We start from the raw sequence: 272,739 nt of genomic DNA on the forward strand, positions 1-272,739 counted from the left end.
AGAACTTGAAAACACAAAGGCATAAAGATACTTGCACCCCTATGTTCATTGTGGCATTATATACAATAGCCAAGGCTTGGAGGCAACCTAGGTGCCCATCAAGGGACGAATGGATAAAGAAGATGTGGTATTTATACACGATGGACTACCACTCAGCCATAAGAAATGACAAAATCCAGCCATTTGTGACAACATGGATGGACCTTGAGGGTATTATGCTGAGTGAAATGAGTCAGAGGGAGAAAGTCAAATACCATATGATCTCACTCATAGGGAGAAGATAAAAACGACAAAAAAAATCCACATAGAATTGGAGGTTGGACTGGTGGTTACCATTGGGGAAGGGGGGAGGGGGGAGGGCAAAAGGGGTGATTAGGGTCACATGTGAGGGGATGCACTATAATTAGTGTTCGGGTGGTGAGCATGATGTAATGTATACAGAAATAGGATGTACATCCGAAAAAAATAAAAATTAAAAAAAAATGGAAATGAAAACTATAATGAACCGAAGGAACTCCCTGAAATGGAAAACATATAGACAAATGGATAGAATACACAAGAAAGGTGGCTAGGAGACATGGAGAAGAAAACGAACAAATTTAATAAATAATACATCTGACATGAGTTCCAGAAGAAGAAATTTCTAAGAATAAGGAAGAAACACTGCTTTATGAGATACAACTGAGAAATTTCCACAATAGAAATTAGATTCAAAACATACCATGAGAGAATACATAAAGAGTAATCCACATATAGTCACAATGTAGCAAAACTATGAATCACACAGACAAAAAAAGTCATTCCTATACGCTAACAACAAACTTTCAGCAAAAGAAATTAAGGAAACAATTTCAAACTCTGGGATAACACCAAGCACACTAACATTTGTTTTATAGGTGTCCAAGAAGAAGAAGACAGATACAGGGGCAGAGAATCGATCTGAAGAAATAATAGCTGAAAACTTTCCTAACCTTAGGAGGAAAAGAGACATCCAAGTAGAGGAAGCACAGAGAGCATCAAAAAAGGTAAACCCAAAGAGGCCTACACTAAGACACATTACAATTAAAATGTCCAAAATTAGAGATAAGGAGAGAATCCTAAAAGCTGCAAGAGAAAAGCAACAAGTGACATACAAAGGACACCTCATAAGGCTATCAGCTGACTTCTCAGCAGAAACCTTACAGGCTAGAAGGGAGTGGCATGATATATTTAAAGTGCTGGAAAGAAAAAAACCTACAGCCAAGAATGCTCTACCTGGCAAGGTCATCATTCAGAATGGAAGGAGAGATAAAGAGTTTCCCAGACAAGGAAAAATTGAAGGAGTTTATCACAAAGAAACCAGTTCTACAAGAAATGTTAAAGGGACTTATTTAAGTGGGAGAGAGAAGGCCACAAACAGGAATAACCAAATTATTGTTTTTAAAAGAGGCAACAAAATCACTGGTAAAGGCAAAAATCCAGTAAAGGTGGCAGATCAATCACCTATGGAGATAATATGAAGGTCAAAAGACAAAAGTATTAAAATTACCTAATCAATGATAAAAGGGTAATGGATACACACACGCAAAATAGGAGGTTAGACATGATATCAAGAACTTCAAATGTGGGAGGAGACGAGTAAAAGAGTAGAACTTTTAGAAAGAGGTCAAACTCAATATAGATTGCTATATACGTAAACTGTTATCTATGAAACCTCCTGGTAACCGCAAACCAGAAAACTAGAATAAAGACAGGAAAACATTAAGAAAGAAAGTCGAACATAATAATAAAGAAAGCCATCAAACCACAAGGGAAGAGAAAACGAGAAAACGTAGTGAACAGAGAAGAACTGCTAAAACACCCAGAAAAAAGTAACAAAATGGCAATAAGTACACATTTATCAATAGCTACTTTAAATGTCAATGGACTAAATGCTCCAATCAAAAGGCATAGGGTGGCCAATTGGATAAAAACCAAGACGTATATGTATGCATACAAGAGACACACTTCAGACTTAAAGACACTCAAATACTGAAAGTGAAGGGATGGAAAAAGATACTCCATGCAAATGGCAAAAAATAAAGTTGAGGTAGCAATACTTATATCAGACAAAATAGACTTTAAAACAAACACTGTAATAAGAGACAAAGCAGGGCACTACATAACAATAAAGGAAACAACCTAACAAGACGTTATAACACTTGTAAATATCTACGCATCCAATAAGGGGCACCTAAATACATAAAGTAATTATTAACAGACATAAAAGGAGAAATAGACAGTAACACAATAATAGGACAATGACACTCCACTTACACCAATGGATAGATCATTCAAACGGAAGGTCACCAAGGAAACATTGGCCTTAAAGAACGCATTATACCAGATGGACTTAGTGGATATATAGAGAACGTTCCATTCAAAAACCGCAGAATACATATTCTTTTCAAATGCACATGGAACATTCTCTAGAATTGATCACATATTAGGGGACTAAACAAGTCTCAACAAATATAAGAAGATCAAAATAATACCAAGCATCTTTTCTGACTACAAAGCTATGAAACTAGAAATCAACTACAGGAAGAAAATGAGAAAAGCCACAAATATGTGGAGATTAAAGAAAATGCTATTGAACAACAACTGGGTCAATGAACGAATCAAAGGAGAAATCAAAAAGTACCTGGAGAAAAATGAAAATGAAAATATGACATGCCAAAATCTATTGGATACAGCAAAACCAGTTCTAAGAGGGAAGTTTATAGCAATACAGGCCTACCTCAGCAAACAAGAAAAATCCCAAATAAACAGTTTAACAGTGCACCTGAAGGAACTGGAAAAAGAAGAACAAACACAGGCCAAAATTGGCAGAAGGAAGGAAATAAGAAAAATCAGAGTAGAAATCAATGAAATAGAGACCAAAAAAAAAATAGAAAAAATGAGTGTAACCGAAAGCTGGTTCTTTGGAAAGATAAACAAAATGGACAAATCTTTAGCTAGACTCACCTAGAACAAAAGAGAGAAGGCTCAAATAAATAAAATCAGAAATGAAAGAGGAGAAATTACAAGAGACACCTCAGAATTACAAGATTATAAGAGAATACTATGAAAAGCTATACACCAATATATTGTATAATCTAGAAAAAATACACAAATTCTTAAAATCATACACCTTCCAAAAGGAATCAAGAAGAAATAGAGAATTTGAATTTTAAAATAAGCAGTAAGGAGATAAACAGTGATCAAAAACCTCCCAAAAAATAAAAGTTCAGGACCACTTGGTTTCCCTGGTGAATTCTAGCAAACATTCAAAGAAGAATTAATGCCTGTCCTTCTCAAACTCTTCCAAAATATTGAAGAGGAGGGCAAACTACTTAAGTCATTCAATGAAGCCAGCATTACCATGATGCAAAAACAAGACAAAGACAACACAAAAAAATAAAATTACAGGCCAATATCCCTGATGAACATGGGTGCAAAACTCCTTACCAAAATACCAGCAAATCGAATACAACAATATTTTTAAAAGATCATACACCATGATGAAGTGGGATTTACTCCAGGGATGCAGAGTTGGTTCAACATCCACAAATCAATCATCATGATACACCACATTAACAAAATGAGGAATAAAAATCACATGATCATCTCAATAGATGCAGAGAAAGCATTTGACAAGATACAGCATCCATTTATGATAAAAATTCTGAATAAAATGAGTATAGAACGAAAGTACCTCAACATAATAAGGGCCATATATGACAGAGCCACAGGTAATGTCATTCTTCATGGAGAAAAACTGAAAGCTATCCCTCGAAGAACGGGAATCAGACAAGGATGCCCACTTTCACCACTCTTACTTAACATAGTATTGGAAGTCCTAGCCCAGAGCAATCAGGCAAGAAAAATAAATAAAAGGGAGTAAAATTGGAAATAAAGAAGCGAAACTGTCAATATTTGCAGATGACATGATTTTATTTATAGAAAACCCTAAAGAATCCACTAAAAAACTTTTATAAATAATAAATGAATATGGTCAAAGCAGGATACAAAATGAACATACAAAAATCAGATGGGTTTCTGTACACTAACAACAAAGTAGCATGAAGGGAAATTAAGAATACAATCCCAGAGTGATGTCAGCAACATGGCGAAGTGAGCAGTTTTCTTTGTCTCTCCCCCTTCAAATCTACAACTAATTGGACATTTGTCAGTCAGCAAAGAATATCCACACAGCACCTAAGGACACCTGAGAGATCAGCACTGCTATACATCAGAAGGTGGACAGACTTCCCCCCAGGAGGATGTGGAGACAGGTGAAAACTCTCTGACTCCTAGACAGCCTTGTACCTGCAAGCAAATCTCTACTGGCTGACAAGCTCATAGCATCGCCACAGCACTAGGGGCAGGCATGCATGTGCATCAGCAGCACAACTGTGGAAACAGGTGAGTATAGCCCCAAGACCCCTGCAATTGCTCCTTAGCCCAGTGGTAAAATCCATGGTCCCACAGCAGCCGCAGGGAGAGCCTCTACTCAGCCTTAGCAATCAGACCTCTGGGAGGCCCTGGGGCAAAAGAGGCTTGGCAGCTGAGCAACCCACCAGCCGCATCTAACACACAAAGCCCTGCTGCAGCCCTGAGGAAACAAGGGACATCCAACACACAAAGCCCTGCTGCAGCCCCAAGGAGGCAAGGGAGACCCAGTGGGATGGTGCAAGTGGATGGTGACAAGTTGGAGCCCCAGTGAGACTGCTTCTTGGTCCAGGGGGAAAATTCACAGTCCCACAGCAGCTTCAGGGAAAGCCTCTGCTCAGCATTAGTGGAGAGGCCCCGCCCAGCAATCAGAAGGCTTGGAGGCCCTGGGGCACAAAGGGGCTCTGCTGGCTGAGCAACTGTCGGCTGCATTTAATACACACAGCCCTGCTGCAGCCTGGAGGGGGCAAGGGAGACCCAGCAGGACTGCACGAGTGGGTGGTGACAATTTGGAGCCCCAGCCTGACTACTCCCTTGTCTGAGAGGAAAATCCACAGTCCCAAAGCAGCCACAGGGAAGGCCTCTGCTTAGCCTTAGTGGAGAGGCCATGCCTGGCACTCACAAGGCTGGAAGGCCCTGGGGCAGAAGTGGCACAGCTGGGTGAGCTAACCACAGACTGCAGTAGATACCCATAGCTCTACTGTGGTCCATAGTGGACAAGTGAGATCTTGCGGGACCTGACAGTGGTAGAGCTGCAATTCTAGGTGAACCTGCTCCCGGCCACTGAGAAAGAGCATAACACCACTGCAGACCCAAAGGAGGGAATGTGTCTAGGTGGTCTGTGAGAGTAGGCACCAGCAACCCAAGGCCCCCTTGCGATTGTCCCCACAGTTGATGAAAGACCCCACAGGGCCACTACAATAATGAGGAGGGGCCCAGGCTCAGTCAGGAACAGCTGACAGGGATCCTGGTTAGTGCAGATTAAACAGCTGTGTTCCCTCCCCCCACCCCACCAGTAGAAGCAAGTGGAAGCAGTAAGAAAAGTCTATCTCTATGCAGAGGCACAAATCCATGCCATCAAGCAGTATGAAAAAATATACTAAATCTCCAGAACAGAAGGAAAATGACAAGTACCCAGAAAACAATCCCAAAGAGACTGAAATCTACAACCTAAGGGACAATGAATTCAAAATAGCCTTCATTAAAAAACTCAATGAGTTAAAAGAGAGTACAGATAGACAAATCAACAAGTTCAGGAGCTATGTCGCAAAAGAACTTGATACTATAAAGAAGAACCAATCAGAAATGTTGGAGATGAAGAATACAATGGAGGAGATGAAGAAAAATCTGGACTGTCTGAACAATAGGGTCAATAATATAGAAGACAGAATTAGCAATTTGGAGGATAGGAATATAGAAATGCTGCAGATAGAGGAGGAGAGAGAACTAAGACTAAAAAGAAATGAAGAAACTCTCTGAGAAATATCCAACTCAATTAGGAAATGCAACATAAGGATTATAGGTATCCCAGAGGGAGAAGAGAAGGAAAAGGGGGCAGAGCACCTTTTCAAAGAGACAATGGCTGAGAAATTCCCAAATCTGGGGAGAGAGATGGGACTCCATGTGACAGAAGCTAATAGATCTCCAAACTTTATCACTGTAAAAAGACCAACCCCAAGGCATATAGTAGTGAAGTTTGCAAAAGTCAACGACAAAGAGAAAATATTAAGGGCAGCAAGGCAGAAAAAAATAACCTACAAAGAAACCCCCATAAGGCTGTCAGCAGATTTCTCAGCAGATACCTTACAGGCTAGAAGAGAATGGAATGATATATTGGAAACTCTGAAGGACAAAAACTTGCAGCCAAGAATACTCTAGTGAAAATATCCTTCAAATATGATGGAGAAATAAAAACTTACTCAGGTAAACAAAAGTTAAGGGAGTTCATTGCCATAAGACCCCCCTACAAGAAATGCTCAGGAAGACCCTAATACCTGAAAAAAACAAGAAAAGGAAATGGGTTACAAAACCCAGAGCAAAGGAGATAAATAGAAAGTTAAAGTAAGAAAGTTGCAGCTCTCCATTAGAACAGGTTAGCAAATGCTAAGTATAACGTTAAAGATAAAAGGAAGGGAAACACCAAGAATAAATATAATCTTGTTATTTTAACCACAAACTCAGAACACAAGAAGGAAGAAAAAAATCTGACAATTATAACCTAGAAGGGGAGAGGAAAGGGATGGAATGGCTTAATCCAAGGAAATAAGAGGCTATGAGAAAATGGACTGTCTCATCTATGAGATGTTTTTTACAAACCACATGGTAACCACTAAACAAATAACAAGAATAAAGACATAAATTGCCAATAAAATATAGAAAACTTCTTACCAGAATTGGTAGTACAAAAATCTTGGGACGAGAAACAAAGGAAATGCAAGAGAACCAGAAAACAAGCAATAAAATGGCAGCATTAGGACCCCACATTTCAATAATCACTCTAAATGTAAATGGATTGAACTCTCCAATCAAAAGACACAGAGTGGCACACACCAAAATAAACTCAAAATGGATCAAAGACCTAAAGATTAGGCCTGAAACAATAAGTCTTCTAGAAGAGAATATAGGCAGTACACTCTTTGACATCAGTTTCAAAAGAATCTTTTCGGAGACTATAACTCCTCAGTTAAGGGAAACAATAGAAAGAATAAACAAATGGGACTTCATCAGACTAAAGAGCTTCTTCAAGGCAAGGGAAAACAGGATTGAAACAAAAAAACAGCTCACTAATTGGGAAAAAATATTTACAAGCCACTTATCCGACAAAGGGTTAATCTCCCTAATATACAAAGAACTCACACGGCTTAACAACAAAAAAACAAACAACCTGATCAAAAAATGGGCAGAGGACATGAACAGAGATTTCTCAAAAGAAGATATAAATATGGCCAATAGACACATGAAAAGATGTTCATCATCGCTAATCATCAGGGAAATGCAAATCAAAACTACACTAAGATATCACCTTACACCCGTTAGATTGGCAAAAACATCCAAAACCAAGAGCGACAAATGTTGGAGAGGTTGTGGAGAAAAAGGAACCCTCATACACTGTTGGTGGGAATGCAAACTGGTACAGCCACTATGGAAAACAGTATGGAGATTTCTCAAAAAGTTAAAAATAGAAATACCCTATGACCCAGCCATCCCATTACTGGGTATCTATCCTAAGAACCTGAAATCAGAAATCCCAAGAGTCTCTTGCACCCCTATGTTCATTGCAGCATTATTTACAATAGCCAAGACGTGGAACCAACCTACATGCCCAGAAACTGATGATTGGATAAAGAAGATGTGGTATATATACACAATGGAATACTACTCAGCCATAAAAAAGGACAAAATTGGCCCATTTGCAGCAACGTGGATGGACCTCGAGGGTATTATGTTAAGCAAAATAAGCCAGTCAGAGAAAGACGAACTCTATATGACTCCACTCATAGGTGGAAGTTAACATATTGACAAGGAGATCTGATTGGTGGTTACCAGGGAAAAGGGGGGGTGGGGGGAGGGCACAAAGGGGGAAGAGGTGTACCCACAACATGACTAACAATAATGTACAACTGAAATCTCACAAGGCTGTAATCTATCATAACGTTAATAAAAAAAATAAAAATAAAAAAGACACAGAGTGGCAGGATGGATTAAAGAAAAAGACCCAACAATATGCTGCATTCAGGAAACACACCTCAGCCCCAAAGACAAACACAGACTCAGAGTGAAGGGATGGAAGATGAATCTCCAAGCTAATAATGAACATAAGAAAGCAATTGTTGCCATACTTATATCAGACAAAGTAAACTTCAAAGCAAAACAGATAAAGCGAGACAAAGAGGGGCAGTTTATAATGATAAAAGGGACACTCCACCAAGAAGACATAACACTTATCAATATATATGCACCCAACACAGGAGCACCAAAGTATGTAAAGCAACTATTAACCAAACTAAAAGGAGATATCAACAACAATACAATAATAGTAGGTGACCTCAACACCCCACTAACACCAATGGATAGGTCATCCACACACAACGTCAACAAGGAAATTGTAGAATTAAATGAAAAACTAGAGCAGACAGACTTAATAGATACATATAGAACACTCCATGCACAAACAGCAGATTACACATTCTTCTCAAGTGTGCATGGAACATTCTCAAGGATACACCATATCTTAGGGAATAAAGCAAGCCTCAACAAATTCAAGAGGGTTGAAATAATATCAAGCATCTTTTCTGACAATAATGCTATGAAACTAGAAATCAACTACAAGAATAAAACTTGGGAAGGGACAAAAATGTGGAGATTAAACCACATGCTAATGAACAACCAATGGATCATTGAAGAAATTGAAGAAGAAATCAAATATTTTCTCAGACAAATGAAAATGAAGACACACCATACCAACTCATTTAGGATGCAGCAAAAGTGGTCCTAAGAGGAAAATTCATTGCAATACAGGCTCACCTCCATAAACAAGAAAAATCTCTATAAGCAATCTCAAACGACACCTAACAGAATTAGAAAAAGAAGAACAAACAAAGCCCAAAGTCAGTAGAAGGAGGGAAATAACAAAAATTAGAGCAGAAATAAATGAAATTGAAACAAAAAAGACAGGAGAAAGGATCAATGAAACAAAGAGTTGGTTCTTTGAAAAAATAAACAAAATTGACAAACCCTTAGCCAGGCTCACTAAGAAAAAACAGAGAGGACTCAAATGAATAAAATTACAAATGAAAGAGGAGAAATCACAACGGATACCACAGAAATACAAAAAATTATAAGAGAATACTATGAAAAACTATATGCCAACAAATTGGACAACCTAGAAGAAATGGATAAATTCTTAGACTCCTACAACCTTCCAAAACTGAAGCAGGAAGAAATACAGAATATGAATAGAACAATCACAAGTAAAGAAATTGAAACAGTAATCAAAATCCTCCCCAAAAATAAGAGTCCAGGACCACATGGCTTCTCTGGAGAATTCTACCAAACATTCAAAGATGATTTAATACCTATCCTTCTCAAACTATTCCAGAAAATTGAGGAAGATGGGTCACTTCCTAACACATTCTATGAAGCCAACATCACCCTGATCCCAAAAACCAGACAAGGACAACACAAAGAAGGAAAACTAGAGGCCAATATCACTGATGAACATAGATGCAAAAATCCTCCACAAAATTCTGGCAAACCGAATACAGCAATACATTAAAAAGATCATACACCATGATCGAGAGGGATTTATACCAGGGACACAGGGGTGGTTCAACATGCACAAGTCAATCAACGTGATGCACTACATTAACAAAATGAGAAACAAAAACCATGAGATCATCTCAATAGATGCAGAGAAAGCTTTTGACAAGACCCAATATCCATTTATGATGAAAACTCTCAATAAAATGGATATAGAAGGAAAGTACCTTAACATAATAAAGGCCATATATAACAAAGCCACAGCCAACATCATACTCAATGGACAAAAACTGAAAGCCATCCCTCTGAGAACAGGGACAAGACAAGGATGCCCACTCTCATCACTCCTATTCAACGTAGTACTGGAGGTTTCGGCCACAGCAATTAGGCAGGAAAAAGAAATAAAAGGAATCCAAATAGGCAACAAAATAGTGAAACTCTCACTGTTTGCAGATGACATGATCTTATATACAGAAAACCCCAAAGAATCCATAGGAAAACTGTTAGAAATAATCAACAACTACAACAAAGTTGCAGGGTATAGAATCAACATACATAAATCAGTCGCATTTCTATACTCTAACAACAGACTAACAGAAAAAGAACTCAAGAACACAATACCATTCACAATCACAAAAAAAGAATAAAATACCTTGGGGTAAATTTAACCAAGGAAGTGAAAGACCTATACAACAAAAAAAAACTACAAGACTTTCCTGAAGGAAATTGATGACCACATAAAGAGATGGAAAGACATTCCACGCACATGGATTGGAAGAATAAACATAGTTAAAATGTCCATACTACCTAAAGCAGTCTACAGATTCAACACTATCCCAAGCAGAATCCCAAAGGCGTTCTTTACAGAAATTGAACAAAGAATCCTAAAATTTATATGGGGCAATAAAAGACCCCGAATTGCTAAAGCAATCCTGAGTAAGAAAAACAAAGCCAGAGGCATCGCAATCCCTGACTTCAGAACATACTACAAAGCTACAGTGATCAAAACAGCATGGTACTCGTACAAAAACAGGTGCACAGATCAATGGAACAGAATCAAAAGCCCAGAAATAAAACCACACATCTATGGACAGCTAATCTTTGACAAAGGAGCTGAGGGCCTATAATGCAGAAAAGAAAGTCTCTTTAACAAATGGTGCTGGGAAAACTAGACAGCCACATGTAAAAGATTGAAAATTGACCATTCTTTTTCACCATTCACAAAAAGAAACTCAAAACGGATCGAAGACCTAAAGATTAGGCCTGAAACAATAAGTCTTCTAGAAGAGAATATAGGCAGTACACTCTTTGACATCAGTTTCAAAAGAATCTTTTCAGACACCATAACTCCTCAGATGAGGGAAACAATAGAAAGAATAAACAAATGGGACTTCATCAGACTAAAGACCTTCTTCAAGCCAAGGGAAAACAGGATTGAAACCAAAAAAAAACCACCAATTGGGAAAAAATATTTGCAAGTCATATATCCCACAAAGGGTCAATCTCTATACTATATAAAGAGCTCACACAACTCAACAACAAAAAATAAAACACCCCGATAAAAAAAAAATAGGCAGGGGACATGCATAGACATTTCTCCAAAGAAGATATACTGATGGCCAATAGACACATGAAAAGATGCTCATCATCACTAATCATCAGGAAAATGCAAATCAAAACTACACTAAGATATCACTGTACACCCGTTAGAATGGCAAAAATAACCAAAACAAAAAGTGGCAAATGTTGGAGAGATTGTGGAGAAAAAGGAACCCTCATACACTACTGGTGGGAATGCAGACTGGTCCAGCCACTAGGGAAAACAGTATGGAGATTTCTCAAAAAATTAAAAATAGAAATACCATATGATCCAGCCATCCCATTACTGGATATCTACCCAAAGAACCTGAAATCAACAATTCCAAAAGTCCCATGCACCCCTATGTTCACCGCAGCATTATTTACAATAGCCAAGACGTGGAAGCAACCTAAGTTGTCCATCAACTGATGATTGGATAAAGAAGATATGGTATATATACACAATGGAATACTACTCAGGCATAAAAAAGGATAAAATCATCCCATTCACAACAACATGGATGGACCTTGAGGGTGTTATGTTAAGCCAAATAAGCCAGATAGAGAAAGACAATCTCTGTACGACTCCACTCATATGTGGAAGTTAAACATGTAGACAAAGAGAACAGATTAGTGGTTACCAGGGGAAAGAGGAGGTGGGGGGGAGGGCACAAAGGGTGAAGGGGTGAACCCACAATATGACTGACAAACAATAATGTACAACTGAAATCTCACAAGGTTGTAATCTATCATAAACTTAATAAGAAAACTTTTTAATAAGAAAACTCATCTGAGGAGTTATGGTGTCCGAAAAGATTCTTTTGAAACTGATGTCAAAGAGTGTACTGCCTATATTCTCTTCTAGAAGACTTATTGTTTCAGGCCTAATCTTTAGGTCTTTGATCCATTTTGAGTTTCTTTTTGCGAATGGTGAAAAAGAATGGTCAATTTCCAATCTTTTACATGTGTCTGTCCAGTTTTCCCAGCACCATTTGTTAAAGAGACTTTCTTTTCTCCATTGTAGGCCCTCAGCTCCTTTGTCAAAGATTAGCTGTCCATAGATGTGTGGTTTTATTTCTGGGCTTTCAATTCTGTTCCATTGATCTGTGCACCTGTTTTTGTACGAGTACCATGCTGTTTTGATCACTGTAGCTTTGCAGTATGTTTTGAAGTCAGGGATTGCGATGCCTCCGGCTTTGTTTTTCTTACTCAGGATTGCTTTAGCAATTCGGGGTCTTTTGTTGCCCCATATAAATTTTAGGATTCTTTGTTCAATTTCTGTAAAGAACGTCATTGGGATTCTGATTGGGACAGCGTTGAATCTGTAGACTGCTTTAGGTAGTATGGACATTTTAACTATGTTTATTCTTCCAATCCATGTGCGTGGAATGTCTTTCCATCTCTTTATGTCGTCATCAATTTCTTTCAAGAAAGTCTTGTAGTTTTCATTGTATAAATCTTTCACTTCCTTGGTTAAATTTATCCCAAGGTATTTTATTCTTTCTGTTGCGATTGTGAATGGGATTGAGTTCTTGAGTTCTTTTTCTGTTAGTTTATTGTTAGTGTATAGAAATGCTACTGATTTATGTATGTTGATTTTATATCCTGCAACTTTGCTATAGTTGTTGATTGTTTCTAATAGTTTTCCTATGGATTCTTTGGGGTTTTCTATATATAAAACCACGTCCTCTGCAAAAAGCCGGAGGCATCGCAATCCCTGACTTCAAAACATACTACAAAGCTACAGTGATCAAAACAGCATGGTACTCGTACAAAAACAGGTGCACAGATCAATGGAACAGAATCAAAAGCCCAGAAATAAATTTGCCTATTTGGATTCCTTTTATTTCTTTTTCCTGCCAAATTGCTTTGGCCAACACCTCCAGTACTATGTTGAATAGGAGTGGTGAAAGTGGGCACCCTTGTCTTGTTCCTGTTCTCAGAGAGATGGCTTTCAGTTTTTGTCCATTGAGTCTGATGTTTGTTGTGGGTTTGTCACATGTGGCCTTTATTATGTTGAGGTATTTTCCTTCTATACTCATTTTATTGAGAGCTTTTATCATAAATGGAAAATAAAAGAAAGAAGCTGTAATTACTTTTTGAAGAATTCAACCTCTTGTCCTATTATGGGTCTATATATGGGCCTCAAAGGCTGAATGCAGACAGTAAAACTTCCTTTAAGGGCTTATCAACCATGCCACATCCACTATTTTTTAAAATTTGTACATAATAATTTATAAAACATGCAGGGAAATTTCTTAAAAAATGAGAAAGTAACATCCTGGTCAAGTCAATTAGCTCTAAGCTAGCCATTATATATTTTATTGGTGAAGAATTCACATCTCTTATGATTTCTGGGCAAGGTGTGCTACCTCAAAATGTGTGGGGATTTGAATTTAACAGAATCAGAAAAGACTGTCCTGGTTTTAAAGTGACCTCCACTATCTGGCTGGGGCTCTATTTACTATGCAGCACAAAGAAACATTGTTATTGGACACTATTTTTATAAATCTCTAATTCTCTGACTTCATTATTTGTAATAAAATTTACACAGAAGTGGATATTGTTAGTACAAATATGTCTAAACTTCACTTTTTCCCCCAAATATATGTCAAATAACCTGAACTTGTAACTGGGAATCTTAAAATTTGATTCAATTATTTCTTTTTCCCAACTGTATATCTGATGTTTGCACTCAAGTCAGTCTGAATTATTTAAAACCATCCATGTCGGATAAAGAAGATGTGGTATTTATACACAATGGACTACTACTCAGCCATAAGAAATGATGAAATCGAGTCATTTGTGGCAACATGGATGGACCTTGAGGGTATTATGCTGAGTAAAATAAGTCCGAGGGAGAAAGTCAAATACCATATGATCTCACTCATAAATAGAAGATAAAAACAATGACAAACAAACACATACCATCGGAGATTGGATTGGTGGTTACCATAGGGGAAGGGGGGAGGAGGAAGGCCAAAAGGGGTGATTAAGCTCACATGTGAGGGGATGGACTATAATTAGTTCTCGGGTGGTGAACATGATGTAATCTACACAGAATTCGAAATATATTATGATGCACACCCAAAAATAAACAAATAAATGAGAAAAAAATTTTTTTAAATAAATAAATGAAAATAAAATGAAACCGTCCATGTTAAACCAAAATATAGATTAAAGCAAAAAAAAAAAGAAAAAGAAAAAAGAATACAATCCCACTTACAATTGCAATGAAAAGAATAAAATATCTAGGAATAAACTTAACCAAAGAGGTGAAAGATTTGTACTCTGAAAACTATAAAACATTGTTGACAGAAATTGAAGACACAAAGAAATGGAAAGATATTCCATGCTCTTGGATTGGGAGAATTAACATAGTTAAAATGTCCATACATCCTAAAGTAATCTACAGATTCAAAGTCATCTGTATCAAAGTTCCAACAACATTTTTCACAGAAATAGAACAAGGAATCCTGAAATTTATATAGAACAACAAAAACCCTGAATAGCCAAAGGAATCCTGAGGAAAAAAGAACAAAGCTGGAGGTATCACACCCCCTGATTTCAAAATATGCTACCAAGCTATAGTCACCAAAACAGCATGGTACTGGCACAAACACAGACACACAGATCAATGGAACAGAATTGAGAGCCCAAAAATAAACCCACACATGTACAGACAGCTAATTTTCAACAAGGGAGCCAAGAACATGCAATGGAGCAAGGAAAGTGTCTTCAATAAATGGCGTTGGAAAAAGTGCACAGACACAAAAGAACCAAAGTAGACCACTATCTTACACCAAACACAGAAATTAACTCAAAATGGATTAAAGACTTGAATACAAGACCTTAAACCATGAAACTTCTGGAAGAAAACATGAACAGTACGCTCTCTGACATCGGTCTTAGCAGCGTATTTCCAAGTACTATGTCTGACCAGGCAAGGGAAACAATAGAAAAAATAAACAACTGGGACTACATCAAACTGAAAAGCTTCTATACAGCAAAGGAAACCATCAACGAAAGTAAAAGACAACCTAACAAGTGGGAGAAGATACTTGCATACCCTATATCTGTTAGGGTGTTAATATCCAAAATATATAAAGAACTCATACATCTCAAGACCAAAAATCTATGAACCCAATTTAAAAATGTGCAAAAGATCTGAACAGAGATTTCTCCAAAGAAGATATACAGATGGCCAATAGGTGCATGAAAGGATGTTTAATGTTATTAAATATCAGGGAAACGCAAATCAATATGAGCATGAGATATCACCTCACTCCAATCAGAATGGCTATAATTAACAAGACAGGAAACAACAAGTGTTGGAGAGGATGTGGAGAGGAGGAAACCCTCGTACAGTGCTGGTGGGAGCGCAAACTGGTGGAGCCACTAGGGAAAACAGTATGGAGATTCCTCAAAAAATTAAAAATGGATCTACCATATGATCAAGCCATTCTACAGCTGGGTATTTATCCGAAGAACACGAAAACATGAATGCATAAAGATACATGCACTCCTATATTCATCGCAGCATTATTCACAATAGTTAAGACTTGGAAGCATCCAAGGTGCCCATAAAAGGATGAATGGATAAAGAAGATGTGGTATGTATACACAATGAAATACTACTCAGCCACAAGAAACAATGAAATCCGGCCATCTGTGACAACATGGATGGACCTTGAGGCTATTATGCTAAGTGAAACAAGTCAAAGGGAGAAAGTCAAATACCATGTGATCTCACTCATAAGTCAAATATAAAAACAATAACAAACACATAGAATGAGAGATTGGATTGCTGGTTACCAGAGGGGAAGTGGAGAGTGAGGAGGGCGAAAGGGGAAATTAGGCACATGTATGTGGTGATGGATTGTAATTAGTCGTTGGGCGGTGAACATGTTGTAATCTACGCAGAAATCAAAACACATCATGATGTATCCCTGAAATTTATATAATGTTATAAGCCAATGTTACCATATTTAAAAAATTAAAAATCAAAATAAGTGAAATATGTAGAAATACCATAAGTTTAAAACCAATTTAAAAAAGGAAAACAATTCAATTTACAATTGCGTCAAAGAGTAAGAAACATAACCAACATAAGCAACAAGGTGAAAGATCTGTTCACTGAAAACCATAAGACATTGATGAAAGAAACTGAAGAAGAAACAAACAAATGGAAATATATTCCATGCTCATGGGTGAGAAGAATTAACATTGTAAAATGTCCACAATACCCAGAGATCTACAGGTTCAATGCAATCCATATCAAAATTCCAATGGCATTTTTCCAGAAATGGAAAAATAATCCTAAAATTTGTGTGGTATCACAAAAGACAACTAATAGCCAAAGTAATCCTGTGAAAGAAGAACAAAGCTGGAGGCATCACACTTATGATTTCAAACTACATGCTACAAAGACATAATAATCAAAACAATATAGTACTGGCATAAAAACAGACATATAGACCAATGGAACAGAATCACAAGCTCAGAAATAAACCCATGCATATACAATTAATTATCAACAAAGAAGCCAAGAATATACAATGGGAAAAGAATACTGTCTTCAACAAATGGTACAGGTAAAAACTTGATAACATGCATAATAAAGAAATCAAGCTCCTGTCTTACACCACTGACAAAAATGAACTTGGAATGGATTAAAGATTTAAGTATAAGACCTGAATGAGGTATCACCTCACTCCGGTCAGAATGGCTATAATTAACAAGACAGGAAACAACAAATGTTGGAGAGGGTGTGGAGAGAAGGGAACCCTTGTTCACTGCTGGTGGCAGTGCAAACTGGTGCAGCCACTATAGAAAGCAGTTTGGAGTATCCTCAGAAAATTAAGGATAGATCTACCATATGATCCAGCTATTCCACTGCTGGGTATTTATCCAAAGAACTTGAAAACACAAAAGCATAAAGATACATGCACCCCTATGTTCGTTGCGGCATTATACACAATAGTCAAGGCTTGGAAGCAACCTAGCTGCCCATCAAGGGACGAATGGATAAAGAAGATGTGGTATTTATACACGATGGACTATCACTCAGCCATAAGAAATGACAAAATCCAGCCATTTGTGACAACATGGATGGACCTTGCGGGTATTATGCTGAGTGAAATAAGTCAGAGGGAGAAAGTCAAATACCATATGATCTCACTCATAAGGAGAAGATAAAAACGACAAAAAAAAAACCCACACAGCATTGGAGATTGGACTGGTGGTTACCATTGGGGAAGAGGGGAGGGGGGAGGGCAAAAGGAGTGATTAGGGTCACATGTGAGGGGATGCACTGTGATTAGTGTTCGGGTGGGGAGCAGGATGTAATGTATCCAGAATTTGAGATATGATGTACATCCGAAAAAAATGAAAATTTTTAAAAATTTTTAAAAATTAAAAAAAAAAGTATAAGACCTGAAATCATAAAACTCCTGGAAGAAACAATAGTGACAAGTTTCCTAGACATTAGTCTTGGCAACAAGTTTTTGGACATGACACCAAAAGCACAAGCAACAAAAGAAAAATTAATAAACATTTCGTTGGGACTACATCAGACTAAAAATCTTCTGTACAGCAAAAGCAATCAACAAATGAAAAGACAACCTACAGAATAGGACAAACTATCTGCAAATGATATATCCAGATAAGAGGTTAATATCCAAAATATGTAAAGAACTCAAAGCAAAAGGACAAACAATTCGATATAAAAATGGACAGAGGACCTGAATAGATATTGTTCCAAACAAGACATATAAATGCTCAACAGTTATATGGAAAGGTGCTCAACATCACTAAGCATCAGAGAAATGCAAATCAAAACCACTGTAAGATATTACTTAATACCTGTAAGAAGGGCTATCATCAAAAACACAAGAAATAATAAGCATTAGCAAAGATGTGGAGAAAAGGAAACCCTTGTGCACTGTTGGTGGGAAAGTGAACTGGAAAAGCCACTACGGAAAACAGTATAAAGATTCCTCAGAAAATTAAAATTAAAACTATCATATGAGCCAGCAATCCCCTCTCTGGCTATTTATCCAAAGGAAATGAAATCAGGATCTTAAAGAGGTATTGGCACTTTCATGTTCATTGTAACATTATTCACATTATCCAAGATATGGAAACAGTCTAAGCATCCATCGATGGATAAATGGACAAAGACGTGGTATATATATACGATGGAATATTATCGGTCACAAAGAAGAAGAAAATCCTGCCATTTGAGACGGACGTCGAGGGCATTATGCTAAGTGAAGTAAGTCAGACAGAGAAAGACAAATACTGTATTATCTCATATATATTTGGAAGCTAAAACGCTAAACTCATAGAAACGGAGAGTAGAATGGTGGTTACCAGGTGCTGGGGGCTGGGCAAAATGAGGAGATATTGGTGAAAGCATACAAACTCCCAGTTATAAGATGAGTAAGTGCTGGAGATCTAATGTACAGATGGTGATTATAGTTAACGATATTGAAAGTTGCTAAGAGAGTATATCTTAAATGATCTCACCAGACACAAAAAAAGTGGTAATTCTATGAGGAGATGAAGGAGCAAGCTAACACTACAATGATAATCATTTGCAACATATAAATGTATCAAATCAACCATTGTAGACCTTAAACACCCATAATGATACATGTCAATTCTATCTCAGTAAAGCTGGGGAATAAAAAAGAATTACCCATCTCAAACACAGAACCTGTGTCATGCGATTTTTAATCTGTGTAGACTAGTTTAATGTACTAAAACAAAGTGGAAAAGCAGGTAAATCCAAATCCATCAGCATTCTGGAAACAGTGGAGGTGAGTTCTACATAAGAACAACCCATTCAATAATCTGAGTTAATCATGAGTAACTATTGTAATATTGTAGACAGTTTTACTAAAGTAACTTAGCTTGCAGTAATCCAAATTGAGAGATCTCATATGAATAGAGTGTTGGAAAACAGGAAAAAATTGCCTTCCTCAAACATCATCTGTCCTGTGTCTCTACATATGGAGACTTATAGCAACATCATGAGACTATTACAATTCTGCGTATAATTAGAAATTGGACTAGGAGCAAAGGATTTGAGGTCCAGTTCTCTTCTAGGTGTTTGACAATCAAATTGAAACTCATTTCTATATAGTGTCCTCTGAGCTTTACAAGTGATGAAAATTGGACCCTTAGTAGTCCCTTGGGCACAGTATATGGCATGTTTTAAAATAGTTATGATTGAGCTATAGATAAACAGAAAGATTTCCTCTACTCCTTCTAAGTAATTTGGACACCAACCAAAATGTGTCCGTCTGTGTGCGGGTATGTGTGTTTACACATGAGCATGTCCCAGTAGCTTCTTAATAACTCCCACTGAAACTTCATCACCAACAGCAGAATCAGGCACCGACTTCCACTTCCTTGTCCAGTAACACTCCCTTTGTAGGTCTTATATTAAGCCTCAAACTGAGGGATTTGCACATAAGACAGGGATACAGTGGAAATTCTTGAAGATGTGATTCTTTGAATCTGCCCTTTCTCTCCTGAAAGGGGAGTTAAGACACTAAGATATTTAGTCTTCCAAGAGGCTGTGTCTTCAGAAACAAAGTTTTCAAGAATTAAAGTCACCAGTGTTCTGTTCTGCTCTATACCCAATAACTTATTGTTTGTAGGTGGAGTTTCAGGATCAAAGGATTAGGTAAAGACGTTGAGCTTTTAGCTAATGTAAAGGTTATGGATAGTGAAATTGAGATGTCTTTATTGATTATGTATAAATAGTTTGACTTTGATATTTTCCAGGTATATTAAATGCTTCAGAGCCAAATGATCTTCTCAGTGACAGAAACAGCAAAGGTGGGTGTTAACTGTTGGGAAGAGAGATGAAGTGGTAAGAGAGATTCAGAAATGTGTTCCACTCAGTGGGAGAGAAGGCATCATGCATTTGTTACATCCTTTGAGCTGCTTATTGGTGAGTCCACCTCAAAACAAGGTCAATGTATATTGGGTTTCCAGAGCCCCTTTCTGCCAAATTCTTGTCTTCAGGCAACATTGTCAAACATCCTTGTTCTGCAAAATTAGACCCTATACACGTAAGATTGAAGGGGGACAAAAACAGTTTATTCCACTCTATTTCCATCGCTTCCTTCCTTTCAGCCAAGTATATATTCATCATACATTCCATAAGAACACAAGTATAACATTAATACTCACTAAAGGATTGTGGGGAAAATTGAATAAATCAGCGTTCATAAGTCTTCAAACATAGTAAATCCTCAAAAACTAGTAGCCTGTGTTACTGCTGGAAATCATGATATCTCCTATCCCCCCAAATCTACCTCTACTTTTCTCATGACACATTTCACATTTTATCCTGCATTATGTCCATCAATTTATACAAATCATCTGCTTGTCTTAGGCTGCAAACCCTTTGACAATGTGGTCCAACTTATCCACATACATTTGAAATTGCAGGAAGTGTGCACTAAGAACAAAGAGGAGCAAATAATAATTGTAAAATTTCCTAAGAATGATCAACAACAGATTCTTGAAAATAGGCGTTATTGGGGCCAGCCCAGTGCTGTAGTGGTTAAGTTCACGTGTTCCACTTGCCAACAGATGTTACCTGAGGGCAATTTTCTTCACAAAAAAAAGGTGGGGGCATTATTCTAATGATACCATTGTCTCTCCCTCCTATGGGATCCCTCCACTCTCTTAGCTTAGATCCACAAAGGGAAAAACACAGAGGAGAGTGTGGTTGGTACAGTATGAACCACCTCTCAAAAGTAGGTCACTATCTTTATTCTCTCCCCGACACTCAAGCAAGATCACGTCAAGGATGACATCACATTATGCAAGATGAACAAGCTCTAGAGAATTGCTGTACAACATTGTAGCTATACTGTATTGTGGACTTAAAAATTTGTTAAAAGGGTAGGTCCCATGTTTAAGTATTTTGATCTCAATAAAAGAAAGTAAAGATATTCTTTGAGATTGGGATTTACATATTGTTTCAATGTGTTTCCCAATCATAAATTGTAAATATTTTAAAATAATTATTAATCAAATAATCTGTTTAGTATAAAGAAATCACAATGATGAGTTACCTACATGGAATAATTCTGCAATTTTAAGAAATTCAATGTAAAACAGCCAACAGCAAGGAAACTGACTCATGTCACAGCAAGATTGCAATAAGAAACTGAATGAGATCCTTTTATTCAGAAAAACAAGACCTCTTGAAGCCACCAGAATATTTGCTAATATGAAAATTCAATTTGTGAACAATAAGTTCTCAATGGCTGGAGCCATGTCTTCCTTATCTTTCTATATAGTGCTTCAGAAAATTCCTGACATTCAATAAATTTGCGTGGAATAAAAAATAATAATAAAATTTCAAAACCAAAATAAATTAATTAAATAAAATATGCTAGGCCAATGTGACTACTAGACGTAAATGATATTCTTTTCAAAAATAGATTTATAGGAAAAGAATTATTCAATGACGTTTCATGTGATACTTTGATTTGATCATGAAACTGATCATAATCTTAAAAACTGGGAGAACTCAACAAATTGCAAACACCACAACCGCAGGAAGAACAATCTGAATTGCGTTCTTAGTGCTTAGGAAGGAAACAAAATAAATAGCCAAGTATGATATGAAGTAGCTTGAAACGAAAGTCAGAGAAAGATGACTCAATGGAGCTGAAAAACTGCACCAGGGTAAAAGAATGTGTTTTCCTTGACCAAACCCAGAATCAAGAACTGAACTTGGTCTTCTACTTTTCCTATTGTGGGTGTATGTGACAACTCTGCTGGGAAATCTCCTCATCATGGTCACCATGACCTGTGAATCTCGCCTTCAACCCCCCTGTATTTTTTGCTCCGTAATTTGTCTATTGCCGACATCTGCTTTTCCTCCATCACAGCTCCCAAGGTTCTGGTGGACCTTCTGTCACAGAGAAAGACCATCTCCTTCAATGGCTGCTCCACCCAGATATTTTTCTTCCACCTTGTTGGAGGGGTGGATGTATGTTCTTTGTCGGTGATGGCATTTGATCGCTATGTGGCCATCTCCAAGCCCCTGCACTACGTGACCATCATGAGCAGAGGGCGATGCACTGCCCTCATTGTAGCCTGCTGGCTGGGGGGCTTTGTCCACTCCATCGTGCAGATTTCCCTGTTGCTGCCCCTCCCCTTCTGTGGACCCAATGTTCTTGACACTTTCTACTGTGATGTCCCCCAGATCCTCAAACTAGCCCATACTGACATTTTTGTGCTTGAGCTGCTGATGATTTCCAACAGTGGGCTGCTCACCACACTGTGGTTTATCTTCCTGCTTGTGTCCTACACAGTCATCCTAATGATGCTGAGGTCTCAGGCAGGGGAGGGCAGGAGGAAGGCCATCTCCACCTGCACCTCACACATCACTGTGGTGACCCTGCACTTTGTGCCCTGCATCTATGTCTATGCCCGGCCCTTCACTGCCCTCCCCATGGATAAGCCCATCTCCGTCACCTTCACTGTCATCTCCCCTCTGCTGAACCCCTTGATCTACACTCTGAGGAACCAGGAGATGAAGTGAGCCATCAGGAGACTGAAAAGAAGATTTATACCTTCTGAGAGGGTGTAGACTGTTTGCTAACTCCTTCTCACCACCTTTTAAAATGATTGTCCATCAAATAAACCGGATTGACTAAAGGATTTCTAAATAATTTTGATATATCTACTAAGATACACATGACTTTCAAAGATTCTGATTGGCATGCAGTAATAATGTAAAAAGATACATTTCATGTTGCAAAAGAGAAATCAAATTGTTAGCTGGAGAGTTGCATAATGCTTATGCAATACAGCCTTGGAAGAAATAAAGAAAAATGAATCTGTATGCACTCAGACAATTTTATCACATTGGAATTGTTGTGGGGGTTCGTTCAGCTCTATTGCTTATAATTGAGAAATACAAATGTTGTTTATTTCAGATGTACAACTTGATGTTTTGATATACATATAGATTGTGAAATAATCATTGGGGGAAAATGGATTAAGGTGGGACCACTCTTGGTTATTACTTACAACAACATGGAAATCTCCAATTGTATAAATAAAATTAACAATAAGAAAAAGCAAATATATACATACTCAGACATCTCCACTATATTCATGTTGCCAGGAAAGGGGCTGAGACACATATTAGAAACATAACAAAGCTTGGGCATTGGATTACTAAGGTCTTTCATGAAATAATGTCATTTTAATGAAGTAAACACACTCAAATTAAGTTCCTCCTCTGACTTTCTGATATGAATAAATTAAATAACTATTACCTGATGATTTTTCATCTAAAGCCTCAACTCCAGTGGTTGAGTGCAGGTGCCTTGGAGCTGGCACAGTTTGAGTTAGAATGTGGACCCCAATAACTACGGGTTCTGTGACCTCGTGTAGGTCATTACCCTGACCTTCCTCTGAACCCCACACCTACTGGCCACATTTCCACCACATTGCCTCAGCGACTGGGGCTCAGCTCAAGCACTGCACTCAGGACCTTGTTTCCAATTCCCTGTCCTCCTTCCTCCTATTCCCCCAGTAGCACTATGCTTTCTTTATTCTACCCCCGGCACCTGGCACAGCAACTGAAACATAGAAAACATTCGAAAGATGGTTGAATTGAAAATCTCAGTGAATGGATATTGCCTCTCACTCATTTCTGTTCCTCAAATCATTGGAGAATAAGGGTGAGAAAACAATGGATTTATTATTATTGTCTGTTAACATGACTAGCTAAAAATGACAGAAACTTGTGAAGCTGCTTCAGATTACACATATACATTAAAAAATGTTGGTATGAAGTGAAAAACATTGTTCAATATGAGTTTGGTTTTTATTTGTTTATTTTTCTGCCATTTACAGCTGTTGGGAGGTTTTCTTTTTGCCCTCTTATTTCTGAAGGTAGATCCTAGATCTTAAAATTTTTGAAATAAGAAAAATGTTCATGTCGCAGTACAAATGTCAGTTCAAAAATCAGACATGCAAAGGTCCTCAGGTGGGGCTGTGCCCAGGCCTTCATAAGAAGATGAGAGGAAGCGAGGAGGAGCCAGGTAATGATTGAAGTCAGAGAGATAATGAGGCCATGGGACCAGGTCCTTAGGACCTTTTAGACCATTGTGAGGATTATGACTTTCACTCTAAATAACATGAGATGCATCTGAAGGGCTTTGAAGAGCAGAATAGTGATGCATGTTTTAACAGAATTGCAGGGGCTCCTGTTACAAATAGAATGAAGAGAGGTGAGGACAAAAACAGGGAGACCAATTAAGAGGCTACAACAATAGTCCCATGAAAGAAATAATGAAGACATAACTTAGCGTAGTAACAGTGGAGGTGGTGAGAATGGTGAAAAACTCTGAAAGTCGAGCAAGTAGGAGTTGCTGATGGATCCAGTATGGATTTCCTGGTGACATGTGTGTCCTGTGCGAACTCCATCACCCACTTTCTTCATCTGCCCATTGAGAGCTCCTTCACTCTCGTCTACATAATCCTTTCAGGTCCAATGGCTCCTTCCAATACTTGTGTGTCACACTTCAGGAATTACCCTATGTGGGTGAAACTGCTAAGGAAATTGTGCAGAATCCCTAAGAATAGGCATTTATGTCCCAATAGAAAATCTACTAAGAGGTAAGGTAGAATTCTGGTAAGCTGACCTAACAGGATTCTTGCTGAAGGCAGGCCAGGGTGATCAAATATCACTTGGGGGATGGAGAATGGTGAGGAACCTGATAAGATACTGAGGGTGATCAACATGGAGGTTGGGGGATTTTGGCTAAACTGAATTAGCAGAATTCTTGCTAAAATTGGACAATGCAGAGACAAGCATGGAGGTCTCAAAGTGGAGGCCTAGTTGAAAAGTTCAGGGGAGTCTGAGTAGAGTTTGGTCAAGGGGAGAATCTTTGTCACTGCTAAAAACTTTTAGATCCTACACAAAAAGTGTGTTCCTAAGGACATGTGCCTGAGTCACATCTTGATTACTCCCACTGAAACCACCTCTCCATCAGTAGAATTTTTCCACAGCCACATCCAATTACATGCCCTCTGATAATTCTCACACTAGTTCTGGGATTGACAAATTGGTACATATGATGGAACACTGTGAATCAGTGTGGAAGAGCCAAGGAAATATTATTCCCTGAGTCTGCCTTTTTCCACGTAAAGATAGACAGGAAGCCACTGAAATCACTGGCCTTCAGAGGGGTATTTAACAAAATTTCCTGAAGCTGAATGACTCCCAAGGTTCGTGTGAACATTATTCAAGATGTTTGAGAAGGAGGTTGGAAATTTTAGGTAAGACACATAACTCTACATGAGTGTGAATGACTATGGTGTCTGGGTGTCGATGAATAGGTGTGAGAAGAGAAGAGTGAGAAAAACTGAAATCTAGATGGAATTGTAAGATTCATAAATACACTTTGACTAAAAATAATGAAATATATACACAAGATGCTGCATTCCAGGGTGAACTATCAGTGGCAGACAGCACAGCTAAGAAATATGAACAAAGAAGACATTGTGAAAGGAGAGTCATAGAAATGAGTTTAGTTTGGAAGTAGGCAGAGGAAGCTCTTTTTTTCCAGGATCCTTTGAATTGCACAAACAAGAGATTTTTCTCAGAAAAAACAATGAGATTTTCTCATCCTATAGATGGATCTCTTGAAACTGAAATCTACAGAGGTATTTCTTATGCTAAATTCAAAACTAGAAAGAAAATAAAATATTTCAAAAAAGTTGAAAGAATAATACAGTGAATACCTACATACCCTCCCTTAGATTTATCAAAAAATAAAAATTTTGTAACAATGATTTTCTTTTGCATGTCTTTCCGTGCCTACATATTTGGATCCCTTCTTTCCAGCCAAACTTCCCACTCATCAGCAACTGTTACATATTCAACTGGTCCCCTAAAGCCAGATCTCCCATTCTCTCCACTCCCATGTGCCCCAAACAGAAATGTCACCTCCTCCATGCAGCTTCCTCTGAGCCTCTTGGAGAGAAATCACCCTTTTCTCACACACACCTCATCTGTCTTTAGACGGTCCCCATCAATGTCATATTATTAAATTTCAGTTCTTTCTCCACTGGTTTTGGATTATATTCATTTCTCTCAAATAACCTAGAACTCTGCCAACTTTCTATCAATATTTGTTAAATAGATGGAGTAAAAATAGCAGAAACATGGAGCAGAAGGCAGAGGATGTTGTCTGAATTACCAAAAGTATTTTGTGAACGTAGGACCTATTCCTCTCTGACAAACAGTACTGACTCGGGGTCTGAGGTACTGTACCTTCTACCCTTCTGTGTAGACCATAGTCTACTATTTACAATTCCATAGTCCCTGTGGAAGGATATCATAAGTAGGTAAGACCTCCTCAATATCTTTAGTAACTATATTGAGTTGGTGTTTTCTGGTGATTATTTCCCCACTTTAACTAGTCAGAATTGATAGCTCAGCTACTATTTGGTTCAACACACTCCATTTCCTGATGAGCCTCCCATGTTAAGGTTACCCAACATAGTACTAATCATAACAGATAACCAGTCATGGATGTTGAGACTCTATGTATGTTAATTCACCTAATCCTGATAACTTCCCTGTGAGGTGGGTATTACTATAATCCCCATTCCACAGATGAAGTGGAGACTCCATGAGCTCTCTCACTTAACCAAGTCACACAGGGACAAAGCCAGGACTTGAGCCCAGATGGCTCTCACTGCAGAGACCAGCACTTGACTTCTCTGGTCTGTTAAGATGTTGTCAGATAAGAAACCAAACCAAGCAAGTGCTCTCCTTACTACCAAACGCTGTCACCACCCTCTGGGCCACTCTCATTGACAGTAAAAGAAAAGTACCTCCTATTTTCCCCAAAAAAAGTATGTTCTGATGAAGCTGTTTTAGAATACAGATTCTGGAAAACATACAACTCTTCTAAAAGATTGTCAGTACATTTAAGAAGCTGTGTGCCTGAGACAGTTACTAACCCAGCGTTTTACTTTAAGGTAACACACGTATGAGCATACTTACTATTGCTTAGGCAATGCTCTAAGTATTGATGCTTTTGCATATATTAATTCATTTAATCCTCACAAAAATCACATGAGGGAGATGCTATTGTTTCCAGATACTGATACAGAGCCTGAGGCCAAAGGGGTAAACTAACTTCTCCTGTAGCGTAAGCAGTAAGTACCCAGCTGGGATTGCAACAGGCTGTGCTATGCCAGAGGCCCCCAGGTATCTGCCTGCATGCTCTGATAACTCTTGGTAGCTTTTTTAGTTTTCCATATTAAGTAGACTTTCGACAAAATTGTATACAGAAGAAAGACAACTTGAATGGAAAGTGAGCTAGGTGAAAAGAAATATCTTCATTTGAACTGGAAAACACCCCAAAAAGTGAGAGAAGTGACTTTCACCTTTCTTTTCTTTCTGATTATGGTAAGAAAAAGGAGATAAACTGCAAAGAAAGAAATTAAGTCCATTTCAAGGATTCGCAAAAAAAAAAAAAGAAAGGAATTCAAAAGCAAAATGATTATATTGTAAGCACACGCCTAACATTTTAAGAAAGTGACAAATTGTTTTCAAAAGTGGTTGCATCATTGCACATTCCCACCAGAGTTACAGTTCCTCTACATTTTTGTCAACTCTGATATGTCAATCTTCTTTTTTTATTGCAGTAACACTGGATCATAACATTATATAGCTTTCAGACGTACATCGTAACATATTTCGAAGACTGTGTAGATTACATCATGTTCACCACCCAGAAACTAATTATAATCCATCACCACACATGTGAGCCTAAATCACCCCTTTCGCCCTTCCCTCTCCCCTCTTCCTCTGTGGTAACCACCAATCCAATCTCTGTTGCTATGTGTTTGTTTGCCGTTGTTTTTATCTTCTACTTATGAGTGAGATCATACAGTATCTGACTTTCTCCCTCTGACTTATTCCACTCAGCATAATAACCTCAAGGTTCATCCATGTTGTCACAAATGGCCGGATTGCATCATTTCTTATGGCTGAGTAGTATTCCATTATGAATATATACCACATCTTCTTTATCCATTCTTCCCTTGATGGGCACCTAGGTTGCTTGCAAGTCTTGGCTATTGTGAATAATGCTGCAATGAACACAGGGGTGCATGTATCTTTATGCATTTGTGTTTTCAAGATCTTTGGATAAATACCCAGCAGTGGGATAGCTGGATCATACGGTAGATCTATTCTTAATTTTCTGAGGATGCTCCATGTTGCTTTCCATAGTGGCTGCAACAGTTTGCACTCCCACCAGCAGTGTACGAGGGTTCCCTTCTCTCCACATCCTCTCCAACACTTGTTTCCTGTCTTGTTAATTATAGCCATTCTGACCAGAGAGAGGTGATATCTCATTGTAATTTTAATTTGCATTTCCCTGATAGCTAATGATGTTGAACGTCCTTTCACGCGCCTGTTGGCCATCTGTATGTCTTCTTTGGAGAAATCTCTGTTCAGATCTTTTGCCCATTTTTAAATTGGGTTGTTGATTTTATGTTGTTGAGATGTATGAGTTCTTTGTATATTTTGGATATTAACCCCTTCTCTCTTATTTTAGCCATTTTAATAAATGTGCACTGTTATCTCACTATAGCTTTCATTTACATTTCCCCACTGATAAATGACATTGAGCATCTTTTCATATGCTTAATTGCTAAACCTATATCTTCTCGTTGAAGTATCTGTTCAAACCATTTGTCCCTTTTTTTTTAATTGGGTGGTTGGTTTTCTTATTGAATTTTAAGAGTTACAGCCATTCCATTCCTAGGTACTTACCTAAGAGAAATGGAAACATATATCTACATGAAGACCTATACAAGAATATTCATAGCAGCTTTATGTGTAATAGCCAAAAACTAGAAACAACCCAAATGTCCATCAACAAGTGAATTAATAAACAAAATGTGGCACGTCCATACAATAAAAGGGAACAAAATATTGGTACACACAAAACGTGGATGTATTTTGTAAGTGAAACAAGCCAGACAAAAAGAGAATGTACACCTTTTAGGATTCCATTTATAGAAAATTTTAGAGAATGCAAACTAATGGATAGTGACAGAATGCAGATCAGTGCTTGCCTGAAGAAGGGGGGCAGAGGGGACATATTACAGAGTCACAAGGACACTTTTGGAGTGATACATATATTAATTAACTTATATCTTATTATATCTTAATATATATTAAGACATATTAATTAACTATCTTAAACATATTGATGATTGCATGGGTATATGCGTATGTCAGAACTTATCAAAGTGTACACGTCAAACACATGAGTCTATCATATGTCAATGATAGTGCAATAAAAAAAAATAGCTTTTAGGAAAGAAATTTGACCAGTGAACAGAAGAGAAGCTCTGAGTTACCACTTTTCTTTCATAGCTGAGGAGTTATTCAACATCCAGGGGTTTTGGTACCTAAAGTATATTAAAGAAAGAAACAAATAAATCCCCTTAAGGAAAAATAGAACGATAAAGAAGAATTTTACAGCTTTAAAATTATCTGATTTTTCATAGCATTAAATCTGTGACCTAAAAAAGGGAGGAGTGCTTCTGTGAAATTCAGTCCAAAGACAATCATTTTGCAGATAGGAGTTCTTAAAGCATTTAAATGGAGCACCCAGTCTGGAAAAAACCCCACATTTGTGTAAAACCTCAAAGGACCCCAGTTGTACCAAATAGGCATTGTCTTATTTACACACCAAACTGCATCCATTTTTGTATCCCTTGTGCCAAAAGATTCCCTTTCTTATTATTTACTATTCACCTTTTTATCTTGGATACTTACAACTTCTATTCTGAGAACATTACTTTTATGCATTTTCTAAAATACATATAATTTACAGAAGAAAACAATAATTAACTGCATGCTTATGGAAGAAGATGTCATGTAGGATGTGTTAACAATAACCTTGGAAAGAGTCTTCATGTGGTGATAATGCCTCACTAGTCTTCCGACCTAATACCCAACTGTAAACCTGAATCTATTAAGGGGGAGTAAACCCTTTCTGAAATAACACTTTTAATTTTTTCCAAGCTACACAAAGAAGAAGAAACATGATTCAATGGAGTTGGGAAATGGCACCAGGGTAAAAGAATTTATATTTCTAGGACTTACTCAGTCCCAAGATCTCAGTTTGGTCTTATTTCTTTTTCTGTGTTTTGTGTACATGACAACTCTGCTGGGAAACCTCCTCATCATGGTCACTGTGACCTGTGAGTCTCGCCTTCACACCCCCATGTACTTCCTGCTCCACAATCTAGCCATCCTTGACATCTGCTTCTCCTCCATCACCGCTCCAAAGGTCCTAGCAGACCTTCTGTCAAAGATAAAGACCATATCCTATACTAGCTGCATGACACAAATGTTCTTCTTCCATCTCCTCGGTGGAGCGGATATTTCCTCTCTCTCTGTGATGGCATTTGATCGCTACATAGCCATCTCCAAGCCCCTGCATTATGTCACCATCATGAGTAGGGGGCGATGCACTGCCCTCATTTTGGCTTCCTGGGTGGGGGGCTTTGTCCACTCCATCATGCAAATTTCCCTTTTGCTGCCCCTCCCTTTCTGTGGACCCAATGTTCTTGACAGCTTCTACTGTGATGTCCCCCATGTCCTCAAACTCGCCTGTACAGACACCTCTGCACTTGAGCTCCTGATGATTTCCAACAATGGCTTAGTGAGTACCCTGTGGTTTATCTTCCTGCTTGTGTCCTACACAGTCATCCTAATGATGCTGAGGTCTCAGGCAGGGGAGGGCAGGAGGAAGGCCATCTCCACCTGCACCTCACACATCACGGTGGTGACCCTGCACTTTGTGCCCTGCATCTATGTCTATGCCCGGCCCTTCACTGCCCTCCCCACGGATAAAGCCATCTCTGTCACCTTCACTGTCATCTCCCCTTTGATGAACCCCTTGATCTACACTCTGAGGAACCAAGAAATGAAGTCAGCCATGAAGAGACTGAAGAGAAGACTCATGCCTTCTGTGGTGGAATAGAATAAGAGTTTCCAACCTCTTCATCACCAAGGACTCCTTTCATCATTTTTCCCACAGAGTCCTATTTATATACTCAAATATATTATCAATAAACCAACTACACGTACTAGGTAACAATTTATTTTTCTAGTAAGTTAATAGGTTGCTGGTAACCCTAGCTTCTGGTAAGCATAAAGTAACTAGTGTTATAGGATTGAGCTGATTGATGTATTTCCATTCAAAGAACAAAGTAACAATGTGTCAGGACAACTATATCGCAGGTGAAGAGATTGATTAAATCCAACTCCTTTTCCAGAGGTAAGTACACAGAAGCCTAGAGTTGGAGTGATTTGCTCAAGAACTCATATCCACTTAATCACAGAGATAAGTCTTCAGATACCCAATTGATTGCTCTTAAACCATTTGGATGTAATGTATTACATTACTGGACCTGTCTATGCCAAACTGTAATCCTGTTCTAGAAAGATTTCATGATCACTGCAAATGCAGCACCCGTATATGGGGACAAATGGCCCATCACAGATTAAGACATTTTTTTTGCTTAGTTGAACACCACATGGGCTTATGACCTCTTGAGAACCTCAAAGGCACACAATGGTTGTCCTCCTGGATTCCTATAAGGAACGAAGAAGCTTTGAAAGACTTCCCATAATGGCCTACAGGGACTTATCTTATGCAGAACTGCACGTGCCAGATTCACATTCTTGTGATAAGTTTAGACAAAGGCAGAACCTCAGAGATCCTACACAACGAGCAAGCCATTCTCATTATTCAAGAACTGATCTTCTAGTCCAGCCTTACCAGGGCCAATATCAGACTGGGTTCTCCATTGAGAATTTACACTCTTTTCACTTCCCACTTCCTGAGAGAGAGAGAGGAAGGGTTAAAGAAGATAAAACTCTAAACAATCCAGTCTTCAATTTGTTGGTGTTTGTGAAGAAGAAGTAAAAGGTAGTGTTTTTGTCTGGGAAAGCATGGTAAAAGTAAACCATTATAGCTGAATGCTCTAACCTCAGAGTCATACAGCCTTGGGTCCAAATCCTATCTCTGCCATCCCTCAACTGTGTGATCTTGAGCAAATTATTTCATGTCTTCACAGGTCATATGTCACTTATAAAAAGGTACTTATAATATCCATCTCACGGAGTTGTTGTCAGGGTTAAAATTAGATGGTATATGTGAAACATACAATGCCTGGCAGATAGTAAATTCTCAGTGAAAGGCAAATATCATTATTAATACCATCCAAATTGCTCTACATTATGCACATTCTGACCTGAACCCTAACCCTAACCCCCAATGACCTGTTACACTCTCCTGCTACAGGGCCCCTACCCCTCATTATTGGAAAAAACTGATGGGGTAGCAAAACATAGGAATATACATTGAATTCAAAGCATTTTTCATCTTAAAATTTCCGCTTTCTTGGGCCAGCGCCATGGCTAAGTGGTTAAGTTCGTGTGCTCTGCTTCAGCAGCCCAGGGATTAACTGGTTCAGATCCTGGATGCAGACGTGGCATCACTCGTCAGGCCACGGTGAGGCGGAGTCCCACATTTCACAACCAGAGGCACTCACAACTAGAACATACAACTGTGTACTGGGGGGCTTTGGGGAGAAGAACAAAAAAAAAATGGCAACAGTTTTAGCTCAGGTGTCAATCTAGGAAAAAACAAATTTCTAGCTTTCTGTCATTAAAACATGACTATAGCTTTGCTGGTTATTTTTATAGCTTAAAAAGTCATCCTGAAGCTGTTGACATAATGCATTGGATAGTTTCATATTAAAAGAAAGTAATGGATCAAATATAAACCCTTGGCTTTTCTGGCAGGGATAAGGGATCAGAACAAGAAGTCAGATCACCCAGGACAGAGAAGAGCCCAAGTAGAGTTAGCCAAAAGATACTGAGTGTTGAAGACAAACTTTACTTATGTCCCACTTTGGATCTGGAATGGCACCATAAGCATTGAGTAACTAACTGGTTCATTGCCATTTCTTGTCACCTGGTCTATAAATTCTAAATGTTTACCATATTGACCTACTTCCCCTAACATGAAAATTCTAAGAATAATTCACATTTGTCAAGTCACCGTTCATAAGGTCCTGCTACCTTTGCTCAGGTAGCACTGGTCACGAATCTGTAAGCTTTTCTATGTGAAATTGCCTATGAAAAATGCATGCCACAAACCACCTTACAGTCTATTTCATGCCAATTTGTCCTTTTCTGTCCTTCCTATCTCTTGTGAATCACTCAAATCAGAGTTTTATCACTATGTCAGAATTGGATGGCACCAAAGATCTATGGGGACTGAATCACTGATTGTATCTCAGAGGCATAATCCCAGGAGACCAAGGACCAAAGAACTCCTGCCACATCACTGTCCCTGAGACTTTCTCAAGCCATGTTTAAACCACACAACACAATCTGATTCAATATTTCAGGAGAAGGAGAAAGAATTACATCTGATTACATAAACATTATCATTACTCTGGATGACATAAAATCTAAAGCTGGGCTGCATTTGTTCCAATTAAATCAGCTTTTATTATTTTTAAGCTCTGTTCCTAATAGCCATGGAAAGGTTGACTGGCTCTGGACACACACATAGCTTTTAAACTACCCTTTCTTACATTGTTCCCTGAATCGAATATTTCAATGATCAACATCTCTGGGTACCCGTGAACCCAATAACATAAAATTATTCTGAAGTAATTAACCTGATGAATATCAACAGCTGTCACTGTGCTACCTTCCTAGATTCTAAGGGAGCTGTGGATCTTAGAGATGTAGATTAAGATAATTGTATAGCCTCAATGAACATATTGCATTCAACAGAAATTGGACATATAAATCTACACCATTCAGTCTCTAACAGCTGCCCTGACAGTAGCCACAAAGATTTGATTTTTCCCTCACTACCCTTTTATTTAAGCTTTATTTCCCAGCCCCTTAAGCAAAGCAATTTTGGTTAGAAGGAAGACAGCACAGTCCTTGGTGTGGTTTAACACGCTTTCTTCTTGACCCAAGAGGGATAATGCGCTGTCTAGGGAAAAATATATGTACTGAATGTGCACTGGTGCCTCTGTATGTACATGTGAGATGCGACATGGAGATGAGGGAGAGAGAGGAGGAGGGCTTGGTGACATTTTAATGACTCCCACAGGAACTCCATTGAATTGGCCACTCAGCTTCCACATTCATACCCAACACTATTCCCTTTGCTAATTCCTTTATTAGGCTTGTGGCTGAAAGTCTACTAGACATGGCCGAGGCACTGTAAGGCAAAGTGGAAGAGTCAAATGATGTGATTCCCTGAGGCTGCCTTTTCCCATCTGAAGGAAGAAGTAACAAAATTATTAGCCTTGAGGTAGGCTTTCCATTAAACAATGAATTTCCCCAGGACCTACGTCTTCGAAGATGCAGTTGGAGCATCATAAGAGGATCCATTTCCCACTTGAAGACTGATGTCAGTTAGTGTTGGGGTGTGTGAACTTCTAAAACTAGAAAGCTGTTAGGGCTAATTTTTCAGAAATGCTGTCATTGTGTGGAATGTGCCAAAACTCTTAATGAAGCAAAGAAAAAGGGTGGTTATTCACTACTAGAAAGATGGTAAGTGTGGCTTGAAAAATATTAGAAGAAGGTCAGTTGACTCCAAGGGTTGGGATGTATTCTACTTGGCAGGATGTTGAGGTTGAAAGTGATTTCAAGGCAATTGAGAAGCCACTCATATCCCCAGCTCTCAGGAGAGTGATTACCTTGGAAAAACAGCACTCTAATAGCTTTCCTGAATTCAGAATATGCTGCCTGGCCAGCTTTGCTTCTTGTCTGGAACTGGAAGTTTGGGGCCTTTAAGTAAGGTGTTTTAATGGCTAGCTTATCTGTGCTCTCATGTGCTACTGAATCTGAATAATGCTGCTAAAACTTTTAGGGATTCAATCAAGAGTAGAGGCTTTCCAATATTATGAAAGAGGAAAAGGAGCAGCATTTTCTCACTGGGAAGCTGGAGTACAGGGACAACACTCAGTTTGCAGGTTCTTATGAGATGCTTGATAAGCTTCTTTCCAAAGAATGGTCCTGTTTGGTGTGATTTTTAAGAAATACTGGTGATCCTCATTTTGACCTTGCAACACATAAAATTATATTTCTTTATCCATTTTCCCCCTCCCTCTCTTACATGCATGAGTTTCAATACAATGTGCATAATCCTATATTTTCAAAGTATCCTTCCCACCCTTTGCAAAAAGACAGCATCCATAGGAAGAGACCAGATCCATTATTTTTGAGAGTTTGTGTTTGAGGAGATGCTACTCAGAACTCACTTCTTCCCCTGCCAATGGAGCATGAGGAAGTGGATGGGGGTTGTTGATTGTGGTACCTGTAATGACTACAAAGTTTGCATTTCCAAACTGCTTTTTTTCTTCTAAGTGACTTCTGAAAACTTATACTAAGGCAGTCTCAGCTACACCTCTCACTTACTGCGTTCAGGCTTCTTACACCCACACACTAATTTAACTTGATTTGAAAAAGATTTTTCTGAGCCTTTTTCTTTGTACTGTTTTCTGGGAAGGGCTGATCAACACTGGGAAGAACTATAGTTGCAGTAGTTAAGAGCATAAGTCTTTGGAATAAGACAAATCTAGGATTGAGACCTGGGTTTACCAGCTGGGAGACCTTGAGCAACTTCCTTAATCTTTCTGTGTCTCAGTTTCTCATCTATAAAATCAGGACAGTAATGTCAACTTCACATGGATATTATAGGTTTTGGAGAGATAAAATGAAGCAGTCAGTATAAGAATCACTCCATAAAAGATTTCTAAAAACAAATTTCAGCAAAGCAGACCTCCATTATCCTGCCAACATTTCCATAATGTTGAGACTTGAAAGTAGCATGGACCCCCCCTGGGGCCTGATATCAAGATGATTGGATTTGTAAATGAGGATTATAATCTATTTTCTTTCCATAAAGGATTGTAATATAAATAACTATATCTAAACTGCATACACAAATTTAATTATGTTTCTAAGGGGGTGTGTGATACAATACTCTGATTTTTTTAACACGTCTTAGCTCAAATTCATAACTGAAAAAGAAAGACATCCCTAGAGGAGAGAGAGTATTTGCCACTTACCTTAAGTGTTGAGAGGAGGGCTTTCAATCACACAGCCAATAGCAAGATGAGCCAGTCCCAGATGACCCCACAGATGAACCTGGCATGAGTAAGGAAAGAAGCACTCACATGGGGCTGATAAGATTGGCAAAATCAGATACTCAGTGCTTTCAGTTTCCTAAACAGACATGCAATCTCATCTACTCCTTAGAAGCACCTTGTCTATGAGGTAGGTCTCATTATTTTCATGTGGTAGATAAATTATAATGATGCAGGCTGAGAACTGACTCTAAGCCATTCCCTGTGAAACTCCCATGTATTTCTCATGAGTTTGGTACAATTATGGAGTGATTTGCCCAAGGCCACACCAACTAGGAAGGTGGTAAAATCCAAATTGCCTGACTGCTCCAGATGATCCACACATGTGTATCCAAAATGCAAGTGTGAGATATGATACTGTTCAGCACACCTCCTGGATGGAGTTTACAAACATCGTATGCCCAAATGGGGCTATTTTCATATACATCCTCATGATTTTGTACCTCTTCCCTTTTCTTTCTGCCGACCCCACCACCTGCAACACTCTTATTGTCTTAACTGTAAACCTCCTGATGAAAAGATCTATGTTTGAGTCGCCTTTCACTCAAAAAGACCATCTCAATGTCATTATGATGGTTAATTTTGTGTCAACTTGATAGGCGACAGGGTGCCCAGATTAAACATTATTTCTGGGTGTGCCTGTGAGAGTGTTTCCAGATGAGATTAGCAATTGAATCGATGGACTCAGTAAAGCAGATTAATTGCCTTCTTAATTAAGGTACACATCATCCAATTCACTGAGGGTCTGAGTAGAACAAAAGGCGGAGGAAGGAGAAAGGTGCCCCATTTTCCCTGCCTCACTGCATGAGCTGGGACATCTCATCTCATCTTCTCCTTCCCTCGGACTGGCTTCCCTAGTTCTCAGGCCATCAAACTAGCACTGAATTATACCACCAGCTTTCCTGGGTCTCCAACTTGCAGACAGCAGATCATGGGATTTCTCACCTTCCATAATCACGTGAGTCAACTCTTCATTATAATTTTACTTTGTATATCTATATATGTCCTATTGATCCTGTTTCTCTGCTGAACCCTCATACGGTCATAGAAATATCTAGAAGAAGGAAGCAAAGAAGGAAAGAAAAGAGAAAAAGTAAAGAGAAACAGGAGAGGAAAAGAAAGGAGGAAGGGAGAGCACAAGTGACCACGTAATCTATGAGGCTTGTTGCAGTGGTTTCCTCAGCAGAAGATTTGAAAACCATTCACTTATCAGTCCAATATCCAAAAGAAAGATTCTAGAGAGGACTGCTGTCATTCATTAAAATCTGTTTCCACACTCTAGATTGACTGAACAGTGCTTTAGGGGTGATTTCTCCACCTTCTAGCCATGGTAAGTATAGTGTAGGGAATTCTTACTTCTGAGATGCTAGAGACCTGAAATTTCCCACAATCATTATTCTGAACATGTGTTCTTATCACTCTGTGCCATTGACAAACACCAAAGACGAGGAGACTGAGATGAATCCGAACTGATGATCATGGAATCCGAAATGAGGCTCTCATCTTATTCTTCCAGGTCAGCAAAAATGAGAGTGCTGCTTGGGGAAACATGGTCTTTTAAGGATTTTTTTTCTGAGATTTAAAGAACAAAATAAAGAAAACAGAGAGAAACGAAAATCAGAATCTGAGAAGACACTACATGTGGACAGAAGGCAACCTGCCTAACACAAGAATTCGGGAGGACCTAAAGTCTGTAGGTGAGAAAAAGATAAAAAGGTAACTCAAGTTGTAGCTGGTAAAGGCTGTAACTATATAACTATAAAAGTAACCGTTATGAAGTGGGTCGTCAATTAAACCTCACTTGGATGAAAGTCATTCTTTAGACATGAGATTAAAATGTTATAATCACCATGTTCATTATTTTTAACATTCTGCTGACTGATAATATACATACATACGGAAAAATGCACATTAGTGTATGGCTCAATGAATTTTCACACAAGCAATATATTTTTGTAACAAGCAACCAGAATAAGAAACAGAACATTATCAGCACCTCAAAAGCCTCCCTCATATTCTCTTCAGTTTTGTATACTTTTTGTTCTTTATATGAACAAAATAAGTGGGTGGACACTCTGTTGTGCCTGGATGAGACTCTACATTGTGTTTATGAGACATTTATGTTGTTTCACGTACCGTACGTTGATCATTCCCATGGCTCTATGGTATTGTATCAATTTAACAATCTATGTAACTTTTCTGCTGTTGATGGGCATTTGTGTCATTTCCAGTTTGAGACAATTACAAACAGTGCTGCTACGAATATTCCAGGATATGTCTTGGTGGATATGACATATGTACATATGTACATACCTACTAGGAGTAAAATAGATTATTCTGAAGATGGAGCTATATCCTCAGAAAAATCAATACGTACAATTGAATGAACTATATATATATATATCCATCCTAAGATAGGTGATTAGAAAGTTATATATAGATATAGATATGGATATAGATAATGGCGTTAGCAGATATAATCAGACAGCAAAGTGGTTCTCCTGATTTACACACCCACCAGCAGGCTATGAGAATTCCAATTGTTCCACGTCTTCACCATCACCTGATATTTTTTGTCTTTTTCAGTTTAGCCATTTTGGTATATAGGTAGTAGTTCCTTGCTATAACTTTAATTTGCATTTCCCTGATAATTCATCAAGCTGAATTGGCATTCGAATATCCTCTTTGGTAAAGTTTTGGTTAGTGTCTTTTGCCATTTTCTTTTTCAACATCTATCTTTTTTTACTGATTTGTAAAATTCTTTACATATTTTGGACCTGAAGCTTTTCTTAGTATATGTATTGTAAATATCCTCCCATTTGCAGTGTGTCTTTTAATTCTCATAATGGTGTCTTTTGTGAAGAAAAATTCTTCATATCAAACTCATGCTTATTTTTTATTGTGTCATATTTTGTATTAAAAGTACAATTGAATAGGTTCACGGACCTGTCACCTGTGTTTCAGTGGCCACAGTGATAGAACCTACCTGTTTGGATGACTGAGTCAAAAACCTGGGTGCTCTTCCATCTAATGGAAGCATACAGAATTGCAGGCACGGCGCATGCACAAAGGATGAACTTCCTCCCCAGGAAAGCACCAAACTCAAGTGACAGAAAAGACAACAGTAGATTTCATAAAACTTTCTTTAACTGCACTTTTATTTCTTCCAGAGATATACTTCAAAAAGGATCTGGGACCCAATGGAGCAGGGAAATTATACCACAGTGAAAGAATTTATTTTCCTGGGAATTACCCAGTCTCGAGAACTGAGCTGGGTCTTATTTGTCTTCCTGTTTTTGGTGTACATGACAACTCTGATGGGAAACCTCCTCATCATGGTTACAGTTACCTGCGAAGCTCACCTTCACACTCCCATGTACTTCCTGCTCCGCAATCTATCTGTTCTTGACATCTGCTTTTCCTCCATCACAGCGCCTAAGGTCCTAGCTGATCTTCTGTCAGAGAGAAAAACCATCTCCTTCAGTGGCTGTGTCACTCAAATGTTCTTCTTCCACCTTCTGGGAGGTGCGGATGTTTTTTCTCTCTCTGTGATGGCATTTGATCGCTACATAGCCATCTCAAAACCCCTCCATTATATGACCATCATGAATAGGGGACGATGCGCTAGCCTGGTTGTGGCCTCCTGGGTGGGGGGCTTTGTCCACTCCATTGTGCAAATTTCTCTATTGCTGCCCCTCCCCTTCTGTGGACCCAATGTTCTTGCCACTTTCTACTGTGATGTCCCCCAGGTGCTCAAACTCGCCTGCACTGACACCTTCACTCTGGAGCTCCTGATGATCTCTAATAATGGATTGGTCAGTTGGTTTATATTCTTCTTTCTCCTCATATCCTACACAGTCATCCTGAGGATGCTGAGATCTCATACTGGAGAGGGCAGGAGGAAAGCCATCTCCACCTGCACCTCACACATCACTGTGGTGACCCTGCACTTTGTGCCCTGCATCTATGTCTATGCCCGGCCCTTCACTGCCCTCCCCACAGATACTGCCATTTCTGTCACCTTCACTGTCATCTCTCCTTTGCTCAATCCTATGATCTACACCCTGAGAAATCAGGAAATGAAGTCAGCCATGAGGAAACTAAAGAAACGACTATGGCATTCAGAAAAGATTTAAATTCTATGAGGATGTGCTAACACTGAAATTTAAAGATAGATGTTAAATTTCACTTCCTCAAAATGTCCAGAGATCACCTTAAAGCCAAGAAGAAAGGGGCATCTATGGATACCATGGGGTCCTAAAAGAGGCTGGTCCTATAGTATGTGCTGGGGACCCATGGGTGATACCGCTTTAAGGTGAGACCCATTATGTCTTCCACTACTCGCTTTCAATTATTCATTCCACAAATATTTACAGAGTACATATTATGTGCCTGACACAGGTAGGATTCAGACTGCTGCAGAAAGATTAAAGATAGTCACTGTCCTACACGCACACTCCAAGATGTTCTAAGAGGATAGGGACAAAGTGCAGTGAAAATATTGTAGGCACTTTACTTGAGAGCTTCAAAAGACATTTGACAGTGAGGAGACCTTTTCAAGGGGGAAAAGGTAGAAAGGGACAGTCTAGGCAAAGAAGTCAGTATTTGCGGAGGGAGAGACTGGTGTAAGAGTGTACCATATTTGTGCAACAGTGAGCTCGTTGTAGCCATGAAATAGTACACTCATGGAGTCAATACCAGTATTTGACATTTGGAAAGAAAAACTCCATCTGTGGTCTCCTGAGCAATGCAAATCTGTGATTTCTACTAGGGACAGAGGATCCCCAAATCACTCCAAGGCCATGGTTTCCTCCTGGCAGAAGGAGGTAATGCTGTAATTGGGACTATTCAGAAAAAAAAATAACACTGATGGGTAGAGGCTGTGGACAGCTCACCTGGATTCATGAAAGGCTTAAGCAAACACAGATGCTAAGCACTCCCATGGGAAGCAACTGACTCCCCATTAGAGAGCAGGATTATCCCAATCATAGACTGGACAGGCCCAAATGTCTCATTGTTTCTGTTTTTTTGTTTCTTGGGAGTTTTTTTTCCAGTTTTGTTGAGATATAATTGACATGCAATGTTGTGTAAGTTTAAGGTGTACAACATGTTGATTTGATAAACTTGTGTATTACAATATGATTACCCCCATAGCATTAACTGTCACCTCCATCACATCAGATCCCACAATTAAAATTTCTTTCTTGAGGTCCTCATTGCTTCTGCACTCAGAGACCTCACAACTTCTTTATGCTTCCCTGTCAATCCATACCAAGGTAAAGAAAAGATAATAAGAAGCAGGAGCGTTTAATCAGTGAATCTGAGAATTTGCTAGTCTCTATGAAATGAAAGGAATGATAATGGTGCTAAGAGATGGTTTATCTAACAATCTACCTGGTATTCTGCTGCAATCTATTGACCTTACTGTACAATGACTCCCATTATGATAAAGCTCAAGCCATAGAAACTGGCACTCATGTATTAATCACAGTAAATCAATGTTCTGACAAAAAAGTTCGAAACTGAAGGAGTTAACCACAGTAAAAGTTTATTTCCTGCTCATGTCAGAGGCCAATGCTGGTCTTCAGAAAGAGCTATTCCACGTACTCATTTAGAGAGACAGGCTTCTGTTGCTTCCATCTGGGACTCCACCTCGCTGTAGAGCCTCAGAATCCTCTCCATTTATTCGGCAAATGGAGGAAAGGAGAGAGGATTAAGAATTATGGGGAGAAGGGAAGGATGGTTATGGGCCAGTCCTGAAGGTAGTGCGTATCACTTTTGACCACATTCCACCTGCCATCTCTTAGTCATATGGCCCCAATTAACTGCAAGGGAATCTGGAGAATGTAATCCTGCTCTTTCCACAGAAACAGGAGGAGAACAGGAAAACAATGAACTCTATAAATCTTTTCCACATATAGGACTCATTACTAGGAAATTACTATTGGATTAGATTACAAGGAATAAGACTTTGTCTCCTAAAATATTCTTTTAATACATAGAAATGCTTGCTGGAAGTACTACTGGCCTCTTGGAATTCACAGAGAACCAAACTGAAATGAAGGAATTAGGGGGAAGGGAAATAATTTAAAGGAAGAGAAATGAGATCAAGGTAAGCCTCGGGACTAGGATGACAGTAGACTAGAAGGTCAGTTTCCAAAATATAGAACTCTACAAGAGAGTACCCAAAGAAGACTGACCAAGAAGACAACCCTCACTTGTCCCCCATAGTTTCCATAGGCTAGTTGTAAACAAATGGTTTATTAATACAGAAGCTCCTCTGTAGAGATGAATGGCTTCTTTGATGACCGTTCTTTTCATTGTGTTTTTTTTCTATTCCTATCAATCAAAAATGTTCTGAATTATTTTCCAATCTTGGACATGCTTCCCCAAGCATTAAAATTACAATAAAGACATACATTTGCCTCCAGCTGGATCCATCTGCAGACCAAATGACCATTTGCTACCTGGCTCCATCTTGCTCTGGCATCATTGTTCTTCAGACCCTCCCTACTTTTTCATAATGATGTCCTTTTTTTCTTACATCTCTGTTGACTCTACCTCAAGCAAAACCTTTGTGACTGAGCAGAATTTAAATAACCAAAATTCTGTACAATTAGAGTTTATGTCCCCAAGTGTAGGACCCACAAAGGACAGAAACCCAGCAAAAGCTGCCCAGGAAACTGTCTTGGACTGTTAACACATGCAAAACAACATGATCAAACACGGTGAGGAAAAGCAATGGAATTCAGAGAACACCACTAAATTTACCTCTCTTTCAACATGACACCAAATAACTATTTGGATTAATCTATATTTCTCTCCATGTAGCGACATTTTGCTAGGGAACTATTAGATATTAAGCTGATTCTAGCTATGCATATATTTGGTCCTACCATCTGTAATATTTTACTATATGAGGAAGGTTGATATTAAACTTACACAATATTTTTCATAAGCAAATAAATGTATCTATGCACACAAACTGGCTGGTTTAGGAGTGATCCTGCCACTCTGACCTTCTTCAAGAAATGCAAAGAAGGTTCAGACTGTAGCAGCTTAATTTCTAAAACATTAAGATGGTCAGCACTCCTGGAACTATGTTTAAGGATCCATGAAATTTCAGTCAGAAAACACTACCATAGAAGGATATGCAGAGTTTTGTTGTTATTATTCTTTGCATGACTTGTCTTTCAAGTCTGAAAGAGAATGTTGTCCACATAGCTCTTATTCAAGAAAGCAAACTATTAGTTTAGTACTGTATTAGTGATCTATTGCTGCATAACATATTAGCCCAAAACTTAGTGGCTTAAAACAACACATATTTCTTAAGTCACAGTTTGTGTGGGTTAGGAATCAGGCGAGGCTTAGCCAAGTCTTCTGCTTCAGGGTCTCTCACAAGGCTATGTCAACGTGTCAGCTGGGAGCTGCAGTGTCATATGAAGGTTCAACCAGGGAAGGACTCACTTCCAACCTCACTCAAGTGATTGTTGGCTAGAACCATGAGCTACTGGACTGAGGGTTCAGTTTCTTACTGGTTGTTGGCTGGAGGCCCTCCTCAGGCTCTAGTCTTATGAGTCTTTCCCACATGGCAGCTTACTACATCAGAGGGAGCCATCAAAGCAAAAGAGAGTGTGTCAGCAGGATAGAATTCATAGTCTTATAATCTCATCTTGGACATAACATCTTATCCATTTTGTTGTATTGTCTTCATTAGAAGCAAGTCACTAAGTCCAGTCTACACATGAGAGGAGGGAATTGCACAAGAATGTGGATATCAGGGCAGGGACTAACAATTTCTAGAAGTAAACTATGTAAACTAAGTAAACAAGTAAACTATGAAAAATCTATGAAAATTATGAAAAAACTGTGAAAAATTATGCAAGAAATCTAAAAGTAATTCATTCAAGAAGGGTATAGAAGACCAAAAAAGGGTGAAGGTGGGTGAGCCTGAGTGTCAGAAATGATTCAGAGATACTGAGCCCTTGTGACAAGGAGAATGACAGTGCCAGCTACAGAAAGGGAAGTATTTAGTTCATGATAACAGTGATCAGATTGATTTTAGACACTTTAAGTTACAAGTGTACAATATATCCAAGTGGCACTATCCATAGATCCATGGTGAGACAATGTCAAAGATGACACTGGGAATGAGACAAGTGGGGAAATGGAATTCTTTGCTTTTAGGATCTCTGGAACCATCAGACCTGGAACATGGAGGTGCCCCGTCACTATGTCACAATTAAATACTTGATGAGTGAATGGTACCAACACGTCCTTTGTCTGGTTATATACCCTCTTCATGTGAGAAGTTTGATGGAAAACAGTAGAAAATGCATTTCTGTCTTTATGATGCTTCTGATTAGGTATCTTAATAGGACCACAAACAAGCCATCTGCCTAGAAAAAAAAATGGAGTGGGCCGAAACAGTGGGAGCTCTATTCATTTTCCTTCAGTTCCCACCTCCTAAGGAGACAAATTTTTTTGTCCCCTATGAGCTCTTCAAGCAAAGATATCTGGGGTCTAAGCACAAGATCCATGAGGATCCATCTTCTTCTCTACATTAGGATAATTTCAAAACCAAAACGTGCATGTGTACACACATCTTTCAGTGCATGCTTGACTTCTTAATAATACGCAAGGGAGCTTCATCCCAATAGGAAAGTCTGGCTACTCAAGTTCAATAATCGCTTCCAAAAAATGCCCTTTGGTGATTCTTCTATCAGGTCTGGAGCTGAGAGGCTGGGACTCATGGCACCACACAGAGGTAATTCCTGGAGCCTGCCGTTTGCCTCTGACAGTAGGAGTGAAGATACTGAAGCAACCAACCCTCAAATGCATGTCTGCCTTAAAGTGGATAGTCCTTGACAATTAATGACTCCTAAGGTCAGTGTATGCAACCGAATGGCCAGCCTACTTCTTGGATAGGAATTAGGAGTTGGAAGGTTAAGTGAGGTTATTTTGTTACATTAGAACTTTTTGGTGTCTAGTTGTGTGTCTGTGCATGTGTGCCCATGAATGAGCAATTTAAAAATATTACTGTGGATTTCAGAAATCTTTTGAATGTTAACAATGTTCCTAAGAGGTGAAGGATGATATATATTGAGCTAAAAACTTCAGCGATGCACAGCAGAATAATTAGCTCTTCAATATTAGGAAGTTGAGTTGAAAAGCATAGAAAGAGGGTCAACTTGTTAAGAGAGATGGGGCAACACATGCTTGGTGGACAGTTGTGTTGGGGGAATCCCTGAGGCTGAGGACTCTATGAAATTCATGCAGCTTGTTTTATTAGAATGGGTTTACCTGGGTACATTTCTGAAGAAGTGCTGGAGTTTGCTCTAGCCAAAAACAAACGAAAACAAACTTCTAAACAAACCTCTCTGTTTTCTTCTTCTTTGTTCCAAACAGACACTCATACACAGAGATTCCATTTATCCTCCCACTCTCCATCCTTTATATTCTCGGTTGTGTGTATAATTTGTGCACGGAAGAGCACCATTTTGGGCATTTTTCAGTTGAATTGGCGATTTGATCACTTCCACAATGAATGTGTGCACAGAACTTCACTGCATTTGGGTTTCAAAGCCCATTCTTTAACCACTACAACAAACTGCCCCTGGAAATTCTTACAGTTTTCCTTGCCACCATTAATAAGCTTGCAGTAAAATATCAAGAAACAATTGAGGCTTGTAGTTAACGGAGATTTAACTGTTGGTGGACAATGAACAGAACACAATCTTAGACTAGTCACAAAGTAATTGGGCAATATTATTTAAAACAATTGACAATTAAAGCCCCAAAGACCTAGAAATCATCCAGATTGATGGATCTATTTAATATTGTTTACGTGCAGTGCAGACATTGCCCACCTTCCACAGGACTTGAGGCAGTCAGTGCTCCCATTTCACTAATGAAAATACTGAACCTCCTGGAGTTTGATGCCTTTGAAGATTCCACTGTTGTTCCATGAAGGCATCGAAGCTTATATCTCCCAAGCTGGCAGGGAGCTTTTCTCTGTGCCACATTACTTCCTACCATAGTTCAAAGTAAAAACAAAGCAAAATCCTCCGCACATTATCTAAAAAAACTACATGTGTTCTGATACTTTTATTTAAGAGTATTTCTAAATATTTACTCTGAAGAAAATATCTGGCCCTTTTAAAAATTAAAAATGTTTGAAGGCAATGAAATCCTCTGAGAGTTATTGATGGATCCATAGATCGTTGAGAGTAAGCCTAGAAAATTAGCTTTGTCTTGCTTGAGCTTCAAAGGAATGAGAACAGGAGAAAAGCTAGTGAGGCAGAAGTTCTGTTATGAGGAGGGAATGAGAAACAAAGTGCAGAGGGATCCAGAGAACACAATAGTTCACAGCAGGAACAGAAGTGCCTTCAACATGGACAGGATGTGGACGGAAGGAGTACAAAGGCGTGTCAAAGATAAACACAGCTGGACATGAGTTAAAGACATGAAAATGACTGTATTCAGTAGCTATTGATAGTTGGGAAAGAGTTGAGTTCCATTCTAGTATGCACAGAAGTGACTGGGCATTCTAAAGGAAGAATGAAGAAAGAGGACAAGCTGGGGCTCAGTACAGCCAGAGAAGTGAAAAATTGCAAAGATTTGGTCAATGTCAACGTGACTAGGCCTGTTGTGTCCACTAGCTGGTAGTGATGGAAGTTAAGAATCTATCCTCCCGCAGAGACCGGGAGACAGAGGCTCTATCTTTCCTGATGATTACATTCAAAGGAACAACTCTCAGGTCCTTGAGAAAGATGCTTATGAGTTGCAAGAGACACATATTCACAACTGCAAGCCCTTTTTAGTAAATGCTCTCAGAAAGAGAGGTCAGAGGCCTATCCCAGATGTTGGCTACAAGGAACAGGAAGTAAATTCTCCTGGCAGCTTTGCCCTTTCTCAGGGAGGCATTTTAAGGGGGCTGAGGTCATCCCAAGTACATGGCTTTATGCTGCCAGAGGCCCTGCTGGAGTTTGCACATCTCTTGCTGCAGAGGTTTGCCTGAAGGCGTTTTGTGCCAAGAATTCTGCAGTTCTCAGGAGCAAAGGGAAGCTTTTGAGGGTAGACAGAGACGTTTCTTATCCTAATTCTGATGACAGCTTCACAGGTGAATATATGCATCAAAACTCATCAAATTATGCCCTTTAAACACGCACAGTTTATTGTCTGAAAGTTACACCTCAACAACGCCAATTTAAAAAAAAAAAAAACAGCTGCAAAGAGCAATTTCATTTTAAGCAGTTGGCAAAATGACAAGAACTAGATGCCTGTCAATGCCCAAAGCAGTACAGACTATAAAGGTTCTCTCTAAGATATGGTAGGAAGCAGGAAAAAATGTTGAATTAAGATTTATGGGAAGTGAAATTTGGTAATAAAATTGAAAAAGAAATGTTCCTTTACAAAGTGTAAATGTTTTAATTTGTTTTACCCTTTGGTATATCTGCTTTCTTAAATATTAATAGATTTTACTTCTTAGAGCAGTTTTAGGTTTACAGAAAAGTTAAACAGAATGTACAGAGAGCTCCCACACACTCCCTCTTCCCGTCACCACCACCAAAGTTTCCCCTATTATTAACATCTTGCATTAATATGCTATATTGTTAATTGTCCTAAAATGTTAATTGGTGCTATATGAGAGGGAAAAGTGGTCTTTGGTAAACTCAGTTTAAATAAATTAAGCAAGTCTCTTCAAGCTTCACAACCCTATGAAACAAACTCGATTATACACATTTTTACCAATGATAAAGTGAGGCTCAGAGTCACCTAACAATTAAATGACAAACTCTGTATTCAAATTCAGGTCTACTGATTCTAAAATCTTTGCACTTTGCACAAAACTGAAGCCTTTACCAATAATGAGGTGACAGGAAGTAATATCCAAATGGAGGTGATGAGAAGGGAGGAAGCCCAAGAAAAGAAAACCATTGGTCCAGTGGCCTAGGTGATAAAGTCTTGGCTAAGAGCATTATGAGGAGCAAGGACTACAGCTACCAGTTGTCAAGTCTCAGTCTTGAGCCATGGAAAAAAGAAGAGAACAAGACACCAAAAGAAGGAAGACAGAAAAGAAAGAAACAGTCATGAGCTCAAATTGTCTTAGCTGCTGCAAAGCTATTCGTCTCGGGGGGAAGTAAACCATGAGCGGATTTTCTTGCCTTAACTTAGTGCTAATGATCAGGTATCATGAAAATTTGGCCAGACAATGCCAAGCAGATTGTCTACTGTGGAAGATAATGAGAGAAGAAACCATAAGCTTCCATTAGAGCTAAAGACTGTGTTTTAGACTATTCCCCTGTGTGTTTCCCACTTCCTAACGTTTAGATACTTGAGTATTCACTGAAAAACAAAAATATAACTAGTCTCTTCATGTCTCAGAGCATCCAGTGACTTTTCAAGAGAGAAATAGAATATACAAAACTGTACGATTATAAAAAAATTTAGTAGAAATTTAATAACGTACTGATTTCAGTGCTTCGATCAATTACACCTGTTGGAAACCAACTCTTTAGTTTGGTCTGAGAGAACTCCGAAAACACCATCTACCAGAGATAGCTTACTGAATTGTGGGCCTCCTTGCCCAAAAGGAAAATAACCATAAAAAAAATAACCCTCAAGGGAATCCAGTCACATAACTCAACATTCTTTTGTTTTTAATGATATACTTTCTGTTTTCTATTTTCCTTTTTCCCCCAGGTAGTTAAAGAAGAAACATGATCCAATGGAGCAGGGAAATTACACCAGAGTGAAAGAATTTCTTTTTCAAGGACTGACCCAGTCCCGAGAGCTGAGCTTGGTCTTATTTCTCTTCTTATTTTTGGTGTACACAGCAACAGTGATGGGAAACCTCCTCATCATGGTCACTGTGACCTGTGAGCCTCGCCTTCACACCCCCATGTACTTCCTGCTCCGCAATCTCTCTGTCTTGGACATCTGCTTCTCCTCCATCACTGCTCCGAAGGTCCTAGCAGACCTTCTTTCAAGGAGAAAGACCATCTCCTTCAACGGTTGCATCACACAGATGTTTTTCTTCCACCTCCTCGGTGGAGCAGACATTTTTTCTCTCTCTGTGATGGCCTTTGATCGCTACATGGCCATCTCCAAGCCCCTGCACTACGTGACCATCATGAGTAGGGGGAGATGCACTGCCCTCATTGTGGCCTCCTGGGTTGGGGGCTTTGTCCACTCCATCGTGCAGATTTCCCTTTTGCTACCCCTCCCCTTCTGTGGACCTAATGTTGTTGATGGCTTCTATTGTGATGTCCCCCAGGTCCTCAAACTCGCCTGTACAGACACCTTTGTTCTTGAAGTCTTAATGATTTCCAATAATGGCTTGATCTCTACACTGTGGTTCATCTTCCTCCTTGTGTCCTACACAGTCATTCTAATGATGCTGAGATCTCATGCTGGAGAGGGCAGGAGGAAGGCCATCTCCACGTGCACCTCACACATCACGGTGGTGACCCTGCACTTTGTGCCCTGTATTTACGTCTATGCCCGGCCCTTCACTGCCCTCCCCATGGACAGAGCTGTCTCCATCACCTTCACTGTCATCATCCCTGTCCTGAACCCCATGATATACACCCTAAGGAACCAGGAGATGAAGTCAGCCATGAGGAAACTGAAGAGAAGACTTGGACCTTATGAAAAGGAATAGATGCTGTGAAGGCCAGATTGGAAAGTCAGAGTTGAAAAATATTTTCTCACAACACAATAGAAGATCCCAACCAATGGACCATCTAGAGACCAAAGTTTTCCCTTGTCCTACAGCAGAGTCCTCTAATAAGGATGGCCTGAAACAATTGTCTCTGTAATTTTTCTCATGGTGAGGTTGCCAGCAACTTAGGGTCTCAGATCCATAAATTGTCAGCTCTTAAAGGGACTTTAAAGGGGCCCTCTTGGTGGCTTAGTGGTAAGGTTCACACGTTCTGCTTTGTTGGGGTCGGGGGGGGGGGGGGGGGAGGGTGTGGTCCAGGGCTTGCTGGTTCAGATCCTGGTTGCCCACCTACACACTGCACATCAAGCCATGCTGTGGCAGGCATCCCACACATAAAACAGAGGAAGATGGGCACAGATGTTAGCTCAGGGCCAATCTTCCTCAGCAAAAAGAGGAGGATTGGTGGTGGATGTTAGCTCAGGGCTGGTCTTCCTGGGGAAAAAAAGGGGAGGGGGGTTACTTTAAAGCTTATATTACCCAACACTTCATTTTGCAGTTGAAGAAATGAAGTCTAACAGGAAACTACCTCTCAGTTCTTGAGTTGTGGCTGTACCACGTGTAGCCCAAGCAATAATTAGTATAATGACCTCCAGGGACCAGGAGTCAGGGCTAAAAATTCCAGCCACCCTTACCTATGTGGAAATCATTTTCCATCGCCAACCTTGGAGTAACTGGCTTCCATTTTTCTAAGGAAGCTTCTGGGTTTCCCTTGCAGAAGCTGTGATAATTTTCATGTTTTATCAAAGGTTTCCTAGCTAATTAACAGCAGAAGCAAGGCTAGATCTGAGATATCTGACCTTCAGCTAAGTGTACATTTTACTATTCCTGATGCCTCCTATAGGAATTGATCACATCGGAAACAAGCCAGTCCATAAAAATTTCTCTTCCACTGTAGTGTTATAAAAGGCACTTGGTTGTCTTCACCTAACCAAGGAGTACTTTAGGTCTTTGAGTCCCTCTGAGAATTTCAACATCATTTACAGTCATTTGTTCCTGACCATCCCTCCAGAGAGAAAGGAATCCTATCCTGCCTGCATCACTAGAATGTGCCTGACTCACATGTCCACAAGAAGCAAAGGCTTAAGAATAAACTGACTTTCCATTATTTTCGGGAACTGATTATCTAAAAAATCACAAATTGGCCCATTCCAAATTTGTCCTCATTTTTCTTCCTAGCATGTTCTTTAGCACCCCTTCTTTAAGAGAACAGAAAACAATGTTAAATTCCAGTTGATCTCCTGGCAACCTATTAATTTGTGAAACAAATGAACGAAATTAGAAGTCAACTGAAATTTTGACTGGATACACTGATTGGCCTGGAACATCCCAGTCTTATCTCTCATGCAATCTCCAAGGTACAAGTGGCTGGACTGATGGAAGAGAAGTAAAGAGCCATATGCATAGTGTGACTCAGGAGAGAAATATAAACAAGGAAAACCTCCTCCAAAATATAGCACATCCCAACCAGATCTATCACTACGTGCTGTTTCTCCCTTGGTGCTGGCCTGAAATTCTTGTTCTTGGGATATTTCACAACTTCCACACAGTTCCTGGGGCACAAGCTGGATACAATGTCATCACTTCACAACACATTGTGAAGTACTGCAATACACAATACATTTCTGAAGGCTGTAGCATTTTGGTGGTGGAACTGATGGGGATATCTCTAGTCCTTTCTCAGAAATACCTCTCTAGGGATTAATTTCAGATGGTCTAGATGACTAGTCGAAGGCACCAGGTGTCAGCCGGAGTGGAGGAGATGTAAAACAGGAAAGCTGTGGTGGGTGGACGTGAGGGTGTAAGTCCAGGCCCAGGGTGTCAAAGGTAGCCAGAGAGACCCAGGTACAGAAGGATGGCACGATCCTGCAGGGTGGCTGAGGCAAAGCAAGGCAGACACTATTGACAAAGCTCACATTTGCTTATGTCTGATCCTGGACACGTGGATGCCTTACTAAAGTTGGAAGATCTTTTAAAAATCTACATTTGCTTCTTTTGGGTGGTTGTTACTTCCTGCCTAGAATTAAAATCCTTCACCACACTTCTGACTTCAGCCTTGAATTTTGTATCTAATTACCCATGGAACAAAAATGTCAAGAACAATTCAAACTTCCCTTTGAACCAAAGAGCACGGAATCACATTCTGCCATAACTAGTATGTTCCTTTATCTGTCAACAGTAGCAGATATTTTCCTCCTTGTAAGTCACTTTTTTATTACAAAAAAAAGTCACACTTTTCTTAAAAATTAAACTTCCCTTCCTTATACCTTTTTTTAGCATTTAGTTTCTACTTTCTAGAAGCCAATGATGAATTGTGACTCAGAAGAGACTATTTTCAGAAATATATATATATCTAAATGTGTGTTTTGTGACTATACATATGTGTGTTTGCATATAGACTGCTTAGTAAGAGAAAAAATATATAGCATATAGATAATTTTAAAACACACATATATACTATGCTTTTTACTGTGAGACTATTCTAGGATACACGCACGCACATGCACACACACACACACACACACACTTACTTTTGAGACAATTAATTGGTTATGGGGTTCCTGAAAGATTACAGTATTTTGAAGATAAGCAGTACACACACATTAAAATTCATTTCCCATGAAAATGTGTTCCTTCTCCTTCAAGGTGATGAGCACATCTTGAGATGAGAACAACAATCTTTTAACATATGAATTCTAATACAGGATATTCAAGTTTTTGCAAAATTGTTCAACATCTCTCACACTGGGAAGCTGTATTTCTAAAGAACCTCCTCTTGAATTAAGAGCAGCGTCTGCTGAGCAAAATGTTTTGTAACGTTTCCTTAACACTAGAGGGAGCCATTCCTTTTCCGTGTTTCTCCCTTCAGCAGCCTTTCAAGAATTTAAATTTTATTTCCAGAGAGGAAGCCTTAAAAACCATATCACATTCATTTTTTCTCCCAAAAATGTCAGATCGTTTTCTTAGGAGTGGAAGCAACTTTCCACATGAACTCTGACACAGGTCAAGAGGAGCGCTCTGGAGATGTTTCTCTGAGGTCCTCCTGGTGTAGTCCTCTTGGGCTCCACAGATGAGAGCTGGAAACCTCTGCTAGGGCACCCCGTAGGCTATTGGGTCGGTAGTTCCCAAACCTCAGGGCACATAAGGATCACCTACTGGTTTCATTAAAATGCAAAATTACAGGCACCATCTCCAAGAGATTCAATAGTTCTCTCATGGATACCAGGAATCTACCTTTTAAACCAGCACGCCACGCCCCCCACCCATGAGTCTGAAATAGGTGGTCTGTGTATCACTACGCTTCGAAAAACACTCCTCTAGGTCAGTATTTTTCAAACTGCAGATCCTGAAACTCTAAGGGCTGTGATGTCATTAGTAGGTCAGGACACGCAATTTTTTTTAGTCCAATAGAATAGTCTAGGATAGAACAGAAAAAAATCACAGAATTCTCCAAATAATAAAAAAGTATTGTTTCGTGAAAGCTTTATTTCAGATATATACATGGGTATTGTGATCTTGATGTAAATAACGTATTTATTTGCATGTGACTCAGTGAAAACAGTTTGAGAGCCACTGGGCTAGGATGTACTCTCTGCTTGGACTGCATGAAGCCCCCAGGCCATCACTTCCAGTTATCATACCCTTAGTCCCACTAATATGAAGCATCGTACCTCAAGCTCTCCCCTTTACTGGATCTGTCCAAGGTCAACCCTCAGGGAACATATAATAGCCACTAAAAAGATCCTGAAGGTCAGTGGACTTCTCTGAATAAACCAGGAGGTTCCAGCAAGTCTGAAAGTCTAAAAAAATAGATGAAGGTGAGGCTCCCAAGAACCGAAGGCCTTCACGTCTTCATCAGCACCATAGGTGGAACCAATCCCTTGGCCTCGAGAAATCACATTGTAAAACCATGCGTCTTTGAGGAAGAACTGAAGTCAAAGGCAACATGCACCTTTTGCTAAAGACATGGAAAAATGCACTAGGCCAGTTTAAAGAGGTGATTTTTCAATATACTTTTAAATGTACAACTTGTCAAAAAGGAGGGCATCCCTAAGAGCAAAACTCAGAGGTAGGTTGGGGAAGCAGGGCAAGTTATTACACTGGTACCAATGAGTGACACTTGAAGAAATTGCAGAGGACACACGACATCTCCCTTCATGATGACGTCTCTTTCCTTCTTCTCCTGCTCCTTCTCTTCTCCTTCTTCTTTTGCTTCAGTCTCTAACTCTGGCTCTTTCTCTCTCTCTTCCCTCCATCCTTGTCTTTTCTCTGTGTTTTATCTTTCCTCCACTTTCTACCCCGCCTGATGTCCTCCTGCTCACACTGATTCTCAAGATGAAGATGGGGCTAGAGTTGTCTCCAAACTCTGCTGTCTACACTTAGACTGAGCAGCCACTAAGTTGCCTTACAATTCCAACTTAATAGTCTCTTTTTAGTTCTAACTTCCCGTGGATATTTCAGACAATGACGCAAAGTTTCTGATGCCTTGAATGTATGTCTTCTCCTTATCCCCAGAAATGTTGTTTTTCTTCTTAAAAATTACAAAAGACATAGTTTTTCTGCATCTTTAAACACAATGGGATAGAGACCTCCTCTCTAAGAAGAAAGCCTCTTGAGGTTTGATTTTTCTGTGACTTAGCTTGATATAGCGCCCAGTTTATACTGTGCAAATATCCCCAAGAAATGGGGGAAAAAACCCAACAAAATTATCCACAAAATTATGCTCCTGTACAACTGTTTTTGATTTCAATCTGAAACCAGTTCCCACTTCATTCCATAATTCCATCAACAAGCACTTATTTGTCTATTTACCTATTCTTCTTATGTTTTTCACTATTGAGAGCCTGCAACATGCTATAAATCCTACCTTTTTTGTTTGCTTCTTTATTGTGGTAAAGTTTATACACGGTGAGATTCATCCTTCTAAGGTGTATAGTTTTATGAGATTTGACAAATATATAAAGTCATGTAACCACCACTATAATCAAGATATAGAATGTTTCCATCACCTCAAAAAGTTTCTTCATGTCGCTTTGTAGTAAACACTTTTCTCCCACCCTGCCCTCTTCATCTGCAAGGAAAATGGGCTCAGCCATGTGAGATCTTGCAGCATCGCATCCAATCCTACTCAGGCTTCCAGAATGGAGTTGCTGATCTGTCTTCTGTCTCTGTAGTTTCCCTTTTCCAGAAAGTCATAAAAATGCGATCATATGTAAGTGACCTTTCGTATATGGCTTATTTCACTCAGCGTAGTGCTTTTGAAACTAATCCATGTTGTGATGTTACATATATCAGAAATTCACCCCTTTTTCTTGATGAATAGTATTCAGTTGTATGGCTGTCCCAGCATTTGCATATTTTTTCACCAATTGAGGACATTTGGTTTGTGTCCAATTTTTGGAGATTATGACTAGAGTTGCGATGAACATTTATACACAGGTATTTGTGTAAATGTGTGCTTTCATTTCTCCTCGGTAAATACCTAGAAATAGGATTGCTGGGTCAAGTGTCTTTACTTTTATAAAAAACTTCTAAACTCTTTTCCTAAGTGGGTATACAATTTGCAGGCCCATGAATGAAAGAAATATTTCCAGAATATTGTTGGGGTGAGGGAAGCAGTACCTATGGCATATGCTACCCTTTGTACAAAAATCATAAATGGTTTATAAAGGAAATGTACATCTACACTGGTGAATGCATAGAATATCTCTGGAGGGTCACAAAAAAAACTTTAGGGGTTGAAAGACAGGAGGCATCAAAGATAAACAAACCTGGACACCAGCTGAAGTGGTAAGCACAGATTTCGATCAGTAATATACTATTCAATAGGGAAGAGTCCAGCGTGAACTGAACTTAACTCCGATTTGTACAGAGTGACAGGACATTTTAAAGGGAGACAGAGAGCAGGGACAGGAGTGACGGGGGCTCAGTTGAGTCAGGGAAGTGAAAAATCCCAAAAATCAAGAAAGGGGGCGTTGGTCCGTGTGAAACCCATCTGGGTTTGCTCACTGGCTCTTAACGCTTATGGAAGTTAGGCTCTTACCTTCCCATAGAGTTTGGGAGATGGCGCCCTGCCTTCAGGTGTTGGCTGGACCCAACAGTAAATTTTTTCGGCAGCCTTCAGTTTTCTCAGGGCGGCACTGTAAGCGGGGCTGGGATCATTTTAGGGATGCTGCCTTGAGACGCTAGAAACTAGATTAGTGTTATTGTTTGTTCAAGTCTTTATAGGCCGAGGTTAACAGGTCTATTTGAGAGGAGGGCTCAGAGGAGCCCGGCTTGAGTTTGGTCAAGAAAATCTTACTCAGAAGGAGACATCACTGTAAAACCTGTGGGTCTGTTTGAATTCTTTACCATGAGCAAACAACTTTTCAAAAAGCATTTAAGTAAATAAAGCATGAGGTCAGTGGACCTGGACTTAATCAACAAAGGAGGGAGGTGGCGTTCGGAATACCCCTCCACTGAGCGGCGGCAGCAACGCTTAAAGACAGCCCAGGCAGGGTTCAGGAGGGAGCAGGTGAGCCCAGGAGCCCCGCCCAGGCCCCGGGAGGCGGACCAGCGCGGCAGTCCGGACCGCGCAGGCGCAGCGGCGCGAGGGCCCTGAGTCGGGCGGGGCCGCCTGCACCTCCCGAGAGGCGCCACGCGGGGGCAGCCTCGGCGGCCGACCTGCCGGGGGCTCAGAGAAGTCGGACATGCGCAGCAGGGCGTGGCGAGCTGCGGAGTCCCGAGCGACGCCGCACCGTCTCCAGCGTGCTAGAGCAAAGCCCGAGATTCGTCTGGCAAAATGAAACCTGACCCTAAAAGGTTACCAGTACCCTTAGGGAACTTAAATCCCGCCTCGTGGTTCCACTGGGGCTCGAACCCAGGACCTTCTGCGTGTAAAGCAGATGTGCTAACCGCTACACTATGGAACCGCGTGTTCCAGTGGGTCGCTAGGCTGCAATAACTCCACACAAAGACGCTTTTTTCTTCTTTCGGATGTGGAATGAGGTTGAGAGTTGATGCCCGGCGATCGCTCACGGAGAGAAACTTTCCGAAGGATTTGAGACTTTCAAGCCTAACTCCCATCCCCGCCTCTCCGTGGCGAGACCGGCTCCACCGTTTCTTAGAGAAAGAAAGTGCAGCCTGACCCGCCGGCGAGTGTCCCCGGGCGGACTCCGCTCCTGCCTTGATGTAAGCAGCGCAGAAGGGTCGCTGACATCGGGCTCTGTGGCGCAATGGATAGCGCATTGGACTTCTAGACAAATGGAGGCATTCAAAGGTTGTGGGTTCGAGTCCCACCAGAGTCGCTTTTTTGATTAAAAAGGAAAAACATCACTTTGCCCATTTAAAATTCCCAGTCTGACTCGCCCAAGTATGGAAAGGAAAGAAACTCACTTCATTTCTCCGAAATGTCCTCACGCGTGAAGATGTTAGGAATCCTGCTACTTCTGTCTTCTCAATCACTTTCACGTGGCTCCCGATTTTCTGGCGACTGGAGATGAAGTTAGAAGGCTGTGATAAAAGTTATTGAGGTGTTTTTTTTTTTTCCCTTCATGTTGTTCTTTTACATTAGAAATAAAAATTTTAAATTGTTCTGAAATTTTTCAGTAGCGCAGTATTGTCCAGGTTGTCTAAAAATAGACACTGGCATGTCAGGTACCAGAATGGCCGAGTGGTTAAGGCGTTGGACTTAAGATCCAATGGATTTATATCCTCGTGGGTTCGAACCCCACTTCTGGTAAAAATGTAACTGCTTTTCCAGTCGGAATCCATTGTTTGCAAGTTCCTGAGAATTTGAAGGTGGTGAACTGTCTGAGTTGAGTCTCTGTCTGTTTTGCAATCTTAGTCATCCAGACGAGAGTAGCCAGAACAGCCTAAATGGTTAAGTGGAAACATTTTAATCTGAAAGTTAATGTCTTTTTGTCAGGCATATAAAGTGTAGCAAAAACTTCAGAATTGATGGTTTGAAAGTAGAAGGAAAACACCTGCGTGAATCTATACTACATTGTGGGCCAGGGAGCCGGAGGCACACTGTGCGGTAAAAACGTTCACTCCTTGTAATTAGTCGACGGTTATTTCTTAAGAGCCTGCTATGTGCCAAGCACTGTTCTAAACGCTGAGGTTGTGGCATTGAGAAATTTTTTTTAAAAAAAGCAAACTAAAGAAAAAATAGCAACAAAAGAGAAGACGAGGTCCTTACCAACATGGTTACTGCCCGGTGGCAGTTATGTGACAGAATGACAAGATGATTTATAAACAAGCAAATAAATAGAATTTCAGATGGCAGTGAGCGCTATGAAGAAAATAAAACCCGGTGGCACAACAGAGTAGCATAGAACTTTTTCCGGACACACTTATTCTATTTGATTATGGAAATCATTCACCTTGACAGGTATGTTCTCCTCCTCTCTCCACCACACAAAACTTCCAAGGACCAATTCTGCCCCTCCTCCCCCACAAAGCCTTCTCTGACCCAGGGCCCTCCTTCAGTGATCCATTCATTCATTCAACAGTAGTTTTTGAGAGCTTGCTTTGTGCCAGCCCCTGACGCAGGCATTGGGGATAGGCAGGGAGTTCCTGTCATCACAGCAGAAACATTCTAGGAGGAAAGAGGTTGTGGTGGGCGCGGCAATACGGACAGGCTCAGAGCTCCCCGTACCTCACCCGGTCTGGAGAGGATCAAGCAGGGATCTCTGGGGTAAGTTCTGATCCCGATCTTTAAGGATCAGCTGGAGCTTCCCAAACCAAAGAACTTAGAACATGGGAAGAAAGTGGTATTTCAAGACGGGTAGTGGGAGGACATAGGGAAAAAAGGCACTATGGGATGTTACATGAAATACAGACAGCTGCAGTTAACTCCCTCTATGCTGAGCAGGTCTGTCCCACACTATTAACACTGGATTATATACAGTTTGAGACTTTTGTTCTCAGTGGTTGATGCCTGTCAATCTAGGCGGTCCTAGGAGAACAGGAAACAGATCTTCATGCGCTTCTCTATCCAAAGCTGTATTCAGCAGCCATTGTGAACGGGGAACTTTTGTAAGAATCGGAGGTTAGGCGAAAGACTCACTAACTCCCCCCCAGGATTGGCCTCAGGGCACAGCAGCCTCTTTCCCAGGGGGACCCAGTTTTAGTTTTCTTGGTTCAGCCCCAATTTGTCTCCTGATTCTTAGGGAATCTGCGTCTTCATTTGTGAAAACTGTGCCTGATTCATTTGTGATTTTTCAACACCAGCAACTCCCCTCCAAAACCAGGAGGTATGGAGGGACCCCCTACTGGGAAGGAACTATGTGCCTTTAACCTTTCTCTGCAGGGATCCGTAGAAAACACAGGATCAGGGACACTTTGATCTGAAGGGCTGCCTGTGTGACCCCAGCAGGGTGGAATAATTTAACAGACTACGTCTCTTTTTGTTCTTCATTTATTTTATTATGCTTATTTTTTAAAATCCCATAATACCAATGTACCTAAAGGAAATAGTGAGTGCTTCCTCTCACACTCCACTGCCATTCCTCAAAAGGTGGTCATTTTTATCCGATTGTTTTGTATCCTTAAACATTTCTTATGTATATGCAAACAACAAATACACACATACATGTATAATTAAGGGATATATATTGATATACATATCCTTTAATTTTTTCACAAACATTATACCATACATGTTGTTTAACGCCTTGCGTTGTTTTTGCTTACCATAACATGGATATCTTTCCGTAATGGATTACTTTTTAAACTTTGCTTATAGTTCTCGATCCATAAGAGAACGTAACCCTCACCGTTCCCCCGCATAGTGGAGTGTCTCTGAACTCCAAGGAGGGCTGAAAGGATGGTGAGGCTCCATCTAGTAGGATTCCCTTCCTTTCAAGGGATCTTATCCAATGCCTCAAGGAATAACAAGGCAACGAAGGAGCAAGACGAATGAAAAAACTAATTAGTTATGTCCGCGACTCAGCTGCCAGGGTAACAACTTCCTAAAAATATAAAATCCAGCCTGATCAAAACCTTTCAATGGAAGATCAGGAAAATGTTCAGATTCCCTAGCGAACGTCCTTCCTCTTTTGCTGTTCCCTCTGCTCAGAATTCTCTTCACAAGCCTTCAGGGGCCCAGTCACCATCCACAGCTCAGGCATGCACCACCACGCCCTGGAAGACCAGCGGACCCTTCTGGTGTCGCCTGGGTGCTCCCGCGCTGCCAAGGCCGGTTTCCCACCATGAGAGCGCTTGACTGGTGCTTCTGTTTTGCGTGTCTTCCTGCCACACAGAGAACCCACACTGGGTCTTTGCAGCCCCACAAGCTTACTAAGATCCTGGAGTGCGACATGCACTCCATTAATGTCTGTCGAATAATGACTGGAAACCTAATCAATTATTCATACTACTACACTCGCAAGATGCTCCAAGGCTCTTCAAAGACCAGAATTGGAATTAGAAATCCCGCTGCTCACCCACAGGCCTCCCCTCCCAGAGGTCCTGAATCTGGAGAATTCCTCGTGGGATGGTCCCATAAGGTCCCTTTAGCACCCAGAGTTTGGGGCGCTGCCCGGGTGCGGGGCAGATCAGGCTGGCAGTCGTTTTCTTTAAAGTCTATCTGTGATGGGAGTAAAGGAGAAATAAAGATTTTATTTCACCAAATGCCTGCTCCATCTTGATTTTGCAGTTTCGCCTCTCAGGGAAGCAGCAAAAAGACTCAGGATTTTAATCCAATAAGAAGAAAGCTGCCACGTGGGCTATTTGACTGCGAATAGGGTACATGAGAACCTGTCATTCAGAGCCCGGATAGCTCAGTCGGTAGAGCATCAGACTTTTAATCTGAGGGTCCAGGGTTCAAGTCCCTGTTCGGGCGTGGGTTGTTTTAAACTCCAAAATAAATTTGAGTATGTTTCACCACCATTCTTCCCGAGCAGGTGTCAGGTCATGCAAAAGAAAGCTGGATTCTGCCCTCAAGGAGTGTAAAAACCAGGGGCCAGCCCAGATCAACTCTGGGTTTTGCAGAAAAGGTGAAAGACGAGGAAGATGCCCGCCAACTTTCTCCCCCAACTTCCATCCTTTCTCTTCCAACTTTTGTATCATTTGACTTGAGGTATTGTTTCCTTAAAACTAACGTGTAATACTTTTACACTCAAAACCTCAATAAACACATAACCAAGAAAATTGCACCCCTGTCGTCAGAGTCATGATGGTAATGCTCCTGGCAGTAACTGCGCCGCTTTGGCACTGAGCAACAACAGATCAGGCACTTTTTAATAAAAGCGCGGTGAGAAAACTGGGGTTCCAAGAAATATTTCAGATGGAGATACGTGCTTATTAATCACATTTCCAACTGAGAGTCACCCTTCACCAGATGTCTAACGCGCTGATGGGACCCTGACTTGCGAGTCTTGCTGTGCAGACAAACGTCTTTGAAGACTGTCTTCATGTCTGTCGTCATTGAGAAAAACTTGCAAGAGCAGCGAGTTGACTACGCTGGGAATCAAACCTGAGACCCTCAGCTTGTAGACCATATGTGATAGCCACCACACTATGAAATTCCATGCCACATACAGATCATTCCATGATTTGTGATTTCTTTTAGAGGTTTAAGCTCTTCACTTCCTCATAGCTCTGTACTAAGTAATGTCATCTCATTGTCGTATGCCCGCTAAGAGCTGCATATGGGTGCAATGGGATTGGGGACAGAGGCGAGCATCCAGAGGAGATATTACGTGTAAGGAGGGGAAGGGACTCCAGTCCCGTCCAAAGATGCAGCAGCAAAAACCCTGCCGAAACCCGGGATCGAACCAGGGACCTTTAGATCTTCAGTCTAACGCTCTCCCAACTGAGCTATTTCGGCGAGGACAAGAGCCTTTTCTACCCCGTTAAGGAAATTTAAAAGAAAAAAAAAAAAGATTCCTCTTTCTTTCATCTCCACTTTTTCAGTTCTTAATGTCACCTTCCAAATTGTACTATTTTTTGCTCTGAGGTTTTGAGAGCAGTGAATTAGAAAACTAATTCCAGTGATGTAAGGAAAATTTCGTGTTCTGCCTTGTCTCGAGCTGCCTTTTATTGTCTTCCTATTGCTTTCTCTACCTCTCCCCAGGCCTCTGACAAGAGGAAAGACAGCCACCAGCTAAGTGCCTACGGTGTGCCCAGCGCATGATCTACATGGTCTCATTCAATCCCCACCCCCTCACCACTCTCGTGAGGTTGATATGATGATATGATAATTTTTAAATGAAATAACTAATTTGCCCCAAATCATCCAAAGCTGAACTGGAGCCACCCAGCTCCAAAGCCAGAAAGGTCTTGGTCGACACAGACTTTAGCTTTTTTTTTCTTTCTAACTTCTCATGCTTTGATGAAAGGGAGAGGGAGCCAACTTGAGGAGGGGAGCAAAGAAAGAACTAAGAGGCCTCAATGCTCTCCACCCCCTGTCCTCTCCTTGCCCCAGCCTGGTCTGTTCTTGTTGTCAGGAAATGACTGGAGCAAAGAGACTCCACTTTTCAAGGTTGCCAAAAAATGAACTTGATCACTTTCCAAGGGACTCCCTCAGGAAGAAGAAGTAAAATTGGAGTGTCTGCCACAGATCCTTACCTCGGTTCTCTCCCTGGAATGCCATCTGAGCCCCATGATTCACAGTCTTCAAGAAAGAAGCCCGCCTTCCCCAACAAACCGGCTTCTTCCCTGGATCAGTAACAACTGCTGTCCTTTCAGCACACAGCAACCCACACAAGTCACGTGAATATGGGCTTATGATCTTGGGCATATTGGGAATATATTTCTTTGAAATGGTTCGTTACCTGTTTCAGTATATCTCTTCTGTTTCCTCCCCAGATTGAAAGCTCATCAATAATAATAATAATAACTACAATGTATTGAAGGCTTTCTTTTAGGCAAAGACTCTATTAAGTACTGTGCATGCATTGTTACTTCATTTAATCACCACAAGTTTACGAAATGGATGCCGTTATTATTATTCTCTTTTTGTTGTTGAGGAAGCTGCCCTTTGGAAAGAGGGAGGTAATTGTGAGTCTGTGTTGGCCCGGGGTAAGGCATTCCTGAATGAAGAGTGAAGGCTCTGCCTCACACTTGAAGGCTGAGTCCATCTTGGCCTTGCCCCACTATTCAGGACTCCTTGGGTGCCATACTCCGTCAGCAAAGAGGGCGGCCGACTCAGTCAGCCTGGATCCCCATCCTGTTAATGAGATCAAGATGGACTTTCTTCTGTTGCCTGGCAGAAGCAAGGAAGGCTCAACCGCTAGCTAGCTAAGCAAGGATGCACCTGGTCCCTTCACCTCACAGGGAACGTTAGTTTAGTCTTGGTGAACCCATGCCTAAGCTTCTCTTGTGTCCATAACCCAACCTCCTCAGAAGCTCTCAGAAGCCGAATGCTTCCCTTATTAACTTGTAGTCGGTGGGAGCTAACTTTTTTTGTTTTTCAGACACCAGGACTCGTCCCATTCCAGCCCCTTGAATGCTTTCTTTCCCAAAACGCACCTTCTTCCTCCCACCAGCAGAAGTTGCCTTCTCAACCTCAACTTCTCCCTGTATTCAGGATCACGCTTTGGGGTGAGGGAAGAGATCTGACCTCGTTTGGAAAGGGAGAGTTGCTCTGTTTGGTGCATCAGTTTCTAGACGGTCATCTCTTCCTTCTCAGAGTGCAGAAGTATTCTCTAGAAGGGTAAGGGAGAGGGGAAAGGGGCAGGATCCGTGCCATATAACGCAGGCGCCTAGCGGAGGGAACCCAAGAGAGAGGGTCAGTAGGGGCCACCCACAGAAGAGCGCAAGGAGGTGGCCACTGGAGGAGTCTCGGGTACTTCCCGAAGGCGTCTGTTCCCCCTTCCTTTAATTACAGCAGCAGTTGAGACCCAGCAGCCGAGCCGGTGGTTGCAGCATAAGTCAGCCTGTTTAGTGCCCGAGCGTGATGCACCGCAAGTCTGCCAGATGCCTTTTTGCACAAAGGCCTGCAGTGTGGGTCCTCCTGGAGGCCTGGCTTTTCCCCGGGAAGCGGTTGGACTCACAGGGTACGCGCTCCAGGATTTTACTCCCTTCTCTAAGAACAACCGGCTAACCAAAGCAGCATCCTAAAGCTGGTTCTCATTTTTAAATTATTATGAAAAAAGAGAGACGCCGCCCGAACAGGGACTTGAACCCTGGACCCTCAGATTAAAAGTCTGATGCTCTACCGACTGAGCTATCCGGGCTCATGGAAGAAAGTCCCCTCTGGTGAATGAAGACCATGTCATCGTGTGCGCCGGGAGCTAATGGGCACGGCGTTGGATGAACTCCCGGATTCCTCTTTTGTGTGTGATTCAATCCAATTCCAATCCGCGCATCCCGCGGGGTTGGGAAGGCGAAGTGGGGAGTATGGAAGGAGAGCGATTAGGTGCTTCTTTGGCAGCTGAATATAGATTTCTTAAATCAAATAAAATAAAACACGCCCCCTTTCATTTAGAGACCCCTTGGCAAATGTGAATCCCGCGGAGGGAGGAGAAGCTGCTTATTCCCTGTCCCCGACTGGGTGCTACGTGTTTCTTTGCCTTAAACGCAAAGCGCACAGGATTGGTGACCACAGTTCACTATTAAAAGTATCAGACTCCCCCTTCTTCCGAGAAGGCACCACTTCGCAGTTCCTTGTCCCCATCCTCGATGCCCACCTCAACAAGAAGCGCGATGCGGATTAGCTGAAAGAGACGATCTGGGCCCCGGCCAGAAGCGGTGGCAGCCACCACTCGCCCGGGCTCGGAGCGCGCTCCCCTGCCCCCGCCTCCCTCGCCCGCCCCGCCCCGCCCCACTGCCAGGCCTCTGCGCACGCGCGCTCACGCCGCCTTTCCCGGGCTGAGCTCACCCTTCTCCTCTTCTCACCCTTACACGCTACTGTTTTCGTGTTACACATCCCACCATGCCCTTTCAATCTTCTGGGCCTCTGCACGTGCTACGCCCTCTCACTGGAATGCCACCTCCCTTTCATTCCTTCCCTTTCGCGCGCCCCCAAGCTGCTTTGAGAATGAGCTTGACCGCCATCCATCCCGGGAAGCTCCTGGTGACCAGCACCATCCCTGGTCTTCGCCTTCCCTGTACGGTGGATCTTCTACAGGCTGAGCTGGCAAGCGTGCAGGGAGCAAACCTTTGAGAGCCGTGTAATGGATGCTTTAACAGAGGAATATGCAAGTGCCTTGGTAACACAGAGGACAGACTAGAAGGCGGGCAGGGTAGAACCTGACCCTGGCAGGGAACAAAAGGCATTGAGACTGTGCCTTCAAAGGTGAGTAGGAGTATGCCAGGCAAGAATGGTGACTCAGGCAGAGACATCCTGTCTTCTCCTCGGAGCCTCTCGCTTGTATCTCAAGTACTTCCCACAGGGACTCCCCCATTCCTCTTCAGGCTAGAAACGGGGAAGGGTTTGCCTTTCAAGGCAAAAGCCTAACATTTCCTAGGAGTATGGCGACCACTTCCATGGTCCCAAGGTGGTTGACGTTTGCGCAGAGCACTTTAACTGGTGAGCAATAGTAACAATCTCACCCTTTCCTCATAGCTGTGTGAAACACTTTACAGCATGCTGTCGGGATTGAATAGAAAGATAGATAGATAGATGGAGAGATAGAGAGATAGATAGATGATAGATAGATAGAGATTTGTTTTAAGAAATTGGCTCAGGGGATTGTGGGGACTGGCAAATCTAAAATCTCCGGGTTTAGCCAACAAGCAGGACTTTCAGGTAAGAATTCATGTTGCTGTCTTTAGTCCGACTTGATCAGGGCAGCGAACTGGAGAGTCAGGCAGGTTTTCTATGTTGCAGTCTTGAGAATTCCTTCTTCATCAAGAAACCCCAGCCTTTGTTCCTAAATCTTCAGATGATTGGATGAGGCATACCCCGGGTATGGAGAGTATTCTGCTTTACTCAGAGTCTATTGATTTAAATGTTAGTCACATCGAAAGAACACCTTCCCGGCACCATCCAGACTGCTGTTTGACTGAACAGCTGGGCACCATAGCTAGCCAAATTGACACATAAAATTCACCATCACATATGCTGAAATATGCCATGCAAAGTTTGAACTGCCCAATCTATGAGTCTACAATTGTGTTGGCCTTCCTTTGGGCCATTATTGGGTTTTTCAAGAGTCCCTTATTAAAATGCATCCTTCCACCCAAATATTTGGGGGATTAAGCCCATGTCTGCTGGCATCTCCACACAGATTTAAAGGAAAGGAGAGGGCATATAATGGGTCCAAAAGCAGTATTTCCCCCATTTTGCCTTTCATCTCATGGAGAGTTTTTACAGTGTGAGCACTGAATCTCTTTCCTCTCTCCCCACAGCTCGGCATAGCACCTAGCCAAAAGTAATCCATTCCCTAAGCTGTGTTTCATTGCACTACCTTGAGCGGAGTGGCTCATCATCCTAACAAAGTTCCCCCCCCCCCCCCCCCCGCCCTTAGGATCCAGTCCAGAGCCTACAAATTCCCCTGTCCTCTAATCACCATCCCAGACCAGTGTGGACAACTCTGGAAGCCAGGGGACAGGTGGGATGGCTGATTCTCGGAGTGTTTCCTGGTGATTCCCGCCGCAGTGTGAGAACAGATCAGCTGACGGACGGAAATGCCTTTTGTAAACTGCTAGATGTCGAGAATAAGAAACTACCGGTCTCTTCTGAAATCCCGTTCGTCCTGACTCTAGTTTCTGAGTGTCTTTGCCGGGGGCACGTTGGGGGTGGGGGTGGGGACTCATCGAGTTCAGAGCTATGCGAGAATATGATGTACAATAGTGGTTTGCGATTTAGCAAATAAAAATAGTTAAATTTCAGAGTTAAACATTTTAGAGAAACAAATAGTTAACATTTCAGAGAAACAGATGACAAATAGTTAAACATTTCAGAGAAACAATGAATGTGTACTTTGTATATTCTACGCAATATTTGGGACATGAGTATTCTAAAAAATATTCATTGTATCTCTGAAATTCAAATTTAATTAGGAGTCCTGTATTTGACCTGATAACCCCATCCCCACCCCCACCCGGCCCCAAGAGCTGTCCTAGGTCTTTGTTATTGTTAAACCAGCTGCACCAAGCCGAAGTCAAGGGTTTCTTTCGCCGAGGGGGGCAGGGGCTGTCGCCATCCCCGACGGTCCCCTGCCCGCCCCGGGACCGAGCGGGCAGTGGAGGCGGTGCAGCGCCGCGGCCGCCGAATTCCCCTGCGAGCCCGGGCGCGCCCGTCCCTTCGACCCGCGGAGGAAGGTTCCGACGCCCGCAGCTCCTGGAACGCGGTCAGAAACAGGAAAGAAAAAGGACTGAGAGGATCAGGAAGGAAGTGAGCGGCGCGCAGTGCGTGCGGAGAGCGTGGTCTCACCGAGACCCAAGATCAAGGAAGAGAGACTGACTTTACAACTAGCAGTTTAAAAGCAACGGCATAAATCCTTTCTTGGTTTCCAGTTTCCTGTCTCCCTTCCAGAGGAAAAAGGAGGAAGATCAGTCCTTCAGGGTCCACCCAAGCAGGTTACCAACCACGTGCCCACAGGGTAGCAGACTGGATTCTCTCATAAATAGGCCCAGCCTGCCAGGTAAGTAGGGTAGAGCGCCCTGGAACGGCCCTTGGCGATGAGGCCTAAAACCTTTGCCGAAACCCGGGATCGAACCAGGGACCTTTAGATCTTCAGTCTAACGCTCTCCCAACTGAGCTATTTCGGCGGTTTCTGGAAAGCGATTTCCGCATAACCATAATGAAATAATATTTGCTCCGTAGTAACAAAAAGGTTATTGTACGGTTTAGCTGGAAGTAGGCATTTAATAAACACTGCAAAAGAGAAGAGGCAAGGCCTCTGTTTAAGCTAAAGTGGTAAGTAATTTCACTTTTCTCAGTTGTTTTTTAACTGCCCTGGAATTCGCTTTTTTCATTTAAAAATAAATCAAGGACTTTTTTCAAGTCAGGTGTATAGACCTATTTCATTCTTCTTGATCCATGTGAGGTATTGGATTGTATGGATATAACACAATCCATTTAATCAAATTCCTAATGATGGATGTTTAAATTTTTTTTCTAGTTTTCATTATTGAAAACAATACTGCAATGACTATCCTTTTGTATTTGTTTTTCTTGTGAGAAGGCAGATTTTGCAAGGTCAAAAGATATGAACATTTTGAATTTTTTCTGATATCGTCAAATTGGACTCAAAGAAATGTATGCAAGAATGTATGCAATTAAAATTTTAAATGTTTTTGGACATTGTCAAAAAGTAGAATTGGCTCAGACTTCTCTCAAACTCTGGGAAGCAAGTTGTGGTTTATTAATATCCTCTACTACACTCATTTTATTCCACCTCCCCCTCCTGCTTCATGATTTTGCATCCCTTGCATTCACGTATCTATCATTGCACTAGCCGTGGTCGTAACTGAATCAGCATCGCTGCAAATGGGGCTTAGGATTACATACTTTTTTAAGTTGACCAGGCAATTTTAATGTGCAGCCTCTCTCAGTGTCCCAGTCCTCAGTTCTCACAAAAATGTAGCTATCACATATAGACCCATTTTCTAATTTGCTTACTCAACCTCTTCACTGGCAGCTCCAACTCAGAACGTCCAAGAATGAACCTATCTTTCCCTCTAAACTTGTTTATCTTACCACCACCTTCCACTGAGTTTCCCAAGCCAGAAAAATACACATTCCTTCCTCCCTCCCTCTACTCCCAACCCATAACCATACCCAAGAGCTGTTTTTACACTTCGGTGTTCACTTCCCTTCACTCTCGCATCTTCTCCAATCTCTTCATTGGCCTTCTTACCTATAAATCATTTTCCACACTGGAACCCATCATCCTGCTTAAAAATCCGTCACCGGCTTCCTAGTTGAAAACAAAAACCAAGGCTTCCTTATATGGTATGTGAAGACTTCTGTCACTTGGAGGTCTTACCTCTCTCCAGCACCATGTCATTGCTCTCTCCTTGACCCTGAACTCTAGCCATTCATGCAGCCATCCAAACTCAGGATGCTTTCCTTGACTTTGCTCTTCACCTTTGCCCATGCACCATTTTTCACATTGCCCTCCCTCTAACCCGTTTAACCTGCAATTCTCAGCTCAGACACATTCTCCTAGTTCCAGAAGCCTTATCTGACATGTCTCTATCCCCTCCCTCCCCATTCCTACAGGCTCCCTGCCCCTGTACAGTGCTTTCACACCATTTATCAAACCAGATCGTAATGTACTGCTTGTTTGAGCTCTTTCTTGCCATCTGTATCCCTAATGTATGCTACATAACAGGCTGCAGTAAATGTTGAATGAATAAAGGAAGACGCGCCTAGCCATGTCTCAGGGCCAACTGGTTCTTTACTAACTTCTAAAATCACCTGGTCAAATTCAGAAGATGTGACCTCTGCAAGGCTATTTATAGAAGATTCTGAGCTCTTTCGTTCTTGCATTTAAATTATGCCTCATCTGACCATCCCGCCTCCTTCCCTGGAGGGATCAATGTGAACCAAAAGAGGAGCACTTTACCTGAATAGATAGTAGAAAGGAAAGTCTGCGAAGAGTATAACCACAGATTATTTTATGAGCCTTGGAAGGGAAGACCATGAAAAGACAGGAAAGCTTCCCACAGGGCAGGTCAGAGTACTGGGCAAAAGCTTTATCACATTTTGATAACAGTCTTAAGAGTTTCAGAAGGTATGTATAGCCTTATAGTGAATAAATTCCAAAGGTTTTTCTATGCCTCCTTTAGGACTGTACTGTAGGTTGGTTTTCACTTATCTTGCTGAAAGCAGACATCCTTGAAATGCACAGGTTTAACATTTTTGTGGGACTTCAGAGGTCCCTGACAAGTGTGATAATTTATCATTTCGCTGAGTCATAATTTTGAATCATGAGTGAGTGTGGTGGACCCCTCAGGATCCACATCCCAAGCTATCATGTCACAGTAGCCCATTAAAGGACTAAAGGAGGAATTAAAATGTTTCAGGGACATTTGACTGTCTCTAATGGAGGAACTTATATATCACAGTGGTACCCAAGATTGTAGGACGCAGTGATCACAGATGTCAAGGGTCGACTGCAATGGCTTTTAGCTTGACAGAAAAAAATCTTTGCTGAAACGTAACATGAAGTCCAGCACTGGGAATGAGGCAAATGACTTAAACACCTCAGTGGCCTTCCCAAGAACCACGCTAGAAAAAGAATCCCGACAACATAGCTAATTTTGTGGACATGAAAGCCTTGAGAAACCAAAGAGCCTGGAGGCTGAACTTCAAGGATGCCCCTTCCTTCAGGTGAACCCCCAAAATAGTACTCTCCACATTAATAAGCCTGTGGAAACAGACATGTGTATCTGAGCATGCGATAAAATCCAGGTGGAAATGATCTAATTATCGGCTGCCTTCCAAACCAGTTTGTCCCAGAGTACAAGGTTGTAGGTCACAAACTCCGGGTTAAACAAACCCAGCTTTGAATTCCAACACTGTGACTAACCAATCAGCTATGTGACTTCAAGTGAATTTACTTAAATTATTTCTGAGAGCCTTTGTTCATCTTTAAAAGGGCGACTGCAACATTTTCCTCTTAAAATTAAGTGTAAGCCAGACAATGTTCAGGGTTCCTACCTCGGCTCCCTGGACCCTGGAGCAGATGCTCAGTTAGTGTGCGGGCCCTCCCACAGGGCAGGAGTTGTGCTTGCTCTGATCTGAAGCCTCTCCAGGCCCCTTACATTACTTTTCCCATCTTCCCATCCCTGAACTTCACAGAGAAAACCTCAACAAGCATTTTCACTGTCATTACTTCTCTCCAAGGGCTTCAAATCAATGCTCAATTGTTCACATTTCAGAATACAGAATTTGAATACCTACATGAAGCAGCTAAGAATCTGAGAATCTAAATGGACACGAGAAATTAAATCAAGAATACTTTTACTTTTTGAGTTGAAACAGACCCAGTATCAAAAACACTAGAAACTATTCCCCTATACCAAAGTGGGACATTGATGATTACATGACGTTGAAGTGGCAGGGGCTATTAAAATCACTCTTCTGCTCATGGGCCCTCCAGAATGTTGAACAGTTCAAACATCTGGAAATCCATGCTGTTTGTCTTTTAATTTCTCGTGAAAATCGGGCTCCCAGACTCCTAACAAGCACAAATCACCCTTGGACCAGTTATCCACCCTCTCCTCACCTGGTAGGAGTAGAAGTGAATCAGACAAACAATATGACTTTTTAAAAATTATTTAATTTAGTAGTTTTCTTGGAAAAAAAACAATAAGGCAAAAAAACCGAAAATATATATAGTTTTGTTTTGTTTTCATGTGACTTTATTTCACCTGAAGGACTCAAAGCTTCTTCCATTCGCAGGACTCTGACTGGGGATCAGGCCGGAAATGTAGTGCAGATGGTGGAGGAAGAAAAGGGGGATAAAGCAAGGCAGTTCAGCTTAGTTTGGGAATCCCCACTCTGTCTGGAGCCCCTGACTAGGTCAGTGCTTTTACCGACCTCCTTGAAAGCCGCCCCAGCGTAAGCCTTGCTTATGTCACCCTTGCTTATGTAGGGAATCGGGTCCTTAGGAGGAAGTTCCCCAGCAGTTCCCTCTCTCTCAAGTTCATCCCAGCCAGGAAGGGAGGGATGGCGGGGAAGGAATGAGAGTACTAATTTACCCAGGATAACCCAGCTGTCCCGGAGGGCTGGCTTCCTCTGGAATGCTATTTCCCCTCACGACCCACACTGGCTGAGGCTCAGCAGTTAAGGAACAGAAACAGAAAACACTAACAGAAAGCATACAAGGAAGGCACCTCAATTTGTGATCCTCAACCAAGGGTGGGTTGCACAGGGGGTCAGAGTTCTGAACAAGACAGCTAAAACGAGTACAGAACACAGAAGGAAGGAAGCCAGGGCCCCGCCAGAGCCATCCTCTTTCCCTGCCCACATGATGGTGCTTGGAGCCCCATCTCCTGGGAAGAAGGTTCTTTTGGGAATCGGCTGTGTGTGCTGTGACCGGGACAGAGGCAGAATTAAACTGGAAATTACCCTCCTGACTTTCTACCCATATTCTTCCTAACAAAAGAAGGAAAAAAGGCAGGAAAGAGGTTAAGATTCCATTTTCAAGAGTCAGGTAATTAGGAGAGCAGAGTTGAGACGGCAGTGGGCACCCCATGATACAAACCATGGATACAGGCCCTGTTCGGTGAGTGCCAGACACGATCCTGCTCAGGTTTTGAGTCTGTCTGCCCCTCACAGATGGAAAGCAGAGCAGGCTCCAATCCACATCAATGTGTCCAAGAGAGTTCCAGGGAGACAAGTGATATCAAAAAACAAGATTCTTAATGGGAAGAAGGAAAATTAAACAAAAAAATTAGATTTTTCTCTACATATATATAATATACAGATATGTAACACATTATTCCAGAGGTGGCTCCAGTCCATGGGGCTTGAGAGATGGTGAAAACTTTTATTCCAGACTAACTTCTTCTCTCAAATTCTGAATCAGAATGGGATAGGTAATGTTTTGCTCCATACTGGGGCACAGACGCAAACTGGTATTGTGCCGAGAGAGAAGAGAAGCTAGAAAGGGAATGAAGGATGCGGGGAGGAGGAACTGGGAAAGCGAAAGTGGCTAGCACTCTTTATCCATCCTGCCTCGTGTTCTCAGAAGTTCTCCACCTGAGGAAGTCCGTAAAACCCCTTTGTGAGGATTAATTCAACCCTCCTACCAACCACAGAAGTGGCCTCCACTTGCTATCAAAGAGGATGGAGAAGAGCAGAAGGGTGTGTTATGCAAGTGAAGACAGAACCTTCCAAGAATGTAATGCTGAAAATTCCAACCTTACAGAACAATTCCTCTCGCAAGTGTCCCAATACCGCAATTATCTACGCATGGACGCCCTGTTAAACTGACCCCATCGGTGAACACATTTCATAATGCCATGCCATGTCACCACAATCATTCACGATGCCTCCGTTGGTAAGTCTTATATGTTTCTTTTTAAAGGAATTTCTAAAATCAGCTCTTGCTCTGAACAGCACCAAAATGCCCCTGAATCATAATCTCAACGTAGATCTTGGCTGAGCAGGATACTACAAGGGGAGGGTGAATGACACCATCTTAAATGGGGGCAGAGGGAGAAGGAAGAGTCAAGAATACTTGACTTTGCGAAAGTGGAATAACACTAACGTTCAGCCACTAAACTTCTCCCTTACAGACACAGGTATCTAGTATGTCGATTTCAGTTTCAATCAGCTAAGGCAACCAGCCAATCACCACCACTGGTGTCTGCTTCTGGTGATTGATTGGGGAAAAATGATTGGTTAAGACAGACAAATCTGAGGAAAGCACTCGGTGAGAGAGCCACAACTGCCAGCTTTCCACACATCCTCTGTCCTCTTCTCCTGTGGATCCTCCTCTTTTTTGTTACTGTTGCTTCAGAAAATGTCCGGGCATGTGCTCCAGTCCTGTTTTTCTTTACACTCCCAATATCCTCCCCGATAAATATGGGTTAACTCCTTGGTAACAGGGTCCTTCTTCCGCTCAAACCACAGTGCCTTGTAGGGATCATAGGGTGTGCCTAAAAGGGAAAGAAGGGAAAGAAAAATGGAATTAGAGGCAAAAATACACTGGCATTCTCCACACATTAAGAAATAGGGGTGACCGGTTCGTTACCATCCTCTGTGGCTTTCATAGCTTCTGCTTCTCTCTTCTTTCTGGAAAGTCTTTGTTTTTCCTCCAGGCGCTGCTTCTCAGCATTTGCTTCATCCCAGCGCCCGTTTTCCATCAGTCTCTGGTCGGGCCGTAATCGGCTGTCTGTAGGGGCAGTACCAGCTTCCCAGGCATTGAGAGTTAGAGCAAGCTCTGAAAAGTAGTACATGTTTTCTGCATTCTTCCTAAAAGTAAAGGATGAGAAAAAGAGAGGGTAATTCCAGAGGCCAGACCCTAGTTAGTTAAAGAGCAACAGCTAAGTACACTGCCAAAAGACTACTTCACCAAGGCTGTACGAAGGCAAAGACTTAGGACCTTGTCAGCTTCCCCTAATTAAGAGACCCAAACTTGACCATTCCCCGGCCCCTCCCCAGCATCTCTCAATTCCATAGTTTTCTGGGCTTGTGTTGCGTTCAGCTGGAATTAGGAAGAATCAAACATTCTACTAAATGAAAAGGCCTTATTCCTGTTTCTTTTGCTTTCTTTTTAACCTCTTCCCAGGATAATCTTGACTATTATTACAAACTGAACATATGAGATGAAGATAGGAGACAAATGGCCTCTGTCTTTATTTCCAAAGTCCTGTATGTTACCTCAGGGACCTTTATATTGCCCCTGGACTTTTAGGCTAAATATTAACAGGTGGTAGGCATTTTCTCCTCTAGCTGCTTCTGAATAGTTTTGCTCTAAATTATAGAAAAATATCTGTCTGAATCATGATCCAAAGGACATTTAGAAAGCATCAAATATTTTTTGGCAGATGTGTTTTGATTAGTTTGAACTTTCTTGGGACAGGGCATGCTACAACTCCACTCATACAGTGACAACCTGCCGGTAATCTCTCCAAAGATTCTCATTCCCCTTGCTCAATCTCTCACTTAACTAAGCAGGAAGGCAGGCAGCAATGCTGGCAATCCTGCGGAGGCTGAGGTCACAGCAGTATCTGGGCAGCACGCACACTGATACTCACGGTAAAGGATTCCTTTTCCACAGCATGACCCTGCTTTCCTCTGCTTCATGGCCTCTCTGTCGAGCATCACCCCCATTCTCCCCAATGACTGGATGTACTTTGAAACAATCCATTTTCTCATCCCACGTCCCCAGAAGGGCAAAGTGAACTCTTCCTGATGGATCTGTCACTTCCCCTGTCACCTACAAGGATGGAGAGCAGGGCTGTGGAGTTCAGCATGCACTGGGGGTTAGCTTACCTCACTGTTTTGGAAACCAAAGTCCTAGGGTAAATATTGGTTAAATCCTCCTATGACAAACACCATGGAGTCATCCAAATTATTTTGCTATATTTTCCTGAGCTGCTTAAAATAACTGAACCGTGAGTTGGGGGTTTCATCACCATTTTGTTGTATAGGGATTTTTGTTGCAACGATAACATGTAGGAAAAGGAATTGACTGGTACTCAGAATTAAGGTATTTTCTTCTCACTAGAAATCAGAGAGAGCCACGAACAAATTTAAACCCCAACTATTCTTCACTCTTTTGTCGAAATCCGTGGCACAATTCCACTGTGGTGGTAACACATAACTCCTGCTCAAACTTCACAGGGGTGACACTGCCCATGCCGTCTTCCTATAATCCTTTTGTTAGTCCTTCCTGTGTGTTTCCCATTTTTAATCTTTCATTGCTCCTGACTTTTACTTTCATACTTGTTGTCTTTTCCAGAAAAGAAAAGAATTTGGTTTCGTAATGCCATGTTGTTCACTTTCTCTTTTACCTTTCCTATTTTGAATCGCCATGTTTAGGAGATATAGATCTCTCTCTCTATCTACACCAGCCCCAAAGAAGTAGCCTTTCTAAGGGATACACACTGAATGAAAACAATTTAAAATCCAACTTCTCTTACCTTTCTTGCTACATCCCGAGAGAAGTAGCTATAAGGAACAAATTTAAGATTGCACTTGTCTCCTGTCTTGTGATTCACAATGTCAATTTCACCAGACTATCAATGAAAAGAATCAGGGATTAGTTTTCTTAAGACTGGATGACTTGAATATATGCCAAACCCATGCCTCATAATTCTTTGCTTTTCAATCTTAATTCTAGCACTTCCTTGCTTAAGATTCAGGTCTTAGCCAATCCGGAGATGCTGTGGACTCCCTTTGTAACTGTGGTATTCCAGGGTGGGATCAAGACCAAATGACTGTTTTTTTGAATTATGTGTCACGTGTTAGGTGGCATGAATCAACCTTCAGCACACTTATTGATATTCATATAATAATTCACCTTTCCAAACCAATCCCCTACTCGTGCCCTTCATGAACTCTGTGCTTAACTCTGTGTTCTCAAAATTTCAAGGTTACATCCAGTGGGCCTTTCTACACTTTATTAATTTCATTTTCTCCTCTTTTCTATCTCCCGAATCCCAAACCAGCTTAATTCCCACATCTACAGCCTCTCCCTGCTGTTCAGACAGCATTCTGAATTTACTACAACCACTGTCTTAAGAGCAAATTGACAATTAAGTAGATATTATCTTGGTACATCTCTTACACTGGTAAATTTTCTTAAATATTTTTCAACTTATGCATGTTTGTCATATATCTCCAACTATAAAATAACTCTTTGAAGGACAACATCTCATCTGACTTTGTATCCCCAGGACCTAGCACTCTGCCTGGCAATAACTATTTGATGAATAATGAAGGGATGAAGAATGGGAGCCATGTTTATTATTTTTTTGCATCCTTCACAGTGCCTAACACAGTCCTAGTAGTCACTGAATGCATGTTATAACTCGATCATTTGTAAGTAATAATTTGTGGTATAGAAATTCAGGGAGGCTGGGGGTGGGGCTGCTGAGAAAAATTCCTTAGAAGAAACTGATGAACCAGTAACAACTGTCTGTGGCCAGTTTACATGCCCTAAATACTGCACAGGTGGACCTAGGAGGGGTTCCTCTGAACTTCAGACACACTGTGGGCACCTTCGCTCACCTGATCTATCCATAACTTGCCCACGATAATGTTGTGCACTGTTGTGGTAACTTTCTTCCAAGTGTAGTGGTGCCCAGTTGCATGAAAAATACAGTGGATGCTACCTGGAAGCAGAGAGAAATACACAAATTGGGCCAAATATTAGAAAAAGAGCACCATGCCAGCTAGAAATAACAATGGATTGATTTTCTTCTATGGATATTTATTACTTTTAAAAAGAAAACAATAAATCAAAAAGAATTTATAACCTTCTTAAATGCTGGAAGTGGAAGCAATGATTGAATTTTTTCACTTGATTTTTAAATGTGAATACCATATAACTGAGGACAAATGCTGACAACTGATACAGCTTAGCTAGGAAAGCAATATTCTGCAGTTGTAGAAATACAAATGAAAGCAAATACTCCAATGTTTTTACTAACTGTGCCTGCCATTCCAGCTGCAAAATTTACAGAGAGGTCGAATCTGCCCCAGCGTGAGAAAATACAATTGCACTGTGGAAAGGAGCACACACTGGTAGTCAGCACTGGGGGCCAGGCCCTATTGTTAGTAACTAGCTGTGTGACATTAAGCAAAGCACTTATCTAGAGCCTTAATAGTAAAAAGGAGTAGTGGATAGAGCAGAGGCTTCGGAATCAGACAGAATCAGATTTGATCCTGGCTCCACCACTCATTAGATGTGTGATCTGTGTTGTATAATAATTTGTCTGGTCTTTGTCCACGGTTCCTGGGGAGACACCTTTAAATCCCTGAAATTTCCCAAGTGATAGCAGAGTCTTTGTCATTCATGGGGGCCCTGACAGTTTATCCCAATGAGGTGACACGATGGGCCCCTAGATAGTTTATGCTAATGAGATGACTCAGGATGAAGGCAGGCCAGAAAGACCAACCATGTAATTAGAGAGCTGGGGCTTTGAGTCACCTCATAACAGCTGGACTCCCGGCCTCCTGGGAATGATATTCCCCTTCCCACAGGGACGGAAGGAGGCCTGGATATTGAGTTCAGTCATGCAGCCAATGATTCAATCAATCATGCCTACATAATGAAACCCCAATAAAACCCCTGGACAATGAAGTTTGGTGGGCTTTCTGGCTAGTGAACACATTAATGTGCCAGGAGGGTGATGTGCCCTGATTCCCTGGGGACAGGGCATGGAAGCTCTAAGTTCAGGACCCTCCCAGACCTTGCCCTATGTGTCTCTTCATTTGGCTCGTCCTGATTCATACCCTTTATAATAAAACTTTAATAACGAATACAACACTTTCCTGAGTTCCAAGTCATTCTAGTGATTTACTGAACCCGAAGGAGTTGTGGGAACCCCTGAATTTAGACCCAGTTGGTCAGATGTGCGGGTGGCATGGGGACCTCCAAATCTGTGGCTGGCATCTGAAGTGAGGGCAGACTTGCTGGGGACCATGCTCTTAATTTCTGGGGTCTGTGTGAATCTGGATGGTTAGTGTCAGAATTGCATTACAGTACTACACCCTAGAGATGTTTTTAACTAGGCCTCATCTGTAAACTTGGAGTAACGACATCTTGTACAGTAAAAATGTTTATTTGCCCAGTAAAATGCTTGAAATATAAGAGGTACTAAATAGATACAGTCTTCTCCTGTTCCTGTGAGTTAATCTCAAATGAAAACCAAACGAAAATCAGTGGTTTGAGCAGATGTGACTGGAGATTCAAAATAATCAAAAATTTTAAAAATATATATTAAATAATGTAGTCAACTCCAGTAACAGTGTAACTCTAAGCTCCCTTTGTAACCACTAATGTAAAGAACACTGATGTGGCTTAGATATGTCTTTCCTGTACAAAAGATGAAAGCAGCCCTGGTAGCCACAGCAGCAGTGATGTTGATGACAATGACATTAACAATAATATAGCAACTCTGCTGAGAGCACTTCCCAGGTACCAGGCCCTGTGCTGTATCCTCCTCATGTATTATCTCCCATAATCTTTACAACCATCTTCAAATATTTGCTCTACCTAAATATATCCTAAATCTCTTGCTCAATAACTCCTCTACCAGCACTCAGTCTAAGCCACCAGCATCACTTGCCTGAACCTCTGTAACAACTACTTTTTGGTGTTCCAGGTTCCTCTTTTGCCCTGTAAAGTCTCTAGTCAAAACGACGTTTAAAACATATCATATCAACTTACCATACTGTCACATCTCTCAATTATTGCCCACTGCGATTAGAATTAAACTCAACTCCTTTCCCTGGTTGGCAAGAGCCTATGAGAGCTGGCCTCCACCAACCCCTCTGATCTCAGCCACTACTTCCTTCCTTGCTCACTCTGAACCAGCTGCTGGAGCCTGGTTTTTTCTCAAGCATGCCATGCTTGCTCCCCCTACAAGGCCTTTACCTTTGCGGTTCTCTCTGACTGGAACATTCTCTCCAAATCATCTTTTGGTTGGTTTCTTTTGGTTATTTAGGTCTCCACTCAAATGTAACCTTTTCAGAGAGAATTTCCTGACTACTCTATCCAAGAAACCACTCACACTCATTTCTCCACCATTAACCCCGATCTCTACTTACTCAATTTTCTTCATAGAATTACCACTATATAAAATTATTAATATGTTTGTTTACTTTTCTGTCTACTTAAGAAAAGAATGCAAGCTAAATGAGGGCAAAGTGGCATTTTTCACCATTGTACGCATAGCACCTAGAATTGTTTCTGGCATCTAGTGGGCACTCAAATATCTGTTGATAGCTCAGATGCAGGCACTATCATCCCCTATTGCTGCTGGAGCCAACTGCCACAAACTTTGTGACTTAAAACAACACAATTTATTCTCTTACAGTTCTGGAGTTAGAAGTCTAAAATCAAGGTGTCAGAAGGGCTATGTCCTTCTGAAGGCTTTAGGACAGAATCCATTTTCTTGCCTTTTCCAGCTACTAGAGGCCACCTGCATTCTTTGGCTTATGGTCCCTTCCTAGGATCACTTAAACTTCTTGCTTCTGTTGTCAATGACCCTGATCCTCCAGCCTCCCTCTTACAGAAACCCTTGAGATTATATTTGGCCCACAGAATAAGCCAGGATTATCTCCCCATCTTGAGATCCTTAACTTAACCACACCTATGAAGTTCTTTTCACTATGTAAAGTGACATATTCACAGGTCCCACGGAATAGGATGTGGATGTATTTCGGGGAATGGGGGCATTATTCAGTCTACCACATCCCCATTTTACCAATGAAGACTCTGAGCTCGGAGAAGTGAAGGAATTTGCCCAAGATTACACAGCCAGTGAGTGCGAGAGCTGCACCTCAAAATAACATCAGAACATCCATCTGTACAGCCCAACACCATACCTCTGTATCCCATCCTGATCATGAGCCTGCTGCTCTGCACAGTGTCCCTTCCAGCTCACAGGGATACTGGGAGAACAACACCCTATGACTGCCTTTCTTAATATAATGTTTATGTCTTGAAAACTTGACAATAAGCTAAAGGTCTAAAAACTGAGCCATTTAAAACATACACAGGGAAAGAGAGCCACTTCCAGAATGGTGGAGTAAGGACTTCCATATATCTACTCTTCAATAAAAGCAACAAGAACACACTAGCAAAAATTATCAGAGTCGACTTTTTCAGAACTCTGGAAATTAACCAAACGCTTACAATAATCCAAGAAGCATTTATTCAAGAAAAATGGCTGAATCCGATCTCCCTCTCCCTAGCTCAGCAGTAGCCTCACAAGATGGTAGCCATGAAAACCAGCCAGCAACCTCGCAAACACTGGAGGGAGCAGAACAGTATGAAGCTCCCCCAAAACCTCATCTCCAAAGAATTGTCATTATCTGACCTATCTGGTGTTCCCTGTAAACTCCCACTCGCAGGACCTGACTCAGCACCTGCTCACCTCCAACAGCCTTTGCCCTGGGGTGATCATCAAAACAATCAGTGGCAATTGTTTAACCCAGAAGCTGCCTGATGCAGTGATAGCAGTTGGAGCAACTGAAGAAATAATGGCCAAAAATACTCCAAACTTGATGAAAACCACTAATCTGCACATCCAAGAAGCTCAATGAACTAGGATAAACTCAAAGACCACCACACGGAAACCCATCATAATCAAACAATTGAAAGACAAAGATAAAGAGAGAAGCCTGAAAGCAGTGAAAGAGAAGTTGTGCATCATATAAATGGTTCTCAATAAGTTTATCAGAAACCACAGAGGACAGAAGGCAGTGGGATGACATATTCAAAATGCTGAAAGAAAAAGACTGTCAAGTCAAGAATTCTACATCCAGTAAAACTATCCTTTATAAACAAAGGAGAACTTAAGACATTCCTAAATAAACAAAAACTGAAAGACTTCATGGATAGCACATCTGCCCTTCAAGAAATACGAAAGGAATTCCTTCAGGCTGAAATGAAAGGAGACTAGACAGTAACTTAAATCTACAGTAAGAAATAAGGAGACCAGTAAAGGTGACTGCAACTAAGCTATATAAAAGACAATATAAATGTATTTTTTGCTTGCAAGTTTTTTTCTCCTATATGATTTAAAAGACAACTATAAGAAGCAACAGTTAAAAAACTATGTTGATGGGATTATAATGTATAAAAATACAATTTGTCAGGGCCAGCCCAGTGGCGCAGCAGTTAAGTTCGCACATTCCACTTCAGCAGCCCAGGGTTTGCCGATTCGGATCCTGGGTGCTGATCTACACACCGCACATCAAGCCATGCTGCGGCAGGAGTCCCACATATAAAGCAGAGGAAGATGGGCATGGATGTTAGCTCAAGGCTAGTCTTCCTCAGCAAAAAAGAAGAGGATTGGCAGCAGATATTAGCTCAAGGTTAATCTTCCTTAAAGAAAAAAAATTGTATGAAAATAAAAGCACAAAGGAAGGAAAGGTAACAGATCTGATAGTGCAAAGTTTTTGTATACTATTAAAATTAAGTTGATATTAATCTGATCTAGATTATTAGAAGATGTTAATTGTAATACCCAGGGTAACCACTACAAAAATGCCTTTAAAATATAGTAAAAGGGAATTAAAATGGTAAACTAGAAAAATACCTATTTAACACAAAAGAAGGAACTAATGGAGGAATACAGGGAAAAAAAGACATAACATATACAGAAAAAAAAAAAACCAAAACGGCAAATGTAAATCCTACCTAATCAGTAATAAATATAAATGGATTAATCATTCTTTTTTTTTTTTAAAAGACTGGCAACAGTTGTTAGCTCAGGTGCCAATCTTCTTTTTTTTTTTTCTGCTTTTTCTCTCCAAATCCCCCTAATATATAGTTGTACATTTTAGTTGTGGGTCCTTCTAGTTGTGCCACATGGGACGCCACCTCAATGTGGCCTGATGAGTGGTGCCATGTCTGCGCCCAGGATCCGAACCGGTGAAACCCTGGGCTGCTGAAGTGGAGCGCGTGAACTTAACCACTCAGCCACGGGGCCGGCCCCTGGATTAATCATCCTAGTCAAAAAATAGAAACTGGAAGAATGGATAAAATATATAAGCAGAAAGTTTAGTCAAAAGTGCAAATTCAAGGTCCACAGGGCCCAGTAGTGTCACGGACAAGAGATCGATAGGCTGAATGGTTGTTTCATTCATATCCAAAATTGTGATTCTTCTTGAGTTAGAGAACTCCAAAACTATGAAATAATACTCTTATTTAAATGTCTTTCTTTAAACTTCAAGGCTAACACCTAGTTCCAATACTCTGGGAGTTGAGGAGTAAATTCACATTCATCCTTTACCATAGTCTTCATCATTTTTCAAACTCCAATTATATTTTCTAGAAGCATTCTTCTTTCCAGATTGCAAGAATTCTAACCTTTTTAGTGTATTTTACAGGGAGACTGAGACTCCCGGCCACCACCTCAAAAAACCATCTATCTGTCTACTCGTTCTCAACCCTGTCCACATGTCTTTTTTCAGTAACATCTATTGGCTTAACAAGTTACCCTCTGAGAGCTGAGTGCCACTGCAAATGTGAAAATTTCACTGCATGATTCTTCTTCCAAGTTACTGATCCAAAAATATTAAATTCAGCCATCTCCAGGGCCAATGTCTGGAAATCCCAATTTTTATACTTCTATATTCCATTTCCTGTCACTAAGTCAACTCTTTGTTTAATCTCCCTGTGAAGGCTGGGATCTGTTTTCTTCACTTACACTTCCCAAGCACCCAGAACACACCTAGTCCATGGCAGGTACTTAGTATCTAACATACGGAGGCACTTAACACAGCACATCCTGGTGACCCGACTCCTAAACAATCACAGGAATGGAATCCTATCAAAGATATTTTTTAACTCCAAAAAATTAGATCCCCCACTTATATCATGTTCAAATAGTTATTCACCCCTCAAAGAATTATAGATACAAATATAAAATTCTACATAGATACAGAATTTAATCATTCTAGTCGAAGTATAGAGAAAATGTACAGCACATCATTGTTGAGTTAGGTTTATCGCTATTTTTTAAATGTATACAACTCTCCTTAGAATTAAATATAATCCATCCCTTTAGAGATCCCCAGGGGTCCCCTGAAACTCTTCCCCATGGGTGAAAGTCGTCGGGCAGTATGACCACTGACATCCCAGTTCTGCAGATGAGGTGTGGACATCCCAGGCAACTACTACTCAACCTAATATTTCTAAAATTATTTGCTTCAAAGACAGTTAAGTAATTAGGACGTTTTTAAAGGTCCTCAGTAAAGATCGAGACCAAAATCACCTAGTCTTCTCTTCATTTAAGTGATAGTGTTAACACTCCAGTTTCTCTTAATACATTACAAACATTCTTGATTTTTGGGGGGCTGATTTTTAGTTTGTACTATACTTGCTACATTTGGTGTTCCTGAGAGAAAGGAGAATTTATTAAAGAAGAAGACTATACTGCAATAACCAAGCACTGCAGCTAGGCCTCATGAAAGACTAGAAGCAGGAAATGGAAGCCATCAGGAGCTCAGGCAGCTCCTGTCTGCCCTGTCTCTAGGGAGGTACTTGGTTTCTCTCTCTCCACTTTGTTTCTTTTGCTGTAGACCAGCATTCACTCTTCAGTACATACATGGTCAAATGTGGCTGCTCTTGTTCAAAAGAGCATCAAGAATCTCTAATCCATGAATAATCTCATTTTCCCTAAAGTATAGACCTTCCAACACTGCATATTAGGATTTTATTCCCAGGGGTGATCTTTTGATCATGGTGCAAAATTAACTTGTAATCCAGTAAGATCTTTTAAAATAAAGTTTCATCTTACCTGGAGTTCAGCCATTACATAAATGATACCTAACCCATCGGGTAGAGGAAGAGAGGAGGGGAAGGAGAGGAGAAGGGGGAGGGGCTAGCTGAGAAACCTGATCTTACAGTCAGGAGAGTTCTGATTTATACAGAGAACCTGATTGCTAGGATAACAGGGGAAACACCAGTTAAGAGATAAAGTTTAAAAAATGCATGCTAGAATTTATATTCTAAAATAGTACTTAATGACGCATTAAATATAGCTAAGAACACAAAGAATTTATGGCTGGGTGGGTCCTTAAAGAGTCTTGTGCCTCCTCACTCATTCGATAGCTGAGAATTAAACGACCTGCACAGAGCTAACTAGTAATGTTCAGAGCCCAAATCAGACCTCCAATCTCCTGACTCCTACACCAGTGACCTCCTCTATCATGCCAGAAAATCTTTCACTCCTGGAGCACTAATTCTTACAAAGATGGTGGCCTTACCGAGGGGCATAATGGAGAGGTATTTGCCTCGAAACTTGCTGGTGATTTTGATTTCCTGACGCAATGTCCAGCCATTTTTGGACTCAGCATGGTGCGCGGCAGCAGGGGGATGATGACTCACCTTGAAGAAATCAGTGGTTCAAATTAAAAAGGAGGAAAGGAGAAGGGAAAGATACTGCCTATTTCTTGGTGATAAACACCCAAAATTCACAGGACATATTTACACCCACAACAGTACAGCCTCCAGTGTTGCAGCCCTGAAGGAAAAGATGGCAGTCTGGGATGACAGGGACTGGAATTTCTGCAAATGTGACACCCAGGAGGATCAACCAAGAAATCATCCCTTTCTTCAAAAAGGAAACACATCACAGTCCCGAAGCTCCCTTACCTGCTCACAGAGGGATCGGTACCCATTCTCCTCTAATCGGTCCAGCTCAAAGGTCTCCCCAAGGAGTGGGTTGAATGGCTTGCTGGTACGGAAGACAGTAGTGGAATAGGAGGACACGGTGAAAGCTGCAACATAACAGAGCTGTTCTAGAGAGTTCTCACATTTTGCAGCTCGGTCTAACAGCTCATGGTATTCCAGATCTTCAGTAAGGCGCTGAAGCATGGATAAGGGCTCATTAAAGTTCACCTGTCAGGAAAAGAACAGATTTAAAAACTTGGCCCACACATCTATAAGAGACAGTTTAATTTTTCTGCAGGTGGAGAACCATATCGAGATGATAAAGCAAATCACTGGAAGAGAAGAGGCCTTTTGCTCAGTAGAGCAGCTCTAAGATCTGACGTGAAAGCAACTCCTTCTCTCTGGTCAACCGTTCACGTAAGTGAGTAGCAGAAATCACCATTTTCATTTATTTCAAAAACTGTAAGCTCTTTGGGATGGGAACCGTGCCTCTTCTGTTCACCGCTGCATATCTAAGAACCATCAGTGCCCAGCCTAGAGGAGACTGTCATTGAATAGATACGGAATGAATGAATAAAAGAGGAAATGTATTTTAGCACAAGCATACCCAGAGAGGAAGCTAACTACTTAACATTCTTGAGGGAGGAAAGAAGGGATAGTAAGTGATAAGTACAGGCCCATCTGGACTAGTGAAAAAGACACATTACACAAGTTAGCTTCCACTCCTGGACCAGACGAGTGCTAAGCATCAGTTCAGTTCTGCGTCAGGCCAGGATGTTGATGTCTTCCTGAGGCTGGACAGTTGTGCTTCTGGAGCTGGAGTGCTGGTGATGGGGCTGAGAAGGGGCTGTGAGTGTTTCTACCTTTCTAGTTTTAGAGCCAACTGACGGTACTCAACTGCAGGATGAAGTGTGTATGTGTGTGGGCATGTGTGCATTCTGTCGGGGAGAAGTTGTCCAGTCATTTGTGTATGCAGTTATTCATTCCACAAACATTTACGGAGCCCTCATGTGTCCCAGACCCTATATTGCCCACTGGGTGTAGAGAAGAGAACACAAGAGATACTGTCTCCTGTCCCCACCCTCCCTCTGAAAAAGAAAATGTTAGCTTCTAAGCTGACTGTTTGGAATTCAAGATGACTTTACTACTTAAAAATTTACTACTTAAAAAATTACTCTAAGAACAGATTAGTGGTTACCAGGGGAAAGGGTGGTTGGGAGGATGGGCACAAGGGGTGAAGTGGTGCACCTGTAATATGACTGACAAATAATAACGTACAACTGAAATTTCACAAGGTTGTAAACTATCATAACCTCAATAAAAAATGAAATAGAAAAAAACATGAAAAAAAATACTCTAAGAAGAGGTTAGGTTCCCAGGCTAGCCCATAAAGCTTATTTAATCAGCAGTATAGCTCAACAAGCCTGAATATCACTAGTGTGAGTTCTGAGTCCAGAGAATAGAGGAAGGAAGGAAAAAACTGCCTTTCTTTTGAATGGAGATAGCCTAAAGCAAAATTTCAGTTAAAAAAAAACAAACAAAAACACTTTTCTTTCCTATGGTCCCACCTCTTTTTCTGCATTTTGTCCAACCTCCTACCCACCAATCTCTGAGCCACATACTACTCTAATATTTACTGTCCTCCCAATTATGAAATACCTTATAATTTTCACTATGACAAACCTTGAAAACAACGTATAAAGGAAAAAATTTACTTGAAATGCCATCACCCAAAGATAACCATTATTTCATGTTTCTTTCTATGCATTTATACATTTCTAAAAATAATATACAAGAGAATGCTTTTTCTCTGAGAAATATACCAAGCATTTCTCTGTGGAAATTTCCCAATGAACGAAGACCACAGGACCAACATCAGAACACTCCTACCCCATCTCAACTGAAAAAGTGTGCCACACTCCAAAACCATCTTCTCGACACTGAGAGAAAAGCAGCATAGTAAGAAAAATGCACACTGAGGGGCAACAGGCTGATAAAACTTGAACCCTCAAGAGTCTTTTTAAAGAGGGTGCTTATTAACTATGCCAATAACATCTCTCACTGGCAGAATTTCAGGCAATGTGAAGTAACACTTCCGTACATTGTGAGGAACACTGGGAACGGGCAGTGCCCTCCACGGGTGGCTACAAGATGTGTCAGCACTGCCTGGGACTAGAACCAGTGCATCCTGAAGCTATCACTACTTTTCATACACACAGAGCCCTGGGCCACAACAACTGATCCAGGGACCATAGTTTCTCTGAAAGTGCCAAGCTTTTCATATTGGTTATTTTATCAGAGACCTAATAGGGAAACAAATAAATCTGAGAATTTAAAGTGGAAGGAAGCAGGGAATTAGTTATACAGCTGACAGAGAGTTGGGCAGCCAAAAAAGACAACCTAGAGATTAGCAACAGCAGGTGGCCATAACCACTGGTAGGCTGGAGGGACAAAGGGAAGGAGGGGCATTAATGCAGCCCCGAGGCCAGAGGTTTCTGGCAGAAGCTAAAACCTCAGGGGGGCCTGTCCAGTGAAAACTTGAGCCACACAGCTGCTGCCAAAGCACTGCCCGAGAGAACACAGGGTAGGGAGGAGGTACCCTGGGGTCTCTCCCTTCCTCCCTGCTCCAAACTCCTACTGGTACGTTGCACTGGTGGAGCCCGACCAGATGCCAGCAGACACGGAAGCCTGAGGAAGACAGCCTAGAGGGATCAGTCCTCCTGTGACATGACACAGAGCAGGGGAAGGGCAAAGACTAGATCTGCAGGCAAACAGGTTACAGGGTTGCACATTCCTAGCGGCCATGTCAACAAGGAACTAATGGTAAAGGAGGAGGGAGAGGTCACCTTGACTCAGAAGCTATTTTTAAGCAGGAACTGCATTTCTGAGGCTGCAATGACCAGCCTTTCCAGCCCGCCTTCCCACCACTTCCTTCAAGGCCCCAGGCAAGTGGGGCTTCTTTTTAGGCTCCCAGTGCGTCAATTATTTTGTTTCTCCAGTGTGCTTATTCATGTTCTCGTCTTGTCTTGAGGTCAACATTTTTCTAACAAAAATACTACATATTTACATATAAATCTCTGTTTGCCAAGACCCAGTTAATTAATGACTTCAATGTTTGCTGAATAGTATATAAGTGCCAGACACTGGCTAAGCATCAAGGATATAAAGACCAACAAGACAGTCTCTACCCATGAGGAACGTAGTCTGTGGTGAGGCCGAAACCACACAATGGTCCATAAGCCCCAAGAGGGTAAGAGAATGCTTTCTTTACGTCTGTAAGCAAGCCAAGTACCTGGCTGTGGGCAGAATCTGTAGCCATGCCCCACTTTCCATCTTTTCCTTCTTCTACTAGTAGAACCGCAAATTTTTAACTAGGCCATGCCACCCAGAATGGAAGTCTTCATTTCCACCCTCTTCTCCAGCTAGCTGTGGACATATAACTAAGTTCTGGGTATACGGATTGAAGCGAAAATGGTTTATGCAATTTCCAGGAAGTACTCTTAAAAGAGAGAGAGTATGCCCTTCTCTTTTCTTCTTCCTGCCAACTGGAACGAAATTATGGGCCAAGCTGGAGCAGCCACTTTAGACCTAGGAATTGAGACCACAGGCAGTAGAGACTTAGGCTAGAAAGTAGCATGGTCCTGACACTGTGGAGAACCATACCAGCCCTGGGCCACCTACTTCTGGACTTTAGCATGAGAATGAGTTAAGCTAACATTTGTTTAAGGCAGGGTTGGCCAGCTTTTTCTGTAAAAGGCTAGATAGTAAATATGTAGGCTTTGAGGGCCATCTGGCCTCGTCACAACTACTCAACACTGCTCATGTAGGATGAAAGTAGCCACAGACAACAGATAAATGAATGAGTGTCACTGCGTTCCAATAAAACTTTACAGACACTACCTCTAAATTTCATATAATTTTCATGTCACAAAATATTATCCTCTTTTGATTTTTTTCAACTATTTAAAAATATAGAAACTACTCTTAGTGTGTGGGCTGCACAGACAGTACCCAGTTTTGGCCTGAGGCCCACAGTTTGCTGACCTCTGGTTTAAACCAACATATTCTGGATTTGTGTCTTTACATTGAACCTATACCTGATACACTGCTACCACACCAGGGAGACAGTAGGCACTCAGTAAATGCTTGTGCAATGAACGAGCAAGTGCCATCCACTGCCCCGACATAAACAATGTTCTGGAACACAGGGGAGAGAGAGAGATCTCACCGTGACTGGACGCACGGGTGAAGGTGTGCTGAAAGAGATAGTACTATAGCTGAATCCTGAAGAAAAGAGTATTAGCCATGACAAAGAAAAGTGGCAAGGGTAGGTGGGGAGTTGATGAAAGTTCAGGCAGAAGGAGCAGTGTGTGCAAACGCCCTGAAGGAAAAGACAACAAGATCCCTCTGAGCACCGGAAGGTAACTCCCAATGACTAGAACCCGGATGTGCGTGGGCAGAGCCTTTTCCACGGGGAGGAAGTATCAAGCCCACTAAAGGATGTGGACTACCTTCAAAGCAGTAAGGATCGAGTAAAGAATTTTAAGCTGGGCAGTGGCATGTCTACATTCTCAATTTTAAAAAGATCACTTTGGACAACAGTAGGGACAAACTGGAAGAGGGTGCGACTGGAGGCCAGGAGGTCAGCCCCAACGCTATCTTCTCCATGGTGATGGCCCTCATCTTCCTGGTGGGGAAGAAGTGCTTTTGCTTCTGTGCTCCCCAAACCTTCGTATCTATAGGACTTCCCATAACACTACCACAGAAAACATTTTCTATCTGTTCTCATGTCCGTCTCCTTTAAACTACATGCTTTTTGAAAACAGAAATTATATTGTATTTGAATGCCCATAGCACATCTAGCATAGGAATTTGCTCATAAATAACTGTTATTAACAAGTGCATTTGATTCTAGGTGATCTGGAAACATACCAGATCCACAGACAAAATTAAAGCAGCTAATTTTAAGGGATAATTTATGACTCTGAGGGTAACAAAGACCATGCCACAAACTGCCACACACGTGGGTGGGGCTGTCATGGCAGCACTGGTCCCACTGAGGCCTGAGAGGGTCCCCTGGCAGCAGCCTGGGCATGCAAGAACCTCACCGGCATGGGGATCTTAGAGAGTTCTTTTCCAATGCAGTTCTTCATGATGCTCCATAAATTGAGGCTATAGTTTGGCTTGTATGGTATTCTAGTTCTCTTTTCCTTCTTGGTCTCTTCCAGCTGATGCTTGTACTAGGAGCAAAAACGAAGCCAATCAATCATCCACAAAGAACAGAAAACCTGGTATTTATAAACTTCCCTTCTCCCATGCTAAAAAAATCAGTATTTTCTGTTTCTCTTAGCGCTGTACAGGCAAATCCCTGGGAATCACATCCAAGTCCCTCACTCCCGATAAGTCTCAAAAAAGAGTCACCTGTTCATCAAGGCTGATGTCACTGCTGGCTCCACTGATGTTGCTGCCAGTACGTCTACACGGATGGGAAGTGGATACGAATTAGAGCAAAGGTCGGAACTTGAATTTGGTCCTTGCCAAGTCTTTACAAAGCAGAATGCTAAGCACACTGCACAAATTTATTAATGAGTGATCGAATGACAACTTTTAGAAGAGAATATGTATGAATTTAAACATCTCTGGAGAACTTGTTCACGGAAAAAAGCTGACAGTTTCCTACTTACTTAAGGAAAAGATTCCAGAACTCAGTAAACATAAACAGCTACGATGCTCTCACTGATACATTTCTAACCTTTCGATGGTCAGATATGTTCATTTTTTCCCAGAGTCAAGGATAACTTACTTATGGCCCAAATTTTCAGGCATGGTGATGATCTCAGGAGCATCAAAAAATTCATTCTCATCATCCTCATCACTCATGTCTCCTTTGCCAGAGCAGCACTGATCTATAAGGAGAAAAGCCTCATTCGTTTACTCTGGCTTTATTTACCAAAACCTGGCCCAGCAGGATCTTGGAAATACTAACCACACACATAGCAACAAATGGTAGAAAGCAGTGAAAAGCCAGAAGAAATACACAGCCCCAATTCCATTTGATGTGAGTCACTGATTTTGGAGAACGTGGAGTTCTTCTATCAATTGCAGAAAACCACCTGCCCATATCAGAAGTGGCCACCCAAGAACCGCGCATCTCACCTTTACCGGAACCAGCACTGCCGGGAGTGTTTGCCGGCAGCACCGTGGCCCCTCGGAAGGCTCTCTCCAGGTGATTATGCTGCTTCGCCAGCTGCTCAAGGGTCTCTTCCAGTCGGATGCGCTGGTCTCTTTCATACTGTAGAGACTTCTGCCACTTTTTACTATGGGTCTGGGCTAACATGAGGAAATCTCTGCAGGCCTGTATAGAGAGAGTTAATATGTGTCACATCAACTCAGCTGGTCAGAGATTCCCCTCAGCTGTCTGTAAGCCCCTTAAGTAACCTTATTCTGGGGACTCTAACTGGTAAATTACAAGGAAAGACTTGCCCTGTTATTCCACAGTATCAGGGACAGCCAGCTCTGTGATGCAATCAAAGTCAACCCCAGAAAAAAAAATTGAATGTGGTTGTCACGGTTCTTTTATATTTTCCTGGTCATGAGGACCAGATAAATGCCAAGTGAACAGTAGGCCCAGACAAAGTATTTGTGGAGACATCATAAAGGGTGGCTATGTGGAGTGCATCAAAAGAAAAAATCTGTGACTGAAAGAAAGCTAAAGAAGAGCACAGGGTAATAAATTCTTTAGTAAACTCAAGTCACCTAAAACTGAGGAATGCAGACACAGGACAGAGAATCTGCACTGAATTACACCAAATATGGGGAAACGATTTGTTTTTATTTTGGTCACTAAGAGAAACAACTGACCTTAAAAATTAGAAGCCTACCTGGGGAATCAAAGAAGTGATCTAGAGACAAAACACAAATCTGATCTTATCAGCCCCTTCACTGGCTCCCCACCAATATTAGGACCAAATCCTAACTACTGGTTATGAACATAAAGGTCCCACCACAGTATGGCCACCCCCTGCCTTGCATCCTCCTCTCCGGGCAGCTGGACCTAACCCTGCACCTACCATGGAGCCACACTGAACTGCTCACCATTTCATGAACACACAGATTTCTTTCAGGCCTGCCTACCACAGCATATGCTGTTCCTTCTACCTAGAATGCCCTCTCCTCCTCCCTCTGTCTACTGGGCCAAGTCCTTTTCATTCTTGAAGACCTATGGCAAATGTTACTCTGTGACACTTCCCCCTCAATCTCATAAGCAGCCAGCCTCTTCTCTACATTTCCATAGCACATTGCACATACTTCTATTTTACACCATTCACAGCAATATCGTGACTGGTTTCCTGTCTCTCCAGATGGATTATGAGCAATGTGAAGACACAGTTTATAGCTTATTCATGTATGTATCTCCAGTTCCTAACTTAGTTGCTTTATACATAGTAGAAGCCTGATAAAGTTTGCTTAATAAATAAATGAAGGAAGAAAGCAATGAAACTTAAAAGTCTATGCCGTGCCATAGAGAAACTAAAAGGTAAACAGAATATCTACTCCCATGGCCTCAACCTTTGCCTATAGGCTAATTACTAAATCGGTAATTCTAGCTCTGCACTCATGGAGCTTCAGGCCAGAATATCCAATTGCCTATTCAATGGCTCAAAGCAATCTCAAAATCAGTGGGTCCCAAATTGAACTACGTTCTCTTTCTGACTCTGCTTCTCCCTTTGGTGTTCCCCAGCCCAAGAACAGACGCAGGGCCCTTCTACCTGGCCAAACCAGAAAAATAAGAGACATTCCCGATTCTTAGTTTGTCTTCCCTCCCCACATCCAATTATCAAGTCCTTAATAATATAATACATAATATATTATTATCCATAATATATAATTAATATAGAATATTCTTCCTTAATAGTTCTGGAATCTGTGCACATCTTTTCATCGTCCATACTCAGAGGCAGTACGGAGTACAGACTGTGGAGTTGGATTGTTGGGGCTCAAATCACAGCTCCATCTCACTATCTAGCTATGGAATTTTCAGCAAGTTATTTAATCCCTCCGTGCTTCCTCTTCCTCATCTGTAAACAAAGAATAACTATGGTAACAACCTCAAGAATTGTTGCTTTACATGTAAAGCACTCAGAACCCTATCGGGCTTACAGTAAGCACTCAATAAGGTATTAGCTATTATCGTTAAGCCTGCATCAATCAGTCTTATCCTCTTCTAATCCACTATTACCAAGCCCATTTAATATGATCTGCACACCTCTCCCACACTTAATTCCTCTACAGCCTCATCTCTAGCTCCTTCTTTGCTAATAGTTAATTACCAGCAGTGCCCAGACCTTGGGAGAGAGGGAGAGATCCGCATATACCATACCTCTAACTGGATCAACAATTCGCCCTCACTTCCTTTTAATAATATTGATCATAACTAAAATTCAGTGAGACAATTGTATGTCAGGCACTTTGCCAAACACTTTGCATCAATTATCTAATAAAAGCCTTTCAACAATCCTGTGAGCAGCTACTAGTATCATCACCATTTACGGAAAAGGAACTGAGGTCACCAAGGAAGCAGGTAGTCCCAGATATACAGACATAGTTATACAGATAATTAACCGAGGCAGGTGGACCCCAGGGCCCCAAGCTCTATATTGCCCTTTTTCATAGGAAGACTCTCTCTGGTCTTTCAGAACTTAGTTGAAGTGTCACCTTCTCTAAGCCTCCCAGTCTGAGCTAAACACTTGCAATGTACTGTGGCACAACAGCCTGTGCTCATTCTGTCACGGCACTTAGCACACTCCATAGCGATCTGTTACTTCTCTGTCCCCTGACTGGAGAGTAGTCTCCCTGAGGGCAGGGACCACACTTGAATTGTTTTACATTCCTTAGCACAGTGTCTAGAACACAGATGGTCTCAATAGACGTTTGCTGCACTGGCAAACGGATCCACTGACAAGGTCAAATTCACACCCCTGTTTAGATTACTTTGGTAGTAAAGGCTATGTCCTAAGCAACCGAGAAATTGAGTGAAATGTATCCTTCCTTTGATATAACTTTGCCCGTTTAGAGATGTGATGCACTAGCATGTTAATTTTCAAGATGCGTATCACACCTAAGGCCTTGCCATCATCACCTCAATGGTACAAACGAAACAACACAGGGATAAAAAATACATTTCAAGCAATAAGAGGTTATGAAAGGGGCACAGGCAGTAGACCAAGGCAGAAGAGAATGAGAAAACAGAACTCATCTCCGAGTGCCAAGGGATCACTCCCTCTGACACAAACTCTGGACACTTAGAACTTGGGGACGAAGAACTGCCCCGAGGAACAAAGATGAGCATATTTTCAAGAGAAAAGTCTAAACCCAAGTTTCAATTTTATGAGAAGTTTTAAATCAAGAGGTGTTTTATTTAACACATTTTTCTCATTAGAGCAGGAAAAAAATTGTCATAGAGCAGGGTGTTCACCTGACATGGATAAAAGGGAACATTCACTATCAGCAGACCACTGTGTCCTGAGTTGTTCTACATAAAAAGTATATTTAAAGGCCAGCCCAGTAGCTGAGTGGTTAATTCACGCACTCCACTTCGCCAGCCCAGGATTTCGCCAGTTTGGATCCTGGGCACGGACCTAGCACCACTCATCAAGCGATGCTGAGGCAGCGGCCCACACAGCAGAGCCAGAAGGACCTACAACTAGAATATACAACTATGTACTGGAGTGCTCTGGGGGGAAGAAGAAGGAAAAAAAAAGATTAGCAACAGATATTAGCTCAGGTACCAATCTTATAAAATGAAAAAAATAATTAAACAATAATTAAAAAAACATATATACTACTGATTAATCGACCTGTATGATTTATGAGGTTTTCCTTATCTCAAGAGAACCAGAAAAACAAGCACATGGTCACTAAGAAGTGAGACAGTTTGGAAAAAGAGCACATGACTAGATATCAGAAACACAAGCATCAGTGCTGACTTGCAGAATGGTCCCGGGAGACAGCTGATCTTCTTGCAGTCCTTAAGAGGACAAAATACTTTGTCTCTTGTACCTTGTGTGAAGCCTGCCCTGGTGGCCTAGTGGTTAAGATTCAGCTCTCTCACTGTCACAGCCCGGGTTCGCTTCCCAGCGCAGGGAACCACACCACCCGTCTGTCAGTTGTCATACTGTGGCGGCTGCAAGGTGCTCTGATACTGAAAGCATATTGATATTGATTTCAAATATCAGTAGGGTCACCCAGTTCTGGAAAAAAGGCCATGAAAACCCTGTGAACAGCAGCAGGGCACTGTCTTATAGAGCACCAGAAGGTGAGAGGATGGCGCGAAAAGACCAGACAGATTCCACTCTGCTGTACACAGGGTCACTAGGAGTCGGAATCCCCTCCGTGGCACTAACACAAAACCTTGTGTGAATCAGAGCACTGAAGAAAGAGTACAACACTTCAGAAAATGATGTGAAAAGAAGGCTATCACAACTTTCTATTAAGTAACAAGGAAGTTTTGAATGAGAAAAACCAATTTTCCCTTGGTCACAGGAAAAGACCTTTGATCCCCAAGCAGCCAAGTGAACGAAACTAGTTCTAAGCAGACATCTTATTATCACTCCCTAAACAAGGGAAAATCTGGCCCCAGAGAAGTAATTTCATCCCATTGAATTAGGAGAAAAACCCTGCATAAGCCTTTTTTCAGAGCACTCTTGTCACTTGCCTTGTGAAACATCCTCTAGTGTTCTTAGGTGGAAGCTAACTAAAACAACCTGCCAGGTGAGAATCAGTCACCAGTAGAAGAAAACCAGCATTGTTTAAAGCACGTGTTCATTTCATACGTATCACCCAGTATCTGAAATACATCAGTAATGCCACTGGTGCCTTGGGCTTACCTACAGCCTTGTACCCACATAGCTGAAGTATGCCACAAACCAAAAACAGCCACCTGAGGTAGGAGGCAGAAGCACTGGCCCCTTCTTTTTAAAAGAAAAATGCCCATAACTGAGTATTTTGTCTTATCACCCAGAATCACCTCTGAAATCAAGAACTAAAGACAGGAAGAACTAGTATTATAAGGTTCTAACTAGTACTTGATCCAGCCCCACTTACCATACTGTAGGCTAGAATGCACTAGCAAAGCAGGGGTAAGACTCCGATTTAAAGCTCAAAGATCATGACAGTGGAAAGGACCCACGGAGACCTTCTAGTTCCAACAGATAAAGTTATTTATATATATATAAAATAAATAAATAAAACCACAACCCAGAGAGTTTAAGGGACGCAATTAACATCACCAACAGATGTCCTGCTGATTGCAGAAGACACAGGGCTGAACTCTGGACCCCCAACTCATTCCCAAGCTGGAGCAGTGTCCTCCTGACCACTTGAGCAGGGCATGAAAGTCATTCCATCTGTGCAGCCTGTTCTATTTCATGTAACAACGTAACTTAAATCTCTTGAGCAGTGAAGCAGGACCTAATGTTCTGTGCTTTATCAATTACAGTTTTCCAGCATTTGGGGAGAATTACATTTTGAAGAGGGAAAAGAACCAAAAAGCAACTTGGACACCATCTGCACTTACATTGATCATGGCATTGGATGTTATCCGAAAGAGCGTGGCCCGTTCGTTGACCTGTTTGATCTTCTCGTTGCTCTCAGCAGGCAACCTCAGGGACTCCAGCTCACTGAGGGAGCGCTGCAGCGCTGTGCCGTGCTTGGCTATCAGGTCGTTGCACGTGCTCAGGTCCTCCACTTTGCTGGAAAGGGTCCGGAGGGTATTCTGCAGCTCAGTCTTGTCAGTTTGTGAGACAGATTCTTCATCTCCTGACTCATCTACAGGGGTGAAAAGGTGAGTTATATGCCTCTAGGCCCAGGACCGAGAATCGGAACCCAAGTGCCTCTGCTCACAGCCAAAACAACACTCCTCACGCTGCGCACTCTGACGGAGAGCTTGCCATCACCAGAGGATTTGTCTACAGTGTGGTCCACGGCCCACCTGTATCATAACAACCTGGGGTGGTGGTTCTTCTGTTTTTTTTTCCTGAGGCATACAATAATAAGCATTTCTTTTGCTCATGATTTTTTTCCTTCCAGTTTTATTGAGCTATAATTGACATACAGCACTGCCTAAGTTTAAGGTGTAGAGGATAGCGACTTTACTTACACATATTGTGAAATGACTACCACAGTAAGTTTAGTTAACATCCATCATCTCATATAGATACAAAAAAAATCCACATTCTTCCCTTGTGATGAGAACTTTTACAATCTACTCTCTTAGCAACTTTCAAATATATCATACAGCGGTGTTAACTGTAGTTATCATGTTGTACATTACATCCCCAGGATGTATTTATCTTATAACTGGAAGTTTTGAACCTTTTGATCACCTCTGACCCTGGGGTTCTTCTTAAAGGTGCAAAGTGTCTGCCCCATCTCAGAAACTTTGATTTGGTTGATGTGAGGCAAGGTGCAGGAATCTGGATTTCAAAGAAGCTGCCCAGGAAATTCCGATGCATGCTGAAATTTAAGAACCAATGACCTAGAGGACAGGATGGAGAAGCTCGTGGCTCTTGGGATTGGGAATGAATTAATGAGCCTTTTAACTCTAGCTTGAGGGTTCCAATCCAGTTCAAGTGGATTATTACCACAAATCCATTATCATCTGTTGGAAGATTGGCAGGCCCTGTATGAAATGGGTTGAGAATCATAGTCCAGCTCTCTGTAAACAAAGTCTACATCACCAAAAGACTCGTTCATTCATCTTTTCTGGAGGAGAGCTCAGGGACTTCACGATGAGCTCATCTAACACTAAAGCCACTACTGCAGTGAAAGTCATGCAAGGTCTTCTGTTAAAAGATTCTCCCATAACAAGTCAAGTAGAGAGCTATCTTGTAGCTCTTGCCACCAGTTTTGTACTTAACACTTTGTAACTGCAGAGTGTTTTTCTAGCAGTGTCACTTCCTTTGGGGGAGCTAACATCAGCACTACTACAGGAGAAATAAGGAAAGACATGCCCTTATAATCTGTTCCCAAAAAACCTTACAAAGCACTGAATTTTCCTTACATTGCTTAATACATACTAAATACAGCATGAGAAGTGACAGGGGATAAGAAAATCAGAGATGAAAAGAAGCCAGCAGGTGCCTACCTCGGTCAGCTCTCAGTGAACAAGCTCAGTGTAACTCAACGATCAACACCTGTTGGGGGAAACCCTACCATTTTCCTTGAAGAAAAATCAAAACAATATTGATTTCTCTTTTAATGAAACTAAAAGTGAAATAAGATTTAAAATATAGTAAAATGAAAATATTAGAAAACATCACATATAACGTTTTCGGCAGTCTATGAGAATTTTGTTTCAACTCAACTAACAAATACTTAAGTAAGATGATGCCAGCAGAAAAGAAAAAAGGATAGGTCCAAACTGTGAGTTGTAATAATCCTAAGACTGACCTAGCATTAAAATAGCTACTTCTCAAATTTTTAATGTAGTCAATTGGCATTAAATGCCAGAAGGACAATTGTTATGCCTCTAGGATAAAGTTTCTCAACCTCAGCACTACTGACATTGGGGTCAGATAATTCTTTGTTGTGGACTCTCCTGTGCACTATAGGAAGTTTAGCAGCATCCCTGGCCTCTACTCACTAGATGCCAGTAGCACCACTACACCTCAGCTGTGACAACAAAAACGTCTCCAGACATTGCCAAATGGGACTGTGGGGCAGAAATGCCCCCAGTTGAGAACCGCCACTCTAGGAGAAATACTGCATGATGAGGAGAAGCCTGAGACATCCAGGAGAGAGATGATAATCGAATGACAATGAGGCATAAAATAAGATTTGTGCATAAGAGAGGAACAGAAAAAGTTCCCCAGGTATGGTGTTCTTTGCTCCCTACCCGATTCTGCCAGCATCTTCACAGCCTTGGCCTTGGCCAGCTCCAGGGCCGTCACCCAGCGCTGCCGCTCCACTTCTGAGCTCGCCTTCAGATGGTAGGTCTGAGCACCTCCATTGGAAATGATGAAGTTGCAGGAGTCCTCCACGGTGATGTTAGCTGTGGCGAGGTTGATGGTACCACGGCAGGTGTGTCTCATTTCTGCCTTTGACCTGCAACAACGAGACAAAGACAAGCTAAGTAGAAAGCTTATGAGTGGTTTCTCCTTCACCACATTCCATTTCTTTTCAAAACTCTACGCCTTTTGAAAATACAGTCGTCTTAGGAATCAGCAAGTTCTAATATTTCCCTCAAATGGTTTCCTAAAATTCAAGAAACAATCGGTAGGGATTTCCTTTCACAGCGTCTAAGTGTTGTTTCCGAGTCAGAATTATTGCTCTGCTGTTCCTCTCACTCTCAGCTTTTAATATTTCCCTCAAATGGTTTCCTAAAATTCAAGAAACAATCGGTAGGGATTTCCTTTCACAGCGTCTAAGTGTTGTTTCCGAGTCAGAATTATTGCTCTGCTGTTCCTCTCACTCTCAGCTTTTTCAAAATAGGCTTCACTGAAGCATAACTACATACAATATTAATTCAGCAATTTTAAGAGTACAATTCAATGAGTTGAGATAAAGGTATACAACTGTGGAACTACCTCCACAATCGAGATATAGAACATTTCCATCGCCCCAACAAGTTCCCTCGTGCCCCTTTGCAGTCAGGAATTACTCTGTATTTTGCAAGTTGTAATTGTAAAATAGTGCTTTATAAATTCATGCAACAGAATTTCGTAAAACAATCTCATTCTGTAAGAGAAAAAATAGTTCCATTTTACATATACTGCACAACCCACCCCCTAACTGTAACTCAGCCCAAATGAGAACTGTCGCATTATGCATAGAATTATACTGCAGAAGTTTAAGGCACACGTAGATATTTAGACCATTAAATATTGAGTACAGCTCAAATGATATGAAATAGGAATAACTAACTTTCTGTGGGAGTAAAGAAAGAATAATCATAAAAGAAAAAGGTGGTATAATCTTGCTGGAATATGTTCTTTCCTAAGGTCCACAGACCTCTATTGGTGGGAACTCCTAAGCCATCCTATTAATAGCTAGGAAAGATTCAGCAAATCTGTTCTCAGAGGACTGCGTGTAAAAATTTTCCCCATCTCTACTGACTGACAGTTCTATTAATAGACTAACTTTTGAACTTTATAGCACTTCTTGATGACAACAAGCTACAAGAGACTTCACAAAAAATATCAAGCTGCTTGCACAACTGAGTGTGCAGCACAAGTCGTGCTAATTTCCCTGCCACCCGCTGGTTATGCCCAGGGACCTGCGTGTTGAGACCACAGTTCTCCATGACCAACTTGGAACATAAAGAGGTCAAAGTCCCTTGCCAACTGCCACAGTGCAAAGCAGAGCCATTTCCCTTTTGCTGGAGCCAAGCAGCCAAATGCACCTGGCACGTCCAGAATTCCTGCATGCCAGAAGTGACACATACTCCATCTCCAGAAACTAAGATTTGGTATGTTTCAGAAAGTCTGTTTACTGTGCTTAGGAAGACAGATTTGCTATTGTTCAGTCTGTCACATGAAACTAGTTTTTCTTCCTCAAATGCACGAATGAGCAGTATGGGATGGCCAGGGGGTCTCAGTGGACTGGGCCATTTTCCATCCCCTGCACCTGCCACACTGTAATGTGAATCCCCGTTTTTTCTATTCTTACCTCCCCTCCCCCGCCCCCAAGCTTCAGCTTACATTATGAATAATGCAGGCAGAATTACAGACTCACAGCTGACAGGCCGACTCACCCCTCCTTTTGACTCCAAAGGTGCCACTTGGACCTTCTACCACATTCCTCACAATGTGTTGATCCTTTTAACAAACCACTTCCTAGGAATCTCTTCTGCCTGCGTCATCTTCATGAACTACAGAAGTTTCTCAAATCACATAAAGTCTATAGCAGTTTTAAAAATACCAAAGAACTTTGGAGCAAGGCAGGCTTGACCTCAGAGCTCTTGGGTTCGAGCAGCTACACCGATGGTTATAAATGATTAGTGCAGAAGCTGGAAAGACTTGGTTTTCAGGGTGCAAGATAAGTTCTTCAGGCACTACAGTATTAGGTGGTATTTTCTGGCTAGAAAGTTCGTCCCTAAAAAGGCCAGCCGAAATAGTAACTCAATCTCTAGAAGCTAGCCAGGAAAACTAATACTATGGGCCTGTCACGATGTGTCTGGGAGAGCTGGCATTCTACATATGGTTTTAAGTATCAGGACATCTGTGTAAGTGTGAATGAAAGGAAGAACAGGATAGGTAAAAAGACAGAAGCAGCTTGCCAAAGTCTATTAGGACAGTTCATCAGAGGATGGGTCTAGGAAGTACATGATGTCAGTTAAAAAGAAAACAGTGCTTTGTAAAAAAAGGTCATATATAGGAGATGACAGGTTTTGGAGGCATGAAAAGCAGGAGGAATAACAACTTGGCTAATTAACTCTAGGGAGACGGGGACCTGAAGAACCCTGTTGGCAAGAAAAACTACCAAGACAGTTGGTAGGCAGTACTTCAAAGTAATTTTGAGGGATGTGCATAGAATTGATAACTCTGGATCCCGTTGGTTGGTTTGTGGGTGGGACCATCTTAGCTGGCAAGGCCAGGCCTATGGCATATTTCCCAATATGTGGTTTAGTATGTTTTGGAAAGAGTTTTATCTGTAGTCGGACAGGTAACACTAGCTCTTGTAAGACAGAAGTCAAAAGTGGTTACAAGTACTTGAAGACACAGCGACATATAAGTTATTAATGTTCAACCAAGATCAATATTGATCAAGACTGGTACTCATCAAAGAATCAACTGGCCTGGAAAGTAGATATGATAAGAACTTGGATGAGGAAAAACGACCACACATTAAGGCCTGCGGCTGATACACAACTTTTGAAAATGGGGAATCAGTGTTAATAGTGATTTACAAGTCGAGTTAGGATATGAGTCAACCGAACATTAGAATGATGGTCAATGTAACAGGAAAACATGAACCTGAGCAGGGGAAAAAATCTGAGGCAAACTAAAATTTTAGGTTTGTCATCTAACCTTAAACTGATAGCCCTGGCTGAGTAATTAGAAAGGGTTAAAATTAAAACTAATTCTGAATATAATGCAAATGATATACACAAGTGTTGGCAATTAATGTCACTCAAGCAGTGAGGACACACTATCTAAGGCCATTTTCCACTGTTAGAGACCCAGATAAGAATGTTGCCATTTCAACAACCTCCAACTTCCCTCAAAATTCTCTAAGAGCCAATACAATGGAGTTGATGGAAAAGAGGCTTGTTCACCCTAACTCCCGAGTGGCAGAGTGACTACTGGCAGAGGAAAAGAAATACAGAGGGAGCTGCTCTTAACAACATTGTTTTGAGTTCGAAATAGGATGGTCTTTATAAAAAGATTTCAATTAGAAATGCCATTATATTAAGCAAAGTCTCCCTTAAACAAGACTTTTATACATTGTGTATAAAATACACATAGTAACCATGATCTATAAACTTACGTGCTAGAGATTAAGTAATTATCTCTGCATCTGACTGATTCATGTAACACTTACCTGGGTTGTAGGTTATGTTGGTGTGCACAGAACTAGTTTTAAATCCTGACTTCTCAAGACGTTGGGAAAGTTGCCCAAGCTAAGTCTGTTTCCCCATCAGTAAGATGGGATTAGCTCCTAAATCACAGGGTTGTTGTTGGAGGCAACGAAATACTGTATGTAAAGTATCTATCCAAGCTGTTCCAGCCCTCAGAAAACGTTTATGTCCCGTCCCCAAATCCATATCCTCACCCCTCTACCTATCGCAACATAAGTAGCCAAAAGCATGCTATGTTATGGCAAGACTGTGAGTCACCATAAACATATATTACACATTCCAAAGCAAACAGTGCGGAACAGAAGTAATCATACCCAACACGTGGATTCTTCTTTTAATAAAACTTACACCTAACTAACCCGAGAGACCCCAGAAATATCGGAGAGAACACTTCACCATTCCCACGGGAGGAGGTGGGGCAAGCAAAAATAAAAGCAGCCCTGGAGGGCACATCTCCATTCTGGGCTGTCCAGAAGGCGAAAGCAGAGCAAGTCTTGGGGAGATAAGGAAGACAGGGGACAGACACCGAGGCCACTGTGTGCGTGGTGTCCTTGTGCCTGAATGTGGAGACAGCAAAGGCGGGTATATCAAGGGCTGCTAATAACCTTGAATTTTGGAGACCGGGCACAAAAGACAGCTAAGCCGTGGGACTTTTCCTCTAAGTTCCTTGGGAGCAATGCCCGGGCTTTGCTCTCTTCCATGTGTCCCTTAATACCTACGACAGCGCCTTCCTTGCAGAACTAATCATTGCACCGATGTGCTGGTGGGAACACAATGGAAGAGTAGATGCTCTCCAAACAATCGGAAAGGCCAGGGACCGAGGGGAAGGCATGGCACCGGGGGTGGGTAACGCAGGTGGAGGGGTAGGTCTGGGGCGTTCACTTTCGTGATGGTGGGCTGGTGTCGCGGGCTGTCAGTGCGCGCGGGTGACGAAAAGGGGCCTGGGGCGACCTTGGCTACGCTGCCGGCTCCAGAGGGTGACGGCGCGGGGACTGTGGGCTGCGGTGGGGTACGGCGCCCCGGAAGCAGTTACCTGTAGTAGCTCAGAAGCCCGTTGCTCAGCACGAACCACCGCCGCTGGTAGCCTTTGATGTAATTGGTCCATTTGAAGAGCCAGCCCTCTCGAGCCGAGCCCGAACCCCCGGCGCCCGAGCCCCCCGCCGGCGGCGCAGGGGCCTGGCCCGCAGCCGCCACTCCCCCGGCCCCGGGGCCCGGGCCGCCCGCAGCCACCGCGGCCACCGTGCCGGGCGCGCCCCCAGAGCCTGGCCCCGAGTCTCCGCGGCCGCCACCGCCGCCTCCCCCCACGGGGGGACCGGTGCCGCCGCCGCCCGGAGCTCCAATGGCTGCCGGGCCCGGCCCCACCACTCCTCTCAGCTCCGTCGCCGCCATGAGTCGCCGCCGCCCCGAGATACAGGACCGAAACCGCCTACGAGGGCCGCCGTCGCCGCCTGGAGAGCCCCACACGGCTAGCGCATCAGCCGCGGCCGCGCAGCGTCCCCGCCCCGCCAGGCCCGCTGCGGGGAGGAGGGCTCGGCCGCCAGGAAGAAAGGAGTCAATTGGCGCCGTGGAGTGTCACTTGCAGGAGACCCCTAGGACATTGGCATTTCTCTCGGGCCTGTCATTCCACACCGCCCAGTGAGAGTCCGGGGTGGGACGCGTCTGCCAGCCATGCCGTCGATTGGTTCAGATGAAGGCCAATCAGACTCACGTACAAGCCCATTGGTACTTTCCCGAAGGTCCCCGCGCTCAGGGAAGACTCGAGAATGCAGAGTGCCCGGCCAGTTTGGTCGCCGATTGGCTAGTATTTCCGCCATTCATTTCAGTTTATGATCCCGTCACTGCCACGTCACCCCCTCCCATCTCCCTTCGCATCCTTCCTCTTCCGCCCTGACGGATTGGTGGTTGGTATCAGCTGCTCAACCTTTTCCACCATTTACCGAACGAGTTGAAGAAAAAGGGGAGGAGTCTTGTTGCACATCCCCACTTTCACTTCTTATTGGCTGGCATGCATGTCACTCACATGTCGGCGGAGAGACAGGGCGGTGCTTGGAGATGATTGGTTCCAGACATCGTCTGTGGAAGAAGGAACTTGGCAATGCTGACCAGTGAAAGAAACGTTTTGAGAGGGGGCAGGCCGGGGCAGCCAATAAAATCCGAGAACAGCGCTTGGGGGGCATGCCTACCTGCTTCCTGCTTGGGGGAGCTTGGTGGTAGGCAAAAGCGGGTCGACTTCTCAAGAACGTTTTTTCGATGTAGGCGCTGAGTTGGAGTCCCTTCTTCTGAGTTAGGACCTCCATAGTTTCTTGTTAGGAAGAGTGACTTTCAGCAGTCAGCGCCTGCCTGAGTCCCCTCCTTGTGGCAGCTGGCTCTGAGCTAGAGGCCCGGATTCCTGGGGACCCTAGAAATAGCTTCCCCAGTTCCCTCCTGGATCTAGGATTCTCCTAATTCCCTTCCCTGGTTTGCTGATCATCGCACCACATCCCATATCTCTTGATTCGAGACTGTCATATGCTTTTCCTAATTCTGTTCCACGAGTTGCTGACCTGATTTTGAGGAAAAAATAGATTCGCAAGGACCTGACTTATATATGCTTCCGACCGGTGTCTCTTCCACACCTAACGGCCCTTGTTGGTTTTAGCATCATAAGTGCACATGTGTATGCTTTACTTTGCGCAGAAAACAGTTATTTTTGGTAAATGACGTTATTCACACATTTGTGAAAGTCACAAATTCAGTAACTCATTTAACATTTAGATGTTGTAAACTGCTGTTACAAATAGAGCTTTGGGGAATCTGGCACCTGTTATATTTTGCCAGTTTAGACGGGCAACAGAAATAGCTGTTGGTGTAAAACAAATTGCTTTTCCCTGGCAGTGTGCTTCCCAGTATCAAGAAAATAAAGAAAAATAGCCTTTTTTAGAAAACGTTTTTAAAAGGAGAGAAATACTTATTAAATTCTGGAGAGAGTATATACTTTGAAAATCTGTAGTTAGATGGATGCTATTTGGGATTTTTCTTTTTTTTAAAGCTGAACTAAAGTGAATCCATTTATGCTTCAGTCCTACCTTTGCAATTTACGGGCTCTATGACTTTGGGAAAGTCATTTAAGTACTCCAAACCTCAGTTTTCACTTCTGTTAAATAGGAATAAAACCTTACAGGAATGCTGTTGTGATTAAATGCGTTTGAACGTGTTTGATAAACTGTAAACAGCTACAAAAATGTAAATTGTGTTGCCAAACCCATCCCTCAGATTATTTGCCAGTCACAAAGGAGAAACACACGCTTTTACAATGGGGCAATCTGGCTGAACCCACCTTCACTCAGTTATCCAACTTAGGGTCATTAACCCTGGGCCAACATTCTTACCAGGTCTCCGGTGTGCTGCAGGATCAAGTATACAGCAGTGTTTACGAAGTTTTCATGCCAAAAATGTTGAACCTGAATCCAATCAAGCCTCTAGCTCTAACATCCAGTTTACAGGGGCTGGAGGAACCAGTTAAACGACATCCCCATGAGACAAGCAGATAAATCAAGAATGTAAGGCATTCTATAAGACAATTGATCTTATAGCAGGTAAGACATAAAGATTAAGGAAAATTGATGTCATAAAAAAGGGCCAGGGGGTGATCTAAGTTTTTCAAAACTTTAAAAGACACGACCAAATGCTTGATTGGAGTCTGGTTCTGAAAGAAAATAACCAGCTTTCTAGACATTTTTTGGCAAAATGGAGAAATTTGAAAATGGGCTAGTATTAGATGATGTTGTTAGGCAGTTATTACATTTGTTCAATTTAATATTAGGATGATGGATATGAAGGAAAAGATCTTTAAAATTTGGGGAAATGCTTAGGAGTGAAGAGTCATGATGTCTGTAATTTCCTTGAAAATGGCTCAGAAAAGGAAAGGAAGAATGAAAGACAGCCAGCCAAGAAAAAGTAATGCATTGAAATGCACACACACACATATTTATATCTATATAACTAGGTATATCTGTGTATCTATATATAAAGCAAATATGGCAAAATGTTAGTTGAATGTCAGTAAGAAATATATGGGTGTTTATTTTACTATTATTTCTACTTTTACTGTATATCTGAAATTTTTTTTAAGGTTTTAAAAGGCTGAGTTAAAAAAAAATGAAAGGAAAATAAAAGGCTGACTTGAGTTATTGCTGTTCCCACCACTGCCTCCAGAATACAGCCAGATTTCCTAGCCTGGCAAATGAGGCCCTTGACAATCTGGTGTCACTTCTCTTTTCCAGCCTGTCTCTTACTCTTTTGTCTTGATGTATCCAAGCTCTGATTAAATGGATCAACACATCTGCATCCACATTTGCCCTACACTTGCCCTGATTGGTGCCTTTGTGTATGTTCTCCCTCCTTCTAACGCCCAGCACAATACTCTCCCTCCACAGAGTCTCTTCTGATTTCCCTGCCTAGAAGTAACGTCCCTTCCTCAGCACTCGTAGAATGTCCGTGACGTTAGTTGTCTTGCCTTGTAGTTACTTATGTTCCTAATATATCACCCCTACTAGAGGGTAAGTTCCTCTTATGCGTGATCCGTATCTGTTTCATCTTCAGTTCCCTCATGACAGTTAGCACACAGCCTAGTATATTCATCCATTTAACAAATATTTATTAAGCGTCTACTATATAATATCCAGGGTTGAGCCAAGTGTTGGGGACAGAGTAGTGAATGTACAGATAGGCTCTCGTTTCTCATGGAACATAAAGGATCTTGGGGATAGATAGATTTTTAACAAGAGACACACAAGTGAATATATACAGTATTTGCATAGAGAAAATATGTACAGTAATTATATACATATGTACAGTAACATGGAGGACAGCCAAGGTGCTTTGAAGGAGAATAACAAGTGTAACCTGTTTCAAATAGGGATAAACTCCCTTTAAGTAATCTGGGGGGGTGGGGAGAAGTTGGAAAAGGAAAGGCTGGAGACAGTCATTCTTGTGTGAAGGCCTGAGGAGAAGAGAGGCAATAACTAAGGTGGAGGGATAAGGGATGGAGAGCACAGACTGGAAAGACCTACAAGCCCTTATAAGGAGTTTGGGTTTTATTCTAAGTGCGGTGGGAAGCAGTTGGAGGAATTAGGGTAAGTGACTCCAATTTTTGTTTAAAATGGTCACTGGCAGATGTGTGCAGTACATGAGTGTGGAGGAGACAGCAATTAGGAAGATTCTGCAGCCTTTTAGAAGAGAAGTACTGACGACTTGATTGAATGTGGTGGCAACAGAGATGGAGAGAACGGACAAATTTCAGATATATTTGGGAACAGAACACCTGTGAAGGGGTGAAGAAACAGGGTTAGAGGGAGAAGTTGAACTGGGTTGCACCTGCAACAGAGGCCTCAGCTATAGGGAAATCTGGAGTTGGATTGGCCTATCCCAGATGTCCCACCTTGAGACAAGATGGCGGGCGCTTCTATCACAGCAATGATCAGGCTGCATGCAAGAAGGGGGCATAACCTAAAGGATTTCCCTTTGGGAGAAGGCAATTTACAGAGGGAGGTAGGCTCAGCTGTGAGCCATCAGCCACCAGCACTTTCAGCAGCTGTGGGTATGAGTACCTGCTTTTAAAGAGAAGATCTTGGCAGCATTCCAGAACATCCACTACAACATTAAACCATCTTTCCTTATAAGTCAGGACTTACATTTTGTGGTTCCCTTAACCTACATGAAAGAAAAAGCAAATTGGACACCTGACAGATACTGTACTTGGTGGTAAGCCTGTTATTGTGCTTGCCACAGAGGCACTGTGGTTAGCGTCACTCTTACCTGCTTTCCCCAAATGATTCTTAACGACTACTAGTTCCAGGTACTGCTCTGAGCAGTGGAAAAGAGCTTGGGGAATGATTCTGTCTCTAAGGTTATCAAGGAGTGGTCTGCCCGGTGTCCCTTGCTTGCTGTGTTATTTTTCCTGAAGCAAGGGCTGCATTCTAGCCCTCTGGTCTTCTTCTTTTGTTCGAGTTTGTGGAGCAGGATGATGAAATTCACTGAAACCAGGAAGACACAAAAGTGAGGTGGGAACTGCCAGTATATCAGAACAGGTTCATCGACAGTCTCAGGGGAGGTAATTCAACCCTCTACTTTTGGGTAACAAGGGGAATGGTCACTCCTGGAGAGCAAGAACCACATTCTGTGTGTATTTTCTAGACAATCATACAGGAAGTAATTATAAATTTCAAAAAGGGGAGCTGCATACTAACTGAGGACTCACTTCTCTAACCCCCTGGGGGAGGCACTATTGGCTATTGAGGCAACATAGTATCATGATTAATTATTATTTCTCAGGACCCTGACCATTGGGATCCAAATCCTGCTTTTGCTAAGTAAATGCAATCTTGGGCTATTTACCGAACCTCTCACCGGTTTCTTTATGACTATATTAATAGCATCTATCTCTCAAGGTTTGGGGGAAGGATTAAATGAAAACACATGAAATGTGCCTGGCATATAGTAAATAATCAATAGAGGCTAACCGTAATTATTAATTATGCAAGACTATCTTTGAAGCACAACATAACGAACCCAAGTGGGACCCACATATCTTCCTTGGGGGTATTAGACCTGCCATAGTAAAGCCTAGAAATACTGGGACTTAATCTGAGGTAGAAATGGATTAATACAGTGAAAGGATATCAGCTTTTACTGAGTGTTAAGCACTTTCATAAATGTAATTTCATTATTTTTTGGTCACAATCCCAGTTGTTTTACTACTCCTTTTACAGATGGGGAAACTGAGACCCAAACAAAGTAACTGGGCAAGGCAAAGCCGGCATTCAAATACTGACGTGCATAGGCCTACAGCCGAGGCAGGCTGTCCATACTACTTGGGCCTCGGAATCTTTTTTTTTTTTAATAACATAAACAATTCAGATAGTGAACTGAGGTGTCATCAACACGATGAAGTGGGATTTGGTTTAATTTTGATAACAGAAAACATAATTTCGTGTACTTTTCAAAATCACCACGAGCCTGTCCGTTCTTCCCAGGAACCATACCAACATTTTAACCAGCCTCTTCAGGCTGCCCAAACCCTCCTGTTTTGCACCAGATAATCATGCATTGCACTTCAGAGAAAATGGAGGCTGTGGGTGAAGAATTCCCTCAACTTTGTAACAATTTTTTTAAAGATTGTTCAAAATTATGTTTTCCCCAGTAGCATTTAATGAACTCTAATACCAAACAACTGAAGAAGTGCTTTGTAATAATTATAGTTAGGTTTATTTGCAAGTATCAGAAGCCCTATTTATATTGGTTTAAACACGTAAGAGTTTATTCTCACGCATAAAAGAAATTGAGAGGTAGCTCGCTGGAGTGGTCAGAAACACAGACTCCTCCTTTCTCCTCTGATGAGCATTCTGTCTGTTGCTGAGATTACCTTTTGTCCCAAGATGGCTGCTGGAGCTGCAGTCATCACAAGTGCATTCTAGTCAACCAGAAGGGGGAAGGACGGGAGACAAAAGGGCATTCACTCCCTTTTAAGCAGCATTTTGGGAAGTCCCACACCACATACCTGCTTACTTCCCTGTTAGATGGAGAAGTGGTGGAAAACGATTGTAAATGTAATTGAGGTTTTCTTTTTCTGCTGCTCACTCATTGTTATTTTGGACAAGTCATGTCCATGTTCTCTCTCTTTCTTCTTTTCTTCCCTCTCTCAAATAAAAACCTATTACATATTCATTATAAAATACATAAAGGGTTTGGAAATGTAGAAAATGAAAATTCCACCATAATCACACTTCCAGAAGTAACCATTGTTACATTTGATATGTATTCTTCTACTGTCTTATGGATTTTTTTTTTGAGGAAGATTAGCTCTGAGCTAACATCTGCTGCCAATCCTCTTCTTTTTGCTGAGGAAGACTGGCCCTGAGCTAACATCGGTGCCCATCTTCCTCTGCTTTTTTTGTGGGACGCCCGCCACAGCATGGCGTGCCAAGCAGTGCCATGTCTGCACCACGGATCCGTGGTGAACCCCGGGCCGCAGAGAAGCAGAACGTGCGAACTTAACCGCTGCGCCACTGGGCCGGCCCCTATCTTAGGGATTTTTAAAAATTATTTAACAATTTTAATGATGAAATATTTGACACATTAGTTTGCCGGGGCTGCCATAACAAAGTACCACAGATGAGGTGGCTTAAACAACAGAATTTATTTTCTCGTGATTCTGGAGGCTAGAAATCTGAGTTCAAGGTGTTGGCAGAGCTGGTTATTCTGAGGTCTCTCTCTTTGACTTTTAGATGGCTATCTTCTCCCTGTGTCTTCACGTGGTCTCCACTCTGTGCCTGTGTCCTGATCTCCTCTTCTCATAAGGACACCAGTCATGTTGGAGTAGAGCCCATCCTAATGACCACGTTTTAACTTAATACCTCTTCACAGGCCCTGTCTCCAAATACAATCTCATTCTGAGGTATTGGGGGTTAGGAGTTCGACATGAGTTTTGAGGGATATAATTTATCCCATAACATGCACCGAATGCATATGATATATGAAAGTTATGAAGCATGATAGTAAAACTAATAGCCATCAACCACCACTCAACCTAAGAAATACAAAATGACACTTGCCTACATCTTTATCCCAATCCCGTTCCTCTAAACACTCCCAAAGGTAACTGCTGTCCTCAATTTATTTTTAAAAAATCATTCCCTCAGTCACTTTGACTTTTAAAAGGTTCAGTCTCCTCATCCTGTAGACCAGGAATAGTGCTGTGAGGCCCTCTCATAAATGGCCCCTTCTCTTGTCTATTTCCATTTTCATACAGATCACGTTTTGTCTTGTACTTTTTAACTAAAAACTCTGCAAAGGCTTCCCATTGCAATGAGAACAAATCCCTCCCAGACCCTTTGTGGTCACTACTCACTCCCTTCACTCCAGCGACATTAGCCTTCTGTGGCCCCTTGAACCCCTTACTCGTTCCATCTCAAGATCTTGGCCGTTTTCTTCATTTGGCTTGGGACGCCCTTCTGAGACCATTGCATGGTTGTCCTCTTCTCATTATTCATGTGCCTGCTTAGATGTCACATGCACATCAAGGCCTTTCCTGACCACTAAGGTCTAGGGTACAAATCCCCCCATCCCTCTTCATTCCATTACCCTCTTTTGTTCTCTTCCTAGCACTGATCACCATCTGTAAGTGTCTCCCTCAGACCCTAACCAGCACCAGAGCAGGCCTTCATTTGTCTTTGTCACCACCGTTCCTGGAGTAATGCTGGACATACAAGTGCTTGCCTGACTTATATTATCAAATTGTTCCTGACCTAAGGGTTGTTGTGATAAATGAGTGACAATATATTTTGAAATGAGCCTTGCACATGCAGACTGTTTTATTACATTGAGATCTGTCCTCTGAATAACCCCTTTAAGCTCTGTTGCTAAATAGCGTAACTATCTCAGGAACAGGTATTTGTTGGCTGGCTGCTAGGTGTGCCCCTGTGCTGGGTCTTGGAATACAGTTGTGAACAAGACAGTTCCTGCATCTGTGAAGCTCACATCTTAATGCAGTGAGTTAATGAATGAACCCATCACCTGTGACTAAATATATCTTAAATTAAAAAAGCATTTCAAAATATTGGGAGGGAGGAGGAAGAGTAGAAGCAAGGAGGTTTTTTTTTTCTCCTTTTCAAAATGCTTAAAAAACCAAAAGGGGCATACAGATGCCTGACAGCTGCCTTCCTGTATCTTTGATCCTTCTATATTTCAATTGGTCCTGATAATTATAACCTGAATCACCTCTTTCCTGACATTACTGAGAGGCAATTGCTTGATTTGCCTCCTGAAAATGAAAGCATTAAGATTCAATCAGGGGGCTGGCCAAGTGGCACAGTGGTTGGGTTCACATGCTCTGCTTTGGCAGCCTGGGGTTTGTGGGTTCAGATCCCAGGTGTGGACCTACGCACCACTCGTCAGGCCATGCTGTGGTGGCAATCCCACATGCAAAATAGAGGAAGATTGGCACAGATGTTAGCTCAGGGCCAGTATTCCTCACCAAAAAAAAAAAAAGAACAATCAGAAGAGTTTGCAGATGTGTCCTTACATGCTTCCAGCTTTTCAGCTGCTCCTATATGAAGCATGAAGCCAAGAGCAGGAGCCTTCTTGAGCCAGAACACTAGACGTGGAGCTTAAAACTTATGCTTTAAATCCCAGTGTTAGCCGTCATTAGCTGGATGGTCTTGCTGATCTAGTTTTGGTACTGTACAAATTAGAGTTGCCCATCTTACTTCAAAAGGTTATAAAGTAGACTGAATTAGAAAATGCATATGAGTGTTCTTTGTACACTATAACACAGCTAGGAAATGTAGGGTGATGTTGTGGGTTTACCTTCGTTCATTGTTGGACGGACAATGATGGCTGACAAAAAGTATTTCAAGATTGAATCCTATCAATAGTGGCACAGTTACATAAATTCTGGCACAATGGCACACAGTGGAACACTATACAACCATTAAAAAAACAGGGTAGCTCTCTATATGGTGACATAGAAATATGTCCACGATGTATTAGGAAAAAAAGTTAAAATGTTTATAATTCTAATTATGGATGCACAGGCGTAGGGAAATCACTTGGGGGACAATACACTAAACTGTTAGTAGTGGTTTTTCTGGGGACAGGACTTTGAGATACTTTCCCTTTGTAAGTTATACGCAGATTTCTCTCTGGTTCTTTACACTGGTACAAAATCTAAGCAACTTAAGAGATATTCTATTCACAACTGGCAAAGTACACACGCTACTGATTACCTAGCTCCTTTCTAGATGTTTCCCAGCTCTCAGGTCTGATTTAGGTTAATATTGCCTTGGAGGAGGAGTTGGGGCTAAGTTGGGGAGTTCGGAGGGTCTTATGTTCCTTGGAAGAGACTTACATGCAACATTTACAAAATAAAAAGCAAAGCTGAGGCTGTTATGAGACCTGCAATCTATTCACAAACGTGCCTGTGCTGCAAGAAGGAAAAAGGTCAAAACAATGCTATTAGGTAATTTTAAGATACTTATTCCTTAAAGACTTGTTACCTAAAACCTCACATACTAATTTCTTAAGGATCACAATGTTAATACATTTAAATATAGTTTGGCAGAAAAGAAAAAGACAAGATGCCTTCAACCTCCTCACTTTTCCTTCTCACACGATGGACTTCATCGCCCTCCAAAAGTAGAGGGTAGGTGGCATCCAGTTGTCTGTCTCAAATTCAGAGTCATGTGTTGGCCTTCCTAATGATTGACAGGGCAACTTTGGTGAAAGCCAGCTGGCTGACACTTAGGGCAAATTGGAATTGAGCAGATCTTTCTGGGGATGGAGCTGGGATCCATCGTGATGCAAGAGTCAGTTTAGAAAAAAATGCAATTTAGTGTAAATTTGAAAACTACTGGGGGACTTATCAAAGTGGTTCTTTGATCCCTCAACTGGTATATCATCTTAAATGTTCAATAATAGAACACCTGCCCACATCTCTCAGGATAACTGCCTTGCTTTCACCTGCCTTTTTCAGACCCAGCGCATTCACCTGCTACAAAGTCCAATCAATGCGCTGGTTCTGAAGTCAAGCACAATTAGAGCAGACATTTTTGCCCTGCTAGAACTTCTCTTCTCCCTAGAAATAGAAGGCTACTATTCTTTAGCAGTTTTTAGAGAATAACCCCCCCCTCCCCCCCCGCTTTGGTTGTAATAGCAATACATGTTCATTGAAGGCAATTTGGAAAACATAGAAAAGCAGGAACAATAACCTACATAATATCCTCCACAACTCCTCCCTTCAAGGCAACCACTGCTATTTGGTCACCATTGATTGCTTCCCCTCCCCCAACACACAGATTAAGTCATATACATATACAGACTGTATTTTTTTTTTTTTTGAGGAAGATTAGCCCTGAGCTAACTACTGCCAATCCTCCTCTTTTTGCGGAGGAAGACTGGCCCTGAGCTAATATCCCTGCCCATCTTCTTCTACTTTATACGTGGGACGCCTACCACAGCACGGCTTTTGCCAAGTGGTGCCATGTCCGCACCCGGGATCTGAACCGGCAAACTCCGGCTGCCGAGAAGCAGAACGTGTGAACTTAACTGCTGCACCACCAGGCGGGCCCCCAGAATGTATTTTATGCTTAACACTATATTCTTAGGATTTTCCTGTGTAACTCAACTCTTCAAGAAAAATTCTTTTTTAAAAATATTTCTTCTAAGAATATACGTAATGCATTTTCTCTATAGAAAATTAGGAAAATACTGAAAATCAAAAGAAAAGAAAGTTCCCACATTCTCACCACCTAGAGATGGACACGAGTAACTTTTAGGAGCATATCTTCTCAATATTTTCTTTTCATCACATATGCATTTTCTTAAAAAAAAAGAATTGGATTCAAAGCATATATATTTTATGCTTTTTCCTCATACTATATCATAAACACTTTCCCAGATTAAATATTCTGCCTTTCTAATAGTCCATGACACACGGATTATCATTTACTTAACCGTTATTGTGATGTTGGACATTTAGATTATTTTTAATTATTCTATTATAAATAATCCGATGATAAGTATCATTACTTTGGAATCTTTCCTTAGGAGATCTCTAAATCCCAATTAATTAGTCAAAGGCTATGAATACTTTTGAAGCTCTTCACATTGCCAAAGCACTTTCAAGAAATGTAGAAATTGGGGCCAGCCCGCAGGTGTAGTGGTTTAAGTTTGTGTGCTCCACTTCACTTGTCGGGGGTTCATGGATTCAGTTCTACATACCACTTGTTAGCCATGCTGTGGTGGAAGCCCACATACAAAAATAGAGGAAGACTGGCACAGATGTTAGCTCAAGGTCAATCTTCCTCACCAAAAAAAAAAAAAAGAAAGAAAAAAAGAAAAAGGAAAGAAATTTACCCTACCAGTGTGAGTGGTGGCCCCAAATTCTTGCTGGCATTAAAGTGCTTTTTTAATTTGATAGGTAAAAAAATATTTTTGATTACCAGTGGTGGTGTACTTATTCACTTGCACTTTCTTTTGTGAAAATTATTATTCCTAAGTCTGTTACCTATTACTTTTCAGGGTCTTCTTTTTCTTATACAAGGAAATTATACACATTGATGTTTGTTTTTAATTCTGTGCCATATGGTTGTAAATCACTGTAGTGCATCACCTAATTTGATTATTCCTGAGCTAACAACTGTTGCCAATCTTTTTTTTTTCCTCCCCAAATCCTCCCAGTACATAGTTGCATATTTCAGTTGTGGCTCCTTCCAGTTGTGGCATGTGGGACGCTGCCTCAGCATGGCCTGATGAGTGGAGCTGTGTCTGCACCCAGGATCCAAACCGGTGAAATCCTGGGTCGCTGAAGTGGAATGTGTGAACTTAACCACTCGGCCACGGGGCCGGCCCCTGCTCTGAGTCTTAAAAATGACTTTTTAAGCACCTAGAACAGTTTCTGGTATATACTACATGACTCAAGATGCAGTTGGTAGTTATTGTAAGCTATTGTTACATTCACAAAGTAGAAGCATTCACTTCTTAAACTCAGTCCTTTTCTCGTGAAAACATACTACTTACATTGTCTGGACTAGGACTAGTATTTCTCAAACTGTGGAGGAGAATTATAACCTAGACAAGCAGAGTGCATACAAACCCGTTCCTTTCTTGGCCTTACCACCAGCTGTGGTACTTAGGCAAGCCACTGCCCTCTCAGAGCTTCAGACCCCTCACAACTTAGATGCGAGTGCTGGACCACTTCTGACATTCTGAACCTAGTCTTCTGGGAGTGTCAGGGCACCCCGGAGGCCAGTTCCACTCTAACAAGGCAGAGCTACCTAACGAGACCTTACGTTCTTTCACGTAAGAGGTCAGAATAAATCTTTTAGCAGAAGGTAGTTTTATCCCCTCATAGCAATAACATCCTGTATGAGTCCCTTGTTCTGCTGCTCTCTAGCATCACTTGTCACCTTGGACAAGCTATTTAACCTCCAGAAGCCTGTCCACTCACCAGGAAAAAATAAGCTTTATGTAAGGAGGCAGCCAACAATGTTAAATTATCTCCCTGTCTCTATCATTTTTAACTTTTCTTATTACCGGTTTTCATCTGAATGCACCGGGGAATGAGACATTCTGCTCCTGTTTCTTGGCCAAGAATCACCTGATCCTGAAGGTCTTGTGAGAAAACATGGGGAGGAAGAGTCAACCACATACACCACAATGGCAGAGAAAGAGACAGAGCCGACTCTTTTGAGAATTTTAGAGTAAAAATGACACTCAAGTCTGAAATAATTAACATGAATTTACTATGAAGAATGACCAACTTTTTCCCCTCTCCTTTGAAGAGATAAATTGTGAGATATAAGTCAGAGCTAAGGAAATACCAACCATGAGGGCAGCTTAAGGCCAAACTGGGCTATACGAAGTCTCTTAAAAAAGTCACATATGCCTAGAGATAGCTGGGATAGAGAAGATACACTGTAGTGTTTCTACTAAAACTTATAATTCTTTTTTGTGGTTAAAATGGGGGTGGCTGAAAGGACCTTCGGTTTTTAAAGGAAGGTTACCATGTAACCTAAGATCTTATTGGTCTCCCTTATAACAAAATAAAAAAGTAAAAACATTAAGTAATAATATCCTTACCAATCTCCAACACCAAGAGGTTTGCCTGTCTATCTAAATACGCTAGAAACACACTAAAAATCATGTTCAGAAGTAACAAGAAAGTAGAAATGTAGGCATACACTTTTTCAAGTATACAATTTGTTTTTATTTACAATGCCCTATAAAAATGTAAATTTAGAAACTTTAATTTTTATTAATTAGAACCAAACAAAAAAGATAAAGCACAGAAAGGAAGAAATAATAATCAAGTATTCACTTGATCAGTTGTGAAGGGAAGGTAAGGAAGGCGCATGGTGGAAAAAGTAAGTAGGTAATGGCAGAGGGAAGCTAGGTAATGTCACTGGGGAACAGCTGGTGGAGCCTGGAGCTACAGAACAGGAAGAAATGGAGATGGAGAACAAGGACAGCTGGTTATAATGGAGGATTTTACTGTTGTACAATACATGTATGTGCAAAATGTTTATTCCGTTTAAATATTATAACCTGTCCCCCCCACTACATTCGAAAGGGTGAGAACAGTAAAGAGAGTGTCAGGACAGTCATGTAAAATTAATCCAGATTTAATTTTCTTGAGGGCTATAATCACCAGGGATCCAAACCCCGTATCCTGCTTGAATGCTGAATGGGAGAAGGATAAGTGAAAAGGATCACGGTGGGCCGTCCCTGCTAGGATTCAAACCCAGGTCCCAGGCTGCCTGGGAATGGGACTTGGGTCAGAGGAAGTAGCAAGGACAGCAGTTCTGCCCATGGTGTGGAGCAGACTGAAGAGCCAAGCAAACCAAACTTAGCTTCCATGGTTACATTTGGAGGTTTCTACCCAGGACACCAAACGAAAAGAGGGGAGAGAAGGAAAAGCATGGCTTACTGAAGTAGTCTCAGGAAGACAGAGCGAGTGTGCAAAGGCTACACTGTGGAAGCAGGCTCTAAGTTAGGATCGTCTTGAACAACCTTCCATGCACTTGAGGGGAAGGCTCAAGTACACTCTGGCTGTAGCACAGGAAAAGTTTTAACTGTGTGCTGTTTCCATTGAGGACAGAAACAAAGGAAATATGGGGAGGAGAGAAAGGACTTCTCAGCCTAGAGTTGGGCATCAGCCAATTAAGAGTTCTGATTTTATTAAATGTGCTGCATACCCTCTATTTATATTAAAATAAGTCGAACCCACCAAGTTAATTACAAGATGGACTAGAAACAGATTAAAAATACATCAGCTGGTTTGTGTTTAGAGGAAGGATGTGTCAACTAAATACTTCTCAATCTAAAACTCATTCTTTACGGATCCTCTGGAGACCACATCAACATATGTAGAGCGGTGTGTGTGCAGGCATACATGTATATTCGTTTCTACTTAATTGGCTCTCCTATAGTCATATTAATATGGGGCAATGAAAAAAGACTTCAATAGGATGAGGGAAGGAATCCTTTGGCAGACTACAATCTACTCTGAACTGGAATAGTGGTGGTGGGATAAAGGGAGAGATTATATTTGTGTCTCTAGGGCAAAGAAAATGCAAAATTGAGAATTGAGTAAAAGTAGGACATGCAGAATTGTAACACAGAAGGTAAGAAGAAACCAGCAGAAGTATCACCCAGCCAAATTTCACAGAGCAGTGGGGAAATACCTGGCATTTAGAGACAACCCCTGTGAACAGGAATCGGTCCCACAAGATGCTTTGGGGAATAAGCTACCTTCCCTCCCTCATTAAAAACACTCCATTGGTGATGGCAGCAGTGCAGGTGGCAGCCAAAAGTAGGTACAGGACACAATTGGAGATCTTTTATCGTATCCCCTGAACTAGCCTATGGGTATAAAGAAAGAGAGAAAGGAAACTTGTTTGTATAAATGAGTTAAAACAGAAGGCAATCTTTTGCATTAAAGTTACATTCTTGTAAGAATTCTCAGAACAAAACAATTATGATATGTCTACCCTTAGCATTTAGTCAACAATGAGGGCACCACAGCAACCAGGACAGTGTTTTATATCTGGTAGATACTCATATATTTGATAGAAGTCTCTAATTTTTCCCACCAAAAACAGTTTTAAGCCCCCCGACCTCTTCCTCATAACTTGTAAAGTGCCAACTTCAGTGAGATGTGGAACTCTCCTGTTTTAAACTTACTGCAGTTTTGTTTCCAGCAAGTTCAGTTTCTGTCGGTCAACATAGCGAGAAAAGAGGGATACTAGGTTTGTGGGTATAGAGATTGGCTTGGCCAGGGCTGCTTGGGGGATGCGCAGAAGTTCTTGGGTTGCTGTGAACATCACCTCCGTCCTGACAGGGAAAACCAATAATAACAATATAAGGAAAGAATGAAAAGATTACCTAAAAGAACTTAAAATAAAAGAAGAAACACAGCCGAGACTGACCACTGGTTGTTTTGCGTTGATTCTGCAGCAGGGTCTGAACTCTGTAGGTCTTCCCCACGGCTCAGGACGACGAGGAGCAGTGACAGGCCAAACTACGAGAGGAGACAGAGGGAAGCAACTCAACACTGCACAGAATCCTCCTCCCCCACCGCTGAGGGGTCCCAGTGTTAGACGGGGAGCGGCAGCAAATCAGAATGACCCCACTGCTGTGCTCTTCTGTGAAACTGAGCAAAGATGAAACCACCACGAGCTGGGAGGCTGTGCCTTTCTCCTGGCACAGCAGCAACAAGCATAATCAATGGCAACGGAAAGTGCCAGCGCCCAACAGTCCTCTCTGATCTCCACTCTACCCTGAGATGAAAAGCTAATTTTTCCCTGCCTTAGATAATGTGGGATTTAGCTTTTGTCCTATTTACTAGAACAGAAATGGATTAGAAAGGGAAGTTAAATGTAGATAAATTTTGATACAGAAAATTAAAGTTCATGGAGAAAATAAAACACATTAAACAGAGTAAGATACTTTGAATTAAGAAAAAAGGTCTTAAGACCTGTGGGAAAATGTACAAAGAAAGGTAACTGGAATGATCAGGGTATGAAGAGAAAATTTCCTTAACAAAGGATACACCTATCTGGAAATAGAAAGGCTGAGAGAGGATGTTAATAAGAGTCTACAAAATAAAAAGAAACGATAAACAGATATATTCACCATATCTAGGATTATACATCTTTTAGAAATTGAAATACGTAAAGATTTGTCTTATTAGATTTGTTTTATGCAGTGGGTAGTAAAAGCAGAAAACATGTAGTCTAAAGGGGCACAGAAAGCAAATACAAATAAGGATAAAAAGCACTCAGTTAAATGTATGAATCATAGCTTTAAAGGACCATAAAGGGAAGCTGGGGATAGTTTGGGATTCCCTGAGACTCCTTTCTCCCTCTATTATACCACATGGCCCTTCATGAGTGCCCACTATGTACCAAGCATTATGCTGAACCATCCACAGCTGTTCTCTCATCTGAGCAACAGGAGAACTCGGAAGCCTACACCATCACCTCCACTTACATAGCAGCAAACTGCTCAGCAAAGTGAAGTAATCTGTTCAGGGTCACAAACCTAGAAAGCAGCAGGCAAGGAGTGGAAACCGGCTCTCTCTGGAAGCTCATGTTCTTTTTTCTATAGTATATTTCCCCTGAGTCTCTGGATCTTTAACCTGATGTAAATGAAATATGAAATGGGATGTTCTACTGTTTATAGTCTTACGACAGAGACCACTAATTAGCTATCTAATATGCTTTCCTTTGCATATTAGCATTCTGATTTTATTTGTGGTGACAATGGCGTGAACTAAAGGATGTGTTCCAGCCTTCCCTGAAGTTAGGTGTGACGTAGACCTGGCCATGGAGATGAAGTAGAAGCTGCTGGTTAGAACTCCTGGAAAAGGTTCAAATAAGGAAGACAGACAGCTGATCCACACCTTTTGGCCCTCTTCGTGCACCTCTCTTCCTGATGCAAAGTGGAGCCTTGAATTCCACAACCATCATGGACCCTGAGAGGTCATGAGAATGGCAGCCACTGGTAAGGACGGCAGAGAAGGCAGAATGAGGAGCCTGCATCCCTGACGACACTGTGGAGCCACTGTACCAGATTTATTCCATATGAGATACATAAAATTCTACTTTGTGGAAACCACTGTTATTTCTAGCTTGCTACCAGGAGCTTTATGTAACCCCTGAATGAAAGAAGCCTTTTTTTTTTACAAGTTGCCACAGCCACAGCAGCCATTATTTTTATCTAAAATGCAAGTTTAGGAGTCTTGCAAAGCTCAGGGACAAGCCCACCTTGTTCTGGAGCACAGCAGTGAGGTGGGGATTAGAGGGTGCTGGTGCAGCTGCGCTCTGAGGTAGGTTCATCAGCTGTTGCAGAAGGCTGGTGACAGTCACTGATGGAAGATGATAGACGAGGAGAGAGAAGGGACTCAGTAAGCATGGCAGCACCTACAAAAAATAAACAAAAGCATTACATTCTGGCAATTGTTACGTCAGTCACCCTCCACCAGTGGGTATGGACGGAAGGATGCTCAGCTGTATACTCAACTGCCTGAGGCAAGATTTAACAAAAAAGGGTGGACAAGTCCAGAAGGTACTATTAGAGTCTTAACAACAGATTTAAGGTATCTACCAAGAACTTTTTCAACTTAATTTGCATGGGAAACATCATGACTTGTGTGAACCATGGGTGTAAAAGCACTTCTCAAATACAGAGCAAGAGTCATGATAAAACATCAGTATTTTAATTCATTCCACCAATATTTAAATGCCTACAATGTGCCAGACACAGTGGGCTAAAAACAAATATAAACAGGACACAGAGCCCCAGGGATCTGAGGCACACTGGGGAAGACGTGAGTAAACTGGCAATTTCAATATACTGTGAGAAACACTCTAAGACAGGTAAATTCTGAGTGCTCCAGAATTACCGAGAAGTATTTTCAGACTTACTTGTATCTTGTTTTATTTTTATAAAAGCTCAGTGAGGGAATGGAGAAATGATAACCCAATTTTTATGGATTACTAGAGAAGCTCGGTTCAGAGTTATAACGCTCTAGCAGCTAGAACCAGAATCCAAGGCTGCTGAATTGTAGCCTGCCGGTCAACTCTTTCCTTTTGGCCATAGGGCCTAGACTGGGAAGTTAAAACACAGAGCTGCCAATGTAACTGGGTCTTACCACATGAGAGGAAAGCACGAGTGCTTCCAGGCACTCAGTGCCCACGGGTGAAAAGTGAGGGCTGGTTTTACTTGAACTCGCATCTGAGGAGGAGAGTAGACTACTTTTTGTGATCTATTTCTCTAAATAAACAAAGCTCTAAAAATTAAAGCGTTTTAAAACATATACCAAAGTACAAAGAACAGTGCAATGAAGTCCATGCACTCATCACCTAACATCAACAATTAAATCATCAATATTTTGCCAGGCTTATTAAATCTTTGTCTCTCCTATATCCTATCATTCCATTCATAAATACTTCAGTTTGTATCTCTAACAAAATCTCTCAAATTACTGCATCTAGCAAAATTAACAGTAATTCCTTAGTATCATCTAATGTCTACTTCAAATTCAAATTTCTCCAATTGTCTCACAAATGTCTTTTAGCAGCTGATTTATTCTAATCATGATTCAAACAAGATCCACACATTGCATTTGGCTGGTAAGGCTTAATCTGTTAATAGGTCCTTTGTCACTGCTCATCTCCTTTTCTCATGCCATTTGTTGAAGAAACTGGGTCATTTGTCCCATTGTTTGGATCTGGCTAATTGTACCTCTGTGGTGTGACTTAACAGGCTGCACTAGCCTCTGTTTTTTCCATAAAAACTGATAGTTAGAATTTGATGTTTGATTAGATTCCAGTTCAATGGGGCAGGGTGGGGGGAGGGGAACAAGAAAACGTCAAGGATAGAGCTGTGTGCTTTCGATGCATCGCGTCAAGCAGCACAGAGAGTCTGGTTGTTGTCCCCTTCTTAGTGAGGTTAAAAGTGATCAGTGGGTTCAGGCGTTGTCAGCCTGCTCCAACCATTAAGTTCCCCCATCCACCTTATACCTAATGCTTTTAGCACCAGTAATGAGTGCTGTCCAGACTGACTCACTGATTGCTTTTCCATTAGGGATTGTAAAGTTGTGATTTTTCTAATTTTATCATTTCTTTTACATTTATTAGCTGAAATTCTTCTGTGACGAATTTTCTATTATCAACTCTCTGGTTACCATGACATTTGGTTGTAATGGAAAGGCAGAATAAATGCTTGATTCTTTCCATTATTTACTAATTTCCAGAATAATGAGTTGATAGCCTAGCAATCTCTGAAGGTGATTAATGTATTTTTTGGTATCATTATGAACTCATTAAATATATTTGATACATTTTAATCCACTGTGTAATTTTTCTTTCTGATACAAATTATCCTATTTTTGACCAAAAGGAGCCCTTCAAGTTGGTTTGTACATCTTTTACACGGGACCCTAGTAATCTTTCAGACTCCTTGCCTTCTGGCACAAGATATTCCAGGATTATCACGTATGTTTTATGCCTCAGACTTGGAATCAGCTATTACTTCAAGGCATGGTAAGTAGAGATGTGGTCTATTACTCTTTAATGCATATAGGTAAAAACGCAGCCTCTATATATAACCAAGTTTTCCTCACTACTAGGGAAGTTCCACTAAGGCAGGCATCTTCGAATTCCTAGCTCCTAGCACCTATATCCAGGACCTAAAAGAGTGCCTGGTACAAAAGAGTCCCATAAATATTTGCTGAATGAGTAAGCTCTCCCAAACTTATTTCCACTGGTGAGTTCCTCTGAGACTGTGATGAGTGAGTGCCTGCCTCATTACCTACAAAAATTTATATGCTGTAAAATAGCTGTTAAGTCTTGTCTTCTACTTTCTAGGATGACATCAGCTCTTTAAGCTTTCCTTCAACCCATTTTTCATTCTTGAAATGAATGAATACTTTAAAGTACACTTTAAAAAGTGTACTTGTCTCACCCCACTTCACTTTTTCCAATGATGAGACCTAAACTTCACATTCATTTCTTCTGCAGACACTAAAATTTTAAGAAGGAATTTTTTCAACTCATTACTTCAGAAGGAACAATTTCCAACTCTTTCGTGTCATATTACTTTAATTTCAGCATGACTTGTTTTCTGGGAACTATTATCAGATGGTTATTATTCAACTTGTAGTCTACTATATCAGGTTCACTCTCATGAATTCTTTTTTTTTTTTGAGGAAGATTAGCCCTGAGCTAACATCTTCCGCCAATCCTCCTCTTTTTGCTGAGGGAGACTGGCCCTGAGCTGAACATCTGTGCCCATCTTTCTCTACTTTATATGTGGGACACCTACCACAACATGGCTGCTGAGCAGTGCCATGTCTGCACCCAGGATCTGAACTGGCGAACCCCGGGCTGCGGAAGCGGAACGTGCGCACTTAACCACTGAGCCACTGGGCTGGCCCCACTCTCATGAATTCTATTATCTGATTCTCACACTTAAAAATACTGGTCATTTGTTCTAGCCTTATCAATTTCTTGCTTTCAACTTCTAAGACTATTCTAAATTCTGCTAATCTTTCAAGCATTTTTTTGACAGGGATAAGCGAGAGTAACTCTTACCAAGAGTTAATTTGTAAACTTGATAATCATGTTTCAAATTCTAGCCTTGTTTAGATGATGGTAAAAGTTATTTAAAAGCACTGGCCCAGTTCCTGTGGGACACCATTCAACTAAGTCTACAGGCAAATGTTAAGTTACTGGTAACAACCCAATTAGTGATACTTTATATCCAGTAAAGTAGCCAAGACCATAAATTTGCAAACTTTACTGAGCATCAGATTCAGGTGGGGACATTGTTACAGATTTCTGATCTTTCCTCTGTAAATTCTGATTCAGCACGTTTGGGGTAGGGCTGAATTATCTGCTTCCCAAGTAATTCTGATACAGAACACAGCTTCACAATTATGTCAAATAAGATGAAAATACTGCTTTTCTCATGTTTGGGAACATGGTCTGTTGTACCAAAAATGGGATTAAAAATATAGGCCCGAAGTAGTTAGAGTTTTGCTTTAAATAATCAAGTCATACTGCCAAGGGGTAGACAAAACAACACAGAAGGGAAGAGGGGAGGAAAAGAAATTCGGATTCTAGACTTTTCTCAACTATGAAGACCCAAAGGAGAGCCGTCCCACATGGTGGATCACCTCATCTTGTGCATCCTTCTTGATGAGGAAAGGGAGGCTCCTAGCTGTTGTCATGAGAATGTCAGCTGCTTGCTCTGTGGAGAGGAAAGGAAGAATGCGGGCAACCATTCTCTTCCCTTTTCGGATACACATGATCTGTACAAAGTGGTCATCACTTGGCCTGCAGGGGAAGAAAAATGCTAACTTCAGTCAGCAAGAACAATGTAAAAAATCCTTTTTTTCCCGCTTACGTGTTACTGCATTCATTTTCACTCTACAATTATCTGTACTACAAAATAGTGAGAATTACTTCTCCAACTCTCAACCAAATAACAAAAAGTAATTTTTCAAGTTTCACAAATGTAGAAAACCATCATTTCACAAATTTTGCATTAAAAAAACCTGGTCAAACTCTATACATTAACTTCCTTTATTAACTTTTAAGTAACTACACAAATAACATGGTTAATACAGCAAAGTTTGAAAATACATATAAGCAAAAAGAAAAACAATAATCTCAGAGTTAATTGTATTAGTGTTAATGTTTTGAAGAACCCTTTTGCTGTATATTATATATTTTTTCTTTCATAAAACAAAACAGGCATGAAGAATTTATATGGTTTTGTTACTTGACTTTTTTCATTCAATAACTTCTTGTGAACACTTTTCCATGTCAAAATACTTGAACTATATACAGTTTATTGGCTGCATAACTTTCCAATCTATGGATAAACCCACATTTGATTCAACCAGTTGCCTGTCAGCCCAACTCCAGAAAAGGTGTGTTGAAGGTGCTTACTCTTATGCTCTGTTTTGTGTATGTCCTGACTTAGAAGAACTGATTCCTTGAATGGGGAGAGAGAGTTACTAAGGGATAGAGTCCTCTTCCATTCATCAAATAAATATTTGGGATTTATAGAACATTTACCATTAGCAAGATTCTGTTCCAGATAGTGGGTGGGAAACAGAGAGAGAGAAATACAGAGTAGAAGATATATTAAGCAGCTTAGCCTCCAGTGGAAGACTGCTTTCCATAGTGAGTATTCTACAGAAATTCCAAGGAAGTATAAATGTTTATACTTTCCATCTTACTAGGAAAGAGAATACATAAAGATTACAATGTTGAACTCGCTGGTAAGCACAAACAGGTACACTCCATGAGCTCAAAAAGAGAAACCAAATAATATTACCACTGTATCTCCAGCACCTAGCCCACTGCCTACTAGAGACTGAACAGGCATTTGCTGAATAAATGAATTTAGGATAATGAGGTTTTTTCCTTGGCTGAGAAGGATTACGAAACGTTTTATATAAAATGACATTTGGGTTAGGACAGAAGCATAGACTCTGAGCTTGCTGAAATGGTAAGCAAGGGTATCCAAAACACAGAGTTGTGTAAACCTCAGTTTAGCAGAGGGAAGCCTGCTAGTCTCATGTTTTCCTCAAAATGCATAATTCTTACCTCTCTTGACCGGGCAATTTCCCCCTTAAGTTGTCATACATGCTGCAAATTTTGTGTTTTCTTTCTTCCATCAGGGCTGGTCGCTCTTCTTCTAGACTTAGGAGATACCGCCTTTCATAATCCTCCACATCCAGGAGTAAACTATAGGTCTAAGGGAGACACAGAGCAGGCCCCATCATGCTAGGTCAGGATCAGAGCATCAGACAAACAACTTTACAGTTCAGGACTACCAGATAAAGGCAAAACAGTGAAAACTCACTGTAATAAGAACGAGGGGGGGAAAAGTTGCTCTTTTAAATCCAGAAAAACACCATGAAATTACTTAAAAAATTCTTCAAACACCATTCTCTGACCCTCTTTGACCTCTAATCCAGAAGGCAATGATGGTGAAATGAGTACACACTTCTCAAATTTTCCAGCAGCAACAATAGCACTGTAATATAATGTGCCACTGCTCCAAATGATGCCTGATATTTATAAAAATGGTAATAGTTAATTTTACCACTGGGCGCCAGGCACTGTTCTAAGCACCTTGTATCATTCACTGAATGCTTGCCACAGCCCAGTGGGAAGGACACTATTATCACCTCCATTTTTACAGACGAAGAAATTGAGGACAGCACAGAAGGGATCAATAACTGGCTTCAAGTCGCAGACTCAGTTAGAAATGGAAAAGGCCTGGTTCCAGAGTCTGTGCTCCTAACCACTACACTCTGGGGCCTTGCAAGATGGTATTTATGCTTTACAAATTAATTGCCTATCGGATATCTCATTTTTCTTAGCACCCAGCAGAGCGCCTAGCACCCAGGGAGTGCCCAATAAATATATGTGAACAGATTCACTGCATAGGCAGAATAATGTAACTTTTATTCTTATTCTCTTAGAAAGGTAACCTGCCCGCAAACACTTGGCTGTTAACTGAAAAAGCTCAGACAAAAACCTGGAACTTCTAACTGTAATTGCAGTATTCTTTCCATGAGGTCATAGGTGAGGTACCACATTCCTTTCTAGTATGTTCTCATGCACAAGAGGCACTTGACAAGAATATATTCATTAACTAAAAAATCACAGAACACTGATTGATTGCTTATTTTTCCACTTCTTGGGTACACACATATTTGACAGTTCCTTATTTGAAACTATAGCAACAAATTCTAAAACTTACTTTCTCAATTATGACAAGGGTTTTTCGTCTCTTGTCCCGAACCTGTTTTTCCTTTGTCTCCTAAAAAAAGAGACAAGACTATTCAAGTGAACTCTTTACTTCTGTTAAAAATAATTTACTAAGTGTGCATATGTAGTTGCATCGTGACAAATACTTGGAGATGAGAATCTTGACTCTCTGAAAGTTAATAATCTAAAACAATACTAATGTAGACGAAGGTCACAGAATTGATTTAATCAACCCACACACAAACAACTAAACTGAACTCATAGATGGGCACAAGGTAATTGCAGAATACAGTACAAGATGAAGTTGGCAAAGGAAGATCTTAAAATACATAGAAAATGGCAATCTCCAAAACTGGAGTAAACAGCTGATGCTTTTTGCAGCCAGAGTTACCCAGTGCAAAGACTCCTGTCACCCCAGGTCCTGCGTGGCTGCCTTAGAGGCAAAAGTGTTAATATCTCAGCATATCTGCAGAAAACCAGAATGCCATGACACGCCGGCTGGGAGGCTCCAGATTAGACTACGAACAACTCCATCACACCTGATTCCCTTCCACGGTGACCCCAAGAGCAGTAGTGATGACCCAGACGTTCTTAAACACACAGTTTTGTTGACACTTACATCATCTTCACTCCGAGATGTCACAACAGCATCAATCATTTTTCGGGGATTATTCACACTGGAGACAGTCAGCTTTCCCAAAGAGCCCTCAAACTGCACTGCAAGGCCAGAAAGTTTCCAATAAATAAAAACTCAGCAAGGCAGGGAGGCAGCTTTCAAAGAAGATCTTTACATTCTCTATTCTTTACTCACAGTCTAACAACTTACTATAAAAATCTATGTATTATCTAAAGCAATCTCTAAATCTATCCTTTCCCATTTTTTGTTGTTGCAAGAATAATCAAATAAAAAAATCTGAAGTATTTTCCTCTTATCTATTGTAGGGATACTAGAAATTACAACAGGTTTTAAAAAGTTATGGAGGGGGCTGCCCCGTGGCCAAGTGGTTAAGTTCATGTGCTCCGCTTCAGTGGCCCAGGGTTCACCAGTTCAGATCCTGGGCATGGACCTAGCACCGCTCATCGAGCCATGCTGTGGTGGTGTCCCACACAGAAGAATTAGAATGACTTCACAATTAGGACATATAACTATGCACTGGGGCTTTGGGGAGAGCAAAAAAGAGGAAGATTGGCAACAGAAGTTAGCTCAGGGCCAATCTTTAGAAAAGGATATAAAAGGTCATCTGTCAAACCATTCACTTCATGCCTGAATAAAGTCTGACCTCTGCATTTATTAAGGACAATGGTACTTTATCAGTTTCAAACATCTCTATCCAATTATCTGTAAAGTTATTTATGTCTTATCCTATCAGCAGCATGTCAAGCTTCTCTTCTTATGGGCCTGGGGTTAAGGACCTTACCTGGCTTATAGGTGTGCTCCAGTTTGGCCACCTGAGGGGTAATGAGCTTGGTGCGCTCCTTTTTAGGGCCATCACCTTGCACTTCTTCAGCAGCTGACAGTTTCTCCAGTTTTTCAAAGTAATTCTACCACATGAAAAGATGATTTCAGTTGTAATACAAGCACAGAATACGGCTGCTCTTTATCATTAAATAATTTACACTAGTGGCAGTAACACAACTTAAACTCTACAAACTTTTGTTGGACTGCTATAAATTTACTTTACCAAAAGTCCAAGCTTTCAAAAAAGCTAATCACCAATGGAAATATCTTTAAAGTTAGACTGCCAATATTCTTAATCGAAAGAACCAGATTATTGATGCCAAACGGATTTGAAAACATTGGTCCGAGAGCCTCTATGTGTAAGAAATAAAAGACACATATGCAAACAGTGTGAGAGGTTCTCCCGCTTGAAAAGAGGACAGAATTTGCTGAGTCAATTCTTATCCACTTGACTACCTCAAAAGAAAAGTCTATCCATATTTAATTCTACCAATATTTAAATGAGTGCCTTCACCAGAGTAAGGGACTAACCTGTCATCCTCAAAACTAGCGACTATTTACCTGATAATAAAAATCATCCAGGTAGGGATCAGTGCTTTGCAGCTGCATCATCTGGATTTTAGAGACCCAATCCTTTTCTCGCTGCAACATGAGATTGGCATATGGATCCTTCCGGAGATGATCGTGATGACTGCTCCGGTGACTTCCTCTATCTCCCGCACCATTGAGGTTCCGATGCTGACTGAAAAACAAACAGGTGCCACATTCACTCTAGGGGGGTACATTCTCTATGCTTGACACAATGTGACAATAAACCAGGCCAATTAAAAGAAAAAAGATTCTCTTTGCTTTCGTTCAAAGAGGAGTGAAAAAGAATTGAATCTTAACAGAATTTGAGAGGGAAGAGCTACGCAATACATAGTTAAGGAGATAACTGAGATCTGAGTGCCTTACCATATGCGAAGTGCTTTCACCTACGGACTTTTGTAAAGGCCTACAGTAACCCTATGAGGAAGGTATTTTCTCCACTTAAGACAACAAACTGAGGCTAAAAGAGAGCAAGTAATTTGTCCAAAGCTGTACACCTGGTGGAGAGCAGGAGCGTTGAACTTGGGCCAATTTGACTCAGTCCATATACTTTTTTTAACTTGTTGAAAAATCACAAAATACTTCAAATATAGAGAAAAGCCCAGCAAATTCTGTAACTAACATCCATTTACCCACCACCTAGACTTAATGAAAAAAATTTATTTGGCTAAATTTGCCTCAGATGTTTACAAAGTAACATTAAAGTAAAGCACCGTTACAGTCATAGCTGCAGGCTCTCTTACCCTCTGGATCCCAGTTTCCACCTTCCCTTAACTCCTAGAGGAACTACTATCCTGCCTTTGGCATGTGCTGTCCCTGAAATGTTCTTATACTTTTACTGCTTGTGTGTCCACCTTTAAATATTATACAGTATTAGTCTATGTGCCTTTAAGTTTAACATAAATGGCACTAGACATATAATTCTTTTCCTTGCTTCTTATTCAACATTACGTTCTTCATATTTATCGGTGTTGATAATACACCCCGGTATAGACCAAAAAGTAGAATTGCTAGGATGTGGTGTATCCACATTTTCAACCTTATCATTTACTGCCAAATTCTCTCTCAAGAAGCTGTATACACCATTCTTGCCAACAATGACAGTGTTCAGACACTTGAAGTTTTGCCTGTCTGATGATGTAAAATGGTTATCTAATTTTAATCCGCAATTCTCAGTTTATGAGTGAGCCTGAAAATCTTTTCATTTTTATGGGCCATGTAAGTTTTCTCTGCTGAGAATTGCATGTTTGCGTGTATCTTTTTTCTGTATAGAAGGTTAGTATATTTAAAAAAAATTTTCTTAAACATGTTTTTAATAGCTTTATTGAGGTATAAATGATATACAAAGAACTGCCCCTATTTAATGTGTACAATTTGTTAAGTCTGGACATATGCAAACACTTGTAATACCATCACCACAAATAACAGACATATCCAACACCTGCCAGAGCTTCCCTGTATCATAAGAATACTTAACTTGAGGATCCACCTTCTTAACAAATTCTGAAGTACACACCACCATATTGTTAACCATAGGCACTGGAAGTTTCATATTTTAACACCATCAAATGTATTAATCTTTTCCTTTATGGTTTGTACTTTTTTTTTTGAGGAAGATTCACCCTGAGCTAACATCTGTTGCCAATTTTCCTCTTTTTTTTCCTCCCCAAAGGCCAAGTACACAGTCGTATATTCTAGTTGTAAGTAACTCTAGTTCTTCTATGTGGGACACCGCCACAGCATGGCTTGATGAGCAGTGTGTAGGTCCGTGCCCATGATCCGAACCAGCAAACCGCTGGCCGCCAATGCAGAGAGCACAAACTTAACCACTCAGCTGCAAGACTGGCCCCCTGTACTTTTTTGTGTCTTGTTTTAAGAGCCCATATATGTTTTTTCCCTGCAAAAAATATACTAGAACTTCTTTGAAAGTGAGAAGAAATTACACACACAGAACCATAAAACTGAAGGTTGAAGGAACCTCAAAGTTCTGTTTTTCTTATTTTATTTATATATGAATGATATCAGCTCCATGAAGGCAGGGGTTTAACGTGTCTTATTCCTCTTTTACCCAAAACCTACCACAGTGCCTATTTCACAGCTGGGGCCACACATATAAATATATATATTTGTTGAACGACGATTAAATAATTAGAGGCAAAAATAAAGAGTGACTGTCGGCTTTACATAGAACCCAAATACAAGGCTAGCCAACATATTTCAAACAAAATATTGAAAAAAAAAATATTTAAAAAAAAATGTTGGTAAACAAAAGGTAGGTAGGCGTATGGTAAGAACTTGGTAAGGAGCATAAAATGCTGACCAAAAAAAGGAAGAAAAAAATCAGATGTAAACTGTATGTGTAATTTATGATCAAAAGAATTTTAATTAACTTGGAAATTGATAAAATCTTGTCATTTAAAGCCTGTGTAACAAAAACGTGGCCAGCCTTGGTGTTCTAGTGTTTAAGGTTTGGTGCTTTTACTGCCACAGCCTGGGTTCATTTCCGGTCAGGGAACCACAGCACCGGTCTGTCAATTGTCAGACTGTAGGTGACTGCATGTTGCTGTGATGCTGAAAGCTGTACCACTGGTATTTCAAATACCATCAGGGTCACCCATGGTGGACGGGTTTCAGCAGAGCTTCCAGACTAAGACATATGTAGAAAGGAGGACCTGGCCACCCACTTCTGAAAAAACTGGCCATAAAAACCCTAAGAACAGCAGCAGAGCATTGTCTGATAGAGTGCCAGAAGGCGAGAGGGTGGCGCAGAAAGACCAGGCAGAGTTCCACTCTGTTGTACACAGGGGCGCTAGGAGTCAGAATCCACTCCACGGACCTAACACATATCAAAAACTTAACACCAACAATATCATATCAATAACAAATCAAAACAGCATATATGATCTGACTTTACCAGTAAAATAAGCTCAATACTAATTATATTTACTAAAAAAGTAAACTAAATTAGTAGCACCTTGTTACACTATCAAAATTAAACGCTGAATTAAGAAACCACAAAGGAGTAGGATGGTACTTACTTTCTGTTCTGCTGTTGTCTCTGATGCAAGAGTCGACGGTGCTGTGGATGAAGGTGAGTTGTGTCTGGTCTAAACATTGGGGCCTGAGATCTAAGAAAAACAGGAAAAAGTTTTCACTTTTGCTGTCCTGATGATTTGAAGTTTTAAAGAATGCTGTCAGTAAAGGATAATTTCATACAGGTTCACCCATGGCAACGCTAAAGTGCATTCTAAGGAGATCTCTCAGAAGGAAAAGACATGCATATTTTTATGTGTCCCAAAGGGCAATTCTCAAATCCTAAGAGGAAGATCATAAAATTGGAATGAATTAACAGTAAAGCAACATAATTCTTTTTCTTTTTTGCTCCTAACTGTTAAACATAAGTCTCTAAACAAATTTAATATACTTAGTTTCAACTCTTGGGAATGACACTGAAAATACATATGTGATGGTTACTTTTATGTCAACTTGGCTAGGCTACAGTACCCAGTTGTTTGGTCAAATATTATTCTAGATGTTGCTGTGAAGTTATTTTGTAGATGTGATTAACTTTTACAATTGGTTGACTTTAAGAAAAAAGCCACGACCCTCATTAAGGTGGGTGGGCCTCACCCAATCAGTTGAAGGCCTTAAGAGCAAAAACAGGTTTCCAAGAGAAGGAATTTCGCCTCAAGACTGTAACATAAAAGCCCTGCCTGAGTTTCTAGCCTGCAGGCCTCCTCTATGGATTTCAGACTTGCCAGCCCGCACAACCACGTGAGCCAATTCTTTAATACAAATCTCTACTTACATATATATCCTATTGGTTCTGTTTGTCTGGAGAACCCTGACTGATACAATATGATATGTAATAAAACACAATTTTGCTGAAGCAGGAAATCGAACCTCCCTGTTATAAAACCAGGGTAGAAGCAAGCACTGAGATTAGCTGGCTACTCAGCATCTATATCTCTGTTCCTTGGCATATGGAAATTCTTGTCAAGAGATAGGCACTCAGTGTATATGTGAGTAGATATGTGTTTGTAAAATGGATAGAAAGTGAGACACAGGAAACTTTAGAAAAAATAAAAGAGGTGATTAACTAGCGGTGTGCAAATGTACACAGGAAACACGTGACTCGAGGGAACTGTGATTCATAAGAAAGCCTGGAGACCGTCAAATATTTCTCTGTTTGGCAACTTGAGGATCCAACAATATCTCAAAATAGCTCCCCTGCAACCCTCGAGAGACATAGTATAACACTAACCCTCAATGATCCAGAGACCGGGCTGACATTGAATACACAGTGGCGTCTGTTTGTGTACCTTAGGTTTTGCAGGTGAGGTCCTGGGCCAGGGGGGTGCTGCTGTGGAGGAGGTGGGGTAGCGGGGGGTGGAGCACTAAAGAAGGCACGGAAGCCTGGTGCGGGGGGAAGCATCTGCCCAACTCGCCCTTGCAGCAATTTGGGATTCATGGCAGCAGCAAGTGGACTGCCAACAAATCCAGGGACCCGTGCAAACTGGCTGGGAGACATCCGTCCAGGCTGCAGCTATAAAGAGGGACAAGATTTTAGATTTAGTTATCAGCAAGTCCCCCTGCTTTTATCCACAGAAAAGTGAATACTGTTTCCATCAATAATTTTGTTTGAAAAACTAAAGGAAAAAATAAGGGGCAGTAGAGACTGATTAACAGCAAAAAAAAAAAGGGGGGTGGGTATCATCTAACAACTCTTCAGAAAGTGCGTGAGCTCTTCATAGGTCGGGCTTATCACAGGCTTACCTGTGCTCCTCCAAGAAGCTGTGCTCTCTGGAGGGGGCTGAGAACAGGAGGAACACTAGGAGGGAAAGGGTGACCCAGTAGGGAAGAGTTCTAAGGGAAAAAAAGAAAAAATTGTACTATGAAACAAATTAATATAGTAAGGGAATTCACTAGAAAGGCAGAATAAATTTGGATATAAAAACTCTCAAATCGTACAGTGAAGCTGTCCACTGAATCTAAAGAGAGTAATGCTAGAAATTATGAAGCACTATGATCATGTAACATGAAAAAGAAAGCACTAGAATGAGGGACTGAAATAGCAGGAAACCAGACGATGACACCAAGTTTAGATTTTTAAAGATAAGAAAAGAGTTGAGGTGAGAAACAACTAAACATGATGAACCACGTCTTCTGATCTGGGGACCAGAAGATCCAGAAATTCAAGTATGGAGATTATAAAATATGTATAAATCAGGAGATGTCTGCATACTTGCAGCGATCAGCAAAGACAATGCACATCTTCATTAGGTAGTAAAGTGACGCACCGGGACACTGCAGAGCTGGTTTGGAGACATCCTCTCACCATAGGGAGCAGGATAACGCGGTGGCATTGGGGGCCGAACATGGACAGGTTTCGGGCACAGAATCTATCAGGACAAACATATACACAACTACACTCAGTGAAGCCAGTTTTTCCTCTACCTACACTGCCTCCCCTCAAGTACTGGTAGAGACACTGAACTCAATGCAAAGCCCTACTTCTAAGCAAACGGCTACAGCTATGGGTTCACATCCAGAGCCTTTGGTCACTCCTCTCACAACAACGTGCCACCTTTAACTGACGAAGATTTAGCTAATTCTCCAGTTATCCCCACCCTTCCATGCTATCTGAGGGAGGTAGCAGTAGATATTCTGACTTGCGAATTCTCTCCAAAAGGATGTATTTTGGTAGCAGTGAGGGAGAAGGAATGATAAGAAAGCTGGAGGATTAACTAAGTCCTATTCTGAAGCCCCTGTGATATGGCCGCCATGCTCAGCTCTTTCGTGATACATTGTGACTCCACCATTTCGTAGGATGTTGAGCCTAACTAGGCCATACCAACACCACCCTCCCCCCATACCTTCCAAATTGGCCTTCCTTTGCAGCTGCTGGTTTCAGGTGGAGGAAAGTCTATGGAACAGGACTGCACAGGCTCTAGGGAAAGCAGGGATATCTTAAAGGTAAAAAGGGACGTGCACAATGCTGTGTGTTCCCACTCCCCCCAGCTTTCAGTTACCTCTCTGCCAAGGTTTTGGGCAGCCAGCAAAGCATTTTAAAAAGGATAAATACACTAAATGTGGTTAACTACCCTTTTTCTCCCCCAATTAAAAGGCAGCAGCAACAGGAGCAGCACCAGCAAAGGGCATTAGGGAATGTGTCTCTTATTTGTACTAACTTCTCCTCTAATTGGCTCTTTTTCTTTCTAATCTAATGCCTACCCGAAACTTCCACCCTCCTCCCAGCATCACCAATTTCCCAAGTAATTTTGCCCAGATTCCCAATATCCTGGGCTGAGTGCCTGTTAATGAAAGGTACCTGCTGGTTGAAGCTGGGTACAGCCATCTGCTTGGGTGGGGTGCCTATAGGGACAGCTCTAACAGGAGGACTCCCAATGACAGGTGACGTTGACCGCCGTGGTAATGCACGCTCAGAAAGGTCCCGATCGTCTTCGGGGGCCTGTGGGGTCCTCTGAGGCAAGGCATATTCTAATACAGACACTGCAGGCATTTCCTAATTGAGGAAGTAGTAAAAAAAAAAAAAAAGAGGAAAAAATTAGCTAACTTGTAATGTTTTAATAATCTCTACAGATGCCAAACTATCTTGAGAAATTATTTTTTATATTTTTATTTCATATCCAGTAGTATTTACCCTCTTTGGTATACAGTTCTACGAGTTTTGATAAATGCATAGACCCATGGATCGACCACCACAATGGAGATACAGAACAGTTTCATCATTTCTCAAACTTCCTTTGTATTGTCCCTTTGGAGTTAAACCCCCCCCCACCCCAAACACTGGCAAACATTGATCTGTTTTCTGTCCCTACAGTTTCGCCTAGAAATCACTTTTTAAGTAATTCAAATCGTAAGCTGACAAATCTGAGTTCCAATGGCTCCCTTTCAACCTTTTCAACATAAAGCACAGTCAAGTGAACAATATCCTGGAGGCTGAGGAAGTGTACAAACAACAGCTACAGCTTTGAGTGTGGGATGGAGTAATCAACATAATACTGGCAAATGAGAGACATCAACACACTGTTTCAGTAAGGAAAGGACAACAACAGGAACCAACAAGAAATTTTTAGATACTAGGAATTTTTTATAAGGAGGGAAAGTTTAATACCTGAGCAAGCAGCGGTCCTCGGATTCGCCTCAGAACTTCAGATCCATCCCAGATGCTGGAATTGAGACTTCCTGGTTGGGGCTAAGGAAAAAGGAAAACACACACAGAAAGTCTGCAACAGTGTGGGGTCTCTGAGCGACTTATCTGCTTTTGGTAAACAAGGCTTTAAAAAGAGCCTCAAGTGCTCGAGAATAAGAAACGTAGTGTTCCAGAACATACATTATTCCCCAACTTCATCTCTAAAATTGCTATCATCAGGAATTTTATTAACAATTTTCTATGGCATATGTAATTCTCTCAGGATAGTAGATGAAATAAAGTGGCAAAGCTCAACACTTCACTTTAATGGTTTTATTTTTCCTTTTTCTCCCCCAATCCCCCAGGTACATAGCTGTGTATTTTTAGTTGTGGGTCCTTCTAGTTGTGGCATGTGGGATGCTGCCTCAGCATGGCTTGATGAGCGGTGCCATGTGCACGCCCAGGATCCGCACTGATGAAACGCTGCGCCATTGCAGGGGAGCACATGAACTTAACCACTCGGTGACGGGGCCGGCCCTGACACTTCACTTTAATCATTAGTCTGCCATAGCTCTCAAATCAGAGTAACTTACTTGCAAAACTGGCCTGGTCTGCACAGCCGTCATGATAGCTGGATCTTCTAGTTCATTTTCAATCACCATCTTACTGAGCCTTTCTGCCAGATTCTCCTCATGGTCACCCAACAAGTCCATCTCATCCCTTTCTCCATTGCCTGTTTGTTCATTAACGGCCGCTGGGAGCTTCTCTTCCAGTTCAGCCAGGCGCTCATGTGCTTCCTGCCAATCATCATCTATCATAAAAGGAAATCATACAAAAAGAAATATGGCTCACATTGGAACTAAAAGGTTTCATAAAACTCTTCTGTTAACTAAATGAACAACTCCAATTCCAGAAAATAAGTGGAAAGTTAAATTTCCACTTGGAGATGAGATAAGAGGGATATTAAGTGGGCTTTTCACTATTGAGAACAAATAACATCACACCAGGAATAAAATTCAAGCATTTAGAGTAACAGCTTAATACATTACCAATGGTGTCCAAACTATATTCCGAAACCGATTTCTAAACTGGTGATAGAGATGTCCACTCCAACCTACTGGTTTTGAGATTCTGTGACATTTCATGCAAAAACGTAAAAGGAAACTTAAAACTCATTGCACTAGCAGACAACTTTCTCTTAGCTCATAATTGCCATCTTCTTTACAAGTCTTTAAATCCTTTCATTTCATTCAATTAATATTTGTTGAGCAACTGGTAGGTGATCAGCACTATTTTAGGTGCACGGGATACAAGAGTGTATAAAACAGACAAGGATCCTAGCCCTCCTGCAGCTTTCCTTTAAGCAGAGAAGAGACAGACAATAAACAATAAACATAATGAATAAGAAAATTAGGTACTATATTAAAAAATGAAATGCTACAAGAATATGGAGGGAGAGAGGCAAATTGACAAGTTTAAATAGGATGGTCAGAGGTATGTCTCACTGGGAGAGCGACATTTGAGCCAAGAGTCAGGAGTAAGTTAGCCATGTGGCTATCTGGGAGAAGCATGTTCCAGGCAGAGGGACAGTCAGTGGAAAGGCCTTAAGATGAGAGACAGACAATTTTCAGAAACAGCAAGGACTGTGTTTGGATTGGAATGATCAAGGGGGGAGAGCAGAAGAAAATGAGGTCAAAGTAGTAGGTAGGAGGGAGCTCCTTCAGGACCTTTAGAGCCACTCTGATTGAAGGGGGCGGCCACTGGAGGTTCTGATGTGGCTTGACTTTTTGAAAGAAATCTCTCTGCCTGCTGTGTTGAAACAGATTTGGGGAGAAGAAGGGGCAGCAAAACTGGAAGCATGGAGACCTGCCAGGCAGCTACTGCAATATGCCAGGGCAAAGGTGACAGTGACTTGGACCCAGGTCACTTCCTCTTCTATTTTAACTATGTCTTTGCTATTCCCGCACCCTACTGTATAGTCTGTGGCACTGGCACGAGGTTGTTGGCTCGTTTTTTATGCTGACACAGCATTGTTTTTGAGTCCCGCTATAGCAGACGCAAGTCTTCAGGACCCTTTATCAGCTTCTCTAGAACTAGACCTTACTCCCATCACATCTCTCATTCTAGCGCTCTCCAATCTCTCCATTCCACTCTGCTTCCACCACAAAAGCTCTACTCATTACTTTGCTCCTTTTCATTCAAATTCAGACACCCTTCCCTCCTCACTGAAGCTTCCCCTAATAACCTTTTCATTTTAATTCAACCTTCACCTCATCTAACCATGTGCTACTTTTGAATCACCTGAAAAATCCTACGTACTTTTTTGTATACGTTATATATTTTACTCTTACTTTAGTTTTGTTTTCTATGTCCTATAAAATTCAACAGAGAGTGATAACAGGTAATTCCCATTATAACTAACATAGAAACACAGCATTCTGAAAACGTGTCCTCAATGACAATCCTCCTCATATAATTTTTCTATATATCTCATTAAAACAAAGAAGATGGAAGAACAGGAAGTACCAAGACAAGAAAAAAAAAAAAGCGCCTGTTACATAATAAGGTATAAAAAATGGTAGCCACTTAAAAAAAAAAGTTTCAATTATTGACAATTTTCTGAGGGGCTCATGTGCAACTTGTTAAAATTATCTTTATTCTTTTTTCTGCTTACAAAGAAAATACAGATTTGTTAAAAAACTTAAACATCACAAAAATATGTAACTCAGAAAGTGAAAGTTTCTCATAATCCCACAGTTATGTTAAGTTTTTTAAAACACAAACTGTAACATTTAACTTCTTTTTATTTAAGCAATACGTCTCGGACATCTTTTCTTGCACAAACACAAACATATAACTACTGATAATATTATCTCATTCTTTTTAATACCTATGTAAGATTCTATTCTATTGAGAAACTAATTCAATCCATCCTTTACTGATGGAAATTTGGATTATCTGCAAATTTTCAATGTAACGATTAATAATGTAATGAATATGATATGTATCTTAACATCTTAAGCAAATATTTAAATAGGCTAAGTCTTTTAGGGTCAAATTATAAACAGTTAAAATTTGCTATTTTTATTATATAACATTGTGTCACATAACAGTAGAGATCCAAAAAGCAAGGAAAGTGGGACTCTAAAATTTATAATTTGGTATGATCAGAACCACTGTCTTGTCTTTGGGCACTGTGGTAGATCTGAATGTACTACTGCGGTAAAGGAAAAAATCCACTTTAGATGAAAATTACACTATTTATCAGTTATCTGAAAAAATAGTCTTAAAGAATAGTGTAATTAAAAATGAATTGTGACATTGATATTTGCATCATCTTTGCTAAGAAAGAGTAAGCTGAGCAAGTTTTTAAAGGACAAATCATTTTTTGCCATTTTACTAACTCAGCAATGCCAAAAAATGAGTCTACAATCCTGAATTAAGGGGTTGCTTTTACATTTATTTCCCCAATTTAGGAAGTTAATTTGCTGATAGATCAATTCTAATGCAGCAGAGTTCCAACTTGTGTTGTTTTCATTCACCACTTCCTGTACTCATGTTTACTAACTTTACCAGATCCTACCACAGATGAACAGTCTATTTGTCCTTAATAATACATTTAAAAAAAAACACTGGTTAAACAGCCATATCCTGTGTGTATGGCTCTTTTGTGAATTGTTACTTTTTCAAACATGTAAGCAAAGGAATCTATGCCATGGAACACCACTATCATTTTAGATTTTTCTTGCGCTTGTGAAAAATCACCTGAAGCAGTATGTCAGAGATGGCATGCCCTTACTGTAAGAGGGTACTTCACTCTGTATCTTGTTCAAATGATATAAAAATACAGTTACTTAGATATGCCAACGCTTGACCTCAATCCACACTGGCCAAAATGATAAAGGGTAAGGAACAGAATAACAGAGAAATGGAGGGAAAGAGCTAGCTGTTTCTTTCAACTAATTAATCTACACCCTGATGTGGGTTACTGAATACCTGGCTGCTCTTATAAACTTATACTTGTAGTAATTCCTCTGAAGTCTGTCTCAAGGATATTTCTGAATAAAAACAAAATGAAAAGGAAGTAGAGGTGATTTAGTTTTAAGGCAATTTCAGTCCCTAAAGATTATAGCAACTATTAATAAAAGGGAGTATCAAGAATGGGGAGCCCTTTCAAGTGGAGGCAGGAGATTCCCAAAGATTCCCCAAAGTCTGTTTAAACATAACTGGTAGTCTATACTGATTGTATTTATAGTTACTTAACCTAGCTGGCACTTTCCTTCTTCATCTGTTACAATGAGGATAATAATAGTATCTACCTCACAAGCTTGCTGTGAAGACTAATAGTATATGTAAAACATTTAGAATAATAAGCACCTTGTAAGTGTCAGCTTTTATTTTTAGAGAATAAGTTGAGGTTACTATGGCCCATTTATTGTTCTAAGATGATACAAACACTTTTCCATGCAGAAGAACTAGTTTCTTAAGGAAGGGTGACATCAGGGCATTTGCAGCCAGTGACTTAAAATAACTACTGTACTAACAGGTATTATTCAAGTCACTTACTCTTTGAGTTAAAAACCATGAAACCAAAACATACGTCAAAGGTCTGACATTTTACCTCCTGGTTTAAATTCTCTACACCAGCTGTGTATCTACCTGTAGAAGTGTATTAAACAAGTCACAGGTTGATTTACAAAGCAATTTTCTTTTTATAAACCGGTATAGTATTCATATCAAGATGCTACGAGGAATTAAGATTTTAACTTTACACTTCTAGTATATTATACTCTCAAAGGAAAGGGTTCATATTTGGAAATCTCTTCTCCATTATAAACTTTGTTGACCAAGAAGTCCTTCTTAATCACCCTTATGCTCTGGCGTACAAAGTGGGCCAAACATAGGCTAATTCACTCTCTTTACTTTTTACTACCTGTTCTTTTACTGTGTAACCCTAAGGGCTTTTTCAATGCGTGTGTATGTTTCTTTTTTTCCATCATGTATTTTTTTCCTGTGCACTTTAACATCCTTTTAAGGCAATATTTTCCCCATCTTGTGAGGAACATAGAAACTCAGAAAAAAAGACTGTCCACAGAGCTCTGGAAGTCAGTGAGAAGGCAGGCCTGTTCCTCTTCTGTCCAGGTTCAAAACTGAGAACTAGAACATTTCCTACGCTGCTTCATCTTAATATAATACCTATAAATCAATTCTATCAACTACTTTTTAATACTGAGGAATTTGCTAAAAAATGGTAACATTTGGCATAATATTTTAAGAGAGAAAAAGTTCCAGAAACAAGCACACCATGTTTGTAGCTTCCATTGTATTCTATAGGTTATTACCAAAGGAACTTCCGAATAAAATCTGCTGTTCACATCACGTGCCTGCTTTTGTAATTCTACTCTCCGTCCCTTTCCCTGTGATCTCCATGGAGAGAGAACAGCATCTTAGATCATATCATCCTCTTGGATGATCTCATCTCCTAAACCGTGGCTATGCTCCAAAAGGTCTTCGGTTCCCTTCTGCAAGGAGTCTAGCTTCTACCCTAAACACTTCTCCTGCTGCTCCCAATACTGGAAGTTTTAGATCTCTACTGAATTTTGTAAACCGTGACTGACAATAGTATACTCTTTCATTTTTGCCAATTCATTCAACTCAGTCTAAGCTTTAACAACTTTAAGCTGTTTAGATCACTGCAAAACCAGTAACTAATACAACACTTTTAAGACTCTTGTTTTTGATATTCAACATCTTGCAATTTCCTCTTCTTCTTATTACTTAACTTTGATTATTTGTTGCATAGACAGAAGTGCTGTGATTCCAAAGAAAGCATAAATATTTACACATTCCAATCTATATACTGTTATTGCTGCTTTTCTACACCAACAGTCAATGCAAAAATATTTGCACTGACTCTTACTTATTCATTTCTTTTAAAAGTACAGTTTAATTTTAACTTGGTCGTATACTTGTTCTAGGATCTCTAATTCTCAAACTTTACCATATAAGCTTGCTCCCTAAATTTCCCATCTCAGTAATTTTAAACTCTGTGCTAAGTTTAGTTTGTTTCTTTAACTTTTTAACCTTTTCCAAATCCTAGAATATTTATCTATATGGAGGGGTGGGGAAATTTCATCTATGAACAGCACTTTTCTAACTTATAGACTTTCTATCACCAAAATTCTAGGCATAAAAAGCTTTTTATTTTATTGAAGATATAAGGCAATAGCAGGGTCATGCAACATACTATTAACTGAATTTTAAAACATACATATCTGAATCTGCGTTTTCTCCTAGTCCAGTAGTTTTCCTTAAGTTACATGTTCTACAAATAAAAATTTTCTTCTTCTAGGGTTATGTTAAACCCTTGTAAAATGTCTACTTCTCTAACCATCTGAATTTCTTATACTGTCAACGTAGAGCCATAGATCATATAGCCGGAAGGGTCAGGGTTACAGAACACCTGGTTTTATAACTGAGGCAAAAAGAAACCAAGAGGGGGCAAAGTAGATGCTTCCAGTGAAGACTGGACTATTACTGATTGAGAACAGGAATAGAATGCCAAGTCAATGACTGAGGTTACTCCTCCTAAGACAAAGCACTTACAAAAGAGAGCATTTGAAAAGAGCAAGAGACCAAGATGACATTATAAAAGGAAGATACCACTTACCAACTGCACCTGACCCAAATGTATCATCATTAAATTGATCAATCTCTTCATCTTCCTCTCCCAGGCCCTGAAATGCATCTTCATCTTCATCCAGAGGACAATCCTCCAAAGACTAAAAAAAGAGAAAAGAGATTAGCTATTCATGAAGTTCACAACCTCATTTTAAGTGTTCTAAAAATGTTCATCTTACCTTCCCAATTAACAGAATAGCTTCATTATGACTTCTTGTAAAGATGGCATTTTTTCTATCCCCCAATTTCCCTGACATTGCAAGATTTCAAGATCTTCCTTCCTTCAGTTTCTCTTTCCTAGTCCTTATGGCATGTAACCTTTTCCCCCAAACGTTCCATTTCTCCATTTATCAAGAATCTAATAATAGCATTTCCTCATGCAACCAAGAAATTAGGGCTGCAACTTCCTTCAGTGGCTCCTTTCAGATCAGTGGTTAGAAGAGTAATGACAACTGAAAACGAACACTATTATTTTACACTAGTTTTATGTATGTTTTTCAACAAAATTCTCATCTTCCCCATATTCATGTCACCTTTTCAACCATTTTTTAATTCCCTTTTAAAGCTTTCTCTTTACTTTCCATCCTTCTCCCCTTCTGTTTCCTATAAGCCCCAAATTTGGTGACAAAACCAAAAGCTAAACTTTCAATCACAATTAAGTCAATTCTCCAAAAACTGTGACATGGCAAGTTCGAGTTTTAGCTCCACTTTTACAAGTGGTGCGAACTTGGGCAAGCCACATTCTTCCTGATTAATTAATTAAATACCTCTCGAGCGCCTATTGTGTCTCAGGCCCTGTGTTAGGCTCTAAGCCTCAGTCTCTTAAGTGGTAATGCAAGGACAGTACCACCTACCTCAGAGAGTTGTTGTGAGGATCAAATGAAGCAAAAATTTACGCAAAGATGGTGGCTTGCTGAACAATGATCAGATATCACTGTAACAACTTAGGTGTGTTCTATTTTAAATATTTTCCCCTTCCACTTCAGTCAACTGATGTATTTCCCAAGTTTTCTTTGGCAACTCTGCCTACTGCTTCTCTTCTTCTCTCTCCATGTTTACATAAAGTCAGTTTGGTCCTGAAACATTCCTATCAAGTATGTGTCCCTAATTTTCACAGACTCAGCATAGGCATTCCACACTCTCTGGGCACACAGGTTTGCGATCTACCTTGCATGGCTACCTCTTAGCCAGGCAATTCCAAAAATTTAGGTCAAAGGGCCACTCTACCCATCTTAAGCCCTCGCAAACTTACACAAAGCAGGCATGCAACGGCCTCCAAATCAGAGGCAGCCGCCAGCAGCCACTCCCTTCCAAATCATAAAGATCCACTTAACCAAATCACTTTTTTAAGTTGGAAAGACTTTTAGGGATCATTTAGACCAGCCCTTTCATTCCACAAATCCAGAAACTTTATGTCCGGAGATTATGAGACGTTCAAGGTCAAACAGTGAACTAGTGACAGGGTCAGGACACTCGACTGTTGTTACATTCCCGGGACCGTCACCAAACCCACGTCTCCGTCCACTCGCCCAGAAGGAACTTGTGCCGGACACGCCCCTTCCCAACCCGGAGCCCTCTTCAGTAGACAGTCTCCGGCCCCAGTCAAAGGGCAAGTCCAGGCCCCCTTGACTCCGATGGCTGCCTGTTTGCATGGGTGTGTGTAAGCGGAGGGGAGGTGGTTCCGGGTCCAGGGCGGGAAACGTGTCTCTGGGCTTTCCCGGGTGACTCTTCCTCAAGAAGAACCCCAGGGTAGGTGCCATGCACTCCCCTCCACGTTCCCGCCAGGGTAGGGGTTGGGGGGTGGTCTGGTTATGGCACTTAACGGGCCCTCCCCACCCCAAAACAGAGGCCAACTCTCCCCAGCAGCAACTGATAGGTCAGTCCCGCCCCCTGAAGGCAGCTCACAGCCCTCGGATTACCCCCGCGACCCCAGGCCCGACGCTCTCCTCTCGGTGGCGCGGGTCCCGGCGCCCGCCCCCTCCCCCCCAGGGGCGCGGGACGCACACGCCGGGGGTGAGAGAAACAGAGGGGCGCGGGAGGGAGGGAGGGGTCACTTCCGGTCGCAACAGCTCACCTCGTAGCGGAACATTCTCGGGGAGGGGGGGGAGGGAGCGGGGAGGGGAATGGGGGAGGGAGGGAAGAAGCGTTGACTCTTCGGGCTCCTCCGCGCACGGGTCCTCCACCGGCTCGCGACCCCTGGCCGCCGCCGTACGCCTGAGCGTGCGTGGGGACGTGCGCAGGCGCGCCTCGGGGAGGGCGGCCGCCCCGCTCGGCGCCCGGCGGTGGCGGCTGCGCGGGGACTGATTTGGCGTCCGGCTTCCTAGTCTCAGCGGCGGGAAGGAGGTCCCGTGGCGAGAGACTGCGCACGCGCTGCCCGTTGGGGGCTTCCCTCGAGCTGGACTTGCGACAGCTCCGCCCCCCGCTTCTCTGCGCCCGCCCAGCGCTCAGGGCCGAGTCACGAGTTTTCCGTCACCGACGGGGCGGAGAAAACCCTTGTGATTGTCACAGGATAAGGCTTTGAAGAGTCCCAGGCTGAACCTGGGCTGGGAGAAATGGAGATTCCTGGGTATTTATCCAACATCCTCCGCAGCCTTCGGGCTGCTCGGCGGTCCTCACCGTGTACCATAGGCGCCGAGTGGAGGGAAAAAAAAGAAAAGTTGGGGTCTTCGAAAGGGGCTGAATTTGTCGCCACTTTCAACTGCACGTCACGCCCTTAATCAGCGGCAGGTCAGGGCTGTGATTTACGTATTTCAAAGTGATGACGGCGCCCGTTCTTTTAAAAAGCCGAAGACGTTTCAACCAGGAGGTTGAATCCGGGAGGTTCAACCACGTGATATTTTTAGGCGCCAGGTGTTCCAGGCACGTGGAGCGGGAGAGCCCAAAAGGGCAGCAACAGGCGTGGGCAGCAGGTCATCGAGGCTGAGGAGCGCCAGACTGGCTGCGCCCCTGGGTGACACCACTTCCTTAGAGGATCAAGCCCAGAAAAGAGTTTGTGCGGGTTATAAGCCTGTATACCCTGATTCCAGAAATCTGGTGGTTTGTTAGCTCGGCTAGCACCTCCCAGGCCGTTTCAGCCCGTTGAGCTCACGGAACTCTCTCTTTCCCCTTAAGGACTAAACTTGCGCTGTGTAGGATTAATTCTTGTGCATTTCGCAACTCCTTTCTCCTGGTGTCTTAGAATGCAGCCTCGCCTACGAATAGCACACAGTGAATTCCTTACGTGTTAGTGTGACTGGATTAATCAGAGCCCAAGTACTGGAAACTTTGGATTTGGCAGTAGAAGTTCTGGGTGGGAATCAGTGCTTTGTCACTGGCGATCAGATTTTGGGCAAGTTCTTTAAACATGTCTGAGCCTTAGTTTCTTTTGAGTTTCATCATACCTGCCTCAGAGTGGTGGTTCAATGGCATGATGATACTAATACTACTAATAATGATTAAGTGGGCCTGGCACTCTCCTAGGTGCTTTATATGGATTATTTCGAATTTTTCTTCACACACCAACCCCGTGAGGTAGGTAGTGATATTTTCTCTATAGCCAGGAACCTGAGGATTAAAGACATTAAGTAATTTACCCCAAACCACCCCTTGGCAAGTGGCAAAGCTGGCAGCTGAGGTCTGTTTGATTCCAAAAATCCAGTCTCTTGATTACTGTGACAAGTTAACAAAAGCAGATGTTTACATGGGCCACGCCCGAATCTTAAAGAAGTGGAGCAGGCCAAGGGTAAGATGATAATTGGTTTTGAAGCATTCATGGAACATTACAAAACTTCATGTGCTAGGTAACAGCGAGTCTTAACAGTGACCAAAGAATGGGTGCCATATAGATAGACCAAGGGTTGGCAAACTATGGCCCACAGCCAAATCTGGCCATCCCCTGTTTTTGTAAGGAAAGTTTTTAGGAATACAGCTACTTTCATTTATTTACATATTGTGTTTGGTTGCTTTAGGGCAACAAAAGCAGAGTTGAGTACTTACAACAGAGACTGTTTTACCAGCAAAGCCTAAAATATTTACTATCTGGCCTTTTAGAGGAAGAGTGTGCTGATTTTTGATGAGGCAGATCATGTTTTCTGATCATTATGTTAGAAGTAAGAAATTAGAAAAAACCACCACACTTCTGATCCATGGACTGCTTAAGAAAACAATGGAAAGTAGAGAGTATTTAGAACTGAATGGTAAACATGTCAACATAAGACTTTTAGGATACAACTTTATATACAGTTTATATAAGAAAATAGGAAAGCCTGAAAATAAATGAACTATAGGATAAACTCAAAGAAAGTAGAAGGAAAGAAAGAATGAAGAACAGAAATTAAAGAAATAGAAAACAAGGTGTCCTAGAGAGGATCAACAAAATTACCCATTTTTTTTCTCACACAACGCCTGTCTGTGAGGGAGATTAATGAGGGTCACTTTGAGTGAATAATGTATTTTTTGGGGCTGTGTAATAGCCCCATTATTAAGATGGAGAGTGGACAAATTCTTTGCACAAGTGATTCTTTAGAAGTAAGGTATGGGCTGGCCTGATGGCATCACGGTTAAGTCTGTGTGCTCCGCTTTGGTGGCCTGAGGTTCTCGGGTTCAGATCCTGGGCACAGACCTATGCATCTCTCATCAAGCCACGTTGAGGAGGAGTCCCATATACGGAACAGAGGAAGATTGGCATAGATGTTAGCTCAGTGACAATCTTCCTCAAGCAAAAAGAGGAACACTGGCAACAGATATTAGCTCAGGGCCAGTCTTCCTCACCAAAAAAAAAGGTAAGGTATGATACCTCCAGAGAGTGTCCCTTGAGTAGGTGGAAGAAGAGTCAGTTCCTGCCTGCCAGGTAGGCGGGAGAGGATTTAGACAGCTGGGAGAGGACATCAAATAGAGAAAGCCACCAAGCTTTCTTTGGCATTGTCTTTTCTTTCTCCAGAAGCTGTAAATAATCCACTGTGGTATTTATAGACTATGTTCTTTTTAAAAAAAATCATGGTAAAGAAAAAACCCATAAAATGTATTTTCTTGCAAGACTGGTTTTAGATGGTATTAGAGTTTTACACTACTAATTTTCATTTAGTGGTGTAAAACGCTAAATCAGTGGTTCTCAGCATCATCAAGAGTGCTTGTTAAAACAGACTGCTGGGCCTGGTCCTCAGAGTTTCAGATTCAGTAGGTCTGAAGTGCGACGTGAGAATTAATTGCATTTATAACAAGTTCCCAGGTGATGCTGATGCTATTGGTTCTACTTTGAGAACCATTGGTTTAAGACATTGTCCTTGAGTGTTTGCAAAGGGATATAGAGGGGGGGAAAAAAGAGTGGTGGGCTGCCCAGAAGGTCATTCCTCTTGTATTTAATAAAGTTGTTATAGAACTTTAAACAGAAAGTTTACAACAGAAAGTTATAGGAATGCTTGGTGCAACAGATCTTAGGACAAAAGGGCTAGCCATATAATGAAAATAAAAATTTACAAGGTAAAACTTGTGGTGGATTAAACAAGGCCACAAATTCTTTGGCAGTTCTCCCATCAAGAGGTGGCTTCTAGGGCCAGCCCTGTGGCCGAGTGGTTAAGTTTGCGTGCTCCGCTTTGGCGGCCCAGGGTTTCCTGGTTCAGATCCTGGGCACCAATATGGCACCACTCATTAGGCCATGTCGAGGCAGCATCCCACATGCCACAACTAGAAGGACCCACAACTAAAAATATACAACTATGTACTGGGGTGATTTGGGGAGAAAAAGGAAAAAAGAAGGAAGAAGATTGGCAACAGTTGTTAGCTCAGGTGCCAATCTTACAAAAAAAAAAGAGGTGGGTTCTATTTCCACCTCTCCTTGAATATGGACTGGACTGCGACTACTTTGCTCAACGGAGTATGGGAGAGGTGATGTTACGCCAGTTCTGCATCTAATCTTTAAGAAGATTGCCATTACGAGTCCATATAAGATACCTAATTACCTCGCTGAAGAGATCACATGAAAAGGCCCTGAAACTCCTTGGAGAGAGAGAGGGTGGTCCAGCTGTATCTAACTTGCTAGCCGTCCCAGTCAAGACATCAGACTTGTGAATGAAGCTGTCTTGGATTCTTCAGATGAGCTCAACTATGAGCTGAATATCGTTGAGCAACCAACCCCATTCAGCACCATGTGGAGCAGAAGAATCACTCAGCTGACTCTTTCCCAAGATCCTGACTCGTAACATCATGACATATGATAAAATGGTTGTGGTTTTAAGCCACAAGTAGTTTATTACTCACTAATAGACAACTGGAGCAAGTCTGTTTAGAAAAATTATTCAAAATTTGGAAATAAGGAAAAAGGATTAGTGTGTCCCCTTTCAATGTTATGACAAGACCCTTATCTAAGAAGCTTGTTTAAGGTTCATTTGAAGTTCTAGGAGGAGGTAAATTTCAAGTAGTATTTACTGTTAATGAGGTCCCAGACTCTGTAAAGTTAGATATTAATTTGTAGAAGCTTGGTAAATTGCAAATTACTTTTGCCCAGTGGAGGTGATTTCATTTTGGGAAAAGATAATCCCAAAGGGAACGTTTTATTGCCCTGCCAGACATTAACTGGCTTTATATTTAACTTTTGAGTCTTATTCTGGTATTTTTTTTCCTCACTATGTATAGTTCATAGTTTCTCGTATGCTCTTGAACCAGCTTTACCATCCTGCTGGTTCTCTCATTAATGAGATAAATCTTTGACACATGCTCGTAATATATTTAAATGAGAGTCATGTTTTTAACTTTTTGAAAATTATACTTTGGCAAACTTATTTATATTGAATATTAACTTTTTCAGGGGATTCCATTCAGTACCTCTTTTTTGAGAATCCGTTATGTAAAAAGTTGAGACTGTGTCATGTAAAAAGTCATGAGCAAAGCCTGAGTAGTTTATTAAGGTATAAATTAAGTAGTATATTAGCTTCCTATTGCTACTGTCACAAATTACCACAAATTTAGTGGCTTAAAACAACACAAGTTTTTTCTGTTGTAGTTCTGGAGGTCAGAGTCTAAAATGGGTTACAGTACTATGTTCCTTCTGGAAGCTCTAGGAGAGAATTTGTTTTCTTACCTTTTTAGCTTCTAGAATTTGCTTGCATTCCTTAGCTTGTGGCCGCATCCCCCATCTTCAAGCCGGCAGCCTAGCATCTTCCAAACTCTGTTGTTACCTTTTTCTCTCCTACCCTCCTGCCTCCCTCTTATAAAGATTCTGTGATAACAGTGGGGGCACCTGGATAATCCAGGATAATCTCCCCATTTTAGGACCCTTAATCACATCTGCAAAATCCCTTATACCATATATGGTAACATATTCATGAGTTCTGGGGACTAGGACCCGGACACCTTTTGGGGGGGGCGTTTTTCAGCCTACCACATGTGCTATGTATGAGCCATTGGTGTATCCAAAATCATTTTTGGTGGTAGTATAATGAGAAAACGTTTTAAAATTTAAGTATTTGTTTTGTATACTATTTAAAGATGAAAAATTGAAGGTTTCACTAGGTGAAATTATGAAGGATCATTAAAAGGAGTATAAAGAATGAGTGAGAGAACATGCAGGCCCACCCTCCTCCCATGGATCCCAAAAGGGGCGGCTAGTGCTGACCAGGCCTTGACATCAAGAATGGATTGTAGGGACCTCCCTCTTCTATTAGTTTCTGATTGGCTGTAATTTAGAAGTGAGGCAATATGTTAGTTTCCAGGGCAGATCATCACATTGGAAGATAAAATCAGAAAGCCAGTTTTGTACATTTTATGGGTTACTGAACTGGTAAGGGGGGGGGGTGTCTTACAGTACCATTGCTTCCATTATTCCTTTTGATTCTCTGAGTATGGCAGGGCAGGGATGGCGCATAGGGAACTATTCCCCTCATCATTTATCTCTATGAACAGGAAAGGGATGATGATGCCCTCCTTCCTGGGCTCTTCCCAGGGAGAATAAGTAATTGAGGGCAGAAACTGTATAGTTTTTACTGAGCATTTTATTCTCACCACATCATCTACTTCAGCACTTAGTAGTAATTGTTCAAACATTTCTGAGTTCTTCGTTTAATCACAAGCCATTATTTAGAAAAGAAATGGCAAAATAAAAAATTAACTCTACTTACGGATTCATAGGAAATGTCTTCAAACACTAAACTTTGTAGGCCTAGGTGCTCTTCAAGTATCCTTTGGTATCTCCTTGCTTTGGTTTCTTGTGGTTCCTTGTGTAGGATCACCACAATAGGATTGAGTGGCAGCATCTCATTCAAAATATATCCTTGCCCATTCTACTGACAATAGCTGATGCTAAAGAAATGGGGGTAGGATAGAGGGAGGACTAAGACGAAGGGTAGGGAGAAAAGGAGGAAATCCTACAAAAACTTAAACAGCCTCAGCTGCTAACTTCCTGTCCAGCTTGGCATCCCCTGTGCCTAAGGCTTGCGTTAGCGTGTTTCTTGCATTAGTCAGACTTCTGTATTTCCCCACACCTAGGTGGGGGAGGATAGGTCAGCTTCTAGTTTCTGGCCTTTTCCTGGGGCAATGGGGCAAAGCAAAGAGAGATTCAGACTGTTCCCTGAGACTGCTATATGGGGAGGACCTTGGCTGTGTCTATTTCTTTGGGAAAACTTTGCAAGAGGAAGACAGGCTTGTTCAGCAAAGTCTGAAGATTAGTCACAATGCCACGAACACTATTAAGTCTTAAGGCATTCTCTTAACAACCATACAGAAGCCTGATGTAAAGTGCAGCGATGTTTAAGAACTCAGGCACACTTGCTGCCCTCACCTATTAGCTGACATTTAAGACAGGAAAATTTTGATAGAGGAGATGCCTGCATTATGATTTTCTTTTGTTTCTTTCCTATTCAGTGAGTTAGGATACTTATACAATGTAAAACACAAGACATTTAGGACTGTGATGATTAACTTGGGATGTTGCAGGTACCTAATGCACATAAGAAACCATCCTGAATTTATTGGATTAAAGTAACAATAATGATTTATTTCACTAATGAATCTGCGATTTGGCTAAGACAGTGGGAACAGCTCATCCCTGCTCCAGGCGGCATCAGCTGGTACTGCTTGAAGGCTGGGAGTGACTCAATGGTTGGTTGCTGGAATCATCTCAAGTGTCACTCACTATCTGGCAGTTGATGCTAGTTGTCAGCTGAGACGTCAGTGGGGTTTTCAGCCAGAGCACTTACAGGTGGACTTTCTTTGTGGTTTCTTACTTGCTTCACAACATGCTGGCTGGGTTCCAAGAGCAAATGTCCCAGAAGGGCCAGTTGGAGGTGTATCCTCTTTGATGACCTAAGCTCGAAAGTCACATAGCATCCCTTCTGCTGTAGTTACAGACTCACCCAGATTCAAGGGGAAGAAAGATGGACCCCACCTCTGGATGGGAAGAGTGTCACCATCACAATTTGAAGAGAGCATGTGGGAACAGATAGGTCATTGCAGGCATTTTTGGAAAATACGATCTGCCACAAGGGCCAAGCAACAGGAGACAAGGCTTTTTGGACAAGATAGGCTAAGAAACCTCTCAAAAGTCAAATCTTACAAGATAAATATTTTTCTCCCCTTAAGAAGTCACCACCACCAGCACTACCTGTGTTTATTATAATGGTGTATGAGGATGAGACAGAACTGGAGGAGACTTGGGAAATCGCTGTAATTTTGGAGCTTATAAAATCTTTGGTAAGGACGTGCCCTGATCTCCATGGTGAGGTATAGGCTATATGCATATAAAATCTCCTTAAAATTCAGCTTTTCAATGGTTGCTGTGTTCATTCCAATCACTCCCGAGACAATGAGGGGGTGTTCACTAACACCCCGTGTTAGTTATCTAAAAAATTACCTCAAAACATAGCAGCTTAAAACTAAAATCATTTATTATCTCACAAAGCATTTGAGGGTCAGGAATCTAGGAGCAGCTTAGCTGAGTGGTTCTGGCTCAGAGTGTTTCAGGAGGTTGCAGTCAAAATGTCAGCTGGGGCTCCAGTCATCCGAAGACTTGCCTGGGGTTGGAGGATCTGTGTCCAACATGGTTCACTTACATGGCGTTTGGCAAGAGCCATCAGTTCCTCCTTGACTGTTTATAGGCAGCCTCAGTTCCTCACCCTGTGGACCTCTCCATGGGGCTTCTTGATTGTCATCAGAACATGGCAGCTTCTCCCAGAGTGAGTAATCTGAAGAAGAGGCTGCAGCTGCAATAGCTTTTATGACCCAGTTTCAGAAGTCATATGTTATCACTTCTGCCACATTCTGTTTGCTAGAAATAAGTTACTAAGTACAGCCCACACTCAAAGGGAGGGGAATTAGTTTCCACCTTGCAAAGGGAGGAGTATCACAGAATTTGTGGACCTATTTTAAAACCACCACAGCCTATTTAAAGGCAAACTCCAGACCTTTTTACCATGGCAAATTTCTGGAAAGATAAATAGACTCTACTATTTAGACATAAATGATTAGAGAATATCAATGATGCAAATAAGGCGGTATTAGTGCAGGAATATACAGACTGATTTATGGAACACGGTAAGCAGCCAAGAAACAGAGCTTAGCATAAATGTGCCTTTAGTATGTATCAGAGGACATCTCAGTTCAATGGGAAAAGGAGACATGATATGAAAATTGTGCTGAAGCAATCGATAACTTATTTTGGGAGAAAAGTTAATGCCTTGTAACACAGCATACAACAGAATAAATTCCAGAACGATAAATGTTTCATGTGAAGTTTTAAAGATAAAGCAGCAAGAACAAAATACACTTGAATATAGTGTCTGTTTGATTTCAGGATTTATTTATTATAAAAATGGAAAAATCACAAAGCAAAAATTTGAATACTGAATTCCATAATGGTAAATATATATGTATGTATATAAAATCATTAGGAAACTTTTGAAATATTTTCCACGTGTATTGTAGAGACAGCATTGACATAAAATACAAAGACTTAAAAATAAATCTTAAAATTCTTTAAGCATCTTAGAAAAATCAACAAAAAATTTAAATGGCTATAAAATATATAAAAGATCAATTTAATCAATAAATGTAAACAAGATAAATAATTGCCATTATAAAACCATCAAATTGACAAATAATAAGAAAGAAAGAAAAAAAAGAAAAGGAAAGGAAGGAAGAAAGAGAGAGAGAAGGAAGTGGGAGAGAGGGAAAAAGGAGGGAAAGAAGGAAGAAAGATAGGAAAGAAGGAAGGAAGCAAACCAGCCCAGTGTTGACCATGAAATTATACGGCAAGTAGTTTTGTAAATAGTTTGTGGGAGTATAAATTAGTAGTCTTTCTGGAATGCGATTTGCTAATGTGTAAGTAGGGCTTTAAAATATTTTAACCCTAAGGAAGTAATGAGAGTTACACACAGTGAATTATATGTAAGGATGTTTATCACAGTGATACTTATAATAGTGAAAAATTGGTAGACACCTAAATGCTAATAAAGATAAATGGATATATTACGGCAATCATATTTTAGAAGGCTCCTTCAGCATGGCAGATGTTTGTGTCAGAAGTTAGAGAATGAAGCATGGTATAAAAGCTCCTCATAATATAATATACATAATGTGTATAGTACCCAAATATTGTCTGAGGTTTGTTTTAATTGGTAGAGTTAGAAATGATTTTTCAACTTTCTTTCTACTTTGATGTTTTCCAACTTTTAAAAATGGACATTTACTATATTTATAACTGGAAAAGTGTTACTTTAAAAGTAGAACCATAACAAGATTGGTTGGCAAGAACAGAGAAAGGAAGTTCTCATACTAGTTCTGCCAAACAACCATTAGTCCCTTCACCCCTTCTTGAAATTTCCCATTTGGAATGAGAAGAAAATGGAAGGAAGATCCTGTTTCTAATTTTGAAGCACCACCAATTACACTTTTTAAAATAACAATACATGCCAGATATTTATGTATCATATTTTTACAACTTCTCAACACTGATTGGCCTCACAATAAACAATTCCCAAGACTCAGTCAATAGGAAAGAGAACAATAAGAGTGTATGAGTGGAAACTTGAAGAATCACTCCTGCTCTTCGAGGGAAACTCAATTATTCTACAAATATTTATTGAATGCCCAGTAAATACAAATATCTGTATAGCATTGTGGGGAGATAACAAAGAAGTAGGAACGTTCTTTGCCATCACATAATTCAATAAATATGTATTGAGTATCTACTTTAGTGAGGCACGGGGGATGGATCAGTGAACAAAACAGAAATACTTGCCCATCAGAAGTTTACTCTGTCTTATTTTAAATGACAATGTCTTCCTTTCAGGAGCTACACTATATTTGGAGCTAGAAATAGGAACTGGGGCATGAAGAAGAGGTAAATCCAATTCCCCAAACGTTTACGTCATCTGATCCCTGAGTTTATCATTTTCTGAAGAAGTATTTCCTGCCATTTACATGACCCCAGAAACTCTCACATTTTTTAGTTCAGTAAATGTCTTTTCATTATCTTATTTAGTGCATCTTTCAGCTCCTTGTTTCTGATACTGTAGATCAAGGGATTCAAGACAGGGGTGACAAAGGTGTCGACAACAGACACCACACGGCCCATTTCTGGGTTGTAACTAGAGCTGGGGCGTAAATAGATGAGGCTACAGCAGCCATATTGGAGGAGAACCACAGTCAGATGAGAAGAGCAGGTGGTGAACGCCTTGTGCCGTCCCTCTGCTGAGTGGATCTTCAAAATGGCAACCACAATGAAGAAATATGAGATGGAGATCAGGGAAAAGGGAATGGTAAGGATGATGACACTGGCGATGAAGATCATGGTTTCTTGCGTTCGAGTATCTCCACACGCCAACCACAAGATAGGGAGTACATCACAGTAGAAGTGAGTGATTCTATTGTGGCCACAAAATGGCAGATGGAAAATCAGAACTGTCAGTTGTAAGGCTACAATGAAACCAAGGACAAGGGCTCCCACAGCCAGCTGGGCACACAGCCGCCGTCTCATGATGAGGGTGTAATGCAAAGGATCCCGGATAGCTACAAACCGATCATAAGCCATGATCCCTAAGAAGATACAGTCAGCACTGCCCAGAAAGACAAAGAAGAACATCTGTGTGCCACAGCCAGTGAAAGAGATGGGTATTCTCCCCATGGTCAGGAGGTTGACCAAAGCCAGAGGGGCAACAGTGGAAGAGTAAAAGATCTCCAGAACCGCCAGGTTGGCCAGAAAGAAATACATGGGAGTGTGAAGTGAATGCTCTGCCCAGACAGTGAGAAAGATTGTCGCATTACCAATGAGACTGCCGGTATACATTAGCAGGAAAGCCACAAAAATAAACATTTGTACCTCCAAGATGGGTGAAAATGGGTGAAAGTGGAACTGGATCTCTATGGTTTGGTTTTCATCCCCCATAAAGTGGCACATTGGGTTTTCTAGGACAGAAAAAAGAATGTGTTAGGAAAGAAAGTGCTGTGTGCTTTAGGATGAGGGTGATGATACTGTTTTAGCTCCTATAGCTTTAATAATTTTGAAGATGAGTTTATGCTGGGAAGGTCACTCTCTGTTCTTGCTTGTGTTTGTCAGCTCGTATTTTCAAGAGAGTTGGCTGGGATTAACTGTAAAGCCTAGCACTATGAATAAGAGCCAAGTTAATTTGCCCCGTGTGGCAGCTGAGCTCAGGACTTTGACTTCATTTTTGTCTTGCAAGAACCAGCTGAACTGATAACCCCTGAGCCTCTAAACTTATACATTGTGTAACAATAATATGCTGGCCATCAAGTATGAAGTCCTGATGGTCTTGATTCTAAGACCTATAGTATACATTGGGGTCATATTGTCCCATATAAAGGATGCTCCATTTTTCTTGGAAGGGTTGTCTTCCTCAAGAGGAAAAGAGGTCAGCTTGTGCCAGTTCAGCAGCCCTGAGCACAGTGACTCCATTACTGATCTATGGTTGCAGAGAAAGCTTTGAGCCTTCAAGTACATTGGCCCTTAGCTATAGGCAAAACATCCCCATACCTCTTATAAACTTTCTCTATGCTTCTAACCAAGAGTCAAGAGAAGAACAGCAGTTTTAGAAACTGCATCAAAATAGACTTCTAGCTTTGGTGAGTTTATAAAGATTCTCCTCACCATCACAATTGGACAATGCTCATGTTCTTGTATGTGGTAAAGTATCAAGTACATATCTTGTACATCTTTCTAAAACAAACTTTTATTCTATTTTATGATAATTTGCTTTATATATGTCATTTCTTCATAGATATATAATCTCCTGCAGGATAAGGACTGTATCTTATTCCTCTCCCTCTAATGCCTAGTATGGTGGCCAAGAAATGTTTATTGAATGAATAAATAAGTGAATAAGTCTTTTACACAACCTGGGTATGTTTACATTTAGGCCAAGCACATGGTTTTGTAATGTGTAACTTAAGGGTTCGTGGAAGGAAAACACTCCTCTTACAAACCTGGTACAGCTTAACTCCTGTGTGTTTAGAAAACATTGTCACTGAAGATTTGCCCATCTTATCAGTACTTATAAGATTGACTTTAACTAATCCAGCGCTCAAATCTCAAACTGTTTTCCTCTATGAGGAAAATATCCTTTCTCCATCTCCCTGAATCTATGCTTAAAGGAGATCAGGCTAATGTGCGTTTCTGGTCTGGGCACTGCCCTGCTCGGGCCTCACCACTAAAAGGGACTGAACATTGAATATAGAGCTTTCTCTAGACTACTGGGAGTGAATTAGGCTAGAATAGACTCTCAAAGGAAGACTAGAGAATTTAAAACAACCAGGGTCTTGTTTCAGTTGCTTTGTAGCTGCTGTTACACCCATAAACATTCCCTTCAACCAACAATCATCACAAAGGAAGTCACCGAAACTCTCATGCGTTTTGTTAATTTCCGCTTGGATCTGGGTCAGGCTCATCCTTAGACATTCTAAGATGTGTTAGGATTTGAAGGACCTTGTAAAGACCCTCATTCATAAAATCAATTTTTTTCCCTGGTAAAATTTACCCAGCTAAAATGACAATGCGAGCTAAGATGGAGGGGGGTAGGGGCATAAATCAAGAGGGTCAGATATAGTACCATTTTATCTGTCAATAGCACCTTACCTGATTTTATTTGCCAGAATCAATTCAGCTTCTCTTTCAGGCCCTGGAAACAGGAAACATTTTAGAGCACTGTGCATGTGGGAGGAGGGAGTGACATAACCTGGGCATGAACCTTGGAGAATGACTAGATGTCTTATAGCAACTCAGGGACACTTTTTTTAGACAACTTTCTGTTTTTTCAATGTATTTATGTTCCACTATCTCATATAATTTTCTTAAAATGTGCAGGAGGTAGGAAGATAGCTATTAATAACTCCATCTTGTGGCTGAGGCACAGAAAGGGTAATTGACCCATTATCTTGCAGTGATTCAGAGGTAGAAGAGAGGTTAGCATTTAGATCTCCTTGAACTTATCAATGATTACGTAATTACATAAATATTGTACATAGAGAACTGAAAGCTAGCATTTAGATCTCCTTGTACTTATCAATGATTATGTAATTACATAAATATTGTACATAGAGAACTGAAAGCAGGAAAAATGATCCTCAGGGATTTTATATACTATTATATCAGAATAAGAACTCATGTTGTTTATGGTAAGACTCTCACAGGGTCATCAGTACAGCTTTTGAAAAATCAATGATGATAATAGCTAGCCTGTAATGACAACACCACGAGACACCATACAAATCACTTTCTAGTCATTACCTCATTTTTTCTTGACAACAACTTCACCAGATAGCTGTTAATATTATTTGTATATTGAAGGTGAAGAAACTGAAGTGCACAGAGATGACGTTGTCAAACTCACACAGCTGGTAAATGGCAGAGCCAAGTGATGGTCCCAGGTCTACTTGATTCCAGTACTCAAGTTTTCAACCCCACTAAGCTTAACTGCCAATGTTGTGGACTAGTGAGAATGACTGTGTTTTCGGGAACCAGGGTTGGTGCTTTTGATGTCTGTAACAATAGCTTTAATTCTGAGTATATCTGAACTCCTCATAGGCTAAGCCGAGTCTCACCCATGTCATTTTTATTTGATTCAGTAGTATTTTTGGAGTGGCCCCAACCATAGAAACTTTGTAGATTCACAGAATTAGCTAGAAATTCTGGGTGGAATTCTCTTCATCTTTTCTTCTAGGATCATTAAGGCTGTTCTTTCAATATAAGAGCCTTGACCTGGGAAAAGCTATTTGCTGGTTTGTCCTGAGTTCACTGGGGGGTCAGTGACAAGATCATAGCTGGTTTATGGTCCTGTGACAAGAATCAAGCCAAGATTTATGCAATGATATAATAGTATATAAAATCCTTGATTATCATTTTTTGTTTGTTTTTTCAGTTCTTCATGTACAATACTGTCTTCCTGCCGCTGATTATCTCCACAGGACAAAGTGTATGTACGTTAGTGCAGCGTTGTGATTTCTCCAATTTGAGCCAGGACAGTCTAGTCCCGTGAGGGAATCCAGTGACCATAAAAGTATTCCTAACTCCATCAGGAGTCTCCTGTGTATCTTTCTCTTTCTGGATTTTAATTACTGTAATTGATGATTTAAGGTGTTTAAATTATATTTTCTCTTATTTCACGTTCTCCAAGAAGGAGGGGCTCACGTCTCTCATATCTTATGCATACAGTGGTACACTCAACAGCTGTCCTAGTCCCAGAATACATGAATGAAGGAAGGAAGGATGTCTTACTTATATGCTAGGGAGAGGGAGAATATGTAGCATAGTCTGGTAGATTTTGAGGTTTCTGTAAGGACTAGTTCAATGTAGGGTCTTATTACCATCCTCATAAGAAATAAAAAATAGCAGGGAACTTCTCTAGAACATCCTGAATCTTGGAGCCGGAGCCAGAGCCAGAGCCAAAAAGATCTCCACCTGATTCCTTCGGACCACACAGATATGTGTTTAATAATGGGATGTTAAGAAGTAAGCCGATTTACCCATGAAATGATCATTGCCATTCCTGTGACTAGACACATAGCCTCTCAATTGTCTTCATTCTGAGGTTATCAGATGTTTCTCTGCTGTGAACCCAAACTTGAAATCATTCAATGCACAGTAAAACCTTTCTGATCCCCTTTGTCTACCTTAACTTGGACTAAATTGTGAGACCAAGGTCCCATGATAAATGGCAGGTCTATAAGTCACTGATTATCTGGATAGAAAGCCAAAACTTAGATCAAAATTCTGTGGTGCTGCCAGTCTTCCAGATTTCTGCAGATGTTACAGAAACCAAAGACAGAGACAGAATTTTTAGGATTATTTTGGTATTATCAAGAACTCTGATGGTGTATCTCCTTTACTATAATCTGTATTTGTATCTGTATAGTTGGCTGTTGAGCACAGAGGTAAGGAATCTGACACCTTAAAAGGCAGCTAAGAGAGATGCTGGAGTTGGGTGAGAACTTACCTTGCTCTAGAAGGATGAACCTATCTTCTAATCCAAGTGTTATTTCTAAAGATTTCCCTCAGTCTTTGAGCCTTTAAAACTCTGGCAGGGATGCTTGGGATCAATCTCCTGGGTGTCGCTAGATCCCTGCCCACAAACAAGCGCCTGGTGGTGGCACACACCGTGTCACTGCTGCTCCTTCTCAGTACTCAGACTCACCTTCAGGAGTTCCTGTCAAATCAAAGCATCCCTTCAGCAGTTTTGCATCTTGCTCTGTTTTGGTTGAAGTGAGTTCAGAGCTTGGTCCCTAGAAGTGTTCACAATCCACAAGGAAAGTTACATCATCTACAGTGGTTTATAGCTCTTAGAAATTCGAAGCAGCAAAAGCCAAAGACCTTTGTCAGCCACTGTTTAGCAGCTTTTAAAGAGCAGACGTACGTTTCATTGGTACTTTGCCTTGATGATGTCATCCCCTTTCTCTAATATTTTAAAAATTGTTCTTAGGGTGTTGTTTTCTATGATAGTGTCATTAAGCCAGAAAACAGCCAGAATAGTCTTTTTTCTGTAGTAAACGCACTAGTGTCATTTTCATTAAAAAAATCAATAATATGATATCTAATTACCTGATAAGGAGTTAAGAGTTTGAGTCAAACACCTGATTATTTTGCTGCAAGCCCCTTGAAATTTTGAGTGATGAAGGCAAAATTTTGGATTAACAGACTCTTCTCATAGCTGTTCTGATATTCTGAAGTTGTGTAGACACACTCGAGGGCATGTCTATAAACTTCTGAACTCGTTATTATTTCTTCTCTCAAAAATTGATGCGATATTACCACCACCATAGGGGGATGCTGCCATCATTTTCAAGGAACTTAGAAATTTCCTTTATTATAGAAGGGGGAAGTTGGAGAAAAAAAGAGATGAACAAATTCTTGTGGATTTGAAAAAGTACTCACTTAAAAATAATGTGAAATATATGTAAAATATGCATATATCAAATAAGTGACATTTTCTAATGCCCTTGCATTACTTTTTTATTCTAACCCTATCTTGTAAGGTTGGGATTATCATTCTCATTTTCCAGGTAAGTCAATAGAGAGGCTCACTCAAGCTAAGTAATGTACAGTGCTTGAGCCAGGGTTGATTTCTAGGTTTCATAACTTGAAGTCCTTTTTCTTTTGTTATATTAAGTTGCCTTTAATCTGCATGTTGTGGCTACAATAATTGCTACTACTTGTTATTGATATTAGGCTCTATAGGTTTAATTTTTTTTTTTTTTGAGGAAGATTAGCCCTGAGCTAACTGCTGCCAATCCTCCTCTTTTTTCTGAGGAAGCCTGGCCCTGAGCTAACATCGGTGCCCATCTTCCTCTACTTTATATGTGGGATGCCTACCACAGCAATGGCTTGCCAAGCGGTGCCATGTCCACACCCGGGATCCAAACTGGCGAACCCCAGGCCACCAAAGTACCATATGCAAACTTAACCACTGAGCCACTGGGCCATCCCCCATAGGTTTAATTTTATTAAAACTTCTCTCTAGTAACCTTTTCCACTTCTACCTCTTTGTCTTTTTCACTACATATTTCTCTTCGTCATATAACCCCTAGAAGAGGATCATTTTCATGCTCATCTGGTTTATAAAGCATCTTTGAATTTGAAAAAGATGCTTCTTTTTCGACTTAAAAAATTAAACTCAACAAATCATTTATTTTTCAATAAGAGAACAAACACAAATTCTTTCTATATAAGGTATACAGATCAAGTAATTGAACATGTCATAGAAAAATTGAATTTTTAATTGCAATAAATATGTACTCAAAGTTCCTAGGATATAACAATTTCTTATAAAATATTTGCACATCTTGCTTTCATGGAAATGAAGTTTTTATGAGTGTTTCAATGCTTGCTAGTTCTAATATCTCATTTTTTATAGAAGTCATCACTAGATTTGACAGTCATCTTTCTTACGCCATTCTAGACCTTAAGTTTTTAATAAATATTACATTCAAGAAGCTATGTTCTCCACTAGCAACTGATAATGGCAAAGTTAATAATAAGAGTTAAAAAATCTTGAGGGGCCGACCTCATGGCTGAGTGGTTAAGTTCACGTGCTCTGCTTCAGTGGCCCAGTGTTTCGTTGGTTCGAATCCTGGGCGCGGATATGGCACTGCTCATCAAGCCATGCTGAGGTGGCATCCCACATGCCACAACTAGAGGGACCTACAACTAAAAATATACAACTATGTACTGGGAGGCTTTGGGGAGAAAAAGGACACAAAAAACTGAAAAAAAAATTGGGGGAACTAGATAATATTTGAAAATGTGTCTAGTAAATTCTACTAGAATTTAATAAATATAAATATAAATGTAATATAATAATATAAATATAATATAATATAAATATAAATAATATAAATATAAATAATATAAATAATATAAATATAAATATAAATGTAAATATATTGCAGTATTAAAACAGGAATTTCATAGTAGAGTTTAGAAAACTATTTAATGTTTTTAATTCCTTATACATTGACTTGACATCAACATTACGTTCCTTTTTGTGTTGATCACTCAATTTCAGTTATAAATTTTACATATGCCTACAGTAGTTCATAATTCCTTAGATTACACATGTCAACTAGGATACTGAAAAGACCACAAAATTCTCCTAATAGTTTAAACTTTTCTTCATAAGATAGTATTGCCATATCCAATAGAGAAAAACAATAAATTGATTTGAAACTGCACTTTAGATAGGAGATGAGCTGATCGCGGGATTCACAATTCACTGTTGAAATGAATGTTGCTCCTTTTTTTTTCTTCTCTCAGTTTTTTAGGTTGGAGAAGTTGCTATTTGGGTCAGAGACTCTGAAAAATTTATTTGGCGTCAATAATATACACATTTTGTAAATGTCACTGGTTGGTTTGTTTTTTGAACGAACTTACTGGTCCCTTTAAGTTCTTTCAAGGGCATTATGTATAATGAATTTTGGTGCCTGCATCTTATTGCTTAAAAGATTAATTTATGTAAAATTTTCTGCCAAACTATAACTTGGAAAAGTGAATTTAAAAGTAGATATTTTCTAAAGTATATCTTTGGCTTGCATTCTAGGAACTATATTCTTATTTCTAAAGAGTATTGCATACCACCTTTACTGTGTTTTTAGAGGCACGACAGCAAACTCAACTTTCATATTAAATAGTTGACAATAGCTCTAAATTTATGTTTGGTAAATGTGCCTTCAATACAATCTGGGATTTTGTTGGAATAGGAAAATGGCTATATAGCTCTTGGATGATATAAAAGTTCAGTGGTATCAAAAGAGAATTTTGCTACATTGTTCATTATAGAATAGTCTGGAATGTTTTTGAAGATCTTCTGTTTCAATCCATTATGTATTCCATACAAGTTTGTACCATTGTTATACATCACCTCCACTCAAATTATTTTTGTCTGTCAGTAGTAGAGCATTTGACTGCAAATTATTTTTGTCTGGATTAAGAACTTTTTGGCAGACAAAAAAAAAAAAAAGCTAATGTCCGCTTAATGTATCCAGCATAACGTCTATTATATGGTAGATCCTCAAAAACTAGAATCTCTAATTATCCAACCATAAAATCTCTGCATATTGTGATTCATTATATGTTAAATATTAATTGTTCATGTTATTTTTCTGCTCTGTGGCTCACTTTTATCCCATTGTTTAAAAACAAAATCCCTACTTGCCTCTCTAGACACTCTACAAATTCTTTTCTTGCTTCTTGAATTCCATTCTATTTCCCTGCAGAATTTCAATTTTACTCTGTATTCTAATCAAGCCATTTCCTAAATAGGTCCTATGCTTTCCCACCTCCACGCCTTTGCTCACCTCAGTCCATCCTACTAGAACATGCCTCATGGTCTATTCCTGTCAAAATCTAACCTATCCTAAAATTCTTACTTAAAGAGGTATTTTCTCCATCAAATCTCCTCTAATAGCATAATTAGGCACAGGCTCTTCTTTAAACTTTCATAGTTCTTTATAGAAACCTTTCTTAGGGCATTCTGTCCTGTAGGTAATCATGTACTTTAAAAGTTATTAGACTACATATCTGATTAAGGGAAAATGCAATGGTGAGCTTATTTTATTTTATTCTACACAGTAGATCTTTGCTGAGTTAACTTAAATCAGTCTTCTTGGGCATATATGATGCCAAATCAAAAAAGGTCTGGGGATATGGGAAGAGCTACCTTAGACTGGAAAGGCTGGATCATTCATGGAACTCACAGTAGATTTTTGTTCAACAAATATTTGAGTGTTTTCTTTGTGCCAGATGGTGTGTTAGCATTTAAGTTTGCAACTGACCTGAGAAGTGGAGACAATAAGCAGGAACCTAGAGGAAGTGTCTCCCAAAGGAGCAGAACTTTGAAACTGAAAAGATTGGGGACTGCTCTTGGTGAGAGGAGAGATTTTAAAAGAAATAAACTTCACAGGAAAATGACATCAGTTAATGAGAGCTTAAGAGACAAAAGGAAAATCTAGAGAGACCAGGTATAGATGCTGTGGAACAGCCAAAGATGAACATGTCAGATTACAGTAAGAACTTGAACAACTTAAAAAAACAATGGGCCATCCAGGTGGCTTAGTGGTTAAGTTCACGCTCTCCGCTCTGGTGCCACAGGGTTCACCAGTTTGGATCCTGGGCAGAGACCTATGCACCATTTATCAAGCAATGCTGTGGCAGGCGTCCCACATATAAAACAGAGGAAGATGGGCACAGATGTTAGCTCAGGGCCAATCTTCCTCAAAAAAGAAAAAAACCAAAAAACCAGTTAGCAAATATGTTTCCTGGAGTGCAGAGCCATTGAAGCTTCTGGTGGAGATAAAAATCAGTACAAAGTCAATATAGAATTGCCAAAAGTCATCACCGATGCAAACTATCTTTTTCTCCGGGAGACCAGGAAGCAGGGACCAGAGCTGTTGCAGAACTTATGTGGAATAAGACTGAGACCACAGTGGATGATGCTGCAGTTCATCTCTAAATCAAGATAAGAAGCAGAGCTTGGAAGGGACTGAGATTATCTCTTAGTGTAGGAGTTCTGCTAATCCTAATACATCCATACATCTCATGACAGAAAAGAAACTTCGTGCAATGTCTACTGTTCGACTTCAAAGGGAGATCAAAAAAGCAACTGAGGTTGGATCCTCCACAAGTTGTACCTACCAAGTCAATCTGTGGGTTGACTTTATTTACCATAAAATAAGAAATCTAAGATCTATAAAACCTCTACATTTTTAATTTTAGCTTTGAGAACAGGAAACTTGAAAATATAGGGACTTTCTGAGGCTGACCCCGTGACCAAGTGGTTAAGTTCATGTGCTCTGCTTTGGTGGCCTAGGGTTCACTGGTTCAGATCCTGGGTGCGGACCTATGCACTGCTCATCAAGCCATGCTGTGGTGGCATCCACATAAAGGAACTAGAATGACCTAAAACCAGGATATACAACTATGTACTGGGGCATTGGGGGGAAAAAGAAGAGGAAGATTGGCAACAGATGTTAGCTCAGGGCCAATCTTCCTCACACCCCCCAACCCCCGCCAAATAAAGCATACCTTTAAAAAAAAAGGAAATATAGGGACTTTCAGGAGGAAGAAAAATAGGTTTCATTTTGTGAGATCCCAAGATGTGCAACAAAAACAAATAAGAAGAAATTATAGAGAGAAACCAGTCCTGGTGGTCTAATGGTTAAGATTCAGCACTCTTACCGCTGTTGTCTCCTGTTGTCTCCCACTCATAGAACCACACCACCCTCTGTTGGTTGTCATACTGTGATGGCTGTGTGCTGCTGTGATACTGAAAGCTATGCCACCGGTATTTCAAATACCAGCGGGGTCACCCATGGTGGACAGGTTTCAGTGGAGTTTCCAGACTAAGATACATGTAGAAAATAGGCCACCCATTTCTGAAGAAATTGGCCGTGAAAAGTCTGAATAGCAATGGAGCATTGTCTGAGAGAGTGCCAGAAGGTGAGAGGATGGTGCAAAAAGACTGGGCAGGGTTGGGCTCTGCTATATACAGGGTCGCTGGGAGTTGAAATGGACTCAAGGGCACTAACAGCAACAGCAAAAACAGAGAAATAGCTTTCAGTTCAATAAAAAGGGAATATCTAGTTTGGTTCTGGGTAAAATGAGGTCAGCATACTCTACCCTGTCCCATCCACTGAATGCGGCTATAAACCTTGGGCAGAGCAGAGAGCAGCCATGTGAGGACTCTGAAAAGCGAATAATAGTAGGGAGTTTGGGACAGAAGACCAGAATTAGAAGTATAGCTGAACTGGTGGTTGGTTTGCCCCTCTTCGTTCCCTGTCCAGTATCCCCTGGTCTGGACTCAAGGCAGCCTGAAACCCAGAAGTTGGCATTGAAATGGATAGCGCTCAAGAGGTACCATCTGGTTCAGACTTGAAGAGTGAGAAAGGGACCTCCTGCTGGTGACAGTGGCAGCAGTGGGACCCACAGGCACCTAAAACTCTGAGGGAGGGCACCTTCTTCTCCAATCAAAGGACCTGTTGTCCCAGGAAAGTAGGGTGAACCCCTGTTGAGTTTTTCTCTCCCCTGTCTTCTTGCTGCTTGGACTCAGACATGGGAACTCTCTTCAGAGTAGGGTAAATAAAGCTTCAGCCTTCTGACCATAGGAGAACCCCAGGAAACTGGAAAGTACCAGGGAAATTTTGGAGAGGGAGGAGCTTGAGAAAGTGACCCAATAAAGCTGTTTATAAACTCTTGGGCTCACACCTTAGCCACATATGGCTGGAAATTATTCCAAACAGCATAGTAAAGACTTTGAGAACTGAACCAAGAGATAAACCACTTTCTAAGTTTCAGACTGGCCACTGGATAGAACACTCGTGGAACATACCTGAATATCATATCAAAGGCTTTGAAAACAGAACTGGCATTGAAACCACAACATAAAGGGATGGTGCTGGTGGCAAAGGGGTTTCCACTCTATGAATCTAATAACCAGGGAAATTACTGACACTAGTGATGGTAGTAACCATGCCATCTCTCATTTCCCGGAAGTGGTTGAGGATGGGGAACCAAAGTAAAGATTTGGCGGTAGCTGTGAATGTTGATCACTTCCCAACTGGACTATTTCCCAGAGCAGTGGATCTTAAACTTTATTATGTATCAGCATCACATGGAGGCTATGGAAGGCTTGTTAAAACTCATACAGCTGGACCTCACCTTCTCCGGGTTCTGATTAAGTAGGTCTGCGGTGGGGCCTGAGAACTTGCATTTGTAACAGGTTCCCAGGTGATGCAGACACTCCTGGTCCTAGGAACTATGCTTTGAGGATCACTGTTGTAAAGTAGCATTGGAGGGGAAACAACTTGCTTCCAGGTACATATCATTAATCGGAATAATTGAGAAGCCAGAGAGAATCATCTGTGATTTAAAGTTTTTGTCTAGCAATTCTGTGTTAGATAGTAAACACACACGTACATGCCATTTGGTGTTAATTCTAGCCTCCAGAAACAACTGCTTCCTCTACTTCCCCTTCTTTTGCTCCATCTCCTCCTCCTCCACCCCTCTCACCCTCACTCTTCATTGTCTGCTTTCTTCTTCTTTAGCAACTATGATATTAGGTATTGAAGAAAATGTATATAATTTCCTTGACCTCCAAGAACAACAACTCCTTCTCTTTATCTCCTTTCCCCTCACTCTTCCTCTTCCCTTCCCTCTTCTTCTTCCCCTCTCCCTACTCTACTTCCTCCTTACTCTGGATGCAATAACAAAACATACTTGGAATTTTCATCAGAACAATTAGAATTCTCATCAGAATGATGACTCAGAGGAGGCCACAGACTTTTTCTTCATATAAATATTCACATGTCTTTGTGACACTGGACACTGGATTCCATTGCCCACAGACACTGTAATGCGTTTTGGCCCACTTAGCAGTTGGCCACATATTCCTGAATTTTCCAGGTGAATAATGGATCTGTCGATAGGATTCACTGATTCATTTCCAATTTTTTATTTTTTTTATTTTTTTAAAGATTTTATTTTTTTCCCCAAAGCCCCCCGGTACATAGTTGTGTATTCTTCGTTGTGGGTTCTTCTAGTTGTGGCATGTGGGACGCTGCCTCAGCGTGGTCTGATGAGCAGTGCCATGTCCGTGCCCAGGATTCGAACCAACGAAACACTGGGCCGCCTGCTGCAGAGCGCGCGAACTTAACCACTCGGCCACGGGGCCAGCCCCTCATTTCCAATTTTTGTAAACTAAACATACAGGGTATATCCATAAAGACAGATCGATCTCTAGAAAATCAAACTAAAGAGGCCTTTTATTTGCGATGAAGCCCACCCACCTCAACCCTGGATGCCACTACTACATGGTGAGGTCCCTATACTTTTCTATCCTTGGGATTTGGGGAGAAAGAGACAGAACTTGAGAGAGTTAACAGAGGAGCTGGTTTTACCAAGCCCCATGAGAAACAGGAAAGAATCTTTTTGAGTGTTAAGACAACAAAAACTGTATTTACAGTTTTTCTGACAAGAAGAAACAGAGAATGTTCTAATTCTTTTCATAATTTTCCTTTTTAGAAGAGTATCCATAAATGAAACTTTCTCAGCTTACATATAAACAGCATTTTATAACATTGTATCTGAACTTAATGACCAGAAATAGTGGCGAAGTTTTATGTACAGAAAAATGTCTATTATTTGTATTATTGAAAAACTATGAATACCTAAAATGTTCAGTTTGGGGGAAATGGTTTGACTCTGTATTAATCAGCTATTGCTGCAAAAAATGTCATAGAAGAAACTAATCCCAAACTTAGTGACTTATAAGTATTTATTTATTTTACTTATTTTTTCACTTGTTTGTGTAGGCGATTGTGTGTCAGCTGGGGCACCTCTCGTTCAGGTTTAGGCTTCAGGTTGGCTAGGCGTGGCTCCACCCTTCAGACTGTGTTCCAGTCTGCTGCACATGTCTTGTTTTGGGACCACACTGAGGGGTCAGCTGCTTCCTGGGGCATGCTTTTCCCGTTGTGATAGGGGAAGGTGAGAGGATTAGTCAGACTAAGAAAGCATGTCTGAAACCTGTCCTCCATCCTGTCTGCTAAGATTCCATTGGTCAGAGAGAGTCACATGACCAAGACCAACGTCAATGGAGTCAGCCAATTTACTCTGCCCCTTTTAGGGCCCTGCAAGTTTATATGGCAGAGGGAGAGAGTAAAGAATTGAGAACAACAATCTAAATCTACTGAGCACTTTTACAATCATAAGATGAGATTTTTTCTTTTTAAAAAAGCTTTTTATTGTGGATAACATCAAAATACCAAAGAAGCAGGGCCAGCCCAGTGGTGCAGTGGTTAAGTTTGCACGTTGCGCATTGGTGGCCCTGGGTCGCCAGTTCAGATCCCAGGTGCAGACCTATGCACCTCTTGACAAATCATGCTGTGGCAGGCATCCTGCATATAAAGTAGAGGAAGATGGGCACGGATGTTAGCTCAGGGCCAGTCTTCCTCAAAAAATACCTCCAAAAAACCAAAGCAGCAAGAAGAGTACAATGCACCTCCATGTTGCCATCACTCAGCTTTGACAATGACCAACTCCTGGCTACCCTTCTTTCATCTATATTTCCATTCACTCCGTTATTGGATTATTTTAATTCCTAGATATCACATATTTTAGAATCTATCTCTAAGAGATAATTTTTTAAAAAAGGATAGCCACGATCCCTTGAAAAAATAATTTCTTAAGCACATGATGGAATCTTAGCTATAAAAACCATGTCAACAATATGTTTGTAATGACATAGGAAATAAATATAACTTTGAATGAAAAAGGATACAGTATAATTGCAAGTCTGTTAAAAAACATGCTATACAAGAGATCAAATGCAAATTTAACAAAATGTTACTAACAGTTGTTCTTTATTCGTGGGAATAAAGGTGATGTTTAAGGACCTTTTATTTTTATCCATTTCAACACTTCCTTTAATAATTGTGGATTACTTTTATGATAAAAATAATGATGTCAAATTTAAATCTAAACATAAACTTAAATTCTTGGGCCAGTCAGGTTACTTAACATTCCTATTGCTAGTTTACTGAAAAGGAAGCATAAAAATTAGAAAGAGCAATATACTTGCCATCAGAGGACTTTGGGGAAGTCGCTCAAACTCAGAACCTACGTGTACCCCTCATTTGACAAATGAGGATAATACAATAGCAAATTAGGAACATTTTGGTCTCAAGGATCAAGTGCTTGTGAAAACATTTTGTAAATGGAAACTTGCTATACAAGTGTAAGATATTGTTATTTCTGAGATCAAATTCCTAGCTGGAACCTGAAGTTTGATACCTATAAGAGCATGTTCTAAACAGCAGGCTGTGGGAAGTTGTCTTGCTCTTTAGTTTCATGTGGTTAGTTAGAAACAGCACTGGATTAATGACCAAGCTGGCTTGGGTTCTGGGTCTGGTGTTGCCACGAACTAGCCTTATAACCTTTTGAGAGTCCTCCCTACTTTTTTTTTTGCAAAAATTAGGGGGTTGGTTTAGATGACCTTTAAGGGCCCTCTATCTATGACAAACAATGGATGGCAAAATGACTAATCCAAAATTTCGGAACCGTGAAAAGTAATTTTTCACATGAGGCATAATGCCAACATTTGCTGACAGTCACTAAGTCGATTTGTTTACTGTCTCCCTAGGTTGATACTCGTATACTGTGTGTGAATCTGGTGAGACGAAATGGGCCAATTAAAATGTGGGATCCAAGTTTTCATAAAGCAGATGACAAAGTAGTTTATGGAGTTTCATATTTAGAACCATGCAGGGGCTGGCCCAGTGGTGCAGCAGTTAAGTTCGCATGTTCTGCTTCGGCAGCCTGGGGTTCATTGGTTGGGATCCCGGCTGCGGACCTATGCACCGCTTGTCAAGCCATGCTATGGCAAGCATCCCACATATAAAGTAGAGGAAGATGGGTACAGATGTTAGCTCAGGGCCAGTCTTCCTTGGCAAAAAGAGGAGGATTGGCAGCAGATGTTAGCTCAGGGCAAATCTTCCTCAAAAAGAAAAAGAAAAAGAAAAAGAAAAAAGAGCCACGCAATATACCCAAACAGAATCATTTTGGGAACTTGTGTGCTGCCTTTAGTGTGATTTGGACTTAACCAGAACATTTAAGTTGAAGTTCTGCTTCTTTCCCTTACTAGCTGGGTGACCTTGGGTAAATCCCTTAGCTGTCTTGATGCTCCATTTCCCAACCTGACGAATGTGTATTATAATGCCAGTTTCATAGGGATTCTGTTGAAAGGGTAGAAATGATAATATTCTTGGAAGAGCTTTGTACACGGGAAAATATTGTACACACAAAGTCTCTGCTTTGATGTTCATAGGGCTGAGTCGTCTAGAAGTATAGCATTGCCTGTTTTCACACATCTTAATGAATGAAGTTGGTAAAGAGGATAATCAAGGGCCATGGGTATTAAAAAAGAAAGGAAACAGAAGAAATAATTGGTTTCAAAACCTGGACAAGAACCAGAAATGGAAGCTGGAGTTTTGAATGTTGACATTGGAGCAAGAGATTTGTCAGGAGACCAGGGCTTCAGCTTAATAATTATTCCCTCCTCAGAGCCATTACCCTGGGCCTTATTAAGTGAAGTTAGGACCTTTAGGGATCTATATGTGGGCATAATATAATAATTCTCAAATGACACTGTGTGACCTTAAGGCATAATCATCAGACTCGAGAATCAAGTAGAATTTTCATTAAACTAACTCTAACAAAGAGAACTCATAATAACTAGAAACAAAGACTCAGCACAAATCTAAATAAAGGATGCCACTTCCCAAATATTGAGGTCAATAGTTCAGAGATATTTTCTTGTTTCATGCATTGGCAAAACTCATTTTTAAGAGTCTGCACAATTTTATATTCTTTTCCCTCTTTCTCATGCCTTACAAAGCCATAGTATCTTGGTTATTTTATTCCTCGGATTCTCAATATCTTGGAAAAATAAATATATGTTTTTTCCTAGTGGTAAAATAAACAATTCTATTAGCTCCTTATGGCAGTCCAAATGTCAATCTCTGTCTACACTCTTCTCCAATTCTTATCCTAGGAAACTGAAACTTATCCTTCCTCACGTGCTCCAATGCCACGTCATCTGTGAAGGCTTGCTTGCTTACCCCACACTGTAATTCACTCTCCCCATGCCTCTCACAGCACTTTATTCATATTTCAGCTTTAGCCTCTGTTGCATCAAATCATAGTTGTTCGTTAACGTGTTTGTTACTCCCTCTAGACTGTAAGCTCCTTAAAGAGAAAAGCATGTTTTTTTTTTTTCCATTTTTAGGTCTCAGGACCTCACAAAATATCTGATGTTGGGTATGAGATGAAATTAGAAGGCAGATGGGAAGAACTCAGTGCCTGAATACTTGGCCTCATTTTTGACCTGCATCTCTCCTCTGAACTGGATGTCTGTCCAAAAGACAGAGCCAAGAAAAAGGTAGTCTCTTGATTATCATTCATCTCTTTTGTTTGCCTACTTCCATCTTCCTTTATTGCTCCAGTCCCTCATTTCTTTGATCTTCCCTCTCTTCTCACCTGTAATAAACAAAAATGTTCACAGTGTAAACAAATAAAGCAATGCATGGAGTATAATATAAAGTATAAAATAAATATTCATGATTATATGCTGATATAAATACATAATTGAATAAAAATTTAAATGGGGAAGAATAGACAAATTTCTGATTCAGTAGAATTCCAAATAATTTATGTAGATACTTCCCCCTCAACTTAGGGAAGTGTAACTCCCTACTCCTTAAGTGTGGGCTGAATATGGTAATTTCCTTCCAAAGAATATAACATGGGAAGGGAGAAGAGAAAGTAAGTTTACACTGGAGAAACCTGACAAACACCACCTCTGCGAGATGATCAGTCAATATCAATAGTGACGTCATGTTTATGTTATATACCCTTGATATGATGTATGAAAATGACACTTTACTCTGTGATTTTCTTCCAAAAATTCATAACTTCTTGTCTAAGCATCAGACAAATTCAATTTGAAGGACGTTCTACAAAATACCTGACCAGGATTCGTCAAGAATGTCAAGGTTATCAAAAACAAAGTCAGTCTAAAAAACTTGTAGCTGAGAAGAACCTATAGACACGTGATGACTAAATGTAATGTGGTATCCTGGATAGGATCCTTGAACAGAAAAAGAATATTAGGTAAAAAATAAGATAATCTGAATAAACTAGGAACTTTAGTTAATAATAATGTGTCAATATTGGTGAATTAATTATGATAAATGTCCTATAATAATGTTAATAATAGGGGAAACTGAGCACGGTGTATACACATTCAGTCTTATCTAAAGTAGATATCCCCCACTCAATTAATTCCTATTGAGTTACCATGTTTATTGCTTTCATAGCAATTATGGCAGTCTATAATTATCTTTTTATTTGTTTACTGTATGCCTCTCCCATCAGATTGTAAACTCCGCGAGGGCAAAGATCTTCTCTGTTCCTTCACTGCTGCGTTCTCAGTATGTTCCAGGTTGCCACACATAGGAGATATGCAATAAATAACTGTTGAAAGAAGGAAGGAATTATTGTTAGTTGTAACCAAGACTTGTAGGGTCATTGCAACTGGAGCAGAATTAACTCATTACATGACGTTATAGATAGAACATGCTTCATGCTTTCTCTAAAAAGAGGTAGTGGAGAAATTGCCTTCGATCTGGTCTCCCTCTCTCCCTCCCTCCCTCCTTTCTTTCTTTCCTTCTTTCTTTCAATAATTAAAAGAATAATATCCCCAAGCACCTTGTGAAGTATGAATAACATGATGTTGCCTGGGGTTTCTTCTTGGAAGATGTGTAAATAAGGGTGCTAAGGTACATTTGTTCATCCTAGGAAATTTCTCACTTCTCTTGGTACCTTAATTAAGTCAACTGGAAAAAATACACATTACCACAGATGTGCACCATAGGAGACACAGACCTTCTCCATGGAGAGGTTGTCACTGAAACAGAAGCATCTAGCTACTAAGGATAAAGATAGTCTCTCTCTGTGCACAGCTGGGGGTTTCCCCATCCTGGGATCACTAAAAGAAAGGTTGTGACAAAGAGGCTGGGAAACTGGAAAGACAGTCACAAAAAAATAGTTGAATGTTAGGCCCTGGGCATAGTGCATCTTTCTACATGTTTAATGAAGAACAGTAGTGGGCAACTAAGAAAGAATTTTATATGATCTGTTTCAGTCTTTGAAGTATTTCTGTACTTTGATTGGTGTGTTCAGTTTCTTCCATTAGGTTATTTAGCCTGAACTTCTCCAGATGATTTTTTTTTTTAGTGCCACCCGTTCATTGTTGGAAGTTTTATGAGATGTTCAAAGATATATTAGATATGGTCTCTGCCATCCATGAGATCAGCATCTGACTTGGGAGATAAAACACACAGGAATGAAATGTTGCCCTAATAATAAAGTCCAAGGTGAGACTGTCCCTTGAAAGGGATATTGTCATAGTTAGAGGAGGGAGGACAAGAAGAGTAAGGTAAGGCTTCACAGTGGAGGCAAAAACTGAGCTGGCCCTGAAAGGATAGCTGTGAATTAATGATTAATAAATTAATTCAATATTTTTGAAATTCTAGGCACCACACTAGCAGAAATAGCTTTTTCTTCCAAAAAGGTCACAGTGTACTGGAGGGAGATAAATATGACACTACAGCGTTACAGATGCTGTGATGGAGTTATATACAAGGTACAGAAGGAACACAGGGGGACAATGTAGTCACTTGTCCTGGATGGGGAGGGTGGTCAGGAAAGCCTTTTTAGATGAAGTGTGGCTGAGCTGAATAGCTCATTAAAAAACACATCTCCTTAAAAGATATGTAATAGGAAAGAATGGTGGTATATCACTTAGAGTTTAACCATTCTCCTTATTTTAAACAGAAAAGATTGAGTGCTGTGAGATAGGTGCTTACCGAATCATTGAAAGGGATGGAGAACTGGGGTCTAGGCTGGGACTCTAGGAAAGACTCTGCAGCACAGAACTGGCCACCCAGATGAAGCACCACATTTATCTGAAAGAGGCTGGGGATTCAAGGAGTCCCCACTGATGGAGTTTTTGGCTACAGAGCCATACTCCTTCTGTTAGACTCTCAGCAGTAAAATGGATGCCTCATTCTCAGGACACCTCTCTCTCCAGGTTACTCAGTTTTAATTCATGTCTTGGAGTGCATCTGGTTGGTGGAAACTAGATTACATTCTAAATTTCTAGGAAGTCCAGGAGTTTTCAGCTTTTTAGGTTCTAAAGTGTGTGAAGACTCACCAGATGGTGGTTGGAACAGATGATGCACACACCAAGTTGACATGTCCTCCACAAGTTGCACACTGACCTCAAATGACAAAGACCATCTAGTACCATACTCTTGGGTAAGTAGGCTGTCTAACCGGACTGGCGAATTACAGATCAGAAAATTGTCTCACACCAGTTAAACACTTCGAGGATATTCAAGTGTGTAATGTTTAATTAACACACACACATACACACACACACAACATAGTTGGTTATCTGCTGTCCCCACTGATTTATTTGATCTTTTATTGAGATATAATTGACAAATGACATTATATTAATTTCAGGTGTACAACATAATGATTCACTATTTGCATATATTTCAAAATGATCATCACAAGTCTAGTTAACATGCATCACCACACGTATTTACAATTTTTTTCTTATGATGAGAGCTTTTAAGATCTACTGTCTTAACAACTTTCAAATATACAATACAGTATTATTAACTATAGTCACCATGCTGTACCTTACATCTCCATGACTTATTTATTTTATAACTGGAAGCTTGTACATTTTGACTCCCTTTACCCATTTCACCTACCCCCTACCCTCCACCTCTGGCAACCATTAATCTGTTCTCTGCATGTGTGAGTTCAGTTTTTTATTTTTAAAAATATGGAATGCTTCATGAATTTGAATGTCATCTTTGCACAGGGACCATGCTAATCTTCTCAGTGTCATTCCAATTTTAGTATATGTGCTGCAAAGTGAACACTCATTAATTTTAAATAATGAGAAAGTCACACAGCAACATCTGACTTTCAAAAGACCTCAGAATGAAACCGCTTTTGGGAGGGAGTGTTTCCCAAGTCAGATGCCCACAGAATCCTAGCACTTGGTCTTTCTGTCCTACTTAGGAGAAGAGAAGGGCAACAGCTATTTCATTTGTTCTTGCCCAGGTTGTTCTTTCACTTGCTGATTAGGAAGAAGCTAAGTATCTATTACCATCAGAGTTGGAGAACACTGCAGAAGCCTGTTGAATGTGAGGAGAATTGGCCAGAGCATTGATAGAAGTAAAGAGAACGTGGGAGAATTAATGAATCAAAGTCAGTTCTTGAAGATATCTTAAATATTAACAAGCTTAATCCTCTTATTTTGTAGATACTGAGACTGAGGCTTGAAGGATGACAGTGACTTTTCCAGTTTACAGCTCCTAGAAACCATGTCTCCTGAATCTCAGTCCAATGATATCCCTTCCAGAGAAGCAATGATAGATGCTTTGATGCCCGATGCACTCCTTGCTGCCTGTTGCAATAACCCAGAACTCTTCTCATCTTTTCACAGTCCCAGAGATTCCTCAAATATTCTGCTTTCCTTTGTCAGCCCTATCCCCATATCCTCATGTGATTTGTTTTTTCCAGTTTTTTTTGACTCACCTTTTCTTCATTATTTTCCACTCTGGATAACAGAACTCTTTCCTCTGCTTCTAAACACTGCAATACCACAAAAGGATGACAAGAAAAATTAGAGACTACTTTGGATTTTTTTTCTGGGTGTAATTGCAGAGTATGCCTGTCCATTTAGCTCTCTGTAACATTGGAATAAAATGGAGCAACATTAATAACATCAGTTCTACAGCAAGTGAAAGTTACAAATTCTCAAAATTTTCTACGAGTGATTGAAGTTTAAAGATATCCTTGCCCCCAACAAAATATTAGCAAATCAAATACAACAATACATTAAAAGGGATCACATACCACAATCAAATGGGATTTATTCCAGGGATTCAGGGATGGTTTAAAATCTGCAAATAAATCAATGTGATACACCACGTTAACAAAATGAAAAATAAAAGTCACATGATCATCTCAACAGATGCAGAGAAAGCATTTGACAAGCTCCAACATCCATTTATGATTAAAAAAACTCTCAATAAAATGGGTACAGAAGGAAAGTACCTCAACATAATAAAGGCCCTATATGACAAACCCATAGCCGACATCATACTCAATGGTGGAAAACTGAAAGCCGTCCGTTTGAGAACAGGAACACGACAAGGATGCCCACTCTCACCACTCTTATTCAATGTTGTACTGGAAGTTTTGGTCAGAGCAATTAGGTAATAAAAATAAATAAAAGGCAGCCAAACTGGAAAGGAAGAAATAAAACTGTCACTATTTGCAGATGACATGATTCTATATATAGAAAACCCTAAAGAATCTACCAAAAAACTATTAGAAATAATAAAAAAATACAGTAAAGTTGCAGGGTACAAAATGAACATACAAAAATCAGTTGCATTTCTATGCACTAACAGCAAAATAGCAGAAAGAGAAATCAAGAATACAATCCCATTTATAATCACAACAAAAAGAACAAAATACCTAGGAACAAATTTACCCAAGGAAGTAAAAGATCTATACACTGAAAACTATAAGAGATTATTGAAAGAAATTGGAGAAAATATAAAGAAATGGAAAAATATTCCATGATCATGGATTGGAAGAATAAACATAGTTAAAATGTCCATATTACCTAAAGCAATCTACAGATTCAATGAAATCCCAATCAGAATCCCAAAGACATTCTTCATGGAAATAGAACAAAGAATCCTAAAATTTATATAGAACAATAAAAGATCCCAGATAGCCAAAACAATCTGAGAAAAAAGACCAAAGTTCGAGGTATCATACTCCCTGAATTCAAAATATACTACAAAATTATAGTAATCAAAACAGCATGGTACTGGCAGGAAAACAGACACACAGATTAATGGAACAGAGTTGAAAGTGCAAAAATAAAACCACACTTCTATGGACAGATAATCTTTGACAAAGGAGCAAAGAATATACAGTGGAGAAAGGAAAGTCTCTTCAATAAATGATGTTGGGAAAATTGGACAACCATGTGCAAAAGAATGAAAGTAGACCATTATTTTGCATGACACACAAAAATTAACGCAAAATGGATTAGACTTGAATGTAAGACCTGAAGCCATAAAACTCTCAGAAGAAAATATAGGCAGTACACTCTTTGACATTGGTATTAGCAGTATGTTTTCAAATACCATGTCTACTCAGGCAAGGGAAACAAAAGGAAAAATAAACAAATGGGACAACATCGGACTAAAAACCTTCTGCACTGCAAAGGAAACTATTGACAAAATGAAAAGACAACCTACCAATAGAGAGAAAATATTTGCAAATCATATATCTGACAGGGGGTTAAGTTCCTAAATATGTAAAGAACTCATACAACTCAACAACAGAAAAAACAAACAACCTGATCAAAAAATGGGCAGAGGATATGAGCAGACATTTTTTTTCCAAAGAAGATATATAGATGACCAACAGGCACATGAAAAAATGTTCAACATCGCTAATTATTAGGGAAATGCAAATTAAAACTACAAGGAGATATCACCTTACACCCATCAGAATGTTTATAATTAGCAAGACAAGAAATAATAAGTGTTTGAGAGGATGTGGAGAAAAGAGAACCCTCATACACTGCTCGTGGGAATGCAAACTGGTGCAGCCACTATGAAAAACAGTATGGATATTTCTCAAAAAATTAAAAATACAAATACCATATGATCCAGCTATTCCACTATTGGGTATTTATCCAAAAAACATGAAATCAGTAACTCAAAAATATTTATGTACCCCTATGTTCATTGCAGCATTGTTCCCCATAGCCAAGACACGGAAGCAACCCCAGTGCCCGAAAAATGATGAATAGATAAAGAAGATGTGGTATATATATATATATATATATACAATGGAATACTACTCAGCCATAAAAATTTGTGACAACATGGATGGACCTTGACAGTATTATGCTAAGCAAAATAAGTCAGACAAAGTCAAATACCACATGATTTCACTCATATGTGGATAAGATAAACAGACAAACAAATAGATAAGGAGAACAGATTAGTGGTTACCAGAGGAGAAGGAGATGGGGAGAGAGCGAAAGGGATAAAGGGGCACGTATGTACAGCGACAGATAAAAACTGGACTGTTGGTGGTAAACACAATGTAGTCTATATAGAAACTGAAATATAGTAATGTATACCTGAAATTTACACAATCTTGTAAGCCAATATGACCTCAGTATAATAATTTTAAAAAACCCTTGCTATGGGGCTGGCCTAGTGGCGCAGTGGTTAAGTTTGCATGTCCCACTTCGGTGGCCTGGGGTTTGCCGGTTCAGATCCCTTGTGCAGACATGGCACCGCTTGGCAAGCCATTGCTGTGGTAGGCGTCCCACATATAAAGTAGAGGAGGATGGGCACGGATGTTAGCTCAGGGCCAGTCTTCCTCAGCAAACAGAGGAGGATTGGCAGCAGTTAGCTCAGGGCTAGTCTTCCTCAAAAAATAAATAAATAAAATAAAATAAACTAAAATAAATCCTTGCTAAAATTGGATCCAATATAGCAAAGTAGGTGATCTTCTTTTAATGCACAATAATAATAACTACCCACTTCCTTCAAATGGATATTTTATAGTCCTCATTTGTATTTTTCATTATCTGTAGTTCTTAGGGAACATAGGATTTACAGATATAGAATCAAATAAAACATTAAAAAATTAGTATTAGCAATAAATGTTTCAAAAAAGTTTTTAATAAAAACGCACACATTAGTAACATTTAAAAAATCTAAAAAAACAGGAAAAAGTTATCTCCAAAGAAAGTCCTCTTCAATTCCATAGATATTTATGGAGTACCAGCACTGTGAAAGGAGCAGTGAAGAATACAAAGAACAGAAAAAATGGTAAAGCACAATCTTTTTGTATAAAGAGCATACAATTTTTATGAAAGGCAAGACACCTTCCCCAGATGTAATTTATCTCTTGATATTGAATCAACCGGGTCTAATAAACGCTACCCACTGTACTTAGATACTGGGAATTCAAAGATGAATGCTACATTCTCCATTCCCAAGGAACTCACAACTATTGAAATATTTCTTTTCCCATTCAGATGGTACAAAAAAAAATTATGAACTACTAGTGGATTTCAAAAGAGCAAGATAGACAACTCAGTGCCAATCCCTAGTAAAATTCTGGAAATGCATGATTAAACAGGTCATTTTTAAGCATTTTGAAAAGCCTGGCGATTACTAAGAGCCCGTATGAAGTGACCCAAGATAAATCCTGCCAAATGCACCTTATTTTTAAAATAAGGCTTCGAAATGGTTAGGGTTATACAAGTGCTGTATGAAAGGATTTGATATGCTTCCTGCGATATCCTTCTTGGAGAGAGGGTTTATTATAGATTGGATGGTGAATTGGTTATTTTTTGCTGCAAAACAAACCATTCCAAACTTAATGGCTTAAAATATCAATGAGTTTATTTGCCCATGTTTCTGTGGGTCAGCATTTTGGGCTAGCTCAGCTGGGCAGTTCTTCTGGTCTTACTGGAGTCACTAATGTGGCTGCAGTCTTCTGGTGGGTTGACTGGGTTGCTTTAGGGAGCCTCAACTTGATGGCTTCTCTCTGCTCCACAGGTTCTCGTCCTAGCCTTGGCTTCTTCACGTGGCAGTCTCAGGGCAGCAAGAGAGGATAGTTCCCAAAGGGTAAGTGTGAGCCTCTGCTTGAAACACATTTGCCAATGTCCCATTGGCCAAAGCAAGTCACATAGCCATGAGGGGAGGGGACCATCTAAAGGTATGGATACAGGAAAGTGGGATTCACTATGGGGGTCATAATTGTGACAATGTACCACAGATGGTATTAATTGAGCATATTTCTATCTAGTTGGACAACAATTTCCAAAGAGGACTACCATAGATGCTGCATTCAGCCTGTCCTATTCTAGATATTTATTAATGATTTGGATGAAGGAAATAAAATATGATTGTAATTTTGACCAGGACGCAAAACTATGATGAATAAAATAAACTCTGAAGATAACTTTGGCGTTTTGGATCAGTTGGCCAAAACCAATAAAAACACAGTATATCAGTGTGAAATGAAAAGTCCTACATCTATGTTAGTAAAATAAATTATGGTCAGGCAGAATTAAAAGCTATATGAAAACTATGTGGAGGTTTTATTTGATACTAAATTTTTGAGGCTAACATGATCAAGATGAATTAATGAAAATATAGTTCACAGGTCATGAAAAGTAACAGTTCCCCAGAATGAAATATTCCCAGTGTATTGTGTTGATTTCTGGGTGAAATATTCCCAGTGTATTGTGTTTATTTCTCGGTGAAAATCTGTAGAAGGGTATGGAGCCAGAGAAAATCTAAAAAGTGGCTGGTATGATGAGAGGGTTCAAATATAATCTCCTGAAGAAAAGTTGATAGAGTGCTTGCTCTAGAGAAAAGGGACTGATGACTGTAGAAGATGCAAAATCTGTCCTAATACATGTGAAGAGCTGTCATGTAGAAGAAAGCTCTAGAGGCTAAAAACAGAATTCACGGGAGGAAGTAGTTTGTAGATAGATGTTAGCTCAAGATGAGGAGCTAACTTTAACAACTCGAGTTGTCCAACAAGAAATGAAGTGTCTTACAAGTTAATGGTCTGTCTCCTTGGAAGGTCATGCAGAGTCTGGAACACTGAGATGCTGTAGAAGAGATTCATGAGGAATCCAAGATTCAATGATGCCCGCTTTGTTCTTCTCCTATATTTCCACTTATTAAATTAAATAAGATTTTCCTCCATTTTTGTTATCCTTTTTATTACTGGAGTGCTCTTTAAAAGTTATGAAGAGAATCATGAGTTTTCATTTTGATTAACAAAACAAAAAACTTTAAAAAAAGTCACACTTCCTTTGGCTAACTTCAGTGCTTTTTCTGCCATTCAGGACCTGCTGGCCAATATTTAGAACATAATGTTATGATCTTGGAAGGAACACATGGAAACTTCTAGTTCAACTCTGCCATTTCAGAAATAACGAAGGTGAAGCCCAGAGAGACAGAGAGACTTGCCTGAGGTTACACGTACTCCTACTGGCAGAGCAAGCCTCGAACAAGGAGTGTGGCATTGTAAGAAGACAGTGTAGTCTCTAGATTTCTAAAAACTGTGTTTTCATTGTGGATATGTCTTTTATTAGCCATCTTAGTTTCTTGTCTAAAAAATGAAGACAGTGATACTTACCACAGGCTAAGTGAGATAACCCATATAAAGTGCCCAGTGTACAGAAGGTGTCCAATAAATGTTGATGCTCCTTCTTTCATGCCCAGGACATCATGTTGCCCTACGTGATGTAGCTATATTTCAATTAGACAATAGTATTCATTTACTCTGGTGCTCCTAGAATAATGGGCCATGTCTCATTTTGATGAAGACATTCCCGGCTCACGCATGTCATCCCAGCATAACTATTAATAGCATCCCACTTCACTCTCAAAAGTGATCCAATTTTAAAAAGTCATAGGATCATCCTACCTAGAACTTTTTCAGGGCTTTTTTTAGGGCATCTTTTAGTTTCCTGTTCCTCATACTATAGATCAAGGGGTTTAAAATAGGAGTGATAAAAGTGTAGACCACGGACACCACCCGGCCCATCTCAGGAGAGTAACTGGAACTGGGGGACAAGTATATGAAGCTGGTGCAGCCGTACTGCAGGAGGACCACTAAGATGTGAGAGGAGCAGGTGGAGAAGGCTCGGCGGCGCCCTTCTGCTGACCGGATCCTCAAAATGGCTGCCACGATGAAGACATAGGAGATGGAGATCAGCGAGAGGGGGATGCTTAGGACGATGAAGCTGATAATATACAGGGCAGTCTTGTGAACACGTGTATCTGCACAAGCCAGGCGCATGACTGCAGGCATGTCACAGTAGAAGTGATAGATTTCATTGCTGTTGCAGAATGGAAGATGGAAGATTAAAATTGTCAGTGGCATCGACAGCAAAAACCCCAGCACCAGGGACCCTCCCATCAGCTCCACACACAAGGGCCAGCTCATGATGAGGGTGTATCTCAGAGGGTAACAGATTGCTGTAAACCGGTCATAAGCCATGACTGCAAGCAGGACACAGTCAGCCCCACCCAAGAAGACAAAGAAAAACATCTGGGTGCCACATCCAGTGATGGAAACAGGAGTTTTGCCCATTGAAATAAGGTTTGCCAAGGCCAGTGGGGCGATGGAAGATGTACAGAAGATTTCCAGAACTGCCAAGTTAGCCAGGAAAAAGTACATGCGAGTGTGGAGGGAGTGGTTGATCTGGACAATGACTGCAATTGTGGCATTTCCACTGAGGCTGGTCAGGTACATCACCAGGAAAGCCACAAAAATCACCACCTGTACTGTAGGATCAGCCGAGAATGGACGAAAGAAGAATCGAACATTTGCAGTTTTGTTTATTTCTTCCATGGATAGTATATTGGACCTATGAAAAGGAAAGGTGACAGGAGACTATAGGCATCTCTCACTCAATATGAAGCTTTCTCAACTCCTCCATTCAGTGTTGGAGCACTTTCTGAGGTACCTCAGCAATTATGTGCACACTTTCATTTTAGAGCAGATTACGTAATATTATAATTTACACACTTGCCATCCCCTCATCTTTCCTCCTCTACCCTCAGGTACCAAAGACTGAGAAATCCTCAACTGATGATCTTTGTTTTGATTCTGGTGCCTAGTACAGTGCCTGATATAGAAAGCTTTCCAAGAAATGTGTGCTGAATGAATTAATGAACAAATTCAAAGTTAAAGTTAAAAGTTACCAAATGGATAAAACAGGGTATCAATTCAATGTGTGAAACTTGAAATAAAAAATTTTAGGAAAGTATAAGTAGATGCATGCCACAATTTAAATAAAATTATGCTACTGGTACAGTGTGATGTTGCATCACAAACTGTAATTTAGCTCAAAATCTAGAGACTTTATTGATTCATTCTGCTTACTCTCCTTTATCCAACTTGTTCCTGAATGTTGATAGTTTGTCCTTCAAAAGTTTCTCAGGGGCCAGCCCCATGGCTGAGTGGTTAAGTTGGCACACTCCACTTCGGCAGCCCAGGGTTTCTCCGGTTCAGATCCTGGCCATGGGCATGGCACCACTCATCAGGTCATGCTGGGACGGCATCCCACGTGCCACAACCAGAGGCACTCACAACTGGAATATACAACTATGTATTGGGGGGGGGGGCTTTGGGAGAAGAAGAAGAAGAAGAAAAAAAAGGAAGATTGGCCACACATGTTAGCTCAGGTGCCAATCTTTAAAAAAAAATTCTCATATCTATTATTTTGTTTTTTTCCCACTGCCCCAATCCATTCTATCCATTGTTACTGTATATTTGGATTCCTGTGTTAGCCTCCTATCTAATCTCCCACTTCTCTTCCCTCTATAATTCATCTTGCTCTTCATCACCATATTATTCAACTGCTTAGAATTTTTCAGTGCCTTCCTATTGCTTAAATGACAACTTCACACTCCTCTGCTGATTATTCCAATCTCTCTCGGATCTGACATTTTTAGGCTAATCCCACTGATGCCCTCAATTACCCCTGTTCTGTGCCATATGGTCTACTCATTGGCCTCTTATCCATCATTCTCCTTTCCACTTTGCATACTTCTATTCTTCTTCCAGTTAGAAATCTTGTCTTCTCTCTTTTCCTAATCCAAATCCGGCCCAATTTTCAAATGTTAGATTATGTTTTTCTTTCATGAAGTCTTCTTAGGCTACTCTAGTTTAAATCTCTCCCTCCTTTCTCAATATTGCTCATAGTGCTATGATTTTAGTGCTAACACACTGTCTTTTACTGTATCTTTATGTCCTGTCCCAAATTATAGTCTAGGTTCCCTGAGGACAGCGGCTCTATCTTATGACAAATTATGATTTATGCCGTGTTAAGTGCTAGGCATGGGGAAAGTACTCTATATGCATTAGCTCACTTAATCCATAAAACCACTTTAGGAGGCCAGTACAATTATTATCCCATTTTACAGATGAAAACTTAGGCTTAAAGAAGTTAAGAGATGGTTTGAAGTCACATTGGTAGAAAATAGGAGAGCCAGGATTTGAATACAGTATATTTAACCGCAGAGCTCTTGTGCTTAATCTTAGTTTATACTGTGTTGCCTCCCTCTATACTTTATATCCCCTAGGTGGCTCTGTTATTTGATTGATTATATTTCAGCCATAGGTAGAACTGTAGATGGTCTATTGGAAAAAGAATACCAGAGATCTGAGACCAGAAATATTGGATTACAGTATTTCCAGACTTGAGGGGCATAGCTACAATCTAGATCCTGGTTAATCTAGTAAATGCTGCCCCTGCCAGTGCAACAAAAAGAATTTCCCTTCTTTCTCTCATAAGGAGCATGGGGGAAGTGGTTTAAAATTGTGACGTCTTGGGTGAAGATGCAGGGAGAGTGGTTTAATTCATCCTTCATGAGAGAGAGCACGGGAACAGAGAGAAGCCAGAATCCTCTGTGACCCAGGGCCTCAAGTCCTGAGTGATGCTCAAAGAGTTTTCATAGGTGCCTGCACTTTTAATCTCCTGCCTCTTGGTGGCTAAAAGTCTAGTCCCCAAACTAAGACAGTAGCTTTGGGTTGAGTCAAGCATATACAGGTGATGCAAATGAATTACTCAATTAATAAGGACGTTAGAGATAAAAAGTCCCAATGGTGCCTTCTGTTCATGTTCTCAGTTGCCACCTCCTTGGGCTCAGGAAGTCCACTCTACCTCTTGGGCATAAATCCACCTCATCTCTTCAAAGCACTTGTGTCTCAATGCATTGTGTAGCCTGCATTGGCTTCTTTTCATTCAATGTCTAGAAAAGGGAAGAGGAAATCAAACATGGAGAAATACTGTGAAATCCAGGGTACTGCATGAGAAATTCAAGTACCACATTATCCATTATATTATCTAGCTATTCTCTCAATTTCTTTATGCAAAAGTTTCCCACTTGTTGTGGTCTCTTTATAGTGACAAGATAAAGATGCAAGTTTGGTTCTACTGGAAGCTATATCAACTTTAGCTTATATGAGATGCCTTTGCTATTGCAAAAAAGAATCCAACTAGACACATGTTTCAAAAGATGGTCTGGAATGCTCAGAAATTCCTTTTATATAATAGCAAAATATTGAACCATATGTTGGGCATCATGCAAACAAATAACTGAATGTTTTGCTGACTTCATTCTTTATATAAATCTAGAGGGAGGATAGTGGTTATTTGGATCCATGCATGCTTCCTAAACTATAATGTACGCATTCTAGAATCTAGAGGGTACAAATCTGTGTCCAGGACAAAGTGAAGTCCCAGGGTCAATATGGCGCAACTTTTTTAAAAGGTCAGTTTTAACTTGAAATTTTTGGAAAATGATTTCATATAAAAACTGTGGAGATAGTATACATAGAAGAAATATCTGTATGAATTATGGGGGACAAACGCATAAGATTTCCGGGAGATTTCTTATTTGTGACTGATCACCAAGTCCTTAGGAATATAAATTGTCTCTCGGACTAATTAGAGAACTTAAGTAGGAAAGTCTTAGATGTACTGATTTAGACCATAGATTGGCTACTACCCAATGGAAAATGTAATTCCTTGAACTTCCCGAATATAAAATCTCGACTGGGAACAGCTCCTCCCTTATTATTCCAAAGAGAACAACTAAGGTAGTAGTTAACATTTTCTAAGATAGGTATGGCCCAGAGAAAGTTCCCAGGAGATAACTAGTCTTTGAAAAGATGGTACATCATCTCTTGAGACTGTTTCCCATCATACGACCAAGAACATGGCTCCATGAATTCTTTGTCCTTTGTGTAATCCCTCTACAAGTTGCTTAGTGGCTACAGAAGGTCACAGATGCCCACAGAATCGGAGCTTTGCCAGGTTATCTGGTCCATCACTTCCAAAGCAATTGCCTGACTTGTTGCACAAGTAAATGATTCTTTAGTTCATCATTTAAATATAGAAGTTACCATAGGGGATGCAAAGATGGTTGAGATGTCATCTACTCTATGGAGTCATAGGGACAAGACTGTCAGCTAGATTGTCCCTTATTCTTGTTCTGTTTTCAACACCTTTGCACCCTCCCTTGCCAGTTTCTCTCAATTTAAATTGCAGACAACATTTTACAACAAGGGGAAAATATGTAGTCAAAAAGCGGTCTTTTAACTGTCAATAAACTGTCTCTGTTTATATAATTAGATTCTAAGAGAATGCATTTATAAAAAAGCATATAAATTTGGGGGAGATGATGCTTTCAAGAAAGATGGTGGAGAGTAGGCTATGTTGGAATGGAATGATGTGTATTCAAGTTCCAGCTTTGCAACTTAATACTTTTGTGATCTTGTTCTGTCACTGCCCTCTCTAAGATTCCATTTGCTCAGAATAACAACTTACTACTTCACAAGACTGTTGCGAAGTGTAAATGAAATAACATCCATAAGAAAACCTGCTGGAATGCCTGGCACATATTATTTGCTCATTAAAGTATATTGATTCATTGATTCCTTCATTATCAATCCTGAGACTGAAAAATATTTAAATTACTGCTGAGTGGATGAAATGCCTGGCGGGCCAATCTAAAATTTTCTCGATGAGATTTTGTGTCACATCTCGTTCCATAGTCTCCCACGTCACCTTATATTGCAGAATCTCTCTTTAAGTAGGGTGAAGCATGGTCAGTTTCATCTACTTATAAACTGGTCGTTACAGTTAAAAGATAGCTTATATAAAATGTCCTGGTTTTAGGTTTATCTACATGGCCTGATTGGCCTGGATGGTATATCTATTAGTACAAATTTGGACTCACCTGAAGAGGAAAATAAAATCTTTACTTGGGCGTTTTGATTGTAGGATGAACAGAAAAGGAAGAATAATGTTATAACGATTATCCACAGGGCAAAAGCCCTGCTTGGAGCATAGGTATTTGTGGTTTCTGGAGATGCTCACACTAGCTGGAGGATCTACTCCTACTTATTCAAAGAAAATGTTCCAGTGTCAGGTGTACTCAAGTGAAAACATATATTTGTCCTTACAAGACATTCTTGAATAACATTTTCTGTATGTCTGAATATATATGAATTTCATATATGAATTCATAAATATTCATAAGATGAAATTCAAATTTCATGTATGTCTATATATTTGAAGAGATTATATATCTGAAGAGACTATTTGCTTTCTGGAAGAGACTCCTATGAGTATTTTCTGGCGCAGCGTCTGGAAAGAAAGAGAGCCAACTTTGTATCCCATTACTGATGATATGTTGAATCACATGGAATTTGTTTCTGAAGGTCAACTGTGGTAGCATATAGACATTTTCACAGGATTCAACATAAGACATTTACAAGCATATTTTGAGTATATTAAATGAAATATTCAGACATTCAATAAAAAGTTCTTCTACTGCGTAATAATGGGTAGCATTTATTGAGCACTTGTACACTGTGCTAATCATTTTACAGGCATCGTTTCATGTAAGTGGTCCTGCAGTCCAATGCAAGAGGGACCTTTATTGCCCATATTTTTGCAGATGAAGAAATTCAGGCTTAAGGGTTTAACTAACTTTCCCAGCTAGTAAATGGTAGAGTAGTACTTAATTCCTGGGTCAGTCTGGAAGCAAGTCTAAGCTTCTATCATTAAAATAAACTATACCTCACTGAGCAAGGTACTAAGTAAGGCTGAATGATAGGTGTCTTGGAGAGACAAAATCCTTAAATTCTAATTGTTCTTTATCAACAGACTATTTCCCTGTAAAGTGGTGCACCACAAGACTTTCTCAGATCATTATAAAGTTAATGCGTAGCACCCTAACTTGTAATCTTTCTTCCTTTCCTTTTCACTCCTCCTTTTCTTCCTCTCTCACCATCTACTCATGTAACCAACAATATTTATTTTAATAAATCCTTTTAAAAAATATTTATTAAGGCCCTACTCTATGTAAGGCATAGCTTCAGTTTCTGAGAGAAGGGGGAAAAATGTAGAAAAATGAGAGAGATTGTCAACGCTTAAAGAGCTCAAAATTGAGAGATATAAAAATAATACACGTCAAATTCACTTAAGTGCTGTCATAAGAGAACAACATGCTAGGGAAGCACAGACACATCTCTCTTTTTGCAATAACATCTTTTAAAAAATTGCATGTAATATAGAATTATTTTTTAATGCATAAGGGAGATTCTCAATGTGAAGGAACCTTCTAGCCATTCTTTTTATAATAGAAGTAGATATTTTCTAATTTTTCAGCTTCTGTAAGTTTGAAATTTGGAATGATGGATTTGTTTTTAAATTGGAGAAAACCTTGCAACTACTGACATCTCTGTATTTCAGGGCTAGTTAGTGTTGAACTCATTTAATCTGATCTAGAGTATGAGCCCTTGACTATTTTGCACGGAATCTCCTCTTTGCCATTCATCAATTTGAAGAGCATGGATTTCACGGTATGTATTCGAATTTCCCTTAAACTGTCTAGTATAAAACATTGGTTCTGAGTAGGAACTAGACTTTGACTCTCTTTGAAAATCTCCATACTTAACTTCTGTTCCCTGGCCAATGTCCACCACAAGGTTTGACTACTTACAAGCTATGGATATTCCTAATTTTCTAGAATCTGGAGTCTGGGTGGAGATTCTTACCTTTTACTGGACTCATGTGGACTACAAGCCACTGCAGACTTGCTTAGATCCTTTGCTAAGCATCATGACCCAAGTGGTCTGCCTGAAGGTCCTTCTGTCCTCAGAGATTCCCTGGGCTGGCATGCTGACCACTTCTAAATTCGCGTATCTCGCTGATTCAGGGCACTATATTAAAACATTTCTCAAACTAGACCTGATTCCTATCTGATCAACTCTTGGACAGGGGGTATGTGCTATCCTGCCTCTTTCTTCTTTGTGCAAGGTAACATCTAGGCTTTACTTATCACATCTCTGTAGCCTGGGACTTACCTTTGAAGTTCCTCTGACATTCAGACTCTAAATTATTGTCAAATAATAACATTCATAACTAGTTTGGCTAAAGTGACATTCTTGGTCCCCTGAGGTGACTGGGGTCTGCTCGGGAAGCATAAAGCAATAAGATTAAATACTGTGTTCCTAAGAGTTAAAATTGCATCAGGATTATTCCATTGGTACATCTTCCCTTGGGATTATCTTTTAGTAACTTGTTGATGAGTTCAATGGTGAGGTCAGATGTGGGAAAGAGAAATTATTATTTTCACTTGATTTACCTTGAAATCACATTTAAAAAAAGAAAATTTCCACATGCTGCATTATTACTATTATTATTATTATTCTACTAGCTTTGAAATTATTACTGTGGAGTCCATGGAGAAAACACTGTAAAATTCGTATGGTGCACAGAATGTTGAGAGCTACTGATTTTATTCAACTTTACTTCCAATACAGATATCATTCCCAGTATTTTATTTTCCAGCTTTATTGAGGTGTAAATGACAAGTATATATACTTAAGATGTACAATGTTTTGATATACATACACATTGTGAAATGATTACCACAATCAAGCTAATTAATATATCCATCACCTCATATAGTTACTTTTTGTGTGTGTGTGGTGAGAATACTTAAGATATACTCACTTAGAAAATTTCAGGTCTACAGTACATTATTGTTAACTATAGTCACCATGTCCTACATTATGTCTCCAGAACTTATTCATCTTATAACTGAAAGCTTGTACCCTTTGGCCAACATCTCCTCGTTTCCCCCACTCTCTGACCCTCGGTAACTACCCTTCTACTCTCTGTTTCTATGAGTTCAACTTTTTTAGATTCCACATATAAATGATATCACTTGGTATTTGTTTTTCTCTATCTAGCTTATTTCACTTAGCATAATCTCCTCCAGGTTCATCCATGATGTCACAAATTGCAGGATTTCCTTCTTTATTAGGCTAATATTCCATTGTGTGTGTGTGTGTGTGTGTATATATATATATACACACACATATTACATTTTTAAAATCCATTCATCCATTGATAGACACTTAGGTTGATTCCTTATGTTAGCTATTGTGAATAATGCTGCAGTGAACATGGGAGTGTAGATATCTCTTTTAGACATTGATTTCATTTCCTTTGGATATATACCCAGAAGTGGGATTGCTGGATCATATGGTAGTTCTATTTTTAATTTTTTGAGGAACCTCCATGCTATTTTCCATAATGGCTGCACCAATTTAAATTCCAACCAGCAGTGCATGAGGGTTCCCTTTTTTCCACATCATTGCCAATATTTATTATCTTTTGGCTTTTTGATAATACCCATCCTAGCAAGTGTGAGATGATATCTCACTGTGGTTTTGATTTGAGTTTCCTTGATGAATTGTGACGCCGAACAGCTTTTCATACACTTTTTGGCCATTTGCATGTCTTCTTTGGAGAAATGTTATTCAAGTTTTTTGCCCATTTTTAAAGTGAGTTGTGTTTTTTGCTTTTGAGTTGTATGAATTCCTTACATATTTTGGATATTATCTTCTTATCGAATATATGGTTTGCAAATATTTTCTCCCATTCCGTAGGTTGCCTTTTTATTTCTTTGATTGCTTCCTTTGCTGTGCAGAAACTTTTTGCTTTGATATAGCCCCACTTGAATGTTTTTGCTTTTATTGCCTATGCTTTTGGTGTCATCTCTGAAAAAGCATTGCCAAGACCAATATTACGGAGCTTTCCCCCTATGTTTTCTCCAGGAGTTTTACAGTTTCAGGTCTTATGTTTATGTTTTTAATCCATTTCGTGTTGATTTTTGTGTATGGTGTGAGATAAGGATACAATTTCATTTTTTTTACATGTAGATATCCAGTTTCCCCAACACCATTTATTGAAAAGACTGTCTTTTCTCCCTTGTGTGTTCTGGGCACTTTTGTTGAAAATTAGTTGACCATATTTGTGTGGGTTTATTTCTAGGTTTTCTGTTCTGTTCCATTGGTCTATGTGTCTATTTTTATGCCAATACCATACTGTTTTAATTATTACAGCTTTGCAATATAATTTGAAATCAGGAAGTGTGATGCCTTCAGCTTTGTTCTTCTTGTTCAAGATTCCTTTTGCTCTTTGGGATCTTTTGTGATTCCTTCCTTATGAATTGTTTTTTTCTATTTCTGTGAAAAATGCATTGGAATCTTGATAGGAATTGCATGAACCTGTAGACAATTTTGAGTACTATGGACATTTTGGCAATGTTAATTCTTCCAATCCATGAACATGAGGTATCTTTCCATTTGTTTCTGTTTTCTTCAATTTCTTTCATCAATGTTTTATAGTTTTCAGTGTACAGTTCTTTCACCTCCTTATTTAAATCTACTCCTAAGTAGTTTATTCTTTTTGCTGCTATTGTGAATGAGATTATTTTCTTAATTTCTTCTTTGGATAGTTTGTTGTTAGTATATAGAAATGCAACTGATTTTTACATATGGCTTTTGTATTCTACAGCTTTGCTGAATTTGTTTATAGGTTCTAAGAGTATTTTTGTGGAGTCTGTAGGGTTTTCCATGTATAAGACCATGTCACCCACAAACAGAGATAATTTTACTTTTTCTTTTCTGACTTGTATGCCTTTTACTTCTCTTTCTTGCCTAGTTGCTTTGGCGAGGCCTTCCAGTGTTATGTTGAATAGAGGTGACAAATAATACATTTATGTTCAGAGATGCTGAAAAGTTACTTGATATATTTCAACACAGATTCTTTATAAAAGCTCTGAATAAAATGGGGATGGAAATAAACTGTTTAAATATACACTAGTTGGCTTTTAGTAATTTTGTAAATATTTATTGAGTGCTTATTGTTTGCCGGGAACTGGGAGTACAATAGTGAATAAGTCAGAAAAGATTTCTACTCTACTCTCGTGCTTCCATTATTGAATGCTTCTTCTGACATCCATGCTCTTCTAGATACTTTACACGTATCACTTAAGATTCACAGTTACGTTTTGAAAGAGGTACAACTATTACCTTTGTTTTTCAGAAAAGGAAACTGAGGACCAAGACGCTGAGTAACTTCCCCAAGGCCATACAACTAGCAAGTAATGGCACCAGCATTCAAACCCATGCTGTCTCACTCTAAAGCAAGAATCAGCAAATTGCAGCCTACAGGCCACATCCACAGGCTGCTTGTTTTTGTACATAATGTTTTATTGGAACATAGCCATACTTCTTTATTTCCCTATTGTCTCTGGCTGCTTTTGGGTTACAACAGCAGAGTCAAGCAATTGTGACAGAGACCGTATGGCCCACAAAGCCTAGAATATATACTCTCTGGGACTTTGCAGAAAAAATGTGCTGATCCCTGCTGTAGAGTTTAACTCTCAATCATGTGCTGACTCTTCATATGAAAAAGACTATATTAAAATCTCACGGCAGGCATCATTTTAAATGGTAGAATAACCAAACCATGTTCATGAAGTATCACTTGCTAGACAGGACACCCACTATCACCATGATTACTCAGCACTTTTTGGAGGTTCTAAATAATGTGGTAAGACAAGAAAAGGAAATAATTGGTCTCAGATGATATGATTCCACACCTAGAAAATGTAAGGAATATTAATTTAAAACTACTATATTTATTAAGAGAATTAGGAAGGTCTGGGTGGGCCCGAGATACTGTGCTTGTACCAAGCTCCCAGCTGATGCTGATTCTGCTGGTCCCCATAGCACACTTTGAATGGCAAGAGTATCCCTCACAGGTACAATGGTCTAGTGTGTAGCTTTGAAGTCCTTCCAACCTGGTTCTATTCCCAGCTTTGCCTCTTTTAAGATATCCAATTTCAGTAAAATTATTTAACTCTGGAAGACCTAGTTTCATCGTCTGTAAAATGGAGGTCATCATGGGTAATAACTCAAGTGACATGCTTAGCGAAAAGTACACCCATAGTAAGTATCCAATAATTGTCAACTCTAGTAGCATCTCTCACAGATCAAATTTCCTTTGGATTTCTACTTTGGTGACCAGTGGAAATGCAGAAGGAAGTAGAAAACATCCCAAACTATTTTTTACGAAGCCAGTCAGATAGAGTAATCTATTGGAAAGGAGAATCACATATTTTTTTCTCATATCACCCAGACCTCCATGTAACTGGGCTTCCAGGGGTAGAAGTAGCTGAGGTAGAAGTGAGGAGCTGGGCAAGTCTGATTCTGGGGCCAGCAGTCTTCCCATGGCAGGTCCAGCCTCCTGACTGTCTTCTGGCCTCCTCTCTTCCCTTTTAGTCTGTTCTCTGTATCATAGTTGAGTGACCTCGTTACAACACAAAGGCCATCATAATGCTGTTCTTCTTAAAACCTCTAGTGGTTTCCCATAACACATAATGGAATCCAGACTTCTCACTATGGCCCTCATGGTTCTGGGTGATTTGCAGGTACCTTTATCGCTGACTTCTTGTCTTTCCTCTCTCCCCATTCCCTACTCCTCTCCATTCCTCCATCCACATCACTCTTCCTGGAGCTCAGTAACCCTGCCAAATAACGCCTGCCTCAGGACCCTTGCACATGCTAATTCTTTTTCCCCTGAATGCTCTTTCCCTACTTTTTTTTGTTTTACACATTCTGGCAGCCTTGTACAATTATTTTATTTTTACTTTTTATTGTGGTAAAGAACACTTGACATGAGCTCTAACTTCTTAAAAAATTTTTAAGTGTGCTGTACAGTAATGTTAACTATAGGCACAATATTGTCCAGCAGATCTCTAGAACATAATCATCTTGCACCTGCTTTGTTTTTTTTTTAAGATTGGCACCTGAGCTAACAACTGTTGCCAATCTTTTTTTTCTGCTTTTTATCCCCAAATCCCCCCAGTACATAGTTGTATATTTAGTTGTGGGTCCTTCCAGTTGTGGCATTTGGGATGCCGCCTCAGTGTGGCCTGATGAGCAGTGCCATGTCCATGCCCAGGATCAGAACTGGCGAAACCCTGGGCCACCAAAGCGGAGCATGAACTTAACCACTTGGCCATGGGGCCAGCCCTGCACTGCTCTCTTTATTTACTTTTTAGGGCTCTGTTCAAAGTCATTTCCCCAGAGAGGTCTTCCTTGACTTCTTCAGCTAAAGTTACCCATCCCCCACCCCCATTGCTCTGTTTTATTTTCCACATAGCACTTATCGTTACCGAAAATTCTATTATTTATTTTTTCTTACTCACTGTTCTTTCTCACTAGGATGTAAGCTTCATCAGGTCAAGGACTTTTTCTATCTTGTTCTCTGTCATATCTCCACTCCTTACGTCAGTGTCAGGAGCGCAGTGTAGATGCTCAATAAAAAAATGTTAAATAAATGAACTCCATGGGGATTCCTGTGAAGGGAAGATGTGATGCGGTTGGCATCAGACTCTGGCATCCCTCAGAGACGAGAAATTTCAGGAGCCTCCAGCAGCTCTGCCACTCCGGTCCCCAAATGATACGTCATGTTTCCATGCTCTGAGGGAGATAAATGCGTAAAGAACCCTCTACTAACTTAGCCTCCTTGTGATTTTCAACCAGCCCGAGTTAAGTTTTGGCTTTTGTTTAGAAAAAAACCTCTCTGGTGATGGATTCCCTCTTTTATATTAAAAAACTTTTTTATTTAGGTGATTGAACAAATGTACAAAAAATTTACAAAAACATGCAAAGATACTCATTTCTCTTAACAGCACGTGTCTATAGCTGTTTATGGTCCAGTTAGAAAGACGATTCACGCTGCTGTGATTGTGGTGGGTAGTTAGACTTCCTTGCTTATTTTTAAACTCACAATTCTCTGTTTACGTATCCCGTATTTCATCGCTGTCTTCTGGATTCTTTTCTTAGCAAAGGTCTTTTAATGCACTGAATTCACACAGCATATTTAATGATTTTTTAACAATTGGACTTTTCAGTCCCTGTGGGTTGTGTGATTTGTTTCTTTCTTTTAGATACAGAAACAGTACGGCTGGAAATAGCTCTATATGAATAGTTTTTTCATACCTTTGACTTGCTTCTTTAGAATTAATCCCCAGCAGTGGGAATCTTAAGTACCTGAATTTTTTTTAAGATTCTCAACTAGTAGATGATGCATTGTCTCCTAAAGATGGACTATAGCAAATCCTTATTCTTCCACAAGTCCATACATAAAGCTTACACATGCAAAGGTGACAAACGTGGGGACAGGCTCATGGCAAGTCAACGTGGACTAATGGTTAAGTGTATGCACTCTTCAGTCTTTGGCCAGGGTTAGAATCCGTCCTTTGGTTTTCTCCTCTGTAAAATGAGGACAATAATAGCACCTCCCTCATAAGTTTACATGAGGAATAAATGAGTTAATTGGCATAAAGTGCTTAGAATAGTCCCAGACACCCAGAAATGTTTGTTATCATTATTTGTAGAGCACAGAACATCAGCGGCACTCAATACCTGATAACTAGTATTTTGGTCTTATTCTCTTTTCCAGTTTTCCCTGCTGTGACTCAGGATACCTGGCTTTTGTTGAGCCAGCTTAACTATTTTAAAAAGATTGAGTTGCATTTACTACATGCAAACCATGTGTGAGTGTGTGTGTAAAGACAAAATATAGAGACTGTCCTCAAAGAAGCGAAAGTGTATTGTGTGCTCAGGGAGACAGACATGTACCAAAGAACTCAAGGGGATGTGCTGACTATGTACCGAGTGTGAAAGAGCCAGTTTCAAGCCTCTGTTTCAACACTCATGTGAGGTGCATGGTGCATCTGGCCATGGTGCCTTTGGTTGGGCTGTTTCCATGGAATGGTTGACATACAGGGGTTGTTCCACAGTAGGCATTAGGGAAGGCAAGCTGACTAGAAAAACAAACGTCCTTTATTTCCATTCCAGGGGCAATTGATGATCTTACCTGAATGAGGGACTAACTGTGCATTCATGCAATGACACTTTTCTTACTGAAAATACAGTCATCAATTGCAATTGAACAAACACTTTTCTTAAGAAAAGATTCTGTATAAATTATTTACTTTGCTCTAAAAATTTGCAAAATATTGTGCTCCACAGTTTTGAGGACAACACTGCTTGTCTCTCCTTTTATCATATTATAAATTTGTAATTAATTGAAATCATAAGAGTATTGATGTTTGTTAAAGAATATTGGGAAATATAGAATATGAGGAAAATCTTTCAGGTTTGTCACTCAAAGACTGGATCCTTTTTTTTTTTTCATATGTGAACAGCTTTATTGAGATGTAATTCATACACAGTCGTGCATCACATAATGACATTTGGGTCAATGACTGACTGCATACAGCACAATGATACCATAAGATTAGTACCACAGTGCTAAGACTGAATTCTTTTTACAGTGTGGAAATCATAATTATTTTTCAGTCTCATTGTCTGTTTAGTATTATATCACAAGTATTTTCACGTATTACATTGTCTTTATAAATATAATTTTAAACAACTACATACTATTTCATCAACTGAATCTAGCATTCTGTATTAGGTTGTTTTCATTATTCTCTGTTAAAATTATGCTGTAATTTTTACCTTGTGTATAAAGGTTTTTGTTGTTGTTGTTATTGTCATTATATTTCGATTAATTTCTAAGTTTGTACTCCTAAAGTGTAAAACTAAATTTAAAGTCAAAATGTTAATCTTTTATTTGGAAAACTTCAAATCTACACAAATTAAGAGGATAATATAATCAGTGCTTATGTGTGTATTACTCAGCTTGGAAAACTGTCAGTATTTTGACAAAATATGAGCATTAAAGAAAATTATTATTTTCCTAAAGTGTTGACACTTTCACGTCTCCAACAGCAGGCTTGGTAATGCTCATTTCTCCACAACCTCATGAGCACTGAGGATCGTTATTAAAAACCAAACCAAAATAAAACACAATATTAAAACTTGGCTCACTCATAAACAAACAAAAATGGTGGCTGAATGTTTTAATTTGCATTTTTTTTGCTTCAACTTTTCTATTTTAGAATACAATTTTAGCAGAAAAGCATTTTTGGCATGGCCTGACCTCTCTCCGTATCCCCTGAGAAGATTAATGTGAAGACTCCTCTGTAGGCTGTTACCTTTGGCCATTTGAATATAATTGACGAGGTAATCCAAAAACATAGGGAAATACTTATATGCACATGTAAGATGTTGACATCTGTAACAGGTCAAGGAGACACCTTTATTGCCTGTCTTCTAGGCTCTCTGTGAGAATCACACACTCTGTATAAATTTGTATAAATTTACAAATTATACAGAGTATTTTATACTCTGTATAAAACTCAATGAAATTTAGGGGTCATGAGCATAAGGACTGAGCCACTTAGAACAAAGGTGTTGCTGGTGAGATGAGGATTTCCTGAAATTATATCCCCAGTAACTTGTGCTACTTTCACTTATAAATGTATTTTGTGAATCACATGGTAATAATTGTATGTGAAACCATAAGAATAAGAGGTTCCTTTACTTTTTCTTTTCTTAAGCTTTATCGAGGTATAACTGAGAAATAAAATTGAAGTTGCTTTACGTTTTAAGCTTAGGGTCAGAATGGAGGAATATGATTTAAAAAGTGTTTAAGAGAGATTAATCTAAAAGTGTGATAAGTTGGGTTGGTGGGAGTGTGAGCCACGCTTGGGTGGTTAAAAGCCCTATCTGGGTAGACACCATAAAAACACAAGTGAAGGTGGATATATGAAAGAAGGTAAAATAGGAGTAAGGTTATTATTTGGTTAAAAAATTAGAAAAAATTGGATTTTTGAAGGTTTAAGGAAAAAATTATCAAAATTCTGAGTTTGGGGAGTGGGGAGGGTAGCAGTGCGAGCTACTTAACTTATCTGAGCTTCTGGTTTCCACATCTGTAACAGGTCAAGGAGACACCTTTATTGCCTGTCTTCTAGGCTCTCTGTGAGAATCACACACTCTGTATAAATTTGTGCTTTTAAGCTGTTATGGCAGTGATTGGATAATCATAGTCATGAAGAGGCATGAGAGTGATCGGGAGGGTTTGCTTCTAAAAAGAAGGAATGAAGATCAAGGAAAGAATGAAAATAGGAAGATAGGGAACCCCACTGAGAGCCTACTGCATGCCTGGCATCAGGCTTGGCACTTTCAGACCGGTGATCTCATTGAATTTTCACCAGAACTCTGAGGCAGGTGTTCCACTCTTTCCATGTTTAAAATGAGAATGCTGAAGTCCATAACTTCTCCAAGGTCACAGAGCTAGTCAATTAAGCAGTGGGGGAGGCAAGATAACAGTAACTGAACTCTGAAGGAAGCAATGAGACTGAGCACTCAGTGGCTGCAAACTGTGTTTGTAATATAGCTGCAGCTGTTCCAGGCTCAAGGACACAGGGGAGCCACTTTGCCTGTGACTTCCTTCCTCGTACCAGGTCTAATGGAAGAGGAAAACCAGACAGGAGTGGTTCACTTCCACTTCCGCCCCTTCTCAACAGACCCGGCAGTGGCTTCCCTCCTATTTGTGGCCTTCTTGATCTTGTACCTAGGAAGCCTCTTTGGAAATGCCACCATTGGGCTCACAGTCTGGCGAGATCACTCCCTCCATACGCCAATGTACTTCTTCCTTTTTGCTCTGGCCATGCTAGAGATTGGCTACTCTACCAACATTCCTCCCCTGACTCTGGTTAGCATCCTTTCCATGGGGAAGATGCTTATCTCTCTCCCTGGCTGTGGGGCCCAGATGTTCTTCTTCATCCTTCTTAGGGGGTCTGACTGTGTCTTGCTTGCTGTGATGGCTTATGACAGGTATGTGGCAATTTGCCATCCACTGCACTACAACCTCATCATGAGTTGGCAGCTCTGTAGGCAGATGACTTTAGGTTCTTTGGGGCTGGGATTCCTGTTGTCACTGCCTTTGACCATTCTCATCTGCCGCCTTCCATTCTGTGGCCACAATGAAATCTACCACTTCTTCTGTGACATGCCTGCAGTTATGCGCCTGGCCTGTGCAGACACCCATGTGCATGAGGCGGCTCTCTATGCCATCAGTGTGGCTGCTGTGGCCATCCCCTTCCTCCTTATCTGTCTCTCTTATGCCTCATTGTGGCCACCATCCTGAGGATGAATTCAGCTGATGGAAAGCGCTGGGCCTTCTCCACCTGTTCCTCCCACCTCATCGTGGTTATTCTGCAGTATGGGTGTTGCACCCTTATCTACCTTCGCACAAGGTCTAGCTACTCCCCAGAAGAGGGCCGGGTGGTGTCTGTTGTCTACACCTTTTTCTCACCAGTGCTGAACCCCTTGATCTATAGCATAAGGAATCAAGAGGTAACAGATGCAGTAAGGAGATGTATGGCAAGAATGGGCTGGTTCAGGAAGCCAGAAATATTCCTCCCTAGAAAAACTATCCCCCAAGCCAGGAGTAGGGGCATGAGCTGAAGGACAGGACACTCAAAAGAAAAGAGGAAGGAATGGTGAGATGACCACCTCCATGACTGTGTCAGCCGGCTGGTGAAATGCTCATCAGTACTAATTCCTCCACTTTTCATTAGATTCCAATGATGAAGCCCTGGATTAGCCCCTGCCTACTTAACCAGCCTCCTTTCTCATCATAGCGCTTAGAATAAGGACCAGCACAGGAAGGTCAGTGAAGAAAACAGTGAACAAATGGATGGATAGAGTGATGACAGCAGTTCATATAATGGATGCCTTCTGTTACCTTTTTTAAGGGGCTGCATCCCCGAAGGCATGCAAATGCAATGGATTCACATATGCAAATATCCTTTGACCTTTCTCTTGTAAGGTCTGTTCAAGCCCCACTGCCTTAATAAAATCCATCTGACCACTCTGACACTGATTCTTCTCTTTTCACAAAATTATACTTCTTTTTATACAACTGAGTTTCATATGTTTGCGTATTACCTCTATAATAAATCTATAGGGCTCCTTGGGGCAGGAGAAATGGTTTATTCTTTTTTTGTATTTTCCGGCGCAGTGCTGTTCACATAGTAAATACTTAGCCTTAGCTTTGAGACACAAACTTGAGCCCTGATCTTTCCTTTACATAAAAAGGGGATAAAAATAACCACAAGCCCTCCTATCTCAAGGGGTTGGAATGACAGTCAAATGAGGTAATGGGTGTGTAAAAATATACTAGGGAAGTACAGAATAATCCATGATATATATACGTTTCTTTGAAGTCCTCAGTCACTTGCAATTGAACAGCTTTCATGGAGTCGTTCAAGTCCCACCTTCCTAATGGCCTTATCAGCCCTTCCCAAAATGGTAGAGTCAGCTGCTTCTTGTCACAGGAGTTTGGCTTCTGTGATCCTTGCAGGAGAATCCCAGAACCAGAATAGGCAAAGAGCAGGGCTAGTATGGAGGCTGGTGGAGGAATGAGAGTAGGATATTTCCAAGATATCTGCCTGTTAATAAGAGAGAAAGAAAAGAATCCTATTGTCTTCTTGATGTTGCAAACGCGATAGATGATAAAAACCACCCTGTTCTGGATCTGATTGTGCTACACACAAGAAAGGGGAAAAATGGGGGAAAACAGTGTGGAAACCTGACGACAAGAATCCTTGGGGCCTTTGACAAGACAGCAACATTGAGAAGTGAAGGAGCATGCAAGTATTTTTTAACAGTGCTAGTGTGGAGGTTCAATAAATATTTTGTTGATAGAAATGCTATTTGTTGAAACTAGTAAATTATTTCTCTAACTATTTTTAATTTATTCTATTCCCATTATTCTTCCACAAAAGAGGTGAACCAGCTTAAAAATGCATCAAAGACAAAAGTTGAAAAGATGTAGTCAAGAAGACTGGGATACAGGACAAATTCAGGCAGGATTATAAAGAATACAGTGGTAAGATTGCTATGCAGAAATGCAGACCATGTGCGCCTCTGCAGTTTATATAGTGGTCAACTATGGGTGTCTGAGCTTCCTAGTAGCCAAGGGAAAGAATAAAATACAATTAAATTTGAGAATTTCAGAGTTCATATAATAATAATATACTACTATATGGAGAAATCTAATGCTTTTTTAGAGTTAAATCTCAGATATAATAGAATCTTTTCCCACAGCTTTTCAAAGGAGAATATGGCATATTTAACAACATACCAGCAATTATAATAATAATGCTAGCTACCCTTTATTGAGCATTGAAGTATGTGCCAGACATGATTTTAAGTGCTTAGTACATATTAACTCACTTGATTCCCACAAAATCTTATGAGGAAGGTACTATTATTATCCCCTTTTTACACATAAAGAACTGAGACTCAGGGAGGTTAAGTAATTTTCCCAAGATCACACAGCTAGTAAGTACTGACAGAGTCTCACTCCAGATGCTGTGACCTTAACCACTACAACATTCAGTAAATATGAAATGAATTTTCTAGGGCTAATTCTCAATGTAAAGCTGATGGTGTGACGTTGTTCAAGTCACTTAAGGAAATTCTGTAAGGGAAGATCACAGTCAATAAAAGGAAACAGCCTCTGATTTTAGGGACCTAAACTGTTAAATCCTGGTTGGCCAGTGTGTCTTTTAGGAAGTGCTCCACAAACACTATCTTATTTGACCAAGGTCTTGACAGGAATTGGAGAAGAGAAAGTTCCTGGTTTGGGTTCTATCAAAGAGTTGGAATACATATATTCTGCAATAATAATAAGTTTGCCAGTAATAAGTATGCCGAGAAGTTTCATACTTAGTGTATAAGATTTGGACATGATAGGTTTGCTTTTCCTTCATTACAAATCCATTAGCCTGCTCCAGTTCATAATGCGATTCCAGTAGAATTAGATTTGAACGGTACAAAATAATGTCCTTATATTCGAATTTAATTGTGTTTACTCATTGGTCTGAGCGTACTTCAGGGACTCCTAGCGGCATTAGCTGGATGAAGGAAGTGGTCTGTTATGCGCTGAATCTCAAAATTCATGTTGAAATCTTACTCCTAATGTGATAGCATTAGGAGGTAGGGCCTTTGGGAGGTGCTTAGGGTGAAGCCTTCATAAATAGGATTAGTGCTCTTACAAAAGAGACCCCACAGAACTCTCTAGCCCCTTCTGTTAGATGAGGATACAATGAGAAGCCTGTGACTTGGAAAAGGGCCCTCACCCAACCATGCTGGCACCTTGATCTCAGACTTCCAGCCTGAACTGTGAGAAATGTCTGTTGTTTATCAGCCACCCAGTCTATGGCTCTTTGTTATGCCAGCCTGAACTAACTGCCAAACTAGTTTGCAGGAGGTAGTTACTTAAGAAATTTTTCCTTTGTTTTTTAGCTAAAAATATCAGGCAGGCTGTAACTCAGCTTTAGATGGATCCCTGTTGACACCCAAGTCCTCTTCTTTCTCTTCACCCACATTGATGGAAAGAGACGAAACATGAAGTCAGAAGTCTTGGTTTAAAATCCCAGATCCGCACTGACTAGTAGGGCAAACCTGGACACATCAATTCACCTCTGTGATTGTGGTTTCCACATCTGCGGAGTTTAGGAGTTAAACACTGACCAACATATCCAGTAAGGTGTTATAAGATTAAAATGAAATATAAGTAAAACTGTAATCATTAAATTATCACACAAATTATATAGTCAGCATCACCATCCCCTTTCTGTTTATCACTCTCTCCTATGTCTTCATTGTGGCTGCAATCCTGAAGATCCTCCCTGCAGAGGGGAGGCAAAAGGCCTTCTCCACCTGCTCCTCCCACCTGACTGTGGGCCTGCTTCAGTATGGATGTGGAAGCCTCATCTACTGTGCCCCAGCTCCAGCTACTCTCCGGAGAGGGGCCGGGTAGTGTCTGTGGTTTACACATTCATCACCCCTGTGCCAAATCCTTTGATCTACAGCATGAGAAACAAGTTGCTTAATGATGCTCTAAAAGAAGAAAAATTGCAAGTCTTTTGCTGCTCAGAGCACATCGACTCTTTCTGGATATTACTGATCAATCAATTTTTCTTACGTGGAAAAGAAAATTGGATGAACTGTATGAAAGATTAGAAGCTAAGAGGAAAATACCTAAGTTTCTGGAATTGCTTTAAGTTCTCTTGCTCTTTGTTGCTGTGTGTCCATTTTCTGGCTGTGAAGCCACCATGTCTTCATCTATAAAATCAGCCTGCTTGGGAGGCCTGTTGAAAAGATCATCAAGTGAGATTGTGGATATAAAAGTACTTTATGAATTGCAGTGTCTGATCTCAGATGACCAGAGTCTCATTTGATTCTATTACTCCATAGAAATAGAATCCATTTCTTGCTTTTCCTAAAATTTATTTATTTACCTTATTTGAATGACTGCCATCCAAGAGGGCAACTGTGACAAGTTCTAACAGGACAAAGATCTTAGCCTTCTCAAATGCTTCTGAGAAGGAGTTACCATAAGAAGTTGTATTATCTTTTCTTCTAGAATAAATCAGCATTTCTTAAAATGCTGCCCTACTTGCCTCAGATGGCCTGGAATAAATTTTGTGGCTAATGAAGGGTAGGAAAAGTGCATACTCTATCTTCTTCTTGAAGATTCATATGCACGTTACTTGGGAAGTTCTCTGGCAGAGCAATCTTTGTAGGGCTGTGGCTTGCAAAAACATTTGATCACAAGAATTTGCTTTCTTTCTTTCTTTCTTTCTTTCTTTCCTTCCTCTTCCTTTCTTCCTTCCTTTCTTCCTTTCCTTCTTTCTTTCTCACCTAATTAGCTTAACCCGATGAAGATAATCTTCTGGGAACACTCTTAGGAAGATGGTTGCGTGAATGACCAACAACAAGTGCTTAGGGAAATGGTACCAGATAGAATGGTCCCTCAGTCCTGAATGGAATGAGTCCAGGCTGTGAGAAAGTAAAACACATGAGCAAATTGAAAATGCAACCTGTTAGACCACACCCTTCTGCGAATGACTGAGCACAAGTTCTTTTAGATATATTTTAAGATTTAATTATTACCAAGGTGAGTTTGACTTAAAAACTAAAAGACTTCAAAAAAGAATAGTAAAACCCAAATACTTAATGGTATTTTTTTTGTAGTGAAATCCAGAGCTCACCATTCCTGATCTTTGCTCTTGGCCAGGAAAACAATCTTTGGAGCCACATTGCTTTGCTGGAGTGTGTCTCTATTTAATCCTCCTGGAGAAGTGAGAAGTAGATCAAGATAAAAGTCAAGGCCTCATCTATTAACAGCAAGATTTGCTGATCCCCTCCCCAGCCCATAGAGACACAGCACATATCTTCCCTCTGTGTCCACTGTGGTTTGTGGTTGCATTTGGGAGAACCAAGCTGAATGTTGGCATCAGCTGGAAGCACTCAGTGAACCAGTGGGGAATGTGGAGAGAGCATCCTGGGAGAAAATGATGCCTTGGTCATAGAAATAGCCTCATGGCCTCCTTGGATACTATCATTTTTCTCTTCCAAACTCCCTGGAGTCAGATTCAGGAAGAAGGATCAGAAGATGACTAAAGGCTGGTGCCACTTGCTAAAGAGTCATTAGATTTTTCTCCCTGCAGCTGTTTAAAAATGAATATTTATTTAGTACCTATAATGTACAGGCACAATAAATTCAGCAAACAGAAAACCATAGTTAGGGGTATAGAGGGGAAAAAAAGAGAGAAAGAAAGGCAAAAGAAATGGAAATAGAGAGAGAAAGAAATGGAACTGGGAGAAAAAAATGGAGACCTTGAAAGAAGAAAGAGAAAGGTTAAAAATGTTTTGTGCAGAGCATTGTGGTGGAGTGAGTTGCTCCCTTTGTCTCCCCCCTCTAAGTTACAACTAAATGGACATTCATTAACCAATGGAGGGTCCGCTACACAGCACAACAGGGCACCTGAGTGATTCATGAAGCTATACATCTGAAGGTGAGTGGATCAGATCCCCAGGAAGCAGTGGAATTAGGTAAGCACACCCCTCCCCCTCCCCGGTGGCAGTGATCTAGGTCACAGGTCCTCATACAGCATCTGGCGTGACTATAAGAGGAGGCAGGGGCAGCTCCACCTGCAAATGGTTGTGGATTTATAGCCCTGCCCCTGGGAGCACCCATTTTGCCTTGGTGGCCCCACTTGTGGGAATGCTCCCCAGTGAGTGGCAGTGGCTCAGCCGCCATGAAGGAGCCCCACCCACCAAACACAGCAGCTTAACCAAACTGCCTGTGAGTGCAGAGCTGTCCCATGCCTGAAAGAAAGCTCCTCTCCCCTCCTGACTGGTACAGCAGCTCAGTGAGTCTCCTGTTGAGAGCAGTGGTCATGCTCACAGGAGAGTGAGCTGCTGGTGGAGCACAGAAGCCCTGCCTGCATGTGTGTGAGTGACCCACCAAGTGAATGCAGCCAGCCTGCACAAATTCAGATCAGCCCTACCAGCACACCTCCCATCAGATGGTGAAAAAAGCTCCTGTCTCCACCAAGTGGTGGCAGATGGAATCTTTGTAACTTGATGCTACCACAAATGCACTGGCAAAGGATCAATTCATCAAACACCATGAAAAACAACAGTAACACTGGAAAGCAGAAGAAAAATGACAAGTCTCTGGAAACCAATCCTGAAGTCACAGAAATTTACAATCTAAATGACACAGAATTCAAAATGGTTGCCATAAAGAAACTCAAGGAGTTACAAGAAAACTCAGAAAGACAGTTCAATGAGCTCAGGAATAAAATTAATGGGCAGAAGGAATACTGCACCAAAGAGATTGAAACTCTAAAACAAAAAACCAAACAGAAGTTCTAGATGTGAAGAACACAACTAATGAGATAAAAATAATCTAGAAACATAAAAAACAGAGCTGATGTTATGGAGGACAGAATCAGTGAATTAGAGGAAATACTTCAGGTGGTGGAGAAGAGAGAACTAAGATTTTTTAAAAATGAAGAAATTCTTCAAGAAATATCTGACTCAATTAGGAAAAGCAACATAAAGATTACAGGTATTCCAGAGGGAAATGAGAAGAGAGATTGTTCAAAGAAATAATAGCTGAGAACTTCCAAAATCTGAGGAAAGAAGTGGAATTACAGTATGTGAAGTCAATAGAACTCCTAATTACATCAGTGCAAAAAGACCTCTGAGGCATATAATGTTAAATCTGGCAAGAGTCAATGATAAAGAAAAAGTATTAAGGGAAGCAAGGCAGAAGAAAATAGCTTACAAAGGAACCCCTATCACACTTTCAGCAGATTTCTCAGTAGAACCTTACAGGCTAGGAGAGAATCAAATGATTTATGCTGAATACTGAAAGACAAAAGCTTTCAGCGCAGAATACTCTATCCAGTGAAACTATCCTTCAGACATGATGCAGAAACAAAATCTTTCCAAGATAAACAAAAGTGGAAGTTCATTGCCACTAGGCCTATCTTACAAGAAATGTTGAAAGGAGCCGACTAATCTGAAACTAAAGAGCAAACCTTTACATAACCTTGAGCAAGGAGATAAATAGACATATAGAATCAGAAAATTATAGCTCTGTATCAGAATAGGTTAGTAAACACTTAATAATAACATAAAAGTTAAAGGGAAGGAAAGCATCAAAAGTAACTATAAACACTTCAATTTAGTCACAAACTAACAACACAAAAAAGAATAATTTGTGGCAAAAATAACTCAGAAGTGGAGGAGGAAAGGGATGGAACCTTCTTAGGCTAATGGAGATAAGAGGCTATCAGAAAATGGACTATCTCTTCTATGAGAACTTTTATACAAACCTCATGGTAACCACAAAACAAAAAGATCAGAGCAGAGCCACAAATAATAAATAAAGAGAAGATTGAGAAAACCATCACAGAAAACCACCAAACTGAAATGGCAGTCCAAAATACAAAGGAAAGGAAACAATGGAAATATAGAACAACCAGAAAATAAGAGGTAAAATGGCAGTACTAAGCTCTCATATATCAATAATCACTCTAAATGTAAGTGGATTAAATTCTTCAGTCAAAACACATAGAGTGGCTGGCTGGATTAGAAAACAAGATGTAACAATATGCAGCCTCCAGGAAACATATCTCAGATCTAAAGACAAACATAGGCTCAGAGTGAAGGGATAGAAGCAAATGGCAAGCAAAAGAAAAGAGGTGTTGCCTTACTTATATCAGACAAAGCAGACTTCAAGATAAAAAAGACAATGAGAGGCAAAGAAGGGCAGTATATAATGATAAAAGGGACATTCCACCAAGAGGACATAACACTTATGAATATATATGCACCTAAGACAGGAGCAGCAAAGTACATAAAGCAACTATTAACAGACCTAAAGAGAGAAATTGACAGCAACACAATAATAGTAGGGAACCTCAATACCCCAATTACATCGATGGACAGACCATCCAGACAGAAAGTCAACAAGGAAAGTGTGGCCTTAAATTAAATACTATACCAGATGGACTTAATAGATATATATAGAACATTCCACCAAAAAAGAGAAGAATACACATTCTTCTCAAGTGCATACGGAACATTCTCAAAGATAGAACATATATTGGGAAACAAGGCAAGCCTGAATAAATTTAAGAAGATTGAAATCATATCAAGTATCTTTTCTGACCATAATGCCATGAAACTAGAAATCACCTACAAGAAAAAGGCTGGGAAATTCACAAATACGTGGAGATTAAACAACATGCTACTGAACAACCATTGGATCAACGAATAAATCAAAGGAGAAATCAAAAAATGCCTTGAGAGAAATGAAAATGAAATGAAACACAACACACCAACTCTTGTGGGATGCAGCAAAAGTGGTACTAACAGAGACATTTATAGCAATATGGGCCTACCTCAACAAAAAAAGAAAAATGTCAAATAAGTAATCTTAAACCATGCCTAACAGAACTAGAAGAAGAAGAACAAACAAAGCCCAAAGTCAGCAGAAGATGGAAATAATAATTAGAGCAGAAACAAATGAAACTGAAACAAAAAAGACAGTGGAAAGCATCAGCAAAACAAAGAGCTGGTTCTTTGAGAAGATAAACAAAATTGACAAACCCTTAGCCAGACTCACTAAGACAAAAAGAGAGAAGTCTCAAATAAATAAAATTAGAAATGAAAAAGGAGAAATTACAACAGATACCATAGAAACACAAAGGATTATAAAAGAATACTATGAAAACTATATGGCAAAAAACTGGATAACCTAGAAGAAATGGATAAATTCTGACTAATACAACATCCAAAAACTGAATCAAGAAGAAATCTAGAATCTGAACAGGCTAATCACAAGTAAGGAGATTGAAACAGTAATCAAAATCTTCCCCCAAAACAAAGGTCCAGGACCAGATGGCATCTCTGGAGAAGTCTATCAAACATTCAAAGAAGATTTAATACCTATCCTTCTCATGCTATTCCAAAAAATTGAAGAAGACAGAATGCTTCCTAACTTGTTCTATGAGGCCAACGTTACCTTGATAGCAAATCAAGAGAAGGACAAGACAAAGAAGGAAAACTAGAGGCCAATATTGCTGATGAACATAGATGCAAAAATCCTCACACGATCAGGTGGGATTTATACAAAGGATGCAGCGATGGTTCAAAATCTGCAAATCAATGTGATAAACCACATTAACAAAAAGAGGAATAAAAATCATACAATCATCTCAATAGATGCAGAGAAAGCATTTGACAGGATCCAACATCCATGTATGATTAAAAACTCTCACTAATATGGGTATAGAAGGAAAGTACCTCAACATAATAAAGGCCATATATGACAAACCCAAAGCCAACATTGTACTTAATGGTGAAAGACTGAAAGCCATCCCTCTGAGAACAGGAACAAGACAAGGGTGCCAACTCCTACCACTCCTACTCAAGATACTACTGGAGGTGTTGGCCAGAGCAATTAGCAAGAGAAAGAAATAAAACGTATCCACACTGGAAAGGAACAAGTGAAACTGCTTGTGTACAAGATGATCCTATATATAGAAAACCCTAAAAAATCTACCAGAAAACTATTAGAAATAATCAACAACTACATCAAATTTGCAGTAAGTTTTATAAGTTGCAAATCAACTTTTAAAATCAGTTGTATTTCTAGACACTAATACTGAACTAGCAGAAAGAGTAGTCAAGAAAACAATCACATTTATAATTGCAATGAAAAGAATAAAATATCTAGTAATAAATTTACCCAAGGAGGTGAACAATCTATACACTGAAAACTATGAGACACTATTGAAAGAAATCGAAGAAGACATAAAGAAATGGAAAGCTATTCCATGTTCATGGATTGGGAGTATAAACATAATTAAAATGTCCATACTACCAAAAGCAATCTACAGATCAATGCAATCCCAATCAGAATGCCAATGACATTCTTCATGGAAACAGAACAAAGAATCCTAAAATTTATATGAAACAACAGAAGACCCCGAATAGCCAAAGCAATCCTGTAGGCATCACAATGCTTCAATTCAAAATATATACAAAGCTACAGTAATCAAAACAGCATGGTACTGGCACAAAAACATACACACAAAATTGACAGCCCAGAACTAAAACCACCTATCTATGGACAGCTAACTTTGGCGAAGGAGCTAAGAACATAAAATAGAGAAATGAAAGTTTCTTCAATAAATGGTGTGGGGAAAACTGGACAGCCACACGCAAAAGAACAAAAGTAGATCATTATCTTGTACCATACAGAAAAATTAATTCAAAATGGATTAAAGATGTGAATGTAAGACCTGAAACCATAAAACTCCTAGAAGAAAATATAGGCAGTACGCTCTTTGCCATTGATCATAGCAGTATCTTTTCAAATACTATGTCTACTCAGGCAAGGGGAATAAAAGAAAAAATTAACAAATGGGACTACATCAAACTAAAAAGCTTCTTCAAGGTGAAGGCAACCATGAACAAAATGAAAAGACAGCCCACCAACTGGGAGAAAACATTTGCAAATCATATATCTGACGAGGGGTTAATTTCCAAAATATATAAAGAACACATACAACTCAACAATAAAAAACCAAACAACTCAATCAAAAAACGGGCAGAGGACATGAATAGACATTTTTCTAAAGAAAATATACACGTGGCCAACAGGTACATGAAAAGATGTTCAACATCACTAATTAAAGAAATGTAAATCAAAACTACAATGAGATATCACTGTCAGAATCACTGTAATTAACAAGATAAGAAATAAGTGTTGGAGAGGAGATGGAGAAAAGGGAACCCTCATACACTGCTGGTGGCAATGCAATCTGGCACAGCCACTATAGAAAAGAGTATGGAGATTTCTCAAAAAATTGAAATTAGAAATACCCTATGATCCAGCTATTTGACTACTGAGTATTTATCCAAAGAACAAGTAATCAACAATACAAAGAGATTTATGCACCCATATATTCATTGCAACATTATTCTCAACAGCTAAGAGGTGGAAGCAACCCAAGTGCCCATCAGTGGGTGAATGGATAAAGAGGAAATTGTATATATACACAATGGAATTCTACTCAGCCATAAAAAAGACAAAGTTGTCCCATTTGCAAAAACATGGATGGCCCTTGAAGGTATGATGTTAAGTGAAATAAGCCTGAGAGAGAAAGACAAACAACCTATGATTTCACTCATACTTGGAAGATAGACACACGGATAAGGAGAACTGATTAGTTGTTAATAGAGGGGAAGGAGGTTGGGGTGTGGTCGAAAGGGTAAAGGGGTGCATATGTGTGGTGATGGATAAACACTAGACTATGGGGGGTGAGCGTGATACAGTCTATACAGAAACTGATATATAATAATGTAAATCTGAAATGACAATGTGTTATAAACCAATATGACCTCAATAAAATAATTTTTAAAAACCCAGTCATCTTCAGAAAATGAGGGTCATTATTTTCAAAACTGATAAAAGGAAAGAAGCAAGAAAAAAATATTTCGTGTGGTTGGAATTAATAAAGTACTGCCAAATTGCCTGCAGTGTCACTCAGAGACAGCTGTGGCTCCGGCTGCAGTGGAAAGGGTCTAGACTCCTAGCAAATTGAATTCCAACTTAAGCTTGGCAGCCAGACTGCTGCATTGCGTTCTGAAGCTTTAGGCAATATAACCAAACCCCTGATCACAAGCCATCTGAAAAGCCATCCAGAGCCTGTTTGTAGCATGTGAGCCAGCAGCTTGCAGCTTCTACTCTAGAGCAGGGTGGTATTCTTTGAGTGGACACTTGACCACTTATCCTTTCTGAAAGATCTTCCAGCTCAGTAGACGCACAGTTAGACTCTCAAATGGCTGGTGAGTGTTTCTTCAGGAACTGTTTTGCATTTTTCTTTCAAGATTGCTTTGACAAACTATGTCAAGTTCTCTGCCTCCCTCCCTCCCTCCCTCCCTCTCTCTCACACGCGTGAGCACACACACACGCACACACACCTGTAGGCCTTCATGTCAATAATTTTCCAGAGCTTTCAGAGATACTGGTTCTTGAAGTGAAAATTTTAGGTGATGAAAGAGCATTTAAACATTTTTTGTATTTACTTAAAAGTGAGAGATAAAAAAAATATATAGCTGGTACAAGACACATTGTTATGTAACAAAAACGGAGTGAGTTGAATTGAAGTCATGAAAACCGTTAAGTATATGATACCAGTAACTCAGATGAAACATAAATTGTGACGGTTGTTCATTAATGACTGAAGTTTGGAACATCTTTTTCCTACATTTTATAATAGCCTTGGCTGGGTTCATTGTCAAGCAATGGTATCAAACACTTCATTTATAGGGAGTGTGGTAGAGTCTTGAACAAGATTTGGTGACTAAATAAAGGAACACCCAGCACTATGACATTCTACAATCAATGAATACCAGGCATCTGTTAGGTGCTTAGCGCCACACTAGACAATGTAACGCAATACCTAGTTAACTGTTGTTCCCATTGAGGGCCTATCCTAGTAGGGGTGGAATAACAAGTAATATAATGAACACAATACAGAGTGATAAGTGCTATAATTGGGGTGGGCACAAAGCCACCAAGAACATGAAGCAGGATGTGAATTTTCCTTTTTGGAAGAAAGTTGGGGGAGGCGTGTGTATCAGAATGTGGCTTCATTTAACAGGTGACACTTCACTGAGTTTTGAAGGATTCTTAGAACTTGTCTAGGGGCACCAAATTAACGTTTTTTTGGATAAATTAAAACTGTATATCTTGCTAAGGTCCCTCCAACTTGGAGAGTAAAAATTTAAGCAACAATTAAAATAGAGCGAGGTCTAGTAGCAATTAAATTAGTTTAGAATATTACGTCCCCAAACAATTCCTGTTTGTGTTTAAACATCGACCTACAGGGGATGGTCAAGATAAAAGCTAACTTAGCCTCTTGGGGCATTATTGAACCAAAGTAGGCAGGGAATTCACCAGAAATGAGGTGAGAAAGAGTGAGAGTTGAGAGAGAGGCCAGAATTCCGTCTCTGCAAGTCCCAAAGTCCCACGTTCTTCCCTTGAGAAGAGGTGGAAGGGAAAGGCTAACAGTATCTAGATGTGTCCTTTCCTCAGTGCTGGGTGGTTTCTCAGAGATTCGTTCTCCATACTTCCCAAGATATTAAGAAGAGGATGCCAGCTTGTGCTTCAGTCAGCCTCCAGGAAGGATGTGGTTGCCAGCCTCTCTAGGCAGAATGTAAGGGAGGTAAGGGGAAGACTAGGTTGATGGAATGTTGTGTGGTCTAGATGCTGGGGAAGGGACCAATGAGCACTACTGACCTTGGGATTTCCTGATCCTCTGAGGGGCTTCCTGGGGTAGAGTGACAAACGAAGTGGAACAATACTTTAACCTCCCAGAACCAGTGAAGTGACAATTTATGCCAAATACACTAACAACCAATGAGTCTCCAAAACAGGCACTCTACTGCTGAAAGTGAGAGAAGGATAAGTGTGTCTCTCCCTAGAAATGTGACCAATTTCTTAGGTTGCCTGAGAGTAGTGAGAAAGAGCTGTCCACCCTCCTTGTAGGAGAAGTAGATGCTTTGCTGAGACACCCAGAAAACACAGTGTAATCCACTCAGTTTCCAAGCTACATACCCAATGCCTAGTTGATAGTAGATGCTTAATAAATACTTGTCAAACAAGTGAATACATAAACAGCTCTCTTAATTATACCTTGTGAATGAAGGAGGTAGAAGAATATGCAAAGATCTTTATGGGAAAGGAAATGCTCCCTGTGAATGTTCTCCAAGTGTTTGAACACAGTGCTCGTACCACCAAAGAGACTCATCAAAGAGGATGCAACGTGGCTGAGGGTTTATATTTCTTGGGTAAGAAGAGACATGGAGTTCCCCCATTCAACCTTCAAGAAGTAAGGAATTGTGCAGCAGCAGAGGGAGAATAAAGCAGAAATGGAAGAGAGCATTTAGCTACAATCAAGCTCACAGCATTGTCATGTTTATCCCATCGAGAAGACCCTAGAGGAGGAGCTAACGTGGGAATAGAGAGTGGAGAGATTTCTCATTAACTCATCAATGCCTTGACTGAGGACACAAAAGGCAAGAATAATTTTTTATTTGTATAATATATTTATGATGCTTTGAATGCTCCTAAAAATAAAGTGCCTTACAATAAGACCCTAGCTACAGTGAGATCAAAATCAACTTGCACAGTATGAAAGGCAAAAATTAAATAGCAACAGAGATCCTGGGGCTGAGGAATGCTAAGCACTTGAATATAAACCTTAGTTTTGGGCTTCCTAGCAGCTAAGGCAAAAAGAGAAACATGAATTATGTGCCTCTTATGGTCAAGTAGGATGGCATATATGTGTGTTCTGCTCCCCAAAATATGTGTGTCTCGGTGCAGGGTGTGGGGACTTCCTTGAGATTGCAGATGACTCGTTATCTAAGGAATGCTGAACATGTCTTAAATAAACAATGTGATTGTTTATTGAAATGGAATTCCTTGTAGTTTTTAAGTGTTCTGGAGATGTTCCACACAGCCTTTTATTTTTAAATTTATTTGAAAACTAATGGATACTCTAAAGAAAATTTGAGAGATGTTGAGGGTAGTATGCTGAGGGATGTGGCTTCCAGGAATTATGGTCTTACACCCAGCTAGAGCTTTGTGGAAAATGTTCATTAAATTTGTAGATGATGGTGGGGAGAAATTGATTATTTGTTAGAGCAAAGAAGTGGAATTCTCCATAGAATCTCAATGTTCTAGAACGATGAGCCAAATCTAAAAGGTTGACTCTAAGAAGAGACGAGGGTAAAGAAAAAAAAGAAGAAGGAACGAGGGAAGGAAGGCTGGAAGAGTAAATACATAATACACTCAGCCCAAGTCAAGAGTGCAATATATCTGGAAATGAACAAACACATACACACATAAATACGTAGATTTAGCACAATCTTGGACTGTGTCATTGACGAGTGCACAGATTTTGTGTCCTTATCTAGGCATTAATCCTGGTTCCATCAATTACTGGTTGTATAACTAGGGGTGTGTTATGGAACTTCAGTCTCCTTGTCTCTCAAACAGGAATTTTAGAAATAAAAAACAGTTTTATAATTTAAAAAATAAACACATGTTCTTTACAGAAAACTCGAAAGTGCAGAAAACCATGAGGAAAATAGTAATCTCCCATTTCTCTTAAAAACAACATTAAGAGTTTATTGTTTCCTTTTATGCTGGTCACATGACTGGTATCATGTTATGTATGCAACTTTGTCTCTTCATTTTCTTCATTTAACATTATACTATAAGCACTTTCTTACTTTATTGAACCTCAAGTATAACAATTTTAATGGCAATATAATAATACATCACATGAATATTCCTCAAGTGGCTAGAATGTTGCCCTTTGTTAAGCATTTGCCTTATTTCCTTTTTAAACACTCATTGAAGCATATTGGGCATGTCTTTGTATATTTGGCCTCGTAGTCCAGATTCTTTCCTTAGGATAACACCTTCAAGGTGAGAATACTGATTCAACGCAATAACATTTAAAAACTCTTCTTGAAAATTGCTGACTTTCGAGGCTAGGCAGTGGCATAGTGGTTAAGTGGGTGTGCTCCACTTTGCTGACCTGGGGTTTGCAGGTTCGGATTCTGAGCATGGACCCAGCACTGCTCCTCAAGCCATGCTGTGGCGGCATCCCACATAAAATAGAGGAAGATTGGCACAGATGTTACCTCAGCAACAATCTTCCTCAAGCAAAAAGAGGAAGATTGGCAACATCTGATAGCTAAGGGTCAATCTTCCTAACTGAAAAAAAAAAAAAAAAAAGAAAATCCCAACAATTGCTGACTTTCTTTCAGGAAAGTGTATGCCCCTCTGGTATCAGACAACTAAAACACAGCTGACTTCCACTTGAAAAGTATGGAATATCAGCCACTGGCATTGATAGAGCCTCAGTAAATCTCCAATGTTCACGTCAATACAGAGTTACATAGCGCCCAGCACTCTGCTACATCCTAGACATTAGTGAAGAATGGAACCCCATTGGTCCCTGCCCTCATGGAGCTTGGAGTCCATGGATGAGACAGAAGTTACCAAGTGAACACAGAGGCAAACATATCATTAGAGGGGCGGTGAGATCTCCGGTTATAGATAATAGTTCTCTTCCTTGAGCCTGACTTGTCCCCTGAGTGTTTAATTCACGGAGGTCAAATATTTGGGGTAGAGGGTGTGCTGAGCATCTTCACTCACCCTGCATAAAGAGAGAGGCGGGCAGATGTGTGCTCCTGATGTCGCTCCCGGAAAAGGAATTAAGATTCTCAAAGAACAATACTTTTGGAAACTTCTGGATGAGAATCTTCCTACTAAGATGTTACCCATCTTCCAAGTCTCCTACCCCACATAAGGCTGTGGCAAATAGATGACAATACAGTGGCAGAAGCATTTAGGAAAGGAAAGAAAAATTTGACTTGCAAAGCATGCAGGGACTCAGACTTTAAAAGGATTGGCTTGCTGGACACAAACACAACAAATATTCAGAGGACAAAACTACAAATTAGCAAGGATATTAAGGTAAAATTATTCTGTTTATGGTGTAAAACAACATCATCCTTACATGGTTATCATATTTGCAAAGGTCATGACATACTTTCAGATATCAGCACAGCAAAAATAAGCAAAACTATATTCTTTTTGAGGTCCAAAACCAGTCAGGGGGATCCCATTAGTTTTGGTTTAACTCTGGGTGCAAAGTATTTCTCCCCCTTACTGTGGCACGTGAAGTTCTTAATCATTGGAACGTCAGTTTCCATTTCTGGGGTAGATGTGGTGTGGTGTGTGCATGTAGTTGGGATGTGTAGTTTTGGCTACCATGTAAACTTGCCCTGAAATCCTTTCCTACTGATCCTTGCAGTGGAAAGAAAACTGGATGAAGAGATTCTGAAATAAATCAAAATTCAAGATTCTTTCTCTGGATGTGTTCAACAATCATCTATTAAAACTTCTCCATGCTAGTCCTTGTGGACAGGACTTCACATTTAATGTTGGGACCATTTACAGAGCAGATGGCAGAATTAAGGGCACCTATAAGGGATGGTGAGGCACTCAGGGACTAGCAGTGGCAGAAGCTGTTTCCACCCTTGGGCCTGAAGTGACAAGATGAAGGAAGCTTGTTGTTACTGGAGCCAGCAAAACCTGGAGCCATAGAGGATGGGCCACAAAACCAGAAGTGTGGTTGCAGAATCATGGTGGTAGAGGGAGAATGGGTAGTGGTTGTGTATTTGTGAGTGTGTGTATGTGTGTGTAGTAAATACCCTACCTCTCTTTATGCTACCCTTTATTCTCCTGCAAGTACCTCTCATTGGCCAAATCCAACCAGAAGCCACAGAGTGAGGGAGTCCGGCTGATGCAGTCCTAAGTGACCAGCCTCCCACGGGCTGAGCAGGGTGGAGAGTGGATCTGGGTGGCTGGCCTAGAATAATCAATAAAACTTTCCTTTTGTGAATCACCAAGAGGAAGAACAGTCTCTGAAAGTGATGGAAACAGAGTGTCCAGAGAGGTAGGAAGGGAATCTGGGTAGAATTGTATCACAGAGGCCATGGATGAGGAATTTCAAGGAAAAGGGAGTAGCCAGCAGCCTCAAATGCAATAGAGATCAAGTCAAAAGTAGCTATTGGATTCAGTAATTTGGGAGTCATTGGTGACCTCATTAGAATGGTCTGAGGGAGTAAGATGGAAACCAGGTGGCTGTGCTAAAGAAAGTATAGGAAATGGTTCTAGTGGGAAGGAGACAGGGAGGCATCAGAGGATGATGTAAGGTTGAGGGAGGTTGCTTTTAAACATGGAAAATAAAATTGCTGTAGACAGGGGTGCAGATGCAGATATTAGAGATAAGGGAATAACTTGTGGAGCAAGTCCCAGAGGAAGCAGGAGGCACTGAGACCACCAGCTTTGCAGAGGAGAAGGGACATGTCCACAGAGGCATAAGGGAATGTGTTATGGTTGTATGGCTAGGCAGAGAATGTTATAGGTCCATAGATAGTGAGAATGACAATGAGTTGCCTCCAGGAATCTTCTGTCATTTTGTCTGTAAAGTTGGAGGCTGGGTCATCTATCAGTGAAGTAGGAGGTTGTAGAAGAGAGGACTTGAAGAGACCAGGGAAATTTGCACTAGTCTTTGTTGGAAACAGAAGGAGGAGCTGACTCAGAGGAGTGGGGACAGTGCAAGGGTTGATAATGCTACTCTATCTCTAATGTGGCACCAATCAGCAGAATTTTGTGAACTTCTTCATTCATGTTCAACCTTGATATAGAGATGTTGGATATTTAGAAGTTAACAGGGTTTGCATAATGTCAATGAGCCAAGGATGGTGACAATATTGGCAAAAGACTAATAGAAGAGACAGATTATAGATCTTGGTTGGACTGGGCAAGGAGTAAAGCCGAAAGAGGGCTTAGGTAGGGGAACGGGAGGCATCAAGGAGGTCTTGAAAAACTGGAAGAACAGTAGTATTCATGATTATTGCGAACATTTATGGAGAGTTTACTATGTGCCAGGCACATTTACTTCTCGCAACAGTCAATAGTTGTATCCTAATTTTTTTTATAGATAAAGAAATGGAAGCAGAAAGCTTCAACAAGTTGCTCAAGATCATACCGTTGGTTAATGGCAGATAAGGATTTAGAACCTAGACGATTTGACACCAGATGCTGTACTACTGAAAACCAGGCAAGGGATTAAGGGAGTAGAGAGGCTTGATTTCTTGGAATGGTATACTGGTGCTGATTTGAACAGATTTTTGTACACCAATGTTCTCAGCAGCGTTATTCACAGTAGCCAAAATGTGTCAAGTGTCCATGAACACATGAATGGATGAACAAAAGGTGGTATATACTCACAATGGAATATTATTCAGTCATAAAAAGGAATGCAATTTTGATGTTTACTACCACATGGATGGACCTTGAAAAACTATGCTCAGTGAAACAAGTCAGACACAGAGGAGAAATAGCGTATGATTCTACTTATGAGTTGCCTAGAAGAGGCAAATTCCTAGAGACACAAAGAAGGATAGAGGTTACTAGGGACTAGGAGAAGGAGATAATGGGGAGTCATTGTTTAGTGGGTGCAAAGTTTTTGCTAGGGATGATAAAAACATTTTGGATATCGATAGAAATGATGGTTACGCGACATTATCAATGTATTTAATGTTACTGAATTGTACACTTATGCATGGCTAAAATTATAAATATTATGTAATGTATATTTTACCACAATGAAAAAAAATTTCAATGGTAAACTACCTCTAGGTGATTAGAACAACAAAAAACTGTTGTAGAAGTGAGTTGATGAATTTAGACTGGAGAACAAGATGGTTGGAGTTGAAGAGATGAGGGAAGGACGAAGCCAGGAGGTGAATGGGTCATCCTGTGGAAGCACTGTGTCCTGACTTTTATCTATCCTTAGGAGGCAGTGCCTGTGCCATTAGCAGGCCCAATGCATTGAATACATGGAGGATGCAAACCAAACTGGGATGATTCACTTCCACTTCCGCCCCTTCTCCAAACTCCCCGAGGTGCAGATGCTGATCTTCGTGACCTTCCTGATTATGTACCTGGTCAGCATCAGCGGCAACGTCTCCATTTCTCTCATCATCTGGATCAACCATTCTCTCCACACCCCCATGTACTTCTTCCTGGCCAACTTGGCAGCTCTGGAGGTCTGCTACTCTTCCACCATTGCCCCTCTGACTCTGGCCAGCATCCTGTCCCCAGAGAGAACCCTCATCTCCCTGCCTGGCTGTGGCACCCAGATGTTCTTCTTCATCTTCCTGGGTAGCGCTGACTGCATTCTGCTGGCCATCATGGCCTATGACCGGTTTGTGGCCATCTGTCACCCTTTGCATTACACTCTCATGATGAGCTGGCGGTTGTGTGTTCGGCTGTCCCTGGGATCTCTGATGCTTGGGTTCATCTTGGCCATGCAGCTGACTGTGCTCATCTTCCAACTCCCCTTCTGTAGCAGCAAAGAAGTCAGCCTGTTCTATTGTGATGTCCTCCCTGTCATGAGACTGGCCTGTGCAGATACTCATGTCCATGAGGCCACTCTGTTTGTGGTCAGTGTCACTGTCCTCACCATCCCCTTCCTGCTGATCACTCTCTCCTATGCCTTCATTGTGGCTGCCATCCTGAAGATCCGCTCTGCAGAAGGGAGGCAAAAGGCCTTCTCCACCTGCTCCTCCCACCTGACTGTGGTCCTGCTCCAGTATGGATGTACAAGCCTCATCTACCTGTGCCCCAGCTCCAGCTACTCTCCGGAGAGAGGCCAGGTAGTGTCTGTGGTTTACACATTCATCACCCCTGTGCTGAACCCCTTAATCTATAGCATGAGGAACAGAGAGCTTAAGGATGCTTTGAAGAGAGCAATGATGAGTTTTCTGTTGCCCTAAACACAAGGAACACCCTGGATGTCCCACTAGAACATTGCTGGGTAGAGACAAATGGGTATGCTCTCAGAAAGACAAGGAGATGGGTGCTAAGAGGTCATTGGTTTTGTACTGTTACTTCTTCCTGGTTATGTTATTTCTGAAAAGTCATTTTTCTTTTCTCAGCTTCAGATTTCTCATCTCTCAAATGGGGATTAAAATACCCACAAGACCTATATTTTGGGGCAGTTGTGAGGATCAAAAGATACATAAGTAAAAATACTTTGTGACTTTTAAAGGGAGATGCAGCAGTGAAGGTTGTTGTCACTGTCCTCATCATCATGTGTAATGTCTGTGTTCTCCCTTGGACTTGTCTCCAGATGTAGTTCTCAGGTACTCATCAGGCCTGAACATTGCACCTTCTGGGCAGGGGCGGAGCCAAGAATAGGATGCAAATGAAACTGGGACCGCCCCAACCACTCTCTCATGATTCCCATGGTGTAAATGCTGAGTTTATGTCTTTTTGAATTATTTATCTTTAATCCTAAATTCTCTCCCAGGGAAAGGTGATGGGGAAAGCACTGGAGTTTAAAAGTTTGCGTGGTTCTCTTTTCTAACCTCTTATACCTGGAGCTAATACACCTCCATCTCAATCTCTGACTTTGTTATTAGTCTGCCTCTGCATAACTCTCTCCATGCCTCTGTCCTCCCTATCCTCCTCCTCATTCTCTGTCCCTCACAAAGACACAGACACACACACACAAACACACTCACATATCTCATATTATCCCTTTCTGTCTATCCCTGTTGAGATGGTCTGAATGCTTGAGTCCCCCCCACCCCCCCAATTCATATGTTGAAATCCTAATGTCCAATGTGATGGTATTAGGAGGTGGGGCCTTTGGGAGCTGCTTAGGTCCTGAGGGGTGAGTTGTCAGGAATGGGATTCCTGCTCTTGTGAAAGAGATCCCACAAGTCTCCCTAGCCCATTCTGCCATGTGAGGATACAATGAGAGGGCTGTGACCTGGAAAAGGGCCTTCATCCAACTATGCAGTCACCCTGATTGCAGACTTTCAGCCTCCAGAGCTGTAAGAAAGAAATTCCTGTTGTTCATAAATCACTGTCTATGGTATTGTTATAGTATCCCAATGGACTAGTTATATACGCATGGTATGAAAACATTTGTTAATTTAGCATCTCTGGGTAGGAGAGGGGTCATATTGGTTCAAATGTGGATTCAGGTAGAGCAAAGCTAATTCTATGAAGACAAACCTTCACTGGGTACAGTGAGGAGGGGGAGGGACTCACTAATGTGACTCTGAGTAGCTGGGTAGTCATTTTCATGATGATCATTTGTCTCAAGGCAACGCCATCAGAGCATACATGGTTTACCATCTCTTTGTCGGGTAGAGGAAGCTCATCCCTTCTTCTGCCCCTTGATTTATTCTGCCCAAGTGATTTATTCATTCAACAAAATGGTAGACAATTATTTATTGAACTCTACTATGTACTATGCACCACATGTGGCAGATGGAGCAGGAAATGGAAAGATAACTAAGAGGCAGCTGCTGCCTTGAAGGAATTGAAAAGTCTGATGAGATATAAGAACATAAACCACGATTACACCAAGGGCCGAGTGATAACAATGCTGGAAGCTTCCAGAGGAGGGACAGTGAAGGGAATCAAGGCAAGTTTGGTGGGGGAGGTGGCATTCAAGCCGCACCGTGACAGGTCTCCTAGTCTCTGGGTGTGCAAAGAGGAACAGGAAAGGCATTTCTGAAGGAGGGAACTGAAGGGCACAGGAACAGGGAGTCTGCTCTCTGTGCCTCTGTTTCCTTATCTGGAAAAGCTTAAAAAGTGATAAAACGTATTTTTCTTTTTTTCCTCTGAGTCACAGGCCTAAAAGATGGAAACTATGACCAGAATTCATATTATATAGAACTGAAATGTCACCTTCTTCCTTTCAAAAACAAGAACCTAAAAGGATCATCTTTGCTTCACTTGCAGACACTTGCTGCCGCTCCCATGTTCTACTGCAACATTCTATAGCTCAGCGCTATCTGTAGGGCACTGGTCCTGTCAAATAACAGGTGTTTGAAGGGACTAAACATTATACGGTCAAACAAGTGTGAAGAATCCTGTGCTGATCAACTAAAACTAGTTGTCGACTAGCAGGTTTACTCAGTGCCTGTAACTTGCAAACGTGCAGTCATGACTCTCTAAGAGGAAGGATGCATTTCACCATGTTTTCTGAACTCTGTCACCACCAAACTCTTTTATTCCTTGGAGTGTCTCATGAAATGTTTTATCCTGTTGAACTTACTTTGAAAATGCTGCCTTCACTGAGGCTGAGTCTCGAGAGGGTTATTTCACTGGTGGTTGAAATATTCCGGGCACCTTTCAGTTCTCCGTGCTGTCAGAGAAAATAATGTAGTTATCATGGGTTAGTAGGCTTCTTTTCAAGTGGCTGAATAAAGGAATTAATTATTGCCATAAAGTAACTCATTGTTACAAAAACCCATGATACGCGTATTGTTATTTTTTCTGCTTGCAGATAACAAAACTGAGACAGGGCGGTCAACTAACTTTTTGAGGTCACACAGGGGGTGAAGGTAGAACCAAGATTTGATCTGGGCGGTTTGGTTTCAACACCTGGGCAGGAAACCACACCTCTCCCAGCATGCTATCAGTATCCTACGAGAGCTTGGGACAATCACCCGATTTTTCTGTGCTTAATTTAATTCATGACAAAATGCGGATAATAATATCTACTCCATCTCCCCAAGTTATTATGAGATCTTGAAGAACAAAAAAAAAAAGAAAAACTGTAAAAGTGCAATAAAAGATTCAGCATGGTCATTTAAACATCCAAATGGAGAAATACACTTGAGGGCTTATTTTCTTAACTACAAAACGTTGAAAGCCATAACTATTCAATTGCCTTTCACCGGCGCTCCATTGTGTTCACCCTGTCACTTGCAGCAGGTGTTGCAAACAACAGACGTGTCTTCTGCAGCTCAGAAGCAACAGCAGGCTTCTGCGCATGAGGCTCCCCACTGCATCTTCCCACTTCCTTACCAGGCTCTGTAGAGTCCACCATGAGCTTTAGGGCTCCAGGGATTGAGGAATTTGTATAAAAATAAGAATATATTTACACGGTGCAAAAATTATTTATATTGTTAAATCATAGCCCTAGGTATATGCAGATTCATGTTAGGAAAACCTCTGAACAACATGATATAAAACATCTTTATAAACAAAACCTATTATTTTAAACACAATTCAGTGACATAGAGTTCATCCTTCAAGACACATGGAGTTGCAATTGCATTTAGTTTAAGAGCCAGGATCCAGGAAGGATCTTCTTTCTTCCTTAGGGAGAGAAGCGTCTCTAGGGAGCACATGTATATATGTATGTGTGTGTGTGTGTGTGTGTGTGTAAGTAGCCAACTATTCTTTCTCTACTCTCCAGATGTTTGCATCTATGTCCTGAAAGGTGAATGCTATCATACCCGGTCATGGCTCTCAAGTAGTTCATGGTCTAGCCAAGGAGACAGATGTGTAAGCCACTAGGTATAAGACAACACAGGGTGCACTTTAAAAAGAGATCTGAACAAGTGTTTTTAGGGGTGGGTGGGCAGAGAGGCCAAGGAGACAACCTGAGTGAACTAGAGAAGGCTTTGGTCTTGAAGGAGGAGAAGGGATTTGCCAGACATGAAACGGGAAAAGGACATGTGAGGCAAGGATAGATGGGAAATCCTGGGCACAACAGGTTCAGAGAAGAGGTGAGGGTTTGATGAGGCTGATGCTGGGGCCATGTGTGTCAGGGACGAATAGTCCATGGGACTGGGGCCAGACTGGGCAAGGGCTTGCATGCTACTCTAAGGAGAGTCTGGACTCTCTATTCTTTGTAACGAGAAGCTACTGATAAATTTTAATCAAAAGAAAGACACAGCAAAGACATATTATAAGAACTGTCGTTTAATAAATTTAGTAAACATACCCCGAGTGCCCAGTATGTTTTGGCCCTATGCTTGGGTCTGGGTCCACATCAGTGAAGACAAGAGACAAGGTGGCTGTCCTCACAGAGCTTACAGAAGGGGCAGGAGGCAGACCAGTGGCTAGGTAATGACATGCTGTGGTGGGGGCTAGATGGAGAAGTCCAGGGTGTCACAGAGGCATGCTCGAAGGACCATTAACTCAATCCTGGAGGGTGAAGCATCTACTCTGAGGCTTGGAGAATGGGTCAGAGCTGTCCAGGTCTGACACGGGGTGAAAGAGCAGATTTGAGCTGTGTCCTAGGGAGCCACTGAGACGGCTCCTGGTCTTCATTCCGTCATGTAGTCCCCTCACCTTGAGTGTGAGCTGAACCTAATGACTTGCTTTTAATGAACAGAATATGACAAAAGAGACGGGATGCCACATCTGAGGTCAGATTGCAAAAACACTTTGGCTTCCATCCATCTCTTTCTCTGTCTTTCTCGTTCTCTCTGTTTTTCTCACCTCCTTGCTCTGATGGAAGCCATCTGCCATGTTGTGAGCTGCCCTACAGAGAGGTCCACACGGCAAGGAACTGAGGACAGCCTCCAGCCAATAGCCAGCACGGAACCAAGTCCAACAGCACCTGAGGACTGATTCCTGCCAACAACCACATGAGTGACCTTGGAAGCAGATCCTTCCACAGTCAAGCCATGAAATGAGGCTGTAGTCCCAGCTTAGACTTTCATTGTAGTCTCGTAAGAGATCTCGAAACAGAGGCACCCACCTAAGCTGCGCCTGGATTCCTGAATCACAGAAACGATAAGATAATAAATATTTAATGTTTCAAGCTGCTAGGTTTCAGGGCAATGTGTTATGCAACAATAAAAAACTATTACAAACTGTAAGAGGGGGAAAACTGCAAGTCAGGAAGTTTATTCTCTGTCTTAGTTATTCTCTATCCCCCCCTGCAGTGGGGAAGAATTGCTGTAGGGGGACAGAAAGCCTCTTCCCCTCAACTCTCTAGCTTCTCTTATTTCTTTCTACTGAACACCACACCCTGGAGACACTGCTTCGATGTACACCAGGCAGACAGTGGTCTCACCTGCTCCACAGCAGGCCCTGAGGTCAAGAAGAGGTAGGGCTCAGTCCTTTCCTCCAGTGTGGAAGAAACAGGCTTAGAGGCAGGAAAGACAGGGAAGCGGAGCCCCCACATCCCAGGATTCTGTCTTTGGTTTGTTCGTAAAGGTGAAATGAAGTGTTGGCTGGTTTATCTATGACCCAAATACGAACCCTTGAATTAATCCTGACTATGTTTAATGGGGAAACAGGCCACACTAAGACCTAATGGGTGGGAAACTGAGCACCACAGAAAAATGAAACTACATCAGACAGAAGGGGCTCCTGCTGAGCCTGGAGCCTTAAGTCACTGTCCACCTACGTGGAGACCCTATAATGCACTTGAGTCATTATTAGAGTCTTTCTCACCAGCCCAAGGACTCCCCTCACCCGGGCCCCTTGTCCCACAGCACCTGATTTTCTTCAGTTTATTGTACACAACTCGCAAGTGGAACCCAGACTTCTGCCTGTCAGGAAAGAGCAAATATTAATAGGTTAATATGAAATTAACAATATAAGGTTCATACTTAATAGGACTTTTAAAGAAGGCTTGAAGTCTAGAATAACTACCTTCACATAGAATGCCAGAATAAAAGTACTCTGCTGATGCTTCCCCGCCTGGGTTCCTGGATCCAGCTGCAGTTAAAGGGCTCTTTCTCCTGTTTCCAATGTTTAAAAAGTTTAAAGGGGGCTGGCTGAGTGGCGTAGTGGTTAAGTTCTCAGGCTCTGCTTTGGCGGGCCTGGAGTTTGTGGGTTCGGATCCTGGGTGCAGAGCTATACCACTTGTCAAGCCAAGGTGTAGTGGCGTCCCACATGCAAAATAGAGGAAGACTGGCACAGATGTTAGCTCAGGGCCAATCTTCCTCACCAGAAAAAAAAAAGTTTAAGGAATCATATAGTCATTTCTGTTATGGCCACATAGGCTAATCAAAAGATCATTTTTTTTTTCTTCGTGAAAACATTCTCTCATAGGAAACCAAATTTTTTTCTGTTTCCCAGTTTTATTGGGATACAATTGACATATAACATTGTATTGGTCTAAAGTATACAATGTAATGATTTGATATCTGTACATATTGTGAAATGATTACAGTAAGTTAAAACACCATCACCACACAGTTACAAATTTTTTTCTTGTGATGAGAACTTTTCAGACCTACTCCGTTAGCAACTTTCAAATATACACTACAATATTGTTAATAGTCATCATGCTGTACATTACATCCATAGATATTTTTACCTTTTGAACACCTTCACCCGTTTTTTTGTCCCCTCTCTTCCCCCCTCTGGCAACCACCAATCTATTTGTATCTATCAGTTTGAGGAAACCTAATTTCTTATTACCTAATAAATATATTTTGTTAGGGATATGGAATCTTTCAAAACAAGAGACCCCTGAATGCAAATAAAGCATTTATGATATTCTCGATCTTGAAAAGCCTGCGAATCATAGTGGGAGCAGCCCCCTTATTTGACGGGTGAGAAAATAGTTTGCGTGATCAAGTGACAGCTATTTTGTGGCAGAAACTCTGCGTCTAGAAATCAGGCCTCCTTGCTATGTGTCCAGCAATTGTCCTCCTGTCCCATAACAACTCTCCCTTCATGGAAAGCCCATCTTGTGAAGGACAGACTAAATTTCTTAAACGTTTAGAGAGAGGCAGGAAGCAAGAAATAGCAGTGGAAGTTACAGGGAGGAAAATTTTCATTGTGTTTAACAAAAAACTTTTTAACAACAGTAGTAACTGTTTAACTACATTGGGAATGTCTGGAAAAACTGCGAAAAAATTAAAATGGCAAAAAAAAAAAAAGATTACCAGGTGTCTATGGCATGCTACGCTTTGTCCAATGCCCCTTTCTGGGTTATCTGATTTTATAAAAGTCTGTGCCTTTGATGGTCTTGTGGCTTTTTTACAATTCTGTAAATTGTAGAAAACTGACAGTAATACACATGAAATGCAAATGAAATTCTTCTGATGGAGATGCAATTGATCTGCCCCCTGCTACGGAAGCCAGTTTTACATTTATTAACACTCATTTCAGGCTTCCTGATTGCCTATACCGCTCTTTGGATTCTGCTCTGAACCCAATACAGGGTTTCCTCATTACTTCATGAGTTAAACAAAATCTGTGATGTGTGTTCATTTTATAATTGTATGAGAGTCATGATTTTACCCTTTTAAAAAGTTACCTTTTCCCAGGAGGACTAGGATGTTCCATCCCGGGATGTGTTCCGGCAGAGGCTGAATGGCCATCCTAGATCCTTACTCCCGATTCGTACGGCCCTTTTCAGACTCCTAACGTAAAGAGTTGTTCACATAGCTGTCTCCCTCAGGAGAATCTCTTTTCCTGAAGCGCGAGGACCTAGCTATCCAGACTAACGAAAATTTGTTCTGGGAAGCAGCGCGGGGGGGGGGTGGGGGGGGTGGGGGGGGAAGGATTTCTGATTTACTCACCTTTCCACTTATGACCACCAGGGGGCGAAGAAGCCTTCCCTTTACTAAGGACCGGAGACTCCACCTAGCGCGCGCATAGGGTAGAAGGAAGTGTGCAGGACTAAAGAGCGAGGATTAGGGCTGAGAAGGGCAGGGTTTCAAGGGCTCCACCGCGTACGCACAGTATCTTTATGGGAGGGGATGAAGTCAGCACCGAGCACACACTGAGATCGCAGAAGAGGGCAAAGTTCTGTTAGAATTACGAAAATATTTACAGCCCTTTAACTTGAATGCATACAGCACGTTCTTTTCCTGAGTATTGAATCGTCGTACAGTCTCATTTATTGAGCGTCACTCTCTGCTGGATATGTCATTTGTTCCCAAGAAAGAACACAAATAAGGAAGAAGGAAGAGAGGGTAGGACTGGGGAGAGGAGAGGGGTTAAGAGGGAGGGGCAGCGCGAAGAACCCGCCCACGTTTTCAGAAGGTACAACCCACCTGGGATCTTTACACCACGTAGCAGAGGAGAACGGCTTAACCTTTCATACACAAACATCTTTATCTCACAACCCTGCTCTATAGGTGACGAATCAGTCATTCCTCTGTCACACAGGCCTCACAGCAAACTGTGAAGTGGGTACTCTGATTTATAGATGTGGAAGCGGGGTCCCCTAGAGAAACTTTCCCAAAGTTGTACAAATTGCTAGTGGCAGGTGTTCTGACTTCAACACAGAACTGCTCGCATTTCTCAGCGGGGTCCCGATTGCCAACATCAAGAAGCCCAAATTCTTCGTCCCAGCCTGCCCCGTCCCACCTCATCTCCAGTTACTTCCTCTGGAAAAACCTTCTTCCAGCTCCAATATGCAGTCCCCTAGACAGTACAAATTCCATGACTTGCAATGCCCTTCCTCCAGGCAGAATTAGAATTAGCTCTTTCTCCCACTTATTATAGCACAAACCACAATGTCTGAGCGTTCTTTGTTTACGGGACGTTGTCCGCGTCTAGCAATGAATGAGTCTGTTGAGGCTGGATCCCAGCACAGAGCCTGGCGCAGGGAGTGAATGGCTGTCGAAGGGGAAGGGTGGAATTGAACAGACCCCCCTCGCTCTTCCTCGGCCCAGCGGCGGGATCTACCAGGGCTGGGCTCTCTCCCCGGACTTCTCCGGTCCCTGGAGGCACCCAGCGCTGGGGGAGGGGAGTGAGAGCGCCCCTGGCGGCGGGGCGCGGGCCCTTTAAGCAGGGGCGCGGGGCGCGGCGCAGGTGAGGGGCGGGCCGCCGGGCGGCTGAGCGTGCGCGCCGGCGCCGGCCGGGAGGCGGATTTGGAGCGCGCGGCGCCGGCGGGGCCCAGGGGGCGGCGCGGCGGAGCTTCTCGCGGCCTCGGACGCTCCTCCTTGCCGGCGGCCGCCGCCCGCCTCTGCCTGCGCCGCGAGCTCCCTCGCCCTGGCCGGGCCCGGCCGCCACTTCCGGCCGCTCACCTGGGACGCGCTCACCTGCCGCCGGGCGCCGGGGCTCCAGGATGAAGGACCGGCTGGAGCAGCTGAAGGCCGTGAGTCCGCCGCTCCTGGGGTGCAGCTGCGCGGCCGAGGGGCGTCCCTTCGCTCCCCAATCGGGGCCGGGCGCGAGGCCTGCCCTCCCCAAGTCCGGCCGCATCCCGCACCCTCCCCACCGTCTGCGGTCGTGCGCTGGGTGATTCCTGGCTAGGCTGCGGTTTCCCTGGATGACAGCTTCTCTCCGGAGCTGGGGTCCCCGGGGGGTGCTTGGGCCTGGCGGGATCCTCTGTGAGGTTAAGGGTCACATCACCACTTGGCCCCTGCTGCCTGGCACTGTGCCCAGGACCAGCCTTCTCCTGTCCGCCTTGTCTCTGAGCCCGGCTGCCTCCTCCCCCGGAGCAGCTCGGAGCTCCTGCGTGACCTCCGAGCTGTGAGCTGGTCACGTGCCGGGATGGTCCAGCTCCTCGCCATCCGACGGGCTATAATTATTAATTTCCCCCGCATCCTCGGGACAGCTGTGGTTAGGGCAAGAGATCTGAAGGTAGACCGCCTCCAGCCCTGCCGCACAAAAGCTGTAAAACCTTAGGCTGCTTATTCTTTTGAGCTTCTGTTTCCTTATCTGCCAGATGTTCATGGTCATACCTTATAGATTTGTTGTGAGATCAAATGACGCAGTGACACTTGATATAGACAAGTGTTAAACCTGAGTTTTTGAGCTGGATAGTCATTGACTCATTCAACAAATAATTATTGAGTGCATTCTGTGGGGCAGGCCCAGTGCTAAGCCCTGGGGATTGGGTGACACAGAGTCTGTCTTAATGGAATTTAAAATCCAGCCCTTGATACAAAGTAGTCCATCTACTTGGAAGGTTGGTAGAAGTGCAGAAGCTTAGACTCCAGTCTGAACCCACAGAATCAGAATCTGATTATTCACAAATCTCCCCAGTGATTCAGGAGCACACTAAAATTTGGGAAGCGTGGGGCTGGATAGAACTGGGGTTGCCTCCTGGCTCCATGGCTAACTAGCTGTCCTTTAACCCCCGAGTCTAAGTTTTGTCATCTTTAAGATGCGTGATTGTGAGGACTAAAAGCAAGATAGCGTACAAAGCCCTTTGTATGGTGCATGACACATACAGGACTAACAGATGGTAAATGTTATGCTAATAACCATAAAAGCTCCTTGGAAAAATCCCCGGCCTCCTACAAGTGTGAGGGACTCCTGGGATGGTGTCACAATTGCTTTTCTTTCTCCTCCCTTGTTTTGGGCGAGACCTTCATGACCCTTTCACCTGCTCTGGGTAGTGGGGCGATGGGGAAGTAAGAGAAACAGAGGGACAGTTGCTGATTGTGGGGGGAGCCTCCCTGCCTCCTGCAGGCTCTGTCATCGCAGCTTTACAACATCCCAGTTACAGGGTGGAGTTTGTTGCTCCTATTTTTGTAGATGAGAAACTGAAGCTCAGCCTGGGTGGGAGGGATACTGCAGGTCACAGAGCTGGTCAGGGCACAATCAGGAGAGGCACCCAGACTCTCTCCCTGAAGCACACTGGTTGGGAGGCAGAAAGGAAACGGAGAGTGGCTTTGCAGCTCTTCCCTGATCGGCACACTCAGCAGTCATAGAACAATGCAAAACCGAACAGCAGGCAGTGGCGGCTCCCTTCCTTTAGTTAGGAAATCCATTTCCGGAGGAGGATACTCCTTGGTCCCCTTCAATAGCAGATTGTCAACAAATAGCCAAGAGTTCTCCCTGAGCTTTGGGTTCCAAGGATTAATTCAGATTGCTAGGGAACCCAAGCAGTCCCTTTGCTCCTCCAAGCCTCGTTGGTACCTACTGTAAAGTGGAATTAATGCTCTGTGTCCTCCCTGCGCTTCTTGGGGATGTGGTGGAAGTGAGACTATAGTCGGTGCTGTTATTATGGGAATGCTGTTCTGAAATCACTGGTGCTGCCCTAGTGCTTTGGAGCAGGGAGATGGGTGGTGACACTGTGCAAAGAGGACCTGGAATGCAGGTTCCAAGGGTTCTAATTGTGGCCCTGCCCCTTAATAGCTGTGTTCCTTTGTGTCGCTTTACCTCTCTGCTTCTTTATACCCCCTTTGTAAAACCAAGACTTCGGTTGATCTCAGAAGCCCCTTCTGGCACTAGTAAAATATTAATATTTCCAGAGAAAACTGTTGTTAAAGTTTATATGGATTTTGGTTTCTAGCCCACCTTCTGCCCCTGCCTCCCCTGCCCCCCACCTCTGGCCCCCAGGAGAGAGATTGCCCTCTCTGCAACAAGATTACCATTTTCTCTCTGATTCCTTTTATCAGCCAAAGGCAAGGCATTTGTTAACTTGCGCCGAACCCATGAACCCATCTCACACTCGGCTGCCTGTGCAATCTCCTTCTGTGGGATCTTTCTAAACCCTGGGGGAGGGGAGGTGATAACTGTCTCCAGATGGCTGGAGGGCTGTCATGTGCAGATTAGCTTTGCTCTGTGTAGATATGAGAAGAAGATGTGAAGTTGATGTGTAGAAATGTGGAGTCTGTAGAAAGCATTTTTACTGGTCAGAGCTGCCCGAGGATGGGATGGGCTGCCTGGAGAGCTGGGCTGGCTCCCTCCTCGAGCCTGGGAGGGAGGCAAGAAGCTTGCTAGGCTGTTGAGTGATGTAGGAATTTGAGCATCTCCTTGAGGGAGGGGAGGCCACCAAGGAGATTTAAGGCCTCCATCCCTGAGGATGTGTGGTTCTCCAGAATGCTTCGTTGTTTGTGAGCCTGTCCTGAGCACCGTGAGACTCCGAAGTCCGTAGGACTGAGGTGTCAGAGTTGCACCTGTAAAGTGGATCATCATACCTTCCCCATAGGGTCATCGTGAGGGTGGCAATCATCCACCACAGTAAATGTGAGTTCCCCAAACTCGACTTGCTGAGAGCAGCGTCCACACCGAAGGGCATGCTTTCCTGAGGCCGTGGTCACAAGACCTGACTCATCTTATCTCTTGCACTGCTCCTCCTGGCAGGCGTCCTCGGCAGCCTGCTTCTTCAGTGATGGAGGACAGACTTGCCTGGAATGTGCAGTGCATACACCCAGCCTATCTCATGAGGCAGTTCATGCTGATTTCTCACTAGTTGAACTTTGAATCTGCTGAGTTCAGACAATTCCTGTCCGCGGACTTCTTGCCTGGCCCTCTTTTCACTCAGCAAACATTTACTGAGCACCTGCTGTGCCCCAGGCCCTACAATGGTGCTGGGGTATAATGGTGATTAACACGTATTCCTGGACTTTAGGAAGTTCACGGTCTGCTAGGGAGACACACAAGAAACGGATACGATGAGAGCATCCTTGTGGTAGAAGCTACCACAGGAAGCCCCTTTTGGCTGGCCTCTGGGACATGGGGACAGGATTCCTGGGAGAATGGATGCTTGAGCTCAGGTTCTTCTTCAAATCCTTGTTAAGATTCAAGTCTAATCTTTTCAGATGCGTGTAGAGTCTCCTAAGAAGAAAGGCAAGGATCCTGGGTTTTCTCAACCACTCTCCTTTTCGTGCTTCACATATATACCACTGTGAGTGCTTTTGGACCTCCTTGTGCTGGGCTTGCTCATCCTTATCCTTTTGACCTCATCCTGCTGGGCCTTATAGGCAAAATTATTATGTGAAGTCCTGATCTTTTGAGTAAATGGTCATATAGGGAAAACAAAGGGATGTATTTTATGAAAAAAGAACCCCCCAGATCAAAGATAGATAATGATAGATGAGAAGCCAGTGATGTATGGAAAGAGGTCAAGGACTTTGGACCCCCTTGGAGATTGACTTTTGGAGAACTGGAAATAACTTGGGATGTACTGGCCCCTCCAAGGCCAGTGCCCGTAGGGTCACACTAATGAAATCAATGGCCTGAGGCTCTAAAGGCCAGACTTCCTTTTTACTCTTTCTCTTCTGTCTTGTGTCTTGCATCCCAAAGGGCTTGTCCTTGGCCTCTTTCCCCATCTGGAGTTCTGGGATCTCTGTGGGATCAGAGTTCCTCAGGGTAATGGTTATAGTGGAACCCCATCAGAAACATGGAGCTATACTTCTCCTGTAAGGCTTGATTCATTCAATAAGTATACATTGTGCTCCTACTGTGTGCCAGGTGCTTTGGATCATAACCAAATCTTAATATCCCAACTTGAGACTCTCGTCATTGAGATTCAACTTGAGAGTCTTTTCACCCAGATTCCATCCTTTAGTGATAAGGTTTCTTACTAGTCGGTGATTTCTTCCTCACCTCTCCTCTCTCCCTGGGAGGACTCATTTGCTGGGATGGCTGTTTTGCTGTGAGCAGACGGGAAGCAGGGCTGAGATGAGGGTGATAGGGATTGAGTAGGGATTACAGACCCATCAGCCAGAGGCCAGAAGAGAACATGCTTGGATGAAAGAAGGGGATTAGTTTTATTTTTATTCCTGAGAGTGTGGGGGAGGCTGGGGGACTGCCCGGAGCTAAGGGAGAGATGCTTGTCCATGTTGATCTCTCTCCCTTTCAGTGCTCCTCTCCGCTTCTGTCAAAATTCCTACCCATCTTCCAAACTCATTCTTTACAGGTAATGCTCCCTAACTGCAGCCTAGAATATTCTCTCTCCATTCCAGCAGCCCGCATGGGCTGTCTATCACTTTCTAGCAAAATACCTTTCTTCTGTTGTCAGTTGGGTTTTTGGTTACCATGGAGTGTGCTTGAAATTACCTTCCATTTGTTTTTCTGTGAGTTGGACTCTTTGCCTCCTAGATCCTGTTGTCTTTAAGATCGATGGTTCTATTTGTTGTTGTCACCATATCAACTACAGTCACAATGACCATTTATTGAGCAGCTATTTGTTATCGGACAGGATGTGCGCTACGTGCCTGCCATTCCTTGTCTCTAATCCTCTCAGCCCTGCAAGGCGAGGCGTTGGTATGTCTTATTCCCATTTTACAGGTAAAGGAATTGAGGTGCAGATTTGATTGAGATCCCCAGCTAGGAAGCGGTGGGATCATGAATTGATCATGGCTGTCTTGCTTTTTGACGTCACCCTACGCTATATTTGATCGTCTCCTCAACTACAGTTGGATGCTCCTTGCTGCGGTGGCAGAGAGGGTGTTCCTCTGGGGCCCCAGAGCCTAGTACTCTGCATGGCAATCATCTCTTCAACATTTGTCTGTTGACTGATCAACAACAGCTTGGCCCTTGCACGTCCCTTATTCATCATTAAGACTTACTCTTCCCAATCCATTCCCTGAGGGGTGGTAAAACTTTACCTGCCTGAAGTGCTGTATTTACTCAGGGAACCCATAAATTTGCTAACAAAGCCAGAGGTCACTGGTTCTGTCCTCAAGGACAAGGACCGATGAGTTCCAAGGCTTCTAACTGTACCTAAAACCCCAGCCCAATACATCAGGGAGGGTTGCCCCTGTTCAGAAAGACAATGAAGGAGAAGATGTGGCTACTACAGTGAAAATCTAGCTACCCCATTCTTTTCCTGGCAAAATCTTATACATCCCTTAAAGCTCAGTTCCAGTGTCATCACTTCAGGGAAGCTTCCAGATCCCGAGCTGATAGCATTTACCATGCCTTCCCTGGGGCTTCCTTAAACTCTTTAATTTTTGGTGATATATAAAAGCAGCCACGTGATCTTGTCATTTCAGAAGCTGCCTGCCCTGTTGGGTCCTACTCTCTGAGAAAGCACAGACCCTCATGCCTCATTCCCTGTGTCTTTTCACTTCCCAGCCCACAGCTGGGAAAGCTGTAAACCCTGCCATCCAGTAGATGAATGGGGATATTCTGCAAATGAACTTACCTGGAGATTCTGTAGTCCCCCAGGGGCCTTATCTCCAGCCACCTTTATACCAGGCTGCAACTTCCTCCCCTCGCCACCCGCTCGCTCCCTGTGAGGTCAGCCTGTTTTCTGGCATTGGCCCGTTTCCATGGCAACGTTCCCCAGTCTCTGTCTGGAGACTGTGAGTGAAGTTCAACCCCTATTTAGGGAGATTAGTGGAGCGTATGCTGTCTGGGTCTATTTAGCTCTCTGGGTTAGGGCGACTTGGTCTGGCCTCAGATTTGCTTTTTCTTTTTTTTTAATAAGCTTTTTATTTTAGACTAATTATAGATTTACAGAAAAGTTACAAAGATAGTACAGAGTTCCTGTCTGCCCCTCACCCGGTTTCGTCCATTGCTGACTTCTTCCATTATGATGGTACATTTGTCAAAACTGAGAAACTGGTATTGGTTCTGTTCACTAATCTCCAGACTTTATTTGGATTGTACTCGTTTTTCCACGAATGTCCCTTTTTCTCCTCTAGGAGCCAATCCAGGACACCCCATTGCCTTTAGTTGCCATGTTTCCTTAGCCTCCTCTGGCCTGTGACAGCCTCTCGATCTTGTTTTTCTTGACCTTGTCTATAAGGCATCTGGTTTTTAGTGCTTTGGACGTGCATCCCCGGTGGCCAGTGCCACACGCTGTGTCTGGGGTGGGGCTTGCTGTGCAGAGGCATCGCTCCGTGATGGTCAAGAAAGAGGCTCTGCAGCTGGCTGCCCGTGGTCTCTTCCCAGCTCAGGCACTCATCTCGCGCAGGTTAATTGGCATCTTTATGCTTTAGTTTTCTCAGCTGTCAGAGGGGGAGGGTCCCTGGAGGATTAAATGCTTTGGTAAATATAAAGCACACATCTCAGAAGAACCCTCAGCACATGTGGAGTACTCAAAAATTGTTACCTATTATAACTATTGGTGAAGTGTTCTAGAAGGACCATGATGGGGAGGGGGCTTGTGGGACAGAGGCTGAAAGGAAGGGTTGAGGAGAGGGCTGAGGATGGAATGGGGAAGAAGATGTCATTCCTTCCTCCTTTCTGAATCCTTGACAGGTGGATGCTGTGGGGGTGTTGAGGGGCCAGGAACAGAGGGAGGAGGAGGGAGAGGAAGTCAGAAGAGAGTGAAGAAGGCTAGGGTGGGGGAGGAAGGACTGAAAGAGGACCTGAGCCCTCCAGGGGGAAGCAGAAGGTATTCTTTGACTCTCCTTAATGGCTCCAGGGATGAGAGAGAAAGCAGGAAAAAGGCGTGATCTTCTCACCGCAGTGGCCTTCCTCTAGGTATCCTTTGGGTAAATCCACTCAGCCTTCAGAATTTCCCCCAGGCGTCACCTCTGCGGACATTCTCTAATAGGCTCCACATTCCCCAGGCTCTGCCTTGAGTTCAGACGAAGTTGGGCACCCCGTCTTCTCCTGGGTGTACAATTCCTTGTACTAACTGTCTTCATCACTCACTTCGTGGAGCTGTAATGACCCAGGTGTCTGTCCGCCTCCCATCTGAGACAGTGGGGTCCTGGGGAGCAGGGGGTGCTGAGTTTGGTCTCTGTATCTCCAGTGTCTGTCGCTTGGCGAATGACAGATGTTCAATAAATACTGTTGGGCGAATGAATGAACAAGTGAGTCTGTTATTCTGGATGGGACCTTGTAGTGAGAAGGAGGATGTTGTGGGTGTTGGTCGTGGTTATGGGACTGCAAGATCCCTGAGTTAATGCACTGTGAACAATGGGTTGGACCAAGCAGCGTTCCAGTCCTGGCTCTGTCCCTTATTAGCTGTGTGATTCGGGATGAATTAACCTCCTTTACCGAAGGTTACTCATCAGTGTAGATAAAATCTACCTGGAGGGCATTCCTTTTGTGTTTTTTTCTCCTTCCTTTCTTTAGGTGAACTTCCATTGCTTTCCTGAGAAGCAAAGGCAGATAGAAAATAACATGGCACATGGGGATGAAACTTTGATGCAAGATCTCTTCAAACACACATAGAAGATTAAAAAATATTGACCATATCTTAAGACAAAGAAAATGTCAAATTCCACAGAATAATAAGCCATTTAGGCCATGATCCCTGACAGTGGTATAATAAAATTAGAAATTAACAATACAATAATAGTCCTCCCCAGGTTTACTTGCTTTGGAAATTTAAAAACAACTTTTCCAGGTAACTCTTGGGTTAAAAAGATATCAAAATGGAAATGACAGACTATTTAGAAATGAGTGATAGTGAGAGCAGTAAATACGAAAATTTGTGAGAACGGAGCAGAAGCAGAATTCACAGGGAGCTTTGTTTCTTTAAATGCCTGTAGTAGAAAAATGACTTCATTCAAATAAATGAACTAGATTTCAGTTCATCCTATGGGTCCTGCTGTCACCTTCGGGGAATTAGCATTAGAGGTACATCTTTAGCAGAAACTCTGTAGGGAAAAGAAGGCCTGATTTTCTGTTTTAGATGGCATGATCTTGGGCATTTTATATGTACCCCGCATTGCTCTAAACATCTCACATGTATGAACTAATTTAATCCTCAGCAATTCTGTGAGCAGATTATTCATGTTAGAAATGAGGAAACCAAGGCACAGAGAGGTTAACTTGTTTAAGATCACACAGCTACTAAGTGGCAGAGCCGGGTTTTCAACTCAGGCAGTCAGATGTGTCTCTACATACATGCACAGTCATAGGATTATATGCACTGCTGTCTTTTTCACTTATGCATATAGATTAGTCCAATTTAGTTTGATTGACGTTACGTGAGGGTGTGTTACCAAGCCAGAGTGGGAAGGGCATCCTCAAGCAGAGTGCAGAGGGTAAGAACGTGGTACTGGGCTCCCACAGACCTGCTGGTGCATCCTAAAGCTGCCACTTATTAGCCGAGTCACTTGGGATGAGTTATTTAACCTAATTAAGTAGGGGCCTCATCTGTAAATGGGGAAAGTAGTATTTGTCCCTCAGGGTTGATGTGACAATTAGACAATAGATTTGAAACCATGAGAGCACCTGCAACCAAGTGCACACGGATCATCTAGGAGCAGTGTTGTGATGGCGGAATATATGCAGTGGGGTCATTGGGGACATTGGCCCTCCCCAGTTGTCCACTAACTCACTGGCCTTGGGCTATTTTGGTAATGAGTTTATTCCTCTGTCTTCATCTTCCAAATAGGGCCAAGTGTGCCTCAAATCATTCAGCTAGAACATCATCTTGAAAGTAGAAGTGCGAGGCTCACCTAGGGTAGCGTTACCCAGCTGTTTCTTCCTGCTTCATCTGACACGCGTGTTGGGGAAGAGGCAGTGCAGCGGAAAGGGGAAGCGTTCTGTCTGGGAGGGTTTCACTGGAAGAGAGAACAGTGTTGGAGGGAGAATGGGGGTCGGAGAAGGGCCACCTGCCTCTCACTCTTTAAGTGGGTTCAGAGAGCAGCGAGTGCCTGTGGGGAGCCAAGAGGCTTACTCAGAATTTCTGGCTTCTTTTAATTAAAGACAAGGGACTGGAAAAACCAGGTGTTGGGCAGTGTGTGCCTGGGCGTGTGTTCGTGTGTATGTGTGTGTAATTCTTGGAAGTGGTGGTGTTTGTCTTTGGGGATCCACAGACCCTCAGCCTGGAGGGAGGCAGGAGGAGGAAGTGGGCAGCAAGGACAAGAAATATCACACGTCATTGTCTCTTGGAGTCAAATCTATTGGGAGAACATCTGGGTTTGTAAAGAGGAGTGTGTGTCTCCTGAGCAGAGAGCTGTTTACATGTGGAGAGGAGGAGGCGCAAGAATTGGTGCTCACCTGCTGGGGCCAGGAGTGCTCGGGCCCCCAATACCCCCAATCCTTTAATACCCTGCTGTGGGAAGTTAGGGACCAGGTGTCCCTTCCCCTCTGTCATTATTTTCCTCACTAAGAAACATTCCTCCGAGGGCTCCTGAGCCTGCTATCTTGTCCTGGGCCCCCTCGTTGTCCTGGGGTCTGGCACCTGTGAGAGAGCTGGTGACCTCTTCCTTTGGGATGGCTTCTTTTTTCTTTCTTTGTCCCTTCTTTCTGTCTCACTGCTCTGATTTGTAATACCCTTAAGGAATTGCTGATGATTTAAACTTACGGTGCAGCCATGTTTTAACTGGGAAAGGAGTGGGGGGACTCTGTTCATTCTCTTGTCCTTAGAAGGCATCCATTCATCCGCTTCAGTGCTTTTCCAGCTAGCTAAGCTTCCTTCCTTCCTTTCTTTTTTCTTCTTTTCTTTTCTTTCTTGACAACAGGCCTCTTTCTTAAAACGAAATGTTATATTCCACCCCAGAGTATAGAGCAGATAAAAGTGAAGCTCTGCAGATTGAAGAGGGGTGGGGGCCCGCCTGCTTGGCTCCCCCGTCCCCTGACTTCCCTGGGTGGTTCCTGAGGCACGTCTGAGGTTTCCTGGGGTTCCGCAAAGCCACATCGGAAAGCTAAGCTCCTTTCTTGGTGAGACAGCCAAGGCTTGATAGAGACAAGTGGTGGCCCCAAGGCCCACAGCCTGTCTCTCCCAGCCCGGCTTTCTAGAGGGCTGGGCGGTGGCTCTCCTTGGCTCCCGACTGCTCTCGGTGGTAGGCTGCTTTGAGCAGGGTACAGTGGAATAAGCAAGGACTTAGGACAGGCCACCTAAGCTTGAGCCCTGACTCTGCAAATTAGTAGCTGGGAGACCTTGAATAACTTAGAACTTTTCTGACCTGCAGATTCTCGACTACAAAATATAGATGGGGTTCTCTGACATGGTGTATGGGAAGTGGCTAGAGTGTGGTGGCCACCTAGTACCTCATAGGGGCTTTATAGGTGGCAAATATTTTTATTAAAGGAGCTAAAGAAGAGGGACCCACAGTCGAATAGACTACAGATGATAGAGAAGACAGCTGAGAGAAAGGCAGGCAGTGTTGAGTGAGAGGAACTGCAGATGAAGTCACTTCGTGTTGAGTTCTGGGCCTCTGAACTCTTCATTCTCTGTCCAGAGAGAAGGTCGTAGCCCTGGCTGCTCTCCATGAATTTTGGGGCCCATCTGAGAGGCGGAGTGGATGATAGATCCTGGGGTCTAGCTCAGTGCTGCCTGAGTCTTTGGCGATATCTCCCATCTCCTGGCGGGAGAGACAGCAGGAGCCCGGGGTGGGGTGGGGAGAGGAAGCGGTGGCTGGGCTCGTGGTTCTCATGGACACTTTTTACTGCCACTGATGTTGTAGCTACTGTAACGTTCCTGTTACCACACATCTTGATTCTTTGATAAAGATGCTGAAGTTCTCTTCTGGGCCGTGTGCAGTCATATGCGCTGAAGATAAAGGGCACTGTGTGCTTTCCTTGCCCTTGGGGTCCTTGAGACCTCTTGGTCTGGAAGAGCCCCACTGTGTCAGAAGGGAAGGAATCCTTGCCCTGGGATCTGGTAGATCCCCTTCTGGAGAAGCCTGGTGGTAGTTCCAGTGTCACATAACTCTGGACAACCTGTGATGATGGCCTCTTCCGTGAATTTTCTGGTCTGGATTAAACGTTCTTGCTGCTGTTGTTGACGTTGTTATTTTATATTTTTGCAAGCTGCACATCACAGTGGGAAAAACTCTCTGTGGGAAGATGGGAACCAAGAAACCTGGGTTCTATTCCTGGCTGTGTCAGTAATTCGTTGTTTGGTGTCAGGCCTTGGTTTCCCCATCTCTAAGGGAGGAATCCGTAAGGTTGCGTTCAGCTCTACAAGTCCTATATCTTTTGTTTCTTTCCTCTTTAAAGGTGCTTAGATCCAGGTTAAAGCTATAGAGTCATTGACTTGGTTCGATCTTATATACGGTAGCTTTATTGAGTTCTTACTATGTGCAATACATTGCATGGGGAGCTTTAAAATATTACCTTATTTAATCCTCGCAAAAGCTCTGGTAGACGCTATTGTTATTATTTCGTAGATAAGGAAATTGAGGCTCAGAGATGTTAACTATTTGTTTAAGGCTCCGTGACTAGTATGTGGTGGAGCAAGTTATAGAATCCTGGTTGTCAGGATACTGTGGACCTATCTTATTGACTTAGCCTTTAGTGTGGAGAATTTCCTGTAGAGGAGAACTCACTCTTTCAGGTGTCACAGCTTTATGGCTAGCTGATGGGGAAACTGACATCTACTAGGCACTTAGTACATGCCCAGTATTGGACTAGAAGCTTTTTATATGTGATCTCTTCCAATCTTTGTAAAAGTCCTAAGGTATGTGGTGTTATTACCATTAATAGGTAAAAAATTCAGAGCAGTAAGGGACTTGATTGAGGTCTCACAGCCAGTAACTGGTAACAGCAGGTTTTGGACCTGGGTTGTGAGTCACCAAAGACTTCTCTTTTCCGAATTCACACATTCTCTCACCAGAGGTGGATTAGTGCCTGCTCAAAGCCAAGAGGTGGCCATCTTGGACATGGAGAACCTTGGATGTGGGGAATCCCTGTATAAATTCTGGGGGTGGGGGGGTCTCAAAAATCTATGTCATGATGAATAACTAGGCGCCTGCCTTCCATGTTCCAGGACACAGTAGTTTGCAGTCTCTGGAAACTTCCCTTAATCCATCCTGTGATGGATTCCCTAATCCATCCTTAGCACGTGGGCCTGTTTGAAGAACAAGTTGACAGACTTGTGTGTGTCTGAGTGTGTTGGGTGTTATGTGTGCACACATACACATAGAGCAGTGTCTCCCTTCAGTGTGGGTCTCTAGAAGACCTCTGAAGAGAGGAAAAGCTCAACAAATGCTTGTTAACTCACCTTCCTAGAGGAAGGCTGGGATCCTAGTCTCCAGTGGGGATCACACAGAGCCTTCTTGGGAGATGGAGGCCCAAGTAACAATGATAGTTGCTAAAGGGAGGATTTTGTCTCAAACTAGAAACTGCTGGGTGAATCCAGGCTGCTGGTCTCTGGAAGCTAGTTATTTATTCAGCTAAAATTGATTCAATTTCTGTTACATGTCTAGTCCATGGTAAACGCTCAGTATACATGTGGAATCAATTACTGACAAGTACAAGTAATTTTAATTGGAAGCGGCCAAAGCCAACTCTGGCTAAATGAATTAAAAAATATTAGAAGAATACTGTTCAGCTCATTGAAAGAATTTTAGGGAAGATCTGTAGAACCCGCTCCAAGCCAACAGGTGGCTTAGGAAGGATAGAAACGAGGGTAGCTCTGGGAATCGAGCGGATGTCTCTGTTGGCTACTGCCATTGCTTGACTTGGCTCTCTGTTTGCTTTGCATGCAGATTCCTCAGAGAGCTTGGGTCATGACTGATAACCTTCCCAGCATCATGTGGGGAAGGTAAGGGGTGTCTCCACAAAGGCAGGTGTCCTGGGCAGGCACACGCACTTGAAATATCTACTGTAATACATACATAAGGCCTCCCTCATCCTCCAGGAGTTTGTAGTCAACGGGGAAAGATGGATAAGGGATAATTAAAGAGGGCTATGATGGATGCTGCGGAAAGTTTGCACAAAATGCTTAAGGAGGTTTTAAATTTTGCAGGGGTGGGGAGTGTCAGGTAAGGTGGACACAGAAGGTTGTTGGAGATTGAATTGTAAAGGCTAAGTAAAATTTTGCCAGTTGGACAAATGCATTTTAGGAAGAAGTCCTTATGTGACAATTCAGCGTTATGAAAGAACTGTCTGTCTGGGAAATGCAAGGAGTTCTAAGTGCCTGGTCTACAGAGTGCATCACAGAGGGAAAAATGTGGGTAGGGCCTGATCTTAAAGGGCCCATGTGCTCTGTTAGGCACTGGGACTTTTAATCCTAGAAGATGAGCTGTCATTGAATGAGTTTAATTGGCAGAAGGACATGATCAGCTCTGAGTTTTAGGAAGATGTTTGTGGGGGCTGTAGCAGCAGTGCCCTCAAACTCAACTCCTTTGAATGTGGCTCTTAAGCATGGGTTGCTGATGCTTCCAGAGAATGAGATGATGGGGGACCCAGTCAAAAGAGACTCTCCAGATGGCTAAAGAGTCCCAAATTTTGATGGGAATTCCCAGTAACTCCATCTCCTATTGCAGATCAGGGGGCTCGTAGTGGATGAAGAAAAGAGGCCCCTGGTGGCTTTCATTGCCTGTGGAGTTCGGAGTCTTGGAGAGTGACATGTCTTGGCCTAGAAGCCCGTAGGCCACTGAAGGCTGTGAAGAAGCAGGTCCAGGGGGTTTACCCCTTCCCGGCCTCCGCTCCTAACACCCACTTCTGCCTGTGTGCTTAGAAATGTGCAGTGAGGCAGTAGTCTAGGACGAGCGTTTGGGAAGAATGTAGGAACAGCTCAGGCCTTTGACGCTGGGTAGGAACGGAAGCACTTCTTTAGATAGCCATTCTGTGATTTTGCTGCCGAAGCGGAATGAGATTAAGAAAGCTGGGGGCCAGCTTCCTTTTCCTTATAAACATGAGCTCTGACAGGGAACAACACACAGTGCTATTTCCTTTGTAACAGGTGGTTTCTGAAAACAGGAAAATCTTCGCTCCTGCTGTGAGGATTTGAGGCCAGTGCTTTGGAGGAATTGTGGCTAGAGAGTGTTCTAATATAGATCCCTGGTATGGGGGGGATCATGCATTTGAGCATTGTGGAGAAGGGGTTAGGAATATGGAATCCAAATCCAAAAGACAGGCTAACGTCTGCCTGTCCCCACATTTTAGCTATGTGACTTTGGCCAAGTTGCTTAACCTCTCTGTTGTAGGTTCTCCAGCTGGAATGAGTTATAGTAATGTCACCATCACCACCACCACCATCACCAACAGCAAAACGTAGCATTTACTGAGTACTTCCGGTTTGCCAGGCACTGTGTGAAAGTGTTTTATATTCATTATCTCATTTATTTCTTAAACAACCCCATGAAGTAGGTAGTGTTATTCTCAGCGTTTTACAGGTAAGGAAACTCAGGCACAGCGAGGTTCGTAACTTGCCCCCCCCTCCCTTCCTCCCCTGGCCTCCCTGCAAAATAGCAGTAAGTGGTGGAGCTAAGATTTAAATTCAGATGTGTGACGTCAGAGTTTGGTCCATCACAGAGCTGTTCTGAGTTTTAAAGGAGATTACCTATGAAAAAATGCTTAATATAGATAGAGCTCCGGGTCCTTAGTGACAATTCTGTTAGCTGTTCCTTGTGTTTTTAGTCTCATCCTGCTCCCTTTTGTCTCCCACAGAAGCAGCTGACACAGGATGATGATGCCGATGAGGTCGAGATTGCCATTGACAACACAGCTTTCATGGATGAGTTCTTTTCTGAGGTAGGCGACCTTCCTGTGTTTTTTTTTTTCCTGAATGTACATAAGGAAACACAACTTCCTTTAGTAAAGAATAAAAAAACTTCAGATCTTTCAAGGGCAGCAGAGGGAAGTCAGTCTTTTGCTGGGGTGGAGTGACCAGACCAAGAGGTTACAGTGAGATTCTCTTCAAAACTTAGGTGGCAGGATTTGCATTTTTTAATCTTATTGAGAAAGTCAGCGGAAGGTAAATTTTATGTAATTGAAGAGATGCTTTTAAAGTCTTATGCTCCATGACAACATTTTAAGGATATCCTCTCTTGCCTAAATTACGTCATTTAAATACAGAATCAACCACGGGCTCCCAGTGACAAGCGTAAAAATCATTGCATCTTTCGGCCTGTGAATCAGATCAGATTTGTTTCCAAACATTCAGTCCCTTTGACTTAATTTTGGTGATAACTGAGAAACCAAGAAACCACCAATGTATTTTTTTGAAGTTCAACATGGGCGAAGATGATCTACGTCTACAACCATGTCTGCAGCTTCACGTACCCTTTGATCTTGAAGCTCCTTGTTGGGAAGGCGCTAGGGTAGAGAGTGAGTGGTGGAAAGTCTGTAGCTGGTAGTGTATCCTGGACAGAAACACAGGCTTTGGAGCCAGGTAAACTTGGGTTCACATCTCAGTCCTGCTTCTGACCAGCTGTTGATCTTGTGAACATTTCTTTCCTTTTTTTTTTTTTTGAGGAAGATTAGTCCTGAGCTAACATCTGCTGCCAATCTTCCTCTTTTTGCTGAGGAAAACTGGCCCTGAGCTAACATCCGTGCCCATCTTCCTCTACTTTATATGTGGGATGCCTACCACAGCATGGCTTACCAGGTGGTACCATGTCCGCACCTGGGATCCAAACCAGCGAACCCTGGGCCACTGAAGCAGAACGTGTGAACTTAACCGCCGTGCCACCGGGCTGGTCCTAATGAACATTTCTTAATATGCTTGGTTTCCTTATCTATAAATTGGGATTGGTAATATAATTCCCCATAGGGTTGTTAGGAGGATTAAATTGGATAATGTTTGTAAAACATTCAGTGTAGCATCTGAAATACATATGCTCATGAGTGACAAAAAATAGACAAAACCACAAAAAAGTTCAGTAACTGAAGTTTCTGCCACCATACTATGGCTTCTTTATTTAGGCTTTTTGTTTCCTTAGAAGGAAGACAAGAGGCATTGTATTCTTTTTGCAGAGAGAACATGGGTGCTTCCCATCTTTGAGATTTCTGACGTGGAAGGGTCATCCTCTAGTTCTTGTCTAAATGGGGTGAGCGGGGCTTGGTGGTTCACGCCTGTTCATCTGTTAGCGTATAACCAGGTTTAACAGTGAACTTGAGTGTGTTCTGTCCTGATTGGGAAGTTGGCTGTGAACGCTCCACAGATCCCCACCCTCCCTATGGGTAGGTCTGTCCTTTTGGTCAAGGGGTCATAGTGAGATCAAACAATACTTGAGTTTTGTGACTTTCAGTGTCATTCCAGGTGTGGATTGTGGAAGGAAAATGTCTTTCTGTTCAGTAGCGGGGGTGGACTTAAGGAGATGTTTGACGTCGTTGTAGCTTGTCCCTCCGCTCTTGCCTTGGAGAACCAGATACATTAAAGAACTTCTTTTCTAAGATAAGGAATCTTCGCCAAGAATGATGTTCTACTTCTTCTCTTAAACCTGAGAGGCAATATTCCATGTGGAAAGTGGGAAGATGGTGGGCTTCGGCCTTCAGGACATGGTCTGAGTCCATCTTCAAGCACTTAATTGCAGTTGACCGTGGTCAAGTTACTTAACCCATCTGGGCTTTAGTTCTGCTCTGGAAGTTGGGAATGTTGGTACTTACCTTTCAAGGCTGTTGTGAGGATCACATGAGATCACACATCTGGAAAGCATTATCTAAACAGGAAACTACTGGATGGATGAGAGTTGCTTTGGAGATTTAACAAGATCTTGAGGGCTGCTTCTTTCCTTATTTCTCTTTGTTAAATGCTTTTCTATCCTTTAGGGGAAAAAAAACCCTTCCATGTTTAGCATGGAGAAGGGGACAGCATGGTGGGGTGGAAAGAGTATGATCTTTGAAATTAATTCCTTCTCTGCCACTAACTGTGATCTTGGGCACATTCCTTAACTTCTCTAAGTCTCAGTGGGTTTATCTGTGAAATGGGGAGAAGAATCTTTACCCCACAGATTTGGTGGGGATTAAAGGTGCTTAGTGTGGACTTAGGTAAATGTTACTTTCCTTCTTTCTCATCTGACAGAGTGCAGAGAGGAGGGAGTGGGTCGTGGAAAGAGAGCCTTCAGGCTCTGGGACCCCACAGAGCCTGGTCTAGTCTCAGCTCTGCCCGTTACCAACGGTATAACTTTGGAAAAGTTGTTTAACTGCTCTAAACCTCAGTTTGCTCTAAAACAAGAATAGCCATATTACCTGCTGGTTCTTAGAAATAAACTGAGAAAGTATATGTATGTACGTAGCACAGAGCCTGACATGCAATAAATCACCATTCTCTTCCCCAATGTATTTATGAATAAGAAGACCACAAAGTTTATTTTATAGAACGTGCTCTGGAAATACCCTTGAAAGTGGGAAGTACATTCAAGGTAATGAGCACTGGGGGAAATGAGGACGATTCCCTCTGTATGGGGCCGGGGAACACACCCAGTACATCCTGCAGCATGTAACTAAGTAGATTTTTTGGGAAGGCACTCTTATGTTAAACTTGCTTGTTGGATGCGTGGAGCAAGCAGGTCGCCTGCAGTTATTTGCTGAGGACTGTCAGTGTGAATCACAGTTTGGTCCGAGAGGCATTTGCAAGGTGTAGATGCAGTCACAGGACCGGGAAGTTGGGAGAATGTGCTTTGCACTGTAAAACTCAAATGGTTTCTCCAGCTTCTTGGTCGTTACAGAAGGGAATTGGCCTTGGGTTTTCAGGTCTCCTTGCCTGAGTAAGCCAGGGTCTAGTAAATGATAAACCTCAGATTTTTGTCTAATTTGCGGTTGTCTGTATTTTCCTTGCTCTGTTTTGCTTAGTTAGCAGAAGGGGCAAAGTTTCAGAGCAAACAGACTTGCCTTAGAAGGCAGAGATGTTAGGGGTTTATTTTGTATCCATTCATCCATTCATCAAAATAGATGAGTGCTTTCTGTCTTCCAGACAGCGTGTAAAATACTGGGGATACACCATTCTCTGTGACGGGGTCCTTGCTCTCTGGTGTCTCTGTATCTGATGAGGGTGATCGGAATAATAGAAATGTGAACAAGGTACCGGGGAGCACAGCAGAGCATTATGTACTGCCTGGAGGAAGAGGGAGGGGAAGGTAAAGAAAGGCTTCGTGGTTCTTACCTCGGCTTGCCCATCAGAATCACCTGGGAGCTTTTTGCACGTATACATGCCTGATTCAGAGGGCCTGGAATGGCTCAGACTTGGGACTTATAGAAAGTTCTTTCAGATGGTTCTGTTGCCTGCTGCAGTTATGAACCGCTGCAAAGCGATGGGGAGCCTTTGGAGCTTTTAAGGGAGGAAATAATGGGATCAGAGTGTGGGCTAGACAAATCATTCTGGTGGCAGTGTGTGGAGGATGGGAAAGGCCAGAAACAGAAAGACCAGTCAGTTGGCTGATGCATCAGCCCCTGGGAAAGATGATGAGAGCTCTGACCTGAATCTGGGACCCTGAGCAGCTGCATGGTGTGTCATTTAGGGATGTTTTTGAGTGACTGTGGCTAGGCAATAAGGATATGTAATTGTTTCACATGTGAAGGAGTCTGGACTTGGGGGTGATGGGGTTCTAGTCAGCATCTCTCTGATCCTCTTGACTTTTCCCTTAGGATTGAGAGAGAGAGTCTGTTCTGATTGTCTATTGCTATAAAACAAATCACCCTAGCAGTTTGTGGTGTAAAGCAACCATTTTGTACTGCTGGTGGAGTCTGTGGAGTAGGAATTCCGACGGGGCACACTAGAGGTGTATTTTTGCTCCACACTTTCTGGTGCCTTAGTTGGGAAGACTCGAACAGCCAGAGGCTGGACTCTTAGAAACTTTCTTATTCAAACGTCTGGTGCCTGGACTAGGGTGACTCTGGAAAGCTCAGCAGAGACCGTCAGTTGGAGCATCTACACTTGCCCTCTTTCTGTGACTTGGGCTTCTCAGCATGACCGACTCAGGGTCATCGGTTTGAGACATGGAGGCTTAGGGCTCCAAGGCAAGTGTTCCAGCTATGGAGGTCATTTAGCGCATCACTTTTACTGTCTTCTCCTGTGGAAGCAGTCACAAGCCTGCCGGATTCAAGAGAGCAATACATAGATACCACCTCTCAGTGGGAGGAGCATTAAAGAATTTGTGCCATGTTTTAAAACCACTAGAGAGTCACAATTCCGTATGGCATTACCCTCTGCCAGCATTGCAGGCAGCAAGAAAGGGGGCAGTTAGGGGCCAGCCCAGTGGCGCAGCGGTTAAGTTCACATGTTCTGCTTTGGCAGCCTGGGGTTCGCTGGTTCAGCTCCCGGGTGCAGACCTATGCACTGTTGTCAAAGCCATGCTGTGGCAGGTTTCCCACATATAAAGTAGAGGAAGATGGGCACCTATGTTAGCAGGGTCTGTCTTCCTCAGCAAAAAGAGGAGGATTGGCAGTGGATGTTAGCTTAGGGCTAATCTTCCTCAAAAAAAAAAAAGGACAAAAGAAAGGGAGCAGTTAGAAAAGTTCAAAAATCCTTTTATCAAGGAGGAAACTACCCAGATCCTCCAAGCTGACTTCCACTTGTGGCCCATTGGCTGGCAATGAATCACACGGTTATGGCCACTCTTAGCTGGAGGGGAGGCCAGGAAGGTGTGTACTTAGCAAGGGACAGGATTGTCAGGATTGCCATGGCACCGATCATGATTCATCCTCTGGGCCTGGCGGCGTTGCTGCCCAAACACAGAGTTCTGTTAACAAGGAAGGGCAGGGCCAGGGGGATGGCTATTTGGTGGATTAGTCAAAGTGCTTGTCATGGATGGCAGTGTGAGATGCAAAAAGACAACTGTGATCAAATGTGTTGAGAGATACTTCCTACTGTTTTCCTCCCTTGAAGATTTAAAATGCACAGGAACTGATTAAAGGCTCCAAGAAGTCCTGTGACAAAGAAACCTGCTTAATTTGCCTATCTCGGCATTTATTTTTTTCACAGAACCCTTTCTGACATGAAACTTCTGTTAACAAGGATGAAGGAATGCATTTCAGAAAATGCTATTATAAAGTGGTTTTTATTTTTGAGGAAGATTAGCCCTGAGCTAACATCCACTGCCAATCCTCCTCTATTTGCTGAGGAAGACTGGCCCTGAGCTAACATCCGTGCCCATCTCCTCCACTTTATATGTGGGACACCTACCACAGCATGGCTTGCCAAACAGTGCCATGTCTGCACCCGGGATCCGAACCGGTGAACCACAGGCCGCTGAAGTGGAACGTGCGCACTTAACCGCTGAGCCACCGGGCTGGCCCCTAAAGTGGTTCTTTTGGATGTGCTTAAAAAAAACCTGTGAGACAATTTTGCAGTGGTGTATGAAGCATGCTTGTCTCCTGAGGTCACTTGTATTCATTTATTTATTCATTGAACAAACTTCTAACTAGTGACAGCACGTGGTTGGCACAATGATAGATATCAAGTCGTCTAAAAGGAACAAGACATGGACCAACCCTTGGGGATATCTGAGTCAGTACTAGAAGAAGTGAGAGAGGGTAGAGTGTGGGCAGAGTGCTGTGGAACTTTGGAGGGTGGAGCAGTGCCTGGTGAGAGGAACTGGGAGGTGAGCAGTCTTGAAGGCACAGGATTTGCTAGGCAGGTGTGATTTTTAAGCTGAGAACCTCAAAGTGAATGTAATGTGGAAATTTAGGCATTAAGTCAAATCTAGCAGGTTAAATCCTCTTTTATTCGTTCTTTAAGTCAAATACTTGGATGACTAGGGGAGCTTGTAGGTTCTGCATTCTGGGCTCTTGCAATAGGCAGGCAGGAAGCCCTTGACTGTCATTTGCCTATTTGCTCTCAGGTCTCTTACCTGCCCTTCCTGTGTTTGGTTCTATATTGCAAGGAACTCATTTCCCAGGTTCTCTTGCAAACTGGCTGTTGGTAAGTTTGACCAAGTGTGGAGCACTGGCAGAAGATTCAAGGAGGAGGGATGAAGGCATGCTTTTCGTCCCCAGACATGTCTCCTCCACGGCCTCAACTTTCACTCGGTTGACCCTGCCTCCTGGTCCCCTTTCTGCTGGTCAACTCCACCATGGTCTGGCTCCCATCAGAGGGGCCGTGGCCTTAGGCTCTGGTGATCCTGTCTTCCCTCTTTGTCCCTGCAAACTGCTGTTGTAATTTCCAGACTGCCTCACCATCCTCTGTTTGGCTTCTCGGCCTTTCCATCTCTGTGTAGAGAATTTCCTCTGTTATTATTTCAGTTAAAGTAACTAGAAAGGTTTTTGTTTTTCTGACTAAATTTTGAGTGATGCAAAGCCAAAATACACTTAATTGATTTGAGATTATTGTCCAAGAATATTCGTTTTCACTGGGCATTATAACTTGAGATCATTTGTTTCTTTTCATTCATCAAAGGAGAGTTGAAACACTAGTCCTAGTCTTGTTAAGACCCCTGAGAGTTGACTTTTCTTGTTCGGCTGAGACCTCTCTCTGTCCCTTCTTGTCAATGTTTGTTTGTTTTCCAAAGCAGAGAGGCAAACAAATTGAAGAGAACTTGACTGAGAACTTCTTATACAAGGACTGCTTTAGATTATGCTATTTGTGGGGAAAAGTAACAGTGGGTGAATTGTGAAAAGGAGTCATTTATTTGACTTTTAGAACCTCATTACTTTTGTCACCAAACGGGGCCACATAATACATTTTCAGTAAGTAAATATGCAGGAATTAGTGCCTAAATAGAGGTACAAGGTACATGAGAGCTTAGGGAAGGCAGAGGTTAATTCTTAGGTAGAATGGGCAAAGGCTTTTACCTACACCACATCATCTGCCAGTTCTCCAAACTGGTACTTTCTCTGCTTTCCATTGTCTAATTAGAGTCCACTGGCTAATTAGGTCCAGAGGGAAGAGGCCATCCATGCCTTGAAAATAAGCCCCTCCCTTTAGATGATGGTGATCAGTGTGCTGTGGTAATTATAATTGGTTGCATGAGGCAGACACTCACTGTGAAGAGTGGTTGGCTTGCTGTCCTTACTTGATTTCCTTGGGTGGCTCCTGATAACATCGCAGAGCATTTTGTTGATGTTAGGACTGCAGTGAGGATTAAATGAGATGTGCTTGTAAAGGCACAGCGTAGCATCTGGCATAGAATAAATGTCCAGTAATTGCTGGCTATTTTTGTATTTTTCACTATCATCATCTCATTTATTGAGTATGTACTTTGTGTTAAGCATTTGACATGTGTTATCTCATTTAATCTCCCCCCAAACTCTAGGAGGTGGGAAATATGATGATCCTCATTTCACAGATAAGAGAAGGGGGGCCAGGGCTTGGGGAGGGGAGAGGAGTGTGGCTTGTTCAGGGTCATAAAACTGCTAAGAGGTGGAGCCGAAACTTGAACCCCCGTCTGTTTGATTGTAATGTATTTTCTTAAACTATACTATCTGGATTGCTGCATTAATCACAGGTCATTGAAAAATACATTTTGGAAAGTAACATACAGTAAGCAGGCATTGAGGCTGTATTTGCTACAAATTTAGCATGGTGATGAGAAAAAAGTTCAGATTGGTTTCCTCCATCAGCACTGTTTCTTGTGTGTTTCTTGTGTAAAAAGCTCTCTGTGGGGAGCCTTGGTTAGAGAACAGAGAAATAAAGCACAGATCTCAGTGAAGGGCATCTGAGCCAATCTCACAGAACAGTGAGTCGAACATGCACATTAAGCTGACACAGGCTGAAAACTCACGGACTTGGGAGAGAAGATAGAGATGCCTCCCATAGTTGGTTCCTACACCTCTACCTGGTTCAGGAGACAGGGTTTGGTATCTAACAGATGCCTGGGTTCAAACCTCGGTTTTGCCTCTTTCCGCAGTATGGCCTCCAGTGAGTTCCTCTACCTCTTTGACCACAGGGTTCTCCCGCATAAAAGGGAGGTAGTGATGGTGACCTCACAGAAGTGCTGTGAAGGGCATTGTTTCTTGGTTCTTCAATATATTATTGTGCAGGATAATGTCAGTATACTTAAAACAGCCCCAAACAAACATACAAATAGCCCTTGGGCTTTTAGATTCAGCACTTGTAGATTTCCTGCAAGGTCCCCCACCCCACCCATGAGTCTTTGGTTATCTGGCAAATGCACAAAAGGAAGTTAATTGTATGTAGCTGCCACCATGGAATACCCAGAAAGTCACCTTTGAGGAAATCCAACACTTCCAAGAAAAAACAGAGACACAAAGTTCAAAAAAAGAAAGCTCTGTGATTGGCCAGTTGCCCATCCTGAAGTCCTAAAGGGGTTCTGTGATTATTTGGAACTGACTAAAGTCCCTGAAGTGCCCCCAAATGGAGAGGTTGATGAGGACCTACAAAAGAGAGCAGCTACGATGGGTGGAGGATGAGTGGAGGTAGGAGTGGAGGCACACGCTCCCTGGGCCTGGGGACTCCTGCAGGCAGGTTGAGGGTGGAGTACCCAGGGCCTAGTTCTCCTGTCCACAGGGACAGGTGAGCCGTCTACCATCCAGTCTCCATTCAGATGTCTGGAGTGACTCTGAGCTTCAGGCCAGCACTCTCATCCTAGCAGCTTCCTATTGTGTTTTTTTCTACCATTGATGAAACTTGAGTCAGGATGCTCTTCAGTTCATGAAGTAATATTCCAGAATGTATTTTCCAAGAGATCCAGTCCATCGAACATGCAAAATCCAAGGCCTTTATGGTGTGTTAAAATATGTTGAACTCATTTTAAGATGGTATGTACGTTTTATTCTAGAAAGCTGGTTTTCTCAGTCCTGTTTTATACAGTGTAATTGCTTTGGCAAGACGGTCATGTGACGGATGTGGAAACATGATGTGATGCAGTGACATTTCATGAGTTGTAAGAGGAGCCAGTGTTTGATGTGAAAGCTAAAAGGGAAGGAAAGGGGAAGGTAGCAACCTCTGGGTCACCCAAGGGCCTGATTCTGAGGTGGTTACACCTCTAGAGGCTGCCAGCATTCACAGGTGAGAACATAGGCCCTTTTTATAGTTGGGTAGGCTTGGGAGTCTGCCAAAACTGAAACAGTATGGAGAAGCTGAAAAATTGTCTTAGATCCAATGGAAAAAGCGTCCCAGTTGGAGTCTGGAGAGCTTTGAGTGCTGTCCCTACCACCAACTATGTGACCTCTGACCTCTTTAACCTTTAGTTTCCTCATGTGAATAATGGTACTGATGCGAAACAGTACTATGGATTGTTACCAGCTGTTAAAATGCTTCACAAGTGTTTGGGTAGCTTGTACTTCTATTTGTATTTATACTCTAATGATACTATTACGTTGAAATTTTATTCTACATCATTAAGCAAGTGATTCTACTCTCAAACTACAGTTTATCAAAGCCAATATATTTGTAGAGGGGAGCCATTCCCTGCTCCAGTGGCAAAAATACCGATTCGAGGGTGAGAGAACTCAAGTTTTATTTCTCCTGCTTTCTATGCAATTTGGAGAGCTATGATCAAGTTTTTAAAGACGAGTGAATTATTCACTGGAAGAAAGGGACGCTGGAAGCTGCATATTGAGTTGTATTTTCATTTCCTCTCAGATGTTAAGATCCTACTGTATGGCATTTTACAGGACTTCTGTTTGTAAATTGTTGCAGTGTTGCCTTGCCACCCATTCTGGAAGTAAAGCAGATAGACAGGGCCGGTGTTTACGGTGGGTGTTGAGGTCTTTTTGGCACATGCCGCTCCCTGCACATGTGCTTCCACCACTGCATGAGCCACCCTGTGCTGGGTGGCTGGGGCCCTTGTAGAGCGAGCTGAGGCTGTACTTACTGCCCGTGCAGCAGTGTCTTGGGATGGTGTTCTACCTGGGAAGGAAGTGCTGCTGGAAATATTTTATGATGCATGCCTTGTACAATCAGGAACCTTAGAAAGATGCAGAAATAGTCCGTGGCTCAAGCTTCTGGTCCTGCACATGTCAGAGAATCAGCTAGTAAGAGGCATTTCACCAGAATGTATGTCCAGAGGAGCTCGGCTCTCTCCTGAGACAGACATTGCTTTGTTTCTCTCTCTCTCTGTTTCTGACTTTCTTTTCCTCTCATTCTTCTCTCTGTGTTTTTTCAGTCTCTAGGTTTTTTCCCTCCCTTTCACTTCTTTCTTTTCGTTTCTTTCTTTCTTTACTTTCTCCCTCTCTTCCATCCTCACTCTTGCTATTCCCTCTTTTGGGGTAGGGAGAGCTGAGGATCTGCTTGATAAGGTTGGTTGACTCTTCCCTCTGATTATTCTTTATGGGTTCACCTGGCTCTTCTTGGCTCTGGCCTGAATCCTCCCATCCAAGGTGAATAATGTATTCCTCTCCCGGAGCAGTAGGTATGGATTTTCAGTGACTGCTCTGTTGAGATGAGTTCATCTGACTGTGGAAAGGATACTCACTGGGAAGCAGAAGACTTTTCAGTCATCATCTTCTTCCACAAACCCAGAAGGTGGGCAGCTTTCCCCAGGGAGCTCTGCTAAACTTTTATCTCACTCGTGGATTTATTCTTCCTCTTTGATGACAAGGCTATTGTCTTTCTAATTATAGATTGAGGAAACTCGGCTCAACATTGACAAGATCTCAGAGCATGTGGAGGAGGCAAAGAAACTCTACAGTATCATTCTGTCTGCACCAATTCCTGAGCCAAGTGAGTGTTTACTCAGAGCTGAGTCACCCAACAATGATCCCTGGCACTGGGGCTGAGCCAGCCTTGTTTTCCTCCCTCTGTGACAGCATGGGAGTGTGTGCATTACATTACACCAATGTACATGTCCTCCCATCCCCCATTCTCCTTTGCCCTATCTGACTCACACTGCCCAGCCCCAGTCAGCTCTTCCCTTCACGTCCCACTTAATCCATTTAACGAAACCTTCCTCTACTTCCAGCTCCTCCCTCCCATGACTAGCAATGACTTCCTGCTTCTCACATACCTCATCTCTGTCACATCTCTGCACCTTTGCTTGTGCTGTTTACCCTGCCTGAAATGCTTTCTCAGCCCCCTTTCTGAGTTCTACCTCATCAAGTCCATTTGTTTTCCGATGAGATGTTCCAAATGGTTCACAGTCACATCTATCCCTCCCATCCCGAAACTCCTATTTGTTACCACCACCAAAGCAGACGTTTTCCCCCACTAATTGTTTCACATTTTTAGAGTAGGGTGTAGGGCTATATTTTAGATTGCTTAAAAGCAAGGAATAAGCTTGATACTGTCATTTCACTCCTTAAATTTTTCAGTGGCTTTCTATTACCTTAAGATTAAAGTTGGGATGTTTTAGCAGAGCATATGGGAATTGTCTTGGTCACATTCTGGCTTCCTCTCCACTCTTTTCTCCTGCCATCGTCCCCCATGTCACCTGCACTGCAGCCAGACTCAACTTTGGCTGTTCCCCAAATGCTTGTTGTCTCCTCATGTCTTTTACGTATTGTTCCTTCTCCCTAAGACTCCGCTTTTAGTCTCCTTTCTACCTCGTTACCTCTTAGTTCTTCTTCCAGATGCAGTCCTACTATCATCTGTCTTTAGAAGCCTTTCCAGATCCCTCCAGGTTGTGCGCGGGGCTCTTCATAACCACCCCATGCCCGCCTCGACCAGAACTCACACTTTACTCTGCACTTATATTAGAACTGTGTCCTTTGTCCCCCACTAGACCCTGAATAGCTTGAAGGCAGGATCTGTATCTTTGCTCTGATGTCTGAGTTTGTAGCTCAGTTCCAGACTTGTAGTAGGTGCCAAAGGATGGTTTCTGAATGAATGGTCGTAGTTAATACTTATTTCGTTCCTCACATTTTAGGGCAGCGTTGTACACACAGTAGGTATGTCATAAATATTTGCTTGATTCTAAGTTGATGAGCCTTGGTTGAAATCTCTCTTCCTCAGAAGTCCCATAAGACCCTGTTCTGCCTTCTGAGCTGAAACCCTCATGGTAAACCAGACCATTTCTTCTAAAAGCCAGGTTCTCAAAATTGCGTGTGCTCGAGAATTACTTGGGAAGGCTTGTTAAAAAGGCAGAGTGTAGGGCTCCAACCCTGGGTGTTTTTATTCTATAGGTCTGAGATGGGGTGCCTGGGAAATGCCTTTTTTTTCCCTGCTTTTTTCTCCCCAAATCCCCCCAGTACATAGTTGTATATTGTAGTTGTGGCATGTGGGACTCTGCCTCAACATGGCCTAATGAGTGGTGCCATGTCCACGCCCAGGATCCAAACCCTGGGCCGCCGAAGCAGAGCATGCAAACTTAACCACTCAGCCATGGGGCCATCCCCAGAAATGCCTATTTTTTTTTTAAAGATTTTATTTTTTCCTTTTTCTCCCCAAAGCCCCCCGATACATAGTTGTATATTCTTTGTTGTGGGTCCTTCCAGTTGTGGCATGTGGGACGCTGCCTCAGCGTGGTTTGATGAGCAGTGCCATGTCCGTGCCCAGGATTCGAACCAACGAAACACTGGGCCGCCTGCAGTGGAGCGCACGAACTTAACCACTCGGCCACGGGGCCAGCCCCCGGAAATGCCTTTTAAAAACAAACTCTGTGTGATTCTAATGACAGATGTTTGGGGAGCAGACTGGGATCGATAATACTCTGGACCATGGGCACCTGAGAAGGCTCCCCCCTCCTCTGTTGATATCGTAGCTCGTAAAGCAACCAGTCTCTTCTAATTGATTCCCCCTGCCTTCGTTTATCCAGAAACCAAGGATGACCTAGAGCAGCTCACGACTGAGATCAAGAAAAGGGCCAACAACGTCCGGAATAAACTGAAGAGTAAGAAGGGAACAGAGGGGACAGCCTCCCGCCCTCCACCTCCCATCCACAGGGTCCAGCTCTTCTGGACCAAAACTCATGCTGATGGAAGGGACCCTATTTGTTCCATATTTCCTTGTGGTTTGGGCACTTTCCCTGGAATGACCTAGAAATTCTACCTTTTCCTGAATCATGACTGTAGTTGAAAGAGTCCAGAATTGAAGTTAGGAGTAAAGTGCACTTTCAGCCTCTGAGTCTTTGTGTGACATGGTCCTTTAACTTAGTCCCTCTACTCTTTCTCTTACTGGTCCTGTTTCCCCAGCACTTACATACATATGAACAATAATGTTAGAGATCTATAGATGGCAGATATATTATTCAGTCTACAGATGTTTCTTGGTATGTCACCCTCCCATTACCCCCAACCCCACCCGCTCAATTTAGAGCATTGTTCAGTGAAGCCATGGTCAGCGGTTCAATTCCCCTGTGGGCCCAAAAGGTTTCTTAGTTCCCTGGCTGTAGCCTGCATTCCTGTCCAGTTGTATTTGGTGAATGCACGCTCAGCCCGATTTGAAAGGAGCATTGCTCAGCCCGATTTGTCATTTCTTCCCCCAAAACAAATCACAATGCCTGTTTTCATGGGGCTAGAGGTGGAGGTGATCAGTAAGAGCTTCCAATAATAGCAGTATGTGCCTGCCATTGTGTCAAACACTATGTATGTTCTCATTTAATCTTCACATCAGTATTGTGAGGGAGGCACTGTTGTTTATTCCATTTTACAGATTAGAGAACAGGAACATTAGACAGATTAAGTGGCTTTCCCAAAGTCACATAGCTAGTAAGTGGCAGGGCAAGGATTCGAGCCTAGGTCTTTTGGTGACAAAGACTCATGCTAGTAACAACTGTGCTAAGATACATTCAGAGAAGACCTGCTAGTAGTGAGTGGTGTGGAATGCAAGTCCTGTGACTCAGATGTGAGCTGACCTTTTGAGATTGTACCTGCCTATTGTTACATCTCCGTGGGCTGGGTGTGTGAGAGTGAGCAAGGAGGTTCTCATGGAAAAGTGTGTTTCTTGAAAGAGAGCAGCAGACACGTTGCTAGAATAACCTTTCTCTTCTCCCCAGGCATGGAGAGGCATATTGAAGAAGACGAGGTCCGGTCGTCAGCAGACCTTCGGATTCGGAAATCCCAGGTAGGATTTTCCCTGGTCTAAACCATCTAGTCCAAACTTCTGTTTTATTTTATTTTAAATACAACTCTTATTTGGAACTCATGTCGAAGAATTGGTAAAGGGGAGCTGCCCGGGTTGAAACAGGGGATAGGGCTGGAGTCCAGTCCTTTTGGCTCCTCTCTCACACTCTCCTCCGAGGAGGCCCCTGAAGAACTTCCTAAGGCTCCCCAGAGCACATCTTACGATTTAGTATGTCTTCTTGTTTTGTACGTGAGGAAATTGAAGTCTTCTCTCTAAAGATTGTTGGTCATTAGTTGTACAGTTTTGAGTTAGGCTCTTCAGCGGTCATTAAAGATATGATCCTTGTCCTTAAAGACCTGGCATGCTGTTCAAGTAGCATAAGGAAACTGTTACATAAGACCCAACAGGAGAGCAGTGTAAGAAGACATAATCAAATGCATGGTGCTCTCAGCACTCAAAGGTCTTGGGAAGAATTGGGGGTAGGCAGAGGAGGCTGGGCCTTGGATGGGCAAGAGTGCCAACATGGACAGGCTTAGAGGGTAGAAGCATGGAGGCAGAAGCCGTGTGTCTGAGTGTGTGTGTGTAACAGCAGTGGTGGGGGTGAGGGGCAGACATGAAGAGAACAGCCTGTCTGGAGAAAAAAGAACGTTGAGTTTTTGGTAGAGAATATAGTGCCATATTGCAGAGGTCTTTGACTCCTGGCCTAGGGAATTTGATCTGACCAAGTAGTCTTTATGCATTTAGTTCAGTCTGCAGTCTGTTAGGAAGATAATCTGGTAGCCATTTGAAAGCTGGATCAGAGTCAGGAAGAGGCAAGAGACAGGTGTGTCCCTGGTTGGACTTTTGCAATGATTTTCGTCTGAATTTGCATAGTAGTAGTGGGTTTGAAAAAACTATAAATATTGGTGATTTTCCAAAGGAGAAACCACTTGGGCTTGATGCTGAGAGGTGGGCAAGGAATAAAACTTATTATGAAGATTTGAGCTTAGGCACCCAGGGCTGTTGAGTGAGTGCATCTGGTTAGAAGCAAGAAAAGTTGGGAAGTTCAGTTTGAGTAAGAATTCAAGGATCTTTGGCAGGTATTGGATGTAGGAAGGGAGTCTGGCAGCTTCAGAAAGCAGGGCTCTGACATTCACAGAGATATCTCCTTTGGCCCCACAATTACTATATGAGGTCAGCGGGGCAGGTAAACAGATGCTGCAAACATGCTTTGGAAAGGCCAGCTGATTCTCCCAATGGTGTAAAGTTAGGAAGCCAAAATGCTGAGTCTTGTACCTGGTCTTTTGGTTCCAAGTCCAGTGCTGTCGTGGACTAGGCTCTGTGGGGGTGGGGGAAGGGTTCTACAAGAGTGATGGACTTTCCTCCTCTCTCCCCTCCTGGGGGCTTACTGCATCTGACACTGTTCCCACAGCACTCCGTCCTCTCCCGGAAGTTTGTGGAGGTGATGACCAAATACAACGAGGCTCAGGTGGACTTCCGTGAGCGCAGCAAGGGGCGAATCCAGCGGCAGCTTGAAATCAGTACGTGTTAGGTTAGAAGCTTGGCCTGTGCCTCTTCACTTTTTCCTGCCATGTGGTTGTCCGTCCCAAGTGGTGAGACCCCAAGAGAGGGAGCAGCACCCCTGCTTGTGGGTTCCACCTCATATTTTGTGCCCAAGCCCAGGAAAGGCGTCATAGCACCTGCACATCCTCGATGCCGCGTCTTAGGCTGAAGGGGGACACAGGAATTTTGTTCCTGTGGGAGCCAGCATTTCCTCATACCTAGAGGGGAGACACTTGCTAAACGGTTGCTCTCCTGGGGACTCATGACATCTTTTTGCTGCCTTTTTGACAGCAAAGAACATTTATGAAATAAAAGGTGCAGTGCTAATTGCTGTGAGGAATACAGAAATTAATAAAGCCATGCCCTCTAGGAATTTAGTCACATGGAATGCAGGGCCCAGCAGAGTGCAGGGTGCTTTAATTGGGGGAACTGTATGAGCAAAGACGTAGGCAGAAAAAAAGCAGGTGTGTTCAGGAGTGGCAGGTTGTTCCAGGGCCTGGGAAAAGGGTGCATTTGGGAGTCAGCAGTGTGAAGTTAAGAAGGATCGAGGGAGGGCTCCCCCAGGAACTGGCTCCTTGTCCTGAGGGCCTTGGACTCTGTGGTATAGTGAATGGGGCCAGTAAATGTTCTGAGCTGGGAAGGAATGTGGGCAGATAATGTGCTTCAGGAAGGTAATTGCTGACAGTATTAAGGATGGATTGGATTAGGGGAGAAATCAGAAGAAAGAGGAGTCAGGAGGCTATTGGGGGAGTGTTGTAAAGTCCATGGTCTTTACTTGTAAAACCCATGGCAAAGTTACCATATTCCTAATTTTCAGGGGACTTTTGAAAAGGTGTCCTTTGATCTTATATTTGATGCTCTCCTTCTTGTGTTATAAAGCTGGCAAAAAGACCACAGATGAGGAGCTGGAGGAGATGTTGGAGAGTGGAAACCCTGCCATCTTCACTTCTGGGGTGAGTGACTTGCAAGCTGGGATGCACGCCCCTGTCACGGGGAAGGGAGGCCACTGTGGAGCTCCACGTGGTCAGCGAGTGAAGGCTGGGCTGCGTTTGCGGGGAGGCAGGGGGTGTGAGGAGCTCTGTAGGCGTGTTTGTGAGGCCATGGCGGGGATAGTGGCTGATGGTCTGTCTTCCTGTGGCCTGTTGTAGATCATTGACTCTCAGATTTCTAAGCAAGCCCTCAGTGAGATTGAGGGACGGCACAAGGACATCGTGAGGCTGGAGAGCAGCATCAAGGAGCTTCATGACATGTTTATGGACATCGCCATGCTGGTGGAGAATCAGGTAACCAGCAGTGGGTACCAATGTGGGGAGGGAGGAGAGTCCTGAAAAGCCAGGTGAGGTGGGGTGGCAGAATCATTGGGAGTTTGTCTGATGGAGTAACAGAATTCCAGGATCCCAGGGAAGGGAATGTACTCCTGAATCTGACACTTTGGGCAGCCTCAGCCTTGTCATTCTTACCTGGCACTTTGGCCTGGAAGTCATTTCTAGTTAATATGGGCTTGGATGTGCTCTGTCAAGTCCCTCGTTCCCTCAGGCCTCAGGATCTCTCTCTGTTTTTTTAATTAGTGATATGGGTTCTTAATGATGATGCCTAAAAGTCTCCTGATATGAACTGATTCACTGGTGACGCTGAAAACATGTGATCTCTTCCCCAGTTCACAGTGAAAAGTTAGGTTTAACAGAGGTTTTTATTTTTTTCCATTTTTGTTTTTTCTTCTGTATGTGTTTTTCCAAAAATGTTGACACTTTTTGCTAAGGAACAAGAGCAGACAAGAAAAAGAATCAAGGAATAGCAAAGTAATATTCACAGGAACACCTGAAACACTCATGGTGTTGAGTCTGGCAGCTTGTTTGGTCTCCGACGACACTTGCTCAAGGATGTGTCTCTGTCACCTGCGTATAGTATTGGTTTCACATAGTCAGATGGCTCCTAGTTTATGACACAGCGAAACACGCCACAGTGTCCTGGTGCTGTGCCACTGTTGCCATGAGCCGCTCTGCCACCTGGAAAGGATTGAAAACTGCTTCCTTCGTAGAGGACTGCAGAACCCACCTGATGCCTGAGCACGGCTTGATGTGGTTTTGACATCAGTTCCCTGCTCAGGGCTCAGGTGCCTTTCCTCCGCCCCCTTCTGGCCTTTGTGACTGTTTCTCAAGTCCGTCCATCCCCACTCTCCATTCTTTTCCCCACACTGCCTTGCGAGGAACTGGTTTGAGATTCAAGTGGTGGTAAGTGCCTTTCTCTGTTTACTCTGTTTATAGACCACCATAGAGCCATGGGTTGGGTTGAGGAATGTCTAAGTGGGTGAGGGGAATTCCTATCCTGAGATGCCCAGAAATTAATTGGAGTCACCAAGCTTCCTGTCGGGAAGTAAAAGCTGGGAAATGGTTGGAAATCTTATTGAGACCATGGTCTCTTAACCACATAGCTTAGATAAACCCAATGTCTGTCACTTCAGGGGCCTGGGAATATCTCTTAGAGAAAGCAAATGTTCCCACTCTCAGGTACTGAGCCCCTACTATGTGCCAGGCGCTTCTATAGTAGTGAACAAACTCAGTTCAGGCAGAATGAACTTGGTTCAGGTCTGAATGAGCAGGGAGGGGCCAGCATCTGGTAATGCCCTAAGAACACGAGGTTTCTCTCCTCATATGCTTAGTTAAAAAAAAAAGGTGGTAGTGGAATCTTTCAGAATATGTATCTATAGTTACCAGGCATGTAGACAATGTGCTCCAGGTGCCCAGTACAGTGTCTGTCACAGGGAAGTAATTCAATGACTGTTTCTTGAATGACTGACTGCCACCGAGGACTGGGGACCCATAGGTAGTCACGTGGAAATGTGAAAGCATGCCCTATGGAAGGCTGCCTGTCGAGGTTTCTAGATGTTCCTCCCGGCACTGAAGATTATACGAGAGAGAATCCTTCCCTACATTAGCTAGGGCTGTCCTGGGGTAGGTTTATTGGGTGTGACTAGTGTCTGTTCTTTGCAGGGCGAGATGTTAGATAACATAGAGTTGAATGTCATGCACACGGTGGACCACGTGGAGAAGGCACGGGAGGAAACTAAAAGAGCCGTGAAATACAAGGGTCAGGCCCGGAAGGTGAGACTCTCCTGCTGCCTTCGGAGAAGAGAGTCCACTTTGCTTGCTGTCTCTCGCTCTTTCTCGCTTCCCTCTCCCTGTCTCTGTTTCTGCTGCCATCACCAATTGCACCGGGGGAAAGGGAGCCATGATTGACCGTATTGAGAACAACATGGACCAGTCAGTGGGCTTCGTGGAGCGGGCCGTGGCAGATACCAAAAAGGCCGTCAAGTATCAGAGTGAAGCTCGGAGGGTGAGCACCTTAGTCTCAGCTGGCCTTAGTTGCTTCTCCTCTCTCTGGTCATCCCCACCTGTGTCCGTGAGCCCATCCCTTCCCTCTCTATCCTGGCCTCATCCAAACACCTATGTCAGCCTTTCCTAGAGAGGAGTTGCCCTTCCTTCCTGGGTGTGCCTTGCATGGATCTGGCTCACGGGCTCTCTACCCAAGAACCCACCCTTGAAGGCAGTTCTGTAGGTTGGATGCATTGCCCAGGGGTTGCTGCCTATCTTCTCCTGGACATGACTCATGAACTTTTCAGAAATTATGCTTGACTCCTCTGTTCTTCATCGTCTTCCACTCCAGTAGGCCAAGCCCCACGCTGCTTCTTCCCCACCCTGAACCCAGTACTGTGCTGATTGCTATGTAAACATCATCTCATATCTTATGGAGCACCTATTATTTCTACTTTATAGGTGACACAGTTGAGGGTCAGAGGTTAAGTCATTGGCTTTGGGCCACCTAGTAGGTAGAGGAGTGGGATTCAATTAGATTCCAGTCATGCTCTTCCCACCGCACCACCGTATTTCCCGCCTTCTGGTGCCCTGTTGCTTGAGGACTGTTGACTATTTCTCCTGGGCTTTCATATTTTTGTTCTTCCTTTCCTTGTTTTTCTTCCAACTTTCCCTATTGCTTGTGCAGGGATTTAGAGAGCTGGGAGGTTATTTTACCGGATGAATCCAGGCTGGTTCACAACAGGACCATACTCATGCTTTCTGATCCCCGGTCACTGTACTGGGTCTGACAGGTGGAGTGTATATTAGGAGAGAGACGGACAGAAGTTTGAAGTTAGGACTATGTCAACAATGTCTTCATGGGCCTTCTTGAAAAGGAAAAATTAATCCCGTGATATCTTGGCCTGTTGCTGCTTGGAGACCTCAGGGTAGTTGTTCTTATCTCTCTCCACATATACAAGACTGCACTGTGAGCTGACCAAGCTCCGTATTTCCATCTGCTGGCCTTGCTAGCCAAGAAGTAACTGAAGAAATATAAAATATCCTCACGGAATGTCTTTATGTAGAGATGTAGGCTTTTTATTTGAATTGATAAGATGCTTTCTAGGTAGAGGTGAGAGGGGCTGGGTTTTGGATGAATGATTGCTTTTTGGTTGTTTGTAATAATGACTTGTTTTTGTTTCTCTTGTCCCTCTCTCCAGAAATTGATAATTATCATTGTGATAGTAGTTGTGTTGCTGGGCATTTTAGCGTTGGTTATTGGACTGTCCGTTGGGCTGAAATAAGGGCGGCCTGAGAGGCTGCTGCACTGAAATGTAAGTAAATGGAAGGTTCTCGGGGACTCTGGATTGGCTCCCTCCTGAGAAATTAGTCTGGGATTTCAACTTCCACTTCTTCCCCTTTGCGATTGTCCTTGGACACACTGAGCTCTCTAAACTGTCAGTAGCCTGCGCATCCTTTCATCTCCTTAGAATTCTCTTCTGAGGTTCTGGCTGCAGGACTTGGGTCGGGTCTCCTGCTTGTGGATTGCTCTGTCCTGTGGATTCCGTCCCTGCTCTTGGCCTTGCAGTGTGTTTCGCCACCTCTCCTCGCATAGCTGAGTACCTCGTTTGCATTCTCCCTAGCCGGCAAGCATGCTGCTCAATTGGGTACAATCTGTGTGTTGGGATCTGGGCTTTGTCTTCTGAATTCTTACCCGCTTTCATGGATGTTGGGCTTTGCTTTCTGTCTCCTTTTCAATGTAAACGAAGCTTTGATTGGGACTTAGGTCGGTAGGGTTTTGTTTGTGGCTGACTGGGTGGATATCGAATGATGAAGTAGCTGACCTTTTTGAGTGTTGAGTTGTGCCGGATGATGTACTAAACACCTTTTACACATATCACTGAATCCTCACAACACCCCTCTGAGGTAGGTGCTGTTATTATCCACATTTTACAGATGCAGACACTCAGGCTTAAGGAGAAGTTAAGTAACAGGGCAAGTTGGAACACACAGTTGATAGTGGACCTAGGAGAGTTCTTTATTACGTCTCAGCTTCTTTTTGTAAAACAAGGTAGCCATTTGTCATTGTCTGCAAAGTCTAGAGAACCATAGAGGATAGTGACTTTAAAATTTAGGCCATTTATTTCTTTAAAATCTGGTAAAAAGATTAGAGCTGACCACTGTCTCAGGGCTTCGTGTGCATAGCAGTAGCATGACAAGAATGATCTAGTTATTGGGACCGTTAAGACTTCTGTGACTTCTTAAATATTATTTCTCTCAATAAAATATAGTATGTGTTGTTTAAAAAGAGACCTATAGAACACAGAAAAGGTGAACAGAATTAATTTTTAATATTATTGCTGATGACCTTGTGGCATGTTCACACACTCAGATGTAGTTTTACATAGTTCAGACCAGATTATCTATAGTTTTGTACCCAGTTACAAAACGAAAAGCATCATTTCACATCACTGAAATCTTTGTGAATCTAATTTTCAACACAAGATTGTGAATATACTCTGAGTTATTTAACGTTTCACCAATGTCGGAGGTTTGTTGTTATTGTTTTTCTATAACTAACAGTATGGCTAACATATAATATTTTTCTCATTTCTATTTTCTCTTTATTATAAATGCATAGAAGTCAAGTTACAGATGTAATAGATATAAATATTTTTAAACTTGGTCCGTACTATAATGTTGATACCCAGAGCTGATCCTTCACTTTATTATTTTATTTTTTTGGTGAGGAAGATTGTTCCTGAGCTAACATCTGTGCCGGTCTTCCTCTATTTTCTATGTGGGATGCCACCACAGCCTGCTTTGATGAGCAGTGTGTAGGCTGGTATGTAGGTTTGTGCCCGGGACCTGAAGCTGTGAAGCCTGGGCCGCCTAAGTGGAGTGCACAGACTCAGCACCACACCACTGGGCTGATCCCTCTTCACTCTATTTTTGCTTCAATGTGCTGCTTCCTCCCCCTCCTCCATGTGACTAGAGCATCTGAAAGATTATTGCAGCACTAGACATCCACCTTCTTGTTGAGAGATAAGCAGCAATGGGATGATCAACCTCTTACAGGCAACCAATTGATTTTTCTTTTCATGATAATTGGAGTCTAGGCCTTGATGTGTTTTCGCTTGTAAAGTTTGAGATTTTTTGTGACTTGTAACTGTCTCATCGGAAAGTTAAAATTAAGAAAAGGTATAATAATTGATATTTTTCCATATCTTTGGATGAAAGATGTCTTGCAAATTCATAGTGTCCCTTACTATTCCTAAGTCCAGGAATTCAGAATGTAAATTAATCATTTTTTAAAATGAGGAGACTGATGAATATATTGTTTTTAGTTGGCTTATCTGATCTCTAAGATGCTAAGTTGCTGGGCAGTAGCTGAGCTGCTTACCACAGTGTATTCCATACTGCCTAATAAGGTCAGGACTGATTGTTACTTCAGTCTGGACTCCCCTGTCCCTCCATGTGACCTGAGGGAGAGGTCTCTGAACAGGAGGGAAGGAAGACAGCTTACATTTATACGCTCCAGTTGTGTGCCAGCTGCTGCTCTAGGATAATAACGCTATCCCCATTTTCAGACGGGGATGATCTTTGCAGCTCAATGAAGTAAAGAAACTCGCCCAAGCCTACACAGCTCATAAGGTGGAGCAGCCCTAATATGACCCCCAAACTTTCCCATATTCTTTTCACTGTGCCTTTCTGCCTTCTAAGAGAAGTGGGTGGCAGGGGAGGAGTAAGGGAGAAGGAGAGTCTAGTACCAGAAAGCTGAAATGTGTATTTGAAAGGTGCTGATGTGGGCCCCGCAGCGAGAATAGGTCTTTTCAACCACTGAGCCTGCCCCCCTCCTGACAAGTCCTTCTATGGGTCTGTGACAGCCTGTGTGAAGGATTCTAGAAGGCCCAGAGATCTTTCTGTTGTTCCCTCTCATATAATAGGCCTTTTGTTTCTTGTACAGGGGGATATTTAATTCCAGGTCCTGTCCTGAGTATGCCTATTGGATTTCTCAGGTTTAGTGTTGACTTTTTCATTGTTCTCCTTTTTGCATTTATTTCTGATCTTTCCTCTCCACTTCTAGGTCGGTGGCTGATTCTTAGTGTTGCTCTCCACCATCCTCCTGTGCACTGATCAGCTCCTCCTTCCCCTGCCTCTCTTAGAACCCGACTTCACTGCAACCTGGTGGCCACCCTTGTCTTCAGATGGGAATGGAGTTGAATGGCCTTCCTGAGAGAGAGTGGGACCTGATCTGTTTCCCTGTCACCATCCTTGGACCTGACCCAACAACAGTCTAGCCCTGGAGGAATCCTATCTACCTGATGCAACCCTGAGTTCTCCCCAAAACCTCCTCCTGCCCCACCAGCTCTGAAGTACCATCTTTCCCGGACTGTATGAACCAATCCAGCTTCTCTTTTTTCCCTCTGATGTGTCAAATTATGCCTTGTACCTTGGAAAGCCTGTTTCAGACCTTCCCAAGGTGCTGAATTTTCTACCTCATGGAGTATTCTTCTCTGAGAAATTGCAATGTATTTTTTTTTTTAAGGGGGGGTGTCTTTATCAAAGCAAAAGGATTCTTCCAAATTTGGCAAAAATAAGGCTTAACCTGAGTCTTCTACCTGGCAGGATCCCAATCCTCAGTTTGTTGTCGCTATATGCTGAAAATATGAGGGACTGGCAGATGTCATTTTGGTCTTAGAAGTGACTTGTTTGAAATTCAATCTCAAATTAAGCTCTTAGCATGTTCAGCTTGGTGGCCAGTTTCGATCTGTATGTTGTCTTCTCTCATGTTTACTCAAGGAGGCACCAGGACGATGCAGTCGTCTGAGGTTACCATTTGTAACGGCAGAGGGTGTGGGATATTTGTTTCCATGTCTGAGTCCTGGAAAGTGGCTGTTCACCATTAGAGTGATGCTTTGTGAAGCCATTGCCTTGAGGCCAAAAATAACCAGGCACTTAAAATTGGGCCAGGGACAAGGTGCTTGAGTCTCAGGCTCTGGAAATGTTTCAGGCTGGTGTGAGTATTGTCACTCATTTCATGTGTTCCAGATGTATTTTTATAATCATGTGTGTGAGGTGTATGTGTATATATGCACGTGTCTCTCAGGAAGTAGGAAGCTAGAAGTGGAGGATATTATAACCTCAAAAAAAAATAACCTTGAGCTAGGCTAAAAATTAGCTAAGAGACATTTGCTTATTTGCAAATGAATCATGGTAGAAATATGATCTCCCCATGTCATCGAGAAACCTGCTGTCTTCTGGATGAGCACTGGGAGAATCACAGATCTTTGGGGTGAGAACTAAGTTGATCCCCATTAAGTTTTTCTGCTTAGCGGACAGTTGTGACAAATTTTGACACCTCTCCCCACCTGCTGCCTAGGCCAGGCTTGTCCTGAGAACATCCCACAGCAATTTGATATCATTCATGTGACCTCTGGGATGTCCTGTGTCCAGGGCTGAGTTAGGGGAGACCAGGGATTGCTGAGTAGCTCTTCCTGCTCCCAGGTTAATGAGCTTGACGGGTTCTTGTCTCCCCCAGTTCTTGTTATGGAGGAGGGAACAGCCGGGAGATTTTCAACTGTAGTGATTGGGCTGACCCAGTGCTGAGCCCCTTAGATTCCCTGCTGGTCTCTGCAGTCTGCCTGATTTATATTTCAGCTTTGACTTTAAGGCTTTCTAGGATAGGGTGAGCCCCCTCATCCAGGCACTGCCCATTGGCCTCCTTCACCAAGGCTACTTACTCCAGTCATTGCCCAGCACTCAGACAGAGCCCAGGGGATGCCCTCTTGCCCAAGGCTATGATGTCGGACACTGGACTGGCTCCAGCCACAAGGGCAGACAAGCTCTAATCACAGGCCTCTGCTCTGAGATTGAGGCCTGCGGCTTCTATTTTGGAATACAAGTGAAGGTTTTTTTGTAGTTTGTATTTTTTTTAAATGTAAACTCGATTATTTTATTGCTAATTTAAAAATAAATGACTTTATATCGATTGTGAAACGGTTCTGGCTCTATTTCCCTGCAAAACACTTAGGGATTGGGTGCCCCCATGTGGTGGTTTTTGTTTAGGTTTTGGAAAGGGGTTAAAATCTTTTTAAACTGTCTCTGGATCAGATGGATCAAAAGTTCCAGTTTTTGAAAATGGTTCACCTCTCAGACTGCAGTGTAACTGCATTTGAGTTTCAGATTTGAGGTGCTCCCCTGAAGAGAATTTGGTTAATTCATTGAGACTATCTGCCTCTAGGAGGAAATGGGGTAACTCTGACATGATGGTGTCTAGAAGGCAGAACCACCTACTAAACATCCTCTGAGATTGCTTTTGATCTAATTCTGCACCTCTCACCTAGAAGTGACATTTCTCTTCACATTCTGGGTTCTAGAAGCCAGATCCATCTCCCATTTCCTTCATATCCTCTTCCCTGTCTTGATCCACTTTTGTCTCCTTTCCTTCGGAACTCTGTGTGCACAGTGATGTTGTTTCTCATGTGCTTTTTCTTTCCTTGTCTGGATGAGCAGAAGAAGATCATGATCATGATTTGCTGTGTTATCCTTGTGATCATCTTAGCTTCTACCATTGGGGGCATATTTGCCTGAAAAAGGTGAGCCATCCGTGGGAAGGGTCAGGCCTGCTTTCACTTACTTGAAGTGTCCTGAGGGCATTGTTTGTCACCAGGTACCCTAATCTGAGTGGGGTTAGGGGCTGGAATAAAGATTGGAGAAAACTAAGGAAAGAGATGTTTCATAGAAAAATGAGTGAAGAATGAGTTGGTAGTAGGTAGACGGGGAGACAGAAGGTGGCAGTCTATTCCTTAACTAGGTCTGGCAGCTTTGTTGAGAATGCTTTATAGGAGGATGTTGATAAAAAAAAAAAAGGATGTTGATTTCCTGCAGCCAAATTTGGGCCATTGCATCTGGGAATAGCAAAAGGAGAAACAATTCATTCTTACATTAGAAGCAGTCTTTGGAAGAGGGCCATGTGGTAAACCCAAGGTAAATGAACTTCCTCCCTTACAGGGTTAGGACAAGTTAGCACAGCCTTGTAGGTTGAGTGATCTCTTACCCCAGCAGAAGAGGGACTTGGTGATCCTGACCTCAGACATCCTGCTGTATAATCTGTGATTTTTTCCCCTCCACTTTTCTGTTATCTCCTTCAGCCCTCACAGATGGATCCTCGACTGGCATTTTTAATCCTTCTTCCACCTCTGTGGTGCCATCACTTCTCCACTGCAGATTCCTCAGCAGCTACTCCTCTTTCCATTATGAAACTTCTTATGACACAGGGCATCAATCAACTACCTATTGAAAGTTATGCAAAGGAAGACTTATGACAGTAAGGAATTGGGTGGCGGGCGGGGGTGAAGGAACAGGGAGTTCAGCAATATATGGCTGGTTAGGAAGATGGTTTAAAGGAATGGCCTGCAGGGTGAGAAGAAAGCATAATAGGTACCTGTTCGGGAAATAAAACTTACAGCCCGCAGTGAAGTTATGGCTCTGAAGAGGCAGATACTGTAGCATACCCAGTTCATCAGGATCTTAACTGCTGTAAGTTGATCAGGATCAGAGCATTTGTTACTTTTGCTCCTCAGGTTCTTCTAGGCCTCACCCTTGACCAACACTACATTCTGCTTCCTTCTTCGGGGTCCAGTAGTCTTTAAAGTGAAGACTGTCTAACGATAGGCACCATGCATGTCTTGCTCACTGCTGTGTCCCCAGTGCTCAGCACAGTGCCTGCCACTTATAGGTGCTCAAGCATCTACTGACTTAATTCCCTATAATTA

The 272,739-nt window shown here is 41.6% G+C and overlaps 9 protein-coding genes, 2 long non-coding RNA genes, 8 other non-coding genes and 1 pseudogene across 22 annotated transcripts; 10 read left to right on the plus strand and 10 right to left on the minus strand.

Annotated features, from left to right (window-relative positions):
* The first annotated feature begins 30,431 nt into the window (after positions 1 to 30,431).
* On the plus strand, positions 30,432 to 31,367 carry LOC123278061 (olfactory receptor 4D11-like). The gene has a single exon (XM_044750369.2). It carries the CDS (start codon positions 30,432 to 30,434, stop codon positions 31,365 to 31,367), a length of 936 nt encoding a protein of 311 aa, XP_044606304.2.
* An 8,406-nt stretch (positions 31,368 to 39,773) lies between these two features.
* On the plus strand, positions 39,774 to 40,709 carry LOC106844369 (olfactory receptor 4D9). The gene has a single exon (XM_014861771.3). It carries the CDS (start codon positions 39,774 to 39,776, stop codon positions 40,707 to 40,709), a length of 936 nt encoding a protein of 311 aa, XP_014717257.3.
* An 8,594-nt stretch (positions 40,710 to 49,303) lies between these two features.
* LOC106844368 (olfactory receptor 4D9-like) lies at positions 49,304 to 50,239 on the plus strand. Its single transcript, XM_044750358.1, has one exon. The coding sequence runs from the start codon at positions 49,304 to 49,306 to the stop codon at positions 50,237 to 50,239; it is 936 nt and encodes a 311-aa protein (XP_044606293.1).
* A 6,895-nt stretch (positions 50,240 to 57,134) lies between these two features.
* On the minus strand, positions 57,135 to 57,207 carry TRNAV-UAC (transfer RNA valine (anticodon UAC)). Its single transcript has one exon. It is a non-coding gene; the product is annotated as a tRNA-Val (tRNA).
* Positions 57,208 to 57,496: 289 nt separating this feature from the next.
* On the plus strand, positions 57,497 to 57,582 carry TRNAR-UCU (transfer RNA arginine (anticodon UCU)). The gene is given in 2 exon segments: positions 57,497 to 57,533; positions 57,547 to 57,582. It is a non-coding gene; the product is annotated as a tRNA-Arg (tRNA).
* Positions 57,583 to 57,933: 351 nt separating this feature from the next.
* TRNAL-UAA (transfer RNA leucine (anticodon UAA)) lies at positions 57,934 to 58,016 on the plus strand. Its single transcript has one exon. It is a non-coding gene; the product is annotated as a tRNA-Leu (tRNA).
* A 3,032-nt stretch (positions 58,017 to 61,048) lies between these two features.
* Positions 61,049 to 61,121, plus strand: TRNAK-UUU (transfer RNA lysine (anticodon UUU)). The gene has a single exon. It is a non-coding gene; the product is annotated as a tRNA-Lys (tRNA).
* Positions 61,122 to 62,035: 914 nt separating this feature from the next.
* Positions 62,036 to 62,108, minus strand: TRNAF-GAA (transfer RNA phenylalanine (anticodon GAA)). Its single transcript has one exon. It is a non-coding gene; the product is annotated as a tRNA-Phe (tRNA).
* A 2,277-nt stretch (positions 62,109 to 64,385) lies between these two features.
* On the minus strand, positions 64,386 to 64,458 carry TRNAK-UUU (transfer RNA lysine (anticodon UUU)). Its single transcript has one exon. It is a non-coding gene; the product is annotated as a tRNA-Lys (tRNA).
* A 3,408-nt stretch (positions 64,459 to 67,866) lies between these two features.
* Positions 67,867 to 67,939, minus strand: TRNAF-GAA (transfer RNA phenylalanine (anticodon GAA)). Its single transcript has one exon. It is a non-coding gene; the product is annotated as a tRNA-Phe (tRNA).
* Positions 67,940 to 71,437: 3,498 nt separating this feature from the next.
* Positions 71,438 to 104,192, minus strand: OSBP (oxysterol binding protein). The gene is made up of 14 exons (XM_044750501.2): positions 103,599 to 104,192; positions 98,882 to 99,090; positions 96,563 to 96,813; positions 91,144 to 91,342; positions 90,791 to 90,893; positions 90,409 to 90,463; positions 90,096 to 90,227; positions 84,970 to 85,215; positions 84,582 to 84,702; positions 76,866 to 76,969; positions 75,776 to 75,871; positions 74,888 to 75,069; positions 73,882 to 74,102; positions 71,438 to 73,786 (listed from the first exon to the last, which is right to left on the minus strand). Exons 1-14 carry the CDS (start codon positions 103,952 to 103,954, stop codon positions 73,644 to 73,646), a joined length of 2,418 nt encoding a protein of 805 aa, XP_044606436.1. The 5' UTR covers positions 103,955 to 104,192; the 3' UTR covers positions 71,438 to 73,643.
* Positions 104,193 to 117,284: 13,092 nt separating this feature from the next.
* Positions 117,285 to 146,213, minus strand: PATL1 (PAT1 homolog 1, processing body mRNA decay factor). The gene is made up of 19 exons (XM_044750499.2): positions 145,855 to 146,213; positions 143,770 to 143,881; positions 137,693 to 137,910; positions 137,082 to 137,162; positions 136,275 to 136,469; positions 135,244 to 135,345; positions 134,720 to 134,809; positions 134,266 to 134,489; positions 132,982 to 133,071; positions 129,917 to 130,097; positions 129,315 to 129,438; positions 128,516 to 128,613; positions 127,889 to 127,948; positions 126,724 to 126,872; positions 125,283 to 125,442; positions 121,369 to 121,524; positions 119,530 to 119,621; positions 119,285 to 119,434; positions 117,285 to 118,963 (listed from the first exon to the last, which is right to left on the minus strand). Exons 1-19 carry the CDS (start codon positions 145,867 to 145,869, stop codon positions 118,942 to 118,944), a joined length of 2,319 nt encoding a protein of 772 aa, XP_044606434.1. The 5' UTR covers positions 145,870 to 146,213; the 3' UTR covers positions 117,285 to 118,941.
* On the plus strand, positions 143,888 to 183,155 carry LOC123278107 (uncharacterized). Its single transcript, XR_006515380.2, has 4 exons — positions 143,888 to 145,529; positions 173,525 to 173,677; positions 181,995 to 182,063; positions 183,031 to 183,155. It is a non-coding gene; the product is annotated as an uncharacterized lncRNA (long non-coding RNA).
* On the minus strand, positions 156,139 to 157,131 carry LOC106844354 (olfactory receptor 10V1-like). Its single transcript, XM_014861755.3, has one exon. It carries the CDS (start codon positions 157,129 to 157,131, stop codon positions 156,193 to 156,195), a length of 939 nt encoding a protein of 312 aa, XP_014717241.3. The 3' UTR covers positions 156,139 to 156,192.
* Positions 177,152 to 177,257, minus strand: LOC123278191 (U6 spliceosomal RNA). The gene has a single exon (XR_006515443.1). It is a non-coding gene; the product is annotated as a U6 spliceosomal RNA (small nuclear RNA).
* Positions 183,156 to 183,313: 158 nt separating the features above from the next.
* On the minus strand, positions 183,314 to 185,664 carry LOC106844366 (olfactory receptor 10V1). Its single transcript, XM_014861769.3, has one exon. It carries the CDS (start codon positions 184,810 to 184,812, stop codon positions 183,883 to 183,885), a length of 930 nt encoding a protein of 309 aa, XP_014717255.2. The 5' UTR covers positions 184,813 to 185,664; the 3' UTR covers positions 183,314 to 183,882.
* A 14,728-nt stretch (positions 185,665 to 200,392) lies between these two features.
* LOC106844353 (olfactory receptor 10V1-like) lies at positions 200,393 to 201,726 on the plus strand (annotated as a pseudogene).
* Positions 201,727 to 221,072: 19,346 nt separating this feature from the next.
* LOC106844352 (olfactory receptor 10V1-like) lies at positions 221,073 to 222,629 on the plus strand. The gene has a single exon (XM_044749883.2). It carries the CDS (start codon positions 221,134 to 221,136, stop codon positions 222,070 to 222,072), a length of 939 nt encoding a protein of 312 aa, XP_044605818.2. The 5' UTR covers positions 221,073 to 221,133; the 3' UTR covers positions 222,073 to 222,629.
* Positions 222,630 to 226,008: 3,379 nt separating this feature from the next.
* On the minus strand, positions 226,009 to 229,184 carry LOC106844400 (uncharacterized). The gene is made up of 3 exons (XR_006515101.2): positions 227,717 to 229,184; positions 227,560 to 227,613; positions 226,009 to 226,833 (listed from the first exon to the last, which is right to left on the minus strand). It is a non-coding gene; the product is annotated as an uncharacterized lncRNA (long non-coding RNA).
* Positions 229,185 to 230,855: 1,671 nt separating this feature from the next.
* Positions 230,856 to 270,120, plus strand: STX3 (syntaxin 3). 4 transcript variants are annotated; one of them, XM_014861814.3, is made up of 11 exons: positions 230,867 to 231,125; positions 245,957 to 246,040; positions 256,751 to 256,850; positions 258,880 to 258,954; positions 260,059 to 260,126; positions 261,538 to 261,646; positions 262,548 to 262,621; positions 262,817 to 262,951; positions 264,659 to 264,769; positions 266,182 to 266,295; positions 269,128 to 270,120. In XM_014861814.3, the coding sequence occupies exons 1-10, from the start codon at positions 231,096 to 231,098 to the stop codon at positions 266,263 to 266,265; spliced, it is 870 nt and encodes a 289-aa protein (XP_014717300.1). In that variant the 5' UTR covers positions 230,867 to 231,095; the 3' UTR covers positions 266,266 to 266,295; positions 269,128 to 270,120. The 4 variants fall into 4 exon arrangements, with proteins under 4 accessions (XP_044605816.1, XP_014717298.1, XP_014717300.1 ...); XM_014861813.3 differs by having other exon boundaries at positions 230,895 to 231,125; positions 269,049 to 270,120; XM_044749881.2 differs by lacking the exon at positions 266,182 to 266,295 and having other exon boundaries at positions 230,856 to 231,125; positions 269,049 to 270,120.
* The last annotated feature ends 2,619 nt before the right edge of the window (positions 270,121 to 272,739 follow it).

This window comes from Equus asinus, chromosome 17, assembly GCF_041296235.1.
Source record: "Equus asinus isolate D_3611 breed Donkey chromosome 17, EquAss-T2T_v2, whole genome shotgun sequence".
In the NCBI taxonomy this organism is placed as follows: Eukaryota; Metazoa; Chordata; class Mammalia; order Perissodactyla; family Equidae; genus Equus; species Equus asinus.

Coding starts and splice junctions, on each gene's coding strand:
- LOC106844368 (XM_044750358.1), top strand. CDS start 49,304: ATGGAGCAGGGAAATTACACCAGAGTGAAAGAATTTCTTTTTCAAGGA.
- LOC106844352 (XM_044749883.2), top strand. CDS start 221,134: ATGGAGGATGCAAACCAAACTGGGATGATTCACTTCCACTTCCGCCCC.
- LOC106844354 (XM_014861755.3), bottom strand. CDS start 157,131: ATGGGGGATGAAAACCAAACCATAGAGATCCAGTTCCACTTTCACCCA.
- STX3 (XM_014861812.3), top strand. CDS start 231,096: ATGAAGGACCGGCTGGAGCAGCTGAAGGCC. Junction 258,955..260,058: donor CGTCCGGAATAAACTGAAGA/GTAAGAAGGGAA, acceptor TCTTCTCCCCAG/GCATGGAGAGGCATATTGAA. Junction 261,647..262,547: donor CCAGCGGCAGCTTGAAATCA/GTACGTGTTAGG, acceptor TGTGTTATAAAG/CTGGCAAAAAGACCACAGAT.
- LOC106844366 (XM_014861769.3), bottom strand. CDS start 184,812: ATGGAAGAAATAAACAAAACTGCAAATGTTCGATTCTTCTTTCGTCCA.
- OSBP (XM_044750501.2), bottom strand. CDS start 103,954: ATGGCGGCGACGGAGCTGAGAGGAGTGGTGGGGCCGGGCCCGGCAGCC. Junction 96,814..98,881: donor GAAGATGCTGGCAGAATCGG/GTAGGGAGCAAA, acceptor TCACCCCTGTAG/ATGAGTCAGGAGATGAAGAA. Junction 73,787..73,881: donor TATGAAAGCCACAGAGGATG/GTAACGAACCGG, acceptor TTTCCCTTTTAG/GCACACCCTATGATCCCTAC.
- PATL1 (XM_044750499.2), bottom strand. Junction 133,072..134,265: donor CCTCACCTGCAAAACCTAAG/GTACACAAACAG, acceptor TGTTTTTCTTAG/ATCTCAGGCCCCAATGTTTA. Junction 129,439..129,916: donor TGGATGATTTTTATTATCAG/GTAAATAGTCGC, acceptor TTCATGTGGTAG/AATTACTTTGAAAAACTGGA.
- LOC123278061 (XM_044750369.2), top strand. CDS start 30,432: ATGGAGTTGGGAAATGGCACCAGGGTAAAAGAATTTATATTTCTAGGA.
- LOC106844369 (XM_014861771.3), top strand. CDS start 39,774: ATGGAGCAGGGAAATTATACCACAGTGAAAGAATTTATTTTCCTGGGA.